The sequence below is a fragment of the Carcharodon carcharias genome, chromosome 21 (assembly GCF_017639515.1).
Source record: "Carcharodon carcharias isolate sCarCar2 chromosome 21, sCarCar2.pri, whole genome shotgun sequence".
Lineage (NCBI taxonomy): Eukaryota > Metazoa > Chordata > Chondrichthyes > Lamniformes > Lamnidae > Carcharodon > Carcharodon carcharias.
The window spans coordinates 56,033,889-56,322,246 of NC_054487.1; the positions used below are offsets into that span (position 1 = coordinate 56,033,889).

At 43.3% G+C, this 288,358-nt stretch overlaps 3 protein-coding genes and 2 long non-coding RNA genes across 6 annotated transcripts; 4 read left to right on the forward strand and 1 right to left on the reverse strand.

Annotated features, from left to right (window-relative positions):
* Positions 1-18,989: 18,989 nt before the first annotated feature.
* tes (testis derived transcript (3 LIM domains)) lies at positions 18,990-74,606 on the forward strand. The gene is made up of 7 exons (XM_041216155.1): positions 18,990-19,165; positions 28,872-28,957; positions 43,373-43,625; positions 44,242-44,565; positions 65,444-65,659; positions 69,899-70,057; positions 73,994-74,606. Exons 1-7 carry the CDS (start codon positions 19,139-19,141, stop codon positions 74,183-74,185), a joined length of 1,257 nt encoding a protein of 418 aa, XP_041072089.1. The 5' UTR covers positions 18,990-19,138; the 3' UTR covers positions 74,186-74,606.
* LOC121293274 lies at positions 25,503-165,915 on the reverse strand. The gene is made up of 4 exons (XR_005946473.1): positions 165,501-165,915; positions 51,490-51,580; positions 45,403-45,470; positions 25,503-26,100 (listed from the first exon to the last, which is right to left on the reverse strand). It is a non-coding gene; the product is annotated as an uncharacterized LOC121293274 (long non-coding RNA).
* LOC121293275 lies at positions 106,351-151,840 on the forward strand. Of its 2 annotated transcripts, none has more exons than XR_005946475.1 (3): positions 106,351-106,412; positions 151,082-151,237; positions 151,478-151,840. It is a non-coding gene; the product is annotated as an uncharacterized LOC121293275 (long non-coding RNA). The 2 variants fall into 2 exon arrangements; XR_005946474.1 differs by lacking the exon at positions 106,351-106,412 and adding an exon at positions 147,729-147,843.
* A 39,676-nt stretch (positions 165,916-205,591) lies between the features above and the next one.
* On the forward strand, positions 205,592-212,078 carry LOC121293419 (caveolin-2-like). Its single transcript, XM_041216497.1, has 3 exons — positions 205,592-206,087; positions 206,545-206,732; positions 209,913-212,078. The coding sequence occupies exons 1-3, from the start codon at positions 205,932-205,934 to the stop codon at positions 210,061-210,063; spliced, it is 495 nt and encodes a 164-aa protein (XP_041072431.1). The 5' UTR covers positions 205,592-205,931; the 3' UTR covers positions 210,064-212,078.
* Positions 212,079-223,602: 11,524 nt separating this feature from the next.
* On the forward strand, positions 223,603-238,267 carry cav1 (caveolin 1). Its single transcript, XM_041216087.1, has 3 exons — positions 223,603-223,930; positions 226,708-226,872; positions 236,295-238,267. The coding sequence occupies exons 1-3, from the start codon at positions 223,901-223,903 to the stop codon at positions 236,634-236,636; spliced, it is 537 nt and encodes a 178-aa protein (XP_041072021.1). The 5' UTR covers positions 223,603-223,900; the 3' UTR covers positions 236,637-238,267.
* Positions 238,268-288,358: the final 50,091 nt, after the last annotated feature.

Sequence of the window (288,358 nt, forward strand, 5' to 3'; positions counted from 1 at the left end):
AAAAACAAAATATTTAAAACCATTAACTTGACATGTCATACTGTAGAACAATGGCTCTCAGGTTGTATTGACTGGTACTGTTCATTAAGAATGATTTTCTTTGTAAGTAGTCACCATGCCATATTTTCACGCTTGAATGGTGTTTCTTGCATTCCATTCATTCACACAAATTGTTGTACTTCAACAAAATTATCCACATATCAATGATGCTTAAATCTACTGAACATTGACTGCTGATTGAAGGCTGTGCACCTGTATGGATGATACCATTTAAATATTCTTTCAATTTCCTGCAGTGTTCCACTTAAGCTGTCTCTTCCTCTCCAGTAGACCGTGACTGTTAGAGTAACTAAACAGCAAAATGAATCAGATTTATGTCTAAGTGGCAGGATGTGACTGCTGGTGTCCTACAAGGACTTGTATTAGGGCCTCACTATTCAACATATTTATTATTACTGTCACTACAAGAGCAGGTCAGAGGTTGGGAATTCTACAGTGAGTGACTCACCTCCTGACACCCCAAAGCCTGTCCACCATCTATAAGGCACAAACTAAGAGTGTGATGGAATACTCTCCACTTACCTGGATGAGTGCAGCTCCAACAAAATTCAAGAAGCTTGACACTATCCAATACAAAACAGCCCACTTGATTGGCACTCCATCCACCACCTTAAACATTAATTTCCTCTACCACCGACACAAAGTGGCAGCAGTGTGTACCATCTACAAGATGCACTGCAGCAATTCACCAAGAGTCCTTCGACAGCACCTCCCAAACTCTTGATCTCTACCACCTAGAAAGACAAGTGCAGCAGGTGCAAGGGAACACAACTATGTGCAAGTTCCCCTCCAAGACACACACTGTCCTGACTTGGAAATATATGGCCATTCCTTCACTGTCGTGGGTCAAAATCCTGATACTCCCTCCCTAACAGCGGAGTGGGTACTCCAAGTCTACACCACGTGGACTGCAGCGGTTCAAGAAGTCGACTTAACACCATCCATCAAGGGAAATTAGGGATGGACAATAAATGTTGGCCTAGCCAGTGACACCCACACTCCATGAATGAATCAATAAAAAGATAATGGGATTGAAAGTCATATATCCATGTTTATCAATCACACATTGATAGGTGGCATTGTAAGACATGTAGATGGAAGCATAAAATATCAGGCAGGAAGGGTAGGCCCCCTGTGCCCACCGGAGGCCTCCCCCAGATCATATCCCCTCCTTAACCCACTCTACCTGGCCTCTCAAACCAATCCCACCCCTTCCCTCTTTCGCTGGGGTCTGTCAGCCAGGCACATCCAAAATCCCAGACTTATCCTTAAGTGCAGGCCCCATCAGTCTTCTTTCTTGGGGACTGCCTGTTGTCCTAGCCGTGGCCAATGCTCAACCCTACCCATTTTGTCCAGTTACACTCAGGGGCTGCCTGATAGGTCAAGTTTAAAGGTTGGCAGGGAGATCTTGGGAGTTCAATCAGGAGGGGCACACTGTGCAGATTTTCTCAAAACACAGCCGAAAGCAGCAGGAAAACAAATTTTACCTCATGGCTTCCTTTTGGCTCCCATGGTAAAGGCCAGGGAACTCCTCCTCCAGTATACAAGAAACACTGGTGTTGAAAAGTCAGTCAATATCATGGAGAGGCCAGGACAGGGAGTCTCCATGGCAGGCAGCTCTTACCTCTGAGAGAGATTCCCATCCAATTTGAAAGATTAAAGCCTTGTTTATGACTTTCACTCTCTGAATCCTGATATCAAATTCAATATTAGGATCACTATTTTCAAGATTTTCCCTCTATATCAGATTATTAATTAATTGTGGTTCATTCATCATTCCTAAATCCAAGATGGTCTATAACAACTCACTAACTGTGCAGATTTATCCATTAAAATACAATGTTTCAAATATATTCTCCTCTGCAAAACCCATTTATTTTTTAACTTCAAGGATTTTAAACATGGATTGGGTTTTCACTCTTGAATCAATGTTGCACAATGATGTGCTTCAAGATGTGATTGTTTGGTTTAATTTCACAGCTGCCATCATGGTATTGGTCTTAGGTTTGAATTTCAAGTTGGTTCCCACTTGACTAAGTGTAAACAGCAAAGATCAACATTATAGAATACATTATGTCACACAGAGATATGCTGTGTAAGAATTGGTGGGCAGAATCGTCCTTTATTTGCACCAAGTGCGGTAGCGGGCAGGTAAAATGCCGCAATGGCAGCTTTTCACACCGTATTGTCCCAAACCCGCCTGATTAATTATGCATTCCTGGGATACACGATTTCCATGATGGGCGGGCTCTCATTTGCCCGCCATGCCATCACCTTACTGCTTCATCACACCGGGAGTCACTTTTAAAGTACAGCCGCGTGCACACCTCTCCAGCCCAGGAGTGCCACATGGAAGACAGGATGGCCCCAAAAGGTGAAAAGACTGCAGCCCTCCACCACTTCAGTGACACATCCCTCTAGTGTCCTTTGAATGTCATGGAGGCCCGCCACGATGTCCCCTACTCCCATTCTGGCCACAGGATGGGCAGCTATATCACCAATCCAGCATGGGAAGCAGTGGCAGTGGTGGCCAGCACCTATGCCCTGCAAAAGAGGACAGCCACCCAGTGCCACTGCAGGATGAATGGTCTCATCCGTTCCGCCAGGGTAACTGACTCTGCTCATCACTCGCAACTCACACACTCACAAATCCATCACATATCCACAGGGATCACACACCTCAAGGGACAACACACTAACTCACACATGCCCTCACATCTCTATCAGGCTCATATCATCTCGAGCTCATGTCCTCATCCGATCCATGGCTCCGCTCACCACACAAACATTCCATGCAGTGTTATGTGTCCTGCATCTCTCCATCTGTTTTCATACAGGAGAAGCTGGCTCACAGCAGCAGGGCGAGGTCCCAGACTGGGGGGTGGAGTAGTCCATATTAGGCCCCTCACTCACTTTGGGGAGCGTGCCATTGCACTGACTGGCGAAGACATGGACCGTGCCTGTGGTGATGGTGAGGTCAGCGGTGAACACCTTTGTGAGGATCCTGCACCACATCATCCCTCTCTCAACGCAACTGTGAGTGCTCTCTCTCCTGCTTTTGACTCTGCTGTCATGCACTAATTATCTCTACTTTGGTTCACAGTGAGCTGTGCCAAGCAATCAAAGCCCTCAGCCAGCCAGTGCTTCAGCTCCATCCAGGTCCTCACCTCCAGCCAGGAGGACACCTCCTTCATTGAAGAGCTGCCTGGAAGACCCATCACAACGCTTACCCACACCCTGCACCAATGCAGACCCACACCTCGGTGGGACCTGGGCCTAGAGCAGGCTCGGGTTCACAATCTGGTGGTCACTGCATGGACACATGTCCGCAGCACGAGGAGACAGGTTCAGCCAAGCTCCCCAGCACTCAGAGGTCTGCTGGGGAAGAGGCATCTGTGAGGTCTGAGTCTGATGACGAGCCTCTGGATTCGGCTTTCCAATTCATCGTGAAGAGTCAGCAGAAGGCGGGGAACATCTTGCAGAGCTGTTGGAAACCCTCAACAGAGTGGCACACAAGTCGGAGGAGTACGTCCACCTGCTCTCTGATGAAGTGGTGCCCATGTGTGCATGAATGGAGGTCTCCATGGGGAGGATGGTAGACCTCATGGAGACCCTGGTCCAGCAGAAAGCAGAGATGTGTGCAGACCTGCACTCCATCACAGTAATTATGGCCAGGGATTTCCCCTCGGCGATTTGGGGGCAGGGCCCGGTCACCGAGGGGAAAGTGACGCGTGATGACGTTGGGACGAATCCCCAACGTCATCCCAGTCCATTTAAATGTTTAGGAAGGCAGGTGGACAGCGAAATCAGCTGTCCGCCCGCTGACCTCTCAATGGCCAATTGAGGCCATTGACAGGCTAGTTAAAGTAATTAAAGACTTGCCCATCCAAGCTTAAGGCTGGTGGGCAGGCCAGGAGTCCCAGCGGACTCCAGATTATTCATGAAACTTCATCCACTGGCGGGATAAAGTTTCATGTCCGTTTTGTACAAAAATAATAAACTTTGTGTTCTTTATTAACATGTCCCATCTCGTGTGACATTGTCACATGAGGGGGGCATGTTAATAATTTTTTAATGTTTCTATTTTTAAAGTTTTTACCACTGTCAGTATTCTCCCTGAGATAGGACTTTGCGAAAGAGTGCACTTTGACAGATGGGGAATCCCTCTCCCCACCCGCACAGCAAGTGCATAGCGTTTCCTGTTGGGCAGGCCGCTGGGCAGCCCTTAATTGGCCCGCCCACTCAAAATGGCGGCGGGCCCCGTTTCAGTAGCGGGGGTCAGCTGCCCACCCACTGCCTAGCCGGTGGGGCCCGCACGCCCACCAAGGGCAAGATTCTGCCCTGTAGGTGAGTTCCAGCAGTGGCAATGCGAGAAGGAAACAGGACACTTCGACATCCCTCCAGGTACTTCTTCCCTTCAAGGGGTCATGCTGAGGCCCCCAGGCACCCGAATGGAGGAGGAGTGTCAGCTGGACACTGGGGAGGGTCATCTACTCAAGAATCTCAGAGGCTGTCCCCTCCCCGCAAGTCCCCTTTGTCTGTGAGCCCCTCAACCTCGTCGTCTAGCGCCGCCGAGGGAACCGATGGCCATTGAGTGATTATGAAGAGAGAAGTGTGTGTGTAGCAGGGCCTTTCGGAGCCTCACACAAGCACTCTCCCATGCACGTGGGTCCTTCACATATCATACTCACCTCAATGCCCTCAGCATTTTCAATGCTGCCTGCAGGGGTTTGCTTCCCTCCTTGGAACCCCTTCCTGCTTTGGAACCCCTTCCCTCCTGGGAACCCCTTCAAGCCCCCCAGACTCACCACACCCCCACCCACTCCCTTGGTCCTACCCCCTGGACTCCACACCCACTTAGTCCTCTCCACTTCCTGACTCCTTCAGATACCTTTACTTCTCCCGCCACACTTAGTCCTTCCCCTCTCCCGACTCTTTCCTCCAGCCTTACTTCTTCCAGCTGCCTTACTCCTTCCCCTCTTTGCACTCCTTCCTCCCCCCAGACTCTCTCCACTGTCCGCACTCCTATCCCCCTCCAAACCCCTTCCCTTCCTTCCACTCCTCTTACACCTACCTCCCCACTTACCATCTTCTCCCCTGTTACACCCTTCTCCCCCTTCCTCCCTCTCCCCTCCCAACCTCCCCCGCGACACCTTCATTCCCCCTCTCCCAACCTCACCCCTTCCTGACACCTCATCCTCTTCCAATCGATCCTAGACCTTCCTCTCCCACTATCTGGTACATCTTATTCCCCCAAATGCAGCTGAACCTTTCTCTCCACCCCCTCGACCATCATCCATTGTGAGTCAGACTTTCCATCTTCTGTGAGCTATCAACACACCCTTCTATCCCCTTTCATGCGCTAACCTGGCTTCCCCTTAAATGCATTTATGCTGTTTACCTTGTTACCTCTTGTAGTATCACATCTCACATTCTATCCATTATTTCGTAAAGAAGTTTGTCCTGAATTTATTACTGGATTTATTAGAAGTTACTTTATATTTATGCCCTTTAGATTTGGATACCCAACAAAAACTTCTCACTGCGTCTAACATATTTCATTATTTTAAAGACCTGTCTCTATCAGGTCCATCCCTCAGTTTTCTGTTTTCTAGAAAAAACATCCCCAACCTGTTCAGTGTTTTCTGATATGTATATCTTCTCAGTTCCAGTATTATTCTAGTAAATTGTTTTTGCACCATCACCAATGCCTCTAAAATTTTTGATATATTATGGAGACCAGAACTGTGCACAGTGCTTTAAGTGTGATCTAACCAAGATTCTATATATTTAAGCTAATGTCTACTTTTCAATTCTAACCTAGAAATTAATCCCAATGTTTGGTTTGCCATTTTAATGGCTTTGTTAATCTGTGTCACTATTTTAAGTGATCTGTATGTCTGTATCCTCAGATCCCCTAGCCCCTCTACCCCACTTAAACTCATCGTCCAAGTCCTATGTGGCCTCTTTATCCTTCCTACCAAGATGTGCCACCTCGCATTAATCTCTATTAAAATTAACTTGTCAATTACATGGCCATTCTCCAAATTTATAAAAGTCTTCCTCTATTTTGTCACATTCTTCTTTAGCATTAGCAACTCATCCCAATTTGGTGTTTGTCTGTAAATTTGAAATTATTTTTCCAATTCACAAGTCCAAATCATTTATGTAAATTATGAATAAAATGGTCTCAGCATCAACCCTTGTGGAACACCATTTCCCACCTTTTGCTTGTCTAAGTAGTTAACCTTTATCACTATTGTCTATTTTCTGTTTCATAGCCAGCTTCCTATGCAATCTGCTACCTGTCACCTACATGCTTTTATTCATGGGTCTATTTTACTGTACCTTATTGAAGGCCTTTTGAAAATTCTAATATATTACATTTAACATATTTATGTAAAATCACTTAATCATAACTTTACAATTACAATTATACTTCTCTTAAAAGTTCACTAATTATATGTATTCTATATTAGCACTCAGTACAAGGAATATTTTGTAGGGATGAAATGTGGAAAGTAAGTTCATCCTACCTGAATATAAGTTTCAGAGGCAGTTCCACTTTGAGCACAGACAGTGCATCAATTGCTGAAGATAACCAGTCTCTCTTCAAGTTAGCACTGCAGATTTGCAAGTGAGATTGCCATATAAATACTGCTAAAATCAGCTTCCTCTTTTTAACACCAACAAAGTTTCCTACTGTCTACATCCTGAAAACAAAACCTTTTGTATCAATTTGAACTAAGTTTTTAAATGAATGTCTTTTATATTAATATCTGTATAACTATGATTCTTTGTTAGGTGTAATCTATCAGAAACTAAGTTATACTCAATAACAGAGCATTTAAATAAAGCCACAACCAATTTTTGGAATAGGGAGTTTTTTTTCTGAAATTCTAATGTTCTTCCCCTATGCTATGACATAGGCTGAATTTATAGACCTAAAAAATCATGTAAATCTTGTAAATCATGGAAAATGAAGATGTAACATTTGTTATAACTCTAAATGACAAGTCAGAATTTTAAGTTCTGCTGAACGTTAAATAATGCTTGGAACTTGCGCCTAGTCATCTAGTCATTTGACTAGTTACATCAACACAATGACACATGATTTAAAAAGTCTTAAATTATGGTAGAATATTGCAATTAAGCATGACACCGTAACAAACAAAACGAACATAAAGAGTGCTGAACGTACTCAGACCGTAATCAGAAGCTGAAACAGAAAGGCAGGTCAAAACTTTGTTGGCCCCTTCATCAGCTTTCTAATACAGTTTCACTGTATAAAAAAATTCTTGACAGACTTCATGCATGTGAAATTTTGCCATGTGATCGTGGTTGTATAATAAGTTTTATCTGTATTGAAATATATTTGGTCACAATTCTACACACATTAATCTTAGTCAGATCTTTACTTAGATATCAATTCATGCAAAGTCAGAAAAGTGGTGAAAGTGTTAGTCACCAATGAACAGTAACTTTCCTGTCGAGGAGTACTTTAAATCTTCTGATGAACAAGTCTTTTTTGCCATACAAGAAATTTCCAACCCACTGATTCGAGCTAAATACATAGAGGTATTATGTTATTAATTAACACCATGTATATTGATATCTGAGGTACTTAACTGTGAAAAGTTAAACCACAATATTGTTAACTTTTTAAACTTGGAGGAAGTTAAACATTCCCAGTTTTGGTATATGACCTTTGTCAATACCTTATTTGGGCTGAGTAGTTGTTAGATACTGGGCCAGATTTTGTATTAGCAGGGAATCTAATATCGTCAGGTGTTGGACCTGACTAGTGTGACAAGAGGGAAAGGGAGAACACCAAAGCTGGAACTCTCTCAATGTTGAAGGATTTAAAGCATGACACATTGAAAGGTGGCACATGACAGGTATAAGCTTGATAATGCAAGTGAGAATCTGGCTGAATATGAAAAGTACAGAGGGGAAGTGAAAAAGAAAATAAGAGGGGAAAACAGACAGTACGAGAATAGATTGACAGATATTGAATAAGATAAAAATAGATAAAGAAGTGGTACTAGAAAGGCTGACAGCACTTAAACTAGATAAGTCACACAGTCTAAATGGGCTCCATTACAGAATGCTAAGTGAAGTAACAGGGGAAATTGTGGAGGTGATAGCCACACTCTCCTTAGATAACAGGCAAAGAACCGGGTGATCGTAAAAAAGGGGAGAAGGATAAACTTGATCACTAGAGACCAATCAGTTTTGGTGGTAAGGAGGATTTTGAAACAATAATCCAGGAGAAGATTAATAACCACATGAACAAGCTTGAATCAATAAAGAAGAGTTAGTTTGGATTTGTAAAGGGTAAATCATGATTGAATAACTCGACTGAATTTTTTGATAAAGTAACAGAGAGGGTGGATGAAGGTAATGCAGCTAATGTTTGAGTGCAGCATAAATGCCGACATGAACCGAAGGCCTGTTTCTGTTCTATAAATCTTATGTAATTCTTTGTTGTGCAGATGGACTTTCAAAAGGCATTTGATGAGTACCACATATCACCCTTGTAAGCAAAATTGAAATCCATGGGATTAAAGGGACAATAGCAGCATGAATACAGCATTGGTTGAGGGATAAGAAAAAGAGTTATAATGAGTGTTTCTCAGACAGGAGCAAGGTATACAATGGTGTTCCTAAGGGTTCAGTACTAGGACCACTGATGTTTTTGATTTACGTTAATGCCTCAAGCATGGGGGTAGAGGGTACATTTTTTGAAATCTGAAAATGATGCAAAAATTGGATTATGGTAAACAGTGAAGAAGATAGAAATGGACTTTAAGAGGCATAGACAGGCTGATGGAATGGTTGAACACATGGCAGATAAAATTCAATGCAGAAAAGTGTGAGGTGAGAGATTTTGTTAGGAAGAGTGAGGAGAGACAATACAAGCTAAATGGTATACTTTTAAAGGGGGTGCAAGCACTGATGGATCTAGACATGTGTGTGCACAAATCTTTGAAGATGGCATGACAGGTTAACAAAGCAGTTAGTAAAGCCTAAAGGAGCCTGGACATTATAAGTAGTAAAAGAGGGGGTAAAAGGAGGAGTATGGCCGATTTGAGACCAAAAGGGGATTTACGTTCTGCTTAGTTGTAATGGACCAGTTCACCCAATGGGTAGAAGCATTTGTACAAGAGATTGTTCTGCTAATATTGTACAGAGAATTTTCGCTGAAGAAATTATGGGGAATACTTCTGCAGGCAGACTCAGATTAGGGAACACATTTTACAGGTAAAATAATTATACAGTCATGTACCCTGTTGGGAGCTGAGCAAAAGTTCCATATACCATACCACCACAGAGCTCAGGTGGAAAGAATGAAAAGAACCCTCAAAGCGTCACTCTACAAGACCATTGCCAAAATCTGCAAGGACTGGGCCAATTTGCTGCCCAGTATCCTGACGAGACTGCGGGTGACTCCTAACCGAGTGACCAGACTAATACCATTCCAACAAATGACCAGACTAGCCAGGGGGCTTCCCGAGGGCACTTGTACAGGCGGTGAGGATGTAGGACCGGCTTGGGAAAGGATTAAACAATTCATCAAACAGAACAATGCTCCGAAGAAGAGTCGAAAATTTAACAGAGTTAAATGCTGCCAGGCCTGCTGAGTTTTTCCTGGGTCTTTTGTTTTAATTTCAGATTTCCAGCATCCACAGTATTTTACTTTTATCATCAAACAGTTGTGTAGGTAATTGCATGACCTGAGACAGGGGTTTAGGGACCAACAGATTATCAAGGAGATGTAGGTCAGGCAGGAGAAAAGGAAAGCTTGCCAGAAGCAGGGGGTCAAATGATGATGATCAGGGCCCTGCCCGTAAAACCAGGCTTAGCACCCCTTCCAAGGTCCTGATGACCAACGATACATGCGCAAGCATGGACATAAAAGGGCAAGGCCACTAGAAACACTGGACATGGATTAAGAACAATGGTAATGCAAAGAATAATAAGGACTAACCGGTGATGACCGGCATCCATTATGCTCTCTTTTACAGGGACATGGATGCTGTAATATTGCCAATATGTTTGATGAGCCCGATTAGCCCCATCATAAAGGGAACCAAGAAAGTCGAGCAAGGGACCCAGCCAGGCCTGTTCTACATGAGCTGTGTGTTGCCAACTGTGACCAGGAGCACTTAAATATCACTGTTAACAAATGAGTATACCTAAGATGTATCCAGGGACATTTGGGAGTGGAACAATGGTACTATGAAAAGTATCCTTCGAATCTCCTGAGTAAAGTGGACAAAGAAAAAGACATGTCTGACCCTCACCGACAATGCATGATGAGACAGGGATAAATGTTTTGATATTGTATGTGTATCAAATATAATGACTGACAGCACCACCTCAGATTCCCCGCGCACCAATCTAACGGGCTTGGGGATGAGTCCCAGAAATGTTACGAGGGAGGCTTGGATGGAGTATGGCAGATAGAGGGTGTGTCCAAACAACACATCCACAACCACAACCATCTACATGACCCCAGTGACAACAATGCCCAGAACTACAGTTTCAACCACCAGGGAGCCCTTAAAGTGCCCGCAAGTCTGCCCTGGGCCCCAGAGTGGACTTGTGATACAGGACTCTGGTGGGAATCTGTTTGAGAACATACAACATCAGATAGTTTCATTTGTACTTAATGTCAGTCAGATGGAACTACCAGAGTGGTGCCAGGCACAGATGAGTTTCTTCCATCACTGATTCCTTGGGCAGAATTTTCCGGTCGGCATGTGGGGGCAGGCCTGACACGCCAATGAGCGATGATGTCAGGCATGTGTCCCGACATTATTCGCAATATTTCATTCGGCGGGCACGTGTCACAGCCTATTAAGGCTTTAAGAAATTAATTGAACCACTTGTGAATGTTGCCTGTCCAACCTTAAGGTTGGCTGGCAGGTGAAGAGCCCAAGCGGCCTTCGCGTTTTTCAGGAAACCTCATCCACGAGCGGGATGAGGTTTCCGAAGTGTCTATTAAATAAATAAATACATTTTCATAAATATAAAAACATGTCCCCACACATATGACACATTCACATAACGGGACATGTTTAAATAAATTTTTAAATCATTTCTTTAATTACTTTAATATACATTCAATCTCCCTGAGGCAGCTCCATGCCTCAGGGAAATTGCTGTGCTCTTTCATGCGGATGCACAAAAGAGCGCAGGCCCCGACTCTCCCTCCTCCCACTGCCTGCACAGCGAGCGCTACCAGTCACGTGTTATGCTGGACAGGTCTTAATTGGTCCACCCGCGTAAAATGTGGCATGGAGCCGATCGCGGGTGGCGATCTGCTCTGCACCCGCACCCACCTCTGCCCGCTCCTGCCCAGCCCACTTGCCATAGGAAAGATTCTGCCCTTTGATATGTAGTCTCCAACATTCTTCAAGCATCCGGGGCGCATGCACGGTGGAATTTCCCCCATGCCTCCGTCGTAAACAAAGCTTAATTAATCACTCAGCCATTTTCTATGGTGCAGGGACATTCACTGTTAACTCCCTGGACATAGCGGGGATAGACGACAAAGTTAATCACCTGACCGCCAAACTGCGGGGCCTTAAGTTAAGAGCCAATGAATTGGAAAGACAACAGGGACAGACAGGAGAAAGCCTGACTGGAACCTTATAAGGATCTGTGCAGGTTTTAGAAAACTATGCCCACACTATTAGCCAGATGTCAGCATCCCTAAATCAGCCTCCACATGGGCAGGCAGGGGCCGTGTGTACACAGCCTAAGGCACATGGTTGGGGGGAGAAGTCCGGCACAGTCTGGCCCAAGTCCACAATGGAGATGTGCCAGACTGGATCATGGATGACAGATTACAGACCTAGGCGTCCAAAGGCAGAAATTGTTCCTTATGCTGAGAGGACTGACAGGACCGTACCCAATAGCCAAACATTGTGTCATCACACACTTGCGACTAGTAAGAATGGTTCTGGCCATACCTAATTTACAGGAAGGGGGACTCAAACCCCTCTCCAAGGTAGAAAATATCCGGATCATAAAAATGACAATTGGCTAAATTACTATCCCGGATCAAAATATGCAACCCAGAGTGGGGGGCGCTCTTTATGGGAATATTGCTGGTTGTGTAGAGGGATAAAGGAAATTATATTGCTTGCTCAAATCCCATTGGGATGGGGACAGGAGCTACTTGTGGTTTTAACACCACCCTAAACTGGACCCTTGAAATTTCTAGCGTCCGCCATGAACCAACACAGGTGGCATACCATGGAGAAGGGGAAAAAAACAAAAATTTCCAACCACATTTAGGACAAGATTTTGCAGTCAGTGTGCGGGGGTGGGCCTGACACGCCAACACGTAAAATGATGCGTGATGACCTTGGGCCTGCATCCCGAAATCATCACGCAGTCCAGCGATATTTCGTTCGGGGGGGGGGGGGGGGGCGCGTGCTGGAGTCAGCTGCGCACCTGCCAATACACAAACAGCCTATTAAGGCCATTAGGAAAGTAATTGATGTCATTACTAATGCTGCCTGTCCAACCTTAAGGTTGGCGGGCAGGCGAAAAGGCCAAGCAGCCTTTGCATTTTTTAGGAAACCTCATCCATGAGCAGGATGAGGTTTTCTAAAGCTTTTATGAAATAAATAAATTTTTTTCCTAAATACAAAAACAGACACAGTCACATGAGGGGACACGTTTGAATAAATTTTTAAACCTTTTATTTAATTTTTTGAATATCGATTCAATCTCCCCGAGACAGCTCTGTGCCTCAGGGAGATTGAAGTGCTCTTTCGTGCGCATGCGCAAAAGAGTGCTGGCCCCGACTCTCTCTCCTCCCCCTGCCCGCACAGGTAGCGCTGAGCGCTATGGCTCGCTTATTATGCTGGGCGGGCCTTAATTGGCCCACCCGCGTAAAATGGCAGAGCGGATCCAATCACGGATGGTGATCGGCTACGTGACTGCCCCCCACCCGGTCCCACTGAGCCTGCCTGCCGCCTGAAAAATTCAGGCCTTAATGTCTGTAGGAATGAGACTCTGTATTTGTAATAGTTAATTTTCAGTGCCAGGGAGATAAATTGGCAGTTGTTTTCACAAAGCTAATGTCAGAGCATGCTACTCAGGCAGCAACTTTTGGATTTTAATGTTTAACCAGGTATCAGCCCCTCATCTAAAGATGCTGCACCACTCATGTACAATGCCATAGCATTATTTTGACTACAAAATCTGACCCATTGATACAGTGTTTAACTGATACTTAACTGTAAAGTTTGCAATAGAAAGTAACTTCTCATCACACAAACATGTCAGATTCTTTCAAATAGTTCGACATGAAGTTCTTTTCTCTTATCTGTGTCATTCAATGACAAGTATGGATATAATAATAAAGATTTTGAAATGAAAGGTATAATCCAATCTTACTGATCACTGAGATTAGTTCACACAACTAACAGCATCTATTAGTAAGCATTTGTGTTCTTGGCAACATGCAATGTTTTGGGAATATGAGCACTAGACAAATATATTGAGATTGTGTGAGTTCTTCAAATGCGTCTTTGCACACCTAATTCACACTGGGTCAGATTCTGGTACTTTTGGTGAACAAGAGAAAGTTGCATTATTGGCAAGCACAAGCTTCATTTCCAAAGAACAACTATTCAATTTAGATCAAAAACAGAATTACCTGGAAAAACTCAGCAGGTCTGGCAGCATCGGCGGTGAAGAAAAGAGTTGACGTTTCGAGTCCTCATGACCCTTCGACAGAACTTGAGTTCGAGTCCAAGAAAGAGTTGAAATATAAGCTGGTTTAAGGTGTGTGGGGGGGCGCGGAGAGAGAGAGAGAAGTGGAGGGGGTTGGTGTGGTTGTAGGGACAAACAAGCAGTGATAGAAGCAGATCATCAAAAGATGTCACAGACAACAGAACAAAAGAACACATAGGTGTTAAAGTTGGTGATATTATCTAAACGAATGTGCTAATTAAGAATGGATGGTAGGGCACTCAAGGTATAGCTCTAGTGGGGGTGGGGAGAGCATAAAAGATTTAAAAATATTTAAAAATAATGGAAATAGGTGGGAAAAGAAAAATCTATATAATTTATTGGAAAAAAAAAGGAAGGGGGAAACAGAAAGGGGGTGGGGATGGAGGAAGGAGCTCAAGACCTAAAGTTGTTGAATTCAATATTCAGTCCGGAAGGCTGTAAAGTGCCTTGTCAGAAGATGAGGTGTTGTTCCTCCAGTTTGCGTTGGGCTTCACTGGAACAATGCAGCAAGCCAAGGACGGACATGTGGGCAAGAGAGCAGGGTGGAGTGTTAAAATGGCAAGCGACAGGGAGGTTTGGGTCATTCTTGCGGACAGACCGCAGGTGTTCTGCAAAGCGGTCGTCCAGTTTACATTTGGTCTCTCTAATGTAGAGGAGACCGCATTGGGAGCAACAAATGCAGTAGACTAAGTTGGGGGAAATACAAGTGAAATGCTGCTTCACTTGAAAGGAGTGTTGGGCCCTTGGACGGTGGGGAGAGAGGAAGTGAAGGGGCAGGTGTTGCATCTTTTGCGTGGGCATGGGGTGGTGCCATAGGAGGGGGTTGAGGAGTAGGGGGTGATGGAGGAGTGGACCAGGGTGTCCCGGAGGGAGCGATCCCTACAGAATGCCGATGGGGGGGGTGAAGGGAAGATGGGTTTGGTGGTGGCATCATGCTGGAGTTGACGGAAATGGCTCTTGAACTCAAGTTCTGTCGAAGGGTCATGAGGACTCGAAACGTCAACTCTTTTCTTCTCCGCCGATGCTGCCAGACCTGCTGAGTTTTTCCAGGTAATTCTGTTTTTGTTTTGGATTTCCAGCGTCCGCAGTTTTTTTGTTTTTATTCAATTTAGATCTCATGCTGAATTTCATAGATTTCACCTGAGCTGTGCTTCCCATGTTCTGCTCATCCATGTGCGCTTGACTGATCTATGTCTTGTTCTATTCCTGAAGGCTAGAATATTATTTTTATAACTGAAATTTGAAAGTTTTTTCTTTCACTCTGCATCACAGTATACTGATGCATTTTTACTCAGGATGTTATTTGCCACTTCCCCATGCCATTTTCTGCTGAAGCCTTTATTTCTCATATCAGACTTTCCTTAAGGTTTCTTTCTTTACTGTTGCTTTCTGGTTTGCAGTTAAGAGAATGCTGAGAATGGAAATCCATTTAAGACCTCTCATTGATTTAGAAGAGGACAATTTCATGAGAAGCCATGACATGCAGGTGCAATGGTATCTTTTGATGTTTGTATGCGCCAATTAATACACCCAGTCTTGTATTTCTACACCTTAATAATTGTATGTGGGCTTGACTGAGAAGATGTTTATGCAGCTTCACCTTAGACCTCAGATGAGGACCAAGATGGACAGTAGTAACATAAATACCAGCAGCCCAGGTGCAGCTGTAGCAAGATGAGCTGCAACCTTCTCCCCAGAGACCTGGCGCATCACAGGGGAGAGGGAATGAGCATATAGGGGCAACTCACAGGAGGCAATACCCCCCCCAACACAGGGTATATAGGCAGAGGATCAGCTGAACACCAGTGCCTCAGAAGACTCAGGCTGTTGTGTCAGGCAATCGCAGACATTTGCAGCCTCCTGGAAGAAGACCACCTGCCAAATGGACCTGATAGCCACACTTTACCAGAGGCTGTCAAAGTGACCACTACCGTCAACTTATTTGCATCTGGCTCCTTTCAGGAATCTACAGGAATTTCGTAATCTGCTCCCTATAAATGCATCACACAGGTGAGTGATGACATGTTTGCCAGGGTCAACAATTATGTATACTGCCACTTATAAGGCCAGTCAGAATGAAAGGGCACTTGGCTTTGTGGCTCTGGCTGGAGTCTCAAAGGTCCTGGGAGCCATTGACTGCACACATATGGCAATCAAGATAGCCCCAGATCACCCTGGAGTGTTTGTTAACTGCTAGAGCTTCCAATCCATCATTGTGCAGCTCCTCTGCAACCCCATTTTTCTGCAGGAATCTCAATGAGCTGCTTTGATAATGTTTTCGTTCTGTGTCAGGTACCTCCCTCAGCTCTTCAGACCTCACTGGCTCTAGAAAGCAAGGACTGGCCACAGATGACACCCAATAGGAGTCCAAACAATGAGGCCCAGGAGCATTATAATCAAAGCCACATGACTACAAGAACTGTCATTGAGCAGGCAATCGGAATGAAGGTGCCTGGACAGACCTGGGGTCACCATTCAGTATGCACCATCCCAGATTTTGAGAATAATAGTCATGATGCGCTCCACACAACACAGCACAGCAGTGAGGTTAGGAGCTGCAGGGGGAAGAAGGACCTGAATGCAATTCCACTTCAGAGAAGGAGAAGGGCCAACATGAAGAACAGGAGGAAAAGGAACATGATGTGGTGAGGGCACTCACAGTGGTATGCATGGCTTCCCAAGATGGCCTAATTTTGGTGTGATTTAGTTACATTAGTGAATCCATCTGGCAGCCACATTCTGAACCCACTTGGCCCCTCACACCCCACCACAAGTCAGTCTTACAATCAACAAAGCCTCCTTGTCACAGACACCCATGTCTCTTCTTTAAGTCTTGTCTCACTATTCATCAGAAGTGAGTAGGCTACCAGGCAGGCAGCAGGCAAAAATGGGCAATACAGGAAAAGGATGCAAACAAACAACTTCTATCTGACTAAAAACCTGTACATACATTTTACAATCTGACATAGCAATCAAAACCCATTCTCATACACTTGCACGACTGAAAATCTTTATTCTTCCTTTTTCTGCTATTCCTACATGGTGCAAACCCTGTGGCTTCAGCAGAGGTAAAGCAGGCTGCTCATATCCCTGCTCTGGCTGCTCATTTGTTCTTGGCTGATGTCCTCTGGGACTTGGAGCCATGAGGGCCCCATCAAAGACTGTCCCACCTCCAACTATGTAGGGTCAGGCTCGACCCTCGAAACAGGAGGCAGCATATGGGACACTGACTGAGGGGCCATAGGTGAGAAATTGAAGTGCTTTGAAGAGAGTCCCCACTTCTATGTCTTCTTACTCCATCTTCTCTATAGTCACCCACATCTCTGCTAGCAATAGCAGGATTGCACTTTGCTGCACATCAGTGGAGTACAGAAGGACCAAGGTTAGAATTTCATCAATCTTGTTCAAGGTGCCATAGTTGAGGGCCAGCATACACTAGTTTGACAGCCCCATTTGATACTCCATGCAACTAGCCACTCTTTCCATGGACAAAGCACCTGTGTCCAGTTAAGCAGAGCTTGGAGCATCCTGCACCCACCAGAGGGGGCTCTCCACTGCTGTCGCTCTGTCTCCCACATCTGTTCTTGCTCATTTGGGATGTGTGAGACACCATGTGAAAACCCAAATGCATGTTTTGCTGGCCCCACCAGGGTATGCATATCTGAAATGATTCATAGTCTAAATGATCCCTATGATGGTGAGTGATTGCCTCTGAGAAGTCTTTGACCTCCTCTTGCAACATTTCCTGTAAGACACCCGATGGGCCTGTGGAAGATGAAAGACATGAATTGGAATCCTACATGGTAAGAAGGTACTAAGTCAAGTTAGTGTACAGCATCATTTTTCAATGGTTGTTGAAAATCAAGTTAACATAAGTGGGTGTTGTATGCCATGTAGCTGTGTGGTATTTAATTCTATCACCAGGTAACTGGGAGACCCTGATCTCCCCATCACCTGTGGCCAGATATAGCTGGACTCAGCTTATCTTTATTGCCTGCCCCTCCACAGCTGTCAGTATGGAGATGACTGAAGGGCCACCTCCAGGTTCTCTGTCTCTCCCTAGTATTCTGAGCTTGCTTCTCCTGCCAGGAAGGAAAGAAGACACCTATGAGTGAGAAATGTGGAATACGTTGAGTGGGTGGATGGACAACATTTGTTGAGGGACCATCATGTCAGTAGTGGACGGTCAGATAGGGATGGAAGGAGAATGAAAAAAGAAACATTAATTCTTGTCGTGACCGCAGGATGTTCCAAAGCAATTTAGAACCAATAAGCACTTTTGAAATGTGGTCACTGCTCCAATGTAGAAAGTGTGGCAGCCAATGTGTGCAGAGCAAGCTCCCACAGACAGCAATGTGGCAATCTGCTGAGGATTTCTAGAATTTTCTGTTTTTATTTCCATTAAGAGTCTGTTTTAATTTTGAAAGTCTGAACTTTCATGAGTGATATCCTCACTGCATTTAGGACCTCTGCTAATGAGGCAAGTGCCATTTTGGGCACTTACAGCTCTGGAAATCCTGCCTCCTGCTCTTGTTCCAGTTTTGATTGCCACTGCATGTTGTGGTATTGTCTGAATAAGAGTCGCAACAGGAGGTAGTAGTTCAACAGCAACATAGGGGAGGGAGACCAGTACTCAATTTTTATTGGCCAATGTGGAAAGCACTTATTAAACACTTGTCTGCTTTGAAAGTAATATTGCAAACAACAGATTCAAGATTGCTTATAAACTTATATCCTCGGTAAGAAATTTAATCCACACAGACGGATAGAAAGTTACTTCAATGCCAGCCTTTATTTTGTTTACTTTAGTTCAGAGGCTTGGCAGCTTTGTGACAAGTTTCATTTATATAGCGCTTTTAACATAGTAAAACGCCCAAGGCGCCTGGCAGGAAGATGATCAAACAACATTTGACAACTATCTTCTCAAAAAAGCAGAAGGATGAACAGTTTTTCCCGCAGCACACGAACACTGGCGTTATATTTAAGTGCATGTTCTGTGTCAGGTAACCAATGCAGTTAGATAGAGCCAGTCTCCAGAGTAGATACAACTCTGTGTCTGCACACAAAGGGATTGGTGTTTTCAGCCAAACATCTGATTGGCCGGAGGAATTTGTCGTAACCTTATTGGTCAAATATTTGTCCGGGTCGACTGTGATTGGTGAGAGTATGACTTTCCTTGCCTTCTGATTTGTTAATGCTAACGATAGGATGTAATGAGACGGAAGCGCTTTGAAACAGTGAAAGAGGGAGAGGAGCAAAGTCATTGACCGTGTTAATTCTGACAGTAGCGGCGAGTTTCCCGAACACCCAGGTGGAAGAAATGGATTTGGAGAACAAAGTGAAAAAGGTAAGAGGATTGAGCATTTTGTTTTGGCCCATCAATAAAAGCGCCCTTGATCCTCTGCCTTATCTGATCAAGGAAGGGACTACACCCAGTTGATTGCTCTGTATGACTTTACCTATTTGATAAAACATGCACCTACCTCGATTAAAGATTCATATGCTCTAAGTACCGACTAGAAAATATATATTAAGAGAAGCTGATAATTAATGGAGTGATGGTGTATAGGGTGTTAGGAAAGTCCTGCAGAACAATGAAAGGAATGTTATAGCCTTAAGCACATTTTTCTACACATGGTATGCAGGAGAGCCACTGTAAAACGGAAGAGATTGAAATAAAACACTGAGGTAACTGCAATTGACCTCAATAGTTCTGAATCCTCTCCTAGTTTACGATTACCTCACTTTTTTTCTTTTTCGCTAGCTTTTTTTTGTCTATTAGTCACTCACAATGTTCTATTTGTTAGTCACTCATTCCATGCTTGAACGTCAGTTTGCCTTACTGGCAGGTCGTTGGTTCAAGGCCCCTCCCAGGATTTGAGCATTCCAGTTAGGCTAATGCTTTAGGGCTGCACCTAGGGAGTGCTGCATTGTCAGAGGTGTAGTGTCTCAAATGAGACATTAAACCAATAACCTGCTCAGGTGGAGGAAAAAGGAACTTGTATTCACAGCCCCAGGGTGTCCCAAAGCACTTTACAGCCAATTACTGGTAAGCACTTCTGAAGTGTACTCATTGTTGTAAAATAAGAGATGTTGCAGTTAATGAGAGCACAACAAGCAGAGATACTGTTCAAATGAACCACTTTAAAGATGTTTATTAGGGATAAGCATGGGTCAGCACACAAGGGAGAATTCCCCTGCTCTTCTGGTTTAGCTCTGCTTCAGTACGTGCTGCACTGGAGTGTACGCCTAGATTTTGTGCCGAAGTCCCTGAAGTGGCACTTCAACCTTCTAACTCCGATGAGAGTGCTGCCACTGATCCACAGCTGTCACCTCACACTGTTTCAAGAACAGTGGATAGTTCTTCCACTGTCCTGGCCAACATTTATTTGTCAATCTGCACCAACAAAATAACAGCAATGAGATAAATGATCAGTAAAGTTATGTAGCAACAGTGACTGCATGTCAAATGAATTCATTTTGGGATACCTGAGGGCATGCAAGTGCAGAAGGAAAGCAAGTTCTTTTTCTGCCAGATAAACCAAATGCCTAGTGTCCTGTTCTGTTTGTTGAAGGTTTGGAGCAAATGAGGAAAAGGAAACCAAAACAGGAAACTTGAGACAAAAACAAAAATAGCTGGAGAAACTCAGCAGGTCTGACAGCATCTGTGGAGAGGAACACGGTTAACGTTTCGAGTCCGTATGAGACATATTGAAGTCAGCTGTACATGAAATATTATGCATGCCTAATTTGAATATTTCAATAAACTAATATTCCAGTTTCCTCTACTGAGAATCTCCACCTTCATATTAATATAGCATTGGAAAAATGAATTAGAGCATCTAAAAAACGTTGTGCTTGGATCCAAATTTCAAAGAAATTCTTAAGTGTGAACACTTAATCTTAATATACAATAGTCATTTGGTAGTAGAGAACTTGAGCATTGCTGAAAAAAGAGAAATGTTGAAGCTTTTTGTCTTGTTCTCATCAGGACAATTGCAAGAAAACCAATGTGAGGAGGAAACAACATACCTCCCCTTACATTGGTATTCTTGCAATTGTCCTGATGAGAACAAGACAAAAAGCTTCAACATTTCTCTTTTTTTCAGCAATAATATACAATAGTTATAATTTTTCTACATAGCATCATTAGGGTACTGTTATATTTCTCACCTTGAGTGATTTGAGTGATTTTTTAAAAAATTCAGTAAAACACTAAATGAGCACCTGCTTTATTCAAAACAAAAACAATACCTGGACAAACTCAGCAGGTCTGGCAGCATCTGCAGAGAGGAACACAGTTAACGTTTCGAGTCTGAATGAACCTTCAACAGAACTAAAAAAAGAAGAGAGGTGAAATATAAGCTGGTTTAAGGTGGGGGGGGGACAAGTAGAGCTGGATAGAAGGCCAGTGATAGGTGGAGATAGCCAAAAGATGTCACAGACAAAAGGACAAACAGGTGTTGAAGGTGGTGATATTATCTAAGGAATGTGCTAATTAAGGGTAGAAAGCAGGACAAGCAAGGTACAGATAGCCCTGGTGGGGTGAAGGAATCAAAAAAAGGGCTAAAAGGTAGGGATAAAACAATGGATGGAAATACATTTAAAAATAATAGAAGTAGGTGGGAAAAGAAAAATCTATATAAATTATTGGGATTAAAAAAAGGGGGGGGGTGGAATCGGAAAGCGGGTGGGGATGGAGGAGAGAGTTCATGATCTAAAATTGTTGAACTCAATATTCAGTCTGGAAGGCTGTAAAGTGCCTAGTCGGAAGATGAGGTGCTGTTCCTCCAGTTTGCTTTGAGCTTCACTCGAACAATGCAGCAGGCCAAGGACGGACATGTGGGCATGAAAGCAGGGTGGAGTGTTCAAATGGCAAGTGACAGGGAAGTCTGGGTCATGCTTGCGGACAGACCGAAGGTGTTCTGCAAAGCAGTCACCCAGTCTGCGTTTGGTTTCTCCAATGTAGAGGAAGCCGCATTGGGAGCAGTGAATGCAGTAGACCAAATTGAGAGAAGTGCAAGTGAAATGCTGCTTCACTTGAAAGGAGTGTTTGGGCCCTTGGGCAGTGAGGAGAGGGCAAGTGCAGGGGCAGGTGTTGCACCTTCTGCGGTTGCATGAGAAGGTGCCATGGGAGGGGGTTCAGGTGTAGGGGGTGATGGAAGAGTGGACCTGGGTGTCCCAGAGGGAACGATCCCTGCGGAATGCCGTTGGGGGGGTGAAGGGAAGATGTGTTTGGTGGTGGCATCATGCTGGAGTTGGCGGAAATGGCGAAGGACGATCTTTTGAATGCGGAGACTGGTGGGTGATAAGTGAGGACCCTATCATGTTTCTGGGAGGGAGAAGAAGGTGTTAGGGTGGATGCACGGGAGATGGGCCGGCTGTGGTTGAGGGCCCTGTCAACCAGCATGGGTGGAAAACCTCAGTTAAGGAAGAAGGAGGACATGTCAGAGGAACAGTTTTTGGAAGTGGCATCATCAGCCAGATGTGACGGAGGCGAAGGAACTGAGAGAACGGGATGGAGTCCTTACAGGAAGCGGGGTGTGAGGAGCTGTGGTCGAGGTAGCTGTGGGAGTCGGTAGGCTTGTAATAGATATTGGTGGACAGTCTATCACCTGTTGCAGCGAGTGGGAGCAAAAAATATCAGGAGATCGCAAAAATCGGTTTGACGTCATTGTAAAACTAGTTTGTGATGGTCTGCTCAACCTGCCAATGGCGGGCCGCATTTACCGCTGCCGAGTGTTTCAACACTTTTTAGCATCTCATTATAAGTCCTGCTCACCAGAATCATCAGCCCCATCCAGACACATAGGCATGATTGCACGCTGGCGTCTTTCTTAACTGTCCATAGGTGACGTGCACCTGGTGAGCTTCACTTTGCTTAGGACTTAGGTTTGTTTGTCTACCTTGCTTCCACAGCACTCGTCATCAGTGCCAGGCTTCGCAGGCAGCACCATGTCATTTTTAGGGGGGGCCTCACAGGTGGGTCTGTCGCTACCAGACCAGCTGTAAGCTGGGGTTGGCTTCTCAATGGCTTCAGGGCTAGGGCTTGCTTGGGGAAGGGGGAAAAGTGTCCTCAGGCAAGAGAAGAGGCTGCAGGGCGAGGGCTGGACTGGTGAAGGAGGGTATCCCAGGGAGCGTGTGGGGACACATATTGATCTATACAAGTGGCCTCAAGATGGTGAGTGCTGAGGAGGCAGGTGCCAGATGGAGATGAGGCCAGATGGCAATGAGGGTGTGTGAGAGAGTGAGCAGTAATGTCCCTTGAGCTGGCAGTGAGTGAGATGCCAGTGAATGAGCGTGAGAGTTTAGAGTGATGAGATGGTTGTGCCTTACCCTGGTAGCACAGATGAGATCATTCATCCTCTTTCTTTGCTGGATGGCCAACCTCTTTTGTGTAGCGTTGGCACTGACCACCACTGCCAGCACCTCCCGAGCTGGCTTGGTGAGGTTGCTGGACCTCCTGTGGCCAGAACAGGGATGGAGGACATCACGGTGGGCCACCAAAAGGCATTCCAGTGACTGGTCACTGAACATGTCTTGACTTTCAGGGCCATGTCTTCGCTGGAGCAGTCCTGGGCTGCAAGCATTGAGAACTATGCTTGGCTGCAGTTTAGATATGGCACCTGGAGTGAGGAAACTGTGAGGTAATGTCGTGGTGGGTGATTCAGAGGCCACTCGCCAGCGAGACAGTGTGTTTCCTGTGGCTGCATAATTAATGAGGCGGGAGGCAGACGATACAGCATGAAAAGCCGCCGTTGGGGCCGACTGGTAAAATGTCATTTTTCACACCTGCTACCACACTTGGTGCAATTCTGGGACAATTTCACCCATAGTTTTTATTATGCATGTGTCTTCAAAACTTATGAAACCTACTTGGCTTTTGGGAGGTGTTTAAAGCATAATAGAGTGTCTCATGACCTAAAAATCAAATCAGAATGGAAGGAAAATTGTTACTATTAAAGGTGATAACGGCATTACTAAATTAGGATACATTAGGTCATAAGTACACCATTCACATCTGTGAATGCAGTTAAGTGGTTTGATAGCTATGTAGCATTCTGAAACTTTTGCCAACAAAGATGGAACATATCAATCTGTTATAATCCTCTTTCTATCTGCCAAATCATTAGTCTTAGTTACTTTAAGACACACAGGATGTGAAATTGGGCTTGGGGGCAGCTTTTCTTTGGACAATCAAAATGGTATCCGATATGTGCGCACCCACCTGCTGTGAAATGACTGGACACCACCTCAGTGCTGGTGTCAGCGTTTGTGTTCATCACGAGTGTGCAGAACAGGCAGTTTGTGATGTCAGTCAGCATGCAAAGCTGATTTGATGTCGGTGGTGCCATTTTTGGAGCACAATGCTCCAGCCAATGCGCTATCTTTACCTCTCACAGCTTGGACATGTCAGGCAACAGGAAGGACCTCCCCACCAATGTTATTTTAAAGGGATCATCATCTACTTACAGGTTAGTTGCTGATTGATTTCTACTGGCAATTGTTACGATTTTACAAGTGTGTGATGCATTCGTGAGTTCTTTAAAGCTGCCAAAATCTACAGGAAGCTTGTGGCAGATACTGAAGGAGATTTTGCTGCACAGATCAGTTTGCTCCCTTGGAATTCGGCATAACTAGGTGAATGAGCAAAGGCCATGCAGAACAGCACAATGTATTAAAGATGGAGGAGGAGAAAGAGGAGCAGTGAGAACAGCAGGACGCCACATCCAACCAGGATATTCGGGGAACAATTCTCCAACCTGAACCTCATCAGGAAACAATGTGTGAGACATCTGCACTTCGATAAAGATGTCCTCACTGAAATCTGCCACCTGCTAAAGCCATAACTACAACTTCCAAGAAGGGCAAAGACCACATTTCTGCTCCTGTGAAGTTGACTGTGGCAAACTTTTAAACATCAGACTTCTTCCAGGCTGAAGTTGGATGTGTTTGCAACACCTCAGTTTGTCGTCCACTGTTGTATAAGAGAGGCCCTTGAGGATCCCTACTCAGAGTAGGACGTTATTCTCTCATGTCAGGAACCAGCACACAGCTTCAGTAAGATTGCAGGCTTCCCCACAATGCCATTGACCGTATGCACATCACTTTGCAGGTGTTGTATGTCAGTTGTGCTTCATTCTGTAAGCAAAATGAATTTCACCCCCTCAACATCCAGCTGGTGCACAACCCTAGGCATTAACTTATCTGCTATCCTGGCAGCAGTCTTGATGCCTTCATTCTGCTATGCCAGCTACATTTGAGCCACCACTTCAAACCGAGGATGGCTACTGAGTGACGGGACAACCTGCTGACGGTATGGTTGATGGCCCTTGTGCATGACTGCCACACTTGTGCGTGTAATGAAGCTGTTCTGCCAAAAGAAACGTGATAAAGCAAACCATTTGCTGAAACAATGCTTCCACTGCCTGGATTGCTTTGGAAGGGAGGCAAAAACCTCGATAGCCATTCCTGCCTACCTGACTGGCAACAGCAAGGACGGCTGATAAAGTGGCAGGGCTAGAGGATGAATGCTGCTATCCTGAGAGAGGAGCACTGCCCACTGACCCCCACCCACGCACCTCTTGAGTGGTGCTCCAACAGCCCTAGTAATCTGTTTGATAGCAGATTGCCAAATTGCTATGACATACTGCAAGCCCCTTTGGATAAGCTAATCCCCAGCCTTGATGCCAGCTGTCTGAACTTGCATAGCAGCAAATTAACCTATGTCAGTATGAGCTTCCACTGCAGCACTTGAATATAAGGTGGCTGCTGCCTGTCCTGCAGTGGAAGTTGTGAATTCGGCCATCAGAGACTGCATCATGGTTGGGTCCACACATTGGAAACTGAGTTGGTACTACTTGTATGCTGGAAAGAATGTGCTCCATTTTCTGTAAGGTCGGTGGTGATTTCCTCCATGCTCCTTGACACTGGATTTTCTTCAGGTTTCCTAATGCACCACACATTTTGTCGTGCATTTCAATCAACATTCTTCTGTAGGCTGGCCCATCGATGTCCTCATCTCAGTCCTCTGCACAAAATCTACATGCAGCCTCACCCTCCAGCACACTGGCAACTGCTTTGTCCTTGCCCCATCCCTGGCTGCAGCCCACTTATGCCCAATTTCTCACAAGTCTGATTCCACTTCCAATATATTCTCAAATTCAGTGTCAGTATCTGAGCTGGTGCCTCAGAATGTGAAATTGTGACTGTGCTGTGTTGTCGTCTTCACTCTCTTGTGGGTTCCTTCGCTGTCCGGCCAGGCAGTGATCATTCGGGTATCTAAAAGGAAAAAGGAACAAGAATGAGGTTGTGGTGAGGGGATGGGGGGAAGGTGAACGATGCATGTTCATACAATCTGTGGTTTGTAGATCAGATTTTAGGATGGGGGCGGGGGGCAGAGGGATGTGAGAAGGAGGATTAGTTATGTGGATGTTTTCACCTTTGGGAGTTTCAGCTCACCGCATCAGAAATGTTCATTGTAGGTAATGACCAGCATCATCTTTCCATTAGGGTGAGGGCATGCAGGCATGCCGTTCCCCTCTGGTTAGCTGCTGCTGCTGCCTCTGGTTGTGAGCCACCTTGTCCTGCTAGAGGGAAGTGTGTCAGTGCGTCTGGTGCAACCTGGGTGATGTATATGAATTCAGAGCAGGAGTAGGCCATTTGGCCCTTCGAGCCTGTTCTGTCATTGATAAGATCATGGCTGACCTGATTGTGGCCTCTACTTTCCTGCCTACCCCCTGTACTCTTTGACTCCCTTGTCGGTCAAGAATCTAAATGTCATGGTTGATTAGATGGTAATGTGAGGATTGCAGCAGTGTATGGTGTGAAGGTGATGCTATGAATGTTAAGTTGTGAGTGATACAAGGTGTGGTGAATTGAGTAGTGATTGAGGTAGTTGTGCAGTTGGTGGAACATGTCATTCAAAGATACAATCGCTGACTGTGATTACTTATGTGAAGTCATTGAATTTCTTACAGTACTGCATCAAGGCTGTGGGACTACACTCCTGGCATTAACCTCCATGGCTATCTGCTCCTATTGCCTTTTGACCATACCAAGGGTCTCTTTCCACTCTGATACAAGATATGTCTCATCCTTTCCACCTCCCCAACAAAGACCAATATTGCAACGTTCAAAACACTTGGAGCCTGCTCTCTCCCATATTGTGCTAGCCCATACTGTTTCCAAGGCAGAGGAAGTGAATTTCATCTTAATAGTATTTGGGCAGAGATATCTTTGAAATGAATTAATGAACGTACCTTTGGGTACATTCTTGTTTTGCAATGGCTGTTGCAACCTTTAGCCCTAGCTTAGAAGAAGCTCTAGTAGTGACTTTTTAAATGCAGCTGAACCACAAAGATTAAAATATGGTTCAGTAAGTTTTGTGCAATTCATGGACCTTGACCTGTGTAAACATATGTGCAAAGCTCTGTACTGGACAGGATAATTGTAATTTGAGCAGGACATAAAAAGAAGTCACTGTCAGCAGTGATGCTGTAACCACCCACCTGGGGCAGTAGCTGCAGTCAGTATAAAATGTGCTGTACACGCTGTAATGTGTAATTTGACTTTAAAGGAGCCATAAAGGTGGTGAATTTAGATTTGCCTGCTGCTGACTATAGCTGAATATCTTGTATAGTTTTCTGTCCATGTTTTCAATTTGACACATGCCTGGGTGGCTTTAATGATTAAGTTAGCTTTCCCCTCCCCCAACAGCAGCCATATGTAGTTCTTGCAAAGAAAACTTGTCCAGTCCCGCCGAAAATAAACTGACTTTTGGCTGGGCCGCCAAATCTTCCCCCGGCCGGTCGTGCCACGACAGGATTGGAAAATCCTGGCTAAACACTTTTCCGTTCTTTCTTTTCTTAAATGGGATGGCTACTGAAAAGAGTAATTTCATGAAAAGCAAATGGTTTGATTCCACATTTTTCAGAAATACATCTGACTCGCAAGGAAAATTGATAGATTGCACTGGAGATTTTTGCGTTTTACCTTGACCTCAATTTAAAATAACGCTAAAAGGGAAAACCCTGACCACATTGCAGACTTCCAAATTAGTTCACTCGATGGTTTGGCAAAGCTTTCTTGTTTGAGAAATAAACTTCTCTCTTTTTTATGGTCAGATGCCCAAAAATATAGACATTTTTGTGGGATTCCATCCAAAAGCTGTGACAGATCAGTAAAAATGTGCTTTTTTTTCCCCTTTTTGAAACATTTTTTAATAAAGCATCATATCTGATGATCTACTCTGGTAAATAAAGTTGGTATTCAGTAAATTAGCAGCCTACATTTCCTTTAATAGAAGTTGTGGCAAGAAAGGAATGGAGCATAGTTCATATTTTACTCACTGACACTGACCTAAAACAAATTAACTGATCACTCACCTCGTTGTTGTGCTCACAGTGATGCCGTATTAGAACAGTAACTCTACAATATTGTTCATTCTATATGAAGCTCCTTTGAGACATTCATTCTTCACAACTTATTTATGGATGAATTTGGTCCATCTAAATTAATCCATCTGGAATAATGTGATTGTCTCCTGTAGCAGCATCTAACTGTTTGTTTTCAGCATTTCTGCCTCCGCTATTTTGCCCATTGTGTTGATCACTCTTCATAGTAAAGAATATCCTAATATCAGTCCCTTTTTTTTGTTTTACAAATTTGTACTTTTTTTGCCGTGTCATATGGTTTAATGTAATCTTGTATTGTAGATCCTTTTCAGTATCATTTTACTACCATCTCCAAATCTACCATTATCTTTTAGTGAAAAGCCCAAGGGCAAAACTTTCAACTTTTGACCCGGGCATAAAATGAGCATTTGTGGATCAGCCGCCAGCTGTGTACTCTGATTATGTTTCCTTTTTCATTGAAGTTGATGGAACAGAAAATAGGACTGGTTGTATGATGGGCAACTTCTTCCCTATCAAAAACCATGTTGAATTTTGTTATGCAGATAATCAAATTTATTCCTGATTCTTGATTGCATTATTTTGTCCATAATGATAAAATAGCTCTTAGTCACTAAAGCGTTTTTTTTCTTTCTATAGATGACCTTGGGTCATGAACAAGGAGCTGGGGCCCCATGCCTGAAATGCAAGGATAAATGTGAAGGATTTGAACTCCACTTTTGGAGGTAGTGTATATTTAATGAATCTTTGAAATGCCCCTCCCCTTTCCTGTGCTTGGAAAATCTAATGCTCTTAGTAATTTAAATTTCAACTCTCGTTTCATGTTTCATCTCTTTATAAGTGGGGTTTAGGTAATTGCTTCTTTCAGCCCTGCTTCCTCCTTTAATCAGCTTTGAGGGGAAGATGTTTTGGCTATAAGTTTACTTGTAAAGTCTTGAAGAATTCATTTTTCAGCTTCATGAAAGGTATTGTTTTAAAAGCTTTTTTTCTCCATTTAAGTTATTTTACATGAGGAGTAAATACTTTTAGCATTAAGATACGATATGGTCTATAATAAGGATCCCTTTGCTTTGTCTCAAGACATTGTAGTATTAGACATTTGAAGCAATCTATCTATTCCTTTCAAACCCTATGGCTCTCTTCCTGTCCCCTTCCTTAAAAGGGGACGACAATTGAATCCTCCTTCTGTGCAGTGGAATTTGGTTGGATTTGAAAGAGAATTTTCCTTTCAAAATGGAACTAAATGATTACATTTTTATTATTACAAAATGTATGACCTTTGAGTATAACAATGATAACTCACACCATGGGCATCAAAATGGCATGTATGTAGATTTAACTTAACTGTAAAATCCAGTGTGTCAGTCAAATCTCAATTTTGTACTTATAATTTGGCTGGTGCCTAAGTGCCTCAGGCATAACATGTATGCCATGTTTTTACCGTTGTTTGTTACAAAACAAATTTATTACCTGTGGTGTATTTTACTGAGGCCATTGTTTGAATTATTCTGAATGTATAAAGTTCTCAACTTGCCTCTTTTGATTTGAATGTTTTCAAAATTGCACTTAAAATTACTACTGTAAACTTTACAGCAAAAGCAGTTAATGTTATTGGTTGCTGCAAATGGTTGACAATAAAACTCATCACATAGTTTCTTAATCAGTTGAATTCTATGTAGATCCTGTGGAAGGAATAAATTATATTGAAAATTTATAATGGTAAAATATTATTCCCTCCCCTTCCCATTTTTAAAAAAATGGAGATAAAAACAAAAAAACTGCGGATGCTGGAAATCCAAAACACAAACAGAATTACCTGGAAAAACTCAGCTGGTCTGGCAGCATCGGCGGAGAAGAAAAGAGTTGACGTTTCGAGTCCTCATGACCCTTCGACAGAACTTGAGTTCGAGTCCAAGAAAGAGTTGAAATATAAGCTGGTTTAAGGTGTGTGGGGGGGGCGGAGAGAGAGAGAGAAGTGGAGGGGGTTGGTGTGGTTGTAGGGACAAACAAGCAGTGATAGAAGCAGATCATCAAAAGATGTCACCAACAATAGAACAAAAGAACACATAAGTGTTAAAGTTGGTGATATTATCTAAAAAATGAGTTGTGTTCTTTTTAAAAATGCTACATGAATTTCCTGTCCTCTTTAACAAGCACATTTTTCTCTGCAGTATTTTCTGAAGCTGGACCTAACACCACATTTCTTCATTTCACCACTGCTTGTTTTTTTTTCATTGGAGTGGTAAGGACTGCCATTGATGGCAGAGCTGATTTTTTTTTTTATAGCCATAATCACAAAGTTGCCGCTCCTGAATGGGAAGCCAGCCCACAAGTATTTACTTTCTTCTAATGGGTTACATTTCTTTGTGAAATACTTTGAGCTATAGATCATAGAATCAAAGTGTGTTTGAGCACAGTAATATGCAGTTGGGCTCATCAAATCTCTGCCAAAATTTTTACCTGTATGAACAATCTAAATTAATCACAATCCTGCTGACTTCCCACGTACCCATTATTATTATTATTTCTTTATAAGCACCTATCTACTTTTTTAAAAACTCTAAGGACACTGCCTCTGATACTGAAGCAGTCCATGCTTGCATGCAGTAAGACCTGAACAATATTCAGGCTTGGGCTGACATGTGGCAAGTAACATTTGCACCACACAAGTGCCAGGTCACCATCTCCAACAATAAAGAATCTAACTATTTGCCTTGGCATGCAGTGGCATTGCCATCCCTGAATCACCCACCATCAACATCCTGGGGTTACTGTTGAGCAGCCATATAAATACTGTGGCTACAAGAACAGGTCAAAGATTGGGAATTCTGTGGTGAATGTCTCACCTCCTGACTCCCCAAAGCCTGTCCACCATTTACAAGGCACAAGTCAGGAGTGTGATGGAATACTCTCCACTTGACTGGATGAGTACAGCTCCCACAACACTCAAGAAGTTTGACACCGTCCAAGACAATTGGGAATGGGCAATAAATGTTGGCCTATACAGTAACGCCCATATCCCAGAAATGAATTTTTTAAATTCCACATTTTAAGACACTGTAACAAACAAACTAAACTCAACATTAATGACACGTTACTTCACAGGCAACTAACACACCAAAGTAAAGGTAATTTCACAGTAATTAACTGACACAAATGGGATATATCTTACAACTCCTTTTGTTGTGCACCACACATCTGGCCGACGTGTAACATTACAAAAACAAGTCCTAAGTTAATCCCAGTTCTCCAGCAGGCTCACTTCTCCCTACCACCCCAGGTCAAAGCTTCCAGCGTCCTTTGAAAATCGTCGCCCTGAACCTGAATCTTCCTAATCCGACTTTCATCAGCAAGGCCCAGCCTGGTAACTCCTTGTTCCTTAAATCTGCAAATGTCCCGTTGGTTCTGTCTCCTTTCTTTCGAACAGTAAACCAACTCTTACAATGCGTCCTGCTTCATGTTAAGACCAAAACAGTGCACTCTGCTCTCACAGCAGCAGCTTAGTTGCTTCTCCATACAGCTTATCTACCTGCTCTTGCTCTCTTGCACTTTCAAAATCACAGAATTGTTAAAGTGCAGAACGAGGCCATTTGGCCCATCATTTTTGCAGCAGCTCTCTGAATGGCACTAGGCAAATTGCTCATTCTCCCACCTTTGCCCAGTAACCTCGTACATTCTTCTTCTTTAGATAATCTAATTCCCTCTTGAATGCCTCGTTTGAACCTGCCTCTACCACACTTTCAGGCAGCATGTTCTAGATCTTAACCACTCACTGCGTGGAAAAAGTTTCTCATGTCTTGATTGCTGCTTTTGCCAATTACCTTAAATCTGTGCCTCCTCATTCTCGATCTTTCCACCAGTGGAAACAGTTTCTCCCTATCTATTCTGTCCAAACCCCTGATGATTTTGAATACCTCTATCAAATCTCAACCTTCTCTTCTCCAAGTTTTCCAATATTCCTATATAACTGAAGTTCCTAATTCCTGGAACCATTCTCATGAATCTTTTCTGCACCATCTCTAATTCCTTCTCATCCTTCCTAAAGTGTGACACCCAGAACTGAACACAATATTCCAGCTGAGGCCAAACCAGTGTTTTATTCAAGTTTAACATAACTTTGTTGCTCTTGTACTCTTATTTCCCAATTAATAAAGCCCAGGATGCCATATGCTTTATTAGCTGCTCTCCCATATATCCTGCAATCTTCAATAATTTTATGCATGTATACACTCAGGTCCTTCTGCTTCTGCACCCCTTTGGAATTGTACCCTTTATCTTGTATTGTCTCTCCATGCTCTTCCTACTAAAATGAATCACTTCACACTTCTCTGTATTGAATTTCACCTGAAATGTGTCTGCCCATTCCATCAACTTGTCTATGTCCTTTTAAACTACTACACCATCTCCTCCTAGCTCACAATACTTATGAGTTTTGTATCATCTGCAAATTTTGAATTTATGCCCTGTACACCAAGGTCATTGATATATATCAGGAAGAGCCAGGGTCCCAACATTGACCCCTGGAGAACTCCACTACCAAGCTTCCTCCTGAAGGATGTCTGAAAAACATCCATTAACCACTACTTGCCTTTTCCTGTCACTTATCCAATTTCATATCCATGTTGCTACTGTCCCTTTTATTCCATGAGCTATAACTTTACTCACAAGTCTGTTGTGTGGCATCAAATGCCTTTTTGGAAGTCCATGTATACCACATAACAGCATACCCTCATCAACCTTTTCCATTACCTCTTTAAAAAGTCCAGCAAGTTAGTTAAAAAATGATTTGCCCTTAACAAATCCGTGCTGGCTTTCCTTAATTGAACCTGCATTCGCCCAAGTAACTATTAATTTTGTCCCGAATTCTTGTTTTTAGAAGCTCCCCCACCATCAATGTTAAATTGACTGGCCTTTAGTTGCAGGGCTTATTTTTATGCCCTTTTTTGAACAAGGTTGTAACATTTGCAATTGTCCAGCTCTCTGGCACCATCCTGAGTCTAAGGAAGACTAGAAAATTGTGGCCAGTGTTTCTGCAGTTTCTGTTCCTGCCTCTCTCAGTAACCTTGGATGCATCTCATTCAGTCCAGCTGCCTTATCCACTTTAAGTACTGATATCCTATCCAATACTCATCTCCTTATCAATTTTAAACCCCTGAAATGTCTAAATTACCTCTTCTTTCAACATAACCTGTGCAGCATCTTCTCCTTCCTTGGTAAAGACCAATGAAAAGGATTCATTTTTTACCTCAACTATGCCCCCTGCCTTTGTGTAAGTGTCCTTCTTGGTTCCTAATTGGCCCCACTCCTCTCTTTAACACTCTTTCACAATTTATATGCCTATAGAAGACTTGGGGTTTCTTTTGTTAGCTGCCAGTCTCTTTTCATACTCTCTCTTTGCCTCTATTACTTGCTTTTTCACTGCCCTCTGAATCTTCGATATTCAGCCTAGTTCTCTGTTATGTTATCCACTTGACATCTGTCATAAGCACACTTTTTCTTCTTAATTTCTATATCTTTAGTCATCCAGGGAGCTCAGGACTTGCCTGCTATATCTTTCCCCTTCGTGGGAATATACATTGACTGTGCTCGAACTATTATCACATCTTTAAAGGTAGTGCATTGTTCAATTACAGTTTTTCCCATCAACATTTGACTCCAATTTATCTGGCCCAGATCCATTCTTACCCCAGTGAAGTTGGCTTTCCCCCAGTTAATTATTCATACTCTGGATTGTTTTTTGTCCTTTTCCATAGCCAATCTAAGCTTTCATTCTTCTCTTATGCGCGGTTTCCCCATGTGCTTTCTCTCCCTCTCTCCCCTGGTAATCTGAAGTGCAATGCACCTTTAAGAGAATGTAAGCAGATTGACCACATGACTGTATTACCCAATAGTTGTTTAGCACGGGCTACATTGTTAATCAGTAGTTATATTTGGGCTTTGGTTTGAGAAGCACATGTGTTAGTTTTCTGTTAATTATGTGAATTAACAGCGGGTGCTTCATTTTACAATGGTCTCTTCATCTACATCATCTTGATTACCAACTCACTCATCAATAGATAGGCGTGCAACTTGTGTTCACTGAACAAGCGACCCAATAGAAGGAACATAAATCTTTCTCTCTCCCTCGCTCGCTTGCTCTTCCTCTCTCCCTCCCTCTCTCACCCCCTCCCTCGCTGTTTTTGTCTCTGCAAAATGAAAAAGGAGATATTTTGCACAGCCTGTACAGCCTTTCCATGTCCATTGTTAACAGATTTACCATGGTTTTACATTCTTCCATGTTGCTTTTAAAATCTATATTTGATCGTTCACAGTCTGGACCCTGGGGTAGCATTTGTGATGGGTTCAAAGGTTTTATGGTTCATTTGCTCTGGTTAACTTAGTCAGGAACAACATTGCAGATTGTGGCTGTGAACTGGAATCCAAGGAAAAAAATCCACCGTTACAGCGCTACCAGCAGCTACCTTTGTTCTTCCTTAAAGCCAGACACTTAATTGTCATCAGGATTTCTACTTTCCAAAACAGACTCTGAACCACACTGTTAAGCTTTTAAACTTCTATCTTCATTTCCTTCCATGCCTACATGTTTTTTAATGTCCAACATTTTCAACAAGTCTAACATCCAAATTGTCATGAAGGACAATCAAATTTACCTCCTATTTAAATTCAGGATCATCTTTAAGTTCTTTTCCATGATTTAATCCTTCCGCTTTCTTTTCCAAGAGACAGGTTTAACACTGCCTCCTTTTGTGCACAACTAATTTTTCTGAGTAAAATCCTCTTTAGCTGCTTTAAGAACTTAGTTAAGGTTGTTTTATTCTCAGCCAAGAATGCTTGATACTCGCCAGTTCACAAATTTTCTTAAATTTCTTTTTGCTTTTCATCCTCCTATTGTGTTTTGAGCTTTCTCTAATTCCTTTCCAGTAACAGTGATTAATTTGTCATTTTGAAGTTCTAATTTATGTTCAAGAACACATATCCTTCCTCACAATTCTATGGTGTCAGCATGTGCCACTCTCCTTCAAAGCATTCCTTTCCTCTATTTAATCATTAGCTTTGAGTGCTGTTGCTGAGTGCTTTGCCACACCTTGCTCATGCTTTTCCTGCATTGCCATTAACTCTTTCTTTTCAGCTTGATATTTCAATGTCCTTTTTAAAACTAGTAGTTTAGGTTTGACTCTTAGGACACATCTTTAGTTGAAACAGTTTTTTTTGCAGTAGTGTTACAGGTAGTTATGGATCCTTCTGAGAAAAAGTGTGCTTATGACAGATGTCAGGTGGATAACATAACAGAGAACCAGGCTGAATATTGAAGATTCAGAGGGCAGTGAGAGAGTAATAGAGGCAAAGAGAGAGAGTATGAAAAAAGACTGGCAGCTAACAAAAGGAATCCTAAAGTCTTCGACAGGCATATAAGTTGCAAAAGGTTGGTAAAGGGAGGAGTGAGGCCGATTAGGAACCAAAAAGGACACTTACACATAGAGGCAGGAGACATACTTGAGGTAAAAAATGAATACTTTTCATTGGTCTTTATCAAAGAAGATGATGCTGCACAGGTCATGTTGAAAGCAGAGGTAATTTAGACACTTCAGGGGTTTAAAATTGATGAGGAGGCGAGTATTGGATAGGATGTCAGTACTTCAAGTGCATTAGGCAGCTGGACCGGATGAGATGCATCCAATGATACTGAAAGGTGGGAATAGAAATTGCAGAGACTCTGGCTATAATTTTAAGTCACTCAGTTTTCCTTGTACAACTTCAGTTTCAACAGCCTGAATGGATTTTTTCCAAAACCACTCGAGACAGCAGGACCCAGTCATTTCCTAATATAAAATCTACACCGTCAATAGGCAAGTTATCAATCACCCCCACAGGTACAGGACCAATAATTAAACTACATTTTAAAATAACTCTATACAAGCAATGGGTAAACAATTTCCATCAATACCCTACATCAATAGATTTATATTTAGCGAGTTTTCTGGAGGGAAATCCCTGTTGCCTGCCAATGTCAGTGACCTTGCTAATCCTGTATCTCTAAGAGTAACAATTGGTTTCCCTGCCTTACCAGACAAGAATGAGATCACCTTTAAACAGAAAAATTCCATAATTTCCTGCACCCTCTCCCACATTAAATAGCAAATACAGGAGAACATACAGCTTTATCATCAGCTTTGCCCGCTTAGGCAATATTTTCTGGAGGAACACCGCGCAATCGTACAAATGCTATATTTTTACTTAATTTCCAACATTCAGCTTTCACAAGGCCTTTTTTGTGAAATAGATAACGGGCCAGATTTTCATGGAGTAGTAAGGACTCTGAAGCCATTTAAAAATGCCATGATTCCCACCTCCCAGTGCCCCCGATTTTCAGTGGCACAGGTCAGAGTAACAAGCCTGCACCCCAGCCTGGCTGGCTCCATTCTGGGATAGACATCTCCTACCCCTTGAGATTTTTTGGTGGATACGGACCAGAATCTCCATGGGCAACATCTCCTCCACCATCTCCCCCCCCCCCCCCCCACTTCCCCCCGCCAACCCCGCTCCAAACTGGAGGGGGGGAGGAGGAGTTTGGGAGCAGGCACAGGCCTCTGATCAGCACCCCCAATAGGGGGGGCGTGCCACCATTTTAGGTGGGCGGGCCATTTAAGGCCCGCCCCGTTTGACGTTCACCGGGAAGCGCTATGCGCTCCCTGTGCGGGCGATGGGGGGATTCCCTCAGCCGGGAGTGCACTGTTTCACACATGCGTGCAAAAGAGCGCACGGATCTCCCTGAAGCAAAGTGCTGCCTCAGGGAGATTGGCTTCAATTCAAAATTTGAAATAAAGATAATAAAATTTCCCTGCCATGTCCCCTCATGTGACACTGTCACTTGATTTGGGACATGTCCATAACTTTTATTTAAACATTTGATAAAAATGTAAATAACTTCATGAAACCTCATCCTGTCCATGGATGAGATTTCATACTTTTACTGAGGCGCGCCTGGGCTCCTGGCCTGCCCACCAACCTTAAGCTCCATCAATCAGGTTAATTAGTTTTTTAATGACCTTAACTGCGTGCCCGCCAAACTGAAAATCTAAATGATGCGGGGTGATGTCGGGACGCACGCTGACTGGAAGGTGCTGGCCCATGACTCATGATTCATGGCCTCTCAGAGGAGACATGATCCATTGTCTGGAATATTTTGAAAGGCAAGGTCAAAAGGCCTTTAATCATGCCCTCCGTGCCAACTCATACCCCCACCCCCCCATGGCTTCTCATATCTTCCATGTGAACTCATGCCCATTCACCCAGTATACGCTCTCTTTAGAATCAGTGAACCCTGTAGTAACAATGGCATGCGTGAAAATGCTTAAAAAAAACATCCATTCATACTTTTTTTTAAAAAATCTGTTGTTGCTACAACCCTATAAAAGTGTCAATAAACCAGACTTTTAAAGTATAAATAACAGGATCTATAAGCCAATGACACCTCTTTATCTTGTGCAAATTAACATTGAGCTATTTGCAAACAAAATCACAATATAAAAAAAAGGCTTATTATAACATAATAAAGTTGCCAATCTTTTCTGTGTCAATAGACTTTTATGGGAGTCTGGACTCACCATTTCCCCTTTCCAGAACATTCTATGTCACTTTATTTTAGTGGAGACATATTAAAACTAACCATCTTGTAAAATCCAGCATTCATAATGCAGCCAATTTTATAACCATATCAACTCTAATCTCTTCTATACATTCTCTAAACCCCCACCAATCTCTGTTCCTGTAAAACCACCCTTAAAACCCACCTCTTCAGCTGAGCCTTTGGCTTCCAGTCTGAATATTAACTTTTATCGGACATCCGTTTATGTTTGATTTATGAATCACCTTAAAATGTTTTTCTTCGAGGCACTATATAAATGTAAATTGCTGCTAAATTATTCTTGTACTGGGTTATGGAACAGATCACTGTAATAGTAACAATTAGCACATTTTCCAATGGCGCTGCTTGGCTGTCTTTAAAACAGCTCAACAGCATTGTGTTTAAGATGCGAACATCTCAGTACTGTGGCCAGAATCTGGGGTTAAGTGCTTACGATCCCTAAGTTTGACAGTAGAAGATTTTTTCTTTAATTTTTGTGTCGTATTGTGTTTCCCGGTTAAAAATAGTAACATCTTATTAGTCTTATCCTGTATTTAGAATGACTCCTGTTGCTGTTATCACGAACAAACCTTGTCTTTACCAGTCTTAGGAGATATTAAGAAGTGAATTTTCTCCGTGTTGGAAGCGGCAGGCGATCAGCTGTATGCCGCCATTTTACACGGGCTCAGCACTACCTGTGCAGGCGAGGGCAGGGGTGAGAGTCGGGACCTGCGCTCTTTAGTGCATGCACGCGAAAGAGCGCAGAAATCTCCCTGAGGCAAGGAGTTGCCTCAGAGATTAACTTAAGTTTTAAACCTGGGGGGGAATAAATGAAAAAATAAAATTATTCAGACATGTCCCCTCATGTGATCAGGGTCACATGAGCTGGGACATATTTATGAATTTTCATAATTTTTATTTAATGAATGAAACCTTCATGAGACCTCATCCTGCCCATGGATGAGGTTTCATGAAAAATGCGAAGGCCGCCTTGGCTCTTCGCCTGCCGCTAACGTTAAGGTTGGACGGGCAGCTTTCTCAAGAAGGTTAATTAGTTTATTAATGGCCTTTAATGAGCCTTTGACAGTTCAGTGGGTGTGCAGCCAACTCCGGTGCACGCCTGCCGAACGGAAGATCACCACATGACATTTTATGCGTCGGCATGTGGGACCTGCCCCCGGCACACCGAACAGAAGATTCTGGCCTCAGAGTTGGATCACCAGCTGAAGCAAGGAAGGCAAAAGTATGAAAAGAAGGATGAAGCTCTCTACTAATTTGCTTGTACACCTCAACTATGCAGACTATGCATAGCACAGCAACATGAATTTCATTCTGTTTGTGTTTATTTGGATATGAAGCAGCTTCAAATGTAAACATTAGTAAGAGACAAATATAATTGCCTATCCTCAGAATTTAGATTTTTTTTGTTGAAGGGGTGAGACAGCACTGTTGTCATTGCTTTGTCTAATTTGCTTAATTCTGGGATTGGTATGGGTGATTTATCCTGATGCCAGTGTAATGAAGAAATTCCTTTCATGGCTAACAGTCTATTTTTGCATAATGTGTTTAAGTTTGGTCAAAATATTCGGCAGCTTGACAATGAGCCATGTGAATGTGACCTTCTGGCTTGATTTCTACCACAAGAAAACAACACCACATTTTATCCTGTGAGCGGCCACAGAAGAAATTTTAAATATACCCAATTGCATTTTTTTATTGGCCCCTTTCATATCCTTACATGTAAGTTCAGTGGATCATGAAACCATCAATAATTCAAATGGTACTAGGGACTCCATTCTATCTCTAGTCACAGACCACAATGTAAACAGTCGAAGTGTTATATTAATTCGCACCAGAACAGTCTGCCTTTTATGTTGTTTGAGAGACTGGCAGAATGCAATTGTCAACTGTCAGTCTTCCTCATCAGTATAGAATAAGTTGGTTCAAGAGACTTGTTGACTCTCATAACCAGTTATAACGGCTCAAATTTTGCTGCAAAGTTAATGATGACTTTCATGGAATCCATTTGATATTAGTGTGTAAATCGTCCAGCAAAATGTGGCAAGGAGAACTTAACCCATGAAGTGCGGATTGTCACAATTGCTGGATGATTTGTGCCACTCTGCTGTTTGTCTTACAAAAAGAGCAACTGGCCCACAAGCTCCCTGAACAGTTTCATTGAATTGCTGTGCTGACTTATTAATTGGCAGTTAAACTCCTCTCAGACAGTTCAGGCTGCTACTTAACAGTGTAAGTACCATTTTTATTGAGGAGACTTATGCTCCAGCAATGCCACTTAATCTCTTTGGCCCAAAAAGGGAAAAAATTAAATAAATATAAATTTAAATTACTAAATTTATTTAATTTAGTTTTCATTCTTACAGGTAGTAAATTGCTGTAAAGATTTTTAAAATTTAAGTAATTTTTTTTGAGCTTGCATTTCAGTTCTATTTTTTTCTCTCTCCTAATCCAATCTTTCTTTCCTTTATGTATCTGACTTGTCTCTAATTCAACCTCCTTCCATGTCATTCGTCTGTCTTTCTCAGCCATTAAATCTCATTGGTTAAGGAAAGACACTGTTGCTTCCAAAAGTTTATCAAGGTCCCTAATGTCCTGCTGCCCTCACTATGACATTAGCAGCTCTCCCTTCCAGCAACTTACAAGGTAAAAAGATTTTGAGCTAAGAGGTAAGAGAAAAAGTCTAACTTGCAGGGCACACCACAAGATACCTCTGTCCTGCAAAATCTAGGCTAGTGTGAATGGGTATCACCATATACTTTCCAATGAATTACAGTAGATTGCTGCAAGTCTCCACTCTGACGCAGCTAAATCAGCTAGCTTCAATGCGATGCTGCTGCATAACTCCTGGATATACTACATAAATTTGGTTCTATGAACTTATTTACCTACTTACCCAAACTGATTCTTATTCTGGTCACTCCCTACATGCACTGCTAGGAGAGTTGCTGGTTGAAGTGTGCATTTTCGGTCCAGATGCTCCTCCTGGCTGTGGCCTTGCTCTTTACATTGGAACCTGTTGTGTGTGACTGAGATTAACCTTGCAGCCATTGACTTACAGTTCACGATTGCTACTTTTCTCTTACTGTAATAGATATAGTTATCTTTTCTTGGCAGCATTCTCTGTAATTTCTCCTTTACTGTGTTGCTGAATAATGAGCTCAAAGGTTAGCATATTTAGAAAGGTTGGCCTTTGATAACTTGCCTTTACAACTTTCTCATTTACAGATGTTCCCTAACCTCACAAGTGGCTTCTATCGCTACCAGTCCAGATGTTGAATTTTCATCGATGCTGAATGCCATTTATTAAAATACTGTATGGATTCGACTGTGGGCTTTTAAATTATACTCTATTAAACTGACTACCCTGCAGCAGTTCTTCCTACTTTATGCGAACAGTGACGTTTAATAGCTGCATTCAAAGCTAGGCAGCCTGTACTGAAATTGAGCATAATTCAGTGAAGTAATGTAGCAAATTGTAACTGGCCATCTTGTTGATCTTGTGTTCATAAGTGGAAAACCAATGAGTTGAGTTGTGTGATTGAAGTGCATGGTATGTTGGAAATCACTTCTGTATGTATGTGAGGCTGAGTTAATAGCGCATCTGCCTAGAGCACACACATGGCTGTTTTAAACTCTTTCATTCAGACATGTTTACAACTAGGCAGTCATTCACAACTAGTGCATGTGGAATGAATAGAGTTTGTTGACATGGTGCCACTGTTATCCAGGTTAATTAGGAATATTGAGCCTGATAATGCACCAAAAATGTGTCTATTAACGAGTTTATTAAGAAAATGAGGTAAAGATATTTTTTAGAGTTTTATAATCAAGCAACAAAATAACTTTCACCATATTACACATCCTTGCTGTAATAGAACTTGAGAAGCCTAACTCTTAATGTGCTTCCATTATACAACTGAGGTACTTTGTTACATATTTAAAATAAAAGCTACTGATTGAGCTGGAGGTCAGAATTTACAAGCAAGTATAATTACATTTGAAATAAATCAGATATATAAAAAAACAAATACTGATAACGAAATATGTTAAGATTAATGCACACACATAAATATTGTTACAATTGCCATGTAAACCAAATATAACCAACTTTAACAAACGAACCCCCCCCACCCGAAATGAAAAAATTACCAACAAAATTTCACTTTTTGTAACTTTTACTTTAACACAAATTAAATATGAATTAATCCAACGCGAACTAAATATGAATTAACAGGCAAGTGATACTTCAAATAAAAGATAAATTTTACTTTAAATAGCCGATTCAACAAAGATATGTCTTGCACAACCACAAGCACAAGCACCTGCATCATTCCTCACAGACATGTTGTACCACATGCAGTTCCAAAGTTCTCTAGCTTGGCCTCCAGTACATAGGATCTCTCACTTTCCCACTCAATCGATTCAGCCCTCAAGCCATGTTCACCAGCAGCCATATCCTATCCAAGGTCCGTGGAGGCAGTCATCACCCAAAAGGCACGTTCCTGCAGAACCTCCTTAGCTAGGTTCACAACAGTCTTGATGGTACAGATTTCCCAGAGACTCCTTTATCCATCCCTTAACTAAAGCAGCAGCAGTAAAATTGTCCGATTCTCAATCAGTGCTCCTCCAACCTTGTCTTTGGCTCTCTGTCCTGTTTATGTCTATTTTACCATGCACTACCCCCACCCCTGCCTGCACAGGTAGAGCTGAGAGCTGCCACTCATGTTTCACGCTGGGTGGGCCTTTACTGGCCCACCAGCATGAAATTGCCTGCCAGGCCCCACCGCGGGCGGCGGGCGGCTTCCCAACAGACCCCGCCAAGCCCACTTGCCAAGGACAAAATTCTGCCCCTAAGCACTTTTCAAACTTTTTAAAAGTAATTACAGATGCAGCAGACATTTTAAATATATTACGGATTTGCTTTACTGCACAGCTTCCAGGTCAAAGTTCATCACAAAATATCCTTATTCAAGTCTTGGCACACTCATAACTAATATTGTTACTTGTAATTCTTTCATTTTTGTGACTGGTAGTTTTGTAATGTTTTTAATGCATAATCGTTTTCCCTACACTAGATTTTTAATTTAAAAATATCTGTTTCTTATATCTCTAACCATTTTGTTTCATGTTTATGCTATTCTATGACAGTAACGTTTCTTTATCTTCACTTGCTTTAGGTCTTTTTCCTTTTCCTTCTTCTCAAAGCTATTTCTCAGCTGAAGAGGCAGGAACCCTCTGTGGCTTCTGCTCGCACTCCTAATTAACTAGTTACTCGGAAATACTTGAGTATGCTTAAACAACTTTCTGATAGCGGGGGAAGATCCCCAACTTACTGTTTTTAAGAGACTGCATGCTGCTGTGCTATAGCAGCCAACCCTGCAAGCAAACCCTTTCCTAAAATATGTATGGATAACTCACCATGCCTGGAGAAGTAATTTTAAAATAAATAGGATCAGTGATTCTGCCAATTTTAATGTCGATCTTAAATTCACAGAAAGATCTGTCGTAATTGTAAATGTGGCCAAGAAGAACACGACGTCCTCACTGGTAACGAAGAAGACAAGAAAGTGGGCAAACTTTTTGAGGATACAAAATACTCGGGTCTCATTGCAAAATTTAAAGCTGATGGAGTCCCTGTTTACAAGCGCAATATGGTGACACTCACTAACCCAATAGCAGCTAAGAAGGATGTGTCCTTCAACACTGTTACATATGAGTGGGCTCCACCAGTTCAAAATCAAGCTTTGGTAAGTACACAACGACTGTGTGTGTAAACCCATTCGTTCTCAAGAGTACTATTGCAGATTAGTTTTGTTCTAAGCCTGCTTCTAAGCGAAAAGGAAATTTGAGACTTGTAAATTTTTTTTAGAATAATATTTAAATTGTTCATCTTCGGTTTACTGTTTATTAACTGTAACGAGAGTCTTTTTTTTCAATACTACAGTGATGACCATACCAATAATTATATGCATCTCAGGAAAAATTGAATAAAAATTTATTCAAAGAAATCTACGTATCTAGCCACATTGGCAGACTACAATAATGTCCCTTTAGCTTTTCCAAGGCAGCCTGTATAGTTTGGCTTTTTGCCATTCCAGAAGTACTTACATCGCAACAGCTGCAGATTTATCTTGTTGTTTTATCTAGAGCTGGAAAATTATCATCTTATAAAAATGCTTATGAAAGGTTGAATGCAGTCAGTCCAAGGAAGGTGACCATTTGGAAAACTACTTTGATTTATCCTTGGACAGCGATGTTAGATGCTTTGTGTATTTCCTCAGGGGCAAATAAGGGAAAGACTTATCTTGCCTGAGTCACAAACTTGGAAGGCTGTAATAATCCAACTAATTTCTTCCTTTGAAGGCTGTGCGGTACATGGAACTGCTACCAAAGGAGAAGCAGCCAGTGGCTGGCTCAGAGGGAGCTCAGTATCGAAAGAAGCAGTTGGCTAAGCAGTTGCCTGCACATGATCAGGACCCTTCGAAGTGCCATGAGTTGTCTGTTAATGAGGTGAAACAGATGGAGCAGTTTGTGAAAAAGTACAAGAATGAGGCTCTTGGTGTTGGTGACATTAAACTCCCAGATGAGTTGGAAGCACAGTCTAAAGAGCAAAGCAAAAGTGATATTGGTGAAAGAAGTAAAACAGCTGCTGTTGGATCTGTAGCTGGACAACCAGCTAAAAAATATGTAAGTATTAAAGCTATGTTGGTAAGGTGGAATTTAGCTTTAATAAAAATTACCTTTCCAGACGCTCAACATTTTAAAGCTGCAGATTTCGAAACAAATTGCACTTTTAAATTTGTAATTCTTGAGTGGCATCACTAATTCCTGATTAGTTGTCTAGAATTAATAACTCGAGTGAATGTCTGTGCTTTATTAGACAATGAGCCTGGACTATTTTTATTTTAACTGCAATAATGTAAATTTTCTGAATAGATATAACTCAAAACATTTTGAAAATATTAACATTCATACATGGTGCATTGCAATTTTAAGTGACTCATGTTCTATCAATTAATGTAAATTGATCTGCTCTAATATTTTCCACATACTGGTTTGTTAATAATTTGTTTTTGGTTTTTAGGGGTGGTTGTTTTTTGTCAGAGGAATGACAAAAAGGCCTAGCTCGAAGCAGATTAGTTTATTTTGACTTATTTTTCTTCCATTCAGCATTACTTTAGTAATGCACATTTATGAGTATTATGCCTGCAGCCTAAGACAAAAATATACTTTGATTCTCCCCAAAAGTGTAAAAAACATCCTTAGAGTTACCACCTTGACTTTTTTTTTTAAACGTGTGTGACGAAATGAGCTTGTGTTTACTATAGAGCAGTACTCTTGTCTCAAGGAGGCATCACAACTTGAGAGCAAATCTTGAGTTTATTTACCTTCATCTCAACCTGGGGATGAGACTGATGGCTGGCAATTTTCCAGCCACATTGACTGTTCATCAAGATGGTCTATACACTTGGTATCTGATGATATCCTAACAAAAGATTTAACAAATGTCATGTAACCACTTACCGGTTTTCCTTCCTATTAGCGACGTTAAATTACAAACTTTGCATCTGTCATGTAATTGACTTTGACATCTGTTGAGAAAGAAATATCAAATTACTAGTGACATGACCAGATGAGCATTTTGAATCTTGGAACTGAAAAGGTTAATTCTTGTGGTACTGTTTGGTAGTTGTATATTTAAATTGGTGTCTCTTCTACTTTTATTCAGCTACAAATTTGAAATGTAAGTGGTGCCTTTGTGATAATCAGTGCACTTAAAGTAATTTATTGTTTGTTAATGTTCTGGGATGGTCTGAGGATATGGTATGGCAATACATAAATGAGAGTTCTCAATCAATTTGTTCATTCTCTCTCTCTCTCTCTCTCTCTCCAGTCAAGCTGATTTTGTTTTGCGTAAAATAATGCATTTTACTCTGTAAACAATGATGACTCTAGAAAACTGGACATGTTACTCTACTGCTCTCTCTCACCCCTCCACCCCCAACATACTTCACTAGGAGAAGAATAACCCTTCAGCACAAGAAGGAAAGTTGTCACTAACTTGCAAGTGGTGGGGAACTTAGATGCACATAAATATAGCACACATGTTGGCCACCCATTGAGGGGTGTCATGTTGGGTAGTCATTAACATGGAACCTAAGCAACACCATTTATTTGCGTTTTAATCTTTGCAAATAATTACAGCTAAAACCTTTTGAATGGTTTTATTTGTTGTGCTGATGACATTGGGAATACTGGCTAGAAGGTGCAGAAAGAGATTAAGGGAGTTGAACAACATTCTACATAGATTGAGACATTAGTTGTGGGATGGTGTAATCAAGTGGGCAATTGGAGGGGCAACTTCTGAAAAGGAGGGAATTACAGACCTTGGGAAGCAATCGGGGAGGGTGGCAACAGGATCGGAGTCTGGAATATCACAGGGTGTGGGGGTGAAGTTGGGAAGGAGATCAGGCGTTGTAGCCTAGGGTGGGAAAGATCAGGGTCCAGACCTCAGTTATAATGGAGCAGTTACAGCTTCAGAATCTACAGGCAAATGCTAATGAAGCTTCAGGCTGCCATAGCATCTGAAGCGGCTCCTGATAAGGGGTTCTGGGTCAGGTCTGAAGCAACATGGGATGCGGGGAGGGGGAGGCTATTTGGGGCCTGGGTCAGTGATCAGTGATGAACTGGAGGGGTGAACATACGTTCACGTAAGTTGCTTGCCATCTTTGTTGCAGGCAATCCCTAGTCTTGGTTTCTCTGAGTGTCACCAGATAGTGCCATCTACCTCCAAGGCAAAACCCTCTTGTAGAAGAACTTCAATCGGGTGCTAGACCCCTCATTTAATTTTCAAAGGGCCTGTCACCTGCTTCATGTGTGGCTGAAGGACACCTCTTGTGTGCCCTTACCCAATATGGCAAGCAGTGACTTTCAGTCAGATGTGTACACTTCCTGCCCACAATCATGGGCACTTAGTAGGCTGCTTAGTGCCTGAAAAACTGGTGCAATGTATCCCAACCCTAGGCCTTAATCTCTCATCCCACAAGCTCTTTTATGTTTGTTCTAACTTGAACTTAACAGCTTTGAAATGTAAGATGTGAGGATAAAATGTATCTTCCAAACTTTTTCTTTAGGATTCTTTTATAAAGTTGCTGTTGTGAAAGAAGCATTGAGTCAGTAAATTGGTTTTGGTTATGTCTCCTTTTTTCATTCATTCATTGGATGTGGGCATCACTGGCTAGGCCAGCATTTATTGCCCTTCCCCAATTACCCTTGAGAAGGTGGTGGTGAGCTGCCTTCTTGAACCGCTGCAGTTCATGTGCTGCAGGCATGCCCACAGTGCTGTTAGGGAGGAAGATCCAGGATTTTGACCCAGCAACAGTGAACAGCGAACGGCGATATATTTCCAACCCAGAATGCAGGAACAGTAAAAATTAGGAAATAAGATTACTGGTCCAAACTCATTTTTCCTTCTGGGAAGTCAGGATGGTGAGTGACTTGGAGGGGAATTCCCAGGTGGTGGCGTTCCCATGTGTCTGCTGCCCTTGTCCTTCTAGCTGGGAGTAGTCGTGGGTTTGGAAGGTGCTTTCCAAGGAGGCTTGGTGAGTTCCTGCAGTGCATCTGGTAGATGGTACACACTCCTGCTCTTGTGTGTCAGTGATGGAGGAAGTGAATGTTTATGGATGGGGTGCCAATCAAGTCAGCTGCTTTGTCCTGGATGGTGTCAAACTTCTTGACTGTTGTTGGAGCTGCATTCATCCAGGCAAATGGATAGCATTACATCACACTCCTGACTTGTGCCTTGTACAGGTGGACAGGCTTTGGGGAGTCAGGAGGTGAGTTACCCGCCATAGGATTGCTAGCCTATAATTATAGTTTATAGTTGTAAAATCAGATTCAAAGCAAACTAGAGTAGATTCAGTAGCAACAATATTCTATTTATGTACAATACTGTAGATTAAAAAAATTCCACTGCCTTTTTCACATGCAAACAAAAAATGGGATTGAATGAGGCCTGCACTTCTCGTTCATCTTCATTAGCTCTCAAACAAATAATTTGTTTTGAGAGGTTTTGTGAATTAAATGTTGTGGGCTTTCCCCCACTGAGCGGTATTTCACCTGGTACCATGAAAACACATCCATGGTTGAGCAAAATGCTTCACGTTTGGGAAATACAGCAATATTTCTTCAGATTTTTTTTTGGGGGTGGGGGGAGGAAGAGAGAGAGGAAAAAGTCTCTGCTCTGAGTTGATTTCTCGCTTGCTTTTGCCGTTTAGTTGCAGCGGTAATGACTGACCTCATTCCCCTGTCACTGCTTCAGTGATGACAAATTTTCCCCATATACCTACGCAGAAAAAAACTCGAGGCGGCCAAGATGGGGTCATGAGCTGAAACATCGGCTCAATCCGATGACGTCTTGATAAAGGAGTTAAAACCAGTGTTAGGAACAACTTCCCAGCAGATCATTAAAGATCCAGCAATTAAATTACCTGTTAGTGCTCATTAAAGCAGCTGCATGGCACTTTGGTGGATAGTGCTTCAAATAATGACCTCTCCGATCGGCAACCAGCGGAGCAGGAGTAAAAGCATTGCTGAGGATTGCCAGCGCTATTTAAAGCTGAGCTCTCTCGGGTCACTAGCTGTTTGAGTTAGACTGCATTTGAAGAGGATTTTTGAGACACATCAAGAGACTTCCTGAAACACTTTTTTTGTCAAGATTTCTTAAACATTCTATTTCCCAGAAATTCTCTGAGGACTTTACCTGTAGAGGATGAGTGTTGTGCTACTATACCTTATTAGAAATCCCATAGGAGTCACCAGGAGAAAGGGAGTGCTTGCTCATGGGCACCTTACTAGGGGTCCCACTAGTTCTGGAGGAGGCGATGAGGCCAGGCAGAGCAGCACCAGCTGCTGCAAGAGAGAGAGGGACAGGAGGGTCCAGTGGGATCCTCTTTTTTTTTTTCCACGACCCCGCCCCCTCCCTCGGCCCGCCACCCCTGCTCCACCAGGATCTCGAATACCATGTCCAAGACCTCTGCACCCTCTCCCTCAGTTCCAGAGACATCCCGAAACATTCTGTTTAGTGTCAGCCATCTTCACTTGAAGCGAGTGTGAGAAAGCTATATGTACAGTTCCATGAAAATTGTCTCTAAACAGTGCTTGGGTAGTAAACCTACAGGTATCTTTTTTATTGCCTCCCAGAACATTTAAAATTATGGTAATCAACAGTTAGCTTCAGAACTGTTAGCTAAAACCAGACTTTCAAACAGGTGTCTTATTAGCACAGCATCCACTTAGTGTCTGCTTTCACCCATGGGCCTGAATTTAACCTTTGGCAGGAGCGGTCGGGAAATGGACTGCTGACCGCGATCGGACCTTGACCGGGATTTTATGTTGTCTGGCCAATTAATGGCTCAGCGCTGCTGGGCTGGGGGCGGGAAGAGGCCGGGCGATGACATTACTGCAGGCGTGGGTGAGCGCTGCGAGAGAGCTCCCTGAAGACAGATAGCTGCCTCAGGGAGCTGCAGACCTAAACTCATCAAATAAAGGATTAAAAAGCTGATCAAAGAATGTCAATGCATCACAATCAATCACCTGCAAATATAGCTGATAAAAATGCAGCCCACGGATATTTATTTTTATTTTATTTCATAACGGAAATTTCATCCCGCCCCTGGATGAGGTTTGATATAAAATGCAAAGTCCACCAGGCCAATTTGCCCATCCGCCAACTGTAAGGACCATGAAAAATCTGAGACAATTATACCGTTAATGGGCTTAATTGCCCTCTTAATTGTCGGCGGGAGCACTTCCGACTTTTATGCTCACCCGCCGAGCGAAATATCACGCGAGTGTGCGATGATGTCGGGATGCTCGCCCAACACCTTCTCACGTGATTTTACACCCGACCGCGGGCCATAAAATTCAGCCCTTGATGTCTCTTCCAAAGTGCCACACTACGGAACAATCAGAATTTACCATGTTGCCACACTCCATTATCTGCCATTTCAGACATTCCAGTAATATTTTTAATAAAATGCAGCAATGTCTTGACTACTCATGAAGCTGATAGACATAAAATTCTACTTCAAACCTGGTTTTAATTTAAAGAAATTGGTGGCACTGTTCACATATTCAACAGCAAGAACAATGGTTACACTTCACCTACCATGATAGAAAATGAAAGAAAAATCAAAGAAAGCTTTGACAAAATTTTTCACTCGGAATCCTTGCCTCTTTTCAGACTTCTCACAACATTTTATGAAGTTTTCTAATGACATTTTTGATCTTTCAAATTCTACACAAGATGCAGGAACCCTTCCCCAGTAAGTTAGGGGAAAACAATGAGATGAATTTTAGAGGTGGGGGGGAGGTGGCATATTCCTTGTTTTCCCGCCCACCCTAGTTGAAAAGTCAGTCAGCACCATGCAACTTTAAACCTGGCTACCCCACACTGATAATAGGCTGGGAGCGGCCTTAATGTCCCTCAGGGACCAGAGGTCCAGCCTTCGAGACCTGCCAGCCATTGAGATTGGCCGGCAGCTGTGTAGCCCCCATGTAAGTCATTTTGGTCGGGGACATTTTTGTTACCAGGGTGAGGAGAGTTGTGGGGAGGGTTCTGAGGGCAGCAGGGGAGCCACATAAGAGTAATACAATTGGGGTAAGGGGGGGAACCCAACGAACACAGGGTAACCCCACCCCCCCACCCTTTCCTGCCCGCCTTTATTCCGTGCAGTGAAACCTGCTGAGCTACTTAACTTTCCCCTGCAGCCACATGTATTATTGCAAAGGAGACGACATAAGGTCCTTAGGTGGCCATTAATTGGCCTAAGGGTGTGGGGGAGGGGAGGTGGGTGGCGCTGCCTGACACCTTACCTGCCCCCTGCTTAATATAGGGAACAGGTCGGGGATGGGTGGGAAGGCAGCAAGCTGGCCAGTCGGTATGTTTTACGTGTCCCCGCCCCGTCCCCAGCCTTCAAGTACACCCGCAGATGGCTGTAAAATTCACCTCACTGTTTCTCGTGCAATGATGACCCTGTAGCCTTTTGGAAAAGACAAAAATAGAAACCTGTATGAGTTGTGCTCATTTTACCCAGTGAAAATTAGGTGTGAACCATATGAATTTGGCAGTGGAACAGCCTGTGCTCAATCTACTTAAGCATAGTTCCCACTGCTAAATATGGTTGGTGGGGCAGAGCTTTTTATTAGACTCCCTGAGCAGATGCTTATATAAGAGGTTAGATGCCTTAAGGTGCCTGACTCCGTTTAAAATTTGTTGGCAGTGAAATGTGGAGGTATCAAGCCTGCACGCTCAAGAGTCTTCAACATCCCCCATGCCAACCAATGAGCAAGAATAAAAAAAAATGATGGAAAGCCTGTGGAGCTGAGAGTCGCAGTTGCTAAAAAGGCCAACTGAGCCAAAGAAACTGCCTCAAAATCTTGGCAACATTATGGCAAAAAATTCTGATGGGAAAAAGCATTATCTGTCCCAGAAACGTGCCAGAATATTTTTTCACACAATGAGTTACTGTGAAGTGTAGCTACTGCTGAACACGGATGCCATTTTGTAAAACGTTTCCTAAATAGCAATGAGATAACGAAACAGAGAACCTGTTTTTGTTGGTGGAACTGGAAGGAATTTTGATCAGGATACATAGTGAAGTGCCAGCTCTTCCTTCTTTCAAATGGTACCATTTCTAGACTTGAAAAGGAAAGAAAACAACAATATTAAATTGGACCATTCAGGGTGTTTTCCCTCAAGAGGTAACAAGACAAAATGGACATTTGCAGACCAATGCAATTTGTGATGTTTGTCCTAAAGGGAGAATTTCTCCCTTGCCAAATAAGAAGCATGTAGCAAAATACAATGGGGAAGAAATTTGTTGATATCGCTTTTAGCAGTGCTGCGCAGACTGTGTTGATTCCCCAGGGGCAGGCAGTACACAGATTGCTACCTGTGCACTGTTTTTCAATGAAGCAGCACGACTCGAATGAATTTCTCCCACTACATTATCTCCCACGTATAGTGAGGGGGAATTTTGACCTTTTTTGCGGTAGTATAAAACGTGTGATAGCGAGCCAACAGCCTGCTTTACATCTCTCTCAATCTTGACTCCCAATAGAAATAAAAATCGGCAGACATGTAAAATGAGCTGGCCAAGTCGCTATCATCTGTTTTACTCTGTCGTACAAAGTCATACTTGTCTCCATTGAGTTATGAAGCTGACTTGAGGATAAGAGGGTGCAGATCTACATGTAGCTCCATTTGAAAATAAAATATGGATAAGCTGATGAACACTGGGTGAATTTTATTTTGAAATGATTAATTTTGAGAAGTTAGGGCTCAATTGTGTTGTAATTGACTCTGTTTCCTCCAGCAATAAACATTTAACTCCATGAAATTGCTTTTGAATGTGGTTTTCCAAGTGTGGCTTAAATCTTCTATTTTCCAAATATTTAATAAAACCTGAAAGAATCACCCATATTGAATTCACGAGATTACACTTGGCAGGAAGGGACAAGCGGAGAAGGAATAAAGGAAACAAATTCCTCCATGTTCTTGTATTTAAATTCTTTCTGACCTTATTAGGAGGGAAAGAATAGTGACCAAGAAATAATGTGTTTTAAAAGTTAAACATAATTAAAAGACTTCCAAAATAAATAGAATCCAGCAGTCAGTGAGGTAAAATATTTATTGATTATGCAATTAACTTAATACCTTCCATCCCTAGTCCTGTTGGCTGAACAAAAGCACCTGGATTTATGATTTGGAATTCAGTATTTTTTGTTTATTTATCTAGTCATATCATCTACACACAGACGTACAGAAACTCTTAAGAGTTCTGTGTTGGTTTGAATCCAATGAAGCATTTTTGAGCTGTTGAGGCATCCAGGAGTGATGCCAGATACATAAACTGTTCTCCACATGCCCATTTTTAGCCTGAAATACTATTTGTGTCATGATGATTGTGTAATACGGTCAGTTAACTCTGTAAATTGTGATGCAAAGAAAACCCAACACAACTAAAAACTGATTCTCATGTTGATCTGTTAAAAATTTTAAAAGCTTTCAAACATTAAGTTGAATGGCAGAAGACTTGAAATGCTTTTGATAAAGGGTTGGGGTCTGTCATTTGTGTAGCTAGAAAGGAATAACTTGCATTATGTGGAGCCCTTCATAACTTGAGAACATCCCAAAGCACTTTCAGCCATTGAAGTAATTTTATAGTGAGGGCTGGATTTTCGCAGTCAGGAAGACTCTTTGGACCTTTAAAAATGGTGGGTGGAACCTGGATGCAGAAGTCCCACCCCATTTCTGACAGCAGGGGGAAGGGTGTGACTCTCACAGGAGGGCAACCCAAACTCAGCCGGGCCATTTGAACTTAGTGCTGAGTTCAAACAGGCCTCATTTTGTCTGCTCCAAGTTTTGGCCTTAAACTGCCATTACGAGTTTATGCAGAGGCATAACATCGACACTTGAAGGGTGATTAGGGTCTGTTTAAGCTTCATGACCTAAAGGTTTTTTTTAATTCTCTGCTCTATAAACCTGAAAAAAAAAACAGGCTGAAGCTGTCAGTCAGAGTTTTAAAAAAATCTGCTGGACTGTTTGGATTGACAGGCCATTTGATGTAGGTTAGAAAAGAAATAATAGATGCCTTTGTTGACATTTCCTAAGGGCTGTTATTATGTCATTATGAATACTCAGCTGAGTTTCGAAAGCTGCGGTTAGCTCAGCGGAGGGTTCTGAGTTCACAGTTTGATTTACAGTTTAAAGAGTATATTAAAAGATTAGCTGTCTTTGATATGGGGTCTAAATAGAAGTTTGTTCTTATAAGACATTAGCCACTTGAGGAAATTTAAAAGCTTTGCATGGGTTTCATGAATGGCCCCTTTCTACATCCCGCACCCCTGATCCCAAGGCCTGCCCTCCAAGATGGTCCCTACCCCTTCCACACCCAGGCCTCACCTCCCTTACCTGCCATAAACTGCCCCCCTAATCTGACCCTGGACTCTGGGATTTACAACAAAAATAAAAATACCTGGAAAAACCCAGCAAGTCTGACAGCATCTGCGGAGAGAAATACAGTTAATGTTTCGAGTCCGAATGACTCTTCATCAGAACTAAGAAATATAGAAATGAGGTGGAACATAAGCTGGTTGAAGGGAGCTGGGACAGGTAGAGCTGGATAGAGGGCCAGTGATAGGTGGAGGCAAAGAAGAGATTGCCAAAGATGTCATAGACAAAAGGACAAAGGGGTGTTGATGGTGGTGATATTAGCTGAGGAATGTGCTAATAATGACATTAAGGGTAGCAAGCAGGATGAGCAAGATAGCCCTAGTGGGGGTGGGGTGGGGGGAAGGGATCAGAATAATAGGTTGAAAGGTAGAGATAAAACAATGGATGGAAATACAGGGTGCAGTCCCAATCCTGGCCATTGCTGCCATTGGCGCTGCTGGGAATACAGAGATGCTGGGCAATCTGTTTTAACTCCATTCTAAAGAAATCAACTCTTCCCAATGCGGAGCAGAAGTTCTTTCTTCAGCCAATTCATGTTCCTTGGTACTGCTGTGATCCATGGGGTGCATTCTCCGCCGACTATCCAGGTGGTGTGGCTGGGAGGGTTGGGAACACTCGCCAGCCCCATGCAAAAAAAATCCTGCCCTTGATAAGAGGTTGAAGGGGGGAATTGTTAAATGTTTATCAAGGGTATTTATAATCTTTCTTTGCATTTTACATATAAAAATGTGCTTTTCTGTTGGACTCAACATATCTGTCCATTGCTGAATAGGAAACTATGTCATAAGATAAATGTCACTAATATTTATAAATAGATGGGAATTTAAAGGATCAGAAATAAAGCTGGAAAAATAGACTGGCACAACACTGAAGCGTTTGTCCTTCCCTGCTCAATGACAGTGTTCTAACCTCCCACTACCAAATCAACCTGACAAATTTACTTCAGGCTCAGGGCGTCCTCACTCAAATATTGGATGATGATTTTAACCTAAAATGTATGAAAAGATCATTGAATTTGCATCAATTGATTAGATCAACCAGAAATGTAAATAAAACCAAGCGATTGCTGAAACTAATAATAATTTGGGTTGCCAAGCTTTTCCCCTTGTTCAGCATCCACCATCCACTGTATGTACTCACGCTCTCACATTTTCTTTCTCTCATATCTTTGATCAGAGTTGATAAACTTTGGTATAATAGTTTAAAGCTATGTTCTGCATGAAACTTTCGAAGGGAATGACCAGCGTTGTGGATTCCCTAAGTCCTTCCATGGTGACCATCATTGACACCTCTGGAGGATTCTTCCTCCTTCTTCACCTTTACCTTCAGTGCGCATGTTCTACCTGGATAGAATTCAGTTCTTCTCTTAGCCAGCTGTCTACAAGGTCTTCTAGATCCCATTGTTTGGAGTGTAGAGGCCTAACAAAGCTACACAATCACCATTTTCACCTTCCACTTGTTCAGAAACCAGCCCCACCATTTTCAGCTGTGGTGCAATTGGTAGCACACTCACCTCAGTCACACGGTTCCACAGTCAAAACCTACTCAAGGACTTGAACATAAACATCAATGCTGATACTCCACTACTGATGGAGTGCTGCACTGTCAGAGCTGCCCCTCGGGTGGGCCACCTTTCTTTATCACACAGCATTCTGTTATCATCGGATGAATCGTGTGTTTTTTGCATTTAAATTGGCTGACCCATCAAATGAGGCTTCTTGGGTGGTTAAAAAATCCTATGGTACTGTTTCAAAGAAGAGCTTTGGTTATCCCTGATGTCATGGTCAATATTTATCCCTCAAACAACCTCAAAAACAAATTATCTGGTCACTATCACATTGATGTTTGTTGGAACTTGCTGTGCAAGATAGGCTTGCCACATTTCTTACATTACAGCAGTGACTACACTTCAAAAGTACATGGCTGTAAATCATTTTGAGATGCCTAGTGGTTGTGAAAGATGCTGTGTAAGTGCATATCTGTCTATCTTTCCTTGACACCAGTAGACAGTAGGCAGGAAGTAAGTGCTAACTAATATGGCACCTTTTGAATAGCTGATGCTCAGCTCTCGCCAGCTGTGGTCATAGTCAGCCTTTCAGTAACACTTGTGCAAGCATTAAGATTTGAAGAAAACAATTGGCACCAGAATTCTCATGAAAACTGAAAATATATAAGTCCCAAATGCATACAGTGAAATCTTTAGTTATATGTTTCTGAAAATAAAATATTTACAGTAATTTTCCTTGGTATACTTCAATACACTGGTATTCAGTGAATCCATGGCTTTGTATGAGATTATAAAATTCATAGAAAAGTTTTGTAGAATTGTGAAGAGGTATTTCACTAGTGTTCTTAGTATCTGACTAATCTACAGTGGAGGCAAAACTGAGGGCTGTATCACAACACAACAAGAGTGCAAATAGAACATTTAATGGAAAAATACGCCCCTAATGAAGGCAAATAATTAAAAGGATTTTGTGTTTCTTCCCTATTCGCAGGCAAAAATAGAATTGTAAAGAAAAATTATTTTAAGAACCAAATAAACCTTATCTCTCAATATTCTTGCAAATTTATGTGGTATAGTCCTTACCTGTTGCCAATCCAATAGCACCTTCAGTCATTGCACTCTGTCTGTACACCAGACACTAAGGGTGGGATTTTCCCAGATTTGCAGTAAGTGCGGTAGTGGGCGGGTAAAATGATGTTTTATCTGCTGGCCACGATGGTGGATTTTCACGCTGTATCACCCCAATCCCACCATATTACTTATGCATTCTCAGGAAGCATGCCATTTCCATGGTGAGCGAGATCTCATTCACCGGCCCACCATCACCCAGTCGCTGCATCACACCGGGGACATAATTTTTTTAAAGTCCAGCCACAAGCACACATCTCAGTGCTTCCAGACCACCTCTGCTGCACGGAAGACATGGCCCTGAAACTGAAGAAAACTGCAGCCCCCAGGTTCAGTGATACGTCCCTCGAGTGCCTTTTAAATGCAGTGGAGCCCGCTGGGATGTCCTCTACTCTGCTCTAGCCGCAGGATGGGCAGCAACAGCATGAACTCAGCTTGGTAGGTGGTGGCAGTGGTGGTCAGTGTCAACGCCCTTCAAAAGAGGACAACCACCCAGTGCCGCAAGAAGATGAATGATCTTCTTTGTTCCGCCAGGGTAAGTCACTATTCTCATCACTTTCAACTCTCACACTCTCAAACCCATCACACATCCACAGGGGTCTCACTCACTGCCAGTTCAAGGGACATCATCATTCACACTCTCACACTCACCGTCATTGTACTCAACCTGTCTATGTGACCACTCACCACCCAAACAGACCAGGCATACTTATCATCTGGCCTGACTGGCATCCTACTTACATGTTCTCTATTTCTATTCATGTAGGACAAGCTGGCACACAACAACAGGGCGAGTTGCAGACTGATGGCGGAATGCCTGAAATCAAGGCCCTCATGGACTTTGGAAACAGAGCCATCCAGCTGGCTGGTGAGGATCTGGACCGGTCCTGTGCTGACGGTGAGGTCAGCGCTGCTCTACCAAGTGAGGATCCAGCAGCGCAACATGCATCAGACAACCATGCTGTGAGTGATGTGTCCTGTTTCACAGGCCACTGCCATGCACTAATTATCTCCACTTGCTTCTGCAGGCACATCTGGGAAACAGCTGAGGAGTGTCCATGACCCAGGGCCTTCAATCAAACCCCAAAGAAACCTCTGCAGAGGAATCTGAAGGCACCCTCCTTGAAGAGCTGTCACAGCGCTCACCCACACCCTCCACCAGTGCAGAGACACACACCTCAGTGGGACCTAGCTTTAGAATAACCTCGGGATCGCAATCTGATTGCACCGTCCTGGGTTGATAAAACACCCAGTCCCCGTGGTGCCCAGCGGGCACGGAAGGCATCGACGGTGCCAGCAGACACCACGCGCTCCCTCTCCAGGGACACCCAGCCGCGAATGTAGCCGCGGAAGAGGGGCAGACAGTTGGGTGGGATAACCCCCTCGATCGCCTGCAGCCTGGACCTGTTAATGGCTAACTTGGCCAAGCCCAGGAGCAGGTTCACAAGGAGGTCCTCCTCCCTCCCGGTCCCCCTCCGCACCGGGTGCCCAAGGACAATTAGTTGCACAGCCTGGGCATTGGTATTAATCGCTTTTACATAATGTTCACTATTATCAGTAAACTCTCAAGAATGTCTCCCTGCTTATGGCTCCTTGACCTGATGAGCAGTGTTCTTGTCACTCAGATGTGAAACTTTTCTGTACAAGTTAAAGGCAGGTGTCTCAGTCCCCGGCCTCTTCCCTGTGCTCAGACATTCTCAGAGTCCATGTGAAGACCTATGGAGTGTCCTCAATGCACGTCATCATCATCCTCCTACAATCAAGCCACTAATAGGGCCTCCACCCTATCTCCGTGACAGGAGCCTTATCACAGAGGCTGCACATGCGCTGCCATAAGCCAGACTGGAGTCAACGTTCACAGATGTGATGTGAGGATCTATGGAGACACCTCACTGCATGCCGTCATCATCCTCCACAAATCTAGCAGCTGTGAGGGCCTCCGGAGCACACCTGCCTCATCTAGCCAGTGCGAGGCCCTCATCCCCATCATCGTCGCTACCGAGGACCTCCTCAGCCTCATTCCCAATGAAGTCCTCCTCATCGGAGGAGACCTGCAGCTCTTCCATCTCCTCCTCAGCCAGCTCCTCTCCCCATTGTGGCGCTAGGTTGTAAAGGGCGCAGCAGGCAACCACGATGCATGACACCCTCTGGGCTGTAATGCAGGGCTCCACCAGACCAGTCCAGGCACTAGAACCATATCTTCAGCATCCCGATGGTCTGCTCCACCAAGTTGCAAGCTGCTGCATGAGCCTCATTATAGCATCGCTCTGCTGCAGTCTGAGGCTGCCACAGGGGTGTCATCAGCCACGGCCTCTGCGGGTAGCCCTTGTCCCTGAGGAACCATCCCTGCAGCCTCTGTGGACCCCGGAAGACATCAGGGATCTGTGACCGACCTGAGGATGAAGGTGTCGTGCCCACTCCCTGGAAACCATGCACACACCTGCAGGATGCATTTCTGGTGGTCACACACCAGCTGCACATTCAGCTGAAGTAGTTCCCCGTGTTGTGACGGGACTGTGTCCCACATGAGTGCAGTCGATTGCACCCTGCACCTGTGGGGAATCCCGAGATCTGTGCGAATTCGATTGCTCTTGCATCCTGGTTGTCCCGGTCCCGGGCGAAATGCACAAAGTTGTGTGCCCTCACAAAGATGGCATTTGTGGGTGGAGGCTTGTGAGATCCCATAGAGGTCACCAGTGGAGCCCTGAAAGGAGCCACTGGCATCGAAATTGAGTACCACGGTCACTTTTACAGCCAATGGCAGTGGATACCCTCCATTCCTTGTGCGGCCAAATTCTGCAGCAGGTGGCAGATGTTACCCACCAGTTTCCCTAGACATGCGCAGTCTCCGGCAACACTGGTTCTCGGTCAGCTGCAGGAATGAAATGCGAGATCCCTATAGACCCTGGCTGTCACTAGGCCCCGACCTACGACGTCCCGATGTGGCTCTTCACCGGCGTGTGCGGGAGCCCCAGCCACCCCCTCCACCCCCACCCACCCTGTGGAGCACCTGGTGGCACTTTGATGCCTCCGCATTGCTTGAGTGGGCAGATCGGCTACAAGCCCGACTCCAATCTTATCAATGTGGCTGCGCCTGAACTTTCCAAGTTGGAGGAATGTTCACTTCACACAGGTTTCCCGAATGTGTGGCCACTTCCCTCAACCACCTCTCCCACCCCACCCCGAATGCTCTTACACTATATTCAATGACAGGCCTTTGCCCCATCTCTCCTTCCCCCCCACCCCACACACACACACACACACAAGTTGCCTCAATGGCAGGGCTGCTCTTAACCCCATTCCCCCAGCGCCCCTCAAGTTTGCAGTCCAACAGGCAACCCTGGCAAGCGCTGCACAGCGTTATTGTGTATTGGGGGTGGGGGGACGACTCCGGCGGGCTGGCCTGATAATGACTTGCTGACATATGACAATGAGGTCCCCGACACCTAGTGGCAGGAAACACAGCCCATCATGGGCAGGCTGAGCGGACGACAGTGAACTGGTTTCACGCTGTCATGAAACTGATTTGTCCAATATCGTCCCCCCGCCTCACCACCGATCACACCTGACGCCGACAGGCATGGAAAATTCCACCTTATGTCCTGAATATGTCAGAACTAACAAACTTAAATTTTGTGAGCAGTTATCAGTAGTTACAACCAATGGCCAGCAGAGGGAGAACTTTACTTTTGTTCTGATAATGCAGCTTCAATAGGCCCAAAATTATTTTCTATCCACGCCCATTATTTATTTTAGCCATGAGTTCTTTGATTTTATTTTCAGCCAAATAAAACCATTAGACATGATTGCAGTAGTGAGATGTTAGGAGCTATTTAAAAAGACATTCACTTACACAGAGAATCCTTTATTCATATCTTAAGTACTGCTTTTAAAAGTTACTAGTTTGTTGTGATCTAGTCCAACCTTTGGAAACTGATCATTCCACCAAACAGGAACTGCTTACCCTGGGACTTGGATGAACTACATTGTTTCCATTATTTTCTTTGCAGTTTAGCCCTTCAACATGGGAAAACAAATTCAGCATTAACATCCTAGAGAGACCTTCCAAAATTAGCCAACTGCCCTGTTCCCATAACAGCTGTAATAGCCTTTTTTTCTGAATAGTTTTAGTGGCGTGTTGTACAAATACCTATTTTTTATACTTAATAAAGGGTCTAGATTTGTTGGTGTTTCTGCTGAAACACTTTTTAATTTACAATGTGGTAGATTTAGAATTGAAGTTATATATCTTTGTGAGAAGTCCGAATGGAGCTGGGGTTTTTTTTGCCTAATTTTGCTCCTGCTCCATCTCAGTCTGGGAGTTGTTGATATTTTGATTGGGGTATGATTCCACAATCCCCCAGTAGAGCACCATAACGACCAATCTTCCAATTTGAATCTCAGCGGCCAGCCCATGGCGGACTGTGTTTCCTGCCATCAGACGTCAGGAACCTTTTATCATCATACATCAGTGTATCATTATCAGTCCAGCCTGCCGGAATCATGTCATTCCCCCCCTCCCGCCCTCATCTATCCACATCTGCGGGAAAGCACGCTGACACGTTTCACAACAGCACATAGACGACATGCACAAGGTGGCCTGCACTTTGAGGGGAACTCCGAGGTTGGTACACAGTAACGTTGTGCAGCGCTCGCCAGGGTTGCATGTTGGACTGCAAGTTTGAGTAGTGGGGAGAGGGGTTAAGGGCAGCCCTGCTGTTGAGGTGACTTGTGTGGCGGGGGGGGGGGGGGCAAAGCCCTGCTATTGAATATAGTGAGACAGTCAGGAAGTTGTTCCCTGAGAGGGCAAATCAGTTGATCCTGATGCATTTCTAGGATAAGTCACTGGATATGGATATGAAGCAGGACCTCTGGTTTTATCAACTTTAATGAGGCCTTAACAGGTTGTGCAGTTTTCAGTGCTACTGAATTTTTACTGAAACCTTTCACTAATAGAGCTGAAACAAAATGTTTCCAAGATCTTACCACAGTAAAGGGAATATCAAATTAAGCCTATCACGTGGATGTTTTGTGTGATTTACTACTTATCACAATGTTACATTTCCATGTTTAAGTTAGATTGCTCCTTCCCTATAAATCCTTCTGATAAGATATCTCACTGACCACACTTTCTGGATACCACCAAATGACCACATCATGAAGTCATCTAATCCAGAATGACAATCCATATAATCACTCCATAATCTAGACTGAATATACATTTTATCTATGATCAATCAAGGATTATTTTCATAGACTTATAATGATAATATAACAATTATTAAGACTTTCGCTGTTGATTTGTAACCAAATTCAATGTATTGATAGCCATTGTCAGCACTAGAATTGGCCAACAACAAGACCAAGCTCACGTCTAACTTTTTAAGCAACTAAGATGCTGCTGTGTGAACACTGTTTGCTATTTTTGATTTGCGCAATTGCCTGAGTTATTTTGTCAAGCATTCCGAATGACTGACTGACTCTCCATAAATTACTGTCTTCAAGGTCCCCCAAGTATCTGTCACATAAAAGAAAGAAGGAAGCAACTCGTATTATATAGAACATTTCATGTCCTCAAAGCATCCCAAAGCACTTTATCCATCAGAATACAATTGATAGCAGTCACTATCTTCATTGGTAAATGCAGCAGCTAATTTATGCACAGTAAGGTCTTACAAAAAGCAATGAGATAAATGAGCAGTTAATCCAATTTGGTTTTGGAAGAAAATCCTGGGATAGTGGGAGAACCCGCTTGTTCTTTGAATTGTAGCAAAGGGTCTTTTGCATCCACCTGAACAGACAGATAGGGCCCGAGTTTAACATTTCTTTCAAAAGCCAATGACTGTCAATACAGCACTTCTTCAATCATGTACTGAAGTGTGAAGCTAGAATATCGATTCAAGTGCCCCTAGTAATAGGGAGAGTGCTATCATGGAGGTAAGCAGGTAATGACAAGAATAACACAACCAAATAAAAACAATATTGAAGTAAAGTGTTGTTCCGTGACTACAATCAAAATTCTGATTTATTGTATTTTTTCCTGTTTTAAGACCAACTGTTTGAGGACCAGTTGGTAAGTGTGTTGTGAAGATCATAAAGATCAGGAGAACCTGGAGTTCAATTCTAGATCTTAAGTTCATTTATCCAGTTGGACAGCAATAGAAGAGCTAAACTTGGCCTCAGGGTTGAGAGGGAATAAAAAACTAGCCAGCATTCCTGCTTCTGATCTCTCTGCACTAAACACTGCCCAATTATTCATGTGTACACGTGGCTGGTGAGGACAGAACTGGGCTCGACTATTAACCTTCCCCTCTTCTGTCTGTCTCACTCCTCTTCCCCTGTGTTTGAATAGCCTGACAACACCTGCTGTCTAGGTTCAGATATGAAGTATTAGCACGAGAAAGTACTGAAAAATGTATTTGTAAAGCAGTGTCAAGCACCCTGTGTATTTGAGCCTCTGTCTGGAATTTAATAGCTTAATTAACCCCTCTCTCCAGTCTTTCTTCTTTGTGAAGATCAAGATGTAGAATCAGTTTGGGTGGGGATAAGAAATGGCAAGGGAAAGAATTCACTAGGAGCAATGGGGGCTTCTAAGGAAGGTACTGCAATAATCATGAGCAACCTTAATCATTAGATGGGCAAATCAAATTGGCAAAGATATTATTGAAGGCGAGTTCATAAGGTATATTTGCTTGGTAGTACACAACATGAGCATTGCTAAAAAAGAGGCATGCTGGTGAAGCTTTTCACATTGCACTCACCAGGACAGATTTGCAAGAATACCGATTATAAAGATAACAACTGTTTACACTGCATGAGAAGAGTGCGGTGATTTGGTTGGAAAGCAGACTCTGGTTGTGGCGTTGCCATGGATAATGCATGAGGAAACAGTATCTGCGAAGCTTTTGTTTAAATTAATTAACTGCCTCGTTTGAATTTAAATTTTGGACACTCAATTCGAATAATGGTAGAAAATCAGGTGACAAAAGGGGAGGAGGAACTTGAAAGCAGTCATCATTAGAGAGAGAAAAATACTAGGCAAACTAATGGGATTAAAGGCTGAGGAATCCCCTGGACTTGATGGCCTGCATTCGAGGGTCTTGAAGTGGTTGCAGAGATAGTAGATGCATTTGTTGTGATCTTCCAAAAATCCCTAGATCCTGGATAGGTCCCAGGGTATTGGAAAGCCAGAAATATAATGTCCCTGTTCAAGAAAGAAGGGAGACAGAAATCAGAAAACTTTAGGTCAGTTAGCCTAAGATCTGTCATTGGGAAAATGCTGGAATCCATTATTAAGGTGGTAGTAGCAGGACTTATAATAATAGTAATACAATCAAGCAGATTCAACCTGGTTTTGTGAAAGGAAATCATGTTTGACAGATTTATTAGCATTCTTTTATGATATAACGAGCAGGGTGGATAAAGTGGCACTGATAGATGTGGATTTTCAAAAGACATTTGATAAGATGCTACATAAAAAGTTACTACACAAAATAAGAGCTCATTGTGCTGGGGCTAATATGTTTGCTTGAATAGGGGATTAGCTAACAAATCGAAAACAGTCAGGATAAATGGATCATGTTCAGGTTGGCAAACTAACTTGTGGGCTGCCACAAAGATCACTAGGCCTCAACTACTTACAGTCTATATTAATGACTTGAATGAAGGAACCAAGTTACCGTAGCCCAATTTGCTGGCAATACTACAAGAGGTGGAAAAGCAAATTGTGAAGAGGGCACAGAGGCTGCAAAGGGATATAATCTTTTAGGTAGGAAGAATAGAAAAGCAAAATATTGTTTAAACTGAGAGTCTACAGAATGTTGTGTTACAGAAAGAGCTGGATCTCGCTGTACATGACACAAAAAACTGACATGCAGGTACAGCAAGTAATTAGGAAGGCAAATGGAATGCTGACCTTTATTGCAAGGTGGATAGAGTACAAAAGTAGGGAAGTCTTGTTACAACTGTACAGGGTGCTGGTGAGATGATACCGAGTGTACAGTGAACAGTTTTGGTCTCCTTAGTTAAAGGGTATAATTGCATTAGAAGCAGGTTCACTTGACTGATTCCTGGGATGAGGGGGTTGTGTTATGAGGAAAGGTTGAGCAGGTTGGGCCTATGCTCATTGGAGTTTAGAAGAACGAGAGGTGATCTTATTGAAACATAAGATTCTGAGGGGGCTTGAGAGGGTAGATGGCAGAGGATGTTTTGTTGGTGGGGGAATCTAGAATAAAGGTTCATCCATTTAAGATGGAGATGAGGAATTCCTTTTCTCAGAAGGTTGTGATTATTTGGACTTTTCTACTCCAAAGAGCTGTGGAAGCTGAATCATTGAATATATTCAAAGCTGCGATACAGTGTGGTAATCTGAGGTACAGTACACCTTTAAGGGAATGTGAGCAGATTGACCATGTGATTGTATTACCCAGTCGCTGTGTAGCACGGGCTATATTGTTAATCAGTAGTTTTAGAGCAGGATTTGGCTTGAGAAGACACCTGTGTTAGTGCTCCATTACTTATGTTAATAAACAGTATGTGCTTCCATCTTACAATGGTCTCTTCATCTGCATCTTCCTGATTACCAACTCACTCATCAATAGATAGGCATGCAACTGTGTTCGCTGAGCAAAGCGACCCGATAGAGGGAACATAACAGACAGATTCTTGAATTATAGGGGAATCCAGGGTTATGGGGAACGGGCAGGAAAGTGGAATTGTGTCCAAGCTCAGATGAGCCACAATCTGATTAAATGGTGGAGCAGACTCATGAGGCTGTTTGGCCTACTCCTGCTCCTATTTCTTATTATTCTGCTTGGGTGCCTTAATTTTATTTTTATAACCTTGTACACATTATCAGCTATTATGTGTTGTCTGATGATTCAATTGCTGAGTGAGTTTTGTTCTTGTTTTAGGCATGCTTCCGTTGTAAACTGAACATGAAGGAGGGTGACCCAGCTGTATACGCAGAGCGGGCTGGTTATGACAAGCTGTGGCACCCCTCTTGCTTTGTCTGCTGCATCTGCAATGAACTCCTGGTGGATATGATCTATTTCTGGAAGAAGGACAAACTGTATTGTGGCCGTCACTACTGTGACACTGAGAAGCCACGTTGTGCTGGCTGTGATGAGGTAGGGAACAAAAACTTCTTATTTCCCAAAACTCTAGAAAATGTACAATTTCAACATTTCTTCAATATACACTGAATCATAGGAACCCAGTTATTCTTAAAGGATCTACTCTGGGACAGTGATGGAGTAGGTTTTAGCAAATGTACCCCCATTAAGAAAATGTATCGAGTATAACTCCTGAATACCTGTTTTAACCTTGCTAAAGCTGACAGCAATTCATTGCATCTTGGGGTTTGATAGCTGTAAAATCTCAGATACCCACCTCAAATGTTAGTTACTATCTTATTCTAATCCTGACCTTCAGAAAAACACAACAATTAAGTAGAATCTAATAATCGAGCTATGATTTACAAATTTTGTAGAAAAATCTTAGAGTATTAGAACACTGCTGAAGATATCAAAACACATTTCATTAAAACCAATATTATGCCTTTGCCCCAGTAATCTTTTATGATTGCACCACATCGCCTTTAGCCATGTGAAGACTAACTGGACACTAGCTGGAAAATGCTGGAAACTCTCAGCAGGTCATTCAGTAACTGTGAATAGAGAAACAGTTAATGTTCCCATAGTGCTGTGACTGTGTGTGTTTGTCAAATCATACTTCCTTACTTACATTCATTTGTGATTTATTGCTGTTTTATGAACATGAAATTTGAACCGATCACATACAAGAAATGTAAGATGAATGAAACCACCAAGAAAGCATGATGTGTGGCAGACTTGCCCAACAAGAGAAACCTGTTGCATTTTGAGACTTCACATTGATGCCTCTCGTGCTTTGTGACAAAGACCATTTCCTTAAGTGATCCCTTGTTCTTTCTCAGCCAGAATTTGACTTTATATCACCAGATATTGAGCATGTAGTATTATCTGAAGGTCAAACAGAACCCTTTTATAACTGTGTGTCAGTTACCAGATATGACCCCAGCCTCTTTAATAATTTGCAGACTTTAAAAAGTAGAAGAAAAGAACTATCAGATTGCAGTTTAGCTGTAAATGGCAAAATAGATTTATTAAAAGTAGTAGGTAAGCAGTAGGAAGGGGCAATGCACTATTTCTACAGAGCCTGTAACTTACCCTTTCTCACCTGTTACAGAACCAACAAAAGACACGGCACTTTTCTCACTCTACTGATAATACTAAACTTGAATTATAGCCTGTGCTGTAACGCTTAGATGAAGTATTAGCACAAGAACACTTCTACATGAGCTGCGGTACAGAATAGAACTGCGTGTATGCTGCTGCCAGTATAGCTCCCAAATCCTTTGATGTTGAAAACTGGAATATAGGAAAACAAAAAGGTACCCTCCTTAGTTAAATCAACCAATGTCAACAGACTCTTAAGTATTTCCTTAACCCCGATATGTCAGGGCCCATGCCCAGATGTGAAACCACAGACCAAGTGTATGGGTTGAAAACACTTCCCTAATTTAGTAGTTTTCAGGACAGTACACGTGTACAATATTTAAAATGTGTTCAAAGTTTAACATTTTTTTGTTCTACACTTTATTTAAAAAAAGACAACTGAGCAAAACGGCATCTAAAATTGGTTGCCTGCGGATTTTCACTCTGATTAATTTTCCATCCATACAAAAAGTGTAGGAAGTCCTACACTTCCTACTCTGTGAATAGCTAGTCTTTTGAGACCCCAAAACACACATTAGGAGCTCTAAGCCATGATCTGATAAGTTTGCTCGAAGGTTGTCACAGCTCTGGGAATCTAAATGAGTTTTGGTCTGAAGCCTTTCAGAAAAACACACTCACCTGATTAAAAGAATAGTCTCAAGCATTTAATAAATAGAAAATAATTTATAAAGCTCATGTATTACTTGTACTTTTTAAAAACAATGCTATTATGCTACAAACTTTATTCCAGGTTTAGTGGAAGAACTCAAAATGGTGACAAAAGGGTTTTCAAAAGATAGTACAGAATTGTGTAATTTGTACACCTGAGAAATAGGAATCTCATAATTTAAGTCATCAGAAAGTTCACACTGTTAGCCAAGTAGATGAGATGTGGGTCATTCCTTTAAATTGGCTCCTACCAGCTGACTTTCTACAAGAACGCACATGACCATCTGATATGCAAAATACCACTTTTAAAAGACATTATTCCTATGCAAGTGCATTCGAATTTTGAAGCAAAGGAGAAGTCATTTCAACCAATCTCTCTCAAGTACAGTGAGAACTGAATGCAGACACAGTTAAAGAGTGAAGGACCAGATTTTTATATTTTGTATTGTATTCCAAATGGTTATAACAGTCTACTCTTTTTTTAGTGTTTATATTAAGAGCTGAAAACAATTATTGTTCATTATGCGTAGTAGCAAATTGTCTAAAGAATTCATTGTTCCAACTTAGTGGAAGGTTCTGAGTACAAACATGAGCATTTAAATATCATGTTTTGTAACATTAAATACTTAGTATTTGGGAAAGAAGAAAAGACGTGTTTAAGTGTTTTTATATATTCCCTGGCATTGACTGTAAAACAAAAAGACTGCAACTTAAACAGACATTCAAGGTCCCTCATATTGTATGCAGAGGATTTATGTACTGTGGTCTACTGCACCTGCAATGGGGTATGGGAAACTATGGGTCATCAAAGATGCTTGTCTGTAGGGGGTTCCCTTCTTTCTAAGTTCTACCAGGGTAGATGTGTACCCCTTCCCTACTTCAAAATGACCTTCCTTTTCCCTTTGCAATAGAGTAACTTTTGAATTACCATGAACAGCACCAGAAGGTTTGTAACTTTCTTCTTTGTAACGCTGATTTTCTGTAACGTCTCGGATTTGCCAGTTAAACCCCAGATATTCTGACTTTCAGTGCTTACCTGAGACTGTAGGTGGCACTGTAGTGCATGTTCTATCCATATGTCAACTGACCTGGTGCCCTGCCAAGGTCTTCCAAACATGGTGTTGGCACACTGATCTCCAATTTACCATGTAAAATCATCTAGTATGTCGCACATCATTATCAGGAAATTATAACCGTTGTGATACGTGGAATTGCACAATGCAGCAGTGATGTTGCAAAGAGATAGTCACGTATTGTAATGTAACTATTTGAAAAGGTTTTGAGGCATTCTATTTGTAAAAAGATTTTGTTGCACTCTTTTTTTTCTCATTTTCCTGGGCCATTTATCTCCTGTGGCTGACAGCACATGCAGTGACTCATTCCAAAGCAAATCAGCCATTAAGACAAGCAAACGGGCAGAAATTGGACTCGCTCATTGTGGGGAAACTTCAGGCTACTGCTCTGGAGAGATGTGGGGCAAAAGAAGTGGAATTGGTTACATTTAGAGTGCAGATAAAGTCTGCAATGAACCCTATATCACACCATCCACCCCCCCCCCCCCCCCCCCCCCCCCCCCCGCCCGCCTTCATTCTGGTTGTTTGAATCCCCAAGATTTCTTATTGCGTGTCTCTTGTCATTTTGCTACAGTCCAAAACACCATGAGGAATAGCTCGAAAGTCTACATTTGATTGTTAACTTGTATGTTAGAATTATGTGAATAACCAGTGTGCATTCTACCTCATTGAAACGATTACTGAGGCTGCACGTTTTGTGTTCTAATAGTTCCATGTTCTAGTTCCAGAACTTACTCCAAACCCATTCTGTACTGCCAAATAAACAGTTTCAAACCTGGCTTTGTAATGGGGCCTGTCTGTATATGAGAACAAAGTTGGTGCTGCCAGGTGTGTTCTCCTGTTCTTTGTGCCTCAATAATAAAACACAATATTTTTGTAACTGTATGAATAGACAGATTTACAGAAAAAGTCATGACATTGGTATTCTGTGATAAACTCCACATACTGAAATCGCTGTTATTGTGACTCCCACAGTGTATTAGAGTTGTCCTTTTACAGCCTTCATGGAATATTTTTGATTCTGTAGTCATCTTCTTCCCCTTTTTTAAATCACCTCAAAAAATATATCTGGTGCTGCAGTTTTTAAAGATTTAATGTTTGTTTCTAGAATATGTGATATACAGTCTGAAGGCTTATTCATTCCTTATGAAAATTATGTTTTTAGTAGTGCCTCTATTTTTGTTGCACAATGGATGGTGTGAATTAAGCAAATTCCTTTTAAACATTACATATTCTGGCACTTGCACTGCATCTATTTTTTTGTGATTTTAATACCTCAGACAGATTTAATGATTATATATTGTGCTTACAACATAGAATTGTATTCTGTGCATTTACTCTCTTACTCTTTGTTTCCCTCACTCGCTAGTTAATATTCAGCAATGAATATACTCAAGCTGAAGGCCAGAATTGGCACTTGAAGCATTTCTGCTGTTTCGAATGTGACTGTGTCCTTGCTGGAGAAATTTATGTGATGGTGAATGACAAGCCTGTCTGCAAACCTTGCTATGTGAAGCTTCATGCTGCGGTAATGTATCTTGCCAGAATATCTGAATTTATAACTGGGAGATTATAAAACTGCAAATGGTCATTATCAAAGACTGATTCCACCCTTGAGCTTTACTTATTCTTAGAGACTTGAGGGATTTTCAATATAACCTTTACCAAAAATGCAGCTGCCATAGCTATTTGTGGACGGATATTTTTGGTCCCTCATGTCTTATAAATGTGCACAAAGAAAAGTACATTTACATATTTTTTGGATCCAGCAACTATATTAATGTGAAACTGCAAACAGTAATCCCAAAATGCTTTATTTTTAAAATATTCTAGTTGGGCGATTATCCATATAAAAGGGAATGGACTGGTCTATTATTGAGCTATGAAATCATAAACCACACAGCACAAAGAGGCCATTCGGCCATTCGAGCCTGTGCCAACTCCCCAACTTCTTCCCTATAACCTTGCAATTTTTTTCTCCAAGTATTTATTCAATTCCCTTTTGAAATCTACTATTGAATCTGTTTCCACTACCCTATCAGGCACTACATTCTAAACCCTAATCACTGGCTGTGTGAAAAGGTTTTTGCCCCCATGTTGCTTCTGATTCTTTTGGCAATCACCCTATCCTTGCGCCACATCAAGTTTAATTGACTATTTTACCATCTTTTGAAAATACTTTTATTGAATAATGTCGTATTTGAGATTTCTTGATTTTATTTTGCTTCATAGAGATTTGCAGATGAGATTTTACTGTAGATCGTGGGATATAAGTCAACCTTTGAAGCCTCAAAAATCCAAAAATCCCTCCTGAAAACAGTCAACTTACATGCCAAGTATAAAATCTGAACCACCGGTTCACCAGTTTGAAATGTGAAAAAAAAACACTAGTAATTCAAATTTAATCAATGTGATATGTTTGATTGAATGAGCTAATTCTACAGACGCACCTTTAATCATAATCAAAATGTTTTAAAAACAGTCCAATTTATTGTCTTTAGTATCCAATGCAAAGAGTTCATCAAATTCAACCTGAGTCACTGTGGCTATGACTTCATCGTAAGGATCCTGCTGTAGATCAGATTTGGTGCCTTTGGTTTCAGAATCATCCCTGCACAACAAATCATCTTCCTCTCCATCCATTGAATTGGATATTCTGCATTTTTTTGAATTATCTGATGAAAGTTTTTACATTAATAGCACCCACGATTTGATGATGGAACCACACAAGCAGACATAGTTCTGCTCTTTGTCAAGGTTTTTTTCCACTGTCAACCACCCATCTATTCCATTCAGCGCAAGCATGATCCTTGAATGCCAAAGGTTGAACTATGGATGTTAGACCCCCAGTGTAACAGCAATTTGGGTGTTATTTCTTCGCAAGCGCCTCTTGATCTCATCAGTTGTATGGGATCTGCATATGTCCCACACTAATAAGTTGCGTTCTTTGCGTAGGCCACCGGGACATCTATTCCAGACATTACCAATCCACAGTTTCACTCCATCCTCATCCATCCAGCTGTTGTCATGGACATGCCCTAAAGTCCCTGCAGGGAACTTGATTCTCGGCATGGTTTTACATTTGAAAATTACCATAGGCTTTGATTTCATCCCATTGGCCATGCAAACTTGTACTACGGTGAACACTGTCTTCTCATGCCCTGTGGTTTTCAGGGAACTGTTTTCAAACCTTTCCACTCCACAGTTCAGCTGCAGGGCATATCTAAACTCCTGGGCATTTCATCCATGTTGCCAGTGACATAATAGGCACTTGTGTTTTTGCTGCTATCGGATGATGAGCCACTGGAAATTGGTATTTTTGCATTCTCTGAGGTGAGCGATCTTGATCTTCTGCCACAACACTAGACATTTTCATTCCATAGAGCGGTTACACCAATCAGCTCTGAAATCTTTGCTGGACTCAGCATTTGATTTGGCCTACTTAAATGTGTGTGTACACGTTGCATTTCTGGTCACAATGTAACCATTCCAACGATTCTTGAGAACCCAGTCAGGTATTTGCCTTCCAAGATCAAGTCAGTGGCCGGTCCCTGACCTCACGGTGCATTTGGTCTTGGGCACCTCCTTCAGGGCAGATTCCTCCTCCTTCCATTCTCGCACCAGTTTTTCACTAACATGGAGTTCCCTCACTGCAGCATAGTTATTTGACGAGTTAACAAATGTTATGGCTTTTAGATTGAAGCCAGCTTCGTACTTCATTCTTTTTTCCAGAGGACCCATTTCTGTTCATCATTCACCACGGGTGGTCTGCTCTGTGTGGACATGTCTTAAATTCCTGTGCATCATCTTAGGAACACGGTCCGTGTTGCCTGCTTAGTCCCATGCACCAACTTATAAGAGGAGTAAAGCATGCATTTCTGAGATGAAAGATTGAGGCCAGCACCTAATACAAGTATAGTACTACTTAGCAGAAAAGAGGGGTTGACTTGTACGCTGACAATAAGCTTAAACATAATTTTCAGCTGGGGGAAAATGGGGTTGACTTTGTATGCTGCAATCTACGGAAGGTATTGTTCTACAACAAATTAATTTCTAAATGTCCAAAATGCACAGCTTCTACCCTGAGACAGGGCAGGTAGTGGTTGAGGCAATGAGAGTTTTTCACTACCACCGAGGACATGAAACAATGTTACCACCATTCAGGCGGCCTAACAAAATATCCAAAGCTGTTACAGTAGGGATTTTTTTTATCAAATGAGAAATTAGATCAGCACAAGGTTTCTGCTGCTGATATACTCTTGGACCTGAATTTTCAGGATGGTGGTTCTCAGGGGATAGGCCGGCAAGGGCGGGGTGATGGGTGTGGGGACAGGAAGGGCGAGGTGATCGGCCCTTAAGGGGAGGGTGCCCCCAGTCAGGAGGGGCCTTTTAGATAAAGGCACCCCCACCCTCCCTTTCCCCCTACCCCACACTCTTCCTGCCTGAGATCAAACTCAGGTTATTTCCAAGTATCCCCCCCACTCCCAAGCTGTCATCCGCCTGCCAGCCTAAAAATTTAGGCTGGGTGGGAAAAGGCCCTTAATTAGCCACATTGGGGCCTTAACTGGGGCAAGGGTGGGCTTCCCATCCGAGGCCCTGCCTGCCCCACCGTAAAATTGCTACAAGGGTCCGGGTGTGTAGGAACCTGGAGGGAATCCCGTCCGTGCAATTACACAGTCCCTCCCTCCCACCCCCCCTACCCCACCCTCACCCCACCTCAGAACGCACTGGCCGGGGGGGGGGTGGGTAGAGTAAAATTCAGGCCTTGGGAGAAGGAGTAGTTGATTTGGTTCACAGCTGAATTCCTAAACGGAGGAGGAGTTAGAGGCACTGTTCCTTCACTTCTTGGGAATACAAGAAGAATAAAAGCGACCCGGGGTAAGTTAGTCAAATTTTGAAACCGGAGACTGTATGGGGAAGACCTTATCCCTTATCCTCGGGTTAGAGTAAAGAGATAAGAGATCATTTTCGCAGTTCGGTATTGCCTAGAAAGAAAAGTAATGTCAAAATCATATAAATTGACCCACAGAATTGGCGAGCCATGTGGTTTAGGAACTTTAATTCTTTGAAGACAGAAGTGAAACTGTAGTAATTGAGGTTGGTTTACAACTAGGTTCACTTGCAGACCCAACATTTCTTTTGGATACCAACTCAATTTTTCTGTGATATCATACATTTTAATAATTCTAAATTTTAGAATGACTGTGCCCCTAGTTGGATTTGCTTATAACACAACACATTTGGGAAAACCAAGAGAGTGCCAACTTTTGGCATTTCTTAGAAGTTGCTTCTCATGAGTTGAGGAGGCCCAAGAAAATTGCAGCAAATTTGGAACTCGAGCAAACTGGCAGCAGGAGCTAAATATCCAAATGTTGCACATTGCTACCAGACAAGTTTTTATAGATGCCCATGTAAATTCTGTATTACTGAATTTCTTTCTCTGCACCAATGTCTTAATTTTTAGGTGTGCCAGTGTTGCCATAACGTCATTGATCCGGAGGCCCAACGCGTTACATATGGGAACTACAACTGGCATGCTACACCTGACTGCTTCCTGTGCTCCTGTTGTGGCAAATGCCTGATCGGCCAGAAGTTCATGCCAGTAGAAGGAATGCTCTTCTGCTCAGTGGACTGCAAGAAGAAGTTGATGTCTTAAAGAAGGGGCGAGAATAATGGCAATAAATTTAAATGCTGATTTCAACTCTCTTTTTCTTTGATTTATACAATATATAGATTGGTGTATTGTGAATTGAGGAATTGCTCTTTTATTACAGCATATAAGCATTTGTTAGTGGTCAAAAGTTGTATTGAAGGGATAAATACGTTACATAATCATGCCTAAGGAATCTATGTAATGCATGTATTTTTGTGAAGTCACTTCTTTTGCAAAAAGTTCATTGTATGCTTCATGAAAAGTATCTGTATGATCGGAAGATCAAAGCTGAAAATCTCATTATAAAAATATCTGAAAAGGCATTCCCTTTTCATACTTAGAAAACACCTATCCAGGCAAGATTGGAGCTTGTGTACTTTCTTGGGCTCAGAATAAAATTCTACTTGATCTGTTTTTCACTAAACGTTCAGTACTTCAGATGTGTGTTTCCCTGTTGGACATTATTGTAGCTAAAGCGCAAAGGCCTAGAAATTCAAATCACTCCTTTAAAAACCTGTGTGCTGCACACACCTGTTCACGTAGTGTCCTTTTACATAAATGCCAGCAGCTCATTATCATGAGTCAGGCAGCAGCCACCACTATTGGCTGCATGCCTGTTTTAGGGCACCTGTGGGTGTGGAAAATCAGGCTTCACTGGTAAAACCGTAGTGAGTAGGCCAGATGAGAGATCTTCACATGATGAAATCATTATCCACAACTCTGCAGGAGCTGGGATGGGGGTTTTGAGGGGGGGTGCGGGAGGGGGATTAGGATGCCATAGGTGCAGCCTTGTTGGAAGCTGAGATTACTCGCTAGCTCTGCAGATGAGGACTTAGATGTTGACTTTGAGGGCCCAGGCTACCTCAATAGACAATGATGGACAATCATCAGGACAAACTAGCTGTACTGGATAGTTTGCCAGTGAGCTTTCACACTGGCTCAGAATGTGGAGGAGTCGAGCTGCAACTTGTATAGGCTTTGCACAAAGCATAGAGACCATCCTGGAGCTTCTGAATACCCTCCATGGCAGCGCCCACTGTTGATGTGGAGCCTCATATGACTGCCAGTTTGGTTCTGAGAGCCAATGTTGATGAAAGCTTCGAGAACATCTCACCAGTCCTGCATCGTTCTTGTGCAAGAGTGCTGAGGGGCATTCGCAGGAAACTAACCTTGGTTCTATAGGAGAGACACCTGCTGTCCTTTGACAATTACAGCATCCCTGTTACCCAGTCAACCAATGCCCTTTTTAGTGGCACAGTGACAGTTGGGCTAAATTGCCCCAATTCATGCAGAGAGGCTGCTGTCTGCAGCTGGATCCTCAAGAGGGCTTACTACACGTTATCTCTTTTGAGCATCTGACTACACGTTATCTCTTTTGAGCATCTGAAGTGTCCCCAGTGGATGATGAGCAGCATTTCACCATCTAAGTTGTAGCCACTGGGAAAATATTTCATAAGAATAATAGATAAATAAATACACAAGGTAAGCTGTAATGTTTAATTATCTGTTAGGAGATGGAACAGAGTAGCTGGATTTTTTTGTTTTCTGGATTTGGTTTGATTATTTGTAGTGAAGTGAGGAGAAGACTAATATGTTTGGACTGAAGGAATGGACTCAGGTGGTGTAGTGAGGTGATCGATGCCATGCCTGCAATTCCTCTTCATGCTCCTCTTTCTGTGCTCTTGTTGTCCATGTGAGGCTATGTGCAGTTCCCTCATGATGGCAGAGACATGCAGCAGGTGACCTCAAACACATGATCAGGGCTGTATTGCAGATCCTCTTCCATATAGTCCAGACAATGGAAATGTGTGAGCACACAGGCTGTCTGCTTCATGATCTTTGGAGTGGAAGTATAGTTCTTGTATGCCAGCCCTGCTGCTGTGTCCGGGTTCCTGACAGGAGCCTTGAGCCATGTTTGGAGTTGATAGTTTATCCCCCAGCATTGAGACTCACCCAATTGCTTGTCTGGAGTAAGCTAACACACAGGGCTGGCAGAGATTGAATAAGTCATGACTGCTGCCAGGAAAATAGGCACAGACCAGCATGATGGTCAGTAGCAAGCTGGATTGGAGTCCCTTTCTATTCAGGGTGATGATGGGGGGCAAAACCTACGGCTCTTTCATCCTGCTTCACTCTGTCCATGGGGTATTAGATGTAGGTGTTTCTCCTTTCCTAGAGGACCTCCAAGATCTCCCTAATGCAACAGTGACCGCAAACTGGGAGATGTCATTGATGTTCCCAGTTGCAGCCTGGAAGGATCATGTTGCAGAAACCCTTACAGCCACAGTGATGTTTGACAGCTGCAGGATGTGCTGTCCGGATTTTGGTGTGAAGTGTGAACTGTGCTGCAACAAATGGTGTATCTCGGTGACAGGTTCCTTGGTAAAGCAACAAGCGAGGACCCATTTTTTGATGAGCGTTTTGAACATTTCTGACATGTGTCCTAGATGCCTATGGAGGAACCCGATCCAATATGACGGCTGCACAGAATACACAAACGCAACTGACATAAAGTACCCTCAGGCACCAATTTGTGTAAAACAGGTGCAGTCCAATCTGATTTTTGAGCCAAAATATCTGTACAAGCGTTCAGCAGATTGCTTAGCTGAAGGAAGGGAGAGCGTGGTTGAAAAGGATTAATTAGTTCCAGATGCTATCCTGGTAGACTATACCATTTATGGCAATCTACTTTGGGGAAAACCTGAGGGAGCTCTTTTAACATATCTAATTTTAGTGAATTATTTTCCCTGGTCTCTTTGAAGATTTATTGATGTCTCTTTGGGGGTATGCTCTTGCTCTGATCCTCTACTTCAGAGTATGATCGCCTCCCATTTCTCTGCTGCTTTTCAGCCAGCTGCTTGAAAGTGCAAGGGAAAAATGAGTTTGTCAGGTATTCCCTAAACTGGTGCAGGGCAGCCTTTTATCTGTGCAGTTAAGCAGTCATAATTGAATAAACAATGCTCCAAGGACATCGAGATATAAACATTCAGAACTCATCAGCAGAGTTGAGAAGAACCAAGCATAGTTCTGCTCAGGTGTAAATGCAATGCCCATTAATGTAGCAATGAACTTATTTTTCTTTACACATGGCTTTGTCGTTCTGCATGCCATTGTGTAAAGCAACAGGCCAAATAATTCGAGCTTTTGTCCAAGGAGGCCATTCCACTGAGGTCTTGATTAACTGTCACAGTGGGAATCTTGCCCTCAATCTCCAAATGTCTTTACAATATTGCCAGTCTTATCAATGAAATTCAGTCTCTGAAGAATGAATGAGACCTCAAAGAAAAGATTATATTTCTTTTACGCAAGAAGCAGTGTAACATAAATATAACAAAGGCAAATAGATGAATCAAGTAAAAATTTGTTATCCTTTATAGCCAGCCTGATCTCCATTTTCACCTCCTCAGTACACTTTCTGTATTCCTCATGATGTTTTACTGTAGGCCTAAGTTTTATCATGTTTCCCTTTTAAATTGCTCTTCAATTTTCATTGGTCTATTTATCTACACAATTCTATCCTTCAATGCACATTTATCATCTCATAAGGATATATTTACTTTATACTCAATCCATTTCACTTTATAGTTATTCACTGATGATCTGTAATCTTTGCTAATTTTTCTGCCCCATTTCATTTGCATTAAATCCCTTCTTATCTCATTGAACGTTGCCTTTTTCCAGTCCAGCACTCTGAGTACTCGCTATTCTTTCTGCTATTTATATAGGAAATATGAAAATAGAATCTTCGTGCATTTTACTCATGGCAGATGCTCGATATGTTATTGTAGACAATGTACATACTGTAATGCTGTAATCTGCTAGGCCTGTGCTAGTGATATATGGGTCAATGCCCTGGGGCACATCATCACTTCCAGAGATTCTAACTATCAGAATTTCCTACATGAAAACCAACACAACTTACCTTAGTACAGTTTATCACTCCAATGTGTCAATCTGTTATTTATTGCAGTATTAAAAAATATTGTAATGAAAATTAAGGGATGAGATGCCAGGTGAAATTTGAACATGAAATGTTTTTAATCCTGTAACATTAGCAGCTGTTGGCTGCTACTGCAATAATTCACCTTTTGAGTTTCCCATGTGTCAGATTCAAAACAGTTCATGTACTTTGACTAGGCATTTCTCAAAATGAGTCCAGTGCATTACCAATTTCTATCCCATTGTGTGGTTTGAGATTTTCCTCCGGTTCCATATGAATGCGTTCCTGAAGCAACACAGGAATTCCTGTTGCCAGTACGAGAATTAGTTTTTTTTCCATTTATTCTTCCGTGGGCTTTGGGTGTCACTGGTTAGGCCAACATTTATTGCCCATCCCTAATTACCTTTGATGATGATCCACCTTCTTGAACCGCTGCAGTCCATGTGATGTAGGTACACCCACTGCAGTGTTAAGAAGGGAGTTCCAGGATTTTGATCCAGCGACAGTGAAGGAACGGTGATATATTTCCAATTCAGGATGATGTGTGGATTGAAGGAAAACTTTTGGGTGGTGGAATTCCCATGCATCTGCTGCCCTTGTCCTTCGAGGTGGTGGAGGTCATGGGTTTGAAAGATGCTGTCGAGCAAGCTTATGAGTTGCTGCAGTGCATCGTGTAGTTGGTACACACTGCTGGCACTGTGCACGGTGGAGGAAGTGAATGTTTAAGGTGGTGGATGCCAATCAAACAGGCTGCTTTGTTTTGGATGGTGTCAAGCTTTTTGAGTGTTGTTGGAGCTGCACTCATCCAGGCAAGTGGAGAATATTCCATCACACTCCTGACTTGTTCCTTGTAGATGATGGATAGGCTTTGGGGAGTCAGGAAGTGATTCACTTACTACAAAATTCCCAGGCTCTGACCTGCTCTTGAAGCCACAGTATTTATATTAAGATAAAAGCAAAATATCGCAGATGCTGGAAATTTGAAACAAAAACAGAAAATGCTGGAAAAACTCAGCAAGTCTGACAGCATCTGTGGAGAGAGAAACAAAGTTAATTGGAAGAATTTTCTGGACGGTGAGTGGGTGCAGGGCCTGCTCGCCGACACGTAAAATGCCAATGGTGACGTCGGGCGAGCGTCCCAACAACGCCGCGTGTCATTTAGATTTTCACTTCGGCGGGCACGCAGCCGAGTCCGGTCAAAGGCCTGTTAAGGCCTGTTAAAAACTAATTAATATTGGTACAAATGTTAGTTGCCACTTATCAGCCCAAGCCTGGATATTGCCCAGGCTTTGATGCGTATGGACATGGGCTGCTTCAGTATCTGAGGAATCATGAATGGTGCTGAACATTGTACAATCATCAGCTAACATTCCCACTTCTGACCTTATGATGAAGGGAAGCAGCTGAAGATGGTTTGGCCTAAGGCACTACCCTAAAGGACTACTGCAGTGATGGTGTGGAGGACATAGTGTTGGCATGAAGAGGGTATGAAGAACAGGGAAGGAGAATGGGGGCATGTTTAAGACCTTTTGAACTTACCTTTCAAAGGCATCCCGGATCCTCACTATGGTTCATGATTCCTCTGAGAGGCCGTGAACCACAAGTCATCGAGAAGCTGGCCCAACTCCACAAAACCTGTGGGGGGCCTATGAGATGCCTCCCCCCACAATAGAGCCAGCCAGGTCAGGAGTTCCAGAGTGCAGCCTCACTACCTGCACCATTATCTTGAGCCGGCAAAACTAGCCAGCACTGGGCCTGAGGGCCGGAATCAGTTCCCTCCAACCATTTTAAATGGCTCTGGAGTCAGCCTGACTCCACAAAAATCTGGGCTCTATTGTTTACAGACAAACAGACTAAAAAACAGGGATGAAAATATTACCTCTGCCCATCTTCAGTAGCAGAGTAACTAATATATAGATCCAACATAATTCTGATATCTTGGGCAAAATTTTTAGCTTGGCGGAGAGGCATGCGGCTGACCAGCTCAAGCGTAAAATGAAACGCGTTGATATCAGGCGAGCCTCCTGACATCAACGCGCAGTCACACGATATTTCGGTCAACAGGCACGCGCCCGCCAACAATTAAAAGACCTGTTAAGGCCATTAACAAGGCTATTAAAAGGTATGTTTCGCTGCCCGTCCAACCTTACAGTTAGCGGGTAGGCGAAAAGGCCAAGCGGCCTTTGCACTTTTTAGGAAACCTCATCAATGGCAGGATGAGGTTTCCTAAAGCAAATAATAATAAAATAAAAGTTATAAAATTTAATTAATGACATGTCCCTGTTCATGTGACAGAGTTTTACAATATTTTCAATTTTTTTTTAACTCTTCACTTTCCTGAGGCAGCTCTGTGCCTCAGGGAGATTCTGAAGCATGCACTCACACGCACGCACCAAGTTCACGCTCACCTTCCCCCCCACCCAGCAATCGCACAGGCAGTACAAGACAGAGTGAGAGACAGAGAGAGACAGACAGACAGACAGACAGACAAAGATCTGGGCAGGCATTAATTGGCCCGCCAGCAAGAAATCCCCTTCGATCACAGGCAGTGGTCAGTTTCCCACCCACCCCTGCCCGCCCCCTCCGAGCCCACCCGACAAGGGCAAGATTCTGCCCCTGATTATTTCTTGAACAAGCTCTGTTTTGAAGTTCAAGTTCCATGTTTATAAAAGACTAAGCTCATTCCATATTGTGCATACAAAATATTTTGACAGGTCCCTGGAAAAGTTTAAAAGGTAGTAAAATTCAGTGGAAGAATGCATTGCTGCCCATATAGTGCTGTAAAACTAATAAATACACACTCACTGTAGTGTGATATGTAGCAGGGCATTATGAGGGGATGATCAGGATTTTAATGAGATACATAAAGTCTACTTAAACTGTGTGGTGGAAGCAATTTGTTTTGAACCCAACTTACAAGCAAATGATTAACTCGCTGTTCAATGACAGGCTGAGCTATTTGGTGAAATGCCATTTTCTCTAAAGGGCCTTGAATTTTCTGTACCTTTTGAGGATCATTTAATACTGAATATTTGACAAGGCAGATGTATTATTTAGCATTTGAAATTAAACCTTTGAAGGCTTCTGGTGATATTTTATCTGCACTGGATGCACCAATAAATAGTTAACATTAACAAAACAAAAATAAAAATACCTGGAGAAACCCAGCAGGTCTGGCAGCATTTGCAGAGAGGAACACAGTTAACGTTTCGAGTCCATATGACTCTTCAACAGAACTGTTGAAGAGTCATATGGACTCGAAACGTTAACTGTGTTCCTCTCCGCAGATGCTGCCAGACCTGCTGAGTCTTTCCAGGTATTTTTATTTTTGTTTTTGTTTTGGATTTCCAGCATCCACAGTTTTTTGCTTTTATCTTATAGTTAACATTACTTCAACTGCATCAAAAATCCACATAAGACATGGCTCACTAAAGGAATGCATCTGAAATTCCTGTATTAGGCCTTAACATTCAGTCTTTCCTAAGGGCACATTTTTGATGTTGGCTGGCTTATGTTGGAAGTGATAGAAGATTGTCAGAAGAGGAGGTGTAGGGGAGGGGGAGACAGAGCAGTGGGGGAGGGGAAGTGGGGGGAGGGAGGCCCATCTCATGGTTGATCCATTTCAACTGCCAAATCAACTAGGATGACATATTAAACTCCACAAGATTAATCTCTCAAAATAGCTAATGTCCTGCTTTCCAAAAGAATGCTAATGTTTATGAACCCAGGGTTGGAGGATGTTCTGTTTTATCACCAAGGTATATAAATCGCAAATGAGTTTCTTTTCAGAGGTTCATTTATTCAGGTTAAAACTGGTAATTGCAGATTGAATTCCAGCTAGCAAATACCTCATTTAACTCTGATTCCAGCTCTGCTTCTCTCAAGTGCCCCTCCTTACCATTAAAATTTAAATGTTCTGAGAATGAAAGCAGGAATGTTTGCACATTCTAACCATTTCAATCAACTGTGAGTAATTTTTAAAAGCGCTCAGGTGGTTTAATAGATCTCCGAAACATTTCCTTAGCCAAATTCAAATTGCATTGGATTTACATCAAGGAGAAGAAAAGCTCCTTTGTGATGGAGTGCTGCCCTGTTTCACTTTAAAATTCGGTTAGACTTTTATCCAGAGTTACCTGCAGTTTTAGCATTGCTGTGTGCAGAGATGGCAGGACAAAAACACCCCCAACACTTCCTCTCAAGCATCACCATGGTGATGAAATCTGGAATGATAACATGCAGTAAATTATTTTGGGGATGTCTATATTGGTAGCTTGACTGATACCATATAGGACAGCTTTATGGGAGAAATCCAAACAGAATTGAGAGATGATTCAGCTCCCGACTCAATAACACATTTGATGCTTCAGTTAGGAAGCAGTACAGGGTTTGTTGCTCTACCTTTGACACGATGCAATTTCGGTTTTGTTACAATTCAATGGCTGCTAGGGAAATGGGTGACAGTAATCCTGGGCAGTAGCATGTGCAGCATCCGCAGTTTTTTGCTTTAATCTTAGTGTTTAATTGACTGCCACTTCTCTTCAAGGAATGCCGACCTTCGACAGGATTTCTGTATCTCTCTTTTGCCTTGTTCTCCTTGTCCCACCCCCCACCCCTCCCCACCTTTAAGCCAGCTTATATTTCACCTCTCTTCTATTTTTACTTAGTTCTGTTGGAGAGTCATACGGACTCGAAACGTTAACTGTGTTCCTCTCCACAGATGCTGCCAAACCTGCTGAGTTTTTCCAGGTATTTTTATTTTTATTTTCTGTTTTGGATTTCCAGAATCCGCAGTTTTTTGCTTTTACCAGCATGTTTATTTGACTGATTTTGGCTGGAGAGCAATTTTCAAAGTAGAAGAGTATACTGTATAGTCAAGATTACTTCAACAATGGGGATTGTGCTGATCTGCTGCATGGATTGCTGCCTTAGTTGATATTTTGATGTCTGAGACTGAGTTAATTGGGGATGAAATTCAACTCTGCCGGGTCCCAAAATAGATGGTAGTAGATGATCCATTCTCCTTTCCATTGAGTTCAAAGGAAAATCAGCCACTGAAGTTGAAGTTTACCCCCAATGTATCCAATGATGCATTCCATCTGAAATTGGTAACAAAAGACTTTTGCAAACACTCCTGTTAGATGTGGATTCCTAGTTTGTTGACCATTCTCATGGAATCAGTGGTTGCTAGCTTGCATTTTTCAGGCAGACATTAATTGAAAACAGCAGCTGAAAAGAGAGACCCAAGAAAAGGAACAGAGGATGGAAACTGATCCTACCATTTCCTAAGGAAATGAAAACTGAATCTGAGATTTGGAAACCAAAACATCTGGGCAGACTGAAACTGGTTGAGGTTTATATAAAGGGACGCTGAGCCATCCAAGCTCAGCATTAAAGCCGGGGAGGAATCCAGTGGTGCAGTACAGGCAGGCTGAAGAAGGCAGAGGCTAGATTCAGAAGCTGGGAATAAGTTGCTGCAGCTGTTTCTTTTACTTAAAAACAGCATTGGTGGATCTACATCTAGATCAAGTTGAAGAGGTTCTGCAGACATGTGCAATTTGTAGTGAAGATCGTATTGGTTGTATACCAATGGCAGCTGGGGATCAGGCTACATCCTAGAAGGAGAGGAGCTAATATTCTTTGTAAAAAATACAGAGTTTTGAAGGACTTTGTTTAATGCCTACACACTGAGTGGACTGCAGGCCCAATTCAGAAGTTCTGCCTTGGTTGTATCTTCCATTTAATGTTTAATTTATAGTTCATAATCAACCACAATTTTCCTGTTAATTCATGTTTAACTTACTTTGATTCAGGATGTTAGAGTATAGGAGGTTATCTAAGATAATATTTAGTGTTTGCTTTGTTTGACTCTTGTATAGTAAAAATTATTCTGTTTTAAACTGTGAAATCTTATGACTTCATTCTTTTAGTAAAGAACTGGGATTTCAGATTTCTTTTGTTTTAAAAAAAAAGTTACTGGTCTCCCAGAGACCATACAACCATAAGAAGTAGAAGCAGGAGTAGTTCATACGTTCCTCAATCATGGTGAAGAAGAAGCATATTATGAATTGAGAGTATTAATCTAAGAAGGACTAGAGAGAATCAATAACAAAACAAAAGTATTTGAAAAATGAGATTTTGTTGACCAGGTTGTTGAGGAATCAATCTTTAAACTTTTGATGCTCTAAGCACACAGTACATAAAATATTCTGTTAATATTCTAGTATAATGGTGGAAGTATCCAATACCTTTTCTTACTCATTCATGGAATGTGAGCATTACTGGCAAGGCCAGCGTTGACTGTACATCCCTAACTTCCCACTGAGAAGGTGGTGGTTTTCACCCAGCCACAGTGATGGAACAGCAATATATTTCCAAGCCAGCATGATACGTGACTTGGAGAGGAACTTGCAAGTGTGGTGTTCCCATGCACCTCGTGCCCTTATTGTTCTACATGTAAAGATTGCAGGTGAGGAAGGAGCTGTCAAAGAGCCTTCATGTGTTGTTACAAACTTCTGTACGAACATGTATATGAAGATACGAATTGGGAACAGGAGTAGGCCATTTGGTCCCTCCAGTCCGCTCCACCATTTGATAAGATCATGGCTAATCTGACCGTGGCCTCAACTCCACTTTCCTGCCTACCCCTTATACCCTTTGCAGTGTATCTTGTAAATGGTCAGGTGGTGGAGGGAAAGAATGCTCAAGTGGTGGTAGAGGGAAAGAATGCTCAAGATGGCTAGAGTGGTGCCAACAAAAAAAATAATTTACATTGATATAGCACCTTTCACAACCACTGGAAGTCCCAAAGTGCTTTACAGCCAATGGAGTACAACCAAGAGGCTGCCTTCTTCTGGGTGGTGTCGAGCTTCTTGAGTGTTGTAGCTGCACTCATCTAAGTTAGTGGAGAGTATTCCATTACACACCCAAGTTGTACCTTGTAGCTGGTGGAAAGGCTTTAGGGAGTTAAGAAGTGAGTTATGCACTGCAGGATGCCCAGTCTCTGACTTGGCCTTATCACCAAAGTATTTAAATGGCTGATCCGGTTGAGTTTCTGGTCAATGGTAAAGCCCCCGGAATGTTGACGATGGGGAATTCAATGATGGTAATGCCATTGAATGTCAAGGGTATGTAATTAGACTCTCTCTTATTGGAGATAGATGAGCTGAAAGCACAAATAGAAATAGTTGAGTATGATATGATATTCATTACAGAGATGTGGTTGCCAAGTGACCACAGCTAGGATCTGAATATTCATGGGTATGTGACACTTCAGAAAGAGAAGAAAGGAAAAAGAGGCGGAGTGATTCTGTTAATAAGGGATGAGTACAGTACAGTAGTGACAAATTATCTTAATTCAAAGGATCAAAACATGGAATCAGTTTAGGTGGAGATAAGGAATAGCAATGGAAAGAAGTCACTGGTGAGAGTGGTTTATAAGCCCCATTCCAGTAGTTACGCTGTAGGACAGAATATAAATCAAGAAATAATGGGGTTTGTAAGAAACATACCATAATAGTCATGAGAGATTATAATCTTCATGTAGATTGGAAGAACTAAATTGGCAATGGTAGCATGAAGAATGAGTTCATGGAGTGTATTGGGACAGTTTCTTAGAACAATACATTCTGGAACTAACCAGGGAACAGGCTGTTTCAGACCTGGGGCAGAATTTTGCCCTTGGCGGGGGTGCTCAACAGAGGCAGGCTTGGGTGATCAGGAAGTCGACCACCACCCATGATCAGCACCACACCACGATTTCATGCTGGCGGGCCAATTAAGTTGGGGGGAAGGAGGGCAAGCGGGCCCAGCACAAACTTCTCACAGGCGCGCAAGCGAGCGCTGCATAATTTCCTTGAGGCAAGCAGCTGTCTCAGGGCGATGAAGAGATATTTTAAAAATGGTAATGAAACATATCCCCTCATGTGACTCTGACACATGAGCAGGGACATTTTATTAATTAAATTTTAAAACTTTTATTTTATTATTATTTGCTTGGCCTTTTCGCCTGCCCGCCAACTGTAAGGTTGGACGGGCAGCAAAAAAATTAGTTTAATGATTATTTAATTGCCTTAACAGGCCTTTTAATTGGCAGTGGGCTCGCTGATGGACTCCAGCGCATGCCCACCGACTGAACAGTCACGTGATTGCGTGTTGATGTCGGCCAACGTCAACACGCGTCATTTCATGCTTGAGCAGGTTGGGCATGTGCCCGCCCACTGAGCAAAAATTTCTGCCCTTGGTAATGTGTAATGCGATGGGATTAATAAATGACCCCATAGTAAAGAATCCTCTAGGTAAGAGTGATCATAACATGATGGAATTTCACATTCAGTTTGAAGGTGAGGAGGTTGGGCCTAAAATTAGTGTTTTAAACTTAAATAAAGGCAATTACAAAAGTATTCAGACAGATTTGGTTAGAGTGGACTAGGAAAATGTGTCAATAAATAAGCAATGGGAAACATTTAAGGAAGTGTTTCATAACTCTCAACAAAATATATTGTATTGAGAAAGAAAGACTCTGTGTGAGGGATGCACCATCCATGGCTAACGAAGGAAGTTCAAGTTGATACCAAATTGAAGGAAAAGATGTATAATAATGCAAATATTAGTGCTAGGTCAGAAGATTGGGAAAATTTTAGAAAGAATGACTAAAAACCATAGGAGAGAATTTTCCCCCATCAGGGGCCTTGTGCGGGGGCCCCCGATCGGGTCCACACCACCATTTCGCATGGGCAGGCCAATTAAGGCCTGCCCAGTGTGACGTGCACCCAGAAGTGCTGTGCGTTCCCTGTGCAGGTGGGGGTGTGGTTCCCTGAGTGGGGCCTACGCTCTTTCGTCAATGCGCGCGAAAGAGCACAGAAATCTTCCTGAGGCCAAGGTGCCTCAGGGAGATTGGTTTTAAGTTTTAAAAATTTTAATAAAGAAAAAAAATTTAAGACATGTCCCCTCAAGGTTGGACAGGCAGCTTTCTCAATAGGGTTAATTAGTTAATTAATGGCCTTAACAGGCCTCTGATAGTTCAGCGGGCGCACAGCCGACTCAGCTGCCCACCGAAATGAAAATCTCAATGACGCGCAGTGACGCCAAGACGCAAGCCTGACGTCTCTTTGCATCATTTTACACCTCAAGGGCTATGAGTCTTTGGAACTCTCTTCCCCAGAGAGCGGTGGTCAATGAATATTTTTAAGGCAGAGGTAGATAGATTTTTGTCTAACAAGGGAGTGAAAGGTTATCGGGGTGGGCAGAACCTGGAGTTGAGACCACCATCAGATCAGCCATGATCTTATTGGATGGCAGAGCAGCCTCAAAGGGCTGAATGGCCTATTCCTGCTCCTAATTTGTATGTACGTATGGAGAAGAGAGTGCTGAAAGGAGATTTAATAGAGGTATTTAAAATCATGGGGGCGTCTAGACAGAGTAGATAGGGAGAAACTGTTCCCACTCGTGAAAGGATCGAGAATGAGAGGGGCAGATGGAATGTAATGTGGAAAAATGTGAGGTGGTCCATGTTGGTGTGAAGAATAGAAAAACAGAATATCATTTAAATAGAAAGAGATTGCAGAATAATGCAGTACAGAGGGACCTGGGTATATGAATCACAAAAATGTTAGCATCCAGGTACAGGAAGTAATTAGGAAGGCAAATGGAATATTGGCCTTTATTGCAAGGGGGAATGGAGTAAAAAAGTAGGGAAGTCTTGCTACATCCCTGCAGGCCATTATTGAGGCCACACCTGGAGTACTGTGTACAGGTTTGTTCTCCTTACTTAAGAAAGGAAATACTTGCATTGGAAACAGTTTTGAGATATTTCACTAGGCTGATTCCTGGGGTGAATGGCAGTTGTCCTATGAGGAAAGGTTTAACAGGTTGAGCCTATACACACTGGGATTTAGAAGAATGAGAGAGGGCTTGGTGTGATGGATGCTGAGAGGATGTTTTCTCTCATGGGGGAGATCTAGGATTAGGGGACACAGTCAGTTTCAAAATGTGGCATCTCCAATTTAAGATGGAAGTTAGGAGGAATTTCTTCTCTCAGAGGCATTAGTCTTTGGCAGTCTCTTCCATAGAGAGCAGTGGAGGCTGGATCATTGAATATATTCAGAGTGTGTTTGACAGATTTTTGATTGACAGGGGAGTTAAGAGTTATGTAGGACAGGCAGGAAAGTGAAGTCAAGGTCACAATCAGATCAGCCATGATCTTAGTGAATGGCAGAGCAGGCTCGATGGGTTGAATGGCCTACTGCTGCTCCTATTTCTTATGATCTTGTGATCTTATGATTATCTGGCACTTGTATAGCATAAAAATTACTTGCTTGCTGACTTTAATTTGTGTTGGAGAATAATGCAGCCATTTTTCTCCATTCTATTAAATTACAAGAACAGAATTAATAGATAAGGGAATGCATATATTTCAGCAATCACAGTGCTGCTGTGCATCAAGTACTGGCTTCCCTTACTATGGGGAATGAAAAGAATGATATATTAACATTGGAAGGGATACAGCACAGATTCAGCTGAATGTTACCAAAACTTAAAGGAATTAAATTAGGAGGACAGGTTGCATAAACCTTGAATTGTGAAAGTTTGGAAATCATCTAATGGATGCATTCAAAATGATAAAAAGATTTGATAGAGTAGATGCAGAGAGAATGCAGAACAAGGGAAAACAATTTTAAAATTAAAGCTAGACTATTCTGTGGTGTAATAACGATAAAACACTATTTCATACTAAGACTAATTAGAAATGTGGCAATCTCTCTCACGAATGGCTCTGGATGTTGTATCAACTGAAAACTTCAAAATTGGTATCGACATATTTTTATTAAGGATGGGTAAGGGATAGGAATCAGAGGCAGGTAAATAGAATTGAGGTAGAGATCAGCCATGATATAACTGAATGGTGGAGCAGCCAGAGGGATTGAATGGCCTACTCCTATTAATAAGGATTTTCCGCCTGAAAGACCCTCCCATACCTCCCTGTTGCCTCTTACCTGGTAGCCAGTGGGTGGCCAGGAACCACCTGAACTTTACTTATCAGTTTGTCCTCTTCATACCCATTCCAGGCAAGAAGTGGATTTGCAGAATTTGGCCAGAGTGTTAGTTCTTCCCAGGCCTGCAATTTAGGCCAGTGAGCGCAATTCATGCTCAGCTGGCCTGCAACCCATCTAAAACCCACTCTGGGTTAAAATCAGCCCCTACATTTTAAACATTTGCCAGCATGGCATTGGTGAAAATGTCACAAAGACTGTGGCTGCTACGGCTATGCTCTGTGAAACCGTAGCAGGTTCACAAATGACCTACGAAGTAAGAAAAGCGGCCTTACAGAAATTAAAATCAGTCTAGTCTAGATTAATTAAAAGCTGAAGAAAAATCTTTAAAAGGTTTACGTGTCAAATATTGCCCCGAATCTTTAATTTTAACTGTGCAAATTTCACAGAAAACTGGTAAACTTGCGTGTTAAAATTGAAAACATGATTTACATTTGGTTGTGGAATGTGCAAAGAATATGCAGAATATGAGCACAGTGAATGGTACAAGGTTCTCCCAGATTGCCTTTGCAGAATGCCTGATAGTCTTGAGAAATGACAGACCATTTAAAATAATCACTGGGTTCAACCAGTTTAAGTTGGCACAGGTTCACAAAGCATTTTTATGAAGTAAATTCAATCCTTCCCATAAAAAATATTTAAAGCTTCATGTAGGTTTGATGTGTTATTTCCAGTGGTCACATTTTCAGTTCAGGTTCAGCAAGAATTTAATAGTTCTTATTTCAAATATAATCCAGTCTACTTTGCAAATACAAGCTTTACCCTAATTTGTAAAAATATAGTGCAAAGTATATGAACATTATATTTGGAAATATCACATTTGAAAAACTGTTTATATGAAATGCTGGATCAAGCCTAAAACTGATTTTCATTTTATGATTGATATGCTTGGTTAATCAAGGACAAGGAATGTTGTTATAACAACAATAACTAGTGTTTATATATTTTCTATTTTGTCCTTACATGGAATGTGGGCATCACTGGAAAGACCAGCATTTATTGTCCATTCCTGGTTGTCCTTGAGAAGGTGGCGGTGAGCCACCTGTGCTACACCCAGAGTGTTGTTAGGGAGGGAGGTCCAGGATTTTGACCCAGCGACAGTGAAAGAAAGGTATTTTTGCTCTAAGTCAGGAGAGTGTGTGATTTAGAGGAGAATTTGCAGGTGGTGGTGTTCCCATGCTCCTGCTTCCCTTGTTCTAGGCAGTGGAGCTCATGGGTTTGGAAGGTGGTGTTGAAGAAGACTAGGTGAGTTGCTTTGGTGCATCTTGTAGATGATGCGCACTGCAACAGAGTGTGGCAGTGATGGAAGCAGTGAATGTTTAAGGTGGTGCATGGGTTGGCCGCCAAGAAGGTGACTTCACCCTGGATGGCGTCACACATCTTGAATGTTGGAGCTGCACTCATCCAGGCACATGGACACCATTACATTGACTTTTGTTTTGTTATAGTAAAAAGACTTGGGAGAGTCAAGAGGTGAGTCACATGCCACAGGATTTCCAACCTCTAACCTGATCTTGTAGCCACAGTATTTATATGGCTGTTGCAGTTACATTTCTAGTCAATGGTGACTGCCAAGGTGTTGATGGTCAGGGATTCAGAAATGGTGATGCCATTGAACATCAAGAGGAGGTGCTTGTGTGACAGAAATGCTACTTTCCACTTATCAGCCCAAATCTGAATGTTTTCCAGGTCTTGCTTCATTGCCTGAGGGGTTGGAAATGGAGCTGCACTGCACTCATCAGCGAACATATCCACTTTTGTTCTTAGGGTGGAGGAAAGGTAATAGATGAAGCAGCTTAAGATGGTTGGGCCTTGGACACCTTGAGAAACTTCTTCAGCAATCTTCTGAAGCTAAGATGATTGGCCTCCTACAGCCACAACCATTTTCCTTTGTGTTAGCTAGGACTCTATTCAGTGGAGAGTTTACCCCAATTCCCATTGACTTCAATTTTAAAAGGGCTCCTTCATACCATGCTCAGTCAAATGATATATTGATGTCAAAAACAATCACTCTCACCTCACCTCTGGAATTCAGTTCTTTTGTCCATGCTTGGACAAAGGCTGTAATGAGGTCTGGAGACAAGTGATCCAAGCAGAATCCAACCGAGTATTGGGAAGCAGGTTATTGGTGAGCATGTGGTGCTTGATAGCAGTGTTGAAGAGATCTTCCATCATTATACTGATGATGGGAGTAGATATGGGGCTGGATTGGATTTTTGTGGACAATTTATGTACCTTTGATGTAATAAAATGTCCAAGACACTTCGCAAGAGAGCTAACAAACATTATTTGACAGCATTCAATCATTTTGATTCAATGCAGTTTGCTTTAGGATATCAAGTGGGAGACTGCAACCAGGTTGGTATGCACAAATTCACACAAACTCATATGAACGTCACCCCACACCATCGCGATATTTCGGAGGGCTGGTGTGCTATGAGTTCTGAGGCGCATCCGCCATTAATTAACAGGCCAGTTAAGGCCCTTGAGGCAGCAATACACAGTGATTTTTCTCAGCCCGTGCAATTTTCAGACCGTCGCATGGACGCAACGGGCAGGCGGGTAGGCCACATTTTTAAAAACCTCATCCATGGGCGGGATAAGAAAGGTGAGTGGGCTCACGAATTCAAGTTGTTAGTCACTTATTTTAGAAATTTACTGGTACTAACTTGTGTGAACAGGAGACTTTAAAATCTCAGCAGAGCTGCTTGTACAGGAATAACAGGCTTCAGGTCAGGACTCTGGAGAAAACATAATTCTTGGGGCCTTGCTGGTATCAGACAGCCTTCCCTTATCCTGGGAATGGGGATTGTGCTATCCACTGGATGCACCTCCTCTGAGGAGGAAGGGAGGGCCAGAAGGGGGAGGAGGCCAGAAGTCCATATGCAGCCTCCAGGGGAGCCACCTTTGGAAGGACAGGCACAGACACAAGGAGCGCAGGGCCAACAGGAAGTGCAAGGCAGAACGGGCTGCAGAAGAAGCCGCTATCCTGCTTTAGAGGCGGTGATGCAGCTACCACAATATGTCTGAGGTGTGGTGCCGAAGGAGGCTTCATCTCTCAAGGGAGACAGTGACCTCCATCTGTCAGACGATAGGCCCTGAGATCAGCTACAACTATGCGGGTGGACACCTCGTGCCAGAGGCGTTGAAAGTCATGGCTGCCCTCAACTTCTATGCCTCCGGCTCTTTCCAGGGGTTGGTGGGTGATCTTTGCAGAGTCTCCCAATCAGCTGTCCATACTTGTGTCAAGCTGGTGACAAACGCTCTGTTCAGGTGTGCATTGACTTTCATTCAGTACCGCTCGGACAAGGCCAGCCAGGCAGGCTTTGCAGCAACTGCTGGCTTCCCCCGTGTCCAGGCTGCCATAGACTGCATACATGTGGCCATCAAGGTGCCAGCAGGTGAGCCCAGTGCCTTCATCAACAGGAAGGGCTTCTACTCCATGAACATGCAGATAGTGTGTGATCACAGGATGCAGATTCTACAAGTCTGTGCAAGGTACCCAGGCAGCTCCCATGATGCCTACATCCTCAGACATTCCCAGGTGCCGGGGCTCTTCAGTGCTCCAGCCTGGCTGGATGGATGGCTGCTGGGTGACAAGGGCCATCCTCTCAGAAGGTGGCTTATGACACCCCTCCACTATCCAGGAACAGAGGCTGAGCAGTGGTACAACAGGATCCATGCCTCCACAACGGCTGTGGCAGAGAGAACCATCAGAACCATCGGTCTTCTCAAGATGCGCTTCCGATACCTGGACACGCTCCAGTACCCTCCAGATCATGTGTCACTGACAGTGGTTGCATGCTCTACAATCTGGTGCTGGAAAGGGGAGTGGAGGAAGAAGATGTGGACACAGATGCTTTCGCTACAGACGATGAGTCCAGGAGTGAATCCATGGATGAGCACACACAGGAGAATGCTGGGGTGATAGACACCAACCCGGGGAACCTCTAGGGAGGCAGGGAAACCTGGGAGGCTTTGATCCAACAATCCTTCAGCTAGCCCACCACAGGACCTCCAACACATGCCAGGGTTGCAGGCACAATACTCAATACCTGAGAGCAACATTTGCCTGGTCAGGAATATTAACTATGTGCCTTTTCAATAAAGCTCAATGACAAACAAGTCATTGTAACATCATGAGTACCCCTACACCTGCAGAACTAATGAAGCACCCAGAGGCTTGTTGAGAACTAAAACATTTAATGATTGCATAATACAAAACAGAAATGAAAGTGCATTAAAAGGTGTTGAGCTGCACACCTAATGAAAAGCAACTAATTCAGGGACAAAAGAAAATCACCAGTAATCAGCCCGTGTTGTGCCTAAGGTGATTACATTTACTTTTGCAGGTGCTACGTCTCGGTGCTCCCCCCTCGCTGGCACTGGCATTGGAGACAGCCTGCTCACTCTGCTGTCCTGTTGGCCTTGATGACCTCAGCGGGCATGCTCTGGCCTGTGGAGCCTGTGCTGGCCCCAACTGGGAGGGAGTGGTCAGTGCCATGGCTGGCATCTTGCTGCAGCCTCACCAGATGCCATGTTCACTGGCAGAGGGGCAGAGGAGCTGCTGCCTTCACCCGGAGCACCCTGAGAGGAGCCGGCAGAGATGACAGGCAGCTCGTACGCCAACGTGAGGTCACTTTGGATCTCCCTGCTCACCATTGATGGAAGGGCATCTAGTTGGGATACTGGGTGCCCAAGCCATCTCCCATACTGACACTTACCACCTGAGGTCAATGCTGCTGTGAAGGCTTGCAGGTCCGAGTGCATCCCCAGGAAGCCCTGATTGTTCTCGTGGAGGAGTCTCTCCATACAAGTTGCCACTTTCTCCATGGAGGAGGCATTGCGCTCGGCCACGAGGGTCATTGCATTGCTCATGCTCCACATGGACTCCTCCATCACGGAGACCATGACACGCATTCCCTCATGTATCTCTACCAGATCCTCCCGCACACCCTGCTGGACTTCCAGCATCTGCTGCCTCAGGGACAACTCCAGAGGCTAATCATCAGCTACTGACTGAGCATGTTCCTGGTCCCCAGCATTCCTCCGACTGCCAGCGCCCTGGGCACACTCTGCCTCCACTTGCACTTCAAGCGAGTGTGACGTGCCTTCACTGCTCTGCACTGAGATACTAGCTGATGGACCTACCCCCACCAAGGTGCTGGTACCTGCGCTGGTGCCTGCCTGGCTGAGAGGGTGTGACACTGTTGCATATATATCTTCTGGGCCCTCAGGGGTCAATGCCGGCCCCTCTGCCTCCTGAGTCCAGACGTGCTCTGAAGAGGCTGAAAAAGGACATTTGATTTGTTGAAGTCATTACACTGTTTCTGTGCATGCCTGGCACCTGGATCAGGATGGGTGCCAGGAATGCACAGACATTCGGCTGGGTGGTCCAAGGGTGGCTTACCCTGACTTGGACAGTCCCTGCGCTTCTGTGGCTTGATATGGTGGATTGCGGTGTGGCTTCGGCCCCATGAAGCGTTGACTCCCTGTAGGATGGTCAGGCCTTGATCACGCAGCTCCGACAGTCTAGTTAGCTGGATGGCCTTGACGAGGGTAAAGAAGCCTGTAGCTAGCAGGCTTGCAGCCTTTGTGCTGAGGCCTGGAGTAATGATGTCCCCCAAAGAAATATTTGTGCAAAGGGTCCAAATTTGTGGCTGACCTGAGCCATGGGTGAAGCCCATGGAAGGTGGGAGTGATCCACCTTTAAAATTCTTAAAGTGTAGGTGTAGTTTTAAGAGAGAAGAGGGTTTCAAGATGATGTTGCCAGTTATCGATGAAGCAGGGATTTTTGCACACTTCCAGGCAAATTTCAAAATGGTGGCGGCGCTCCAATGAAGAAGGCTGCAAAATGGCCACAGGGTCAGAGGGCTGCCAAGGGGCTTCTTGCTTTGCAATGTTATGCTGTGGGGCAGAGATGGGTCAGAAGGAGGGAATTCTTGCTGGCCAGGAAGCAAGGAATCGCGAGGTACTCGGCTTCTTGTTTTCTTTTCCATTCTGTTCCGAACTCGGGTGTCGCTCGGGGAGGACACTGAGTCAGAGTTCAGGCTAGCAACTGAAACTAGCAACAGCATTTCTGCCTGAGTCGGTTAAAGAGAGGATTCAGAGGACTGCCCCTAGCCTGGAAATTTAAAAGAATTTTCTCTCACCCTCCAGGCTGCTGGTTCTACTTGATTGAATCTGAACTCCCACATGGGATTCAGTGGAGTCTTCTGCCTGAGTTTAAACTTCTGCCTTTTTCCTGCTTCCCTGGATCTCATGTCTCTGGATCCTCTCAGGTAAGTTTTCTCGATCAGCATCTTGCTTCTAAAGTGAGGCTGCTTCGCTGCAGGAAGTGTTGAAGGTGTCCTTGTCTTTAGTTCTTCAGCATTGCAGTGAGGACATGGATTTTTTATCCATGCTGCCACCATGGTGGGTCCTACTGCTTGTACCATGATATATTCCGTTGTTGCCATGCTTGAAGGACACTGCTTGGACACCATGAAGCAGTCTTGAATTAGTTACAAAGAAGTCTTTATTAACAATATTTAACTATATTTATAGTAGGTATGGACAGGTCTCCACACTAGATCCTTACATATTGCTATTCATCTCTAGACTAGCCCCAGCTCCATGTCATGTGCCTTCTTACACCGCTGTGTGGGCAGTACTACACTCAGTCTCATGTTAACCATTTAGGTACCAGACCCCTCTACTACAGCTACCTACTTGCACATGGAATTATGAAAAGTTATACCTACCAATTGAATATGAAAATTGCATCCTACGCTTTCCACTCGCTTCCAAATATTTGAGACTAAACTGTACTTACACTGGGAAATCTAAGGTTTTGAGTCTGTCACTGAAATTCATTCAGCTCTAAGTACATTGGTCAGCATAACAGACAGCAATGGTGAGAGATCTGTCCAGCAACTGATGTACTTTTCTCTCAGACAAAAGGTTATTAAAAAATTGAATGCATTGCTGCAAATGGCTATTGAGACTGGAACGATTGCATAATTTGAAATGAAATTGGATGAGTATTTCAAGTGGAGTAATACTCACCAATACGGAAAAAGGTCAGTAAACGAGATTGAAATAGATTCTGATGAAAGATCATCAACCTGAAACACTAACTTTGTTTTTCTCTCTCCACAGATGTTCCCTGACCTGCTGAGATTTTCCAGCAGTTTTTGTCTTTATCTCAGATTTCCAGCATCTGCAGTATTTTGCTTTTGAACTAGATCTTCCTCTTTTTCTTCAGTTCTCTGCCCAAAGGCAGGCCCAACCCACAGTGCCACACCCCCCACCATGGGTAGACCAAGGAGGCTAGTTCCAAATCCACCCTAGCCAGAACAGGGATCAAGCCCATGCTATTAGAACCGATCTGATCCCCACCACCTGCCCAGCCAACCAGCCACCTGAGGTGTCCCTGTTGCCATGGCAACATGAACTTTTACACGTATGTCATAGCTTGAAGTTATGGATAGTGAAGGTAGAGGCTCCAATTCCTTACCAACACATGCCTGACCAGGAATCCCTCTCACTCTTACTGCCTGCCATTACCATATGTTGGAAAGATTTAAAATTTAATACTCAAGCTGTTTGGTTGTGTACTTTGGTCATCAAGTCCTGGAGTGGGACTTGAACTCAGAGGCAAGCTTGCTACCCACTGCGCCACAAGGCCTCCTTTAAATAGATAACTTCTGTTAAACAGTTCATTTTAATACCCACGTAATGATCCGAATAGTCTCCTTGCATACTCTAGATTCTATAATTCTATGAAGTGCACAAGGAAATTTTTTCTGAATGTTGCTATTATATCTGTATAGCAGTTCAAGCTATATAATTGCTCTACATCAGACTGTCATTCTATAGAAATAATTGAGCACACTTACTTTTAAGACTATATATTTTTTTTAAAAACTATAATTTTGATTAAATAGGAATGCCTACAAAAAAGGATAAACCAAAGAATGTTTATGAATTACTGCCAGTTTCAAAGTCACTAACAAAGCGTATGTTTGGATGGTTAACAATGTGATGATGCACAAATATCAACCATTCATCAAGATATGGATAAATAATAAAATTAAACTGCTACGAACCTAACATTGCAGCATTATTAACTTCTCTATGCTAATGAATCATCCTGATGCTGAAGAGGCTCGGCTTAAAGGCACTGCTGGATTTGTGTTGCCAAATTGTCCTTTCTGCACCACCATAGTTCAGTGTGGACATGAAACACTGAAGGCTGAATCCCTTCAGAAGCAAAGAATTGTTGTTCTGTCTTCCTCCTCCCTCTTCATCACCAGGCCAAGAAAATGTTGATCTGGCCTGGAGTCAAATATTATCCAACTGTTCATTTTCTAGCTCTGACTTGCTCTGTGACTAAGAGTCTTTAAAACAAATATGTTAAAGTCCCAATGAGTCAGAGGTAAAGTTTCCATTTCTGAACTATGTAAACAGGATAGAGCTCACTTTTAATCTCCGTCAGTGCTAAGTTAACTGATTCTCCCAGGGAGCTGGAGAGGTTATGATGTGGCAGGGGTGTGGGGGGCTGGGGGTGGGTGATGGGTGGGTGATGTAGTGTAGGTGTATATGTTGGTGGGGCGTAGTGAGGAAGAATTGTCCAGGGTTCCCACTTCTAGTAAATATCTAGCAACTCCGAGTTGATCAGAAAAGGACAAGCAGTGATGCCCTCCAGCACACACACTGTCAATGCAGAAAATTGCAAGAATAATGATTACTCAAGTCAGGTACAGCTTGAGAACTGACTCTTATGGTACAATACCTCAATGAAACACTCAATGGGCACAATTATACCACCATAGTTTTTAAATGTAGACCAGGGCCATTTCTTAACCCCAATGGTTTCTGAGATCTGGCGCCTGCATGATCAATTAACAGCTGGGCCACCTCTGGGAATCCTGTCCAACTAAGGACAATGGGCAGGCTCCACTGGCGGAAGGCCAATTGGAGTGCTGTGGGTGGCTGGCAGTGCCACTCAGTGAGGTGGGCACTGCCCTTGTAGGTGGGAGACTGAAAGGGCGCCTCAAGATAGAGGTGCCCTCTGAAGACTTTTGAATGTTTAAAAATAAAGTGTGGTCACAGCTGCCAGTCTATCAATGTTGGACAGGAAGATACAGGTGATTTTTTTGGGGTGGGCTGGAATGAGGGTCTTAATGGAAAGGATAAATAGGATGGTCACAAGGATTTTTAATAAAAAATGGGGGAGGGCTCAGATGGAAAAGTTAGTATAAATAATATTTCAAAAATAAACAAAAGGGAGAAGGGTAAAATAGCTGGCAGAAATTGTACTTTAGGCACTACAGGTAAAGCGAAACTAAATATTGCTAAATAATTAATCCAAAAAGAGAGAAGAGAAATAAGAAAAGTGTTAGGAAAAAATAGAGCAGAAGGATAGGTTAGGGTGCATGGCTTAAATTTGCATTGTTTATCCAAAAGGTTGGAGCATAAGGAACAAACTGAATGGATTGCAGGCACAAATCTAGCTTGGAGGGTATGACAAATTGGGCATTACTGAGGCATTGCTGCAAGACAGTCAGGACTGGGAACTAAATATATCAGGTTATAGTGCCTACAGGACTAGATTGGGAGTTCTGTTTAAGTACCCTGATAGTAGCAGCTGCGAAGTGGTGGATTGTATAAATGCAAAGACCAGATACTTGACAAGAATATAGTAAAGGCACAGGATTTAATGGGGGGTTTAACTTTCATAGACAAGCAAATTAGTAGATGTCAGAAAGGTGTTCTGAGTGTGTTCAGGATAGTTTTCTGCAACAATATGCCCTAGAGCCAACAAGGTGGCAGGCTATTTTAAATTAATAATGAATAATGAACCAGATTTAGTTAACAGCCAAACAGTGCGTGAATGTTATCAAAGAGAGATCATGGTCGCATTTGACATAATGTTTGAAAGGGAGAAATGCAAATGGCTATTAAGATTGAATGAGATGAGAAAGAGGCTGTTCACAGTAAACTGGGCAAATATGTTAATGGGTAAAATGACAGAGATCAGTGGGGGGGAGAGGGTTTAATGTAATGCAGAACCAATTTATACCCCTGGGACAAGAGCTCTATTAAAAAAAAAATCATGGATAACTAAAGAGGTAAAAGGCAACATTAAATTAAAAGAAAAATGCAAAAAAAGCACAGATCCTGGCAAATGGGAGATATACAAAGATCATCAAAGAGTGACAAAACGAATAGTAATGTTTTTCAGTCTATTCATAATTCATTCTTCATTTTCATCTCTATTGCTTCCTGCTGATTGACAGATTCCTAGACACAGTTGCTTCCAATTCCCTATTCCTTTCCTATTGTACTCTAACCTGTAGCAACTTTATAAGTGTGTTGATGACATGTGACATCAAAGTGACTTACACTTTCAGAGCATGGTAGCATTAATGATTTTGCTATCAGTGGTATAAGTGTATGTCTTCATTTTACAAACATCTCCCTTGGAAGTTATTGTGTAGAGGCATGATTTTCTGTCAGTTCAGCTACAGAAATGATTTTTTTTTGTAAGACTATAAGACATTGGAGCAGAAATTAGGCCATTCGGCCCATCATGTCTGCTCCGCCATTCAATCATGGCTGATAAGTTTCTCAACCCCATTCTCCCGCCTTCTACCCGTAACCTTTGATCCCCTTACCAATCAAGAACCTATCTATCTCGGTCTTAAATACACTCAATGACCTGGCCTCCACAGCCTTTTGTGGCAATGAATTCCATAGATTCACCACTCTCTGGCTAAAGAAGTTTCTCCTCATCTCTGTTCTAAAAGCTCTTCCCTTTACTCTGAGGCTGTGCCCTCGGGTCCTAGTCTCTCCTGCTAATGGAAACATCTTCCCCACGTCCACTTTATCCAGGCCTTTCAGTATTCTGTAAGTTTCAATCAGATCCCCCCTCATCCTTCTAAACTCCATCAAGTGTAGACCCAGAGTCCTCAAACATTCCTCATATGTTAAGCCTTTCATTCCTGGGATCATTCTCGTGAACTTCCTCTGGACCCTCTCCAGGGCCAGCACATCCTTCCTGAGATACGGGGCCCAAAATTGCTCACAATATTCTAAATGTGGTCTGACCAGAGCCCTATAAAGCCTCAGCAGCACATCCCTGCTTTTATATTCTAGCCTCTCAAAATAAATGCCAACATTGCATTTGCCTTCCTAACTACTGACTCAACCTGCAAATTAACCTTAAGAGAATCCTGGACTAGGACTCCCAAGTCCCTTTGCACTCCAGACTTCTGAATTCTATCCCCATTTAGAAAATAATCTATGCCTTTATTCTTCCTATCAAAGTGCATGACCTCACACTTCCCCACATTGTATTCCATCTGTCACTTCTTTGCCCATTCTCCTAACCTGTCCAAATCCTTCTGCAGCCTCCCTGCTGCCTCAACACTACCTGTCCCTCCACCTATCTTTGTATCAGCTGCAAACTTAGCCAGAATGCCCTCAGTTCCTTCATCTAGATGATTAATGTATAAAGTGAAAAGTTGTGGTCCCAACACTGACCCCTGTGGAACTCCACTAGTCACCGGCCGCCATCCTGAGAAGGACCCCCTTATCCCCACTCTCTGCCTCCTGCCAGACAGCCAATCTTCTATCACTGCTGGTACCTTGCCTCTAACACAATGGGCTCTTATCTTACTGAGCAGCCTCCTGTGTGGCACTTTGACAAAGGCCTTCTGGGAGTCCAAGTAGATAACATCCATTGGCTCTCCTTTGTCTAACCTACTCATTACCTTCTCAAAGAATTCTAACAGATTTGTCAGGCATGAGCTCCCCTTGATGAAACCATGCTGAATTTGCCCTATTTTACCATGCACTTCCAAGTATTCTGAAATCTCATCCTTAAATAATGGACTCTAAAATCTTACCAACGACCGAGGTCAGGCTAATCGGCCTGTAATTTCCCATCTTTTGCCTCACTCCCTTCTTAAACAGGAGAGTTATATTAGCAATTTTCCAGTCCTCTGGGACCCTCCCTGATGAGTGATTCTTGAAATATCACCACTAACAACTCCACTATCTCTTCAGCTATCTCCTTCAGAACTTTGGAGTGTCATCCATCTGGTCCAGGTGACTTATCCACCTTCAGACCTTTCAGTTTTCCTAGCACCTTCTCCTTGGTAATGGCCACCATACTCACCTCTGCCCCCCGACTCTCTTGAACTTTGGGGATGTTACTCGTGTCTTCCACCGTGAAGACTGACGCAAAGTATCTATTCAGTTCCTCCGCCATTTCTTTGTTCCCCACTACGACTTCTCCAGCGTCATTTTCCAGTGGCCCAATGTCCACTTTTGCCTCTCTTTTACCCTTTATATATCAAAAAAAACTCTTGCAATCTTCTTTTATATTACTGGCTAGTTTACCCTCATATTTAAGCCTCTCCCTCCTTATTTCTTTTTTAGTTGTCCTCTGTTGGTCTTTGTAGGCTTCCCAATCCCCTATTTTCCCACAGCTCTTCGCCGCATTGTATGCTTTCTCTTTAGCTTTTATGCTGTCCCTGACTTCCCTTGTCAGCCATAGTTGCCTTGTCTTCCCTTTAGTATGATTCTTCTTCCTGGGGGTGAATTTTTGCTGTGTCTCCCAAATTACTCCCAGAATCTCCTGCCATTGCTGTTCCACTGTCTTTCCTGCTAGGCTCATCTCCTAGTCAATTCTGGCCAGCTCCTCCCTCATGCCTCTGTAACTCTTTCGAGTACAAACCTGTTTCCATCTGTGTCAGATGAAGTTACATTGTTTCATAGTTTGCCATTGTGAGATTTGAACTCTTGATCTCGGGGTTACAAACCCAGTACCATAACCACTTGGCTATTTAGGCCAAGCTCATGCCTCTGTAGTTGCCTTTATTCAAACAGTAATACTGTTACATCTGATTCCAGCTTTTTCCTCTCAAATTGCAGGGTAAATTCTATCATATTATGGTCACTTCCTCCTAAGGGTTCCTTCACCTTAAGCTCCCTTATCAAATCTGCCTCATTACACATCACTAAATCTAGAATTGCCTGTTCCCTAGTGGACTCCACCACAAGCTGCTCCAAAAAGCCATCTCGTAAACATTCCACAAATTCCTTTTCTTGGGATCGACTACCAACCTGATTTTCCCAGTCTACCTGCATACTGAAATCCCCCTTGCCTTTCTTACACGCCTTTTCTATTTCCTGGTGTATCTTGTGCCCCACATCCTGACTACTGTTCAGAGGTCTGTACATAACTCCCATTATGGTTTTTTTACCTTTGCGGTTCCTCAACTCTACCCACACAGATTCTACATCATCTGACTCTGCGTCATTTCTTGCTATCGATTTAATTTCATTTCTTACTAACAAAGCAACCCCCTCCCCTCTGCCAACCTGCCTATCTTTTCGATAGGATGTACATCCTTGGATATTTATCTCCCAGTCCTGATCCCCTTGCAGCCATGTCTCCGTGATGCCCACCACATCATACCTGCCAATTTCAGTCTGCACCACAAGCTCATTTACCTTATTTCGTATACTGCATGCATTCAGTTACAACACCGTCAGTCCTGTATTTCCCGTCCCCTTTCTCGTTGTCGTCCCTGTATCTGATATGCTTGAAGTTAGATTCCTAGCCCTTTCCAAACACTGTCCTATTTGGTGTTCTGGGGACTTCATGACGGTATCAGATGTTTGTTTGACTCTTTGTATCTGTCTGACTAACTGGCTGCAAAAGCAAATGTGAGCACTGAGCACATTTTCCTGATTTTTATGAGCTTCAATTCTTTCTTAATTTGTTTTTATAACTTATTGTGTTAAAATTTACCTTTTTTATTGCAAACCAGTCAAGCATAACATAGAAGTGGTGACATGAAATGCCAAATACCCCTGGCATTTATTAAACGATATTGATAATATTTGCATTTCTGTTTGTGAAAATGATTTGCCCTGGTGGTGTTCTCTATATTGTAGCCATATCACATATGTTATACACCAATGAAAAAATATAGCCACCTTAGAATATCTTCAACTTACCAGGCTGGATGAAGGAGTGGATTGGAACACTGCTGTGAAGCATTGATTGATCATCCCTCAATCCTTTGTCACTGTGCCTGAATACCAGATTGAATGCTTAGCTCTTTCTGACATCTGTTACACAAACTTTTAATAAGAAAGCAGGCCTATTAACTTAGCACCTTTACATGTCTTCAATTGCCTAAACCTGCTTTTAAACCATGGATTACTTCTGAAATGCTGCCACTGCTGTTATGCATCAGAAAAGTCCTACAAAAAGCAAATGCATGAATGATTGACCAGGTAACGGCACCAACATTTCTTGAGCCAGTAGCATCCATAGGTCGATGACCAGCTGGTAGCAGATGTCAAGACAAAAAATGAGGCAGTACCCAGTATTGCCAGCTCTCCATTCTGCTGCAAAAGGAATTCCCATGGATGAAGGGAATTCTATCCATCCAATGTAGGCGTTATGTGGACTACAGAAGTGAACCCAGCATAAGGTGTCAACCCTCCTAGACTATCCTGGAGTCTCCCAGAATAAGAGGTCAATCTTCTAAATACTACCAAAAAGAATCCAGGGTAAAAATTATAAGGGCATTTTCTTCTTTCATTTCACTCCAGCCAGACCCATTACAAACAACAGGACTGAAACGCATCCAGGGAGCAATATGCCTCTGATACATGCTGACTCCAATAAAATCATGTGGCAGATACAATAGTTTCTGGAATGAAGTGGATTGTGGAAATTGTCACTGTCATCATTAATCATTGCCATAAAGATTAATGAGTTAGACAACCAATGAGACTGGGCTGGATGATTAGAGTTCAGTGGCCACATATTGAAACCTCCTAGAATATGTTTCAACTAAAGTTGACAACCATAGCCCAGCAAGATGGTGTCAACACTCTGCTGTGATCTTTGGACTCTTCAAATTCACTTCTCACCTTATCAGTAATTGAGAAATTTGAAATAGAGCTTCATCGTCAATTTTATGCAAAGCAAACAATCTCCACCTGAGGTGCTTCAGTAAGGAATTATTTATAGAGATCAAAGACTCTATTCCAACCAGTGCATGCTCAGTCTGGTCTAAAGACTCAGTTGATGTATTGCATAATAAACAGGCTGACCACTTCAAGCACTGTGCTTCTAGGAGTGAAAAATGGGATTGAACACATCTCACTAAAAGTCAGAATGAGAAGTGAATGGAGTCAAGTAGGTTTGAATTTATATAATCTCATTGGGCAGAATTTTCTGCCTTCCAGGCAGGCTGGCCCGACCCAATCTCCGGCGGGCGGGGAGCTGATCCCCGCCAGAGAAGCGGGCCCTGCTGCCATTTTATGTGGGCAGGCCAATTAAGGCCCACCCAGCGTGACATCCAGCAAGAAGCGCTATGCGTTTCCTGTGCGGGCTGGGGGAATTCCCCAAAAGCAAGACAGCTACCTCAGGGAGATCGTTGACAGTTCTAAAAACATTAAAAATAGAAAAAAAAAATCCTTAACATGTAGCCCTCATGTGACAATGTCATGGGACATGTTCATAATGTACACTAAAACTTTATTAAACTTTTTAAATCCCTATATGAAACCTCATCCTGCCGGTGGATGAGGTTTCATGTTTTTTCTATTCCCCGCCGGGGCTTCTGGCCTGTCCACCAACCTTAAGGTTGGACGGGCAGGTCCTTTAATTGTTTTAATGATCCTGTCAATGGCCTCAATTAGCTATTGACAGGTCAGCGGGCCCGCAGCTGATTTTGCTGTGCCCCCGCCTTCCTGAGTATTTAAATGGGGCGGGGTTACGTCGGGGGTTCCGCCCGATGTCATCCCGCATCATTTTGTGCATCAGTGAACAAGCCCTGCCTTCTGCTTGCCAACGGCAAAATTCAGCCCATAGTCTCAATATAAAATAAACTAAGCAATTGGTTTTGTGTCTAAGTTCTTGGTATTTGACAGGATACCAAGTTTCATCCACAAATTGGAAGCAAGTTTTCAATTTATTACTCACTGACATTGTCACCAGATATAATTAAATATAAATATAATATATATTGCCTAAAAATATTACTGAACATTTGATAACACTGTCCCACCCAAAGCCTCAAAGGGGGGAAAAGTACAGATGCTGTTTACCACTCAGATAAATCTGGAGAAGATCCTATCCAGCTGACCAAACATTCTGTTTGGAATGCTGGCCAGGGCAAAGTTTTCGGTAAAATTCAGGTCTTGCTAGGCCTAACCATTCCCTCTGGTCTGACACATAATTGCTAGACAATGTCCAGAATGTTTCACAAACTACAGCTCCAGGTCTAACAGATTGAATTTTTGTTGTGTATTGCTAATAAATGTGTAGTTCTTGTACAAAACTCAGAACACCATGCAACATGGACAGTAAGGGTTAAAACTGTTAGGAGCACAATGTAACTAGAAGGCATTGAGTATGCATTTAATAAATCCTGGATAGCTTATTGTAAATATTTAAGTTCTTCTGCTCAAATACATGTGAAAGAATTCCCATTTGATCAGAAATAACAAGCTTTTCTTTTGTTACTGTAAAAGGAAACATGTAATAGTTTTCATCTTTGGTTAAGTTGTATTCTTATGAAAATCACTTTCAAAATGATACGTGACTTAAAAAGTAAAATCTATCTGCTATGACATCTAAATGTTTTATAGTCCAGCGTTTTGTATGTACAGCTTTAAAGAATGAAATAACTTGCAGTTTATAGTACCTTGTCTTATCTGAGGAAGTCCCAAAGCACACAATTAAGCCAATGCAGCCAATTAAGTCGTTTTTGAAGTAATGTAGGTACTGCTGTAATGTAGAGAAAGCAAACATGGCGGAAATTAAGGCCTGAATTTTGATGTTGACGGAAGAGCCTCTCTGTATGCACGAAAATGCCAACAGAGGCCCAACCCACCTCCCTCCACTGCCCCACCTCACTCCACCCCCACACCCGACTCCAGGAGCGAAAATCAGACCTTCCCGGCCTCTTCTTCCTGGTTTGGGTTCATGGGGCCAGAAAATGTTCCGACTTTGCTCAGCCAAACCGGGAGTGAAAATCTGGACCTAAGTAGAAGAATAGTTTTGGCAGCTGTTAGTTTTTATTCAACAGCAAATTTTGTTTATATATGAATTTTAAAAACTGGAAAACGCCCTAAGGCGCTTCAGCCAAATCTGAGGAAACTGAATGCTGGTGTTACAGAGGTTGTAGGCCTGGAGAAAGTGAGTGGAGGTCAATCCATTAAGGTATTTTTTAAATTATTTTTATTGTTTCACAAGATATGGGCATCACTGGCTGGGCCAGCATTTTTACTGCCCATCCCTAACTGCCCTTGAAAAGGTGGTGGTGAGCCGTCTTCTTGAATCACTGCAGTCCATGTGATGTAGGTATACCCACAGTGCTGTTCAGGAAGGAGTTCCAGGATTTTGATCTAGAGACCATAAAGGAACAGCAATATAGTTCCAAGTCAGGCTGGTGTGTGGTTTGGAGGGGAACTTGCAGGTTCCCATATTTAAATACGCAGGAAAGAATTTTAAATATGAGGCATCGGGGGACCAGGAGAGGAGCCCAGAAGATAATGAGCACATGATGACAGGTGAAAAGAATTTGATGTAAGATGGGATATGAGCAGCAGAATTTGCATAACTTGGAGGCTATAGAGGATGGGAGGCTAAAGGAGCAGATTAGACTAGTTGAGTTTGAACGTGGCTAAGGCATGTGTGACAGTTTCAGTGTTGAGGTAATGTCCAATGTTATGAATCAGTGGATATGATGCAAAGGACATGAAAATAAAATTGAATGATGGGGTCAAAAATTATGCTTCTGGCTGAGATAGTGGCTGAGGAGGAAGATCGAGTCAGAAGTGAGGGAGCAGGGTTTGTAGCGGAGGCCAAATACAAAGGTTTCAGTATTTTTGATGTTTAGTTAGAAGAAGTTAAGACTCATTCTCAACTAGATGTATCAAATCTGAAACACTCACAAACTTTTTAATCTTAAAATGTACATAACTCTTCTCATTCACCTTTTAGCTGGAGTTTTTTTTATCAGTTGATTGCATAATCCTATATAATGTAAAGCTACATGTCTGGTAGCCAGGTCTAACTTAAGAGTCATCTGTACTATGAGACTAACCAACAATAGGTCAACAATTTGTATCTGTCTTCACAATAGGAGACACAAGTTCCATACCAAAAATAGATAATAACCCAGGGGCTATTAAGAGCGAAGAAATTAGGAAAATTAATATCAGCAGAGATAAAGTTTAGGAGAAACTTAAGAGGCTAAAATCTGTCATATCCCCGGGACCAGATGGCCTACATCCTAGGGTTCTAAAAGAGATAGATACAGAGATGTGCTAGCTATGATTTTCCAAAATTCCTTAGATTCAGGAACGGTCCCACTAAACTGGAAGTTGGCAAATGTTATACTGCTTTTCAATAAAGGAAGGAGAGAGAATAAAGTGAACTACAGGACAGTTAGCCTAATTTCAGTTGCTGGAAAAATGCTGTAATCTATTATTAGGAAAGTCTTAACAATGCACTTAGAAAAGCATAGAATGAATAGAACAGGTCAACATGGCTTTACTAAATGGAAATCCTGTTTGACAAATTTATTAGAGTTTTTTTGAGGGTGTATCTCGTACTAGTACAAGGTAGATAAATGGGAACCAGTAGATGTAGTATACCTGGATTTCCAAACTGCAATTCAATAAGGTGCTACATATAAGGTTAATAGGCAATATAAGGGCTTAGGGAATTGGGGATAACATATTAGCACAGAGAAAGGATTGGTTAACAGATGGGAAACAGAGAGTGGGCATAAACAGGGCTTTTTCAAGTTGGCAGACAGCAAATAGTGGTGTGCTGCAGGGATCAGTGCTGGGGCCTCAGCTCCTTACAATCCATATTGATTACTTCGATGAAAAGACAGAGGGGAGAATTCCCCCCCATTAAGGGGGTTGTGCAGGGGCGGGCAGGAGCGGGTGCAAACCCAATTGGTGCCCCTGATCGGGTCCCCACCACCATTTTACGTGGGCGAGCCAATTAAGACCTGCCCAACGTGATGTGCTGAGCACTCCCTATGCGGGCGGGGGGTAGGGGGGTGGGGGGAGGGGCGGTTCCCTGAGTCGGGGCCTGAGCTCTTTTGCACATGCGGAAATGATTAGTTTAAGGTTTAAAAATTTAAATAAAGAAAATAAAATATTTTAAAACGTGTCCCCTCATGTGACATGTCACATGAGCTGGGCCATGTCAAGAAACATTAATGAAAAAATTTATTTAATTTATAAATCCTTCATGAAGCCTCATTTCACCATGGATGAGATTCCATGAAAAATGCTAAGGCCGCCTGGGCTCTTCGCCTGCCCGCCAACCTTAAGGTTGGATGGACAGCTCAGTTAATAACTTTAATTGATACTTAAATGGCCTCAATAGGCCTTTGACAGTTCGGCTGCGCGCCCGCCAAACTGAAATTCTAAATGACGCGCGGTGATGTCAGGATGCACACCCAACATCACCCCGTGTCATTTTATGCCTCAGCGAGCGGGCCCCATCCTCGCTCACCGAGCCGAAAATTCTGGCCAGAGAGTAACGTATCTACGTTTGCTGATGAGACCAAGCTAGATGGAACAATAAGTTGTGGGGAGGACACAGAGAGGCTGCAAAGAGATATAGACAAGTTAAGTGAATAGGTAACAAGATGGCAGATGGAGTATAATATAGAGAAGTGTGAAGTTATTCACTTTGGTCGTAAGAATAGAAAAGCAGAATATTTTTTAAAATGTGAGAAACTTTTAAGTGTTGATGTTCAAAGAGACTTGGGTGAGTTTGGACAAAGAACACCTAAAGTTAGCATTCAGGAGCAGCAAGCAATTAGGAAGGCAAATGGCATAGTGGCCTTTATTGCTAGGGAATTGTAGTACAAGAATAAAGACTTATTGCTACTGTTGCACAGGGTTTTGGTGAGATCACATATGGAGTACTGTGTATAGTTTTGGTCTCCACATTACTTGCATTGGAGGTCGTACAACGAAGGTTCACTAAACTGGTACCTGGGTTGAAGGGGTTGTCCTGTGATGAGAGACTAAGTAAATTGGGCTTATATTCTCTGGTGTATAGAAGAACGAGAGGCGATCTCATTGAAACCTACAAAACTCTGAAAGGGCTCAACAGGGTGGACGCTGAGAAATTGTTTCTGTTGCTCGGGGAATTTAAGAGCATGGTCTCAGAATAAGGTACCAATCATTTAGGACTGAGATGTGCAGAAAGTACTTCACTCAAAGGGTTATGAATCTTTGGGATTCTCTACCCCAAGGGTTGTGGATGCTTTATCATTGAATAAATTTAAGGCTGGTAAAGACAGATTTTTAATCTCTCAGGGAATTAGGGGATATGGGGAATGGGTGGGAAAACGAAGTTGAAGCCCAAGATCAGCCATGATCATATTGAGTGGTGGAGCAGACTCGGTGGACAGGGTGGACCATCCTGCTTCTAATTCTTATGTTCTTAAGTTAGTAACAGTAACTGAACCTGGCACTTCAGTGAAATGTTACCAAGATACATGAGGCATTGTAGTTTTATGTTAGATAGAATACATGCAAAAACTAGCATTTAAGCCAACAATGAAAGGGGTCCGCAGGCAGAAGAATCATTTAATCATGGTAGGTGGTTTTGTTGCAGTGAGATTACGCTACTTGGCAACGTAAATGCCTCTGCTAAGTAGGAATTCCCTTCTGGCTATTTTTACCCAGAACACAATTAAAGAAAAACAGATGCTAACAAAATGTAGACCTTTTAATGTTTTGGTTCCAGCCCTCACTGTGAAGCAATTGACCCTAACAATGTCAGCCCCAGCTTCCATGTGCTACATTCCAGGCTAGTGATTCACCAGACATCACAGCCTGAATTGACTTCGAGCATGTAGAATCAGTTACTGTCCACAGTGCTGGTGTTTGGGACTGGAATAACTCTGCAAACTCACAGCTGACAAAGTTCATTTGCTAATAGTTCTAATTTATAAAACTTAGTTGTAATGGTCAGTGGTGTCATGTCTCATGTGTGATGAGTTTAATACCAGAGCCTGGTATTCCATTACCAAATTATGTTGAACTGCAATGAGTATAGATCTAAATTTGTTTCGTTAAAGTGATCATTGGCACATTTTAAACAACAATATACTAAACTGAGGTAACATGATTGTTGAGTCTTTCAATTCAAATAATCTTTTCCATCAAATGCTGCAATTGGTTAAGTTTTCCGCAGTCTGTTTCAAGGACCTGTATTGTAACCGGGGAAAATAGCTGAGAATGTTATTAACTCATGTTCCAAACTACATTTCCCTTTTTAAGTCAAATATTTTGACTATAAATGGAACAATTCAACTCCATAAACATACCCAGGCATTTACAATGCTATAGCAGATTAGGGCACCATCCTGCACTGCATTGAATGATAAGACTTGGGTCCTGGCCACACACATTCCTCCACGTTGAGTTACCAATCATAGCTGTGCCGTTCAGAGAGAGTCTGAATAGAATTCCAAGGATAGGAGTCCAAAATATGAAACAAGGAGAAAAATCAGAGAAAACTCACGTAAGAGGAGCAGGGGAACTTATAAATAAGGTCCATTTTATTTCCAGCAACTATTTAGCAAAAGAAACTATGAAGTGTTCAACATATGAACCATGAACGTTGTCCAATTGCAGTTACAGGGTTCTGATTTACATTTTATGTGTTTAATATTCTGCTGTGTTCCACGTCAAAAAACTGCTGTCAGTGAGATTAATCACTGCTTGGGATGTGCAAATGCCACAGCACAGATGCGTAATTAAACATAGAAATCGCCAAGTTACTGGAGATGTGCCGTTCTGCTATTAGCTTCATCTTGCTGTCGCCCCCTTCAAATGTATTGAATATAGTGAAGTTTGTACTTGTACAGTAGATACGAAATAAACTTGCTACAGAAGGTTAAGTCAAGCATTCAGTCTAATGACTTGATTTTTAAAAAGAATTAAATTGTTAAAACTTGTTTTTTCCTGTCTCTTTTTTTCTCTCTCAATCTAATCTTTCTTTCTCTTTCTTTATTTCTCTTTCGGTACCTGACCTGACATTAAATTCATCCACTCAAAAACTTACAATTCCTTGTGCAGACCTCATGCTGTTAATTTCACAATGCTTAAATCTAATTTGTCAAGGAGTTACACAGTTGCTTGCTTGTTCATTTCCTGTAGAAATGGCTGCGCAGTCTCCAATCTCACACTTCCAGCAATTTATGGCACAAAATATTATAGCAATTAAACAGGGATAGAAGGCAAGACCAGCCAACAATGGATGCCATTTATTGATCAAATACAGGAATTTCTGGGCTATCATAAACTTGTCAGCCTAGTTCAATTGCTCTTTCAAATGGTTCTGCTGGCTAACATTATCATAGAAATGCGAATTATTTACCAAGTCCAGGCTAATTCTCCATCAAAAACACTGATATTTGGGAAACGGTAATGTGGTTTATTGGTGAGTTTTTACATTTTATGCCATTTTTGGGCTGAATTCTATTTTTAACTCATGTTGGCTTGGGCGCCATGATATTACGGAGAATTTTACCGGCCCCCTGGTGGCAGGCTAGGAGGTGGGTAAGCCGGTCATGATGCCTCACCGACACAGTCCCACCACCAGAGAATTTTCCCAGCGGTGAGATATAGGTCAGCCCGCACCAAGGAGGCAGGCAGCAGATTTTCAATGTTAAAGTTCCTATTAAGGGCTATTTAAAGGGACCATGGACATTTTACTATATGCCAGGGACACCCCCTAGCCACATAGGGAGGCTACCAGCTTCAAGGAGGCAGTCTGACTGGGGCAGCCCAGGGGATCCTCAGAGCTGAAGGATCCGTGGTCCAAAGTGGGAGTTGTGGGCAGGAAAGGCAGCTCCAGTGATCACCCCGGAGGGGTCTTCCTCTCCCAGTAGTGCTGCCGAGGCTTCAGAGCTGCTGGCCATTTGACTGGGTCTGCATCATCTGGAACCCGCCCATCAGCCTTAATCGGACAATTAGAAGAGCGCCTGTAGTATAATGGTTGAACTTGGTCCCGCTGCCAGCAGATGCGACTTGAATGCCAATGCTTTTTGCCCCAACATCAAGGTCCAGAAGCCAGGAGTAATCTTCAGCCCAATAATGTGCCTCACCGAGACTTGAAGCACCTTGTTTGTTCTGCATGGTGGTATAAACACCATTTTGTTTTCCCACATTAATAGCCACACCCATGCATGTATCAACTCTCTTTTGTGGCACAACACTGGAATTCTACCCTGGAAGAAATGTTCTTGCACGCACAGCGAAACCATTTCTTCCTTGTAATAAGAAAGGAGGGGTCTCTATCTTTTAAACAAAGATCAAGACATAACCTTATCACTCATGGTCTATTCCTGTCTAGAGTATGGTGTTTTTGGTGGTTGCAGTATATTTGCTAACTTTGAAAGAAATCAAATGAAGGATTGTAAATTCAGATAGTACATTAAAAAGGATTGTTCTCTTGCTTTAATGATGTAGGAAGGTCAGGGACAGATTAGATTTGTTTATTTCATCACTTGCATCCAACAAAATGCAGTTGAATGACCGGCATAAGTAGCAAATGGAACAAAATTTCTTTCTGAAATTGTATCAACTTAACATGGAAAGAAAGATGATCAGAATAGGCCAAAAATCTTTTTTCTTATGTAGTGCTTTTCATTCAAGCACTTTGCGTTAGATAACCACCGACAATATATTCAAAAGTAACATTTGGCAGAAAATATTTTGACCTAGTTATTGAGGACCAAAAACACAGAAATTTTGGCTGGGATTTTCCATGCCCGCCAGTGTTGGACGTGTTCGGTGACATGAGCGGACAATATGGCATGATTAGTTTCACGATGGCGCAAAACCAGTTCACAAGCGTCCGCTCAGCCCGCCCATGGCAGGCAGCGTTTTCCGCCATCGGATGTCGGGAACCTCATTGTAATACATCAGCACATCATTATAAGGTCAGCACCCCATGGCCAAATCGTCCACTCACGTCGGTGAGAAAACATGCCAATGTGTTTCACAACAGCACATAAGCAACGTGCCCCTGGTGGGCTGCACTTTGCTCAGGACTTCAAGATTTGTTTGCCTACCTTGCTTTGATCAGCACCCGCAGTCATCAGCACCAAGCTTCACAGACAGCACCACATCACTTTTAGGGGGCTCACAGCAGGTCTCTATCTACCTGATCAGCCATATGTGGGAGGCTTTTCAATGGCTGCAGGGCTAGGGCTTGCTTGGCAAAGGGGGAGAAGTGGCCTCAGGCAAGGGAAGAGGCCGCAGGTCGAGGGCTGTACTGGGAAGGGAGGGTATCCTAGGGTGTGTTTGGGGGCACATGTTGACCTGTGCAAGTGGCCTTAAGATGGTGAGGGCTGAGGAGGCAGTCTCCAGAGGAGATGAGGCCAGATGGACATGTGAAGGTATGTGTATGAGTGAATGGGTGATGTCCCTTGAACTGGCAGTGACTGAGATGCCAGTGAACGTGTGATGGGCTTGAGTGTGTGAGTTTAGAATGATGAGATGGTTGCCATACCCTGACTGCACGGATGAGATTATTCATCCTCCATCTGCATTGGATGGCCAAGCTCTTTGGTGCAGCATTAGCACTGATCACCACTGCCACCGCCTTCCAAGCCTAATTGGTCACACCGCTGTCCATCCTGCAGCCAGAGCAAGGGTAGGGGACATCATGTCAGGCCTCCACAGCATCCAAAAGGCATTCCAGTGACACGCTAGTTATTAAAAAAGTTAAGTTTGATACTTAAAATCAGTTTGCCCCAAGAAAGAGAAAAGAGCGTATTGCAGTGTTAGCCATTCATGGACTAACACTTATAGTTGACATGGAATTAGTATGGCCCATGTGAAAAATCAGCAGGCAATTAAGAGGAAACAAAATGGCAGAAAATGTAAAACAAAAGAAATACTGTAAAACCATGAATTGTGGGTGCGGTACAGTACAACATATATCTTGGCATTGACGTGCTCATTCAGTTCTAATCCTACAGATGACAGCTGGCCTTTCTGTGATAAGAAAATAAACTCAAATTTATTTTTGGTCTTAGCAAATAGCTTGGCAACTCACACTTACAGTAAATTGGATGAATAATACAATCCACAACAGCTGGTGTTCATTCAGTATGATATCAACACATTATTAGTCAGGACACTGATCTCTGATTTAAATGGAAAGTTGCCTCTGTTCTCTATCAATCTGTTGCTTCAATGACTAAAATAATTTTGCACAGCTTATTATTCATGCAGATTAATTGATTCATTGATCTATTTGGATCAATGAATGTGATATGCCATTATCCTTCTGGGTAATACTATTGTATAACATTGATTTTAAAAAAAACTAATGCACTTGTAGCCTGATTAGCTCCACTTTTCTTCAGATTATCGGAAGTATGGATCATGTCAATGTAATGGTCAAACATATGTTATGTGGCTGATGTCTGCTCAGCTTTTCAACATTAAAGGCTGCATAATACAAGGGGGATGGATGGCTCGCGTGGAGCTGACACACTCCACGTGGACCCGCCCTGCAGCAGTAACGCATGAAGGATGGTTAAACAAGGGCCAGGTGGGACTTCCACCCCTCACCATAGAGGACATCCAGTCCTCTGGAGCTGCCGGCCAATCGGAGTGGATGGCAGCTTCATCAGTCCCAGCAGCGCCAAGAACACGTCAGTGGCAGCAGCCGGAACTGCAGGAGAAGAAGTTCAGAAGACCCATGGATCCCCGGAGTGGGTAAGTCCGGGGTCGTGGGCATGGAGGGTTTAGATAGGTCAGAGAGGGGGACAGGGTTGGGGGGAGGGTTTGGGTTTAAGGCTGCAGATGGGTAAGAAGGAAGAGGGGGTTTCAATCTTAGGGGGGGACTGCCCTGCAATTGGCAAAGGGCAGCTCTCAAAGACCAAACACCACCTTTCTTCTTACCCTTTGAAGAACTCTTTAAAAAAAAGAGGCTCCTGCCCGTCTGACCACACCAAGTGTTTTATAGCCCTATTTCAAGTGCCACCCCACCCAAAACACAACCGGTGGGGGCACAAAAAATACAGCCCTAAATGTGGTTGCATGTCAAGGAGGAGGCATAGTATTCCACTTCAAACATATTTAATGAGAAAGAGTGGGCAAGATTTGACCAGTCATCTGGGAATGGGCTGTGAGATGGATGGGGAGAGGTGAAGTGTTATTTTATCAGCGGTGGGAAGGTGGAGGGTGTCCCTCCAGCCCAGAGGCTAATTGTGCCACTTAAGTGTCCAAATAAGGACCTCTTCCTGCCACCACTGACATTTTACCAGCATTGGATGGACCCTCAGCCATGTAGCAACTGCCCAGTGAACCCTGCCGGCCTTCCTGCAGCCTTGGGGATGGACGCTCTAATTCACCTCTTCTTCGGCCTCAAAGGGGCCTTTGGTAGCAATGGCCAATCACAATGCAATGATGCCACCTGTTCTCACCAACCACCCTCACCAGGGCCTGTCTTCACTGGCCCCAGCACCCATATTCCGCACTTAGCTGGCAGAGAGGACAGTGTCCTTCCATGGCACCCTTGCCTTCCAAGTGCAGTCCCAGCAGTGACCACTTTTCCAGGTGGCACTGCTGAGATTGTTGAGCTTCTGGCCCTCCATTGGCCAGAAGTGTGGTGTGACTTAAGGCAGCAGTCCTTCAAAGAGATGGTGGCCCCAACGATAACAAGCTGATTGCCTGAATCCTGTAAGATAAAGCCGATGGTCCTGAAAACTGGGCTTGCAGCCCCCAACCCCACTCACCTTTCTACTCCATTGCTGGGATCCAGCTGCAACAGTGCAATTCAGCCCAGGGTGTAAAATTCAGATGTATAGCACTCCCTTAAGCTGTAGTGGAGTGAGGTTTGTGACACATCCAGCCACTTCTGTGTGGCTTTTGCTGCACCCTAAACCAGGAAGGGGGCTCACACAGATGTGCTGTGAATGTGGTGGAAGTCTGCTAACTGGGCAGATTGTGACGACAAATGGTTGCACCAGTTGATCTGACAGACAATTTACAAATGATAAGCAACTTATTTTTTTGGAGGATGCAAGGGGAATAATGTGACATTGTACCCTCTAAGAACTGCACCCCGCCCCCCCCCCAACCCCCAGAGATGTCAGGCTCCCAGGCTGCTGGCCTCCTGAGATCCTCATGCCTTACCTTAACTCTGAGCTTCATGAGAACACATAAATATTTAAGGGTTTAGGACTTCCCATTTCCTCATCCCAACTATGCTTCCTGAAGAGCTCTAGGCATCCAATGTTGGCCATCTGGGCATCATGGCCTCTGTGTGCCAGATGCAACTTGTGCACCTGCAGTCTCAAACTCACCTTCTTGGATTGGCACCCCCATTTTGCAATCAGCACAGCCATACTGATGGCCCACCGACTCCAGAGCTTCCTTGCCCATGGGGTGAGGATGTAGGGGTACAGCACTCTCAGCAAGTAATATTCACGCCACACAAGTGCCAGGCAATGACCATCTCCAACAAGCGAGAATTTATCTATTGCCCCTTGATATTCAATGACATTACCATTGCTGAGTCCCCCACTATCAACATCTTGGGGGTTACCATTGACCAGAAATTGAACTGGACCAGCCATATAAAAGCTGTAGCTACAACAGCAGGTCAGAGGCTGGGAATTTTGTGGAGAGTAACACATCTCCTGACTCCCCAAAGCCTATCTATCATCTACAAGGCACAAGTCAGGAGTGTGATGGAATACTCTCCAGTTGCCTGGATGAGTGCAGCTCCAACAACACTCAAGAATCTCGATGCCATCCAGGACAAAGCAGCCCGCTTGATTGGCACCCCATCCACCACATTCAACTTTCACTCCCTCCACCACTGACATACACTGGCAGCAGTGTGTAACACCTACCAGATGCATTGTAGCAATTCACGAAGTCTCCTTCGGCAACACCTTCCAAACCTGTGATCGCTACCACCTAGAAGGACAAGAGCTGCAGATACATGGGAAAGCATCACCTGAAAGATCCCCTACAAGCCACACACCATCCGGACTTGGGACTATATTGCCGTTCCTTCACTGTCACTGGGTCAAAATCCTGGAACTCCCTCCCTAACAGCACTGTGGATGTACCTACACCACATGGACTGCAGCAGTTCATGAAGGCAGCTCACCACCACCTTCTCAAGGGCAACTAGGGATGGGCAACGAATGCTCGTTTAGACAGCGACGGCCATATTGCTTGAATGAATTTTTTAAAAGCCAGCCTTGGCCCTCTCCTCAATGTTGCATGCCATTTTTCGTGCAAGCACAAAATGGAAAATTATTAGTTTCCCCATGCAGACAAGCACAATTCCAATGCTAGTGGATGCCCATTGGCCCATAAGGGGTACAGGTATGCCTCGTGCATACAGGTACCCTTGAGGAAACTTTTGGGTTCAACGAACATAGAGGGGTACCTCACATAGATACAAGCATGCGTCTGACAGGATATGCTGCTGTCTGACCCCACCTCACCAACAACTGGGTAATCACTCCCTCAGCACCAAACAAAACCTCTCTCATTAACATGGCTGAGCCTTCCTTCTGCCATTGTTGCTGTAGCCTTCTGATGAGCTACTGGGCTAGTTTGTGTCTCCAATGAAAGGAGCAGCAGCAGGATGGTTGAAGGCAGCAGTAACAGAAAACCCAGGGCAGCAATAGCAGCAACAACTCAAGGCAGCGGTATCAAAGTGTCTCACAACGCTGAGCTTGCTACCCTCCTTGCCGACCCGAGCCTGGGATTGACCAACCCCACCCATCTGTCCCTGTGACTCCCAAACGGAAACAGCAACCGCTGTGATCCACATCATTGGGATAAAATTCAGTCCAGTATTCCTCCACCTTTTCACACTTCATGGGAGAAATCTCCTCACCAGTTTCAGGGTCATACATTGGCTTTATCAGCACTGGGGTCAAGGATGAACATACCTCAATGGCTAATTTCAGAGCAGTTCACTTTATCTATGAAAGGCTCTTTACCATCAAACGTTATTGACCCCATCAGGAATATTGTCTTCAGTATTGGGCACAAAACTTCAGGAAAAGTACATTAGCCTTGAACAAGATATCACACAGATTCACTGCAATGGCAGCAAGATCCAGAGGGTTAAATTGAGGACAGGTTGTATAAACTTGATTTATATTCCCTTCAGATTTGAAGGGGTGATCTAACTGAGGATCATAAAATGACTAGGGGATTCGATTGGGTATATACGGAAAAGTAATTTCCTCTGGTGGGGAAATCCAGGCCAAAGTGGCACAACATTAAAACTGGAGCTATGTAATTTAGAAGGGAAATTAGAAAGCACTTTCTCACACAACGAGTAGTGAAAATTTGGACCTCACTCCCCAAAAAGCCTTTGGTTGCTGGATTAAAATAAATTTTCAATGCTGAGACATTAGATTTTTATTAGGTAAAGGAATCAATGGATTTATAGCAAAGTTGGATAAATGAAGTTCAGGTATAGATCTTTCATTATCTCATTAATTTGTAGAACAGGCTCAAGGGGTTGAATGGCCTACTCCTGTTTCTATGGTCCTAGCCCCCACCATCATACCTATCTTTTTGGCACCGAGGTTCCGCAAATACTGCTGTTTGTTTTCTGTCGACAGGCTCCTAGCCATTCCCTGCTCCCCCATCTCAAAATATGGATAGGAATTGCCTAATAGTTGGTCCTGCATCACTGTCGTAACTTTGCCAAGAGTGTGGTTCTGAATCCAATCACAAGGAAATTCCAGACACATGTTTCAACTGTTATAACCTTCAAGTTTACAAATAGGGAGCAAAGTTGTTATTCTGACTGTAAAAATGTGAAAGAAAAGGCCTTTTTTATGCAGTCTAACCTATCTATGAGTGCCTGTGCCAAAAAGCCTGTGCTTCAAATTGGTCAGCATGCCTAGCAAACATACTTGTGTTGTGCCAGTTTTGAATGTCCAACAAGAGGTATGTGCTTTCTGGTCTATTTACTCTAAATATTTGAAGGAAAGAAACTGATTGTGAAACAAATAAAAGTTACATCCCTGAACTTGCATTAACTGGAAAGAAAAACCAATGAAGATTCATTTGCTCAGCTTTGTTTAAGGTACCAGAGATTTTGCAATAAAGCCCCTTTCTCTCATATTTCATACTTTAAGATAAGTTTATATTATAGCATATGACGTAATTGTAAACCAGCCAGTAGGAACAATGGAGCTCTCTGTATTCTACATTAAGTTGCTGCTCTGTATGGGCAATTTGGGACAGATTTTGTCCTTTGGTCATTCCAATTCTGGAGATAAGATAATTGAAGATGATTTCCTTCCAAATTGTGTGCTTAGTTAAAGCAAATTATTGTGTAGTATGTCATGAAACCCATTGATCTGTGGAGATTATAACATTCAAAGATACAGAATGTTCCAATTCTGGTTACATTGTTTCCTGCCTAGTAACAAGGGCGGGACCCTCTGTGAGTGTTTTGATAGGTTGCTCAGGTCAGTTCAAGGGTCAGTGAACAACTCCTCAGTGAGTCAGTTTGAGGTAGTCTGTTAGCCAAGAAATGTCACAGATACAGAGAACAGGACTAGGCCCTGATAAGTAAGTTCATAGAAGGGAGCAAAGAAATAGGCTCTGAATTAAAGAAAGAGTTGCAGTTAGCAGACTGACTCTGTACTGTGGGCTGCTGGGGCAAAGGTGCCCCATTGGGGCAGTGGTGTTCTGCTTGGCACGGCCATAGGTCTGAAAGTGTGCTTGTAAGCTAGTGTTGAGTCACTCGGCAATCCAGGGAGAATCTCAAAAGGCGAGATTGAAACCTTGCGAGATGGGCCATTATTAAAGCCATTTGAGAGGGAGAGATATTTGGAGAGAATTCCGGGGCAGGATCTTTAAAGGTGGAGATTGGAAACCCCCATGAGAAAGATGAAGTTTCAGTGAGATTGGTTGACTCACAGTGGGACTAACATTTGGGTGATTTCATGAAAAATCCATGGACTCTGTCTTGGTTCTATCTGTAATTTACTCTTTAGTGTGGTGTGTCCAACCACAGTTCATCTGTTAATTCACATGTGCCTCATACTTACCCTGAATGTGAGAGTGTAAAATACGTATTGTAAATTGTATTATCTTTCTAAACTTGTACAGTAAATTTTGTTTTTGTTCAAAACCCATGGGGCAGAATTTTACGGCCGTGGGATTTTACGTTCCCGCTGAAGTCAATGGGATTTATAATGTCTCACCACATTTTACAACCCTGCCCCCGCCGAAATGGGGCTGTTAGATTCTGCCCATGGAATCTTGTGACTTTATTCTAAAAGAAGATGAATTGAACCTCAACCTTTACAAAGCGTTACTGGTACTTAACCAGACCCCACCCGCCCCCCCCGCCCCCTCCCACACCCCCAACAGCATCCTGGGGTCTGGCCAAAGATCATGAGTATGACACAATGTTTTACATTACCATAGGGTTACTAGAGCACTGAGGCACTCAACTATAATAACATTGAATAATACAATGAGCAAATGTTCTGTGAATAAATGTCACATGACTGAGTTTCCCATGTTCACAATGTTAGATGATCAAATGTCAAATTGTTACTCTCCCAGGAATGCATCCAACCTTAGATGGCTACCCCTGGATCTGCAGTGTAAGAATTTATAACTCAGGATATAGGTGGGCCTATCATTGGACAATGGAGGGGAGCAGGTTTTGGAGCCAAAGTGGCATTATTGGGTGGACGCTTGGGCTTGACATGCTTGCAGGGTGTGGAGCCAAGATATTTGATTTTGCACCACCATTTCTCGGGCAAGAAATGGGTGCTGAAGAATCCAATATGGCGTGTGCTGTACGTGTTGCTCCCTCAGTCCATGTCAGAAGTGCCTTGTACCCCATGTTAGTTAGGACACCCTGTAGTTGTCCAGGGCATCCACCTGAAACAGGCATTAGGTCCATTACCCATGTAAATTGGAATCCTAATGTCTACTTCAAGAACCTTTTGCCAAATTGAATTATGACCTACTGAACACAAAGCAACCTGAAAGGAATCACTGGAAGCTGCCACCAAAAAGGTAAGTACATTTTTTTGATATGAGGTCTGGGATTTTCAAATGCCTATGCGGGTAAAAACAGAAGGGGATGAATTTTGGAAATAGCATGGCTGGATGACATGTCACTGTCGCAACACCTCTGAGACATGCTGGAATTTCAAAGTGTGGTTGGCGGGGTGGGGGGAGCAGTGGTGAGCGGGACCCTGGAACCCAATCATCTTCAATTATGAGGCTTTTAAGCCTCTTAAGAAGTTTGTTAACGGGCAGGGGTGGGCCAGATGGTGATTTTCAATTCATAAATCACAAAATCCGAATGGTCTGATCCATGTTAGTACACAGCTACTGAGTTCAACGCGGAGAGGAATTAAGTGGTTTTTTTTTATAAGACCATAAGAAATAGGAACAGAAATTATGCCATTCGGCCCATCAAGTCTGCTCCGCCATTCAATCATTGCTGATAAGTTTCACAACCCCATTCTCCCGCCTTCTCCCCGTAACCTTTGATCCCCTTACCAATCAAGAACCTATCTATCCCGTCTTAAATACACTCAATGGCCTCGCCTCCACAGCCTTCTGTGGCAATGAATTCCATAGAATCAACACTCTCTGGCTAAAGAAGTTCCTCCTCAACTCTGTTCTAAAAGGTCTTCCCTCTACTGTGAGGCTGTGCCCTCGGGTCCTAATCTCTCCTACTAATGGAAACATCTTCCCTACGTCCACTCTATCCAGGCCTTTCAGTATTCTGTAAGTTTCAATCAGATCCCCCCTCATCCTTCTAAACTCCATCGAGTATAGACCCAGAGTCCTCAAACTTTCATTCCTGGGATCATTCTCGTGAACAACTCGGGAACAATAAGAAGTTGTTAGCGCTAAGGGATTTTGGTGCCGGATCTTGTGTATACCTCTCATTTGACCATTTGGCCACTTATATGCCTAGTGAGTCCGCTGCCCCTTCAATATGCTGCCTTCTCTCTTCTGCAAGGCAGTGACAGGCGCTATCATGGCTGCAGGCTGCCTTTGCTGCTCATGCTGTGCAGGCAACTCCTGAAGAAGAGTCATTTTGGACTCAAAACGTGAACTCTGTTTCTCTACCCACAGATGCTACACGACCTGCTGAGTTTTTTCCAATACTTTCTGTTTTTATACAAAAAAAATCATTTGGAGACTCAGGCTGTAGCTCAAGAATGGCGCATCACCAATAGATAAACTGGCTTGCAGCCCACACAAATTCCAATCTTAGCCGTAATGTCAAAGTTTGGCGCAGAGTCGTGTTCAGACTTTTCTCTACATGGCAGGAATATTAGTACACAAGTCACTCTGGGCAATTCCTGTGCATAGTGGACAGTTGCAGAATATTGAACCTATTGAACAGAAATCAAAGTGCAAATTGCCAGCCCTTAATATCAGTTAAGGATCGGTCATCAGTTTGAGCAACCTAGAAAGGCCGGAGCGGGGGGGGGGGGGGGGGGGGTGGGGGGGGGGGGGGCAAACCATTTTAAGTAGGGGTTGGAGAGGCACAAATGGTGCCCCATGTGTTCAAAGAGATTCTTATGCAATGACTGTTATTTGAAACTCAATAATTTTGGCTCTTCTCCATTGTGTTCTTTTTTAAAGTTGTTGCAATGAGAGCAGTGTTGTATTGAATAAATTACCTACAACTCAATCAGCTTGCTTTAATGACAATGACAAAAGATTTTGTTCACTGTGAGATTTGTCACCACTTCAAAGTTAAAATGCAAAACCTTTTCAATGGAAATAAGACATCAACCTGCTGTTAAAGATGAGGCTGAGCCTGTCAGCCCTGCTTAGACTTTAACATATATCAAAGCAGTGTTTGTATTTTATCGTATCCAGGCAAGTCCATTTAACTTTCCATCCTGCAGCCATAGCTGTTCTTTCCTGAAATGGAGCCAGGAAAATTTTTGCAGCCTTGGCACAAGAATGGTGGGAAGCCTTGCTTTGCAGTTGACCAATTCTTGAGGTACAAACTTTATATAACTGCATCTCAAAAACAGTTTTTTTCAGTTGCAGCAACAGTAATCTAGGTAACACCGATGGATTTCAATCTGAGAGCGCTATTAAACAGCATATTGTTAGAATTAAATAGCAGATTTTTGGCATTGTTACAGTTCTATTTTTCAGCTGTTTAAGCAATTACCCAGGGTTCGTTTTATCTGGGTGTTGCTTCTCTGATTACAAAGTGCTTTGTTGGTCTCTTGCCATTGAATCTGGCTCCTTATAGTGATGCCTGACATTTTAAGATAAAGCTCTTCGTTTATGTTTGACTACAAAAAGAAAATCCAACCAATTTCCTCAAATTTAGTGTCCAATTAAGTTTTACATACAAAATGTGCTCAGAAGTAAAACAAATAAAAAATTGTCCTTATCTTTTTCATCTGAGTTTCTCGACTGGAATGCATTGTAAATGTTCATCTGGACAAGATCACCAACTGCAGACTAAGTTAAACTTTAAATATAAATATGTGATGATTACTAGAAAGTGCTGGCCCATTTTTCACCTGTAGTGATATCTGGAGCTGGATTTTAACCCTCAGCAGGTTTTGGATGGACAGGGCACGTGGGCAAGTGCAAAACACACCTGTTGCCAGAAATCTCAGTTCCCAGTTATTTTAATTCCCTTTCTAAAGTTGCCAGTCCGACCTGTCTAAAAAGGGTGGGTAGCAGCAGGTGGCTAGCAGGCAGGAAAGGAATTTTGTGTGGCTGGTAGACCACCAACCGCCATTATGGGAAGGCTCATGAGCATGGAATTAAGTAGTGAGGAAATTGTATAAACTTTTATTTCAGGAAAGGGACAGAGACAATGGCAGGAGAGGACACAACTTTCCTACTGTGTGTATAAGGAGCACTACTGCTCCTCCTGGCCCAACAAAGGAAAGTATTATACTTTTCTTAAAGGGATTCCCATGCTCCCATATGCTTTGGAGACTTGGACAGCCTATGGCATCCCTCAAAGCACTGGAGAATTACTACCATAGCTTCCATCCAAGATCTTCCAAATTCAGTGGCAAGAAAGATGGCCTAGCAGCAGCATCCTCTGCCAAGCCAACATGCCCAGCAATGAGGTGCTAATTAATCAAAACCAGATCCGCTCTCGGCTGAACATATCATATGCCTCACACCAGTAGAGACTACTCGGGACTTGATCATGGCAGGAGACTCTCAAGAGGACAGTGGAAGTGCGTTAGGAATGCCCTAAAGCATCTCTGAAGAGGTCAAACATCCCACCGACTCATGGCTGTCCTTGCATTGGCATGTGACCGACCAAAATGGAAAATGTTCATTCAGGAAGGTATTGAACATGTCAAAAGTCTTCAACAGAATCACGCAGAGACCAAGTCGAGGAGTCAGAGAGAGCGCACAAACCTCCAAACATCTACCAAACTCATCACCACCTCCCCAGCATGTGGCAGAGTCTGCAGATCGCACATTAGACTTATCAGCCATCTCAGAATCTATTTAACTGGAGTGAAAGCAAGTCATCCTTGACCACGAGGGCCTGTCTAAGGGAGAGGACCTCTTGTCTCTGCAGACTAACTGCCAACCTGTTTCACACTGATGAGAATGCTATAGCTGTTCCGTCTCAGTTACATTGAATTACATAGAATACACAGCACAGAAACAGGCCATTCAGCCCATCAAGTTCATGCCAGCATTTATGCTCCACTTGAGGCTCCTCCCACCATTTCACATATAACCCTCAATTCCTTTCTCCCCCATATGCTTAACTAGCTCCTCTTAAAAGCATTTATACAACTTGTTAAATATTCCATGCGAAAGCAAGTTTCACATTTTCACCAATCCCTTGCTAAAGAAGTTTCTTCTGAAATCCATATTTGATTTCTTATATTGATAGCCTCTAGTTTTGCTCTTCCCCACTAGAGGAAACATTTTCTCTGACTATATCAAAACTCATAATTTTATAGTCCTCCATTAGGTCACCCTTCAGCCATCTCTTTTCAAGATATAAGAGGCCCAGCATGTTCATCCTTTCCCGGCAGGTATAAACTTACAGTTTTGTAACATCCTTGTAAGTCATCTTTGCATTCTCTCCAATGTGTTTATATCCTTTTTTATAATATGGTGACCGGAACACTACACAGCACTCCATGTGTGATCTAACCAACATTCAATATAAGTTTTGTTTCTCTACTCTCAATCCTATCCCTCTAGCAGTAAAGCTGAGGGCTTGATTTCCTTTTTTATGGACTTATTAACCTGTGTTGCAATTTTTGCTAATTTGAGTACTTGTCCTTCCAGATTTCATTGCCCCTCTACCCCATTTAGATTCTTATTTCCCAAGTCATTTGTGACACCTTCATTTTACTCACCAAAATGTAATACCCCACACTTATCTGTGTTGAAATTCATTTGTCAACGATATCCCCATTCTGCAATTTCCTCGTGTCTTCTTGTAATTTGTTGCAGTCCTTCTCAGTTTTGACTATCCCTCCCAATTTGGTGTCATCCCAAACATAGGAGTTGTGTTTTTGATTCCAAAGTCTAAATCATTAAATTGTGAACAAAACTGGGCCCAGCACTAATCGTTGGTTAAAATGCTAAAGGCTCTTAATGTCATAAGACCCTGATTAGCATTTTTGCATGAATTCTGAGTCCAACAAGAACCTCAACTATTCCCAAAACTAGCAGTGCTAAAATGTTAAATAGGCAGGAAATGGCACGGCTCCATTTTAACTGTTGGCCCGGTCCATTCCCACCCAGCTGGGAGAATTACAATTCCTCCCTTGCCCTTTAAGGAAATGTTCAAGCTAAGAGGCAGAAAATACTGCATTTAGACTCAACTATCCCAATGCCCCTCTGGCCAGCCTCTTCTTCTCCACCTCCACAAGTTTCAGCTCGTTCAAAACTCTGCTGCTCATCCCACACCAAGTCCCGTTCACCCATGCACACTGACCTATATTGGTTTCCTGAAGCCTCAAATTTAGTTACTCATCCTTATATTTAAATCTCATCATGGCCCTACTCCTCACTATCTCTGTAACCTCCTTGCATACATAGTTCTGTACTCTTCCACTGCATCCTCTATTGTATCCCAATTCTCCTTGTTCCCCTATTGACCATGTCTTCAGCTATACAGGCTTATAACTCTGGAATTCCATCTGTGAACTTCTACACCTTTCCATGTCTCCCTGCTACTTAAGCATTAAAATCTACCTCCAAATCTCTCCTATTGTCTTATTCTTTGGCTTGGTGTTGATTTTTGAGCTGCTGGGTCCTGGTGCCCATCCTACCACCAGTTTTCAAATGCCCGTCCTACCACCAGTTTTCAAATGCCTCCAACAGTTGACCAAGGAGGAAAGTGAAAAAGGTGGACAAGAATGCTCCTCCTCCTACCATGATCCACCTCACTATTAGAACAACACTGGGAACCCACCAAGTCTGGGTGCATGCCCAGTGACATCTGCCCATTTGTCCTCTTCACTGTACCAGGGAACTGAGAAAGCTCCAGGGTACATCGAAGATAAAAGTCTAACCTAATGGATCCAATATTTACAGGGAGGCAGGAAAAGAACAGGGGTACCTGTCTGCAGTCAGGAAACCCAGAAATGTAGAGGTCCTACTGAGTTTAACAGTTGGATCACCTTTGAATTCTTTCACTCCGTTTTGTTGCCAGATTGAAGGTTGGTTGGCTGTTGGATGGGAAGGGCTGTGCTGCAAAGCAACAACCATAGACCACTGGAGATGGTCCCTGGAAATTGAAGAAATTGGAGGTCAGTGGGCAAGGGTGGGGATAGGCTCAGATCACTGGAGGGGGTTGAGCAATTGCGAGAGGCTGGCTCTTCCAATCATGGGAAGGAAGCATTGCTACTGCTCCTGATCCACAAGCAGTGCTGGGAAAGCGCTCAGCTGCTGCAGCTCTTAGCCCCCACCTCCTTTTAGCTGCCACATTTCCTCAGCCACTAAATCCCCAATAGGTCATAAAGCCTGAGTCACGCAGCCTCACTGGAATTTTATAATTACCAACTCACCACTGCAGAGCGCATTAGTTGTCCAAACCCAAAAATTGCCCCAGTTAAACAGGAAATTAACATGTTCATGGTGGTTGGGTTGGTTTTCAGGTTTTTAAGAATATAGCCCCACCCACACCCAGTGCTCCCATCCTGAAGATTCAAATTCTCCCCTATATAATTATACTGGAGTATTGATGCTTTTAAAAAGAATCGCCACAGCACAAGCTCATACTAAATATGAAAGCAAAGATTGGCAGAAAGTGCTTGATCAGGTGTGAGAATGTTAGTTGTTCCTACATTTTTCCAAGCTGACGCATTTTAAGGTCAGGATGCAGCTTTTCTTCACATCATAACAAAATGTTTAGTTAAGTGAATACAAAATGATGAATAAGCTTGCCTTTCTCCAGATAACTGTTTTTGTTGGCCTCACAAGACAATTATTTTACTTTTCCATCATACTCCCATCAGTGAGGTTCAAGCATGGAGAGAGATATATTAACATATAAAGTAAGAATTTGAGCATAGAACTTTCAGTGTGTATTTATAGAAGAAGTCCCCTTGGCCAATGTGTTATATAGTGATTGCAGCAGGTCCAGAGTATTTAATCCTGGAAATAGGACATCATTGCGCCAATAATACAGGTGCAACAAGGTCCAATTTTGAATCTCTTTGAGTTTCTAATTTTAAGGGTCAAGATAAGAATTCTATATCACAGTTGAAGGAAGAGGATATATTAAATTAAGTCACACAGACCTGTGAGATATGCTAATGACAGCTGAGGATCATATCAGTTGGTATACTGTTCAAGACACCTTTTGAGTCAGGTTCAGCTGCAGAATACCAGCTCTACAGTATTTTCCTTTTAGCTTTGATTGAATGGATATTATTTATGCCTCCCTTGTTGATAGACATCCTTGAAAGATTCACCTCCATAGAAGAAAGGCCATTACTCAGTATGGTCACATGCCATGCTATATATCAGCCTTTATATGATGCAGGACATAATCAGGCCTCTTATAGGACACTTTTGCATAGAAATTTCCCTTGGGCAGTAGTGCAAAATGAGTGATATCGATTCAACCACCTTTCATATGCAATGTCTGCTCTTGAGTTCCATTGCAGTCATTTTATTCTATACATTATTAAACAATGTAATGTAAATCAAACCGTTCCTTTTGTTGCATAAGTGGCATGTCTTAGTTTACCATCAAGCTTATAACTTCGCTACACATAATTGGACTTATCCATTTTTAATAGGTCATTGTTGGTTTCCTTCATTAATTATCTTTGCTGGAACAACCTCTACTGTTTAGATTGTGCCTGGCAAACTCAAGAGTGGAATTTTCCCAGATTTGCACTGTGGGGGAGTGGGCGGGTAAAATGATGTTTTATCTGCCGGCCGCGATGGTGGGTCTTCACGCTGTATCACCCCAAATCCGCCACGTTACTTATGCACTCTCAGGAAACATGCCATTTCCATGGTGAGCGGGATCTCATTCACCCACCCACCATCACCCAGTCGCTGCATCACGCCGGGCACATCATTTTTAAAGTCCAGCCACAAGCACACATCTCAGTGCTTCCAGACCACCTCTGCTGCACGGAAGACATGGCCCTGAAACTGAAGAAGACTGCAGCCCCCAGGTTCAGTGATACGTCCCTCGAGTGCCTTTTAGATGCAGTGGAGCCCGCCGGGATGTCCTCTACTCTGCTCTAGCCGCAGGATGGGCAGCAACAGCATGAACTCAGCTTGGTAGATGGTGGCAGTGGCGGTTAGTGTCAACGCCCTTCAAAACAGGACAGCCACCCGGTTCCACAAGAGGATGAATGGTCTCTTCCGTTCCGCCAGGGTAAGTCACTCTTCTCCTTGCTCTCAGCTTACACGCTCACAAACCCATCACACATCCACAGTGATCTCACTCACTGCCAGTTCAAGGGACATCACCATTTGCTCTCTCAAACACACCTTCATTGTCTCCAAGTTGTCCATGGGACCACTCAGCACCCATACAGACCACATACTTATCAGCTGGCCTGGCAGGCGTCCCGTTTACACATTCTCCATTTCTATTCATGTAGGACAAGCTGGCACACAACAGGGCGAGTTGCAGACCGATGGCAGAATGCCTGAAATCAAGGTCCTCACGGACTTTGAAAACAGAGCCATCCAGCTGGCTGGCGAGGATCTGGACCGGTCCTGTGCTGACAGTGAGGTCAGCACTGCTCTACCAAGTGAGGCTCCAGCAGTGCAACATCCATCATACAAACATGCTGTGAGTGATGTGTCCTGTTTCACAGGCCACTGCCATGCACTAATTATCCCCCCTTGCTTCTGCAGGCACATCTGGGAAACAGCCGATGGACTCCATGATCCAGGGCCTCCAATCAAGCCCCGAAGAAACCTCTGAAGAGGAATCTGGAGGCACCCTCCCTGAAGTCCCGTCACAGCGCTCACCCACACCCTCCACCAGCACAGAGACACACACCTCGACGGGACCTAGCTTTAGAATAGCCTTGGGATCATAATCTGGTGAGCACTTTGCACTATCTGATCCACAGCAGGTGGCAGCAGGGACTTCCCTGGTGTCTGGCACTCGGAGGTTTGCTGGAGGCCAGAGACTTGCTGAGTCCAAGTCAGATGATGAGTGTCTGGACTCAGTCATGTCACAGTTGCTGGAGCTGCAAAGACAAGCTTGGGAACTTCAGGAAGCGATGTCTGCTGCACTCTTTGGATTGCAAGGCACAATGGAGGATTCCATCCACCTTCAGTCTGAGGTGATAACGTCAGCATGCCCATGCACTGACATCAACACTGGTAGGATGGTGGCCGCCATGGAGACGTTGGTCCAGGACTTCACTGCTGCACTGCTGTGCAGGCTCAAATCCATCGCTGATTCCATAGTTGGCCTCCAATAGTGTGTACATGAGAGGAGTGCAGGGCAGCTTGATCTCACACCAGCTACCCCTGCTCCTCACGGAGTCAGCCTGGGGCCCCCGGATACCCATAGGGAGGAGGATCAGCAGGTGCACACTCCGGACCCATCCAGCGGTGTCCAGCCCATCCGACTCCCTCTTCCTGTGACCTCAGCAGCTCCAGCTCCATAGGCCGAGGAGGGTGCGACTGCCACACAGCAGGACCCCGAAAGCAGGCTGGGGCCCTCCAAGTCTCGGCCCTCCAGAGGGCGCCTGCCAAGGCCATCACTGACGGGCAGCAGGCTGCCTCCACTTCCACTGTGGATGTGCAAGGAGCACCAAGACGTAGCAGCAGGGTTAAGAAAGTTAGGGATAATTAGTTGCACAGCCTGGGCACGGGTGTTAATCATTTGTACACACTGTTAATTATTCTCAATAAACTTCCAAGAATGTCTCCCTGCCTATGGCTCCTTGTTCTGATGAGCAGTGTTCTTGTCACTCAGATGTGAAACTTTCTGTGCAAGGTAAAGGCGTAAAAGGCGTCTCAGTCCAGGGCCTCTTCCCTGTGCTCTGTGTAGCCTTCAGACCAAAGTGATGATCCAGCCTCACACTCCCTGGAAACATTACTGATGCCTGCTCCTTGGCGGTGCTGGTCATTGCTGCCAGAATGTAGTGGGCAAGTATCACAGAGTTCTCTCATTCTCTCTGTGTGCCCTCAACACCTTTAAGGTGGAGCTGGCCGCGATCTCCTCAGCATCTGTGACCGCAGTTGTTGTTCTCCTGAAGGGCTCAGGTGCTGAAGGTAGACAAAGGATCAAATGCTTCCAAAGTTTCATGGCTGTGTCTCCATGATAAGACTCTTATCACAAAGCGCAAGTGAGCTGCCCTCGGCCAGACAGGAGTCAGACATTCTCAGAGGCTATATGAAGATATATGGAGTGCCCTCACTGCATGTCGCCATCATCCTCCTGCGCTCGAGCGACTGTTAGGGCCTCCACCGCCTCTCTGTGACAGGAGCATTATCACAGAGGGTATTCATGCTGCCATAAGCCAGACTGGAGTCAAACATTCACGGATGCAATGTGAGGATCTATGGGGTCACCTCACTGCATGTCATCATCATCCTCCACAAATCTGGCAGCTATGAGGGCCTTCCATGTGCCTGCCTCTTCTAGCCAGTGTGAGGGCCTCATCCCCATCGTCGTTGCCTCCGAGACGATGGACCTCCTCACTCTCATCCCCATTGGCATCTTCCTCATCGGAGGAGACCTGCAGCTCCTCCATCTCCTCCTCAGCCAGCTCCTCTCCCCGTTGCAGTGCCAGGTTGTAAATGGCACAGCAGGTGATGACGATGCGTGGCACCCTCAGTGGACTATATTGCAGGGCTCCACCAGACTGGTCCAGACACCCGAACTGCATCTCCAGCATCCTGATGATCTGCTCCACCAAGTTGCGAGCTGCTGCATGAGCCTCATTATAGTGTCGCTCTGCTGCAGTTGGAGGCCGCCACATGGGTGTCATGCCTCTGCGGGTAGCTCTTGTCCCCAAGGAGCCATCCCTGCAGCCTCTGTGGACCCTGGAAAACTCCAGGGATCTGCAACCAACTGAGGAGGTAGTTGTCGTGGACACTCCCTGGAAACTGTGCACACACCTGCTGGATGCGTTTCTGGTGGTCGCATACCAGCTGCACATTCAGTGACTGGAAGCCCTTGTGGATGATGATGTGTACCGTGCGTTGTGACGGAGATCTGAGCGCCCCATGAGTGCAGTCAATTGCACGCTGAACCTGTGTGAAACTCAAGATCTGGGTGAATCCAATCACTCTTGCATCCTGGCTGTCCTGGTCCCGGGGCGAAATGCACAAAGTTGTGTGCCCTCGCAAAGATGGCATCCGTGACCTCATGTATGCGTTTGTGGGTGGAGGCTTATGAGATCCCACAGAGGTCAACTGTGGAGCCCTGGAAGGAGCCACTGATGTGGAAATTGAGCACTGCAGTCACTTTTACAGCCAATGGCAGTGGATGCCCTCCATGTCCCTGTGGCACCAAATCCTGGAGCAGCTGGCTGATGTGACCAACCAGTTCCCTAGACATACGCAGTCTCCGGTGACACTGGTTCTCGGTCATCTACAGGATTGCAAGGTGGCATCTACAGATCCTAGGTGTTGCTAGGCGGCCGGCCTGCGATGGCTCGCTGTGGCTCTTGGGCGGTATGTGCGGGAGCCCCAGCCACCCCTTCTTCCTGAGTTGGCTGCTCCTGCCTCTGAGCAGCCAGGAGTCTCAGTCACTGTCTCCTCCATCTTCCTCACGCCCTGTAGGCCATACAGCTAGTTCAGCAGGCTCCATGATACTGATGAAGGGTCATGAGGACTCGAAACGTCAACTCTTTTCTTCTCCGCCGATGCTGCCAGACCTGCTGAGTTTTTCCAGGTAATTCTGTTTTTGTCCATGATACTGATGTTGTACTCCTGCACGATGAAAGAGAGAGATACGTAGTTAGCATGGGTGTACTAAGAACCTGTCCTGGTTAAGTGTGAAGGCCCCTTAACGATTCCTGAGAGTGCTGGCCACCACTTGGATGGCCAGAGGTTAGTGCGCTGCATGGCTGCCCGAAACCCCACCACTTTCACCCAACCCATGGGAGACACTGAACCAAACCGGGATGCTGACATTGCAAGGGGCTCTGAGCACCTCCAGCAGTGAACACTCCATGGCCAGCTTTAGTGAGGGGATTGTACAATGTGTGCAGTCATTAACTGTTCTGCTGTCCACTAAAATGCTCATGGCTTTGCAGTCTGTGCCGGGGGTTGGGGGGCCAGGGGAGGTGAAAAGCTTTGGAGCTCTTGGTTTTACTTTGATGCCTCTGCATAGCTTGAGTGGGCAGATAAGCTAGAAGCCCCACTACAATCATATCAATGTGGCTGCGCCTGAACTATTTGGGTTGCAGAGGAATGGTCACCTTATGTAGATTTCCCTAATGTGTGGCCACTTCCCTCACCCACCCTATCCCATATCCCGAATGCTTGTGCACTATATTCAACAGCAAGACCTTGGCACCCCCCTTCACAAGTCGCCTCAACTGCAGGGCTACGCTTGCCCTCCCTCCCCCTTCACCCCTCACCCCTCACAAGTCTCCTCAAAGGTAGGCTGCGCTTGCACCTCCCCACCGCAGAAGTCACCTCAACTGCAGGGCTGTGATTGTCCCACTATAGCTTACAAGTCACCTCAATGGCAATGCTGCTCTTAACTCTGATCCCCCCGCACCTCTCAAGCTTGAAGAGCAACAGGCGACCCTGGTGAGTGCTGCATAACGTTACTGTGCACTCACCTCAGAGTCTCCCTCAAAGTGCAGGCTGCCAAGTACAAGTCGCTAATGTGCTGTTGTGAAACATGTCGCCGTGCTTTCCCGCTGACGTGGACACATGTTCCAGCGGTGGGGCCGGGGACAATTCCGACAGGCTGGCTGATAATGATATGCTGATGCATGACAACGAGGCTCCCAATGTCCAATAGCGGGAAATGCGGCGGCCTGAGCGCATGATTGTGAACTGGTTTCACGCCATGGTGAAACTGGTTGCGCCATATTGTCTGCTCACGTCACCAATCACACCCGACCCCAGCGGGCACGGAAAATTCCACCCAAAGTCTCTTTATACTCATGGGCCTGAATTTCACACTGGCGTGCACACCAAGTGGGTGGGCCCGGAAGTGGATTTATAATCCACTCCCCGGTGAGATCACATTTCCTATGCGATTTCACGCTGGGTGGCCAATTAACGGCTGCCAAACGGAAAGTGTGTTTTCTCAGTGGTCGGAAGGGCTGGACGGGGGCAGGACCCTCTCGGGCGCAGGCTCCAATGGTGACCCACTGGGGAATTTAAAAGCAGCAGAGGCAGCTCCTTGGAGGCGGCCAGGGGACATGTTGTAGCTTTGGATTTGTTTGGGAAACATTTTTTTTTGAGCTGCAATGGCATCTGCACCTGCTGGGCACACCAGGCTGGGGGGAATGTCCTGTGGGCACTCGGCCTCCCTGATTCTCAGATGAGTGCCTGGGAATCCTCGCGGAGGAGGTCAGTGCCAGGCGGGACATCCTCATCCCCAGGGATGGCAAGGGGAGCCCAAAATACCTGACCAAGAATGCGTGGGTAGAGGTGGCAGCCCAGGTCAGCAGCCATGATGTTGTGTGGCGCACATGGATGCAGTGCCGCAAAAGGTTCAACGATCTGCTGAGCTTGGAAAGGGTGAGTACCAAGTTGGCATGGATCTGTGTGGAGAAGTGTTAATGGCTGGCTGTCCTCCTGTGGTGCTCAGGGCTGTAAGAGCCTGAGTGCCAACTGTCCATGACATTGGCGCCGGCCAAGGAGGTGAGGTCTGGCTGCTTGGACTGATTGCTTTGCAGGTTAAGGGCCACGACTCGGCTGTGCCCTGCGAGATGTTCCTCAGGTGGGGTTGCCCAGGTTGCAATGGCGCTGCAGGTAGAGAGTGGATTAATCAATGCTCCTCTGTCCTTTCAGGAGAAGAGGAGCCATAACAACATTGAGAGGTCAAGGACAGGTGGAGGGCCCCCCAAGCTGCTCATATTGGTGAGGAACAACATGGATGCCCTGGAGATGGAGTGCCAGCACCCAGCTCGGTCCACCAGTTGTGGAGAGGCAGGGGTCTCTGAGGAAAGTAAGAGTGCAGTGTACAGATGTGGCAGTGTTGGAGTGTGTAAATATTGCTGTCTTCTATCACCTGTAATGGAAACCTCAAACCTGAGTCCCCATTGTTCATTGAAAGACAATGGCACCATGATGCAGATCTCCATTGTCTCACCAGCCCACCTAGCATGCATAATGACAGTGCGATGACTAATACCAATGACATGTCATTTTTCTCCCCTAGAATCACCATCCAGCAAACAAGTGCAGGACCCCAATGAGCCACCCTTGGCACCAGAGGACCAGTACCTGTCAGGTGCACCTGCATCATGCATCTCTCTGCACCAGGCCCCAGAGCAGATACCAGCACCTCATTGTGCATTAGACCATCGGCTACAAGGTCAGTGCACAGCAGCGAGGGCATGGCACACTCACATGAGAAGCAGAAGGAGGCAGAAAGTGTCCAGGGATGTGGCAGTCGGAGGACTGAGTCCGAGACAGATGAAGAGCCTCTGGAGTTGTCTATTAGGCTGCAGATGCTGCATGTCCAGCGAGATGCACAGGGAATCCAGCAGGAATTCCTGAGGGTCTGTGTGCCATGGTCTATGTCATGGAGTGGTGGAAAAATTACCCATGTGGAGCATGAGCACTGCATTGACCCTCTTGGCCGATTGCACTGCCTCCTCCATTGAGAGAGTGGCAACTCTCATGGAGAGGCAGCTCGAGGGACAGAATCAGGGGCTCCTGGGGTTGCGTTTGGACCTGTAAGCCCTCACACAGTCAATTACCTCAGGTGGTCACTGCCAGTGTAGGAGATGGATGAGGCACCCAGTATCCCTGCTAGGTGCCCATCCATTAATGGTGAGTAAGGAGGTCCAGAGTGTCCTCACATTAGCCTACGAGCTGCCTGTCATCTCTGCGGGCTCCTCTAAGGGCATTCTTGATGATGACAGCAGCTCGTCTGCCCCTCTGCCAATGACTGTGGCACCTGATGAGGCTGTGGCGACTGGGGCAATGCCAGCCATGGCACTGGCCACTCCCTCCCAGGCGGGGCCAGCACAGGCTCCACTGGCCAGAGGACGACTGCCAAGGTCATCAAGGCCAACAGAAGAGCACAGTCAGCAGGCTGTCTCCAATGCTGCTGCCAGCAGGGGTGGGGGAGTGGGGGAGCGCAGGGGTCACCAAGACGCAGCACTCCCAAACCTAAATTTAAAGCACTGTGAGCAAGAAATACTTTTCATGGGTGATCTTCTGTTTTGCCATGTTCTGTTAATTTGTTTACTGCTGTGGCCATTAACACCTTATATTGTTATGTTAATTTTCTGTGAGTGCCAGCATTATATAAATTTTGCTTTTGTGTTAACAGCCTGAGTATGCTTCACTTGTTTTGTAGGTATAGGGCACGCCAGTATCTCACGCTGGACGGGTGGTTCTAAACTTTATTGCACAGGCACTGAGTGGACTTTGGGTTCAATGGAACGGGTCATTTCAGCATCCGGTAAGGAGGCAGCACTCCTGGCTTGAGATGGAAGCAGTGCCTTGGCAGCCTAGGTGGAGGAGCATTGAATCAAGGCCTCCCTGTGTCCCTGCCTCCCTGAAGGCTCCAGCGACCTGCCTCCACACCCTCACCATGTCCTTCCCCGGGCTCCTCTTCTGATCCACCACTGGAGTCATCATCTGTGGCTAGGAGCTGCCTCAAGATCCTGTTCCTCCAGTGGGTGGCTCTTGCCAGTGCCAGATTGTGGAGAGCGCAGCATGCAACCACCATCAATGACACCCACTCTGGGGGTATTGTAATGTGCCCCCTGAACGGTTCAGGCATCAGAAACACATCTTCAGCAGACCTATGGTCCTCTGCTATCACCACACTTGCGGAGACATGACTCCTATTATATACCTCTGCTCTGATTCTGTTCTTGGATGCCCCTGAGACATCATAAGAGATAGCCCTTGTCACCCAGAAGCCATCCATCCAGTCAGTCTAGAGCCATGAGCAGCCTCGGCACCTGTGAGTGTCTCAGGATATGGGAGCTGCCAAGGTACCTTGCACAGATTTGCAGAATCAGCGTCCTGTGGTCACAAACTATCTCGACGTTCTTAAGTGGAATCCCTTCCTGTTGACGAAGGTACCCGACTGGTGCCTTGATGGCCACATGTGTGCAGTCGATGGCACCCTAGATGTGGTGGAACCCAGAAATTGCACCAAAGCCTCTGGCTCACTCAGCCTGATTGGCCTCGTCCATCTGGAAGTGAATAAATGTCATGACCTGTCTGAACAGGGCGTCAGTCACCAGCTTCACACAACTGTGGATAGCTGATTGAGACACGCCACACAGATACCCCACTGACCCTGGAAAGAGCTGGAGGCATAGAGGTTGATGGCCACTGTGACCTTCAGAGCCACTGGCACAGGGTGGCCACCCACACAGTAGGGGGTGATCTCAGGCCCAATCATCTGACATATGGTGGTCAGGGTCTCCCTGGAGAGGCGGAGCCTCCTTTGGCACTGCACCTCTGACATGTTGAGGTAGCTGCATCGCTACCTGTAAACCCTGGCAGCAGGATAGTGACATCTTCTGTGGCCCCTTCCGCCTTGGACACCCTGCTGGCCCTGCGACCCCTGTGCCTGCGCCTTTTCTTCCACAGGTCCCTCCCTTGAATGCTGCCTATTGGTACCTGGCCTCCTCTCCCTTCTGTCCCTCTCTTCCTCCTCAGAGAGGTGCCACCAGTGGAGCAGACAATCCCCATTACCTGAGAAATAGAAGGCTGTCTGGTGACTGGATGGGTCCACACAGTATAAATCCTCCAGGGACCTTGGAGACACCAATGAGCCCTGAAATAAAGGCAAGCAATGCAAAGACTAAAGCTCAAAACAGAAATAAAGCTGTCAAGTTTCACGAAGCAACCAGCAGAAAACTATCTCCTAAACTCCTCACTACTCACAGTGGCAATGCTCCAGACCCTTTTTATCCCACCCTTTGGATGACAATTCGTTAATAATGGGCTGCCCGCCAGTCCGTTTTGCCTGTGCGATGAGCCCAAAAGGAGCAGCAACACTAGTGAGATGGGAAATCTCAGGCCATTTGTTAACGTTTAGCATGGTCACTACTGCTCAGATGAGGCCTGAAACTCTTGTAGTTGACAATCTCTTGGAGCTCATGCCTAAGAGGGCCCAGCTGCAGACTATTTCTAGATGCTATAGAGGATTTACACTATTTTACATGGGAGTCCTCTGCTCTTCCACTGAAGTAATGGTGGCCAAGTGGGAAGAACCATGGGTAGAATTTTCCAGCCACCAGCAGGCATCGTCACAGGTATGCCGCAACAGCTCTCCAAATTTTCCCGTCCCATCTGCAATGATGTCCGCTGGTGTCAGGGCTGGAAAATCCCACCTGTGTGGAAAATCACCCCCAAAGTTTTAGACCCAACTCACAAGTGTATTTTAATTAACATTATGAAAGGACCTCAAAGTTAATGTTCGGGTCCAGATGACTCTTCTTCAGAACTAAAGAGAAGTAGAAGTAGAAGCACTTCTCTTCAGTTCTGAAGAAGAGTCATATGGACTCGAAACATTAACTCTGTCTTTCTCTTCACAGTTGCTGTCAGGCCTGCTGAGTTTTTCCAGAAATTTTTGTTTTTGTTTCAGATTTCTAGCATCCATAGTATTTTGCTTTTATTTTACATTATGAAAGAACTTGTCTTGTCAAGAAAGATCTCTTAGTCTTAGCATGGCTTAACACATAACTTCATGTATATAGTCCATTTTAAATAAGTTCTAGCATGCACAAACACTTTGGTTTGCCTGCACTTTGCTTGTGAACGATGGTTCAAATTTGAATTGAACTTTTGGATACAAACATTGTTTAAATGCTAAGTAACCTCTTGGGAAATGATGCTCCTCACACAGTTATAATTGTTTGACCCTCTGAAAATTCATCATACAGGAAACGTAAAAGTAAACTTCTTTATTCATGCTCCCTCCTCCCAGGGTTTCTTGTACTTTGTCCATAGTGGTGCTAAACTTGTCCTTGTGTAAATGGCTTAAATGGTAAAAAGCACCTTGTTTACCACAACAATGTCAAAGTCAAAAATGTTAATTTATAGTTTTGAAGACTTTTTTTTAGTAATTACCAAATGTATTCCGTTTCCAGGAATGCAAGTTTGTAATTGAACTGAGAACTGCTTGAAAGAAGCATATATAGAGAGCAAATTCCACAATGTGGTGATGCCAACATCTAGCTGCACACTTCAAAGCAATTCACGTTAGAGAATCAGCACTTATTTGCCGAAGCACTTATGTGCCCTTCAAGCACAATTCCCTTGTGAGAAATCCTGAAGTTGTGAAAAAGGACTATGGCTAATTACTTTATTATCATGAATCATCTAGTTTTCATTCTACCTCAGGTTCAATTATACTATGATCTGAAGCCAGAATCGGAGTCAAAAATTTAGAGCTATCGCATCCTGTGGGTGAAACTCCTCCAATCTTTCACTGTGGGACTTCCACTTGCTGGAGAGAAACAAATACCTGCCACAACCTGCCTGCCTCCTGCCTCCACAGGCTTCACTGGCTTTGCCTGAAACCAGTCTTTACTCCTGATCACATTAAAATCAAAGAGGAAAAAAAAAAGAACTATTTCCCAATGATTTCTAATTGCTTTTTTTGCAAGTTTGCTTCTCACAAATATTTTTCCCTTCACTTTGCGTTTGAAACTGGCATGTGGGAATGGTAAGAACATTGCAAAAGGGCTGGAGAGGGAAAGGCTAGTGGCAGCAACATTTCTTAAAAGCCTTAAATTGGCAAGTTGATCCTGCCAGCATTACTACTGGCAGAAGGACAGCATTTAAGAGGATTTGGAATAAGCTAAACGAGCTCTAAGTTTCACTTATTCCAAATAACCTAAATTCATGATATTTATAGTCAGAGCAGGAGCTGAATCATTCTTTTTCTCAATAATACTGCTCCTATTTGGTGCTATGAACAAGTTATTGATGTCCTGAATCACATTTAACTTATCTGTGTTTAACCCTCTTTAGCATAGTTACATTCAGCCCAGCATGATTTGGTTTAATTTTACTGTGTGCAGCTGTGTGCATACTTTAGTTCTGATTCACCATTTAATTTAATATTATCATAAATTCCAAGATCAAACTCTCAAATCTCAAAGACCCAGCTCTGATACTATTCAGTCAATCTGAAGCATTCTCGGATTGGCGGGGTCCTGGGACATTTTTTTAATATATCTGCATGAAACCAGAATGTGCTGTATTGAAAATGAGAAAATGACTTTCACTGATATAGATTAGGCTGTGTAACCTGAATATAGGAGGAGTTAAATTGGATAGTCCTAAAAAAACTAGCAAGGTGCATTCTGCACTTGGTGAGATGCCGGGCACAAGAGCACTGCAGCCAGGATAAGGAGCCAGGATAGCGAAAGTGTTAGTTCACCAAAGGGCAAGGTTGCACATGAGTGCTGGTGCAGCGGACTTAGATGAAGACTACAATGGGGCAGCCCTACAGAAAAGGCTGATGAATGCACACAACAAGATGCTTGCTGCATTGAGAAACCTATCAGAAAGCCTGTGGTCAATGCCAAGGAGCGTGAAGGAGTCCGGCGCCAACCGGGCACATGTCTTGTGCAGAGTTTAGAGCCTATTCTATCCAGCACAGAACTGCCGACCAACTCCATCAACACACTTGTGGACCCATTTATGACACAGCGTTTTGTGTCTGATGCCTCAGCTTCCAACCAAAGGTCTGAATGCTGCAGTGGAAGTTCAGATGGAAGTCATGTGAGGCCAGCTTTTTACCAAGAGAGCTCAGACCGTTGTAATGCAATCTCATCTTGCTGTCTCAGACTGCTATCATCACAACTGTGCATATCAGTATTCAAACAGGCTTACAGGATGTCCAGCAATCTCTCCTCCAACAGATTAATCGGCTTGCTGAGGTGCCACTCTGAAGGGAGTGGAAGTGGCTCCATGGAACAAGAGCATGGTGTCCCATCGCTGCCACTCTGCTGGTGGCCTTGCTGTTGCCAGCCAGCCAACCTTGACTGTTGCTGCCCATGCCAAGATGTGCTGGCTGAAACAGGGCCTTCTAGGCTCAGAGCTGCTTGAATTCACCCAAGGTCATCTGTAAGCTCCTCCACAGAATATCAGAGCCTTCCACCAGCTATGCTGCAGCACTGCACCGGAGAAGCACTGTGTAGGAGCACTGGGTCAGGCAAAGGCACATGGCAATATGGCATGTTTTAATCCATAAATTTCGTTTGAAATGTGTATTTTATGTTTTATTTGTGCATTGTGGCCAAGAGGGTGATGTAATTGTCAATGACAGAGGGAAGATATGGAATGTAGGACCATTGTTGAAGAATGGGGAATTGGGGTTGAGATTCTTGGAATTGCAGTTCTTCATGTAGCCAGGCAGAAAGAGGCAGAATCCCTTCCTCTTTATCTTCTTCCTCCTCCTCCTCGTGCTCTTACTCCTTGGCTCCTCACCCAATAGGTGTGGGAAGGGCTGTGTCCTCATGATGGCAATGTTCTTCAACATGCAGATACGCTCAAACCTGCTCAGCCGAGAACTGCTAGGCTCCTCCAGAGCACTTCCAACAGCAGAATCATTGCTTCCGTGTGTCAGTGGCGTGATCGGTCACATTTTGGTGGCAGCATGGCTCTCATTGTATGCACACTGCACATGAATGCATTGGTTATGAGCTGGAGCGGACAGCTCTTGTCGTCCAGTACACGCCCTCTGATTTGCTGTGTGGCGGAAATACAGTTGCCACAGAATGAAGGATCATGACTGATACCAGGAAACCCAGCATTGAGCTGCCTGATTTGCTGCCTATGGTCACATACGGGCTGCACATTGAGGGAGTGGAATCCCTTTCAGTTCCGGTACATGGCAGAGTTGGCATGTGGCACCCACAAAGCAATGTCCATACAGTCAATGTCACCCCTGTTCCATGGGCAAAGCTAGTAAATCCTTATGCTCCCCCATCTGCTTCCCTGGAAATGAATTGAAGTTATCTGCTGTAGTGTGGAGCCAAAATTTGTTCACAATATTCAAGTTGTGGTCTAACCAAGGCTCTATGGAAATTTAACATTACCTTACTAATTTTGTACTGCATTCTGTTGCTTTAGAAATGATTCCCAGTATCTGTACGCTTATCAACATGCACTGCTACATTTAATGATTTATTTATTTGCATTCCTAGATTTCTTAGCTCTTTAACCTACTTAGTCATCTTCCAATCAATTTTGCTCCCTGGCCCATGATTCCACACATTCCCATGGGCTGAAGTTTCACCTCACGCCCGGCGTGCACGAGCGTGAAATAGCACACATTGACATCGGGCGAGCGTCCGACGTGATCGCACTCACACAATATTTCAGTCGATGGGCACGCCACCAGTCGGCAGCAAGCCCACCGACAATAAGTGAGTTCTAGGTAGGGTAATTGCTCCCTGTGCACCCCAGGTGTATATGGCCTCCTCTGGGAGCCACCCCACCCTCTCCACTCTTCTTGGACCTTCTTCTACTGTGCATCATCTCTGCCATTCTCCTTAACAGGCTGTTGTCCGGGGAATGCATACTACTGAACTATGTCTGGAAGCAACTGGCTTGTGCAGGATCCTTGAAATCAGGACAATGTTCTTCAGCATTTGCCACAACACTTCCAACTTTGAAGAAGTCTAGAAACCACCAAACGCTTTTATAACCATAGCCAACAGCCAGTAGAAATCAATTAACAATAAACCAGGCAGCAGTTGATGATCATTTTAAATAATGCTGGTGGATGGGTGGGGCGGTGGAATAGGGGGGCTGGTGAGGGTGGGTGGGTGTAATGCCTTCCTGCTCCTAAGTGCATATTGAGCTGTGTGTGTTTAAGAGACCTGTTAGTTGGATTGTTGAGCTCTGAAATGGCAGCACTTCCGTTAAATTGGCGTTATGCGTATTTGCCTACTCTGCATTCTTCCAGTAGATGCTTCCTGCACGTGCACTAACACCCATGCCAAAATGGCATGCTGTGTAGCTTGCACCAGAAATGGTAGTTGTGCCAAAAACACGGGCATTAAGGAATTCTGCAGCTATCTTCTTCACAGATTAATACTCAAGAACTATTGAAAAGTGACTAATTTTCTGTGTACCATTTAGTTCAGATTCCCAGTAGTTTCGGGCCCAAAGTTCTTAGCAGTTCTCACTGCTGTGATGTTACTTTGTACTTTTCCTTAGCTGGCTTCTCAATGTTGAACAACATATATAAAAATTGGGGCAGAGAAGTTTTATTGCTGTGCTCCGAGAATTCTGCAGAATAAAAATTCAACATAGTGATGTTCATTTAATGGTTGTAAAACAGGCACAACAATAACAAATTTGGCATGGAAGGCCCTTGCAGCTGCCTGAAACGAGCACTGGCCTCTTCTCAATTTGGAAAGGAGGTTACTGCAGCCACGTCAAGACTCATCGACAGAGTTTCTGGAGAGCCCAAGACTTGCAGCAGCGATTTTCCACCTCCTGCCCCTGGTTGGGCTTGTTGGTACAGACTGGATTCCTGCCAGCAATTTGCCAAAATAATTAAAGTGACCCTGGAAATTCACCAAGGTCAGTCCATGGCAAAGTGAAATCAATGGAAATAAAAATCAGGAGAGATGTACATAAAGCTGCTGGTTTGCCATCACCAGTTTTACACTATCACATGGAGGCAGCGTCCACCCGGCTAATTAACCCAAACCAAAAACCTTTTCAGGAAAAGCTGAAGATTTTAGGTAAAAACCTTTATTGAAGACACTGAAAATCAAACAAAAAAGGCCTATCAATGGACCAAATTACTCATTATTGTGAAATCTTTGAATTTTAAATTTTGTTTCTTGCCTTATTTTGAAAGGACAAATTTCAATTACTGAGAATAAAATAGTAGCTGGAACAAAGTGCAGAGAGCATTTTGAGTGATTTGTAGGAACCTGGTGATGAACTTGTACAACCACAAGATGATGACCGCAAAACCCACTTTAAATAGAGCTGTAGGATTTTATAATGAGTTAAAGTTGACACAAAAAATGTAAGAAGGCATGACTACAGTAAGTCAAGTTGTGCAGATAGGATGTGCGTACAGACAAAAGACTTAATATATTACAGATAAATGTCGGTTCAGGCAGTGATGAGTGGAGATCTGCACACCTATATAAATATACTTAGTGAAACTCCTGTGACCTTACAGAAAACAAGGCAGAACCAATGGTGCAATGCAACGCTTCCACTCTGTATTGCTCTAAGCAGGTAGAAGTCTCAGCATAACATTGTCATTAGATTGTGAATACAACACCTGAAGCACTCACACATCATTTAAATGTTATCTATTCTTTTTATCCCAAATTGCTGGATGTTTTCCTGAAGGTACAATCAAATAAATTGTGGTGGCTGCTTGTTCCAGTAGAAGAGGCTGTCTTAAAGTATGAAAGTTCCAAATACCCATTACTTTGACTTACAGCTGGTTTTTGTTAATAGAATCATGGGGATGGTTTCCCCTCATCGGGCAGGCATGGCAGCCAGGCAGGGGAGCGGCCACACAATGGTCCACCCCCTGCGATCGGGCCCTGACTGCAATTTCATGCTGGCTGGCCAATTAACGGCCAGTCAGTGTGAATCACGCACTGAAAGGCTCAGCACTGCCTGGCTGGGGGTGGGCGGGGAGGACGGCGAGTGTGGAAGTCAGCGCACTGCCACGGCTGTGCTCAGTGAAAGCACCCTGAAGGCACAGAGCTGCCTCAGGGAACTGAAGATTTTTAACTTTACAAATAAAGATTTTTGAATGAAGGAAAACTTGTCCCCTCATGTGACTCTTTGTCTTTGCCCTGCTCTGAGGTTACAGTTGTGCCTACCTAGAACTCAGCAAGGAACATTGAATCAGACATGGTGCTTTACTGAAAACTGCAATCTGGGCAGGCACAACTGTAACCTCAGAGCAGGGCACAGACAGCATTGCCAGTGCCTGCGAAGGTGAGAGTGGTGATGAACGGTTAGGTGTTTGACTCCTTCCAGGCTAGAGCTGGAGATATTTGCAACACCTGACAGTTTGCTGTCTATTGTTCTAAAAGGGAGGATACTGAGGCTCTGTGTTCCAAGAGAACTGACTACATTTCATTGTGTCTTGCCAGAGAGCAGCAGGTGGAGTGAGTATGTGGCTTCCCAAGGGTTGCAGGCATGCCCACGATGCAAGGTGCATGTCAACTTTGAGATATACCATAACTGAAAGGAATTTCACTCCCTTAATATCCAAGTGGTGTGTGGCCAGTCAATGCCCAATATCCTCACGGCAATAATGATGCCTTCAATCTGTAGCAGTCCACTGTGCCGTCTGAATTTGAGCCACCATGACAGTGACAAACCAAAGAGTGGCTATTGGATGTCAGGGCTATCTGCTGATGAGATGGCTCTTAACGGGTGGGCAACCTAAACACACACACACACACACACACACACACACACACACACACACATGTGCACATACACAAACACTGAAAGACATACTGCCATACAAAATGTAATGGAGTAGATCAGTGATGTGCAGAAACAACACTTCTGCTGCCAGGATCACTATCTGGAGGAGCTTTGCAGCATTCTGCAGAGTGCGTCTCAACATTCACGGTGATGTGTTTATGTTGCACACCTTCATCATCATAACTACACAGCCCTCACCACCAGCTATACCGTGAACAGCTCAGGAGCAGAAGCAGGAGGAGGGGGAAGAGGAGAATTAGGAAGGAAATGAGTAAGAAGAGGAGGAGCACCTGGAGGAAAAGGAAAGGAGGAGGCAAAAAACACAGCCCCTTTCTCACCAGGCTGTCCATGATCGATTCATCCAAAGATAATATCAGTAAACTTGGCCCCAAATACCCATTCACCCACAGTTCCACATCTTGCTTCCATTTTTAACAATCATCACAGCATCCATTTAGCTGTAATTAAAACAATCCACTACAAAATAAACATTCTGGACCAAATTTATCAATCAAACCATGCCATATAACATGCAGACATAAACTAATTACTCTTGTGCATTGCCTAGTGCTTGTCCTTTGTATGCCTTTGCCTGGTCCAATGCTCCAGTGGAGTGCTAACCCCAGTGGAGACAATTTAGCCTGTGGTAGACTGCTGACTTTCACAAGGGATAACTGCAGATGGTGCAGGATGATCTCGCAAAACTCTAACTTTAGTAGGCCCGGCTACATGCTGCACTATCTCAGCAAGGGCAGCAACAGACTGGGCTGGCTGCCTGAAGGTCACAGGCAGAGTGACAAAGATGGGGTTGTGAATGCTGTCATCATGAGAGAGGACAACAGGCTTGTGCTCAAGGAGCAACCGCAACTCCCCCTGCGGTGGTGCCTCGGTAATCCTAGTAATGTGTTGGAGGTCACCCTGTAAGGCCATTTGACTCTCTTAGGCAGTCCCTCGAGATCAAGGATGACTTGCTTCCACTCCGATACGATAGATTTGCAATGGCTGATAAGTTCAATGCATGATCTGCCACATGCAGGGTGGTGTTTCAAGGGTCAGGTAGATGAGTTGTTAGGACATTTGTGTGCTCTCTCTGACACCTCGATTTCACCTGTGCATGATCCTGTGTTCAGCCCCTTCCTAAATAAACTTCCATTTTTGTCGCACACAAGCCCTGGGAGTCAGAGGGGATGTTTGACCTCTCCTGGGGTGCATTGAGGGCATCCTTAAACACTGGTGTCCATTGCATGAGAGCTTGCATGTGAGCAAACTGAGCTTACACTGCAGCACCCAGGTAATTTCTTACAGTGTTGTTACTGCAATTGGAGGAAATCTTCAAAAGCTTGTTCACAACACTGCCACTGCCACTGCCATAGCATGCAGAGAAGAATGCACTTGCATTTATAAGGTACCTTATCATATGGCCAAGTCTTTTTGCCAGTAATTAATTCCTTTTAAGAGCAGTCACAGATGTTATATTACACAAAGGAAGGCTGTACAGCCAACAATGGAATCACTGATTAACTCATTTGCCTTTTTCTGAGTAATGTTATGGAAATCTTAAAGTTCTTTCATGATTAGTTTTTTCCAAGCACCTTACACTGATGTACAGACTTCCTCCCTTAGGGGTAACTTTGCAAATTTGTCCTTCTGGGACTGTGCTTGCTCACTGGGATGTAACTAAACACCCGATGTTCATTTCTGGCTGGGTGCAATTCCATACCAATGCCTGAACTTATAAATACTTCCCTGTAAATCCTTTCTTCTTAAATGTCTATGTCTGCAACTGTTACCTCCTGAGTCTCCTAAAAATCTACCCAGGGTCCCATCCTCTTCGCTGTCCATATGGTCCCTCTTAGCAACATCATCCACTCATATGGGAGTATTTTCCACATATATGCTGACGGCACATGGCTCTACCTCTCTCCCACCTACCTCAACCCTCTGTATTGTCGCTCTAACCCACCCCACAGATCTCAATACTAAACTTGGATTACAACACTGAGCCTCCACAAATGAAGTTCAGCTTATTCCCTCATTCTTGCATTCCACACCATAGCCACAATCAGTGGCAAGAATAGGGGTTGTATTACACTCCCCCCCAACCTCCCCCACCCACCCCCCCCCCCCCCCCACCCCCCCCCCCACACCCCACACACACACACACACACATACACACACACACACCCGCCCCCCCACCACAGTTTTTGGACCCATAGGTTAAGTCCTCCTCTGTGCCCTGCTCCAAACCAGGAACTACACCTGATACCCTCCCATCCCACATAGTGTATGTCTGACAGCATCATTAAACTTTGAAAGAATGAATGCTTCACTCACATAGTGCAAATTTTCACATGTCAATTTTAAATATATGAGCTGACTTTCTTGGATATACATATTTCAATTAGGTTAACCATTTCACAGCAAGAGGAAATCACTCAACAATTTTGAAGAAACTCTAGCTCAATGCGTAGCATGACATTAAGGAAACTGGAGCTGGCTTCAGAATGGCGAAGACTGGAGTTGCTGTGGGTCTGGTAAATATTATTTGAAGAACAATGGGGGTCGTGGCCAGTAGCTGATTATTATTTCTTTAGGTCGTGAAGGCTTTACTTTGAGCTTGCAGCTGCTCTAGGAACACAATTGTTCTTCCTGGAGCAAATTGAGTTTCTCATTTTAGTTTTCACTCTGTGCTGCAAAGCTATATAAAAGTCCAATCGTACTGTGAGCAAGTTGACCCTTATAACAAATTTCCTTGTTGGATGGAGCTTTGCATCCTTTTCAGAATCATTTTAATTTCCATTATTAATCATGCCCTGCCTTCATTTGGGGAGACAGTGGTGTAATGGTAATGTTATTGGACTAGTGATCCAGTGGCCCAGGCTAATTCTCTGGGGATATGGATTCAAATCCCACCATGGCAGTTGGTGGAATTTGAATTCAGTTAATAAATCTAGAATATAAAACTAGGTTTAGTGATGGTGACCATGAAAATATCAACAATTGTTGTCAGAGCCCATCTGGTTAACTAATGTCCTTTAGGGAAGGAAATCTGCCATCCTTACCTGGTCTGGCCTACATGTGAACCCAGACTCACAGTAATGCGGCTGACTCTTAACTTGCTTAGCAAGCCATTCAGTTCAAGGGCAATTTGGGATGGGCAACAAATGGTGGCCTTGCCAGTGACACCCACATACCCTGAAAGAATAAAGTAAAAAAACACGTCTATCTCAGATGTAGCATTAGTGACATGTTCCACCTGAAGCTTGACTCAAATCCAGTTAAGATTAAGCAGCATCCAGTTAAGATGAAGTAGATGAAGGTGTTTATAAGCTAAAATCATGGTTTTATTTTAGTCTTGCAATTTCAGTTCAGCTCTCGTGACCAAGCTATTCTAGAAACAATACCAATGGCTCCATTTTCTTTGCAATCACAAATTGTTTGAATGTATCATTATGTTTGGCCTGTACTTTTCCAGGATGCAGATATGTTTACAACATATCCAAACTATGTTTGATTTTCAACTCATTTTACACCATGCAATGTGGATATACAAAGCGGGGACATTCATTTCTGAACCAAATTATCCCATCCCAGTTATGATGGACATTGATGATGTTTTAGATCTTTCATAATTCTCTAATTGGAGAAGGGGAAAATTTGAAAATAAATTAACACCAGCACAAATTAACTTCTATCTACGTTGATACAGGAGCATCATTTCTCTTCCAACTAATAATATTTTCTTCTTTTTCTGCCAATTTTCTCCCTTTCCTCTCCTCTGACATTATTGGCCCATTGCTGAGTCACACTTCCACAAACACCCAGTTAGCCCCTTTGCATTTTGTCTATTTTGGCAGTGAGACTGCAAGGCTCTTTGACTGCAAAGGGAATGGCAGCTGAACCCATTCCTACCCCTGTCAGACATAGAGACAGGTGAGTTTCCAGCAAGGATCATTCAAGAACAAAACACAGATTGCTCAGGTCAAACTCCCATTATACTCAACTTGAGATTCTTAAAAGAAAATCGCTTAAGCTTACACTGACACTCTCAGTACAATATAGTTTTTGGGAAAATCCCTTAATTGAAACAGAGCATTGCACAAAGCAGTGATATCATGGCAGGCCAGCCTTGTGGGATCTCCCAAGGTAAAATCTTATCACTTACTTGTGCCAAGTTTCAGGATGATATTAGTCCTGGCAAACAGAGGGCAGGAAATTGCACATGCCAATAAAGCCTTGAAGGGCTGCAGCAAAAATTTAAAGGGATGTTGTGACTTATAGAGGGAAAACAATTATTTCAATTTTGACACAGTCTGCATGCAGCAAAATAAGTTACTGGCAAAGCCTGAGAGAAGGTCAAGTAAACATAGCAATCTGTGCAAATATGCAGCAAGAACATACAGGCTTGGGCTGATAAGTGCCAAGTAACATATGCGCCACACAAGTGCCAGGCAATGACCATCTCCTTTAAAGAGAATCTAACTATCTTTCCCTCACATTCAGTGGCATTGCCATCGCTGAATCCCCCATTATAAACATCCTGGAGGTTACATTGACCAGAAACTGATCTGGACCCACCATATAAATACTGTGGCTACAAATGCAGGTCAGAGGTTGGGAATTTTGAGGCAAGTAATTTACCTGCTGACTCCCCAAAGCCTGTCCACCATCTACAAAGCACAAGTCAGGGGTGTGATGGAATACTCTCCACTTGCCCACTTGAGTGCAGCTCCAACAACACTCAAGAAGCTCAACACCATCCAGGACAAAGCAGACTGCTTAATTGACACCCCATTCCCCAACTTAAATGTTCACTCCCCCCATCACTAATGCACTTTGGCAGCAATGTGTACTCTATACAAGATGCACTGCAGCAAATTGCCAATGCTCCATTGACAGCACCTTCCAAATCTACGACCTCTACCATCTAAAAGACTAGGGCAGCAGACACATGGGAACACCACAACTGCAAGTTACCCTCCAGACCAATTCCATCCTTTCTTGAAACTATGTCACTCTTCCTTCACTGTTGCGGAGTCAAAATCCTGGAACTCCTTTCCTAACAGCACTGTTGGTGTACCTACACCACATGGACTGCAGCGGTTCAAGAAGGCAGCTCACCACCACCTTCTCAAGAGCAATTAGGGATGGGCAACAAATGCTGACCTTACCAGTGACGCCCACATGCCATGAAAGAATTAATTCAATTCATACCCATTTTTATTTTAATATATTACAAATAATTTTTAAATATCATTTTGATTATATTTTTCCCCTGAGATTAGATGGGCCATCAAGACTGATGAAAGGTTTACCAGCTCCAACTTTAACCTAAATTAGCTCTTGAAGTCAGAAAGCCAAAGCCCTCCCTGCTGTCCATTGGGCTTTCCCTTGTTAACTGTTTGCTTTTCAATAATATTTAGCCAGTTTCCTATAAATGTAAGTCTTTTCTTCCCCGTAACAATTTCTTCCAAGATTTAGCACCCTGGCCCAACCTGGTACCAATCCTCCACCACTCCAACCTCAATCAATTCCCAAGGTCTCCTTGTGACTAAGTTACAAGAACTGGGCATGGTACACAAGGTGTAGTTTAAATAATATACTATACAGTTTGAGCCTGATTTCAATTTGGCTTGTGCTAAACTGCTACACTTTGTTGTGCTTTGTTGATTGCTGTTCTACATCTAAAGCACTGAGTTGGGGGTTCCCTGGTCTTGGTTGCTGCCAGTAAGTTTTCTGGACTGAGATTAATGGAATCTGTTTTATTTGCAGAGCGCATGAACTCCACATGAAGCAACAGGAACTTGCAGATTTCCTTCTAGGTGGATTTAAAGAATGCTATTCACATGTTTCCACACTTCAGACACCAAATTAACCAAAAGAGAATTAGAGAAGGGAAGTATTGATTACTAAGGCTGGAAAGTTGGAGTGAGTTTCTTTGTTCAGTATCTGATCAACAGAATAAAACAGCAATCAAAGCATTTTGGAAAGTGTTTGCTGCACTATGGAGTTACCATGGTTACAATGTTATTTTTAATTTGTTTTAATAATATTGCAAAAGATTACATTTTATTCCAGTGATGTAACTGTCTATAGCTTGAAGCAAAAGGTAACTAAAGTAGTGAAGTGTGAAGCTTTAAAATTAAGTTTTCATTGTTTTGTTGGCAGATCGACCGAAGCATTTTGGGGAGATTCCGTGATGTTTGAAATTGTTTCCATAGCTCTGTGTTTTAAAAGATGACTCAAGTTAACGGCAACCATCTAGGGTAAAATCAAATCCTCATAAAATGGAAGCATTTTTCTGCAAGCGCTTGTTTCAACGGATCAAGAAAACAGCCAGTCAAAATATTTGTACGACTTAAACGTGCATTTTGTCCTTGGTCACTGGAATGTTGTTCTGGATATGTAAGCATGCAAATATGCCACATAAAGTAATTGCTTTCTAATAGCAAACATCTGTTTTTAAACAAGATTTATGACAAGGTTATCCCAAATAGAATAAATAAAGCTATGCATATTTGAATTTGAAAACTGAATTCTGTATGTTAATTAGTAGTACATAGACACAAATAGATATTTAGTGCATGGAGGCTCTTGCATGTATACCATTCCTAATTAAAACCAACTTCAAGATGCAATTAGACAACGCCATTCCAGCATCCTGTTTTGAAATTGGTTGGGTGGCGTAGTCTTCCTTTCTCATTCAATCAGTGTTAATTTTTCCTAATACTCTCTTCTCCTCTCCTGAGGCATTAACTCATGTCAAAAATGAGGGGAAATGCAGCAATCCTGTGCCCCCAGCATGGAGCCTCGGAGCCATTCACATTGGAGATATGACATCAACACTGTAGCACCAATCTCCATCCTACAGTCCTATCTGGCAAGGCTTGTGGGGAGACTACAGCATTGTGGCAAAACAAAATTGGTCCATGGTTGCTAACAGTCCTCTAGGATCTCAACTGAATGGTTATTCTTTGCCTCGATAGTAAAAAGCTGCTTGATCTTGGATCATTGCAATTCCACACTCTGGTAAACCTCAGGGCTCATCTAATCAATAGTGGTAGAGTATTTCCAGCCGCTATCCTCATGTGGTCTGCCACCACTATTATAACTTTGCACTTTTCAGGAGTGACCCTGGCATCTGACAAAGGCAAGGTGTGGTCTTGTGGCTGCATTAAAATCAGGATCAGACACAATTAGAAACCTGACACAATTTTAACTAAGAATTATAACAGTCCCACCAAATGTTGGACCTATCAGTAGCAGCAAAGCCGAGCAGCAAGGGAATCTGAGACCAAAATAGGCCCAGAAAAATTAGTTCATTTTCCTTTTTTTGGTATTGTTGTGGGAATAGGAGGAGGTGTGCTTCCCTGCGCCTCATCTGAAACCCTGGGCCTCTTGTGACCCTTCCCTTTGCATCCCCAGCAGAACCCTTCTGCTCCCAGAAATTCCATACACTCCTAAGGAGCAACCAGCACTTCTAGAATTGCTCAATGAAAAAATAATTTTACCTATTTTTGATCCATTTTATCATGCCACACTTGGTAATATACCTGTTATTATTTCTAGTAACACTCAATCTAAACTCCAAAAGGTTGTTTCAGAACTAACTATAGCTTTTTTGTGAAAAGGAGGTTTAGTTGTACTGCTATTTTACAACTTGTCTGAACTTTATTTGGAGTTCAAGAAAAGTTTTATCATGTGGGTTTTGGGAAACAGGGTTGTGGTTTCATGAATTTACAAATAAAGAGACTCAGAGTTAATCAGCCTATCTCTGCATGATTACTTTGTCAAGTAACAAAAGCAGCAATTTTAACTAAGAGTTTTCATGGATGTCTAATGCCTCAGATATAGCTCCTCCCTATCTGCTGACAGTTCAAATCCAAATAGACTGGCAGCAGAAGGAGATAGAAACCTAATAAAAGATGGACTCCTGTTTTGTCCAACAATAGCAAAATACCAGCATGTACGTACTTAGTAAGCCTGCTTCATTTTTTTTATCAGTGACAATCAGGATGAAAAATGGACATACTGTACTTGCAGGTACCTGAAATAATCACTGAACACTGTTATATCATGGTATTCTTACATTTTGTTAGAAAAATGCATGAAAAGGAATTTGTGAATTTACTAATTGGAGTTCATAAACTACAACCATGGGCAGAAGATAATCCAGCCCCTCACAGTGGTCTGGCCCACTTAATCCCAGGAGAGGCTGCATATCAGTCTCCTGGAGGAGGCAAAGCCTTCCATGATTATATCAGAGGAGTAAATGGAGTCATTTTATGGAGGCATTTAAATTAGGCTGATTAATGAGTCAATTCACACCAATTAGCACAAAGCCCAAAGGAATTTAGTGGTGGCTCAGGGATTAAATAGGAGCCGCAAGACCTTTCCGAGCCTCCCGAAAGCCAGCAGCCTACTAGGGGCAGAAGGGTCCCTCCACTGTCAGGCACTGTGTGCCTGATCAGAGACCCAGCATCAGGAAGGGAGTAGCTGCTGAAATACAGCTCCTGCTCTTACCTCTGATTCTCTGTTTTTATATGCCTTTAAGGGATATCAGCATGACATTGTGAGAAGGGAAATGTGTCCTGTGATCCAGTCTTAATTTCACTTTTGCTTAGAGCAGGACACACACACACAGTTCTGTTGCCTTCAAGCTTTATACCTATGTTCTCATGTGCCTAAGCTTAATAAATGAACCCACATTGAGTTTACCTGATCCCTTATGAGTGATTGGTGCCCTGTGTCTTATACAACAAATAAGGTCAATGACTTATATAATTATTAGAACATGACATGGTGATCAGCAATGGCCAGACAGGTGGCAGCAAGATTAATTAAAGGTACGAACGACATGGCGATCAGCCTTAGATCATGCTACATGAGATGAGATGACCCTTGACGTTTTGGTCCAATAGCAATGGAATCACAGCATCGGAGATTGTTGAGAATCAGTGTGCTGACTGCAAAGAAAAGCTTTGAAGACACAGCACAAGCTAGTTCTGAAATAAAAAGCTGGCAAACAGACTGATCCCTTGTAGTGAGATTGCAGCACATAGCCTGTCAGCTCAGTGAATGGGACAGCATATTGAAAGGACCAGCACCGGATCAGCTCAGTCGGGAAAGATGAGTGACCTGTGTGTGGGCCAGATCGATAATGAGCAAGGGAGAATCCAACAAAAGAGAAACAAAGAACAAAAAAAAAATCATAAAAATCAGGCCCTGTTGCAATTTTAATATGCAGTTTCGTGAGGTGCTAAACAATAAATTGACTAAAAATCAAAGAAGCCATTACTCCATGATGCATTCTCACCGCAATCGATCATCATGGGCAGAGCTTCAGAACAGCACACAAAAGCAGCTACAGTGACAATCATCCCAGATACTACAGAAGAAGGAATGTCAAAGGGATATAATGAGAATGTTCACAAAATTCCTCAGTTCCAATTGGGATGCAGCTGACCTACTATCCGAATTCAAAATGTTTAAATGGCATACAGAGCTATGGTTTCTTGATTCATTTGTGTCTGAACCAGACAAGCAAGCCATAAAAATTCACCTAGCAATTGGGAATGGATGTCTACACAGGCTGAACATGGCAGGATTAATAGCAGAAGAGCTAAAGGATCCCCAAAAGATATGGACTAGATTGAATACCGGTTCAGAATCAGGTTAAATTTTCTGTATTCATCAGCTACAGTTCATGTTATTTTGACAACAGCCTACAGAATCCATAGATCATTTCACTAGCAAATGCAGAGAAAAGGGTATGTTACGTACTGAGATTTTTCAGATGCATAGCTACTAGATAGAATTGTTGAGATGGCGATCACATCCGCTCCCATGGAAGCATTCTAGAAAGATCTGCTAGACAAGCCCAAAACATACAGCACCAGAGAGTTATTCAAGGATAGACGTAAGTACAAAGTGATCCTCACAGGTCGACAAAGCTTACAGGTCCTAAGTACAACCCCAATTGTTGACGCACTCACTAGAACATATAAACCTAGCAAGACATGTGGAAGGTGTGGCCTTCTACATGTGCCAAAGAAATGCCCAGCTTTTCATCAATTCTGCAAGGCATGTGGCAGAAAGGGCCATTGGCAGCGGCAGTGCATTAGAGCAAAGGATGATGCAACTACAAAGAGTCGTGCACTGATCCTAACAGGTCGTACATAATGGGTGCCTTCAAGCAATAAGAATGACCATCCAATATCCCATCAGGAACATATACATGAGGTGATCAACAAACCAGAAAATGACAATGATGTGCATGATGGGATGAAGAGTGGTGAATACAAGTTTCACACCGTCAATCTCGTGGAAAACATAGATGTCCAAAATGGTTGCCAAGGTTGCAAGTCTGCCAATTGATGCACCAAGTAAGTACAGCATCCAAATACAAGACAAATTGAAGGTCAAAATGGACAAAAGGGAGAAAGACAGAAGTATTGGAAAAATACAATAGCTCACAGATTAGTGTAGTTCAGTTACCTGTGTCATAAAGAAGGACAAATCGTTGAGAGTATGCCTCAATCCATGATGTTTAAACGCAGCTTTGAAATGTTATCCTTACAAAAAGCTCACATTAGAAGAGTTAAATTTGAGATTTGCTGGTGCAAAATTCTTCTCAAAGCTTGATGCCAAGCATGGTTACTAGTCAGTACATCTCGTGCAGAAGTCCCAAGAGCTTACTACATTTTGTACCCCATTTGGATGGTACTGTTTTAACGGCTTCCTTTCAGGCTATCTGTTGGCCAGGATCTCTTTCAAGCTTACATGGACCGCATTATATGCATTGTGCCAGGATGCACCTGTGTTGCTGATGACATAGCTGTTGTGGAAAGAACAAAGGAAGAACATGACAACAATCTGCATAGCAGCTCATAATGAAGGATTAGTGTTCAACTGTCTGAACACATGGATCAGACCCATTTCTTTGGTTCCATTTATTCCAGTGCTGGCACATGTCCTGATACAAGTAAATTAGAGGATATTTAGGCCATGCCAACCCCTCAAAATAAAGATGATCTTCTAAGATCTCTAGGTCTCTTTCATTTCTTGTCTCCATATGTTTCCAATTTCACTCAAAATTCTTCATTGCTAAGGGAATTGCTGAGAAAGGATGTGCCTTTCCTGTGACATGAAGACAACCAATATCTCTCCGAAACACTGAAACATCATTATCAGGAGCAATGACATTGCAATTTTACAATCCTACGGAGACAACTATCCTGAAGACAGATGCCTCACAGAAAATCTGGGAACATGCACACTACAAAAAGGCAAAACCGATTTAATTTGCTTCAAAATCTCTGTCCAAAATGCAACCCAAACACTCCAACATCATGCAGGAAACATTAATTTTAGTGTTTGGATTCATGCGTTTTCATACCTATCGATTTTGCAAAAGATTTGTGGTAGTGATTGACCACAAGCCTCTGGAGATGGTTTAGCAAAAATCATTGACCAGTGCACCGCCAAGATTGCAACATCTCTTGATAAAGATTCTAACCTGTCAGGTTAGGTACAAGCCAAATAACTTGATGATCACTTAGCAGATTGCCTAACCCAGCAAAAACAGAAGATATACCCTTAGATCTACAAGTTGACTTTATTGACATTGAACTTGAAGGTGTTCTCCAAATTGATCTGGTACATTTTGCACAATACAAATGCCAGCAGCTACAAGAAGAAATGGCAAAAAATTCAACACTACAGAAACTGTGGAAAACCATCACTGAAGGATGGCTTAATCCAATTCAACATGTCCAAGAACACGTGTAAACATTTTGGCCTATCAGAGCGAGCTAAGCATCTCCCAGGGGAGTTATTTTTAAAGGCAGGCATGTCATCATACCAGAATCTTTGCGACCTGGTATTCTTCAACAACTTCGTCACTCCCACATAGACATAGTTCAAACGAGAAGACTGGCAAGAGAGACAGTCTGCTGGCCGGGTATGAACAATGACATTGAAGTCATTATCAAGAAGTGCGAAGTATGGCAAGAGCATATGCCAAGTTAGCACAAAGCACCATTGATTCCATATTAAGTTCCCAGCCATCCTTGGTGCAGAAGCGCATCTGACCTCTTTCATGTCCAGCACTGACTTCATCATCATCAATTACTTTACCAAGTACCCCGTTATTTGACAATTGCGCAATACGTCCCGCACAATCGTCTCATATACTCTAAGTGTACCAACTGGGCACCATCCAGAATAAAGCAGCCCACTTGATTGGCATTCCATCCACCACTGCCAACATCCACTCTCTCCACCACCAACGCATGGTGGCAGAAGTGTGTACTATCTACAAGATGCACTGCAGCAACTCACCAAGGCTCCTTTGACAACATCTTCCAAACCCATGACCTCTACCACTTAGAAGGACAATGGCAGCAGATACAAAGGAACACCACCACCTACAAGTTCCCTCCAAGGCACACACATTCCTGACTTGGAAATATATCGCTGTTCCTTCACTATCGGTGGATCAAAATCCAGCAATTTCCTCCCTAACAGCACTGTGGGTGTACCTCTACCACATGGACTGAACTGGTTCAAGAAGGCAGCTCACCACAATCTTCTCAAGGGTAATTAAGGCAATAAAAATGCTGGCTTAGCCAGCGATGCCAACATCCCAAGAAATAATTTTTTTAAAGTGCTATTTTCAGTTTATTTGGTGTGCCTAGAGAGATCAGTACGGATAATGATCCACTATTTATTGTTAAGCCATTTCAAGATATGTGTGAGAAGTGGAAGTACTTCTTCTCCTCATTACCCTAGATCTATTGGGCTACCTGAATGAAAGATTCATACAATGAAATCCCTAATTCTCAAATGTAGACAGACCAAGCAAAATCTACACATTGAAATGTTACATCTGAGAGCAACATCTTTAAGTTTAACTATTCCATCACCAGCAGAACTCATGTTTGCAGACCAGTCTGTACCAATTTACCTATTCTTACTCATTCTATTATCTCAGCAGCTAGAGAGCAGCTTTTAAAACTACAGAAGAAGATGACCAATGTGCAAGATAAAAACACAGGTACAGAATTACCAAGTTTACAGTTGGGCCAGCAAGTTTACATCCAGGATCCCACAGAAGGTATATGACAACCTGTCGAGGTGACAAGGTTTGGCTCAGAACCAAAGTCCTATGAAATCATTACACACAAAGGTGCAACAGTGAGGTGTAACCGAGGACAAATCAGAACCTTTCCATCTCCTCAGCCACTGGGCAGCTCTATTGCATTGAGGACAAGATCCCAAATCCAATCAGGAACAACATCCAAGAATGACAATCCCACAATTCACTGTGAGCAATTAAAGAAACCTCCAGACAAGGTTACATTACAAGGTCTGGCTAGCCAGCAACTACCTTTACGTTTTAGTGACTTATAGATTCATCAGTTCTATGCACTTAAGTAATGATAACTAAACATGCACATGTATTGTAAAGTTATACTTCTTTGGAAGAGGGGAAAAGTATCTTTAAAAAGAAAGGGGGATGTTGTAATTTGCCTTTAAGGGATATGAGCATAGCATCATTAGAAGGGAAATGTGTCATGTGATCCAGTCTTAGTTTCAGTTTTGTTTAGAGTGGAGCACACACATCCAGCTGTGATGCCTTCAAGCTTTATACCAATGTATAAATGTTCTCATGTGCCGAGTCTTAATAAACGAACCCACAATGTGTTTACCTGATTCCTTACGTGTGATTGGTGCCTTGTGTCTTTTACAGCAAATATGCTCAAGAAAAGCTAAATGCTGGCCAGTTAAGGACCTCCCCCATGGAAGTGATGCAGTCTTCCCATCGGTTCGCCAATCAGTAGGTGAGACCCATGTAGGAACATTAAATCCAGCCACATGAGTCTTGCATGAAAACCTGCAGGCTTATATCATTTGCTATTATAGACACAGTGGAGATAGTGAGGTATTTGCCACACCTTGGGTGGAATTGTGTCGTTGCATCAAATATCCTGATGTTGGGACTGGAAGTGTGCTGAACTTCTGCTTGGAGGCCAGACAGCAGGCAACACATGTTTATGTGGCGGCCAGCCAATTAAATATTCATTGTGGAGGCTCCAAGTCAATTGTGTGACAAGGGCAGGCAGGAGGTCAATGACATCGCCGTTAGCCCATGCTGGGGTCGGAGGTTTAGGCACCATATTTAAACGGCACCCAGGCATACCCTCCCTACAATCCAGGAACACCAGTCTGGCTGTGTGAGTGGAGGCTTTGAAATTAAAACTGCTCCTGCAAACTGCCAATCCGACTCCCCTGGAGAACTGTAACTGCTGCTGCAACCACCTGCAGGTTTTGGGTAAGGTCTCAGTGCAGAGAATACGCTGCCCCATGGTTAAGCGATACTTCCCTGCAGGTTTTCCTCCAGGACATCCGGGAACAGTGGAAGGTCCTGTTTCCCAGCAATGGCATCAGGAGACTCTCCCACCTGACCAAGGCGCCCTGAATGGAGATTGCAGTGGAGGTTTTCAACCATGCGTCCGCAAGCGAAACTGGGTCCAGTGCCACATAAGGTCAATTACTTTGTGCACTCTGCAAGGGTAAGCGGCATGATGTAGTCACTGCAAGGCGGCACTCATGGTGGCATCAAACAATGTAAATGTGTGAGTGGAGAGGTATGCAGGCATGAGTTTGGGTTCTGGGCTTCAGCACTAGATGGAACATATGGACTGAACGATGTATGGGAGACAGTTCATGCTGTGAAAGTTATACCGGTTGCAGGAGAGTATTGTGTGTAATAATTACCAGAGAGGTGACACCAGCTGTTGTAGGCCTGCATGCTCTTAAAGGGGTATGCTCTCCATGAAATGATTCTCAATCCTTCTTTGAAACTTTGTTGAAAACATTGAGTTATCAGGGGGGAACCTCTCCACTGATTGGGATCATACCTGGCTAAAAGGAAAATGGCTGTAGCTGTTAGAGACCAATTATCTCAGTCTTGCTGCAGGAGTTCCTCAGGGCAATGTCCTAGGCCCAACCATCTTCAGTTGCTTCAACAATGATCTTCCCTCCATCATAAGGTCAGAATGGGGATGTTTGTAGATTTGAGACTGGAGGGAGTTGAGGTGCCTTGTCTTCCTCTTGCCCAGCCAACGTTGTATTGAGTCCATGGCCAGAGTGACAGCATGCAGGTTCAAGTGAAAATCTGGCAGCCACTGAGCGTTCTGCTAGACCTGGTTCCCCATGGTTATCACCAGCCTTCCAAGGAGGAAGCCGTGTGTTCACATGCCAGAGCTATGACAGAACTCATGGCTTGGATGGGCTGCTCTGCCGTTTACTCAAGGCTGTGCATAACTTCTGACATCTCTGCTAGATGTTCCACTGTGGATGTACCTACACCACATGGACTGCAGCAGTTCAAGAAAGCAGCTCAGCACCATCTTCTCAAGGGCAACTAGGGATGGGCAATAAATGCTGGCCCAGCCAGCGAAGACCACATCCCATGAATGAATAAAAAAAAAATAATAACTTAGCTGGAATCTTCCCCAACTGAACAGAAAAGCTTTGTAGTTTCCAGGCCTTCCACATACGAACAAGGAGTAGGCCATTTTGCCCCACAAGCCTGCTGTACCATTTAATAAGATCATGGCTGATCTGATAGTAACCTCAAATCTGCATTCCGCCTGCCTCTGAAAGCTATCACCCCCTTGCTAACCAAGAATCTATCCACATCTGCCTTAAAAATATTCAAAGACTCTGCTTCCACCACCTTTTCAAGAAAAGAGTTCCAAAGACTCACCACCTTCTGAAAAAGATTTGCCTCATCTCCATTTTAAATAGGTGACCTCTTATTTTTAAACAGTGACCCCTGGTTCTAATTTCTCCCATGAGAGGAAATATCCTCTCCACATCCATCCTGCCAAGATCACTCAGGATCTGATATGTTTCAATCAAGTTGCCTGTTACTCTTCTAAACTCCCGTGAATACAAGCCTTACCTGTCCAATCTTTCCTCATATGACAACCTGCCCATTCCAGGTATTAGTCTGGTAAATCTTATCTGAACTGCTTCCAGTGCATTTACTTACTTCCTTAAATAAGGTGACCATTACCATACGCATGCACTCCAAAATAGCACATTGTTGCCAGCTATTGTTTTTCATTATCATTCTTACTTGTAAGAGATGCTTTCAGTAAGAACACAGAGGTTAAGTAAAACAGTTAAGAAGTATGTTAATGGTAAGAAAACTTTCAACCAATCTATTTAAAGAAAGTTAGTGTTATTAATTACTTGTAATGATAGGACTTGTCCACTATAAAACTATAACATTCTTCTGATATATGATGGAAACATTTCCACAGTGGTGTGTTTTCTGAAGTTTTAAATGGTTGGGCAATATTGTGTTACTACTGGATGGGAGGAGTGAGCAAATGATCAAACTCCACTTCTCTGCAGGTCCTACCATTAATTTAAGCATTTAATTTTCTCACCTGGTCAATTGTTTACCTATACTTCTAGTAACCAGAAGAAAAGAGACTCTGACCAGGCTTCTTTCAAAAAATTCAGAATGATTAGTTTATTATAAAACAAAACTCTTTTAAAATAAATTTCAAGAATTGGCTGACATACAATTGAAATCCGGAAGTATGACTAACTAACCCTTTTAAACTTCCCCAGCACGTACACAAACAAACAAAAACACATAGATAGTCTCTGCAGAGTCGGGTGGATGGAAATTAATTTTCTTTTCCTTTCTAAGAAAGTTTAAGTTCAAAGAGGTTCGATGCTGTCAGTCGGAAGCTCCCTTGGGTGAAGAAATGCCGCTGGGCCCAGTAGATGTTGGTAAGCTCACCAGCAATGCTTCAGCATATTGGAGGGTATAGCTGACCAATTCTTCCTGTCTCAGCTAGCAAGTCCAGAATTATGCAAACTACCTTCAGATGAGGATTAGCTGGCTACAGGTCAAGAACCACCCACGGTTTCACAAAGCAGAGCGAGAGAGCAAGCTAGTCAGGGTAACCTTCTGTCCTCAGTCTTTCCCCAACAAGACTGAAAACAAAAGCACAGGTTCAAACTTAAGGTTTGCCTCTGCCATGTGATTGCCTTTTTGTTCTTCCAGCTTTTCATTAATTAAAGACCTTTGCAGTTCAAAACAAACAAACAACTCCTTCCTAAGTACCATATAGTTCAGCTGATTGCTTGGAAGAGGCCTGCTTGTTGACAATTCCAAGGTGAACTTATGGCCCTTTTTAAAAAACTCTCAGGCAACCTCTAATGTCCAAATAATGCAATGTCTTTCCATATTTTAAAAATTAAAATCAAGTTTAAAAAGATATGATTCTAACAATTGATAAAAGTTGACTGTTGCATATCCCATTATGTTATTAAGGATTATATTGAAAGTGGCTTGTCAGCACATAGTGCTAGTGAAAGAAGGAAAAACAATGGCAATTATATAGAACCTTTCACATTTTTAGGATGTCCCAAGAAATTTCACAACCAATGAAATACTTTGGAAATGCAGTTGCTTAAAAGCTAGCCAATTTGGATATAGCAAGGTCCCACTTACAACAAGAAACTTGACCAAATAATTTGCCTTCTGGCAGTGTCAGTGACCGTTGTCCAGGTTACCAGAAATATGTCCCCTCATACCCTTTTTTACAAATTTGATATTAATTTAATTTGTTTATTTCGAGGGTTGCTAAACAGTAATGAAATATTTCCTGGAGAAAAGGGAAATTTGAGAGGCTGCTTATCCCACTTGCCTCTTACAGAATGATGGAGGGTATTTAGTTATATTGATAAACATATCTTCTTAATGTAAGCAAACATATAGAAATGTTTGAATATTTGATAACTGTTATTAATTCCAGTTACAGTCTTAAAACCTCAAGGTCTATTTTTCACATACTTAAGCATGATTATGTACAACTCTATGTGTTAATATTTAAATAGTGGAGTTTTATGGACATTATTGGTTCCTACAGGAACAGTGTTTTTATTTCACTGCATTCTTTTAAATATACAACCATTTTTTCAACATTGTTATGCAGTTTCTTTGCCAATTCATTGGAACATTGCAAATCTCATAGTAATATAACTAACAAAACACTGCAAGTTTAAAAATAAACCAAAGCTATTTTTTGAAAATATCTAAAGACGCACATTTACAGAACTGCCCATAAATGGTTACTGTACTAAATAGGCTGTGAAGAGATGGGAGAATGGAATCACAGAGCAAGGAATAACCTGGCAGATATTCATACAAGTAACAGGATTTAGTAACAGCAATTGGAGGTTCTGGTCTCTGCTTGGTGCCGTTTGGAGACTATGCTCCATGTTATAGCATTGCAAGGAACAAAGGAGTATCCTGTCAAAATTGAGGGAAGTAACTCAGGAAACCATTATGATGTGTTAATATACATAGTTAGAATTTTTAATAAAGCTGCTATTCTAACAAATCTTCACTCCATTTAAAAAAGAAAATAGATCACCCTCGTAGCTTATCTTTGATTGGTAGAATAAGGCACCAGAGAAGGGCTTTGAAGCAGACAGTAAGAGATTCGATCAAATGTGTTTCCAAAGGGAACAGCTTAAGCAATCTGGCAAAAAGAAAAGCAAGTGGAGTGGATGGAGATCAATCAAAAAGTGCAAAGTTTCTAGAGGAAGTGTCCAGCCCTGTTCGTTAAATTATTCCATGTCATATAATTGGGTGGACACTGAGGCCTGAATTTTTCCACGTCGGACGTGCTCAGTGGAAGCAAGCGGGGGTGGGGGCGGTCGCAGAGCCAACCACTGCCCGCGATCAACTCCGCATCGCCATTTTATGCGGGCAGGCCAATTAAGGCCCGCCCAGCGAAATACATGTAATACGTAATATGCACGGAGCTGCCTCCAGGGAGATTGAAGCGCTTTTGAAATAAATAAATAGAATAAAGACTTAAAGAAACATGTCCTCTCATGTGACACACCGTTAGGTTGGATGGGCAGCATAAATTTGAAATTGATTAGTTCCTTAATGGCCTTATTAAGCCTTGTAATTATCAGCAGGCGCGCAGCCATTCCAGTGTGCGCCTGCCGAATGAAACATCGCAAGACAGCGCAATGATGTCAGGACGCATGCCCAACATCACCGCACATCATTTTACCCACTGGCGTGTCGGGCCTGACCCCACATGCTGACTGAAAAATCCTGGCCTTAATGTATTCACCTGAAATCCCACTCCCTCATATTTTAACAGAGATACTGCCCCATTAATTTGAAAATTACTACCTTCTCTACTAACTGGATGAATACCTTTAATTGTGTAATTTTACAGTTCTAATGTTCCTATGACTTGCACTGTAGTTACTATCATACCAAACTGTCATTCTAAATGAGACATGGAACCAACACTTTTACTACAGCTTATTTTATTTTGATGAACTGCCAATAGAGACTTGATGGACTTCATGTTGTTAATATTTAAGTTTCCCTCCACCAGCAATGTAGCGATGTTCCTCAAAAGAAACAAATAAAATTTACAACATATTTTCAGAGCAGAACACAGAAGTTCAGTACATTGTTTAAAGAAAAACAAGGCTGTGCTCTGGTGACCTGGACAACAGTTACTGACACTACTAAAAGGTAAATTATCTGGTCAGGTACCTCATTGTCAAAAGTGCAACCTTGCTATTTACAGATTGACTACTTTATAAGTGACTGCATTTCCAAAATATTTCACTGTTTTTTAAGCTCCTAATGATGTCTTTTTCCCCCCTTCACTAGCACTGTGGCTGGAGGGCCGCTTTTGTTATAATTCTTAGTAACTCTTCTGACCAGGTGAGAAGGGGTGAACTGGTTCCCCTTTATTCAACCTCCTCGGTTGGTCACTACAAAGCTTTAAGTTCCTTTTCACGAGGATATGCCTTTTCCAAATCAGAATGTATTTACGTATTTAAGCTGTGAACAATAAGGAGCCAATCAAGTGAGGTTTTCTTGAGTCAAAGAAAGAGAAATTTAGTAATCACTAAACCCAAGAAAAAAATTAAAACACAAAGTCAAACATTCGGCCCTCATGCAGTCATCCTGACATACACACGCACACACACACACATGCACACATCAGAAATAAGGGGAGTCCAATAAAGCAAAAGGTAAAATAATCTTCAGTTAAGTGTCCTTTGACTGTATTTGAGGTGTAGATTTTAAAATGCTTCAACCAGTTTGGCTTACCTGGTTTCTCAGATGTGGTCAGATGTAGAAGATTTGCAATTATATAAGATCTCAATTCCTTGGTAGGTTTCTGGGTTTCTGACAGAGTGAGCTTCTTGAACCAGGTGACACACTTATTCCAAAAGAGAAAGAGGGAGAGGGAACAACCCTCAGCTTGTTTCCTCTGCTGAAGACTTTCTTGACAATGCCTGTGTCACTCGCAATCTCTCTCTAGTGGCTGGCAGCCTTATCTTGAAACCTTACTTCACCCCTTGTGTATTTCCAAGAGGTTTTGTGTGTGTCTGTCTATGGCAGCCATTCTTTCAGTAGCTAATTCTTTGCATTTTAATGTATCTTCCATAGACAGTTACGAGTTTTGATGGGTATCTGGCTTTTAGGAAATGTCTCTCTCTTCACAGTCCACTGAGGGTGATTTGTTGGTTTCTTGCCTTCACCTTGGAATGCAGCCTTGCATTTCTCAGCCACTTGCTCTGTCTCTGTTCAAATTACAAAATTTCCAGTCAGTTTTAAGTTTGAAAAATCATATTTTCCAAAATAAAGGGGCATAGCCTCGTAACATACATAATGGAATGTGTAACAGTTAGCTTTTATTAATACTGCCCGGCAATTAAAACTCCAGAAAGCACACCACTGTGGTAATGTTTCCATCATATACAAGAAGAATAATATAGTTTTATAGTGGACAAGCCTATCATTACAGATAATTATTAACAACTTTTAAAAAATAGATTGGTCGTAAGCTTTCTTTCCAGTATTGTACTTACTTCCTAATTGTTTTCCCTAACCTTTGTGTTCTTCCTGAAAGCATCCCTTACATGTAAAAATGATAATGAGAGACAATAGCTGGCAACAAGGTCCTGTTTTGGAGTGTGTGTGGAGGACCTGGGAATTGCAGAGGTTTTTTTCTTCAAGTGGGAAAGATTTATAAGATTCCAGATAAGTTTTTAAGTTCATCTTTATTTGAGAATGGTCTTAATGAGTGATTATTTATGTCAAATAAAAACATAATAACATAAGAAATAGGAGCAGGAGTAGGCCATTTGGCACCTCAAGCCTGCCCCGCCATTCAATAAGATCATGGATGATCTGCCCCAGGCCTCAACTCCTCTTTCGTGCCAGCTCCTCATAGCCCTCAACTCCCCGATATTTCAAAAATCTATCTACCTCCTCTTTAAAGCTTTCAGTAATCTAGCCTCTGCAACTCTCTGAACTAGAGAATTCCAGAATAGGGCTACCCTCAGAGAAGAAATTCCTTTGCATCTCAGTTTTAAATGAGCGTCCCTTTATTCTGCAACTATGTCCCCTCGGTTGAGCTTCCCCCACTAATGGAAACATCTTCTCAACATTTATCCTGTCAAGCCCCCTCAGAATCTTGTATGTTTCAATAAGATCACCCCTCATTCTTCTAAACGCTAATGAATAATGGCTTAACCTGTTTAGCCATTCTTGAAATGTCAACCCCTTCATCCCAGGAATCAGCCTAGTGAATTGCTTTTGAACTGCCTCCAATGCCAATATATCCTTTCTTAAATACGGGGACCAAAACTGTACACAGTACTCTAGGTGTAGCCTCAGCAACACCCTGTATAGTTGTAACAAGGCTTCCCTATTTTTAAACTCCAACCCCTATTTGGAGGAGGTTGTTGAAAAGCAATTGGAACTGATTCTCCCAAAAGCAATAAAAATAGTTAAGTAAATTGATTTGATGTCTATTTCTTAGAAAAGTAAATCAGAGGTAAGTGAGCTCTAGGTAAGTGAGGCTAAGCATTTTGTAAGGAAACATTACATTAGGTTCTGCACAATATCTTATTCCGAAAGGGTTCTGTGCACAAGATGGCTTGTCCCTTTAAGGCCACCAAGTCTTCTCACATTACATTACATCACTACCTTAAGGTCTAAAGGACCTCACAAGAAAAATCTATTTACACAAAATATTGGATAACACAAGGATACTAAATTGTACTAGTGGTAAAATACACTTTTCAATATAATGTGCATATCAGCAAGATATCTCAAATTCAGAATTACCTGGAAAAACTCAGCAGGTCTGGCAGGATTGGCGGAGAAGAAAAGAGTTGACCTTTCGAGTCCTCATGACCCTTCGACAGAACTTGAGTGAGTCCAACTCACTCAAGTTCTGTCAAAGGGTCGTGAGGACTCGAAACGTCAACTCTTTTCTTCTCCGCCGATGCTGCCAGACCTGCTGAGTTGTTCCAGGTAATTCTGTTTTTGTTTTGGATTTCCAGCATCCGCAGTTTTTTTGTTTTTATCTCAAATCCATCTCCACTTCTCTTTAGAAACACAGCAGTTCAGTGAGATAGCAATTTATATAATATACAGCAGTGCAGGATTATCGATTCCCAGTAATTATATTAGCCCATCATCAGTACAGCCATATAATTGTGACAAGGCATCATAGAAACATAATACCATCAAATAGTGCAGCACAGAAGGAGGCAATTGCGCATTGCTAACTCGTTCAAAGAGCAATCACGTTAGTCCCACTCCACGGCTCTTTCCCCATAACCCTGCAATTTTTTCTCCTTCAAGTATTTATCCAATTTCCTTTTGAAAGTAATATTGAATCTGCAACCACCACCCTTCAGACAGTACATTCCAAATCCTGACTGTTATATAGATCCAAGCCAGATGGTGAAGTACGAAACAAGACAGACCTTTTCTTTGATAGCATGTTTATTCATAGGATCAGCATCACAGATTTGTGTGTCCTAACTGTCAAACCCAGTGCACCAGCTGACTCTCTTTTGCGTACCAATAAAAATAAATAACAAATAAACTAATGAACAAACTAACAGCCCCTTTTATACTCTTGAGTAAACCAACAGAACAAAAATAAACTAATTAACAATGAGCTAATCAAATTGAAAGAGCCTCAAAGGAGCACTGTAACAAAAGACAAAACTTTTAATGATACTGAACTAAACAAATTAAAAATTGTTTCCAGGACTGTTACTGACCTCATCTCCTCTGGAGATCTTCCTTCCACTGTTTCCAACCTCATAGTCTCCCAACCTCAGACAGCCCGCTTCTACCTCCTACCCAAAATCCACAAACAGTACTGTCCTGGCAGACTGATCGTGTCAGCCTGTTCCTGCCCCATAGAACTCATTTCTTGGTATCTTGACTCCATTCTCTCTCCCCTTGTCCAGTCCCTTCCCACCTACATCTGTGATTCCTCTGACACTCTACATCATATCAACAATTTCCAGTTTCCTGGCCCCAACCGCCTCCTCTTCACCATGGACATCCAATTCCTCTACACCTCCATCCCCCACCAGAATAGTCTGATGGCTCTCTAATTCTTCCTCAAACAGAGGCCCGAACAATCCCCATCCACCACTACTCTCCTCCGTCTGGCTGAACTTGTTCTCACACTGAACAATTTCTCCTTAAACTCCTCTCACTTCCTCCAAATAAAAGGTGTGGCTATGGGTACCCGCATGGGCTCCAGTTATGCCTGTCTCTTTATGGGGTATGTGGAACATTCCTTGTTCCAGTCCTACTCCGGCCCCCTCCCACAACTCTTTCTCTGGTACATTGATGATTACTTCGCTGCTGCTTCATACTCTCGTCTGAACCTGGCAAAGTTTATTAATTTTGCTTCCAATTTCCACCCCTCCATCATTTTCACATGGTCCATCTCTGACAATTCCCTTCCCTTCCTTGACCTCTCTGCCTCAATTTCTGGTGATAGACTGTTCACCAATGTTCATTATAAGCCTACCGATTCCCACAGCTACCTCGACTACAGCTCCTCACACCCCGCTTCCTGTAAGAACTCCATCCCATTCTCTCAGTTCCTTCGCCTCCATTGCATCTGTTCTGATGATGCCACTTTCAAAAACAGTTCCTCTGACACGTCATCCTTCTTCCTTAACCAAGGTTTTCTGCCCATGGTGGTTGAGAGGGCAGTCAACCGTGTCCGGCCCATCTCCTGTGGATCCACCGTCACACCTTCCTCTCCCTCCCAGAACCAGGATATGGTCCCCCTTGTCCTCACTTATCACCACACCAGCCTCCGCATTCAAAGGATCATCCTCCACCATTTCCGCCAACTCCAGCATGATGCCACTACCAAACACACCTTCCCTTCACCCCCCCCAGCAGCATTCCACAGGGATCATTCCCTCTGGGACACCCTGGTCCACTCCTCTATCACCTCCTACACCTCAACCCCTCCCACGCACCTTCTCATGCAACCGCAGAAGGTGCAACACCTGCCCCTTTACTTCCCCTCTCCTCACCATCCAAGAGCCCAAACACACCTTTCAAGTGAAGCAGCATTTCACTTACACTTCCCTTAATTTAGTCTACTGCATTCACTGCTCCCAATGCAGTTTCCAATACATTGGAGAGACCAAATGCAGACTGGGTGACCGCTTTGCAGAACACCTTCAGTCTGTCCACAAGCATGACCCAGACCTCCCTGTCGCTTGCCATTTCAACACACCACCCTGCTTTCATGCCCACTTGTCTGTCCTTGGCCTGCTGCATTGTTCCAGCCTTCCGGACTGAATTTGAGTTCAACAACTTTAGATCATGACTCTCTCCTCCATCCCCGCCCGCTTTCTGATCTCCCCCCCAACTTTTTTTCCCAATAATTTATATAGATTTTTCTTTTCCCACCTATTTCTATTACTTTTAAATGTATTTCCATCCATTGTTTTATCCCTACCTTTTAGTCTATTTTGATCCCTTCCTTTCACCCACTAGGGCTATCTGTACCTTGCTCGTCCTGCTTTCTACCCTTAATTAGCACATTCCTTAGATAATATCACCACCTTCAACACCTCTTTGTCCTTTTGTCTCTGACATCTTTTGGCTATCTCCACCTATCACTGGCCCTCTATCCAGCTTTACCTGTCCCACCACCCCCCCCGCCCTTAAACCAGCTTATATTTCACCTCTTTTCTATTTTTACTTAGTTCTGTTGAAGAGTCATATGGACTCCAAACGTTAACTGCGTTCCTCTCCACAGATGCTGCCAGACCTACTGAGTTTGTCCAGGTATTTTTATTTTTGTTTTAAACAAATTAAAATGTTGTTTTGAATGGTAATGAGGCACTCCAGAGACTCTCTTTATAAGCACTCTCAGTCCTTAATCAAACGATGCCCATCACCTGTATTTTTAACAACATAACCAACCAAGCATTAACACTAAGTGCTCATTGCCCAAAGAAGTTCTTCCTCTTGTCGCATGATTTTTTTTGCCAATTATGTTAAATCTGTGCTTCTGATTCTTCATTTGTTAGAAACAGTTCTCCTTCCCAACTCCTTCCTCCACCCAACCTCTGAGAGCTGTTTCGCAGCAAAGCCATGTCCATGAGGATCCACCGAGCATGCCATGGATGTTTCCCCGGTGTGCCATTGCTTCCGGCCTCCAGCATCTTCTGCTCCTCGAATGTCCCAACTTCTGTATGTCACACTTGTCAAGACGTGCTCTACACCGGCTTGAGCAGATGATCCAGCATGGGGGGTGATGTATTACAATGAGGATCCCGATGTCTGAGATGGCAGGGAACACAGCCCGCCATCAACAGGCTGAGCAGACAATCGCAAACTGTTTTCACAACATTGTGAAACCAATTTTTGGCCTTCTTGTCATATTGTCCACTCGCGCCACCAAACACACCCAACACCAGTGGGCAGGGACAATTCCACCCTAGCTATTAATGCCAAATTGTTTTTTTGTTACTAATTGAATTAAATCCTACCAGCTGCCACGATGGGATTTGAACCCATGCCTCTAAAGCCTTCACCTAGGCCTCTGGATTACTAATCCAGTGATATTACCACTACGCCACCATCTCATCTTTGTCCTTTAAAATTGTACCTTTTAGCTTGTTTTGTCTCTCCTATTCCTCCTACCAAAATGTATCAGCTCACACTTTTCTGCATTGAATTTCATCTGCCATGTGCATGCCCATTCTAGCAGTCCTCTTGAAGTCTATGACCACCTTCCTCAGTGTTTACTACATTTCCAAGGTTTGTATCTCCTGCAGACTTTGAAATTGCATCCTGTACTCCAGAGCCCAAGTCCCTGTTGTCTATCAAAAACAGCAGTGGTCCCAGTACAGTGAACACCAGTGTAAAACTCACACCAATGTGAAAAACAGCCATTCACCATAACTCTGTTTTCTATTCCTTTGCCAATTTTGTATCCATGCTGCTATAGCTCCCTTTATGCTACGGGTTCAATTTTGTCATCGTGCTATATGTGGTACTTTATCAAATGCATTTTGGAAGTCCATATACCCCACATCAAGTGTACGTTATGGCCAGGACCTCTCCCTCGTCAGCAGGCTCGGCGGGGGCAGGTGGAATTGGTCGGGAAGTCGATTGCCGCCCACAGTCAGGGCCGGACCATGATTTCACACTGGTGGGCTAATTAAGGCCTGCCCTGCGAGAAACGCATGCTTTAGCGCTTAGCACTACCTGTGTGGGGGGGGGGGGGGAGAGGATAAGGGCGCAAGTTCACGCATGCACGCAGGGGTGCGCCAATTCCTGTGTGCGTGCTCCAACCAAAATATCTCACGAGTGTGCAATGGCATCAGGTCTCTCATCCAACATCATTGCGCGTCATCTTACGCTCGAGTGGGTCAGGCGTGTGCCCGCCCAGTCAGCGAAAAATCCTGCCCTATCATTCTACCCTCTCTGAGAAAAATTGGTCTGACGAGCCTTTCCAGATCTGTCTGTTTCCAGCACCTAACTATGACTAGTTCAAGAACTGCATTAGAGGAGGTGACCAGTCATTGTCTATCACAGAGGCACTGAACAAAGGCGAAAAAGACACAGCTAAAAGATCAGGTTTAAAGAACGTTACTTCAAAAAATATGGCTCAGGCTTTTACGGCCCTGCCTCAGCGTGTCTCTCCCCGGCGGATGCATCAAGCCATTTAAATCAAGTTCGGCGGGAGCACAACATCCAAACCGGGCGGGAGGGGCCATAAAATACTGGGCAAAGAGTGACAAAGCAACACTTATAGTGCTGAAACATAGGGTAGAATTTTCGGGTCGGCGGGCGACCATGATTGGTGGGCCAGGGAGCGACTGGGGAACAGGCTACCGACAACGATCAGCCCCCAACCGCAATTTCACACTGGCTGGCCGTAGCATGAAAGGCGCGCTGGAAGGCTCAGCGCTGCCAGGGTGGGGGCGGGAGGAGGGCGGGTGCCAAAGTCAGCTTGCACGAGAGGAAAGCTCCCTGAAGGCAGGGAGCTGCCTCAGGGAGCTGAGGGATTTAAAAGCAATATAACCAGGGTGTCAGATTGGGAAAAACTGTCCAGACGGCAGAATGAGACACCTCAACATACAGAGGACGAAAATGTTGTCAAATCATTTAAATCTTTTTTTCAATTAATCACAGAGACCTCATCCCACCTTTAGATGAGGTTTCCTCAAAAAGGCCAAGGCCACCTGGCCAATTCGCCCGCCCGCCAACCGTAACGTTGGATGTGGAAAAAAAATCACCGTCAATTACTAGTTTAATGGCCTTAATAGGCCTCTTAATTGTCGGCAGGCACGCTGCCGACTCTCGCGCGCACCAGCTGACCGAAATATCGCGCAAATGCGTGATGCTGTCGGATGCGCTTGCCCAACATCATCGCACACCATTGTTCGCTCGAGCATGTCGGGCACGTGCCTATACGCCAAGCGGAAAATTCTACCCATTTTTGGCATCTGTTTACTTCTTTTTAACTATTTTTTATTATCAGGTTATGATATTTGTGATCTGAAAGCAACTTTAAAAGCGATGGTATTTTACTACAGTACTTACATCACTTGTGAATTTCTGTTCTCACCTGAGCTGGAAAATTGAACCCATTTTTGGCATCTGTTTACTTCTTTTTAACTATTTTTTATTATCATGTTATGATTTTTGTGATCTGAAAGCAACTTTAAAAGCGATGGTATTTTACTACAGTACTTACATCACTTGTGAATTTCTGTTCTCACCTGAGCTGGAAAATTGAACATTTGTCCATTGTGAGCCTGCATTGTCAATGTCACGCACAGGTACAGCACAGCCCGTTACATAATCGAGCTCATTTTATCCCAATTATTGGTCAAATGCATTTAACCATCATAGCTGGTAGATAGAAAATTTCCACCCCAGCAGTGTGAAGTGGTTATGACAGGTAAGAATGTGCTAACCCAGTTCACTAATTCAATGCAGACCCTGTTCCCCGGACATGAATGCTGAATTTGCTGAAAGATTGTGAGTGACACAAATGTAAAAGGCGACAGGATTGGCTGGCTTCCAAGTTCTTTAACTTGACTATTGAGGCCAACCCTTTGAAGAATTTTGTGTAATTAATATTCCTCAGCAACAAAACTGGAGAGGGCAATAGAAGTGGAGGAACTGGATCTCAACAATACTATTCTGCTCAAGGCAGAACAAGGTGATTTGCATTCAAACACAATTGTTACTTTGCTATGTTGCCCAACCAGAAAAATCAAAAATAAACCCAGTGTAAAGATCAACCTCAGATTTATAGGTTATTAAAAGCTCAAATGAAGGTGTAGCCTGTACACCAATTTATAAGGTACATTAACATTACATTTTTGTGATTCCACTAACATCTCCAACTCAGTTTGAGAAACATTTAGAATATAATTCTGAATACAGGATATGCTGGGACATTCAGAGGTTGAAAGCTGTTGTGATGACCAGTCATCAAAGAGTTGACAATGCTGCTGCTGACAATGCAAATGAATTTTAACGCTATCTAACATGAACAGCAAAACAAATCCTGAACAGTGACCATGTACTACTGTAGCAGCAAGACTCAGGCATCGTTTGCCAAGAATGCGTGAGGGGAAAGACTTTGCATCCTACTGACACAATATCTGGAAATTCTGCAATTGTTTTTGGTAACGCATACAATACAAAAATCCTTTACTGCCCTGCGTGACTTTTGGAAGGGTTTGGGAGAATTTCCATTTGTTCGAATGTGGGTGTTTGGTGAAAAAAAAGAGTTTTAGTAAGATCAGAGGTTTAAGAAGAACAAACTTGCATTCTTATAATATAAGAACATAAGAACTAGGAGCAGGAGTAGGCAATTCAGCCCCTCGAGCCTGCCCCGCCGTTCATTATGGTTATGGCTGATCTAATTTTGGCCTCAATCCAATTTCCTGCCCTCTCTCCATAACCTTTCAACCAGTTACTAATTAAAAATCTGTCTATCTCCTCCTTAAATTTATTCAGCGTCCCAGCATCCACTGCACTCTGAGGTAGTGAATTCTACAGATTCACAGCCCTTTGAGAAAAGTAATTCCTCCTCATCTCTGATTTAAATCTACCACCTCTTAGCCTAAAACTATGGCCTCTCATTCTAGAATGTCCCACAAGGGGAAACATCCGCTCCGCCATCTACTTTGTCTATCTCCTTTAGCATCTTTCACAGTGTCACGCCCTGCCGGTGAGTTCCGCATCAAGCAGTCGGTGAGATTCCAACTTCTGGACCCACCGTCGCTGCGTGCCCAATAATATGCTAATTGCCTCCAATTAGCGGCAAGGGCAGGTTACAGACCATCATCCCACCTAACAACTGCTGGATGGCGGGATGTCTGGTTTCGGAAGCTACAGGACAGGCTGGAACAAGGTCACAGCCAGCACATTAAAGGGCCTCCTGGCACGGGACAGTGTCAGGCAACCAATCAGATGATCACTGGAGAGCAGAAACTACACACAGTGAAGATTTGTGAATTTCCCAGTCTAACCAGGTAAGTCATTTTAAAATCTAGCTAATCTCTGCCAACCATGTCAATCTTCACTGGTGGCTCAACATTTAAAATTCAGCGGGTCTCCCACCTTTCGGCATTGAGGAGCTGCACATGTATTGCCATGTATAGATGGCTGTGCCATTGGATGGAGGAGAGAAACATTCTAGAAGAGGTGAAGCTGCCTCCAGGTTCAGTGAGACTGCCTTTGGTCCTTTCCTGCATGCAGTACATGCTGGATGTGATCAGCTCATGCAGAGCACTGGGCAAAAGAGGAAGACCAGGCAGATTCGTGCTGCATGGGAAGAGGCGACTGACAAGGTCAATAGTGTTAATGTGTGTGGAGGACCTGGTCCCAGTGCCACAAAAGTCTCAATGACCTCATGAGGTCCGTTGCAGTTAGCTAAATCTCTGCCTGCCCCTTGGGGCAGAATCTGCATCTCCTCTGAGAGTTCCTGGGTTCCTCTTGGCCCTCAGGGTCCAGCACTGCTCTGTCCCCTTCCTGAGGAACCACAGCATCCTGAGCCTCCTTTTGTTCCCTTCTTCCTCTCACCCTTCTCCTCTTCCTCCTTCTCGCTGGAGATTGTGTCTGCAAATGAGACAACAATCCCCAACTGTCTCAGACACATTTCACCCCTCACCCCTCGGTGACGGACAGGAAAATATTCAATCAAAAGAGCCCTCTGAATCAGAGGAGAGTCCTCCTAATGAAAAAATATCCAAAAGGTTCCTCTGCTCATTCATATGAGCAGTCCCTGCAGTCAATGGAGTTTGAACTGCAAAGATGAGACTCTGGTCTCAGCTGCAGTTTTAAAACCTGCCCAAACAAGATTGCTCTTAAAAAAAACGGATTCCCTACCTGTTATGAATCTCACCCTGAAGGCTTATTATTGCCTTCTGACTGTACTATTGCAGTGAGAGGGTAGTTAATTAGCTAAATTGTCTTTTAAATTTATATTTAAATAATGTGGGCGGGTTCCCAATTTTTTGACCCGCCCACGTGCTGTATTATCAGAAAGCAGCATGATGATATCATAAATGGTGCCTGACATTATCACACCCCATAATACGCTCCTCAAAGCAGGAAAAGGTCCCAATCTCAAAGCATATTATTCAAGTCTGGTGTTTGAAAGTGCATTATAGCCAATTAAGTACTTTTGAAGTGTATTCACTGTTGTAAAATATTAAAAGAAATTTGCCCAGTGAAAAACCTCACAAATATTGTTGAGATAATGACCATATGTTTTAGTTTCTAATAATGTTGGTAGAGTACACGCATAGACCAGCCTGGAGTCGGGTTTCACATATTTGCCGCTTTTGCTGCCAACCCGACCCTATCTGCCTGTTGTGTTGGGGAGTTAATATTTTCCCGATTAAAGATCAAAGGGACAAAATTTGTCAAGAACTGTGCTTGGCACACGGTCGCAATGTATGATCACCCTACAAACCTTGTGCTGCTTCCACATCTACCGTATATGTCAATGTATAATTAGACCTCTGAAGCCTCGAAAAATCCCTTCAAAAACAGGGGTCAACTTATACTCCAGGTGAAATGCTGGCATGGGTATGGGTGGTCGCCATTTTGAAATATAATCGGCATCTGGTGCAAAGAATGGGCGTGTCTTAAATGCCCGAACACCTGCACAACATAATCCGTATTGCCTGCTTGATCCCTTATGTCTGGTTATTAAGTACCGATGAGTCAAATATGAAATTGTGAGGTGAAAAATTGAGGCGGAATACAAATATGAGTATAGCATGTCATGGCTGAAAAAGGGCAGGTGGCGGTTGACTTATATGCCAAGTATATGCAAAAAAAAAGATTTTGGGGGGCAGGAAAATGGGGCTGTCTTATATGCCCGGTCAATTTATATGCTGTGGTTAGCTCAGTTGGCTGGACAGCTGGTTTATGATGTAGGGTGATGCCAAAAGCGTGGGTTCACTTCCTGTACTGGCTGAGGTTATCCATGAAGGACCTACCTTTTCAACCTTGCCCCTTGCCTGACGTGTGGTGACCCTCAGGGTAAATCTCAGCACCAGTTGTCTCTCTCTAATGAAAAATCAGCCTCTGGGTCTGCAGTGACTTTCATTTCGATTTACAGTTAATTATTTAAGTGCAGAGCCCAGCACGGAATGTGCTGCTGACTGACTGTATGCTTAACAGAAGGCCCAGCAGTGTGCATGTTTCAGCTGCTTGCAAGTCCAAAAGGCAATTGGCCCCTCGTAAAGGGAAGCTGGACTCATTGTACAGACCTGTGGCAGACTGTCTATTGGAAGATTTAGAAGTTACAGCACAGAAACTAATGCAACAGTCAGGACAGAGGCCACCGAGATTTCCTGATCTGATCTGCTGGAGACATAAGTCCAGGACATGAAAAGCAATGCTTTGTCAGGGACCAACAAGGCCCACAAAATAAGCAAATCTGAGAAGGAAGTGGGAACAGGTGGCCAAGGAGGTCAATACCCAGAGACCTTGCAACAGTTCTGGGAGAACTTCAATGACCTTACACAAGTGGTCAAAACCACTGAATACATCTTCACATGACATCTAATACCCACTGCATCACCAAGCTCTCATGTTGCTCAATGCACCATCACTCGCATCAGCAATCTCCATAAGACCATAAAATGTAGGAGCAGAAGTAGGCCATTCAGCCCATCAAATCTGCTCCACCATTCAATGAGCTCATGGCTGATCTGATAATCCTCGATTCCACTTCCCTCCCTTTTCCCTGTAGCCTTTGGTTCCCTTACTGATTAAAAAATCTGTCTATCTCAGCCTTGAATATATTTAATGGCCCAGCCTCTACAGCCCTCGGCGGTAAAGAATTCCACAGATTCACTAGCCTCTGAGAGAACAAATTCCTCATCATCTCTGTCTTAAATGGGTGACCCCTTACTCTGAGATTATGCTGTCTGGTCCTAGACTCTCCCACAAGGGGAAACAACCTCTCAGTATCTACCCTGTCAAGCCCCTTAAGAATCTTATATATTTCAATAAGGTTGCCTCTCATTCTTCTAAACTCCAATGAGTACAGGTCCAACTTAATCAGCCTCTCCTCATAAGAAAATCCCTCTATACCCAGGATTAGCCTAGTGAACCTTCTCTGGACTGCCTCCAATGCCAGTACATCTTTCCTTAGATAAGGGACTAAAAGTGTTCATGGTATCCTAGGTGTGGACTAACTAGCGTCTTGTATAGTTTTAGCAAGACATCCCTATTTTTATACTCCATTCCCTTTGAAATAAAGGCCAACATTCCATTTGCCTTCCCTATACCTGCTGAACTTGTATGTTAGCTTTTTGTGATTCATGCACAAGGATCCCCAAATCTGTGCTGCAGCTTTCTGCAGCCTTTTTCCATTTAAATAATATTCAGCTCCTCTATTCTTCCTTCCAGAGTGAATAATCTCAAATTTTCCCACATTATATTCCATTTGCCAAGTTTTTGCCCACTCACTTAACCTGTCTATATCCCTCTGGAGATTCTTTGTGTCACCCTCACCGCTTGCCGTCCCACCTACTTTTGTGTCATCTGCAAACTTGGCAATAGTACATTCACTCCCCTCATCCAAATCATTGATATATATTGTAAATAATTGTGGCCCCAGCACTGATCCCTCTGGCACTCTATTAGTTACAGGTTGCCATCCTGAAAATGCACCCCACCCCCCCCACCCCCCCCCCCCACCCCCCCCGCACCCCCCTTGTCCCAACACTCTGTCTTCTATTAGTTAGCCAATCCGCTATCCCTATTATACTACCTCCAATATCATGGGGTATTATCTTATTAAGTAGCCTTATGTGCACTGCCTTATGTGCACTGCCTTATCAAACATCTTTTCAAAATCCAAATATATTACATCTACTGGTTCCCCTTTATCTATCCTGCTTGTTACTCCCTCAAAGAGTTCTAATAAATTTGTCAGGCATGATTTCCCCTTCATGAAGCCATGCTGACTCTGCTTGATTATATTACATATTTCTAAATGCCCTGCAATTACATCCTTTATAATAGAATCTTAACATTTTTCCAATGATAGATGTTAAGCTAATTGGCAATAGTACATTCACTCCCCTCATCCAAATCATTGATATATATTGTAAATGATTGTGGCCCCAGCACTGATCCCTGTGGCACTCTATTAGTTTATATTATTTAAAATTAATATAAATTAAGTTACCTGGTTTTGTCTCCCTCCTTTTTTGAAGAAGGGTGTTACATTGACAGTTTTCCAATCCTCTGAGACTTTTCCCGAATCTAAGAATTCTTGGAAGAGTACTACCACTATCTCTCTAGCTATTTCCTTTATTATCCATCAGGTCCAATTAATCAACACTTATATCTCACATTCAGATACTTCACCTCTCCCTCATACTCATCTCCAAGCGTTTTCACATTCCTCCAGCTACACAGCAGGCACATCAAGGCAACACAAATATTGATATTCTTCCGTCTCTCTTGCAGGACAAGTTGGCCAATAATGAAAAGGATCAGAGCAGACCAGAGGGAGACAGGCATGCCTGCATCACCTGAGCTTTCTGGAGAAAAGTGTTCTGCATCATGGGGATGGCTGTAACTGAAGCTTTAGCATCCAACATCATGAGAACATTCATGATGATGGTACCTTCCTCCCTTACGCCCCTTCTCAAATCCCACCTCACACTCATCCTGCTCGCTAGCATGAAGTACAAGTTGCAGATGACGTGACCATGCACCTCTTGCTTTACACCCCAGCCCCTTGTCTCTCCCTCCCAAACCCTCTCTTCTGCATGTTGACCAAGATACCAGTGAATTTTGGCCTGGCCAGTCAATGCAGCCTCATGAGGAAGAGCACGGCTACAGCTGGTGTCTGATGAAGAAGCATTGTCACTTATTCTGACCTGCTCGCAGACACCAGCTCAGGTACTGACACTGCATGTATCTTAGAGGGTGGTATAGTTTCAGATCTGCACATGGTGGCTGTGACTGAATGCGGAGACGGTGACTCTGACCACCGGTAGAAAGTCAGAGACAAGCTCGGGTCTGCCGGCCTTGGAAGCCATAATTGAATTTTACATGACTCAGGCAATTAGTTGCTTGAAAATGTGTCTTCCATCCTTCTGAGGCAGAATGTCCTGCCTCTTGGCCAATCAAAGGGCTGGCAGCTCTTCAGTGCCAGCAGCACCACTGGGAGCAGTGGCCACTGCTGGGACTGCAGGAGGCCCCGGACCAGAAGAGTCACTGACGGTCCGTAAGAGAGGTAAGTGAGGTAGGCTCAGCAAGAACAGTCAGTCAGTCTCTGGCAAAGAGTGTAGTATCAATCGAGAGGCCAGACAGGGTCTTTAAGCAGGGGCAGCCTTTGTACCAGGGAGTAGGGGCTGTCCATGGGGCTCCTTTTGGGGCACAGGGTGCCCAGTCAGGCAGGAACACCCAACACCATAGTCAGGGTGATGACACTATTGTTTTTAATGACGTTATATGAATTCAATTCCCCTTCACACTCAGCTATTTTTGAAAATTATGAATGCTCTTACTGTTCTATAAGTAATGTGTCTAGTGTAGCTTTTATTCTTCTCCCTTTGCTCTCATTAACTCAGACTGTGCCACGTTCCATGAGTAACAGCAGCCTCTGAAACCTAAATGGCCATTCTCCTTGTGTGAGTGGAAACGGTGAGTATTTGGAGGCAGCTGAACACAGCAGCAGGGCCTTAAAAACTAAACTCATTCCTATCTATAAGCAGCACTTACTGTATGCTTTTGGGAATGAGTGCTTAATTTAATCGCATTGTGCTTTTTTTGCTAGATCTAAGGCGAAGATAAATTCTGTAAATGTGAAGAGAATGGAATGGACTTCCACAAGGTCCATGGAGAAACCTGCATCTTCCTCTTTGCTAGAATTATTAACCCAATGTAGTAATCTGAGATGTAACATACCTTTAAGGCAAGTATTGTAATGTAAGGTCACATGACCTTATTGTCCAATAGCAGAGTAGTGTGGGCTACCTCAATGCGAGAGAGTCTTGAGTTAGTCACAGATGAGTAAAGACAGAGTTTTATGTTGTGAGCACACAAGTAGAGTTTAGTTTGTAAATAAACAGCATGAGTTTATTCTAACAACGACCTCCTGATGTTCTCTGTCTTTGTACCGACTCAGTCACCCTGAACAAAGCGTGCAACCTGAATCCGTTAGCCCCAACAAACCAAGGGCACTGGATCCAGCATCCAACCAGTAAGGTCACATTCACTTATTGAATAGAACTCATACATCACGATTCACTGTAGAACACTGGTTTACTGATCATGGGAAGTGTTGCATTATTTAACCAAACAATAGAGGCATCATCTGTTATATAACTCACTGTGCGTATGTTTTTTTGTGAACAGCTCAATGGCACTGTAGTACCAAAGATGCAAGTTCACCCAAGGTTCACCAGTAAATTTGAAATGTTTCATCAAAGAGCAGGGAGAGGCACTTCTGAAACCACTGATGTAGAAGGTAAATCATCCTACGTTTCACTTTATCATACTGTACAAGCTTCCACATAAGTATACATTTCTACTAGATTTTATGATCAGATTAGTCCTGCATTTTTTCCTGTTAGATTCTACCGCACTGATGTTTTTTTTAATAGCAGTATTTTCCAGTAACTCTAGAGTAAGCTTTTTATTACCCATACACTATTTTTTCCTAAATGCACACTTCAAGCGTGATGCTGAGGATCAAGACTCTTTACACTAAATTAGAAGAATTGAGAAGAATGCTGAAGAATATAATTGGTAAATTCTTTATAAAGAATACAGCCATTCAGGTTCAACAACAAGGTACTTCCTAATAAAAGTGATCTTAATGCAGATACTCCACAAGAATTCTTTAAAAGTGATGACTTTGAGCAGTTACAGGCACTCTAGCTGCAGGCACATGTTGGAATGTTTGCTGAGTGACAGGATGTATACACGTCTAAAATGTGAGAATAAAAAGTATTGTACTGTATGCTATCCTTGGCACATCTAACTTTTAACATTGTGACTATCTCAGACAACTCAGTACTTCAACATGTACTCTTAGCCAGGATCAGCCACTGATATTGTTATTATTTATGCTTCATACACTCGAGTACAAAGCAAGAAGTAGTTTGGTGCATGTTATTGTGTCAGGCAAAGGAGCCCTTGTAGGAACAAAGACAGAAAATGGTCTCTGTTATCTAAGCATAAGATTTGAGATGTGAATGGGAAGGTTACAAGGAATTAGTAGTAATTGCGACATTGAGAAGATGAACGTGGTCTCAGAGTGTCAGCCTTGGCTCAGTTGGTAGCACTCTACCCTCTGAGGGGCAAGATTCCAGGTTCAAGTCCCACTTCAGAGTTTGGAGTATAAAAATCAAAGCTAATTCTGCACTGTTGAAGGTGCAAATGAGATATTAAGTCAAGGCACCATCTGCCTGCTTGGGTGGATGTAAAGGATCCCATGGCATTATCTCAAAGAAGAGCAGGGGAGTTATCCCTGGTGTCCTGGCAAGTGTTTATCCCTCAATCAACAAAAACAGATTAACTGATCATTATCACATTGCTGCTTGTGGGAGTTTGCTGTGTGGTTGCCACCTTTCCTATGCTACAAAAATATTTCATCAGCTGCAAAGTGCTTTACAACATCAGGTGACTGTGAAAAGTGCTATTTAAATGCAGGTCTTTCTATTTTTTCACATCTGGAACTATACAGTCCAGGCTTTCTGATTCAGCACTCAGGCATGCTGCATGTGATAATCAATGCAAAGCTAGACAAAGGAAGTTATGTAGTGAATTAGTGATGATAGAGAAAGTAAATTGTTGGATGGAAAGGGGAACTAGACTTTTTTTAAAAATTAGAACCCTTGAAAGCAAGTTGGTTTTCACACTTACTTTTCAATATAACTATATTCAATTGATTACTCATGCAAGGTTGCCAGCTGCTCTGAATACATTTTAATGAGGGGGCAGCTAATCCTTTGTAATCAAAAGAAAGAACTTGCTTGTATAATGCACCTTTCATGTCCTCAGGACAGTCCAGAGCACTTCACAGCCAATTATTTCTGAAGTGCAATCATTGTTGCAATGAGAAAAATCGGTGGCTGTTTTGTGCTCAGCAAGGTCACATAAATAACAATCAAATGACCTGACAATCTTTTCCAGTGATGTTGGCTGAAGAATAAAATGTGGGGCAAATCACCAACAGAATTCCCCTGCTTTTCACAAAGTGTCATGGGATTGTTTACGTTCACGTGAGACAGCAAACAGGGCCGCAGTTTAATATTTCACCTGAAAGTCAGCACTTGGAACAGTGCAGCAGTTTCTCAGTACTGCATTGAAATGCTAGCCTGTATTATATGCTCAACTCTGTAGTAGGGCTTGATCATTCATCATCTGATTCAGAGGCAAGAGTGCTACCACTGAGCCAAGGCTGCACAAATAAATAATTGGAAGTTTCCACTTAAAACATCTATCTGAGAGTCAATGAAAGTGTAGTTTAGTGAGTAACTGGGACATGACACACTCCGGTGAGAATACTGATGTATGCTAGTAATTAAAGAGGTATTTCTAGTACTAGAGCACCTGTTCAAATTCAACAGCCGATTATTTCTTTATATGTGTAGTGCAGTGTATTTTTTTTCTGCTCCACATGTTGTACACCTAAGGCATATTATTTATTATTCTGTATTATTTATTTTTTATAAAGACACTGCCTACCACACAATTGAGCAACGTTGTGTACAAATTTCAGTGCCAGTGCAATGTCAGGTACATAGACCATACGTCTCAGCGACTGGATGATCGAATCAAACAGCATGCTCTTTCAGTTGTTCATAATAAGCAGAGTATAGACCATACTCAACCAGCCTATGTTTGCAAATCCCAAAACAAAGCACCTACTGTTAGAAGTGATTCTGTAATTGGGCAGCACTTGCTGAACAATCCTGAGTGTGCTAATACCTGCATTAACAACCAATTTAAGATAACCAGTCAAGCTCATAACTAAAAACAAAAATAAAAACTAAAAAACTGCGGATGCTGGAAATCCAAAACAAAAACAGAATTACCTGGAAAAACTCAGCAGGTCTGGCAGCATCGGCGGAGAAGAAAAGAGTTGACGTTTCGAGTCCTCATGACCCTTCGACAGAACTCAGTTCTGTCGAAGGGTCATGAGGACTCGAAACGTCAACTCTTTTCTTCTCTGCCGATGCTGCCAGACCTGCTGAGTTTTTCCAAGCTCATAACTAACTCATTTATGTTTGCTAGATGCGATATACATTCACACGCACGGACCTGTTCTCTGCAACCAAAAGGAACATGTTCAAGCCTTGCACTTTTTTTGAAATACCCTGGGTCTTGGGGAGCCTATACGTGCCCATTCCTTTCGCCATGGCAACACCATGGCCAATCAGAATCAACTTGCCAACTAATCAGTGCCCTTTTCTCCTGAAGTATAAATTGTTGTGATCATTTGAAATTTGCCATTCTTGCATTTGTCCTGATGAGCGCAAAATGAAAAGTTTTAGCACCATGCCTCTCTTTTCAGCAATATTCAAGTTCTGTACTACCAAGCTACTGTTCATAATTATTTTTTTAAAATTATGCATGGAAAACTAGAATATAACACTTAAATACAATATTCCATTTTAATTGATAATCCTGGCAGAATCCTGGCAAGGGAGGCAATCAAAGTGAAATCAGTCACTTACCCCATTTCATCCTGCTGCTTTCCCTGCTGTTTTCCCATGTTAACTTGCTCTGAGCAAGTAAACAGGACACCCTGACAGGAAGGAAGCAGGATCTTTCTTTAAATATCCAGATTGGATTCCAATGATGAGTGAAGGAAGACTTAGCTCCTACCATTGTTGGATTGTGGAGAAGTAAGCAGCTGCTGATAATGCGCTCCATCTCCAACTGGTGAAACCACCATTTCATGGCATAGTGTGTCTCTCCATGCTGAGGATGACGCCAATGCTTGCTGGCAAGCATTTATATAATTAGCTAAATGCAAAATACTGCAGATGCTTGAAATCTGACATAAAAACAGAAAATGCTGGAAAAACACAGCAGGTCTGGCAGCATCCGTGGAGAGAGAAACAGAGTTAACGTTTCAAGTCTCTATGGCTCTTTTCAGAGCTAAAGAGAGGTAGAAATGTGATGGATTTTATACTGTTTAAGATGGGGTGAAGCCATTTCTTAAACAGTCATACAATATTGTCAAATCTCTCCTGAGCTCCCACCTATCCCTGACCTTCTATTTTACTCCACCTGCTCCACCCCCTTATTCAGTATAAAATCCATCACATTTCTACTTCTCTTCAGCTCTGAAGAAGAGTCGTACAAACTCGAAACTTTGTTTCTCTCTCCACAGAAGGTGCTAGGCCTGCTGAGATTTTCCAGCATTTTCTGTTATTATTTTGTATATTGAGCCATCTACCTAGTGAGGACTCAAGCCTGGACATTTTAGTTGTCTATTGGCCAACTAGTGACTATTCTTCTTGGTAGGGAGGTAGTGTGTCTCTTTGGGATTATTTCATTCCATGAATAAAGGTTGAAACTAAATTGCCCCTACATGGCAGACTCAATTGTAAGTATCTAAAGCAGGCAGATCCATAGTACTTTATATCATTGTTCATGATTGACAAGCTCAGTCTGACTCAAATGCAACCTGGAGAAGTGGATTTGTCAACAGGTACTGGAATTCTTCCCTCTTGGCTCCAGGTTACCTTATAATGTTAGTGGGTAAGGTGGTTCTTGCTCAGCAAGCAGCAGGAGGCTAACCAGTGCTTCCTAAACTCTGCAGCTTAAGCTGGTTAAGCTCCACTTATGTGTACACTTAGGTGTTCCTTTACAATTGGCTCTGGCAGACTCTCTGGTAAGTAGGCTGTGTCCCTTCTGGGAGAGACAATGCACTCTATATCAGACAAACTGAAATTCTACATGTGTAAGTTTCTCATTATCTTGGCTTGGAGACTGGTATACATGGTGATGGATTTTTTTTGCATTTAGAAATTCAGGGTAACCAACAACAAAGAATTTTAATTACAGTGAGGGCATGTTAACAGAGCTACAAAGGAGGTTTGTGTTTTTGTTTCCAAATAAAGGTTGTATTTTTGCTTTATTGCTGGCAATGTTATTTATTTCTTCAAATTTTTTTATTCTTTCATAGGATGTGAGTGTCACTGGCAAGTTCAGCATTTGTTGCCCTACACTAATTGCCCTTGAGAAGGTAGCAGTGACCACTTCTTGAGCCGCTGCAGTCCAAGTGGTATAGGTGCACCCACAGTGCTGTTAGGGAGGGAGTTCCAGGATTTTGACCCAGCAACAGTGAAGGAACGGCAATATAGTTCCAAGTCAGGATGGAGTGTGTCTTGGAGGGGAACTTGCAGGTGTATCTGGTGCCCATTTGGCCTTATGGGTTATAGAGGTCACCGGTTTGCAAGGAGATTTGGCGAGTTGCTGCAGTGCATCTTGTAGATGGGATACACTGCTGCCACTGTGCATTTATGGTGGATGCAATGGATGTTTAGGGTGGTGAATAGGGTGCCAGTCAAGCAAGTTGTTTTGTCATGGATGATGTCAAGCTTCTTGAGTATTCTGGGAGCTAAACTCATTCAGGCATGTGGGGAGTATTCCATCATACTCCTGACTTGTGCCTTGTAAATGGTGGACATGCTTTGGGGAGTCAAGTTGGTCACAGTAGCAATTAATTTTTCCCTCCGAGAGTTACTATTTTCTATTAATGTGAGACACTCCACCAAGTCGGTCACCTGAGACATGACATAATAGTGACAGGTAACTCACTCTCAGATTTGAATTTAGAGATCTTATTAATGTTCAGGTTTGTGCTATTCCTGGATGAGGTGCACAATAGTTACAATGATTGTGAAAGAGATAAAATGAATCAATAGAAAAGTGTAATAACCATTGAGCCATTTGTGTGAATTTCCACAATGATGACAATAATATAATTATTAAAGTAGAGATGTTATCCAAATAGCAGAAAACATTAACTCCACAATATAGTCATTCAGAGATGGGACTTAGTCAGTTTACGCAAAATGCAATATTAAGTGGTTGTTATGGTAACGTTATCAACAAACCAAGCAACTGCCTTTAGAACAATTAGTTATTCTGACACATGGTTGGTAATGTTCCTACTTGGGAGGTTCCTGAGTATGGCAAAAATGCTTAAAATGTGGAAGAATCAGGAAACTGAAAGAAAATAGTTAACTATTTTCTACTGTTTTTATCAAGAAGAGTGAAGCCACAAATATGAAATGTGAAGAGATTATAACAAGTTTGTACAAGCTTGAAAAACCTCCAGGGTTTTATCTCCAACCATGAGGTTTGAATGCTGCAATCCTCATAAATGAACCCAGATCAAGGATTGCAACTAGCCTGGTCAGAATTACGGATTTTTTTCATCATGTGCGTAATCTATTCAGAATCTTGCTATCTATTTAATTAATTCCACCCGCATTTCCCCCTTCTAAAAGTGACCATCTTTTGTACTGAGCTAACTAGGCTGGTCCTTCATCTAAGAAAGAACTTGATTTTTATGGCGCCTTTCCCAAGGGGCAAAGCACCATCATCCAGTCTGATCCAAACCTTCCTATCCCCTGCCTCTGTATCACGCTGCCCATAGATCTGAGGGTTCTTAACTCCCATAAGTGGAATAACAGTATGCACTGAAGTGACCACTTCCCCTTGTTTGAGTAACCTGTGAGCTTGTCCATGTAGACTGTGGCCAAGCACCTGCACCACAGCAGCCAGAGCATTCATAAGGGAACCTATGACTGGCAACAAGGTGCAGAATTTTCCATGCCCATTGGCATCATGGCAGGTATGAGCAGACAATATGGCAGGAAGGCGAAAAATCGATTTCATGCCGTCATGAAACCAGTTTGCAATCGTCCGCTCCACCCATCAATGGTAGGCCGCGTTCCCATTGCCGGACATCGGGAACTTCATTTTCATACACCTGCATATCATTATAAGCCCTGCCGCCGGAATCATCCTCCCACAATGGATCATCTGGACAAAATGTTTCACAACGGTATGTAAGTGATATGCACCTGGCGAACTGCACTTCATTAGGTTCTTCGAGGTTTGTTTCCCTACCTTGCTTCGGGCAGCACTCATGGTTATCAGTGGCAGGCTTCACAGACAGCACCACATCACTTTTAGGGGGGCTTGCGGGCAGATCTCTATCACACCAGCCAAAACGCGGGGGCAGCTTTTCAATGGTTGCAGGGCAAGGGGTGGGTGTATCCCAGGGTGCGTGTGGGGGCACATGTGCAAGTGGCCTGAAGATGGTGCGGGCTGAGGAGCCAGTCTCCAGAGGAGATGAGGCCAGATGGAAATGTGAGTGTGAGAGAGTGAGTGGTGATGTCCCTTGAGCTGGCAGTGAGTGAGATGCCAGTGAATGTGTGATGGCCTTGTGAGTGTAAGTTTAGAGTGATGAGATGGTTGCCTTACCCTGGTGGCATGGATGAGATCATTCATCCTCTTTCTGCACTGGATGGCCAACCTCTTCTGTGCAGCATTGGCGCTGACCACCACTGCCACCGCTTCCCAAGCCAGAGTGGTGAAATTGCTGGACCTCCTGCAGCCAGAGCAAGGGTGGAGGACATCACAGCGGGCCTCCAAAAGGCGTTCCAGTGACAGGTCACTGAACACTTCTACCATTGCGGCTGGCAAGTAAAATGTCTTGCTTCCCACCAGCTACCACACTTAGTGCAAACCTGGGATGATTCTGCCCAAGGTCTCAGCTACGATGAGCTGGGTTCCAGATTGTCCAGAGATGCCATTGGGGATATCGGCACACTTTCAATACTGTGCATATGCATGTGGATGCCTCCATATTTGTTACTATGGTGTAGAAACTAGTGAGAACACCACTCAATGATTGACAAAATCTACCATTCTCTGAAAGCATTCTTATATTGGGGACAGAGTGACTGTAGTCTTGACCTATTTCTGATGCAGATAGTAGAGGAGGCTCTAGGCCTTCCCTATCATCCTCCTCCCACACTTTATATTCCTGCTGTCCAGTGCTCCCCTCAACTCTCTAATTGTAGCCTCCTAAACTGGGCTGCGTAGGGCTAAATCTTCGAATTATGACAGGTTACTATTCAAGTGTGGGGAACCCAGTCATTTGCTTTGTCATTCCTATGAAGACATAGAGGTTGCCAAACAATAATTCACATTAACAGTTAGGTTAATTTGTATTTGTGTGTTATATACATGGGAGTATCCTGGAGACTGAAGCTTTCCAACACATCAACCAGGCCTGAGAGGGAGGAAAGTGAAACATAAATCCTCATTGGGGCATGCCCATCAATTTTACTTTCTTTGCCACCTCTTTCATTTTGTTTTACTGAAGCCCTTCCCTCAACAGGGATTACTTCCTGAACTATAATAGGTCCTCTGCCATAACAGTGAATCAAAGAATCACAGAATTTTAATGGCACAGAGGAGGCCATTCGGCCCATTGTGTCTGCGCCAGCTCTTCAATTGAGCATTCTGGCCTAGTGCCATTGCCCTGCCTTTTCCCCATACCCCTGCACATTGTTTCTATTCAAATAATCATCTAATACCCTCTTGAATGCCTCGATTGAACCTTCCACCACCACACTTCCAGGCAGTGCATTCCAGACCCGAACCACTCATATGAAAATGTTTTTTCTCACGTCTTCTTCTGAAAATCACTTTAAACCTGTGCCTGTGCATCCTCGATCCTTTTACGCACAGAACAGCTTCTCCCCATCTACTCTGTCCAGCCCCATCATGATTTTGAACACCTCTATCAAATCTCCTCTTAGCCATCTTCTCTCCAAGAAGAACAGTCCCAGTCTCTCCAATCTATCTTCATAACTGAAGTTTCTCATCCCTGGAACCATTCTTGTAAACCTCTTCAGCAATCTCTCCAACTTGTTCACCTCCTTCCTATAATGTGGCACCCAGAACTGTACACAATACTCCAGCTGAGGTCTAACGAGTATCTTATATAAATTCAGCATAACCTCCTTGCTGTTGGACTCTATGCCCCTATTAATAAAGCCAAGGATACTATAAACCTTATTAACTGCTCTCTCCACCTGTCCTGTCACCTTCAATAAGCTATGCACATATACACCCTGGTCTTTCTGCTCCTGCACCCCCTTCAAAATTTCAACCCTTATTTTATATTGACTGTCCATATTCTTCCTACCAAAATGCATCACCTCACACTTCTCCACATTGAATTTCATCTGCCTCCTATCTGCCCACTCCACCAACTTGTCTATGTCCTTTTGAAGTTCTACACTGTCCTCCTCGCAGTTTACAACACTCCCAAGCTTCATATCATCCACAAATTGAAATTGTGCTCTGCACACCAAGATCTAGATCATAAGGTGCAGACTCAATGAGCCAAAGGGCCTCTTCTGCACTGTGATTCTATGTGATTGTGATTAATATATATCAGGAAAAGCAAGGGTCCCAATATCGATCCCTGGGGACCTCCATTACAAACCTTCCTCCAGCCCAAAATCTATCCATTGACCATTACTCTCTGCTTCTTATTTTTCAGCAAATTTTGTATCCACGTTGCTACTGTCTCTTTTATTCTATGAGCAATAACTTTTCTCACCAGTCTGTTGTGTGGCACTGTATCAAATGCCTTTTGAAAGTCCATGTATACCACATCAACAGCATTACCCTCATCAAACCTTTCTGTTACCTCTTCAAAATACCCCAGCAAGTTAATTAAACACGATTCCCCTCTTTGGAAATCCAGTGCTGGCTCTTCCTTATCAACCTGTATTTTTCCATGTGACTACTAATTCTATCCTGAACAATTGTTTCTAGAAGCTTCCCCACCACTGAAGTTAAACTGACTGGTCTGTAATTGCTGGGCTTATCCTTACAACCTTTTTTGAACAAGGACATAATGTTTGCAATTCTCCAGTCCTCTGGCACCTCCCCTAAGTCTAGGGAGGACTGAAAAATTATGGTCAGTGCCCCTACAATTTCTATTCTCACTTCCTTCAATATTCTTGGATGCATCTCATCCAGTCCCAGTGTCTTGTCAACTTTAAGTACCGACGGTCTATTCAACACTTCCACCTTATCAATTTTGAACCCTTCTAGTGACAGAGTTTCTTCATCTGTCACCATGGCCTGGGTAGCACTTCCTCCTTGGTAAAGACGGATGCAAGGTATCCATTTAATACCTCAGCCATGGCCTCTTCGTCCATGTGTAAATTCCCTTTTAGATCCCTAATCGGCCCTACTCTTCCTTTTACCACCCTTTTACTATGTATATATCTATAGAAGACTTTGGGATTTCTCCCTTATGTTGACTGCCAGTCTTTTCTCATAACTCCTCTTTGCTTCTCTAATATGCTTTTTCACCTCCCCTCTGAACCTTCTGTATCCCTCTTGGTTCTTAATTATATTTTCTACCTGACGCCTATTATAAGCACATTTTTTTTTATTATCTTAATTTCTATCTCCTTTTTCATCCATGGAGCTCTGGATTTGTTTGCACTACCTTTCCCTTTCAATGGAATATTCCTTGACTGTGCGCGAACCAATTCTTTTTTGAAGGTAGCCCATTGTTCAGTTACAGTTTTTCCCGCCAATCTTTCATTCCAGTCTATTTGGCCCAGTTCTGTTCTTGCCCCATCAAAGTAGGCTCTCGTCCAGTTAATTATTCTTATTCTGGATTGCCTATCATCCTTTTCTATCATCATCCTAAAACATACAATACAATGATCAATGTCTCCTGAAAGATCCCCTACTGACACTTGGTTAACTTGGCCCACCTCATTTCCAAGAACCAGGTCCAACAGTGCGTCTTTTCCTGTTGGATTGGACACATACTGCTGTAGAAAATTTTCCTGAACACATTCTAGGGACTTTTGCCCCTCTCCACCCTTTACGCACCACTGTCCCAGTATACATTCAGGTAATTAAAGTTATCCATTATAACTACTCTATAATGCTTTCACCTCTTTGCAATTTCCCTGTAGATTTGTTCTTCTACATCTTAGTCAATGTCATGCCTTTTCTAAAATGCTTCATTTTCCTGCAGAAAAATATTGCACTTTCACAATTATCTACCATATTACAGAATCCCATAATATTTGTATATTCTTTTTCCTTTGCATGTGCGGTTGTAAGTGGTGCTAAGTTACTGCTCTTTCCGGCATTGCACCCTTGCATGGAGTTCTGTTGAGTTTCTATAGGTTGTAACCGGGAGTGTTTCCTAGGTGAGCATGAGACTCTACCAGAGTAACAAATTGTTATATCATTGCACAATGACCTTTGAGAGTGATAAGAAAACTAGAGTGTAGCCATAAGTTTCACAAACAATTTTGTGACAGTATAGAGGTTCTTGTTTACTTTCCCTCTGCTGCTGAGATCATTAAGCTCTTTCTACCATTGTATTTTTATCTTTGACATGTTTCTTACAACCAGTCTTTTCTCAAATGTCCTCTGAAATTCTTTATATACAACACCTCCTGTATATAACACCTACTGCATCTCCTTATCCATCGTCTCCAGGTGAATTTTCATTTCATCACCAGGTGAAAACGTTTGGATGTGTTTCAGGTTCTCATTTTACACCTCAACAATTTTCATTTCCAATGTAATCAATGGAATTAAAAATATGAAAACTGACTGAGGTACATAATTCATTCCAATATCTGTGATTTCTTAAAACTTTCAAATAGTTTCTTATGTATGAGCTTTACAAATCCCCATTGATTATCAATGATTAGCTCATGCCTTTCAAGGTGCTCCCTAATTTCTTCCCAAACTATGGATTGCAGAATGACTTTCCTCCAATATTACACTGGTAAACCTGGGAAGGCAGGGATGGAAGTGAGCCAAGAACGCCAGCTCCCTGCTGCCCAATGCCAGTCCTGGTTTGTACACCCATCTCTGGGTGAGTATATTATAATAAGACAAATGGCAAAAAATGTCATAAAATATCCTTCCTATCATCTAACTTTAGCAATGTGGGCAATAAGAACACCAATGCATTCCTGACGTCCAGGATTACAATGGGCACAAGAAAAGGATTTAAAATTAAATGCCTACCTTGTCTATCAATCAATCAAGAGGTATATTGCAGTAAGCTAAGGGGCAAGATTTAAAGTTAAATGGTTTGTAAATGATATTACACCTTCTGTAGGCTCCACTGAGCGGTACATTGTATTACGTGTCAGAGCAACTTCCTTACCCCCACCTGAAGCAGACAGACAGCAGCAGAAAAACAGTCAAGTTATTCAAATTACCTCAGCCATTGAATACTGACCAAGATCGGGGTGCAGGCATGGAGGATTTCCTGCTTCACCCAAGATCTACCACCATTACAACAAGAAGGACAATCCTTAGCGAGGAATTTACGCACAATGGATGTAAAGCTAATAATACCCCGACTTACCTCTGCCATTTTTGTTAAACAGGGATAATACTTCCAACTATTTGACATGATTCACAATTCAAAGACTTGTTTGCATCTCCATTACCTCCTCCCCAACCTCCTCCCGAATTATGGGTGTTTTATTGGCTATATAAAAAAAAACGAATTTCTGCTTAAAGCATTTTAAAAGTGGTTCGGTACATTCTTGAAAAAATAGCTTGTGTGGATGAATCAGTGTATGATGGTTGAGAAATCATAATGTAAAACTAGATCTGATTATTATATCTGCCTTCATTAAGTGCTTTATTACGTACCATTCCATGTGTACATTTAGGGCTGGAGAAAACAAATAATAATTGAATCTGTTCAATGGATTTTGCATTGCTTTCTATCACATTGGAACTGAGGTGGCCACTTGAACTTCATTCTGGATATAAGGAATGTTTTGCATCACTACAGGCCAGATTCTGCAGCCAAACATAAGCTACACTTCATACAGAATTCCAAATTAGTGACTCGTGCAGAGATAAATGTTGTGGATTGCTTTACTTGTTAGGTATGTATGAATGAAGCATGTCTGGACAGTTATTTTTCTGCTTAAAAATTTTGAGAAAAGATAAAAATCTACCTGCAGTTTATCCTTCACTGCCTTACTGATTCCTGCTCAGACAAGAGAAAGTCATCACTCAGCCAAGTTTTGCACACAGCCTGCAGATGCAGCTGTGCCAGATGAGTTGGTTACAGTTTGCTTTTCAATACACAGAATTTGTTTACCTTTGGAACCTTCTATATATCATAACCAGCCAAATCATTCATTATAATTCATACTTTATCATTTTTTAAAGACTATAATCTTAACCATGCATAATAAACAGATGCAGCTATAAACTATATAAGTATTTTTCCACAATACAATACACAACAGGACATTCTAGTTGTAAGTGTTTCCTGTGTTAAAAACTGTGGAATTTTTGAAACTTTTAATTTTTTCCACACATTACTACACATATTAATTAGGAAAACAACTGCAGGAAAATGGGTGCAACAAGGATTTCAACCTATCGCAGGAAGTGCTTATAATAGGAACTCCCTGCTTCAATTATATCATTGTCCTTCAAATAGTACAATGGAAACAAGTTAGTTTTCAAAACACTTAGCAACTAACATGCAGATTTTAGCATCAGTTACATTGTCTAATTGATTACAAACAAAAATTGTAAGGAACTTTTTAAGTGTGTATAATCAATTAGAGTTCCTTTTTAGTAACGATTACCAATTGCTGTTAACCAATTACTTTCAAAGGTTCATTGTCCCCGATCTTCAATCACTAAGTGGTTCTAAAACCATCCTTTTTTGAAAATGGTGGTCTTCAGAAGTTTTTGTCATACTTTCATTATCTTGCTATGAGTGGAAAATGCACCATGTCTATCTGGAAAAAGTAACACATTAATTGAATTAAAATTATATTAAAAGGTCATTTGGGTAAGTAACTAACTGCAAAATAAATCCTTTTCATTTATTTGAAAGCCAAGAAGTCACAATGTTAGGTCATACAGATGGCCTAATATACATATCTACAGGATTGCAATCAGAAGAATTGCTTCAATAGTTTACAGTAACTATTCTCATTGTAAGCATTATTTGCCAGATATCCAAAATTATCCGCAATGACTTCACAAACAAGGGTCTAGTCTTACTCACTTTGTCGATTGACTTCCTGTCCTGTTGAGATATAGGCTGTACTATCTATGCAAGGGATTCAACGTTTAAAACAAGAAGGTGTTCAGTCTTCAACAAAGATCGAAATGGTAAGTCATGTTAGTTGGGCTGATGATGTACAGTCACTGACCAATTCAAATGTGGGTAATTGGTGACAATAACAAGTTTATTCTTTCACCAGAAGAAATAGGAATATTCCATCACATTTTTGTCTTTAGCCTTATAAATGGTGGAGAGGCATTGAGGGGTGAGTCATCCTCTGCTCTGCTATTATCTCCATTGTGTTGAAATGCCTGGTCCAGATAAACTTTGGGTCAATAGTGACCTCGGTGTTGGTGATTGATAACTCAGTGATAGTTATGCTGTAACAGGTCAGAAGAAGTTGGTTTCACCTTTTTTTGAATATAATTAGTGCATGGCACTTATTTACCACAAAGGTTGCCTGCAAATTGTCCAGATTCTGTTGTAGCATGGCGTGGACTGCTTCCTGTAAGAAACTGTGAATGGAACTGAACCATGTGAACAAACCACTCCTGACTTTACAACAGGATGATGAAGCAGTAATATGTGAGAACGTTAGTTGTGTGGTGACCAGAGCTGAAGACAGGACGTCTCATTACTTAATTCCATTCAGTGTGAATAGTACACAGACAAAAGAGCATTCCTTCACAATAAGGCACCCACATCTGATATAGGATTACCAGCTTGAGAAGGGCAGAGCTGCTAGCATTTGGGAATTCTGGGGAACAACAGAGAAGCATGCGGTCAGAGTTTGGATCAAACATCTCACTTATATAAGTGTTATGACCAGGGGAGAAGGAATGAATGGGCTCCCCTCTATTTAGCCTCCTAGGTTGGTCACAACAAAGGTTTAAATGTTTTTTTTTCACAAGGATATGCCTTTTCTAAATCCAAAAGCATTTAACTATTTAAGCTGTGAGCAATAAGGATCCAATCAAACAGGGTGTTTTTGAGTCAAAGAAAGAGAAAATTTATTAACCTGAGAAAAAAATAATAAAAATGCAATGTCATACACACACAGCTTTCAAAAATATGGGATGTTAGAGCCCAATAAAAATAAGTTAAAAGAATATACAGTTAAGTGTCCTTTGCTTGTCCTTGAGGTGTAGATTTAACTGGTTTCTTGGATGCAGACAGATGTAGAAGATGTTGCAATTATTACAAGATCTCATTTCACTGGTAGATTTCTAGTAAAGTTGACTTCTGAATTGGGTAACGCATTTGTTCTAAAATGAAGAGGGAGAGAGAGAGAGAGCTCAGCTTTCAGCCTGTTTCCTCTGCTTAAAACTTTCTTACAATCTCTCTGCAGTGATGAATTTTGATGAGTTTCTGAATTTCAGGAAGTGTCTATCTCTTCACACTCCCCTGAGGGTGACCCGTTTGTTTTTCACCTTCACCTTGGAAGGAGCCTTGCATTTTTAAGTAGCTTGTTCTGTCTCATTTCAAATTGAAAAATTTCCAGTCAGTTGAAAGTTTGAAAATCATGTTTTGGAAATTAAATGGGCATCATGTCATGACACAGGGCTGGGAAGATTGTGGGGGTATTGTCAACTACATTATTCAAGCTTTGATGGGCAGTGAGGTAGAAGGGGTTATGGTCGAACCAGTATTTAAAAAGAGGCTAGATTTAATTAATTCAATACTGTCATCTATATATGTCACCAACAACATGGCATAGATTTGAGCTTCTCTCTAACCCCCACCCTCCCCTGTCCCCACGCTTTGAACACAGAACCAGTATAATTCTTTGCAGGAGTCTCACTGGCTTTGGCAAAATAAGAGGCATATGGCATGGCGGTACACCATTTGCCAATTGTATTCAGTGATTTTACTGTCTAGACAGCCAGTGAGTGAGTGGACTAGGTGCAATACAGTATGCTAATCCTACCCAAATGTTTAGGCAAAGGAGGAGAGGCTATGTTAGCCCCTATCTTAAGGGGGTTGGAATTCAAATACGAATAAGTGATGGTAGTTTCAGCTGTCAATTCTGATAATCTCCATGTAAATCTATTCTGCATTTTCTTCAATACTGCTACATATTTGTACTATGAGGATCAGCACTGCACACAGTACTCCAGGTATGGTCTAATCAAGGTGCTATATTAGCTACCTGCTTTTGTATTCTACTCCTCCAGAGATGAACACCAGCACTTTGCACTTTTTAAGGAGTTGTTCAGTGCAAAGGCTGAGGGAAGATATCTTGGTGAGAAACGCAGGGTGGGGCTTGGCAAGAACAAAAGAGAATGATGGGGTTTTTTTTGAAAAAGGTCAAAATGGTGCATCAAGGAGTAATTGAGGGAGGTGAACAAGAGGAATAGGAGAAAGAGCAAAATATTTTCATGCTGTAATTATATTCTTCCAGTTTTTCACTGTAGCCCCTCAATTTTGCAACTCCCAGCTGCTCAATCTATACTCCACAAAAGTATCAAAGTATTATAAACAAATAAAAACACTCTCTCTCTTCAGGTACCATGCCCTAAAAGGGTGTTGGCAATCATGGACTTCCATGTTAACCTTGCTCTAGAGATATGGATCATCTTCGTTGGTATTTCATTCATCCAGTTTGCAAGGCTCTTTAAAAAGATTGTGCTTTGTCCATCTCGATCTCTTTTACCATTGATCTTTCCCATCAATATCAGACTTTCTAAACCATGATTTCTTATTACATGCCCGAGAAAATCAAACTGCGTCTTCCTGATCTTGATCAGCAGAGTTCTTTTGGTCTCAGATATTACTATCACCTCTTCATTGGTAGTATGACTTCTCCAAGATATCTTCATTATTCGTCTCAAAAACCATTAATCTGCAGCCTCAATTCTTTGCTGCATTGCTTCACTGATCATCCATCACTCGCTTCCATATGTCAAAATTGGTGTGATGTTCCAGATAAGAACAACAAATATTATATTAAAATAAGGATTGATTTATTTCGGCATTCTTTTTCTCCTATTTCCATTTGTTATGATCTTATGATCTTGGTCTAATTGATTTCATGTTGTCAAACCCCACGTGCTCCTGATCCAGCAATGCCACAATTTTAAAATTTTCATTCTTATGTTCAATTCCCTCTATAGTCTCTCTGTAGTCTTCCTATATCCCTACAACCTTCCAATTTCCCTATCCTCCACCAATTCTGGCTTCTTAGGATCTCCAATTTCCTTCAACCACCTAGGCCCCAAGTTCTGGAATTCCCTCCCTAAACCTTACCTCCTTTAAGACATTCCTTAAAATCTAACATTTGACCATGATTTTAGTCACTGGTCCTAATATTTCTGTATATGGCTCTGTCTTAATTCCATACGTGCAATTCCACAGAGATCAACTTGTTATATCTACAATAGAAATTATAGAATCTAACTACTTAGAAGAGAAACAACATACCATTATGACCTCTACACTAAATTACTATTTCTTTCAAATTAACATTTTCTTTACACTGTATTTCTTTTATTTAATTTAGATATTGAAAGTGACACAAGTCTGTCCTAACTTTTGAAAGTTCCCCACAGATTTCTTGTGCTTGAACCATTCAACTTACTTAAATACTTAAAATAATTACGCTGGATTTAAAGAAATCACAACTCAATTGAAAAAGGAGCTATCATTCAATCTGAGCACAGTCTGTGTTTTAATTATGTAACATCATATAAAAATAACTAACCAAATTTCACAATATTCATATTACTCTTTCCTGAGCACTTGGAAATTAACTGCAGGTGGCTTTAAAGTTCTTTGGGCTAGAAATTGAGCAACCCTGATTTGCAGGGTCGCATTTCATAACCTGTCCCTGCCCTTTTACATCAAGCTGGGTAGCACAGACGTATGGTGCACCCATCTCATCAGTGTGATTGTAGTATCTGACCATGTGGACCTACACCACTATCCTCTTAACATTGTCGGCTGCCTCTGTGCTCAACAGGGGAGCCCAGCAGCATTGCTCTGAAACCACATGGTGCAGTCAACCTGCTTGTCTTAAAAACAGGATGTCCCTGTTAAAGGGAAGTAGCATTGAAGAATATCGTGCAATTTAAATGATGGCAGACAGAGGATTCCAGGGTGAAGAATGTGGCACTTATTGCTGGAGGTGAGAAGTAGGAGAGATGCCTTGGTTCCATGGCAAGGGGGTGGGGGGTGGAGTGCCAAGAGGCCCTGAAGGAACACACTCAGAAGGGATGAGGAGCAGTTGGCCAGGGAAGTCAACTCCCCGAGTCTAGGCCTGAGGACCTGACAGCAGTGCCACGGAAAGTCTAATGGCCTCATGCAGTGTTCAAGGTCCGTAAACGCACCTTCGCATGACATTTCATACATACCACAATACCAGCTTCTCATGCTGCTCAATGCACCACACCTTACACAGCACCACTCCCTAACACTCACGAAGCATGTCTAACATCCAGACACTCCACCACACCCCTCACACACCTTCCAGTGCTGCCAGCCTCCCACCCACCTCTCACCGCCTCCACATACCTCCAGCTATTCAGCTGTGGCAGGCACATCACACAAACACAATCAATGACATTCTGCCTCTCTCTCATGTAGGACAAGGTGGCACACAATAGGAGAAAGAATAACAGAACCAGCCAGGAACAAGGATGTCCCTAGTATCTCCTAAGCTCTTTGGAGGAGATGGTGCTCCATGCCATGGATTTGACTGTGACAGGGCTTATGGCATCCAGTGTCACTAAGAACATTAAAGATAACAGTATATTCCTACCTTATGCCCCTCAACTCCCAGCTCACTCTCATCCTGCTATTTGGCATGATAAGTAAGCTGTTGATGGTGTGACCATGGACCTCTTGCTTCCCACACCAACCCCCTTCCCTCACACCAACCTTCCTCTTCTAAGTTCTTGGTTTTAGATACACAAGAACTGCTACCTCCGCTGTCACAGCAGCCGAAGGAGAAAAGGAGACAGCAGCAGCAAAGCAGTGACAAAGAGCTTTTCTTTTATTCATTCATGGGATGTGGGTGTCGCTGGCTGGGCCAAGATTTAATGCTCATCCCTAACTGCCCCCCTGAGAAGGAACTGCCTTCTTGAACCGCTGAAGCCCATGTGGGTGTAGGTAATCCCATAGTGTTGTTAGGGAGGGAGTTCCAGCGATAGTGAAAGAACAGCATTATGGTTCCAAGTCAAGATGGTGAGTGGCTTGGAGGGGAACTTCGAGGTGGTGGTGTTCCCATCTGTCTGCTGCCCTTGTCCTTCTAGATGGTAGGGTCATGGGTTTGGAAGGTACAGTCTAAGGATCTTTGGTGAGTTCCTGCAGTGCATCTTGTATATGGTACACACTGCTGCTACTGCGTGTCAGTAGTGGAGGGAGTGAATGTTTGTGGATGGGTTGCCAATCAAACAGGCTGCTTTGTCCTGGATGGTATAACCTCCTTGAGTGTTTTTGGAGCTGCACTCATACAAGCCAGGAGAGTATTCCATCATACTCCTGACTTGTGCCTTGTAGATGGTGGACAGGCTTTGGGAGTCAGAAGTGAGTTACTTGCTGCAGGATTCCTAACCTCTGACCTACTCTTGCCGCCACGGTATTTATATAGCTAGTCCAGTTCAGTTTCTGGTCAATGGTAACCCCCATGATGTTGATGGTGGGGAATTCAGCAATAGTAATGCCATTGAGTGTCAAGGGGAGATGGTTAGATTCTCTCTTGTTGGAGATGGTCATTGCCTGGAACTTGTGTAGCACAAATATTACTTGCCATTTGTCAGCCCAAGCCTGGATATTGTCCAGGTCATACTGCATTTGGACATGGACTGCTTCAGTATCTGAGGAGTCGGGAATGGTGCTGAACATTGTGCAATCACCAGTGAACATCCCCACTCTTGACCTTATGATGGAAGGAAGGTCACTGATGAAGCAGCTGAAGATGGTTGGGCCTAGGACACTACCCTGAAGAACTCTTGCAGTGATGTCCTTGAACTGAGATGATTGACCTCCAACAACCACAATCATCTCACTTTGTGCTAGGTATGGCTCCAACCAGCGGAGAGTTTTCCCCCTGATTCCCATTGACTCCAGTTTTGCCAGGGATCCTTGATGCCACATTGAAGTCAAGACCAGTCAATCTCACCTCACCTCTGGAGTTCAGCTCTTTTGTCCATGATTGAACCAAGGTTGTAATGAGATCAGGAGGTGAGTGACCTTGGCCAAACCCAAACTGAGTGTCAGTGAACAGGTTACTGCTAAGCAAGTGCCACTTGATAGTTCTATTGATGATCCCTTCCATCACTTCACTGATGATCGAGAGTAGACTGATGAGGTGGTAATTGGCCAGGTTGGATTTGTCCTACTTTTTGTGTAGAGGACATACCTGGGCAATTTTCCACATTTCTGGGTAAATGCTAGTGTCGTAGCTGTACTGGAACAGCTTGGCTAGTGGCACAGCGAGTTCTGCAGCACAAATCTTCAGTACTATTGCTGGAATATTGTCAGGGCCCATAGCCTTTGCAGTATCCAGTGCCTTCAGCTGTTTCATGATATCACGTGGAGTGAATCAAATTGGCTGAAGACTGGCATCTGTGATGGTGGGGACCTCTGGAAGAGGCTGAGATGGATCGTCCACTCGGCACTTCTGGCTGATGATGGTTGCAAATACTTCAGCCTTATTTTTTGCACTGATGTGCTGGGCTCCCCTGGACTTTATCCGTACTTGCAGCTACCAGCTCAGATACTGACACTACACTTACTTGGAAGCTAGAATAGAGAGTTGGGATCAGCACGTGGTTCGTTATGCTGGCATGAGAGACCTGCAACCTGTTCAGGAGTAAAGGATGGTTTATTTGCCAGTTCACTGGAGGTCAAGATCACAGATATGTGCTGCTGCAAATGACTCAGGTGAGGATGTCCATGTGGCAGCATACAGGACAGCACTGATGGGAATTGAACACCAAGGTTCTGGGTGCATTGGCTGGCCTGCTGTGCAGCCTCCTGGAGGAATCCAGCTCCAAGTTGGCAGAAGGCATGGCACAGATCTTGCCTTCTCTGCAACCTCTGCTTCATCTCCCTGGCATGTTGCTGATCCAGAATCACTGTCACTGCTGCCTCACACCAGTGTAACCTTTGTGTATACAGGCCACCTACTCTTCCCCCTACACCTGGCCAAGCCTCACCCAAGTACCTCCAAAAACACTCCAGGCTACTTCCAATTGAAAATTGCAATAGAAAATGTTCTCAAAAATCACTTTATAGTACCTACAATTTGGTTGCTTGGCCCTTTAAATAACAGAAATGCAGGACCTACTTCATAGCAGAACACTTATTACTTGCAGAGTAATCCAAGAATTTGTTGCCAAGTTTGGTATCCTGGCATAAGGATAGTGCCAAGGACTTCTCGTGCACACAAGGGTGTCCCCACTTATGTCCTTCTCCTCCCAGCGTAAGGACCATACAAGAAGTAGCTGAGGGTGAAGAGCACCTCACAAAAGCAGCCCTAGGCAGCACTACACAATTGAATTTCACATCCCTTATATATTGCAACTGGACTTAAAGCATCTGCCATCAAGCCAAAGCAAGAAAAAGCATTTCATTTTTGTCATATCTCAGTCAGGGAATGCTGATATTAATATGGAGTTTTGCAGTATAACTCTTTCACATCTGTGGTTAAAAAATATTGCTTGAGTAGATGAGCATTCACCCTGAAACTAATACATTCCATATATTTTTCACAGAATTCAGTTAAATATTAACGTATCCTGCTTTCTCTTCTCAAGAAGTTAGCCTTTTGGCAAGTGCCCCAGTTATGGGAGTTCTGAATACTTTGGCCTTTTTAAAAGGTGCCAGTCAAAACCAACACCCACTTTTGCATTTGCAGCCATCATGGCTGGGTTGAAATAGCTGCTCTTGATAACTGGCCGAACCAACAAACTCTTTTAAAAGAGGAACATCCCTATCCTCAACATATGAGTGCAAAAGACAAGGCTGGAGTTTTTTAAAAATATTCTTTCATGGGGTGTGGGCATCACTGGATAGGCCAGCATTAATTGCCCATTCCTAATTGCCCTTGAGAAGATGATGGTGAGTCACCTTCTTGAACTGCTGCAGTCCATGTGGTGTAGGTACACCCACAGTGCTGTTCGGAAGGGAGTTCCAGCTTTGATTGACAGTGAAGGAATAGCAATATAGTTCCAAGTCAGGATGGTGCATGGCTTGGAGGAGATCTTTCAGATGAAACTTGAAGTGTTTACCATCATCTTCAAGCAAAGTGCCAACTGAATGATCCAGCTTGGCCTCCTCCTGAGTCATTCTTAACAGAAACCAGCCTTCAGCTAATTTGATTTACTCTGTATGATACCAAGAATTTGCTGAGCACACTACATACAGCAAAGGCTATACACCCCAATAATATTCCAGCTGAAGTGCTGAAGACTTGTACTCCAGGATTAACTGTGCCTCTTGTAAGCTGTTCCAGCACAGCTACAACATCACTGGCATCTACCCGACAAAGTGGAAATTTGCCCAAGTATGTCCTGTCCACAAAAGGAAGAACAAGTTCAATGTGGCATTTACCACCCCACCAGTCTACTCTCAGGCATCAGCAAAGTGATGGAAGGTGTCATCAACAGTGCTAAGCAACAGGCACTTACACAGCGAAAACCTGCTCACTGATACTCAGTTTGGGTTCCACCAGCTTCACTCAGCTCCAGGCTTAATTACAGCCTTGGTCCAAACAAGGACAAAAGAGTGGAATTCCTGACGGGAGATGACAGTGACATCAAGGTGACATTTGACCAAGTATGGCATCAAAATAAAAGGCCTAGTAAAATTAAAGTCGATAGGAATCAGAGGGAATTCTCTCCACAGGTTGCAGTCAATACTAGCATAAAAGAAGATGACTGTGGCCAGGTGATGCATAAGTGCGTGGACGCGCAGTAACCCAGAAAGTACTGCAAGGGCCGATCAAAAGTTGTCCCATTTAAGATAACACATGTGCACAGCCGTCACACAAAAAAATTAAAGGTTCCACACATTGAAATGAACAGACTTCCCACAACAAAATAACTAAAGTGAACATTGACTGTGCTTGTTGGAGGTCAGTCAGCTAGCCCAATATATTGTTGCAGGAATTCCTCATGGTAGAGTCTTAGGTCCAACCATTATCAGCTGCTGAATTGATGACTTTTCCTCCATCATAAGGTCAGAAGCGGGATGTTCACTGATGATTGCACAATGTTGAGTTTTATTTGTAATTCTTCAAATACTATACCCATATCTACATGCAGCAAGGTCTGGAAAACAGTCAGGCTTGGGTTAATAAGTGGCAAGTAACATTTGTGCTATATAAGTGCCAGTCCATGATCATCTCCAACAAGAGAAATCAAATCCCTATCAGCAACATTCTGGGGATCACCACTAACTAGGAACTAAACTGGACTAGCCATATAACTACTGTGGCTACACGGGCAGATCTTATGGTGGGAGTTTTGCAGTGAATAACTCACCTCCTGATCTCCCAAAGCCTGTCCATCATCTACAAGGCACAGGCCAGGAGTGTGATGGAATACTCTCCACTCACCTGAATGAGGGTAGCTCCAAAAATACTCAAGAAGCTTAACACCATCCAGGAAAAAGCAGCCTGCTCGGTTGGGACCTTCAACATTCCCCCCCTTCCACCACTAGTGCACAGTTTCCACAGTGTGTGTACCAAATACAAGATGCACTGTAGAAAGTTGCAAAGGTTTCCTCAATAGCATCCCTCAAATCCACCACCTCTACCACCTAGAAGGACAAAGGCAACAGGCACATGGGAACACTACCACCTGCAAGCTATCCGCCAAATCACACATGACTTAGAATAATATAGACATTCCTTCAATGTCACTGGGTCAATATTACTGGAACTCCCTGACAGCACTGTGAGACTACCTTCACCTAAAAGACTGCAATGGTTCAAGACCGCAGCTGACCTCCACCTCCTCAAGGGCAACAAATGCCAGCCATACCAGTGACGCCCACCACTCACGAATGAATAACAAAAAAAAATAATTTTGAAAATAGCACCAGTGAAGTATCAATGTCATTTGTAGTTTACACCGCATCCCACCCCCAAGAAAAAAGTGTAAGAGTTTGCACTTGCTTTAAAGTGAGCTGCATTAGGATCTGGGAAGGCAGAAGGAATGCATATCCAGTGGGAAACGATTTGTTTTCATCTGTCCACGCTAACTTCACAATCGGCTGACTAAAGCTCCAGAATTTAATTAGCTATTAGTAGAAACAGGCAGACACTAAAAGATGAAGCGTGCCCGTTTTGCCGGTGAATTTGCACACCCCGTTACTGTCCCTCCGGCCAGCCAGACCTCTCCGAGGTGCCAGTGAAGGGACGGTGTGTGTATGGGCATCTGTGTTTGGCGGGGGTAGCTGACTGCCTGTTGCTGCAGGCCATGAGGCTCGGCTTGTTTGCAGCTGACAGCGCCCCAAGGGCGTGGCTCTGACCCACATTCGCCGAGGAGCTGCTGGATCGGGATAGACTGCAGGGAGAGTCTGAACCAGGGAAAGGAAATTGAATCAGAAGAGGAGGGGGTGGTGGAGAGAGAGAAATGGGAAAGGAAACGGGTACAATGGAGAGCGGGGTGAAGTTTGAAGATGAGGAATTTTTAAAATCGAGCAGATTGCTTTCTCACCGAGAAGAAACGCCGCCAGAAGAGAAAGAGCATCACAAGCGAGACCCTCACGGAATAAACACTCATGTCAAGGTGAGAGCTCGGACCCGGGAACTGCCAGTTCTCTACCCCGACCGACCTTAAACCGTGTGCTCCTCACCTGGTCGAATAGCAGCTTGTGGGAGGCGGCAGGTACACATTTATTGTAATTGCCCCCCCCCCCCCCCCCCCCCCAAATAATGTGATTGTGACCAGCGGTGGGGTTGAGTTCAAACAGATACGACCCTAGACTCTGAAGGACGAGAGGCAAGTAGTTTGTGTTCTACTGTGTGCAAGAAAGATTAGTGTCACCCAGACCCTCTTTTCGTATTGTGCAGAGGCGCATCAGTCACGAAGTAGAAAAGATTAAAAAGTTGAATTTGTACAAGATCATCAACTTAGCTATTCTGGTGAAGTCGCTCAGCTTATTCGATGCTTTAAAAGGCGTGCTGACATGGTGCCTGTGCTGACCGATGTACTCTACACTCTGTCTCTCCCTCCCTCCCTCCAGGTCTCTTTCGAAGATGTGCTTGCAGAACCTGCTGGTACGCAAAGTTTCGACGGAATCTGGATTTGCAGCCACGTCTCGTTTGAGTTCAGTAAATTTTTGCTGTACAAAGTGCTCACTCTGATCCTCGCCATTCCCCTGGCCTTCATCATTGGCATTTTCTTTGCCGTCTTAAGTTATATCCACATTTGGTAAGCGTGCCTCTTCCCTAAATCCAGGGAGCAGTGTTTGGTTTTGCAGCTTGCCTGCTCCAATTGATAGCCAGTTATAAATTATTTGTAATGGATAAGGTAACATTTATTTCATCTTAGAGATGAAGTCTTATTATGCTAATATGGGAATGTCTTCCCTGCTAATAAAAGGCTCAGTTTGCCAACACAAACTAAACATTCAGCTTTGCATAGTCTTGAGCTTCCTGCATGGGTGCCATTCCCACACCCATTCCCCCAACCTCAAAATTCCCTGTCAATCTAATAGCCTACATATAAAAATGAGTGTAAATCAGAATAAACAATCGGAGCCTAAGGAAGCTTTGAGCTATTTGTTAGAGTGGAGCATCTCATGGTGTGCTTAGTTAGTTTGACTTCTCCCCTCATCCTTCAGCCCAAAACTGTTTTCTCCTGTAAGTTGCTGGAAGTGTGACCAGATAACTGGCAACTAAATGAACAACATAACCATCAGTCTATCTCCTTAACCAGTGAGGGTGAAGGATTGAAAAAGAATTAAGAACTACACAGGAAGAATTGTAGTCAAGTGAAATATAGGGAGAGAGAAAGACTAAATTAAGAGAAAGCAAGGAATAAAATACAGGAAGGAAAAATGGGATTTTTGTAGTCCAGAGCAGTGGATAGTGATGGTAGAGGCTCCAATTTTCTTTCAATCACATGGCTGACCAGCAATCTCTGCTGCTCTTACCATATTGTTTTATTCATTCAAGGGATGTGCTGGGCCAGCATTTATTGCCCATCCCTAATTGCCCTCGTTCGGAGGCATTTAAGAGTCAACCACATTGCTATGGAGCTGGAGTCACATGTAAGGATAACAGATTTCCTTCCCTAAAGGGCATTAATGAACAAGATGGGTTTTTACGACAATCAGCAATGGTTTCATGGTCATCATCAGGCTTTTAATTTCAGGTTTTTAATTGAATTAAAATTTCACCATCTGCTGTGGTGGGAGCATTACCATGGGTCTCTGGATTACCAGTCTGTGACAATACCACTGTGCCACCGCCTCCCCAGAGGAATATGTTGAAAGGATTTACAAGCTGACGTACAACCTGTATGGCCACATTATGAACATATTTTCCTTTGTTGGAATGGGGTTCAAAGCCTGAGCTTCAGACATTATGCTCCTCACTTTAGGACACACCTCATTGTGCCACAAGACTGCCTCAACAATTTACTACCTGTAAGATCGAGACTCTGCAGTTTAAATTGTTCCTTTTCCAGGTTGCAGAGATATTATAGCAATATAAATCTCATTTTGGCGGGGAGAAAAAGTACTTGCGCCCTAACTTCTTGTGGTGAGGTTAATGATCATTTAATGTGCAAATGCAGCAAATTCATGACACTTAAAGGGTAGCTGAGAGAGAGAAGTCATTTCCATGAGGCAAGAAGTAAAGTATTTCTTCCTCACCACATTTAATACTTGATAACAGCAACACTATTAAATCAAATTATTTTGGCAGCAACTTCTGGACTAATATTTCTGAATTGAAACTTGTTTTCATTATTCAACCGTCATTCATGCAGATTGGCAGGTAGATGGAGTTGAGATGCAAATCAGATATGATCTAATTGAATAGCAGAACAGGCTCAAAGGGCCTATGCCTGACCCTATGTTCATATATTTCTGAGCAAAATTAGAGGCCACTTACTGTTAGTGAAGGAAGATAGAATCAGAAGAGGAAATCTAGAAAGAAAGCAACAGAAGATGACAGAGAGAACCAAAAAGGCTGAGCAAAAAGAGAGAGAAAACTTTTTCTCAAGTATAGGATAGTCACTCATCAATCCAAAAGGAATTCAGGAGAAACTTCTTTACCCAGAGATTGGAACTTGCTGTTACATGGAGTAGTTGAGTTGAACAGCATAGATGCTTTTAAGGAGAAGCTAGATAAACATACGAGGGAGAAATGAATAGAAGGGTATGCTGTTAGGGTTAGACAAAGTATGGTAGGAGGAGGCGCGAGTGGAGCATAAACATCAGCACAGGCCATTTGGGCTGAACTATCTGTTTCCACATTGTAAATTTTGTGTCATTAATCACAAATGATTAAGTACCTGAATTCAGGGAAATCTTTAAACTTTTAACGTGACTTATGCTTATTCCATAAAAATGCATTAAAACAGACAGAAGATACAGAGGGTCTTAATGAGGGTGGAAAATATGCTGAAAACGTTGTAACAGAAAATATCATAAACATGGTTTCATTTGCTGCAATACCTGAAAATTTGATTGTAATTTTCGGAGAACCTCTGAGCAAGCACAGTTGCAGAGAATTCACATTTAAGGCTTTATTACTTGGGGATGTGGCCTGTTTAATGGGAAGAGATGTGCTTGGGTGGAGGGATTATTAAACAGCATAAAAGATCAGAGATTTGGCCATATTTTTATTGTGCTCATAACTCATTTAAGCCCATAGTTCATTGATCCTTTAGGCCATGTATTTGATAGCCAGAAAGCACTTGTTACTGGCTGCAAATACGCAGGAAATTCTAGGGAAAGGACTGTATATTTTGGCAACAAATGTAATGTAAAATCAATGTTGTATTAATGAATTATTGTATGTTGATTCCAAATCTTTCTAACTTTTAAAGATAATTAAAATATACTCACGTTCTTAATATTTAAAACATTAAAATAGAATAAAACATTATATTTGGCTATTAGGATATTTTCAATTTGATAGGACATTTGAATGTTACAAAATGGAAAAGTGTGGAAAATTGAAATGAGAAAATACTGAAGCTACACAGGACAGTTAGCTTCTGAAAGAGGAAGTTTAATGTTTCGGGTGGAATTCCTCATCAGAATTGGTATGATGAGGTAGGAGAAGTCCCTTTTACAGTGATTAAAGAGGGAGGGGAAAGCAACAGGTAGATGTCCAGAGTTCAAATGAGCTTATTACTGTGGATGTTAAACAAATTCATTTTATGGGATTATTCGTTATCATATGAGTACACACATAATCAATCTGTTCCAGGCATATACCAGTGACAGTAGGGAATTGATTTAAGGTAGGATGTTGTTGCAGCTCTCAATGGATTGATAATGCACAGATTGAAATGTTGAGTTTTCCATATGTTGACTTATATCATTATGAATCTGTAAGATGATTGTGAATAACTGAGTCCATGTCTTAACTTCAGGTTTCTTATGCCCATTGTGAAGTCCTTTATGATGATGCTGCCCTCTTTTAAATTCATCTGGAAAACTATTATGGACAAGTTCATTTCTCCTCTGTGTCAGAGTATAGGACACTGCTGCTCTGCAGTCAATTTCCGCTTCACTCGAACTTAAAGAAGCAAGAAAAAGATGGTTGGTGATCCGAGGACAACCAGTACCTAAAAGGATTTTTTTCCAGATCTTATGAAAAAAGACTAACATTATCTTTCTTATATTTTTCATTCCAAATGCACTTTCAGAAAGTATCTGACATCTTTTTAAGTATATACGCACTTTTGCATAAAGTTCATTTAAGTATGTACACTTCTAATTGATATTTTCTATTATAAGCCAGGATGCGCACTGTCTGGTAATTAAGGAAGATTTTACAAAGATATTGCCATGCAATAATTAAATCTTGTATTATATATCAAGAAATGCTCATATCCACTTAATACCATATGTTTAAAGCAAAATCCAATCATTTGAGAAGAAACAGCTATAATTTTTTTAAAGTTTTGAGTGTTGGAAATAGATTAGTTTCAGTAATTATTTTGTTATTTGAAAATGTTAGAAGGCAAAGCTGAAGAAATAGAATTCATTTCACCTGCTTCAGGCTGAACAATAAGCAGCAACCATGCAGACAGCGTATTTGCAAAAGTAACAAGATATAAATAATATTCAAACAAAACAATTTGTAGTACATAGCACATTTTCAAAATATGATCGCCAACTCTCCCAGACTTAATTTTTATGATTAGGGACTTGTGTTGCTCTTATTGTCATATTCTCTTATGTCTTCCTCACTGGCCTTATGACTTCATCCACCCTAATTTCCAACTGGTCCAAAATGCTCATCCATCAGTTTTCTTTACTGAACTACATTGGCTTCCAGTTCTGTGGTACATTAAGTTCAAAATTCTTACCTTCATCTTTAAATCCTGCTATTGCCTTCCCCTATCTTATCTCTTCCAACTCTGGGTTTTTCTCCATCCCCTCATCCGTTTGCCAGACCAGTATTGGCAGCTTTTCATCACCGTCTTACTATTTTATTGGATAGCCTTCCCTGAAACCCTCTGCCTCTGCTCTTTATAACTTTCAAATCCTTTTTAAAATCCAAGCTTTCAGTCACTGCTCCTAATGCCCTCATCCATGTCTCGACATCCATTTACTTACCTATTCCTCTTTCCCACTCTTTCACTGCAAAGCACATTGCTATGTTAAGGACAGTATTTAAATGCAAGTCAGGTTGAGCAGTTTGGGCCTATACTCATTACAGTTTAGAAGAATGAGAGGTGATCCTATTGAAAAGTACAGTACAAAATTCTGAGGGGTTCAACAGTAAATGCTGAGAGAATGTTTCCTTTTGTGGGGGAATTTAGAATTAGGGGGCACGATTTCAAAATAAGGGATTTCACATTTAAGATGGAGATGAGAATGAATTTCTTTTCTCGGGGGCCATTAGTGTTTGGAATTCTCTTCCGCAGAGGTCAGTGGCGGCTGGGTCATTGAATATACTCAAGGCTCAGTTAGACAAATTTTTGGATTCACAAGGGAGTCATGGGTTATGGGGGGGGGTGGTGGGACAGGCAGGAAAGTGGAGTTAAAGCCACAATCAAAGCAGCCATGACCCTATTGAATGATGGAGCAGGCTCAAGGGGACGAATGACTTACTTCTGATTCTGTTTCTTATGATCTAATGTAAGTTGTTACAGGTGTGGTTGAGTACCCAATGCTTTAATTGAGAAATGAGATTCAGAACAATCTCATTTATTTCTGCTCAAATGATTAGGTTTTACTTTATTCATGTCCACTTGATATGGTAAAATTATTCAAAATCAGAATATGTAAACACCTTTATGATGCTGAATTTTGTGACTTCATTGGCCAAAATTATGCTATTGTAACAATGTACAATAGTGAAATGTTGGTCATCTTTTACACATTGTATTTTGCAGTTCTTTAAAAGATTGTGTGCACTGCACTTATGTAATCAACTGTTTATATAAATCTACTGCGTAATGTTTGTACATCAGTGGAATAGCTACACCTGTGTTTAAAAAGGCTGAGCCCTGTGCACAGATTGTACCCAGTTAAGATTTATTTTGAGGTACCATTATAAAGTTATAAATTAAAACAGTTCAGTGGCATCAAGCTTTTCTATTTATTACCCCTACAAGATGTGGTCCAATATTAGCTTGAAACCAGAATCAATTTTAATAAGAGCTTAAATATTACATTTAGAGTCAGTTTATCATGTAGACTGTATGATTACTGAATGCAGTTACAATAGGTTTATCTTTTAAAAAAAGATTACACTCTGACTTCTGTGCCTGGCCTGTAGCATTGTCTAAATTGTATTATCTTACAAACCAAAACAAAACAGATTCTGTTCCATGCTGAGTTAACTGACCACAGCCAGGGCAACAATTGAAGTACCAAAACTGATTCAATATTCTTTGGATATGGAAAGCTCACCACAAAGTACCAAGAGGAAGCTTGCAGGCGGAACTGTAAAGTCAGCCTTCTGGAAGGGCCACCTGGTATAAAGTTGTCACATTGAGTGCAAACTGTAAATGTAGCCTTGCTAAACTATGGCAATCTTGGTTACTGTACTGTAACCAAGAGAACCCAGTTACAGTTGAGATACTGCACTCTTGTCTTCAAATCTGTAATGATTTATACTCTGCTGATTAATAGCCACTGTTTCAAATGCTGATTTTAACTTCAATACATAATTAAAGTGCTATTTATAATCTCACCACCTAAACCTAAATTCCAATTGTAATCTCAAAGCCTAACTAAATTATCAACCTCAGTACATAACCTAAATGCCAGATGTAATCTCAATTCTTGACCTTATGGCAAACTAAATTGAATATCTTATTGAAGATGCAGAAAAATTGGATTTATTTTAAAGTACTAGCCAGGACCAGCAGCTAAGGCACCAAAGCATACACAAACAGTCGCAGCCTTACTTGAAAGCTAAAAACTTGTACAAAGGAAAAACAAAAATAAAAATACCTGGAAAAACTCAGCAGGTCTGGCAGCATCTGCGGAGAGGAACACAGTTAACGTTTCGAGTCCGTATGACTCTTCAACAGAACTAAGTAAATGTTGAAGAGTCATACAGACTCGAAACGTTAACTGTGTTCCTCTCTGCAGATGCTGCCAGACCTGCTGAGTTTTTCCAGGTATTTCTATTTTTGTTTTGATATATAAACTCTGCTCATTTGAAATCTCGGTGGAGAAGCACCTGGAGTGCTCAGCATTTGCTTCCCGCATGCGTACTAAAGGATAAAAACAAAAAACTGCGGATGCTGGAAATCCAAAACAAGAACAGAATTACCTGGAAAAACTCAGCAGGTCTGGCAGCATTGACGGAGAAGAAAAGAGTTGACGTTTCGAGTCCTCATGACCCTTCGACAGAACTGAGTTCTGTCGAAGGGTCATGAGGACTCGAAACGTCAACTCTTTTCTTCTCCGCCGATGCTGCCAGACCTGCTGAGTTTTTCCAGGTAATTCTGTTTTTGTTTTGCGTAATAAAGGAACCACTTGAATATTGCATCTGGACTCCGAGTGTTGAAATTTTGTACCAAAGATTTCCTTGGATCTTTCAATTGGTGCTGCGAGCAGGGTACAAAGGACGCAGGACACTGAATGGGAACTGGGATGAGTCACAGTGTGAGTACATTTTTATTCATACTAAATCCGACTCCGCCCCGACCCAGGAAGTGTCAGGTGCCCCGCGTATCCTAAACCTAGGCTCCAGGCAATAGTTCAAGGGGTGGTAAGGGTGGGGTAGAAACACTTGTATCATAGATTGTTATAATTACATCCGGTACTAGTCGCAAGTAACGAGTCGGTCAGAAAGGACCCAGGTAAGAACTGTACCGCTGACAACAATTATACCCTGACCGTCTTACCCAGATAAGGCCAGTAGTGACAAACTCGAATAGGGACCAGAGGGATCCCTGACACAGCATTTAGCTGACAAAATAAGAAATTGATAGGCAAAATGATAAAGAACAATTGGAATTCATTTGACTCACCCACTGATCAGAGAAAATGGGATAATTTAAAAAGAAAACAAAGATGATAAAGCATGGATCCTAATGTTAAGACAACACGTAGAATTAAGTAAGAAAGTAAACAGAATGTTGGCCAACAAATCCCAAAATGAAGAGCTAGTACAGCCAAAAAATCTCATGTCAGTTTCGCCAGCATTAACACAGCTACCCGCAGCTCCACAATACGCAGATCATGTAGGTTGGAACGGGCTGGTGGAACAGGCAGCAGGATATGAGGAACAATGGGAAGTGGGTTGGGAATCAGTACCCCCATATCCCGTGGCCCCAATTGAGATAGAGTATGTGCCCCTGGTGCCCAGACAACCAGGCAAATCAGGTGCAGCAGCAAGCCGATTTCTGAGCCTTTTGAGCAGAAATAGCACAAGTCTTAGGGCAAGCCCCAGTTAATTGGAATATAGTGACTGGAGTAAAACAAGAAAAGGGCGAGGGTGCCCATGAATACGGCAATCAGAATTTTGAGGCATGTTGTAACTATGGGGGTGTAGGTGCTGCACCGAACCGAGACAATGTACAGTTTATGCAATTGTACAAGGATGGCCTTAGCCTGGCCCACCAGGCAATCCTAAACACCGGGCTAGCAGACAAGAACACATATGATGAGCTAGAAAGATGGGCCACCGGGGTGGATAACCACACAGGGAAAACTAGGATAAAGGTGTCGGCAGTGGAGGTTACAGACCCCACTGAAACAGTGGCCACCACGACAGCTATCCCCAAACCCGAGGTGTGCTTTAATTGTAAAAACCCGAACATAAAATATTTACAGTTTTAGATGTAGCCAATAGATTTTGGTTGATACCACTGGACCAGGAATCCCAAGATAAATTCGCTTTCACAGTGGGAGGGAGATGGTATACGTGGGTGAGGTTCCCACAGGGATTCCACAACAGCCCAAACATCTTCCATCGGGTCAGGAGTGAGAAGCTGAGTCAGTGCGACGTGGAGTCTTCCAACAGTACAATCTTACAGTATGTAGATGATATCCTAATAGCGTCAGAATCAGAAAGGGGCCACATCAGAGCCCTCTTGGTAGTTTAAGGACACTGAAAAATACTGGATTCAAGATAAATCCCAAAAAGGCACAAGTAGGGCAAACACTGGTTAGGTACTTAGGACATGAGATCAGTCAGGGAAACAAGATCCTACCACAGGACAGGAAAATGGCCATCCCGGACATGCCTCGCCCCACCACAGTAAGGGGGGTCCGAAAGGTCATGGGGCTGTTCAACTACAGCCGCAACTTCCTACCCCAGTTTGCAGCAACGGCCGGTCCAAGACAGAGCTTAGTAAAGGGAGGAAAGCCCGGGCAGAAAAGATCGAATGGGGACCAGAGCAAGAGACAGCATATACAGAGTTGAAGGCTGGTCTCATGTCAGCACCGGCCCTCAAGCTACCCAACATGTCCTGACTGTTCCAAGTTTACAGCAGTATAGATGGGGGTTTTTACAATGCAGCAGTGACACAACGAGGAGAAAGTATGAGACCCGTAGCTTATTATTCCACACAGCAGTCCCTTGTAGTGAAGGGACTGGCCAGGTGCGTGGCAGCGCTAGACTGTGCTGCGTGGGCAGTCTGGTGAACCTGTCACCATGTCTGGACAAATAATACTGCACACCCAGCATACTTTAGTGGAGTTGTTAAACACTGGGAAACTGAAAGCAATGTCAGACTCCAGACGGGCAGCTTGGGAAGCTGTGTTACTACCAAAAGATAAGGCAGTACAGATCATAAAGGACACTAAAGTTAATCCAGCAGATGGAATGATATCTGAAGGGGAACCGCACCAGTGTCAGATGAGATTAGACCAAGAGGTGGAGGGGGGCATCTCAGATGAACCACTTGAGGACCCGGATTTGATCCTCTATGTGGATGTAGAAGATACAAAAACGGGCAATTTCGGACTGGGTGGGCAGTCGTAGACCAGAATGAAGAGGCTATCCTAAAAGGGGGATTAGGAGGGGTCCTGTCAGCTCAGGTAGCTGAACTGATTGCCCTTAGGGAGGCCCTCAAAGCGGCTAAAGACAAGAAGGTGAACGTGTATACTGACAGCCGGTATGCATTCGGGGTAGTCCACAACTACATGGTAGCCTGGAATAGGAGGGGACTCATTACCTCAGGAGGGGGGACACATAAGGCACGAGAATGTAGTACAAGAGTTAGTGGAAGCAGCTCGGGCGCCCCCAGAGGCGGCAGTTATTAAAATACAGGCGCATAGGAAGGTGGAATACCAGCAACAAAGGGGTAATATGCTGGCAGATGCAGCGGCCAAAGAGGCAGCCGAGGAAGAGGAACCGCACTTAGTCCGGGTGGTTGCATATAGCCCAGAGGAGATGAATGTGCAGAAATTACAGGCAGATACAGATCCTAAGGAGAAGGAAAAATGGAGAAGGGCAGGGGCCACCATGGGAAAAGACAGAATTTGGAGGAAAGGGTTGTTAGCAATGGTCATGAATTGTACACAATATACCCTGTTGAAACTGACCACAGCGGATGGGGCAGTATGCTCAGTACACTGCTTCAGAACTGGTGGTGGACTAGCATTGGCAGGGATGTAGCCAAGTATTGTCAGAGATGCATCATTTGCGCCCAGCATAACCCTGGCAAACTGATCAAAGTAAGGCTATCATACCAGCCGCACCCCAAGGGCCCATGGGAAAACCTACAGATAGATTTTATGGGACTCCTTCCCAACAGCAGGGGAAAGAAATACTGCCTGGTCATAATCAACCAGTTCACTAGATGGGTGGAGGTTTTCCCCATCAGGGACTGCAGTGCCACTACTGTCGCAAAGATCCTCACTTTTGAAGTAGTACCAAGGTGGGGAATCCCTTTACAGATAGATTCGGTTCAAGGAACGCATTTTATGGGCAGTATTATGAAAAGGACGTGTGAGCTGCTAGGGGTAAAACAAATTCCATGTACCTTACCATCCACAAAGCTCAGGAATGGTAGAACGTATGAACCGCACATTAAAAAACGCTATTGGAAAGGCAATCACAGCAACTGGTAGGGGATGGGTGGATATGCCCCCATCCATATTGATGCGACTGAGGGCTACCCCTAACAGGACAACTGGGGTAACCCCTTATGAGTTGATGACCAGTAGGGCTATGCGCTTGCCAGTGGACATAGCCACCAGAAGCGAGGATATGGGACCCATCAGAAATAAAATTAAAAACTATATTAAGCAATTGGATTAAGCAAAGGAATTACAAAATGAAGTGAAGGACCAACAGACTATCAGGGATTTAGCAGAGAGGACAAAAGGGGGGCCCCGTCACCACTGGCTGAGGTCGGGAGACATGGTATTTGTTTAAATCACCCCTAGCCAACCAGGCTTTGCCCCTAAATGGACTGGACCATACAAAATTATTTCGACCAGCGATTCATGTGCCTGTGTCGATATGAAGGGAAAAGGTCGCAAACGAAAAGGTATGATGTGAGTAAGAAAGACTGAATGACTGGGCAGTGGGGGGAAAACGGGCAATGAGCAGTCCATACTGTGTTAGCCAAGTGGTTTAGGATTCATTCCCAATCTGGAGGACTGGCCATCCAAAAGACAAAGAGGGAATCCTCAAATACGGGGAGGGTCACCGTGGGCTGTGCACAAGGAAGGGTGAAAAGGAAAAAGCTGCCTCTTATATATGACCTAATCCCTGCTGATCACCGGCAGCATGCTTCATTACAGAAATAACAATAACCGGGTAACCTTCACACCAAGATGAAAAAAAGCTGGGTGTCGATGATCATTACCAGGGCCCTGGCTATCACAGCCACCAGCATACAAATCATAAACCGTGAAGCAGCAACCGGTATAGGCTTATAGTAAAAGAACGTCAGCGACGGATATTGCATGAAAGGAGGTCACAATGGAAAGGTCAATGCTCTTCAAGTGTGGCACCGGACTTATGCATTTATCCATTGGAATGAGCAATGGAGAGAGCCTAGGGCAGAGCTCGCATATGGGAATGGAACTCCGATGGAAAAATGAGGGCCCAATATGCTTCCAGATCAGCGATGGTTCGGACGGACCCTGGACATGTGTGAAGGGGGCACAGATCTAGATACAATGTGTAAGAGATTTTTCGCAATTTACCTTCACACCCCGGGACAGCAACAACTGGGGTCACTGTCCCAGGGAGGACGACTGGGGAATGACAGATACCTGGCATTGGATCTTGAGGCCCAAACACGCAGAGTTGACTACAACGGCGGACACCTGGACTGACATCACCCTGCTATCACAGGACACAACGACACCACAGAGACTATCTTGCCCAGACATGACCCCTGGGCCACAGAATGGACTGGTACTGTATGCAGACAGTGAACTATTGTATGATAACGTTAAACATGAAATTGTACCGGTAATTGTGAACCTGGCAGGTATACAGCTGCCTGAGTATTGCAGTAAGCAAGCGCCCCTATGAAAATTGTACAAATTACTGAGTAAGGCTGTGATTAAGCAGGCCGCCGACGCCACTGGCACCGATAGGTTCAGGGGGCATGCTGCTTTCCACTGCCAGAAGAGAGGATTAGTTAACAATGTACCGACAGGAGTGAACACAGGTAAACGCTCTCGACATTCAAGGAATCAACTCCAAGGTCATGAATCTTAAAGGGATCATGAGGCAGCTGCTCATAAGAGCAGTGAAGGGTGGTGAAACAGCAGCAGCACTAGGGGGCAAGAGTGTGGCATCTCTATTGGAAAGCTTACACGTTATAGAGACCCATGCTAAAACCACCAATCAATTAATAGAAAGGGAGGAAAGACAAGAGGACAGCACCCAAAAAAGCCAGCTGTGCCATGCTTATGGCCAGTGGATGATCAGGCAATTAAGACACAATCTAGACCAGATCCAAAGTGGGGAGGCACCGGGCTGGATCAACAGTACCCGGTTGTGGGGGATGGCCAAGAACCCAGGCATCATTGATGCCTGTACATTGAAAGGAATGACCAAGGTGTATCCAGTGATTCAGAAGTGCATCACAAACCAGATGAACGTGATAGGCATGGTATAGGCATTCCCCTCAGTCACAGCAGACATGGGCCCATACCCTCTGTACCAACATTGGGTTAATCCAAGAGAATGACTCCCAATGGTACTACCCCATAGACATGCATGCCATACACAAGAATGAGGGCATACATGGGGTATCATTGAATAGGTGCAAGAGGAAAGGTAGCCTCACAATTTTCCCCCATCCAGTCAGAACTGAGGGGGCTGGACAAATGTGGGTACAACCGAACGGAGGGTTGTATCTTAGAAATTACCCACAGAGAAAACCATCATACCCGCTCAGGATACAAGGGAAAGGGGGAATACTGTGTGACAACTACTGAGCAGTCATACATGTATGGGAGCCTACATTGCAACATCACCATCCCCAACTTCTGCTTTAAACCCCACTCCCAGTTACTATCAGACACACGCGAATGGTGTATGTCCAACAAAGGGGTCAGGTCTCAGTCAACACCTCTGACACACTGCATAATCCCCTGGAACAGAATGAGGAACCTAAGCAGGCCCAAATTCCCCACCTTCCCAAAAGTTTGACAAAGATTAAAGGTGACTTACAAAAGGTGATGAAACAGTATTACGTGTTACAGACGGTGTTTAAAAGGCTAATCAATGATACGGAAGAACAACTGAGAGATCCGACATGGTGGGAGCAAGTGTGGGACTGGGGCTGAATGTGGATTATACACCCCTGGATAAGAATAATCTCTCATATACTCGTCGCTGTGCAGCTAGTGTTAGCTTTGGCGTGGGGAATTGCAGCATGTCGCACCTGTAAGAAGAAAGCCCTTAGACATAGGGTAAAAATAATGTTAAAAGAGCAACAATGACTGCTGGGAGAGGACACAATATTAACGTAGTAGTGTCCCAGCCTCCCATCTTGGTGGCCACACACCACCGGAAAGACAAGAGTCTCGGATATTAGGAAGATCATCGGACACAGATTAATTGGCTAGCTTAACCTAATGGTTACACACCCAAAAGGGGGGACTGAAGATGCAGAAAATTTGGATTTATTTTAAAGTACTAGTCAGGACCAGCAGCTAAGGCATCAAAGCATACACAAACAGTTGCAGCCTTACTTGAAAGCTAAAAACTTGTACAAAGGGCTCAGTTGTAAATTTGCAATTAAGAAATGGGATACACATGGGTGGGGACATTGGATACTCAATCAAGAGATGGGGAAGGCCATTTCGCACCATCTGATAGCTATCTTCAAAAAAGACATTGCCCAGTCTCTGCACTGCAATTACTGTACAGGAACACAATTATCAGCCCACCGGGTGGGGGATGGGGGGAGGGGGGTTGCTGGTCATTGTGCTGTGGCCTTTGTCTAACGAATACCATTAAGTTGTAACTAATAGTAAAAGATATATAAACTCTGCTCATTTGAAACCTCAGTGGAGAAGTGCCTGGAGTGCCCAAGTGTTTACTCCTGCATGCGTAATAAAGGAACCACTTGAATATTACATCTGGACTCCGAGTGTTGAAATTTTGTACCAGAGTATTCCTTGGACCTTTCATTATAAACCTTAGAAATATATCATAGATATGAGCTAGGTTACATGTGCAAAGGACTTATAGAATAGTACAGCACAGAAGATGACCTTTTGACACATTGAGTCTTCACCAGCTCTTTTGAAAAGCAATCCAGTTAGTACCACTCACCCATTCTTCCCTCATTGGCCTGCAATTTTTCTGCTTCAATTGTTCATCCAATTCCCATTTGAAGAACACTACTGAATCTGTATCCAGCATCTTATTCCAAATCACAACCGCACGTTGTGTATAAAAACTTTTCCTCATATCACCTCTAGCATTATATCAATCACCTGAAATCTGTGCCCCCTGGTTGTTGACTCTTCAGCCACTGGAAGTGTTCTTTTTCTTGATTTACTCATTCTGAGCACTTCCATGATTTAAAACGTCTCTAACAAATCTCTTCTTAGCCTTCTCTGCTCTAAGGAAAGCATCTCCAGCTTCTCTAGTCTGTCTAATTATCTGCAATCCCTCATCACTAGAGTTATTCTAGTAAATCTCTTTGCATGCTGTCCAAAGACTTTACAAGCCTCCTAAAGTGTGATGCCCAGAATTTGGCGCAATACTCCGTCTGGGGTCAAATTGGGATTTCATTTGGTTTAGCATAACTTCCTGGCTTTCAGACTCTAATCCTCTATTCATAAAGCCCAAAACTGAATGTATATAGCACCTTTCATTACCTCAGGTCATCCCAAAGTATTTCACAAACAATTAAGTCACTGTAATGTAGTCACTGTTACAATGTAAAAAAAAAATGTCAGACTGCAGTTACCTAAAAACAGCAAAGTGATAATGGCCAGATGATCTGCTTAGTGATGTGTGAGGAAGATTTTTTTTTATTATTGATTCATGGGATGTGAGAGTCACTACCTGGACCAGCCTTTATTGCCCATCAGTAAATGCCTTTGACAAGGTGGTGGTGAGCTACCTTCTTGAACCACTGCTGTCCATGTGATGTAGGTACACCCACAGTGCTGTTAGGGAGTTCCAGGATTTTGACCCAGTCACAGTGAAGGAATGGCAACATATTTCCAAGTCAAGATGGTGAATAAATTGGTGGGGAAATTCCAGGTGATGATGTTCCCATATGTTTGTTGCCCTTGTCCTTTGAGATGGTAGTAGTCGTGAGTGTGGAAGCTGCTGTCTAAGGAGACTAGGTGAGTTCCTGCCGTACTTGCAGTTCCACATTTTGTAGATGGTACACACAGCTGCCACTGTGTGTTGGTGGTGGAGGGAAGGAATGTTTGTGGATGGGATGCCAATCAAGCGGGCTGCTTTATCCTGGATAGTGTCCAGCTTCTGAGTGTTGTGGAAGCTGCACTCATCCAGGCAAGTGGAGAGCATTCCATCACACTCCTGACTTGCGCCTTGTAGATGGTGGACAGGCTTTGGGGAGTCAGGAGGTGAGTTACTTGCTGCCGGATTCCTAGCCTCTGACCTGCTCTTGTAGCCACTCTATTTATATGGCAGGTCCAGTTCAGTTTCTGGTCAATGGTGACCCCAGGATGTTGATAGTGGGGGATTCAGCAATGGTGATGCTATTATACGTCAAGGAGCGATGGTTAGATTCTCTCTTGTTGGAGATGATCATTGCCTGGCACTTGTGTGGCGCAAATGTTACTTGCCACTTGTCAGCCCAAGCCTGGATATTGTCCAGGCCTTGCTGCATTTGGACATGGACTGCTTCAGTATCTGAGGAGTCACGAATGGTGCTGAACATTGTGCAATCATGCCCACTTTTGACCTTATGACGGAATGGGACTCATTGATGAAGCAGCTGAAGATGGTGGGGCTGAGGACACTACCCTGAGGAACTATATTGGCTAGGACGCCAAGGAGAGTTCCTCTGCTCCTCATTGAATCATGTCACAGGGTCTTTGAATTACATTTGAGAGAAAGAGAGGACAAGGCCTTGGTTTAACATTTCATCTGAATGATGGCAGCTCCAAAAACAAAATGGATGCACAAGATTCCAGAACTGGGGCAGGATGGGAGATTGACCAGAGGAACATGAGGCTAGTCAGATCCAGAGGTTGCAAAGATCTGGATGAAGATTTCAGCTGCAAATGAGGATGGGTGAATGATGTCACAGACATGGAAGCATGTGGCCTTTGTGATGAAGGGAATGGCAATGGGATTGAATGGGACACTAAAGTTGCGAACAGTCTAGATCAGTGGCTGGGGAAGTGGATGGAATCATAGCATTTGAGATGGGGGAAGGGTGGTATAATGAAAACGGCTGTACCCTTGCCAGTATGTAGCTGCAGGAAGTTAAGACTATTCGAATGTTGGAGCATGTTAGTGGCAGTGGAGGGGTTAAGAGTATTGGGTGTTTCCGTGTACTGCGGACGGTGACCCTGTGTTTGTACATGATGATGTCAAGGGACACTGTTGAAGATGGTGTTTTCCACTATGTCAAAGGCTGTAGATGTTGAGGTGCACCAACACAGGGATTCACAATCACAGAAAACGCGCCAGAAATCAGTGAATTTGGAAGGAATGTAAGCTTGTAGAGGAGCTTTGATTGGATTGGTAGAGCGGTTCTTGAATTAGGCACAGAGACGTGTTTTGACTTTATTTTGGTCCCCTTAGCTTTGCCTCTTTAGTACAAAACAGGACAAACCACGACAAATGAGGTGCAGTTAGCGGAGAATTTTATGGAGTCCTATTATTAATAATAATACAACTAAAACAGCGCGAGTTTTGCTTGTTTGTTTACTTCATGTGAACGTATCCTTGGTAAATACATTGTAAACAAATTCCGCCTCCCTGTCCCTTTCTCCTTAGGGTTGTTTCTCTTTGCTGTAAAACAGATTTCACTGCTCACTATTACCATGTGTGGCTAAGCCTTTTCCCAACTGCACTTCCATTTACAAGCGAGCATCCTTTGAACTTCCGTCACTACTTTGTGGGAATTATTCCTGCCCTTTCTACACCCCCTCCTGTTTGTGTATACACGCCCTCAAGCTCCTCTCAGACATTCCCATCTCTCTCCTTCTATTCCATGTGATGCTCTCCTGCCTTCATGCAGATTTTTCTCCACTGTCTCATTAGCCCGTGCCCGGTCCTGCAGTCCTATATTTGCTATGATTCACTGCATATGTATGCATTCCCTACTTCCAGCTGTCACTCGGAACTTGGTGTTTTTTACATTAAGGAGCAGTGTGCTCTTCAAACTCAGAGCTCCCAACGCAGCCCTGGGGAACTGGCCATCTGCCACAAAGCCCAGCGATCACTACCTATCTTCCTTCCGCAGGGTACTAATACATCGCACGAAAGCTGCAGCAGACTTAGTGAAACCTTCCGGTTCTTTGGGGAACTATGTCTGGTGACAAGAGCGGGGACTTTGAGGTAAGGAAGGGTGCAGCCGCCTAGTAACGAATATTTAGAAGGGTTATCAAACTGGACTTGCAACTTCTGAAGATTGAGACTATACTGAACGCGCGCAGAATAGCAGCGACGGATCAGCACAGTCGGGGAGTTGGTTGTGCGAATTGCGCCTCTCATCCGCTGGGAAAAAATGCAGGCAAGGTCGTGTAGTGATAGCGGGCAGACGCTGCAGAATAACTCAACCCCATGGTGGTGAGAAGCAAAATATTCTGGCACATGCTAATAAAAAAAGTTCGAAAATACACGAGAGGTTTTTTTTTAAAAAAACAAATACTTTAAAAAAATCTTGCAAATCAATGGAACACGAAACTGCTTGGAAGTTAGTGAGCCGGAATGACATCTGGGAGAGAATACCAACTTTTATCAGGACATGAGAGTTCAATAAATGGGAGTAAGCCATTCGGCCCTTCAATATGATTCAGTCATTATGGTCATGGCTGATGTTACCTCAGCTCCAACCTCAACATCCCCATTTTGTCCCCATGTCCTTTGGTATCCAAATTATACCCATATCTCTCGAATAGACTCAAAGACTGAGCATTCAAGGCAGAAAATTCCAAAGGTTCACTATACTTTGAATGCAGAAATGTCTCCTCATCTCAGTCCTAACTTGCGGACCCCTTTATCCTGTGAGACTAGCACTCTGACCCTCTTGGAAAAAGTCAAACTTCTCAAGAATTTTGTATTTCACTATTTTATGGCATTAATTAAGTTGACTTTACCTATCCATCTACCCGTTAAATTCAGAGATTCACAGCATCTCTCAGACAGACAAGTGGTTATATAAAGCACCAGTCTGCATCAAGCATGGGACTCTCCATGAACTACCTCAACAGGTACAGGGATTGAACTCAGGCCGTTGGTGCCATCCTGCATTGCACTGGCTAGCGAAGCTAAGCGTTCCCCGGGAGTGGAAGCTCCCCAAACATTCCTTTCCTGTTAACATCTGATTCCCGCTCTCACTCCTTGAGTTCCCAAGCTCCTTCTGATTTATACATCCTGCGTTTTCTGGGTTTTTTTAAGAACTTTTGGGAGGAAGGGAATGCGAGATGCCGGTGTAAGACTGGACGTTGGCATGTTGGAGCTAACTCTGCCTACCAGCCTGTGACGGCAGTTGTGCCGAGGGAAGTGAGACTGTACTGGGAGAATCCCCGGCAGATCGTTCCAGTGCTGTGTTTATAGTGCGGCTCCTGGACTCATTTGCTTTCCCGTGTTGGAAGATTACCCAGTAGATTATTCCGGTGTTTTACTGGGAATGGGAAGCCTGGATTCGCTCCTTGGACCTCTTGGTGGGGAACTTCCCAGCAGATTGTTGCCTGTGCTCTGCTGGACTGACTCACTATATCCCTCAGCGAGAGTTTTTCCAATACATGGTTGCAGTGCTGTGTTGGAGTCCCTCACTGTATCCCTGCAATGAGAGATTTCCTAAAAGATAGTTGCAGTGCTCTGCTGGACTACCTCACTGTCCCCCAGTGAGAGATTTCCCAGCGGATGGCTCAGTGCTCTGCTGGACTACCTCACTGTCCCCCAGTGAGAGATTTCCCAGCGGATGGCTCAGTGCTCTGCTGGACTACCTCACTGTCCCCCAGTGAGAGATTTCCCAGCAGATGGCTCAGTGCTCTGCTGGACTGCCTCACTGTGTCTCTGAGAGATTTCCCAGCAGATGGCTCAGTGCTCTGCTGGACTGCCTTGTTGTGTCTCTGAGTGAGAGGTTTCCCAGCAGATGGCTCAGTGCTCTGCTGGATTGCCTCACTGTGTCTGAGTGAGAGATTTCCCAGCAGATGTCTCAGTGCTCTGCTGGACTGCCTCACTGTGTCTGAGTGAGAGATTTCCCAGCAGATGTCTCAGTGCTCTGCTGGACTGCCTCACAGTGTCTGAGTGAGAGATTTCCCAGCAGATGTCTCAGTGCTCTGCTGGACTGCCTCACTGTGTCTGAGTGAGAGATTTCCCAACAGATGGCTCAGTGCTCTGCTGGACTGCCTCACAGTGTCTCTGAGTGAGAGATTTCCCAGCAGATGTCTCAGTGCTGTGCTGGACTGCCTCACAGTGTCTGAGTGAGAGATTTCCCAGCAGATGGCTCAGTGCTCTGCTGGACTGCCTCACAGTGTCTCTGAGTGAGAGATTTCCCAGCAGATGTCTCAGTGCTCTGCTGGACTGCCTCACTGTGTCTGAGTGAGAGATTTCCCAGCAGATGGCTCAGTGCTCTGCTGGACTGCCTCACAGTGTCTCTGAGTGAGAGATTTCCCAGCAGATGTCTCAGTGCTCTGCTGGACTGCCTCACTGTGTCTGAGTGAGAGATTTCCCAGCAGATGGCTCAGTCCTCTGCTGGACTGCCTCGTTGTGTCTCTGAGTGAGAGGTTTCCCAGCAGATGGCTCAGTGCTGGACTGCCTCACTGTGTCTCTGAGTGAGAGATTTCCCAGCAGATGGCTCAGTCCTCTGCTGGACTGCCTCGTTGTGTCTCTGAGTGAGAGGTTTCCCAGCACATGGCTCAGTGCTGTGCTGGACTGCCTCACTCTGTTCCTGCGATTCCCTCTGCTGCCCCCTGCTGCCGACTTGGCACTGGCGCTGCTGCCGCCAGCTCCGTTTTGCAGGGGTGTGGTGCGCTCTACTTTTCCCTTTAAATGCGATCAGGCTCCAATAAGTTCCTCTTAGGCATCAGGCGGCGGCTACCTTCAGCGTTTTATGTCGGAGCGGCTCTAAGTTTGTTTTGAAAAGACATTGTTTTCTTCCTTCCCAGGGACTTTTATACCCGTCGCCGATCAGAGACTACGGGAATATCTACAAACCCAATAATAAAATGGAAGATGAGAAGATGAACGAGAAATACGTGACTGATGTTCACACCAAAGAGATCGACTTGATCAACAGAGATCCAAAACATCTGAATGATGATGTGGTTAAGGTAAGGAAGAGGGAAAAAGTTTCTCAAAGTTGCACCTTATGCAAGAACTCAAGTTAAACAGTTATACAGAAGGCAGTCACAGCTTTGCAGGGACAGGGTAATTTCTAGTACAAGTCCAAACTCTCTATTGACAAACACCTCGAAGTGTCATTGTTACTGTTTCCCTGCAGGTTGTGTTCCCCCTGTGTGGGAGTTTGGTGTTTTACCCCCTGCCGGGCTGAGTTTAACTTGGCTTTACAGGCACCGGGGAGGGATTCCTAGTGAGAAGCCGTCACAGAGCTGGGAAGGTAAACATGGAATTGCTTAAGTGACAAATCAGCCGTGAAATGCTCAGTGATTTCAGATTCCGACTAGAATTTGCGCTTATACGCAGGGTTCCTTTAGCCTGTTCGGAAAACCCGTGTGGCCATCGCTGAACTCAGATGAGGTATTTGCCACCCCTCAACCCACTGCACCCACTCCCCTCAACCCACTGCACCCACTCCCCTCAACCCACTGCACCCACTCCCCTCAACCCACTGCACCCACTCCCCTCAACCCACTGCACCCACTCCCCTCAACCCACTGCACCCACTCCCCTCAACCCACTGCACCCAATCCCCTCAACCCACTGCATCCATTCCCCTCAACCCACTGCATCCATTCCCCTCAACCCACTGCACCCACTCCCCTCAACCCACTGCATCCATTCCCCTCAACCCACTGTACCCACTTCCCTCAACCCACTGTCTCCTCAATCCACTGTACCCACTCCCCTCAACCCACTGCATCCACACCCCTCAACCCACTGCATCCACACCCCTCAACCCACTGCATCCACACCCCTCAACCCACTGTACCCACTTCCCTCAACCCACTGTCCCCTCAATCCACTGTACCCACTCCCCTCAACCCACTGCATCCACTCCCCTCAACCCACTGTCCCCTCAATCCACTGTACCCACTCCCCTCAACCCACTGCATCCACTCCCCTCAACCCACTGTTCCCTCAATCCACTGTACCCACTCTCCTCAACCCACTGCACCCACTCCCCTCAACCCACTACACCCACTCCCCTCAACCCACTGCATCCACTCCCCTCAACCCACTGCATCCACTCCCCTCAACCCACTGCACCCACTCCCCTCAACCCACTGCACCCACTCCCCTCAACCCACTGCACCCACTCCCCTCAACCCACTGTCCCCTCAACCCACTGCACCCACTCCCCTCAACCCATTGCACCCAATCCCCTCAACCCATTGCACCCACTCCCCTCAACCCACTGTACCCACTCCCCTCAACCCACTGTACCCTCAACCCACTGCACCCACACCCCTCAACCCACTGTACCACTCCCCTCAACCCACTGTACACATTCACCTCAACCCACTGCACCCACATCCCTCAACCTACTGTACCCACATCCCTCAACCTACTGTACCCACTCCCCTCAACCTACTGCACCCACTCCCCTCAATCCACTGAAACCCACTCCCCTCAACCCACTGTACCCACTCCTCCAACCCACTGTACCCTCCCCCAACCCACTGCACCCACTCCCCTTAACCCACTGCACCCACTCCCCTCAACCCACTGCACCCACTCCCCTCAACCCACTGTACCCACTCCCCTCAATCCAATGTACCCAATGTACCCACTCCCCCAACCCACTGCACCCCTCCCCTCAACCCACTGCACCCACTCCCCTCAACCCACTGCACCCACTCCCCTCAACCCACTGCACCCACTCCCCTCAACCCACTGCACCCACTCCCCTCAACCCACTGCAACTCAACCCACTGCACCCACTCCCCCAACCCACTGCACCCACCCCCCTCAACCCATTTCACCCACTTCCCTCAACCCACTGCTCCCACTCCCCTCAACCCACTTCCTTCAGTGCACTGCACCCACTTCCCCCAATTCACTGTACACACTCCCCCCAACCCACTTCCCTCAACCCACTGCACCCACTCCCCCAACCCACTGCACCCTCTCTCCCAACCCACTCCCCTCACCCACTGCACCCACTTCCCCAACCCACTGCACCCACTGCCCTCAAGCCACTGCACCCACCCCCCCAACCCACTGCATCTCGCCCACCACACTCCTCCCCCAACTCACTGCACCCTATCCACTACACCCATCCCCAACCCACTGCACCCTGCCCACCACACCCATCCCCAACCCGCTGCACCCTACCCACTACACCCATCTCCCAACCTACTGCACCTCACCCACTACACCTGTCCCCCAACCCACTGCATCTCACCCACCACACCCATTCCTCAACCACTGCACCCAGCACCAAGCCCACTGCACTCTTCCCACTGCACCCATTCCCCAGCCCACTGCACTCCTCCCACTCAGCCCAGCACCCACAACATTCCAACACCCAGCCCACTGCACTTGGCAATTAGTTTCATCCAGCCTGCATCTCTCCTACTCAGCCCAGTACTGAGCTCAGTCCACTCAACATAGCTATGAAAAGACCAACATACAGCAGATTATTATTCTCAATGTTCATCAGAATCAAAAACTTTAGGAGACCTCCTCCCCACCCCACACACAGCATATTACTAATCCCCATGTGTACATTGTCAAAAGAATCCAACAAACCAAATGAGGCAATTTATAAATTTCAGACTGACATTGGATGGGTGAAGGAACTATCACAAAAGGCAGTGTTTACATGAGAAAAGACTAACCTGAGCTCCTTTTGTACTTATTATCATTACATCACATATAAGTGACAGGTTTATGTGATTGGAAGAAACAAAAACAGGTTTGCCAAACTCTTTTTGTAAAGCTTGTGCACCTTTAAAACATCCAATCATTTTTTTTTTTAAAAACAGTTTTAATTGACCTCCAGAAATTTACAATCATCGACTTTCAAAGGTAAAACTGGGCAAATGGTCATGTGTAGAATTGAAACATTTAATATTGTTGATACTTTTTGAAGTCCAATAGTAGCTTTAAAGGGGCATTATAATATTGATAAAATGTCAATCAAGACTATATATGTGAATGTGTGCAATAACATAATAAATGCGGTATAGGTGTTACTGTTTCACCCATTGTACCTGACACTAAATTTATTTCATTACATTTCAGTTAAAAAAGTACAGAAACTGTACTGTTAAAGCTGATTGTTCAGTAATTATCTTCTACCATAGAAAATAATTTCTTCACTATCTGTTTAGCAACTGAAGCCTATTCCCCACCAAAGAAGATACAGTGACACCATCTTTAGTTCTAACCATGGAAAGCATGAGGAGGGTAGATTACCAGTTTGATAGGCTCATTGACATTTTTTTCTGATGAAGACACGGCAGAGCAAATTATATGCTGCGCTTAAAAAAATTCCAACCACTATGGAAACTTAACACGTGGAAAAGTTTAGATGATCATAGATTTTATATTTTATATATATTTATATATAATACTTGTTGGATGTTCAGTTGCTTCCAAAATCCACACATGGAGCCTGTATAGTAACATAGTAACAAAGTATTGAATTGAATCTTTACTAGGAAAATTGCTTTGATGTGCCTTGCTTTGAATTTAATTCTTTCACATACTGTTACCCATGACCATTGCACTGAGGAATAGAAGGGTGTTCTGAAGTTTCCAAACACGTCACTTTCTTTGACTGAACCACTTGCTGTGATCAAAAGTCTTAAACAAAAAGCAAATGTTAAATGTGTGTATTTTAATTGTAAAACAATTTTTTTTCTGTTTAAGGGACAGTTTCTTTTTTTTAAAGTCCTCAGACACTAAAACTTCTATTTTAAGATGTGGAAGGAACCACAAGTTGTCAGCTGTCTTCATTAGTGTTGCATTTCTAGCTAAGTGTATATAAAAACAGGACGCCTCACCTTTTTAAAAAATACAGCTATGAACATTAAAGCAGCAGCATAGGCCAGGAGTTTGCATGATGTCAGTATATGTTAACCATTTGAGCCAATGCTTTGCTTTTACTCTTTGTGTCAGACAGGAAAAATGTAAAGTGACAAAGTGCAAAAGCTGTATACAAATATGGATTTTGAAAAATAGTTTAACTGAAGTAAAAATAAATGCCGCTTTTCATTTTAGGTCTATCCCTGAATCTATACTTTGGTGTTACAATGTTAGTGTTTTTCTTCTGTAATTATTTAAAGCTAACTAAATCCTTCACTATTTTTTAAAAAAACTTTTGATTCTGATTTTCTATTTACTTTCCAAATCACCACAGCTAAAATGCTGCATTTTCTTTAATGACGTGGCCCATTTTAACGTTTTACCATGTCTATTTGGTACTTTTGATTTGCATTTACTTCTGCACTGCTGCATTATTTTGGCCAGAGTACTAGTAACTGATGGCCAAAAATAAAATTGTTCCCTTTACACTCATGGGCACAGGTTCTGCTTTTAATTCACCCACCAACTGTTTGGTTACTGCTGTCCTTGGGCTGCTACTACCATAGGCAGTTAGAAGGAAAGCAGGAAAGTCTAACCAAGTGATATATGCAGGCTGGGTTCAGTGAATAAAATTCTTTGTTGTTCCTCCCACTCTCCCACCCCCTGAATCATTGGGTATTTGAGCATGTTTGGAATTGTGCCACATTGAACCATGTTTGAGAGGAGAGGCTGGGTCTTTGATTTAAAATAAAACTACTAAGTACCTGCAGGGTTAAGGCCAATTTCCAACTCTTGTTACCTGTGTCAATATTTCAACAGTTGGCAGATACTGGTTGGCCTAGTAATTCTGCTGGCTTTTAAAGGAAGTGTTAATGCCAAGGGAAATGATTTTTAAGCTGCCAGCAGTTGTTACCAACAGGTAAAACTAGGCTGAAATCTTACTACACAAGGAGAAATAAGACTGGCACCAGGCTTTTAATGCAGGGGGAAAAGGAACACATACTTTACTGAACTCTTATCCAGTCAAGGTTGGAATCCACAGAAGCACAATTAATTTACAGTGGAGCTGAATTATGTAAAATGATGATGCACTGCCTTTAATACAATACCAGCAAGATGCCCTACACATCACCAAAAAAACAAAGACTCCCATCTGATTTTTTGATGGTGCAAAAGAGATATGATGCCTGTAGAAACACACTCTGGGAGGCTTCTTAGTCAAACAAAACTAACTTTATTTACACAAGAGCTTCCATGGGTTTCTTGTATCCAGCCAGCCCCTAATACAGCCATTTTATCCTAGGGAACCCCTCCCTAGAATTTATTCCCCCAGGCCAGCCACATATTGGTTGAACAAATCACGTGACCCGTACTCAGTTGAACTGAACTTAAAGTGACAGCCATCACAATGACAAACAATTAAAGTGGGACAAATAGGTGCTTTAAGGGTCAGGGAACAGCTGGGAAACAGTGGCTGTTACACGATCAGGTTCGATACAAAAATATTGAAAAGGTGAGGGAAAAGTCCAAAGATAATGGTACTTCCCTGGAAAATTGTTTTCAACGTGCTAAGGAATCAGCCCAGGGAAACTTGAAAGAAAAAAATGGCAGACCAACCAACAGAGAAACAATGAAAAATATCCAAGCTAACATGCAATCTGGTTAATTATGAAAAGGACTTCAGGAGGATGGAGACTGAGGTTGCTAGGTTCGGTAGATAGATGTTAGCTGAAATTTAATAAAGAGATATATGAAGTGATGCATTTTGAAAGGATGAATGAGAGGAAATAATACTAAATGATAAAGCTTTAGAAGCAGCAGAAGATAGAAACTTGGGAGTTCTAATATAAAATCTTTAAAAAATGGGAAAATAACTTGATAAAGTTGTACAAAAAGCATGAGTTTTTTTAATAGGAGTATTTAAGCAAGAAAAACAAAATAACTTGCATTTATATAGCTCTTTACACATCATCAGGAAGTCCCAAAGTACTTAACAGCCAATAAATTTCTATTGAAGTGTGGTCAATGTTGTAATAAAGGTAAACGCGGCTGCCAAAATGCGCACAGCAAGGTCCCACAAATAGCAACGAGACAGATGACCAGATAATGTAATTTATTGGTGTTGATTGAGGAGTAAATGTTAACCAGGACACCCGGAGAACTCCCCTGCTCTTCTTCACGGGGCTAAATTGGATCTTTGACATCCACAAATCCTTTACACCCAAACTGAACAAGCAGACGGGCCTTGGTTGTTTAAAGTAGTGTTGCCCAATATATTAGCCACATGTAGCTAATTGGGAATCCATTTGTGACTAATTGCATTACTGATTAGTAAATTAAAATGAGTAATAGACACTGTTGGGCAGGTGATTTTAATTCTCATAGCCACATTGTGTGCTTTAACCTTCATGTGCATTTGTTGGTAAAAGAGTAAGACAAAAAGCAGAATATGTGAAGGTTTTTTTTGATTGTGTGTATTTATTACGTTGAATAGTAGTAGATTTTTAGTAAATATACACATGGAGTACATTTACCTATAAAGCAAGCCACTTTCTACTGAAATTGGTATGTGCTGCCATGGCCTTACTGGTGACTAATCAGCAATTTCTGTTGGACAACATTGGTTTAAAGTGTCATTTGAAAGAAAGCACCTTTCACATTTTAACACTGCATTGCAGTGCCAACCTAACTCATAGGCTCAAAGCTCCGATGCCAGTCTTGAACCCACAACCACAGTTCTACTGCTGAGTGAAAGCTGCTACTTGACGTAATGATAAATGTATGTATATCATTGGTTAGGCTGCAGTTGAAACGACGGGTGGAATCTTGTGCCCTCCCCTGTGGTGTGTTTGGTGGTGGGTGGCAGGTGGGCATCCCACCACCTTCTCGCCTCCACCCCGAAGTCCATGGTAAGAAGGCCCATAGACAGCCTTCCCTCCCCTCTGCCAATTGAGGCCCTTAAGTGGGTAATTAAATTAGCAACTAGAAGGCTTAATTCTACAAACATCACTAAAATAAAGGAGAGCTTTTTTAAACGAAGAGCTGTTAGTGGAGGGTGGGGACTTTGTCCTTATTTAAGACAGAGTTAGATTTTTTCCTGACAAGGGAGTCGAGTTTTGGAGGTGTAGACGGCAAAGTGGAGTTGAGGCACAAAAAGATCAGCCATGATCTTATTGAACAGCAGAGCAGGCTCAAAGGGCTGAATGGCCTATCCTTGTTATTAAGTCCTATGTTCCTTTAGAACATGCATCACCCCACTGGGAAACAGTGGTCAAAGTAGAACCCATATTTGAAGAAACTTGGCAGTAGGACTAACATAATACGTTGTCAGAGAGCTGGCAAAGACGCAGTGGGCCAAATGGCCTACTTTTGTGCTGCAGAAGTCTATGATTCTTCCTTAGGCGGGTTGTTAAACATATTCATCATCATTGCCAAATGATAGAATGTGGCAATTCTCCAAAAATGCTAAATTTAAGTTTCCACTGTTGATAGAAAGCTTATTCTTGCCTACATTAGTGAAGCCTCATAATTACAGAGAGTCAAATGGATACCAAACAATATTATGTACAAGATGTGCAAATATTTTTCAGAAACCACACATGTAGAAATTTCCACTGTTGACCATAGCAAAATAATAAAACATTTATCAGTTTGTTATAAATAGCAAATAGTACAATTTTTTAGCACTTGTGAAGCCATAGAGTTGTCAAATCTTTTTTTAAAAAAGGAAATAACTTGCATTTAATTAGTGTCTTTTGCATCTTCCATATGTAACGGATTGACTGCCCATTCATATCATTGCCATGTGCAAAATTTCTTCTGCATTTGCAGAGATAACATCATTGCACTTCAGATACATTTAATTCACTAGAAACACTTTGAGACATCTTTGAGAGATGCAGTAAGGTGCTATGTAAATAAATGGCCCTCCTTACCCAGCCAACTATCCTTTCTCTCTGACACTACTACTCCATCTTGATGTCAGCTCATTTCTAGCTCTAATTAAACCACATCTATTTCAAACACTACACTTACCTGATACTGTTCACCCATAAATGAAATCCATAGCCAGTATTAGAGAAAGCAGTTGCTAATTAAGCTGAGGCAAGAATTATTATACTTCAAAAATGTTCTACTCATTACCTAATTCTTTTAAGCTGAAAACTTACTACTGAAATTTCTCTCTTGTACTTGAGCTGTAGTATACCCAGTACAGTGATGTGTCAGAAAGCTATTTAAGTGAAAGATACCAAGCCACTATTATTTCCATTGTGTGTGGACCATTTTGGTTTAATTAGTGCAAATTGGCCATAGTCATATTGTGTTAGTGTTTAAATGCCTTCCGGTTTGTCTCCATGCACACATGAAAATCATCAGGCTGCTGGATAAATGTAACACATGTCCTTAAAGAGCTACGTTATTATATGACTGAAGTTTTCTAAGTGATGTCAAAATGGTTGTGTTCTTCAGAGTGCAGCACACTGCTGGCTGTTATATTAAAGCCATGCAATAGAGTTTTTCTACAGGCACCTTGGGAAAAACGTTTTTTTTTTAATCCAAATTAGTCCATGCTTATAGTTTCTGTTATCATTTGAATGTAATTCTATTCTTAATATCAGTTAAATTACCGAATCAGCAGGTATATAAATATTTTTACACCAAGGGTCTGTGTACGGTATATTGCCATTTTCAGTGTTAATTTGGGGGTTTACCTGCTCCATAATACAATGCACCATTATTCCAAGCTCTCATATATGTGCTTCCAAATGATCATATGAAATATTCTATCTGATTGTTTCTACATCTGCATCCAAATTTGTGATTTGGCTACAGCATGTCATAACTCATTTACACATACCTAGGAGTTCTCTGACTTTAAACCCATCTCTACTGTTATTGTGTATCCAATTTCCATTGTTTACCACATATATTTTCCGATCTAATTTTCATCATAAAAGTTAAACCAGTTACTTTACTCTATTTTCGCTAAAGGAGGATGTCTGGAGGATAGAAAGCACATTCTCTTTCTTTTCTGTTGCAAAGGCCCTTTGTATAATGAGCTTTAACATTCTCAACTCAATCCTAATGGAGAGAATCCAAAAGCTAAAATTGTAACCAAAGGAATTTACTTTCTTTAAAAAATAGAAATTTGAGAAAGGGTAGAACTTAAACTTTAAAGGATGAGGAAGTTGAAAGAAAAAGCTCTGAACAGAAGATAAATGATTGAAGGCAGCTAGAATGCAAGACAGCAGAGAAGAACTTAGGCTAGGAAGAAGGATGGGTGTTGCTGCTGAGCAGGCAAGTGATATTAGTTTGCCATTCAGTCTGCTTGATGGAGTTCACCAATAATGAGTTGGTGAATGTGACGCATTTCAATATTTCTGATTCATAGAGAACAGTGATTTTAGATATTATTTGTGTAGAAAAAGCAGTTGAGTATTGTTGCTGCTCAGCATATTTTGATGGTTAATTTGTGTACAATGGTTATGCATTTACTGCAGAAGTTAATCAGAATGCTTCTGTATTTCTTCTGTCATAGGTGGATTTTGAAGAAGTGATTGCTGAACCAGAGGGAACTCACAGCTTTGATGGTGTTTGGAAAGCCAGCTTTACTGTCTTCACAGTGTCTAAATATTGGTGCTACCGCCTGCTGTCAGCACTCCTTGGGATACCTTTAGCAATTATTTGGGGAATTTACTTTGCGATTTTAACATTCATCCACATTTGGGCCGTGATGCCCTGCATTAAGAGCTATTTGATTGAAATCTATTGCATCAGCAGAGTTTACTCTATTTGCATTCACACCTTCTGTGACCCTTTCTACGAAGCTGTGGGGAAAATGTTCAGCAGTATCCGGGTATCAATGCAGAAAGAAGTGTAAATAGGAAAATATTGATAGAAGTGGTTGATCACTTTATCATGTATAGCTTCCCACCAAATGGAAGTTCAGTTTCTTTTCGGAGAAACAACTTGGTGCCTTTAAACTAATAGCACTGTCATAGGAAAAAATGGTGCATGATCTTGCATTTTATTACTTATCCCTGGAGTGTTCTGTTATCCTTTTATGGTACTCCGCATTTTAACACTGATCTAAGCTTAACACCTACATTCCTACACTGTTATATACCATATGACTGCTTTTGTAAACAAAATGAGTCATTGCCTTTCTTCAGCAATTTAGCCCTACTGCTTTTTCACTCCATTGTGTCCCATAAAACCAGAAGGTCGATTCTCCGATTCACAGTACTGTACTTAGCAAGATGGTAAGGATAAAGGATTAAACACTGAGCATAGGATCCTTCATACTGTTTAAATAGTAGAGACTTGCAACAAGATGAGATGAGTCATTTTGCAGTGAGATGATAATCGTGTTATTTCCTAAAACACAATGCAACAAAGAATTTCCTTTGTTTAATTTTACTTGAGGTTGTTGGGTTTTCTAAAAACACGTCATTATAATTTACACATCTAGAGTGCCAGTCTGGAATAGCCTACAGCTAATGCCAGCTAAGTATTTTGTTGAATAGTCATTTTAATTGGAAACTAAATAGCTCCACAGGAGTTATGTTGTGTTTTGATGCCTTCAGAATTGAATCCTCTCCCAGCACCATCCAGAATGTATAATGATCCTTATTAAAGTTTTCCTTCAGTAAGCATTTCAACAATTTTTGTCCCTTTGCCTGTCATGTTTTAAACTCTCTAACCTGCTCCAGAGTATTAAAAAGAGAGCATTGGCAAAAAAATGTTACAATACACCTGATGCTTGCACCATTTGAAAAATTGTGACAAATTGTTACCTTGCCATACGATTAAATTACTGAATGTAATTAAAATTCTCCACATTGTACATTGCAACATGTTAACTAGCTTTATAAAAAGACAATATGCAACCCAAAAGGGTTAATATCCAGAATTTTCCAGCTTAGATGATGGCAGCAATAGCCTAAAGCCAAAACCAAAGCACGTACTACTGAAGCAGGGTATGTTTTGTTAAGTAGAGTTACCTGTGGAACACTGTATGTGCCACACCCTCCACTTTTTAAAATTTCAAACGTATTCATAGGCTCAAGCTTTTTTCATACCAGATACATCAGCTACAGCTGCCACATTGAAAATATGCAACAAAAAGTTAGAATAGGGTTTGCTACATCTGCTGTTTTACAGAGACATTGTTGGAAAATTCTTACTGGGGTTGTATATAGTCAAAATATAGTTTAAGGTCTTCCACAAAATTAAAAAGAAATAATTTTATAACCATACGGTTTTTTGCAGAAGCTATTTTATATAAATGCAATTATATCACTTATTAATCATACAGTATATAAAATTTAGCCTTTATTTTTTATTGTCACCTTTTAATTGTGTTGTTGCAAATTATTTGATCTCTTGGTAGGTTTTTCCAAGTCATATTGGAGCTTATTGATGCGGTAGATGTTCAACCATTTAAAGTATGTTAGCATGTAAGAGCTGAAATTATTTGAAAAAAATAAAGAACCAAATGTTTACACTAAAGGATTTGAGTTATATTCTTTTTGATGCATTTTTTTCTTGTATTAATTCCATAGAGTACAATATTTCTTCTTCAAGTTCACTAAGATCAAATTTGGTCTTTGGTGCAAGTTAATCATAGCCATGAAGAGATCATTTGCGTAACATATCATGTAGGATTTACAGAGCAATAGAAGTAGATGGAATTTATGTTGCATATCGGTTATGTTAACTGCCTAAGATTGTAGTATATAATAACCTGACAACATATTGCTTGCCCAGAGTTGTAAATAACATTTTCTAATGTTGACCATACATTAATTCATGTTACAAAAATGAACTGTCATTTATAGATGAAGTTGTTTGACGTCAAAATCCTGTTCCTCACCAATGCAATAACAGCCCCATTTAAGTTACCTTGTGGAATAACATTTGGGGTCTCTCATATTAAATATAAAAATAAGTGAGATTATGAACAATCCCAGAAATGCTTTTACTCAGAGGTGAGCAATTTAAATAATTGGTTGTGTATTAATTCCAGCGTTATCCCGCAAGTTGAACTGTCAATTCTAGGCAGACACTCACAAACAATATAATGAAATAATTCTGTATAGTACAGTACTCTCCCCTCCGAGTGAAAAGGTTGTGGGTTTATTATGACACAGCCAATGGTAAAGGCTGAGTTGCTCAAATCCCAGAGGGAAACTTGAAACAACTGTCATAACTCATTTTTGAAATGTGTATGTTTCAAGATGCAGGCTTTGAATTCAGTAGTAATAAGACCATCGAGTCTCAAGAGGTTTTTTTTTATCAAACTAAATTAAACATTTATTAATACAAGAAAAATTGTAAGCATACACATATGTCTTCAAAATCACTACTATATTAACTACAAAAATCCCCTAATTAATCAGACTCTCAGTTACACCCCCATTAAAGCAACAGTAAAACACATTGATTTAAAGAGACACCTGGCAGAGCACACTCTGGACAGTTGCATTCAAAATGAGTTTCTTGCAGTCCTGGGTCCTTGCAGACAGACTTGAGGTTTACTGGCTGGAGGCTTCTCACACTTGTTGGGTCTTAAAATACCTCTAACTTACACACAATCTCCTTTTTCCTCTATACATATCTTTCTCTTTGAATGTAAATTTTCTATTGTATTAATAGGTTTTTAATTTTACCTCTTCTAACAATAACATCCTTTTATTCCACCAATTTTATTAGTAAGGTGAAAAAACTAAACATTGCTTTGCATCTTCTAGCTAGGTGCAAGATTTCACCCATTCTTTTGCATGCTTTATTTGAAAATGCAAATTGCCTCCTTGACACCTATGGGCAGAATCTTCTCCTTGGCATGTGGGGCCCGCCCCCACACGCCGATATGTAAAATGATGTGCGGTGACGTTGACCGTGCGTCCCAACATCACCGTGTGTCATTCCAATCTTTTGTTCAGCCGGCACACACTGGAGGTGGCTGTGCACTCACTGAACTGTCAAAAGCCTTTTAAGGCCATTAATCAACCACTTTAGGCAATTGACAGGGCTGCCCGTCCAAACTTAAAATTGGTGGGCCGGCGAAGAGCCAAATCGGCCTTCGTGTTTTTCATGAAACCTCATCCATAGGCAGAATGAGGTTTCATGAAGGTTTTATTGAATAAATAAAAAAAATTCTGACAATTCATAAACATGTTCCAGCTCATGTGACACTTGTCACATAAGGGGACATGTCGGAATAATTTTAATCATTTTTCTTCACACTTTAAAACAACTTTATCTTCCTGGGGCAGCTCCGTGCTTAATTGACATGCCCACGATTGGCTCTGCACCCACCCATACCCGTTCCCGACCGGCCCACCTGACAGGCAGAAGATTCTGCCCTATGTTTCTAAACTTACCCATGTTTATCTAATTAACATTTCAAACCTACTTCTTTCTATACATATAAGCCTCTAGACCAGCTGGCTTTAACCCAATTAAGACACACCCACATACGCATACAGGCAACACACTATCTTAAAAAATAATTTCCAATAACATTATAGACATCAATCTCTCCATGACATGTCCCTCCTTATCAAAAATGAACTGTCATAATTCTAAAAGATGGCTTCATTTTTAATAACCCATCTTACACTATCTCCTATATTTAACTAGATATTTACACTTCCAGATGCATGCATTAACATTATATATATAAGTCCTTGGTAACAGCAGAAATCATTCCAGTTTAGTGTCCAAGTCTTAAAATGTCCAATTTTCCCTTTAAGCTTCAAACTCTCGATAACACATCTGCACAGAGATTCTCTCGTCCAGTGACGTGTATTATCTGTAGAATAAATAGGTGCAGTAATAAACTCCATCTGAATAGCCTTGCATTTTTGTCTTGAAATTTGTCCAGAAACCTTAAAGGATTGTGGCCTGTGTAAACAATTGTTTCTGATGAATTATTTGCCGCATACGGGAGAATTTTTAGGTTGGTAAGCAGAGGCGGTGCCCACTCGCCAACGCATGAAATGACGCAGGGTGACATTGGGCACACGTCCCGACGTCACCCCGTGTCATTTAGATTTTAAGGTTGGCGGGCGCACAGCCAATTCGGTTGCGCGCCCACCGACCTGTCCAAGGCCCCTTAAGGGCATTAATAAAGTAAATAAAACACTTAATGGACCTGCCCGTCCAACCTTAAGGTTGCCGGACAGGCAACAAGCCCAGATGGCCTTCAGAAAAAACATGAAACTTCATCCACGGATGGGATGAGGTTTCATGAGGAATTTAAAATGTTCCAGGAATTTTTAAAAAGAAGTAATGGACATGTCCCAGCTGATGTCACAGTGTCACATGAGGGGACATGTCAATAAATTTTTTCACATCCCTATTCAATGTTTGAAACCTGAGCCAATCTCCCTGAGGCAGCACTTCGCAAGAGGGCACTCCTGGCTCAGGGAACACCCCCCGCCCCCACAGGGAGCGCTAGCGCTTCTTGCCGCACGTCACGCTGGGTGGGCCTTAATTGGCCTGCCCAAGTAAAATGGTGACACGCCTCTGACTGGGGGCACTGATCGAGAACCTGCCTGCTTGTGCCCGCTCCCGCACAACACCCCCTGATGGGGAGAAGATCCTGCCCATAGATTTCAAATTGCGGCAATACTAACACCAAACCCAACATCTCCTTTTCAATTGTTGAATATCTTCTCTGTTGTGCATTCAATTTCCGTTAAAAATACCCTATCTGTTTTTCAATTCCAGTGTCATCTTCTTGCCACAGTATAGCCCCTATGCCTATATCACTTATGTCAATGGCCAACTTAAATTGCTTTGTGTAATTGGGTACTGCCACAACTGGTGTCATAGCTAAAACAGTTTTCAAACTATTAAATGCCTTCTGACACTCCAGTGTCCATTGAAACTTCTTGTTCTTTTTTAATAGTTCAGTCAGTGGAGCAACCACACTGCTAAAATTTCTGGTAAAACCCACCCGTGCCCAGAAATCTCAAAACTTCTCGTTTTGTTGTAGGCACTGGGAAATCCATGATAGCTTTGACTTTCACATCTCTTGCAGTCACCTTACCATGTCCAATGGTGTGGCCTAGATACGTAACTTGCGCTTTTGCAAATTCACTTTTAGCCAAGTTCATCATCAAATTAGCTTCTTGTAATCATGTAAATTATTCTTCTAGATGCTGTAAGTGCTCACCCCATATCTGACTGAAAACTATTAAGTCACCAATATAAACAGCACAATTGCTTAGGCCTGCAATTACTTTGTTTTTCAGTCTTTGAAATGTCACAGGTGCATTTTTCATACCAAATGGCCTGACTTTAAACTGACATAACAAAAACAGAGTTACCTGGAAAAACTCAGCAGGTCTGGCAGCATCGGCGGAGAAGAAAAGAGTTGACGTTTCGAGTCCTCATGACCCTTCGACAGAACTTGAGTTCGAGTCCAAGAAAGAGTTGAAATACCAGCTTATATTTTGGATTTCCAGCATCCGCAGTTTTTTTGTTTTAAACTGACATAGTCCATTTGGCGTCACAAAAGCTGCTATCTCCTTTACTCTCTCCAACAACTGTACTTGCCAATATCCTTTTAGCAAGTCAATATTTGTGGTAAATTTTGGTTGTCCTACTTTCTCAATACAATCCTCCAATCATGGTATGGGATATGAATCCGCTTTTGTCACCACATTCACCTTCAGATAGTCCACACACAGTCTTTGTGTTCCATCCAGTTTCGGTACCAGTACAATAGGCGAACTCCAGTTGCTGCACATAGACTCAATTACATCATTTTGAAGCATGAAATAAATTTATTTCTGTACTTGTGATAACTTTGCCAGATTTAATTTATAAGGATGTTGCTTCATTGAAGATGAAACTATTATAGAGACATCATGTATAGCTAAATCTGTCCTCCCCAACTTATTTCCAAAAATAGCTTTGTGTGAATGCAATTGCTTTTCCAAATTGCTTTGACACTTATCTGGAAGGTAACTCAATATTACATTTAAGTTTTCAAGTACCCCCTCATTATCCAATTTGATTAGAGGAACATCAATTTCAGATTCTTGCATTTCTGCCTCTTTCTTATCATCTACCATCACTAACACCTCCTTTTGGTCCCCTTTCCTGTCAAAGTACTTTTTAAGCATATTTACATGACATACCCTCTGCTTCTTTCTTCTATCTGGAGTATTTATTAAATAATTTACTTCACTCAATTTCTTCTCAATCCTGTAAGGCCCACTAAACCTTGCCTTTAATGAGTTCCCCAGTACTGGTAACAGAACTAGCACTTTCTCTCCAGCAGTAAAACTGTGAGCTTTAGCATTCTTATCTGCCTTCACTTCCATCATTTGCTGTGATTTATTTAAATGTTCCCTAGCCAACTCACATCCTCTGTCCAATCCCTCTCTGAAGTTTGATTCATAATCCCGAAGAGTTGTTTCTGTATTTTGACCCACCAATTTCTCATAAATCAAGTTCAGTGGTCCCCTTACCTCATGACCATAAACTAATTCAAAAGGACTAAAACCAGTCGATGCATTAGGAGCATCCATAACAACAAATAACAAGAATGGAATTCCCCTATCCCAATCCTGCAGATAATCCTGACAGTATGCTCTAATCATAGTTTTTAATGTTTGATGCAATCTTTCCAAGTCTCCTTTGACTCCAGATGACATGCTGTTGACTTAAATTGTTTTATCCCAAACTGCTCAGTACTTCCTTAAACAGCTATGACATAAAATTTGAACCCTGATCTGATTGTATTCCTTAGGTAAACCATATCTTGTAAGAAAAAAATCAATTAACTCTTCCACAATCTTCTTAGTTATAATATTTCTTAAAGGTATTGCTTCAGGAAGCCTGGTAGACACATCCATTACTGTCAATAAGTACTGATTTCCATTTTTAGTCTCAGGGAGAGGTCCTATACAATTAATCATGAACCTAGCAAAAGGTTCTTCAAATGCTTGTATTGGGATTAAAGGTGCCAGCTTAATCACTGCTTGTGGTTTCCCTATCACCTGACAAGTGTAACATGTTCTACAGAATTTGACTACATCCCAATGCAATACTGGCCAATAAAAATGTTTCTGTATTTTTGCCTGTGACTTCCTAAATGTGCCCCCATTGGAATTTCACGAGCAATCCTCAGAATCTCATTTCTATAACCTAATGGGATAACAATCTAATGTACCTCCCTCCAGCTTTCATTCGCTGAGACATGATCTGGCCTCCATTTTCTCATTAAAATATCACCCTTAAGGTAACAACATTCTGGTGTTCATTTTGCTTCTGTTTCCAAGTAAGCTTTCTGATATAACTGTTTTATTTGCAAATCCTTTTGTTGCAACTCAATTAACTGCCTTGATTAAACATTTCAGCTGGATGGTCCTCTCCAGTGTCTTTCTGAATAAGGTTATCAAACACAGTACTTGCTAATTGAATTTCAATACATTCTTCCTGCTTTTGAATCCTGCTTCTGAACTGCCTGTACTTCGTGTTTTTCTTGTATCAACCTGTGTGCCTGTGATCTCATTATCATACAATCTGGAAACAATCCAGAATGTTCCTCTTGTAACACTTCTGTTGAAAACACTTCCATTGGCTGCTGAACTACCATAGGCGTCACTCACATTTGTGATCCAGCTATATTATTACCTAAAATAAATGGAACCCCTGCAATGGGCAATGTTTGCACCACCCCAATAGTTACTCCACCAGTTTTCCATTTACTCTTTAAATTTACCTTCCACAATGGAATAGGTTTAGCATCTTCATGAACTCCATTTATTATAACCTGTTCCTGCAATACTCCCTCAACAACAAATATCACTATCCCACAACATTAAGGATTGACTAGCCCCTATGTGTCTTAAAAAATTTAACATAATTACCTACTCCACCCAGTACACATGGAAAGACTTTCCCTTCACACACAAAATCTTTAAACACTTCTGCAACCTACTCCTCAGAATGCTCTTGGGTAAATTGTGAATTCCTACTTCTTTACCTATCACTGATTCACCCTGTTTTACTTGTACACAAATCATTGGTTTCTCCTGTGCCTGAACCTCAGAACCCACAGTACTTTTACTTCCAGAACTTTTCTGCACCAACAATAATTCCAATATATTTTCCCAGCAATTTCCAACACACTGACTTTGGCCTGAATTTTTCAGGGAAAAGGCAGGGGCGGTTGTGGAGCTGATCACCACCCACGAGCAGCTTCGCGCCGCCATTTTACGCAGACGGGCCAATTAAGAACCACCCAGCGTAAGATGCAATCGGTAGCACTCAGCGCTTCCTGTGCAGGCGGGGGGAGGAGGGAAAGTCTTTCACATGCTTCAATCTCCCTGAGGCACAGAGTTGCCTCAGGGAGATGGAATCGATATTAAAATAATTAAATAAAGGATTGAAAAAGTTATTTTAATATGTCCCCTCATGTGACTGAGATGGGACATGTTTTAATATTTAAGAAAAAAATGTATTAATTGAATAAAAGCTTTAGAAAACCTCATCCCGCTCGTGGATGAGGTTTCCTAAAAAACGCAAAGGCCGCTTGGTCTTTTCACATGCCCACTAACGTCAGGTTAGACGGGCAGCGTTAACAAGTGCGTTAATTTCTTAATGGCCTTAATATGCCGTTTACATATCGGCAGGTGCACAGTCGACTCCGGCGCCTGCCCATCGAATGAAACATCGCTACGCAGTAGCGTTGGGACGCATGCCTGACGTCAACGCGCGTCATTTTATGCATTGGCATGTTGGGCTCACCCCCACGCGCCAACAGAAAAATTCTGTCCTTTTTGTGCCCCAATTTATTACAAGGAAAACACTTCAACTTTCAAATATCACTACTACCCTCAGCACTTTCTCTTTTTTTCAAAGAGTTTCCTGGGAATTTCCAGCTTCTCTTCCCTGACTACCTACCTTCCTTTCACCTTCCCACTTTGAATTAGCTCATAAAGCTAAACCACCCAGCGTAAGACGCGACCGGTAGCGCTCAGCTATCTCTGCTGCTTGCCTTGCAGTTTGAACCCTCTGTTCCTCTACATGAGCTCTCATTACTGAAGGAATTGAATCTTTAAATTCTTCCAAAAGAATGACTTCCCTAAGGGCTGCATATATTGTCTCTATTTTTAATGCCTCTATCCGCCGGTCAAAATTAATTTGTTTCACTCTCTCAAATTCAATATAATATGCCCAGGCTGTTTCTCCTATTCCTAAATTTCTGCCTGTATGCTTCAGGAACCAACTCATATGCATTAAAAATAGCCTTTTTACCACATCATCATTCACCAATACTTCATCAGACAGAGAAGCATATATTTCATACACTCTACCCACCAACTTAAACTATAACAATAATGCCCATTTCTCTTGTGGCCATTTCATTTGTTTAGTTATCTTCTCAAATGAAATAAAGAATGTTTCAATATATTTTTCCTAAAACGTTGGAATAGCATGTACAAATTTAAACATCTCCCCACTGGGTTCTACTCGAGGCAAGTCCTTCCTCACCTCCTGTCGTCTCTTTTTTAACTGCCAACATTCTCAATTGGAATCCTCTCTCTTTCTCTCCTTTTCTCTTTCCTCCATCTCTATCTTCACAATTTCTAACTTCCTTTCCTGTTTTCTTTTTCTCACTCCTGCCTTTCTACCTGTTCCCTTTGGAATGCCTGGTTGCTTTCCTTTTCATCCAATTCAATTGTTTTCATTTGCAACTGATTTGAGCCCATTCCAATGAACCACCCCTTGGAGAACACTGTCTCTGAGGTATTCCTTCGAATTTCAAATGCTGTGCTATCACTTCAATTATGTCTGATTTTCTAGACCCCAATTGTAATTTATCCACCTTATCCACCTTAACTTATCCCTGGATACTTTTTGTAACACAATCAGAGTTATATCTCCCACTTCCAAAAAAGTTTTTGCCATGGATACAGCCATTTTTGCAGTCTCCCCATTTCAAAAATACTTCACATCCACTCCTTAATTCAAAGTGCTTCTCATACTCATAGCCTTAAGATTCACCAATTCAAAAAAAATCAAGGAATTACAAATATATCCCGCCAAGATCCCTCAATTATTATGACACAGCCGATGGTAAAGGCTGAGTTGCTCAAATCCCAGAGGGAAGCTTGAAACAACTGTCATAACCAATTTTTAAAATTTGTATGTTTTGAGATGCAGGCTTTGAATTCAGTACTAATAAGACCATTGAGTCTCAAGAGGTTTTTTATAAAACTAAATTAAACAAGAAAAATTGTAGGCATACACATATGTCTACAAAATTACTACTATAATAACTACAAAAATCCCCTTATTAATCAGCCTCTCAGTTACAGCCCCATTAAAGCAACAGTAAAACACATAGGGCAGAATCTTGCCCTCGAATAGTGTGCAGGCCCCACCAGCTTGGCGGCGGGTGGCCAGCTGACCCCCGCCACCGAAGCAGGGCCCGCCGCCATTTTAAGTGGGCAGGCCAATTAAAGCCCGCCCAGCGGCATCCCCGACGGGAAGCGCTATGCACTTCCTGTTCCGAGGGGGCGAGGGAATCCCCATCTGTCAAATTGCGCTCTTTTACGCATGCGCGCAAAAGAGCACGCTTCTCCCTGAGGCAAAGTCCTGTCTCAGGGAGAATACTGACAGTGGAAAAAACTTTAAAAATAGAAACATTAAAAAAATTATGAACATGTCCCCATCAATTTTTTACAAAACAGACATGAAACTTCATCCCACCAGTGGATGAAGTTTCATGAATAATCTGGAGTCCGCTGGGGCTCCTGGCCTGCCCACCAGCCTTAAGGTTGGCCGGGCAGGTTTTTAATTACTTTAATTAGCCTGTCAATGGCCTCAATTGGCCAGTGACAGGTCGACGGGCAGACAGTTGATTTCGCTGTCCGCCCGCCTTCCTGAAAATTTAAATGGACCGAGATGACATCAGGAATTCCTCCCGACATCATCTCGCGTCATTTTCCCCTCGGCGACCGGGTCCCGCCCCCAAATCTCTGAGGGGAAAATCCTGGCGCTGGATTTAAAGAGACACCTGGCAGAGCACACTATGGACAGTTGCATTCAAAATGAGTTTCTTGCAGTCCTGGGTCCTTGCAGACAGACTTGAGGTTTACAGGCTGGAGGCTTCTCACACTTGTTGAGTCTTAAAATGCCTCTACCTTATGCACAATCTCCTTTCTCCTCTATACATATCTTTCTCTTTGAATGTAAATTTTCCATTGTATTACTAGGTCTTTAATTTTACCTCTTCTAACAATAACATCCTTTGATTCCACCAATTTTATTAGCAAGCTGAAAAAACTAAACACATTGCTTTGCATTTTCTAGCCAGGTGCAAGATTTCACCCATTCTTTTGAATGCTTTATTTAAAAATGCTAATTTCCCCCTTGACACATATGTTTCTAAACTTCCCCAGGTTTATCTAATTACTATTTCAAACCTACTTCTTTCTATACATCAAAGCCTCTAGACCAGCTGGCTTTAATCCAATTAACAGACACACACATACACACCCATAAACATAGACACCACTAAACTCTATTTAATAAAATAATTTGCAATAACGTTGTAGACATTAATCTCTTCATGACAGGGTTCAAGTGCCACTCTAAAGACTTGAGCATAAAAAGCAAAGTTGGCACTTCAGTGTCGTTCCGGGGGAATATACTGCACCATTGGCAGTCCATCTTTCAGATGAAAAGTTTAATAAAGGCCCCCTCTGCTTTCTCAAAGTAGCCATAAGAGATCCCATAGCACTATTTTGAAGAAGGACAAGAGGATTCTCCTCGGTGTCCTGGCCAATATTTGTCCCTCAATCAACATTACCAAAAAATAAACTATCAAGTCATTATTACATTGCTGCCTGTGAGAGCTTGCTATTTGTAAATTGGTTTCTATATTTCCTGCATAACTTAATTGGTTGCAGAGTACTTTGGGATATCCAGAAGGTGTTATTTAAGTACTAGTCCTTCTTTCCTCCTTGTTATATTCAGGCATGCTGGTAGATGTCACTAGTTTAGTTAAATATTATATTGATATAAAAACAACTTCCATAACAACAAAACTTTTTCCTAACCAGGATTTATTTGGGGGTAACTTTAACCCTCAACCACTTGTCGATCACCCAACCCTCCTCCGCACCAAGATGGACAGGAGTGTGTTGGTTTAATTATTAATAACTCACCTACTTCTGGTTTAACCTGCTGGGTTTGGGGTCAGCCAACTAAACCATTCTTGAATGGCAATTGTAACATTTACATGAGGCTTTGAGCCTCAAGTTTGGTCAGCAATCTGGATTTAACAGCTATGGGCTGACTTTCCCAACACTCTGGCAACCCAACGGCTAAAGGGAGGTGAGAGTTACCAGATCCAGCAGTTAAGTGCATTTCCAGCTCTACCTTTGGGCTAGGAAGTACAGGAGTGCTTTGCACCCCTGCCCCCCTCCAAATTTCAAACAAGCCTTCCGCAATCTGTCTCCCTCCTTAACCTCGATCAACCTTCCACTTACTATTTATCCTTCCACAGCAATCTTTTCTCCCCGACAAACTCTCCCCCTTACACTTCCAACTCTTCCTACTCATGAGAAATGGAGAAAAAAATTATTTTGAGATCCTGCTGTTAAATTCAGGAGGACCTCTATGTTACTGCCATTTTGGAGTTTCCTAGCAGTTGACTGGTGAAACCTGTTCCCTCCCTGCCTCCCTCCCTAGAGCCATTGGCCAGCCATCAATGTCCAAGATGCAACATCTGCAGAACTATCCGATGTGAGATCAGAGAGGTGCAAGGCACTTGGCTGAATCAGAAAGCAGATTAATTCCAGTCATGTGTTGACTACAATGATTGAAAGAGATTCTACAATGCTCTGAAACCTGTCCACCGGCTCCAATCTACTGATTCATCATCAATCCTCGGTGCTCACAGGTCAAAGTTGCTCACAGAAAAACCTCAAATTCCAGAAAAGTGGGCAGGACACTTTAACTACATCCTTAATCGGCCTACATCCATTAAGGGAGAAGCAACCAATAGGCTACCACAGGTTGCCGTCAACTGTTTTTTTGATGACCTACCCACACTGTTAGATGCAGTCACCTACATACCCATGGGAATCCTACCAAGTGCCTCAGGAAATGAACGTGGTCATCTTTGCCTTGATGGACAAACACCAAAAGGAATATTAACGTAGACAAACTTATTCAAAATTAAATTATTTATTTACATTTTCCATTTACTACTAATTCCTAAATCCACAATTAAAAAGTATTTATTGTGCTTTACTAGTAACATCTCTAACCTTGTACCTCACATGTGTCCTTTCTGCACCTGTCCATCATATCCATAGAGCCTAATGCTTTCCTACATACTCACACAAGCAGTACAACCATTCAAAATATCTAACATTAAAATAAAACTATCCTTTTTGTTGTATTCTAGCTTGTGCAGCAAGTTGTGTCTATGCTGCAATATCATTTTTAATGTATGTTGGTGAATTTGTTTAAAGCATTTTTTTATAACCTGCCATTAGCAAAAGTAAATAACATGGCACACAAATTTCCAGCTTGTCACTACAGATGCCTCTTGGTGGAAAATTTTGATGATGTGGGTTCCAAACGTTGTTAAGAGTGGTGTAAACAATCCAACTAGTGTGATGGGTAATATTGGCCTTTTAAAATCAACAGTTTATGTGAAGTGCCAAATTCTGAAGTTGTGCTAACCAATCACCTGGTGAATTTCCATTAAATAAATAAAATATTTTAAAGAACATTGGGAGGTGGTGGCACACTGGTATTGTCACAGGACTAGTAATCCAGAGGCCCAGGGTAAAGCTCTGGGGACCTGGGCTCAAAACTCACCATGGCAGACGGTGGAATTTGAATTCAATAAATATCTGGAATTAAAAGTCTAATGATGACCATGAAACCATCATCAATTGTTGTAAAAACCCATCTGGTTCACTAATGCCCTTTAGGGAAGGAAATCTGGCCTACGTGTGACTCCAGACTCAGCAATGTGCTTGACTCCTAAATGCCCTCTGAAGTGGCTGAGCATGTCACGTGATTGTATCAAATCGCTAAAAACAAGTCAATTAGCAATGAAACTGGACAGACCAGACCAACCAGCATTGACCTAGGTATTGGAAGTGACAATGGCCAGTCAATCCCCCTCAGCTGATGAATCAGTGCTCCTCCATGTTGAACACCAGTTGGAGGAAGCACTGAGGGTGGCAAGGGCACAGAATGTACTCTGGGTGCGACTTCAACGTCCGTCACCAAGAGTGGCTCCATAGCACCACTACAGGCCAAGCTGGCTGAGTCCTAAAGGATGTAGCTGCTAGACTGGGTTTGCGGCAGGTGGTGAGGGAACCAACAAGAGGGAAGAACCTACTTGACCTCATTCTAACCAATCTGACTGTGTAGATGAAACTGCCCATGACAGTATAGGACCACTACACAGTTCTTGTGGAGACAAAGTCCCGTCCTCACTTTGAGGATACCTTCCTTCATGTTGTGCAGCACTACCACTGTGCTAAATGGGATTGTGAACAGATCTATCAGCTCAGTACTGGGCAACCATGAGGCACTGTGAGCCATCAGCAGCAGCAGAATTATACTCAACCACAATTTGTAACCTCATGGCCCAGCATGTCCATCACTGTAACATTACCACCAAGCCTGGTTCAATGAAGAGTGCAGGGGGGCATGCCAGGAGCAGCATCAGGCATACCTAAAAATGAGGTGTCAACCTATTGCTGCAACACAGGACTACTCGTGTGCCAAACAGCATAAACAATAAGCGATAAACAGAGCTAAGTGATTCCATGACCAAAGGATCAGATTCAAGCCCTGTATTCCTGTCACATCCAGTCATGAATGGTGGTGGACAAATAAACAACTCACTGGAGGAGGAGGAGGCCTCACAGATATCCCTATCCTTAATGATGGGAGAGCCCAGAAATATCAGTGCAAAAGATAAGGCTGAAGTATTTGCAACAATCTTCAGCCAGAAGTGCCGAGTGGATGATCTATCACCTCCTCCAGAGGACCCCTGCCATCACAGATGCCAGTCTACAGGCAATTCGATTCAATGCACATAATATCAAGAAACATCTGAAGGCACTGGATACTGCAAAGGCTATGGGCCCTGACAATATTCCGGCAATAGTACTGAAGACTTGAGCTGCAGAACTTGCCAAGGCCCGAACCAAGCTGTTCCAGTACAGCTACAACACTGGCATCTACCCGGCTATGTGGTAGATTGCCCAGGCATATCCTGTGTACAAAAAGCAGGACAAATAAAACCTGACCAATTACTGCCTCATCAGTCTACTCTCGATCATCAACAAAGTGATGGAAGGGGTTATCAACAGTGCTATCAAGTGGCAATAACCTGCTCACTAACACTCGGTCTGGGTTCCGCCAGGTCACTCAGCTCCTGACTTCATTACAGCCTTGGTTCAATCATGGACAAAAGGGCTGAACTCCAGAGGTGAGGTGAGAGTGACTGTCCTTGACATCAAGGCCGCATTTGACCGAATGTGGCACCAGGGTGCCCTAGCAAAACTGGAGTAAATAGGAATCAAGGGGAAAACTCTCTGCTGGTTGGAGTCATACCTAACACAAAGGGAGATGGTTGTGATTGTTGGAGGGCAATCATCTCAGTTCCAGGATATCACTTCAGGAGTTCCTCAGGGTAGTGTCCTTGGGCCAAGCAGTTTCAGCTGCTTCATCAATGACCTTCCTTCCATCATAAGGTCAGAAGTGGGGATGTTCACTGATGATTGCACAATGTTCGGCACAATTCACAGCTCCTCAGATACTGTAACAGTCCATGTCCAAAAGCAACAAGACCTGGACATATCCAGGCTTGGGCTGGCAAGTGCCAGGCAATATTCATCTTCAACAAGAGAGAATCCAACCATCACCCCTTGATGTTCAATGGCATTACCATCACTGAATCCCCCGCTATCAACATCCTGGGGGTTACCATTGACCAGAAACTGAACTGGACCAGCCATATAAATACTGTGGCTACAAGAACAGGTCAAGAACAAGGCTAGGAATCCTGTGGCAAGAAACTCACCTCCTGACTCCCCAAAGCCTGTCCACCATCTACAAGGCACAAGTTAGGTGTGATGGAATACTCCCCACTTGCCTGGATGAGTGCAGTTCCAACAACACTTAAGAAGCTTGACACCATCCAGGACAAAGCAACCCACTTGACTGGCACCCCATCCACAAACATTCACTCCCCCCATCACCATTGCACCTTAGCAGCAGTGTGTACCATCTACAAGGTGCACTGCAGCAACTCACCAAGGCTCCTAACACAGCACCTTCCAATCCCATCACAGCTACTGTCTAGAAGGACAAGGGAAGCAGACACATGGGAACACCACCACTTGCAAGTTCCCCTCCAAGCCACTCACCATCCTGGCTTGGAACTATATTGCGATTCCTTCACTGTTGCTGGGTCAAAATCCTGGAACTTCCTCTCTAACAGTATCCTGTGTGTGCCTGCAGTGGTTCAAGAAGGCAGCTCACCATCACCTTCTCAAGGGCAATTAGTAATGGGCAATAAATGCTGGCCTAAGTAGCGATGCCTATATCCCATGAATGAATTTTTTAAAAATTAAACAATAATTATTCCAACCCCTGACCCTTCAATCCAAGCATGCAGCTCTTGTCTATGCTTTGAAATGCCAGGATTTCCTGGACCGGGGCCCTCATAGTCTGAGTACATCACAGGTAGAGGACACAGCCAACATTCCCTCTAATTGCATAGCATCCTGAACTTACAATGCAGGGTACAAACAGGCCACAGCCAAGCAGTGGGGCCTTTAAGATTTGCACCAGCACAGTCCTGCAGGAATCTTCAATTTCAACATTTCAACAAATGGGTTGCGCTCAACAAAGGGAAATTAGACAGAACATTGGGCACCTGCTGCATGGGCAGGAAATGAGGTGCAGCCCAATATCGGGCCCTGGTAAATTGGATGCTCTCTAGGGTAAGGGTCAGGAAGATCAGCCCCTATGACACAAAGTTGATCTGATAGAATTGTTCAACAATTTGAAGAATTTTGATTAAGAAATTTTTAGTCAGTAACTAAATAAGTTTAAGGTCATCACTAAAAGAATGAAAGGAGAAATAACAAGGAACTTTTAACAGGTGGAGATGGATAAATATTTGAAAAAGAGGCAACAGGGAAAGGCACCAAAGTGGGTAGTTCGTTTATAGAGTCACTACAAGTGCAATGACCTGAATAGTCTTCTCTGGTGTCATTTTTTTTTGTCTCTGAGTATAATAAATTGCATTTAATGCTCATGGTAGTCCATTCAATCACTTTTAATAGGTAATTCCACCAACTTGTAAATTGAATGAGAAGTAAAAAGTCTGCAATTATTCTCCTGAAAAGCAACCATGAAATATAGAAAAATCAAATAGCCCTATTTCCCAGGTGAGGCTTTTGACGTATTTTACACATTGAAACAAATTAAATAGTCAAAAGTTCACATGGCAAATTTTATTATATATGTTGATGCAACTCATTGTAGTTTTCAGTGCGATGTAATTTGTTAATAGTTAGTCTGCACTAATATACTGTACTGTAACAATGATCTAATGATAATTAGAATTAGTTTGGCAGCTCTGAGACCCAGGTTTGAATCCTAGCCAGACAGCTGCAATGATTTGTATTCCTTCACGGCTAGCTCTTTAAGTGTTCAACTTCCATTGCAGCACAGGCAAAAACTATCCAACATCTCAGGGCTGCAATGGAAGCTTAGATCCATGTTTGTTGCCATTCAGGCTCAGACTGCTGTCATCATAGCTTCAGATAGCAGTACTCAAAGCAGCTTGCAGGGTCTCAGCAGTTCAGCAACCTGTGCTCCAGCAGATCACTAGGATTGTTGAGACACCCTATTCCCAGGGAATGGTGATGGCGCTGCTGTGTTCAAACGTGTTGTCCTCTCTCAGTATGACAGCATTCATAGTCCCACTGCTGCCACTCCACCAGTGATTCTGCCAATGTCTCTTAGCCATCCAGGCCCATGCCAAGGTGATGTAGTCTGAAGCCTGGGCCTCAAGGTTCAGAGCAACTTGAAGGTGTCCTACAAGACCATCTGCAGTCTCCCCAATGAAAGTCAGCCATTAGCCATGCTGCAGCCACTAGACTAAGACTGCTTAGAGCACTAGGCCAGACAAAATCACCCACAAGACATGCGCTAAGGGAAAGCACAAGTTCAATTTTGTATGTTTATTGGATAATGTGTTGTTAGATAAAGTTCTTATGTTTTGTTTTGAGGTGACTTTTATTTGGCCTTTTGGACAAGAGGATGCTATGATGGCCCATAACAGTGGGATGCAAAGATGAGGAATTGAGAAGCAACAGTGATGTGTGGTCATCCTGAACTGGAATCTGACAGGCTGCTCACGGACAGCCTGCCAAAGCCAAGGTGTCCTAGATGTACCTTCTTCATTCTGAGGTGCTTGTTTAAGGCTTGATGGCAAGAGCTCCACCCTCATGACAACTAGTTTGTGTAAAACGCAACAGAACACCACGAATTTGGCAAGTGTTGAAGGGCTCCCAGTCAAGGCAACAGAACCACTGCTTGAGCACACTGATGCTTTGCTCCACAACATTCCTGGATGCAAAAAGGCTTTCATTGTATGAGCACTGTCCACAAGTGGTTGGATGGCAGAAATGAGTCAAGAACCACATGTAGAGTGGGTAGCCCTTGTCACCAAGCAGCCATCTCTGGTTCAGTGTGGTGGCTCGAAATTGGCAGGTGCAGCTGAATGGTGCAGTATTAAAGTATCGTGTCTGCTAAGAGAATAGTGGACCTTCAGCAGCATGATTGTTGCACACCGACTGCATGTAAAGGGAGTGCAACCCCTTGCATTCTGGCACATCTCCCTATTGATATGTGGCAACCTCAAGACCATATGCATGCAGTCAATGGCTCCCTGTACCTCTGGAAATCCCATTATCCTGGAGTGTGCCCGTGGCTTAGCAAGAAGAAAATGAAGCCCAATCTTACTGTGTTCATAGCATCCATGAACTCCCTGATGCAGCAATGCATGATGAAATGAAAGATGCTGGTGATATCATAGGCTGTAGCCTGGAAAAAACAACTTGTGTAGAAACTGAGGGTGACGGTAATCTCGACAGCCACTGGCAGTACCGTTCTCACCCTGTTTTGCAACTGAAAGTCCAGTTGATGGAGGTGGTAAAGTTCAGTAACCATCACCCTGGTGAAATGACTCTGCTCCTGGCTGATGTGCAGGCAGAAGAAGTGCTGTCTGCATACGCTAGGTCGGCAGAACCTTTCATTGAGAATCCCCCCCCCCCTCATTCCCCCTCTTGCTCTCTCTGCTGCCTCTGCTCCATCTCCCTGTGGTGCTGCAACTATAGCCCTATGAGTGAGAGCAAGTTTTCTGCTCAGTGACCTTTAAAAATCACTCACCTCCTTGCAAAGATCCACCTCCTTAACTCTCTGACTCAAACGACTTGTGTGAACACCTCCATATTTCTGTCAGCTGGGCAGCAGAAAAAGAAAGTCAAAAGCACCTCACTTGAAAATTCCATGCTGATGTATTTAAATACAGATAATGCAGTGTGCGGTGAAGGGGGCAGGGTCGGGTCTGGAGAATGGAAGTTCTCTCCTGCAGCTGAACAGCCATTGAACCCTTTGAGATATCTGCATTCCTCCAAATCTGTCCTCTTGACCATCCCAATATTCATCACTCCACCATCAACATCAAAGCTCTGAAGGATCCAAAAATGCCTTAAGGAAATGCTTTCAAACTTCAGTCAAGACAGAAAAAGAGTGTCCACAGTGCTTGGATGTCCTTAAAGCCAATATCATCAATGCCTGCAAAGAGACACTTGGATTCTCTGTGAGGAAACATCAGGTTTGATGAAAATGATCAGGTAATCAACAAACTGATTGATTGTAAACACAAGACTTTATGCACCTGGTGGAATTACCCAAATTCTAAAAGCAAAAGGAACTGGCTTACCAACAAGTAAAGCTGAGGTACAAAGGTGTACCCGCAACATGAAGAACAGGCAAAGGAAATTCAACATCTCCCTGATATGAACAATATCCATGGCTTCTTCACTGACACAAAGACCAGTTATGGCCTAAGGTCTCAAGGACCAGAACCTTTGAGGCCTAAGAACAGGGGGAGATCTGATCAAGGAAAGGGTAACTGTCAATACCCGTTGGAGAGAGCATTTTGAAGGTCTTTTCAATCAAGAATCTGTTGTTGATGAGAGTGTTTTCAACTCCATCCCACAACAACCAGTTAAAGCTGAGCTTGGAACTCCACCAATGTATATGTAAGCTACGAAATCCATCACACAATTAAAAAGCAACAAAGCAGCATAAGGTGATGGAATCCCCGGTTAAATCTTTAAGCATGGGGGAGAGGAACTAACATTACAGCTCATGATCTCATCCTACAGATCTGGAATGAAGAGGAAGTCCCGAATGATTCTAAATATGCCATGATTGTGACAATCTTCAAGAAAGAGGACAAATCCAACTGTGGAAATTACTCCCTGCTTTCCATTGAAGGAAAGATTGTTACAAGAACCCATCTGAATCGACTTATTACACTTGCTGAAGAGCTACTCCCCAAATCTCAATGTGGATTTAGGTCATCAAGAGACACAGCTAACATGATTCTTTCAGCTCACCAACTACAAGAAAAGTAATACAATAACATCAACCATTCTACATAGTGTTCTTTGAATCGACAAAGGCTTTCGACTCTGTAAATCATGAGGCACTCTGGAAGATTCTGCTGAAGTATGGATGTCCTCCAAAATGCGTTACCACCCTTCACCTGCTTCATGATGATTTGCGAGTGGTGATCCCTAACAATGGATCCATTACAGACCCTTTTTAAGATTAAGGCAGGTGTCAAATATGGTTGTGGGATTATCCCAACACTTTTTCAATCTTCCTTGCTTCCATGTTCCATCCGATTAGAGACAAGCTCCCTGCTGGAGTGCACCTTATTTATCAAATGGAAGGTAAACTATTTAATCTCATACGGCTTTAATCAAAAACTAAGACCACCCCAACCTCAGTCATTGAGCTCCAATACGCTGATGAAGCTACAATAGATGCTCTAGAAAATCATCAACATATTTAACGAGGCATACAAGAAGATGGGACTCACAATCAACATGCAGAAGACCAAAGTCCTCCCTCAGCAAGTTCCAAATGTACATTTCTCAGCCCCATTAATTAGGATTCATGATGAGTGCCTAGAAAATGTGGAATACTTCCAGAACCTTGAACGTAATCTCTCACAGAAGGCTGACATTGATGAAGAAATCCAGAATTGCTTGAAATCTACTGATGCAGCCTTTGACCAACTGAGGAAGCGAGTGTTTGAAGAACACAACATCAAATCTGAAACTAAGCTCATGGTCTACCACATGGCCATGATCCTTTCCTTACTGTACAGGGTTGAAACATGGACAATGTATAGGAGGCACCTCGAAGCAATGGAGTCATACCACTTACGCTGCCTGCGTAATATCTTATGTATTAATTGAGAGGGCAGATGCACCAACATCAGCATCTTCTCACAAGCGGGCAGAATGCCATCAGCTTCAATGGGTTGGTCACCTAGTTTGGATGTCAGATAGCAGACTCCCAAAGCAGGTCTTCTTTCCCAGCTCAGTCAGGACAGATGCACCAGTAGAGGACTGAAAAAGCACTTCAAGGATATGCTGAAAGCTAACATGAAGAAATGCAACATTGACATCAGCTCCTTAGAGGCCATTGCCTTGGACTGAGCCAGATGGCAGTGGAGTCTGTGGGAAGGGTCCCTATACTTTGAGACCTAACGATGACAAAATAAAGAGGAAAAGTGAGAGCAACAAAATGAACACTCCATGACCCGAACTGATAACACACAACCAGCCATCCCACATGACAAGTGCCCTATATGCCATAAAGTCTGCACAACCCGAATTGGCCTCATCTGCTATCTTCGAACTCATGGAACACAATCAACTTCACTAGCAAGGGATAGCCAATAATAATACGGAGCATCTCTCTCTCACTCTGAAGGACTCAGAAGGGCTCCTGACTTTTGTCCATATCTGTGTGAGGGTAAATGCAAAGTGGAACATAAGACAAGTTGGATAGCACTCTCCCTGAATTTGGAGGAAGCCTACGGCTTGATGTTCTGCATGCCTCTTGATGCGCTTATATACACAATGCCCATAAGTGGGCTCCTCAAAGAAAATTAAAGGCATTTATTTTCAAATTCTTTCTCCAGTTTAGGCCTATTCTCTGATATCTGAAAAAGTCACGTTATGTATTCCAAGTATTTCCTTTAAGCAGTCTAGATCTTCTAAATGTCCATGTACCATGGCAAATAAATTATTTTGTTATATCAAGGATAACATGCTTCATTATTTTCAGAGCCACATCCCTTTAATTGTGGCCTGCAGCTCTTTAAGATTTGATGATAAACATAGGGCAGAGGCTGGATGAGGTTTCCAAAAGCAAATACAAATGAAATAAAAACTTTAATTTTTAATTAAAAACATGTCCCTGCTCATGTGACAGAGTCACATTAAGGGACTTGTTTTATTAAATTTTTCTGCTATTTAATATTTTTTTCAATATACTCTTCATCCCCCCGAGGCAGCTTCATGCCTCAGGGAGATGATTCAGCGCTCTTTTGTGTGTATGTGCGAAGTTCACACTAAGCCTGTTCACTCACCCTCCTCCCCCCCCCCCCGCCCGCACAGTGTGAAATTGCGGAGTGCTGTCGATTGCTGAAGCCAACTACCCTCACCCACCCCCGCCGATCCTGTCGCCAAGGGCAAAATTCTGCCCACAATTCCCTCTCCCACTTCTCCATGCAGACCTAATGCAGGCATTAGGTATGTTTTATTTTATAATTCTCCTATGAAGCACCTTGATATATTTCTTTACGTTAAAGGCACTATATAAATATAAGTTGCTGTAGTAATTAAAACTGACTCCAGAAAATCCACTAAATTGACTTTGCACTATTTGATTGGCTACAAAGCTCACATTGAACAGAAACATACACAACAACGAGAGAAGTGTCTGTAACAAGGCTACGCCTGTTGTCAGTGATGCAAAGACGGAACAGAGATTTTACTAGAAATAGCACATCAGACTGCATATGCCTTTCTTTATTGAACATGTTCTCTGCTGCACAGCCTTATGGCAGATTACCAGATAAGAAAATGAATGATTGTGATTTTCAAACCTTTCTGCCTTTTTTCTTTAAGGATGGAGCTCTCTGTACTTTCATTCCTCCCCCACCATTTACCATGAAGACCTATTCCCAGTTGAGAAGATTGGAAGGTGGAAGCTGAGCAATCCACTCCCAGGCCCTTGCCAATATCATTTAGATACTGACCTCCAGAAGGCGTAGCCTTGGAGACTCTGATTGATTTTCCCTTTCTTGCTGTTAAGAGGAAACATCTGACTTCCCCTGGGCTCCCTCTGGTGCCTGACTTGAATAAAATGGGGGATAGGTTTCAACTCAGTGGGGATGGACAATTGACAGTAGCAGATCATTAGCTGTACATCCCACTCAAGCTTGCTTTCCATTAATATCCACTGAAGTCAGTGGAAAGGGAAATTGTGTGGGATGTATAATGAGCGGTTATTCCAACAAGACCAGTTTTCTGCTCCTACCAAAGTTTGACAGTTACCCCCCCCCACCCCCCACAGTGTTAGGTGCCCTTTAGACTTGATTCCAAGTCTTACCACTCCATTGATAGGACATTGGATTACTGACACAGGGGGAAGGGATTTTAATGGAGCCCCCAAGAGCGGGAAAAGTAGCTTACGGGGTGACTGAATTAGGTGAGATGCGAAATTTCAATTTCCTGAGGCTAAGTTGAGATGTAGAGGTAAAGCCAGCTGCCTGTTTGCAGTGTGTCAGGCCTCGTGCTGTCCTGTGGCGAGTTCACACTTGTAATACATTTGCATGCCATGGACGCTCATTAGCGTGAAACTTTAAAAAAATTATGTCCTACCTTCGAGATAAAGTCAGCGGCACATCAGAATCTCGTCACACCCGATTCACATTCATATAAAGGTGGCGTGCACCGGTCGGCTTTGTACAGTTGTGCCTGAGGTCAGCGGTTTTCCTTGTTGAACTCTACAGCACTAAGGAAGGGAGTAGGAGAATGCCAGCTTGCATGAAGCCTCAGGACCTGCAAGAGTGAGTCAGTGGTGATGGGGGGGAGTATGGAGTGGGGTTAGGGTCATGGAGGAGTGAGGCAGGAAGGGCCTGGCATCCTGGGGTGTGGTGGGGCGGGCATGGGTGGTGGGGACAGTCAGTCAAAGTAAGATGAGGGCCTAAAGGGTGGTGTCAGTCCCGTTCAAATGTGGGTCCATCTCAGGATGTGGCTGGCAGAGGCCTTACATGGCTTTGACTTCACCCAAAACGTTTCAGTTATCTTAAGTGAGAGTGATCTTGCACAGTATCCTTTACAATGCATAGAAGGGAGGGCTGGCTGAGCCTGCAAGTTCAGCCACAGAGTGGCAAGTACAACATTGGACACTAACATGAACATTTGATAAAGAGTGAATGCAAAAACACCACATCGTTCCTTCCAAAATAAAGAAATGTCCCTAACTCGCCTGTAACCATCAATGCATTCCAACTATGAGGCATGCCTGTATATTTAGCTCTGTGACTAAGCTCAGTCTCAACAAATAACAATGATGCAGACATGAATAAAGTGAAACCAATGAAATGTGAATTATTTACAAGTGAAATTTAAATTTCAAAAAACACTTGTACCACCTCTGTGCTCTCAATAATTCTGATGTTAATGACAATGTAGAATGGCAGGAAAGTAGTAGCCATGATGCAGAGCCTCCCTGTTTGTCCAGGCGACTCTTTTATAGCCTGTCCGTAGCTGCAGCATAAGACTATAAAACATAGGAGCAGAAATTAGGCCATTCAGCCCATCGAATCTGCTCCGCCATTCAATCATGGCTGATAAGTTTCTCAACCCCATTCTCCCGCTTTCTCCCCGTAACCTTTGATCCCCTTACCAATCAAGAATCTATCTATCTCGGTCTTAAATACAATCAATGACCTGGCCTCCACAGCCTTCTGTGGCAATGAATTCCATAGATTCACCACTCTCTGGCTAAAGAAGTTTCTCCTCATCTCTGTTCTAAAAGGTCTTCCCTTTACTCTGAGGCTGTGCCCTCGGGTCCTAGTCTCTCCTAATAATGGAAACATCTTCCCCACGTCCACTCTATCCAGGCCTTTCAGTATTCTATAAGTTTCAATCAGATCCCCCCTCATCCTCCTAAACTCCATAGACCCAGAGTCCTCAAACGTTCCTCATATGTTAAGCCTTTCATTCCTGGGATCATTCTCGTGAACCTACTCATAGTCAGCTGACGGCAGGTTTCGCCACTGAAGAGCTTCCCCCACCACAGAATCAAACATGTTTCCCGTGCACTCCACCAGCATTTTGAATTTTAATTGTAGTCATGTGGGAAATGGGAATAAACAAGAGAGCGGTAGACGAGCACGCCTCCAGTTCTGCCGTCAGAAACGGTGTGCCACTAACAAAATTCCGCCCATAGTTCCAAACTGCTGCTTAATGCACTGTACAATCTTCTAACTTGTCCTTTCAACAGTCCAATAAAAGCACAAGATATTTGATTATAACTCATGATGTCTCAGGCACAATTATTCACACAGTCCATAGATGCAGTAGCAGTTTAAGACTATCACCTTCTCAAGGACAATTAGGGATGGGCAATATTTGACAGTCTTGCCAGTAGTGCCCAAATCCCAATACTGAATAATTTAAAAAATCTGCATTCATGAACTGCAACATTTTATTCATGGCAACATGTAGCAAGTCTTAACTTAAAAACTGTTTCTTTGATCTGACTATCCTTATCTCCCCTCCAATGAGACCTCCTTAGCCAATTTTCAATAGTAAAATTATAAATTTGAAGCCACTTAGCTAGCAATGTCAACAAGAAATGAGGTGTTTTCTTCTATGTTGATATGCAGGGAACTGAAAAAGAATGAAACTGCATTTAAAGCTGAAACAAAACTTTGCATTTATCTTTGCTACTGTTTTATTACCCATTCATTGTTACATATTTATTTGTTTAATAGTTTATAGCTTAAGGCATGATCTGATGTTTATTCCATTACTTTTTAAATTCAAGGAGATCATGTGATGTCATGTACTATATCCAGGAAGCCAAAGTACACTGTCAATAGGCTTTGTTTGATCCTGCACTTGCTATAGTTATATAGATATTTAGCAGATAAAGGCACTGTCTGGTTCATAGGGAGTGAAGGCTCACATGAGAGTTGTCATAGGGAGTAAACCTGAGGAAAACATCTGAGCTGAAAAGTTTAAGAGTGTTCCAGATGCCATTGTAAGATAAGTTGGTTCATGTGGATCCATAAATAGTCTTATCAAAGGCTGCAAAGATTTAAAACTTATTCTTCAGCCTTTTCAATGGCAGCATAAGGAAAAGTGATTTTAAAATCAAGGAAAGGCACACATTGTGGAGCAGGAAACGGAATCTGAGTGCAATTGGTGGAGCATTACAGCACCCTGTTATTAATTGACTGTTTAGAAAATAAAGGTATTTGCTAGCATTATCTCAGGGTTCTGATAACATCATAACTTTACTATAGCAGCTTACATTACCATCATAATCTAAAGAACCTTAATTGTGTTACAGCCTTATATCACACTCACACTTTGGTTGTTTTCTATATGCATCAGGGAAAGATGGGTTTGTGTAACTTTGAAACACAAGGCTGACACTCATCAGCCCGCAGTGTCGTGTTATCAATTTAACAAACGGATTCTATAAATAGCTGAGTGTAGTCTGACATGAGTAGCTAATAATTTTAAACCTAAAGTGAACACTGAGAATGAGCACCCTTGGAAAGGAGGGATATATTGTGCACCATGCAGTTGAATCACTTAACATTAAAGTTGGGAATCTAAGCGATAATTGTTGTCTTAAATGAAACAGTGAGGAACATTCTTTTGTATTCTAACAAGTGCTTTCCCACATGCTGCATAAACATTAACGATGTTTTAAATTATCAGTCGCAATATTTGCATTAGGTTTCCAGTAAACATTTTGATGAAAGTGTGAAACTTTTGCATTATGTCCATCTGAACTGAAAGCACACAGAAATACAATAATAGATTTTGTTCTTCTAAACTTGCATTGTACTTAGAGAGTTCATTTTCATAGAGTTATAGCATTTACAACATAAAAGGAGCACATATGGCCCAGGTGCCTCTACCAAAGCTAATGTTTCTGCTGAAGATATCTACCCCAATTCCATATCCCAGCTCTTTCCCCATATTATTTTATATCTTCCTTTTCAAATACTGATCATAATTCCATTTTTAAATATTATAATCTCTATCTCAAGATTTACTTGTGGTAGAGGATTTAATGTTCTAATAATCCTCTGTGTGAAAACATTCTTCCAATTCCCCCCTTCATTCTTCTGCTGATAATCCAAAATTTATGCTCTCCATAGCTGAATTGTTAGCCAATGAAAATAAACTTTTCACATTTAGGCTTCTAAAACCTTTCACAGTTCTAAAAGCTATAATATTTGTCCCTTTAATCTTCTCTATTCCACAGAGAAAGGTTCTTTTTTTGTTGGTTCTTTTCATAACTCAAACTGTTATTTCTGATATTTCTAATGAACTTGATGCCTTTCTATGGCTGTAACAACTTCAGTCAGTTGGTGGCTCTCACCATTGATGAAAAACTTCTTTCGTATAGCTGTAATTGTACCCTTGATTATGACCATCATTCTCTCTTTTTTTCTTCTCTGTCTCTCCTTAAAATTTTATAGCCAAGGATATTTGGTCTCCAATTCAGCCCTGACTGAAGTCATCAAGGTCATATCATTTCCCTCCATTCTAAATAATGCCTCTAGTTTCAAAATAAAATTGCTAATCACTGAAACCCAGACCTGCTCAGTAATATTTTTACTCCTTCTTGTTGTCTCCTTGCCTACCTTTCTTAACATTTATTTTGAACCTTTGAAAATGGCTTGTTGGAGGTCTTCAGCTCCCCTTACTGTGCATCTTCATTTACTTAACCACTGCCATCCTTTTCCCTTTCTCCCCAATTCCCTTCCACTTGTTAAATTCTGCCTCTTATAATAGATGTAGTTTTAGTCTTAACTGCATTAGCTTCAAGTTTAAACTGGCACTACTCAACCCCAGCCATGCCTGCTCTTTACATTTCTCAATGAATGCTGGATCTTGTTCAAATTTGGCTTCCAAATTCTAATACTTCCCTGGATACTAAGATAATGCTCATGCACTGGACTACACCATAAGACTGAGCTGCTGGGTCTCTGATCTGCTACCCAGTTGCTTAAAGTTTGAAGTAAGTTTGATCAGCTCATAGCCCTCCCAAACATCCCTCCCACCCAACCCCCAAACAACCTCCCACCAACTACTGTTGAGCCTGTGACTGGTCTACTGGTCCTACTGACTTTTCAGCCTTAGCTACAGTCTGCAGGTTCCTGACTAGAAATCCATTCTCCTGGTCCAAAGCATATTTCTCATTTGCTTCTGGGTCTAAGAGCGACCTCCAACGTTGCCACCCAACCAATTCTTCTCACCTCCTGCACATGGAAATACCTCTATTAGTGTGTCTTCCTACTCTTCAAGTCATTTCTAGACTTCACTCGCCTCCCTGTATGTCTCCAACAACAATTCATTGATGCTCAAGTCAACTCTACCCTACCTATGCCAATTTTCTTCCACCATGGGTCCCCTGACTTCAAATCTAGACTACCCCTATTCTCTCCTCTCCAACTGTTACCATGATATATGTACTCTAATAATTTCAACGTAACTAACTGTATAATATAAGCTTTTCACGTGTCCCCGCATATGTGTTACAGATGCCTTCCTGACTTGAGTCCATCACTTCCATTTCCACATTTACTTTTCTTTCCCCTTTTTTAACTTTTTAAAATTTCTTTTGGATCCCTCTCTTCCTCCTTTCATTTTTCCCCTCTGGGGTACTCTGCCCTCTCCAAAACAACAGTATTCCTTGACCTTCCTACTCTCCTGCCCCTATACCAGGCTTGATTCCCTCTGAGATAAGCTAACAGCTTCCATCTGTGCCTCCCTTGGCATCCTCCGATGAGCTCATTGAGGCATTCATTTCTGCCTCCTGCGAGCAGCAGCACCAACTCTCCCATCCTGCTCTCTTGCCAACATCTCTGTGAAGCATGCTCACTAGGGCTAATCTGGCCAATCTTCTTCCTGCCGACCTGCCTAACTCACCCCTCCCAGTGCTACGTCTGTGGCCTCTGCCAGTGCATCACTGTCCCTCTCCGCATGTCCTTCCAGAATGTCTGTTCACTTGTGACTAAGATTTTTGCCATCCATGAGCTCATTATGAATGATAACATCAACATCATGGCCTTGACGGAAACCTAGCTGAGGGGTGATCGTAACTTTCCCCTAAATAAAGCTTCCCCACTAGTTATACATAGCCCCATTCAGACTGTCACAGTGGCAGTCTGGCTTATAGACAAATAGACACATTGGTCTGTCTCCTCTAGTCATCTGGCACAGTTTCCTCCTTTGAGCATCTTGCCTTTTTCAAACCACTCACCTCTCAATTAAAATCCTCATTCTCTACTGCTCACCCAAGCTTTTGTTACTTCTTCACAAGATGTGTGCAATGTTAGCAAGACCAACAGTTATTGGCCATCAATAATTGCCCTTGAGAAGGTGCTAATGAGCCACCTTCTTGAACTTTGTGTGGTGAAGGTACATCTACAGGTAGGGAGTTCCAGAATGTTGACCCGCTGATGATGGGGGAACAGTGGTATGTTTCCAAGTCAGGATGGTATATGACTTGGAGGAGTTAGTGTTCCCATGCACTTGATGCAATCATCCTTCCAGATGATAGAGATCCTGGGCTTGGGAGCAGCTGTTGATGAAGCCTTGGCAACTCGCTAGGGTGCATCTTGGAGAAGTTTCACACTGTAGTCACATTGAGACAATGTTGGAGGGAGTGAATGTTTAAGGTGGTGATGGGGTGCCAATCAAATTGGGTTGCTTGTCCTAAATGATGTCAAGCTTCCTGAGTGTTGATAGACTTGTTCAGAGTAATCCATAACACTCCTGCCTTGTGTCTTGTAGATGATGGAAAGTCTTTGAGGAGTCAGAAGGTAAGTCACACATCATAGAATACACATCTTCTGGCATGTTCTTATACTAATGTGACTGGTCCAATTAAGCTTCCAATCAAGGGTGACACCTGGATATTGAAGGTGGAGGATTAGACAATAGCAATGCTATTGAATGTCAAAGGGAGGTAATTAGATTCTTCCTTGTTAGAGGTAGTTATTGCCTGGCATTTGTAAGATATTACTTTCTGCTTATCAGCAATGATAGAAACACCACCACCAGCAAGCTCCCCTCCAAGCCACTCACCATCCTGACTTGGAACTATATCGCCGTTCCTTCACTGTCACTGGAACACTCTCCCCAACAGCACTGTGGGTCTTCTACAACACATGGACCACAACAATTCAAGAAGGCAGCTCATCACCATCTTCTCAAGGACAATTAGAGAAGGGCAATAAATGCTGGCCTAGCCAGCAACACCCAAACCCAATGAAAAAATAAAATAAAAAATATGGATGCTTTGCAATTCCAGTGATCAACAATTATAGAATGAACCTCACAAAATGATCATCATAACAAGCTGATTATTACACTATAAAATATCCTGTTACCACTGTCACAACTCACTGGGGATAGTACACTGTAATATCAAGCCTCACTGTGCCCCGAGCCATGACAAATGTGAAAAGTTTGACCAATCCACCAGATTGCCCCCATTCCACCTAAATGTTTAATTTAGGTTAACAAAATATGAGCACCAGGTCTGTAAACTTAACAAGTAAGTAACTGTTTATTGAACAAACTGTCATTCACCAGTAGCAAATGAAAGAAATATGAACTGCTAATTTCTAACTCAATAACTTAAACTCTACCCCTTCTGAAATCCCTATACATACACATACAAGATACATAAAACGCACAGAAACATGGATTTTAAGGGTGGGATAAAACAATTCAATAGTACCAATTCCAGAGTACAGGATTCGATGAGTTGATTTTGATCAATGTCTCCCAAATTCATTTCAATTTTTGTTGATGACATGAGGTGGTCTTCCAGCACTTTCAGTATTTAGTTCACTGGTTGAATACTTGCCTTTCAATGTCTCTAACAGTGATTTTCCCTTTTGCCACTTGACAGGGCTTTTCAGAGAGAGCCGGTTATGGAGATATGAGGAGAAAAAGCCAGCTAGCTGCTATTGTGGAATTATTGGAATCATCCATACACAGGAGAAATAGGTCTTAGATCTTGTTCCTTTCAGGCTAGGAGCTATTCTGTTGCACTGCCCTTGCACAAAAACCTGGTCACCTGGTCAAGAGCCAATTAAAACTTTGTTGCCAGGCAACTCCTTTGGTCCAAGACTCCTTTCCTGTACCATCTTGTCTTTCATGGCACACTCTGTTCCGGGACTGCAACTTTGTATATATCTCTCATCCTGTTCCAGTGGGCATGTCTTCAAACTGCAGCCATTGTAATTTTAATCCACAGCCCAACCGAAAATAAAAAGATATGTTCTTTACAACAGTCCAACAGAAATGAAAAGATATGTTGCTTACACCACAATCTTATTTATACAGGTTTGTTGAAGTGTTGGCATGTTTTTTGACACATTCTCTGCTCCATGGCATTCTATCTAATAATATAAAGTTTAGAGAAATTAAGGCAAGATTTTACAGGTGAGAAGACTGAAGGCTCACTTCAGAAAGGTTAGCAAATTAATGTAATTTAATAATGAAATCTGGCAGTTTGGAGGTGCAGTAGCATTGGGGTGGAATTGATATTAGGCCCAACAATTCTCACTCTGGCTCTCATTGATTTGGCCAATATTAATTCATTATATATATTTTTTCTATTTTTCATATTTACCAAGTGTCTCTTCTAGTCTCAACTACCTCTACCATTCCAATGACATATTTATTTTCTTCCTCTGTTTTCAGCCAGTTTTCTCCCTTTCCTTTCTCCTTGGTGGAAGGCATTGACCTCTTGGTGGTTTACAATGCCAATGGCTCTTGGTGCAACATGGTACTATGCACAGGTGGCTATTTTTAATCCCTGGCTGGAATTGTCCACTCACCTTGGCGGCGAGCATCATGGCAGGTGGGGTGGAGAATTTGGCTGAAGTGGCAGAAATCGGTTTCACGTCAGTGTAAAATCACAGCGGCATCATCCGATGGTGTCTGCTATGACAGATCATGAATCCCACTGGAGGCTGGTGTGAACCCGATTTCTAAAGTAAGACCCGACAAGAATCCTCCCCCAATGCCTGATTTACCTTTATACCAGCGGGAAAACATGCCAGCCCGGAACACGTCTGGAGAAACATGGCGAGCTAAAGTCGGGACTTACCTTTAGGGCCTTGTTCAGGTTGCAGGCATCCGAGGAGAAGTAGATGCTGGAGGCCTACAGCTACTGGACGCTGGATGAACACATGCATCACATGCTGGGTGGATCCTCATGCACATGGCTCCGCCGCAAAGCAGCTCTCGAAAGGTGGGAGGTCTTCACACAGGAACTTTGACTTCGCTGAGGCTGCGGACCTTCACAGACTTCGCCATGGGCTCAGGCCATCATCCATGACCCTGTTCATGCTTTGGGCTTGCTTTGGAACTTCAAGGACTTCGCCAATTCTGGCACAGATGATTGGCAAAGTGCGGGAGGGTGTGGAGAACAACGTCTAGGTGTGAGTGGGAGAGGAGGGTATACTGGGGAGTTGAGGTTGGGGGGGGGCAACAAAGATGTCAGGGGGTGTGAGGTTGGAAGGGGGAACAAAGGTTTTGGGGGGATGAGGTTGGGGGGGTGACAAACGTGTTCGGGGTGAGGTTGTGAGGGGGAAGGAGGGTGTCTGGGAGAGGAGGGAGTACGGGGAGAGGAGGGTGCAATGGAGAAGAATGCTGCAAGTGTGGGGGTAGGTGTAAGGGATGAGGAAGATGTAAGGGAGGTAGTTCAGAGGGGGAAAGCTGTCCAGGGGAGGAGGAAGTTTGGAGGGGGTAAGGTGTCTGGGATGAGGAGGGAATAATGGTGGAGGAAATAGTAAGGGTGGAGGAAGGATGGGTGGGGGGAGCGGGTGGAAATGTCCAGTTGAATGTGCAATGGAGGGGGCTGAGGAGTCAATGACTGTCTCCTGGGAGCGAACTCAGGTTGGGCGTGGTAGGAGGGAATGATGAGTTTGAGAGAAGGCAGAGGGAGGCAGTAGGGTGGGAGGGTGAGGGTGCGTCGGTACCAGTGGAAAGAGCGGCGAGGGTGGTTGGTGGGGACACGGGGGGGGGCAAACACGGACACTAAGTGTGGGAAGAAGGAGGTCAGGGAGTTCAGTGTGGATGTGGGTGGGATTGTCAGGAAGGTAGGGAACGGGCACATTCACCTGGGCATCCTGGGATGACAAGGGTTCGGGCTGTAGGGTAACGGTGGGGAGGTGGAAGGTGATGCCAGTGGGGTGGACTGTGATCAGGGAAAGGACATGGGTGACTGGGAAAGGAGAAAGGCCAGAACAGCTAATCAAAAACTTGATGACTACCATGATGTGCAAATTGAAATTAAGTGTTGAATGGGCTCAGGTACTGCATGGGAGTGTGATCAGTGGGTGGGTGGAGATGCAGGTCAGCTCAGATGGACGACTGAAAGAGAACCCCAGCAGGCAGCATTGAAAATTCTCAGGACAGTAAGATCAGCGTGATGAATGTTGGCGCTGTGTGCATGGGAGAGTGCTTGCACGAGGCTCCGACACAGACACACTTCTCCTTCCAGAATCACTTATGGTCTGGCTGTGTGCAACTGAACTGCTAGTGGGGGGTGGGGGATGCAGGGGGAGGACTCACAAAGCCTTTCAATGAAGCTGAAAGACAACATTAAACGTTGTTCAGTGAAAGTGAATATATTTTCAGCTTGTAAAGTGACAAAATGTGTTCACCTGTGCAACCACTTGTGATCAGAATTTCTTAACATTTCTAGGCCTACCACTTCTTCCAGGTGCTGCCCTGATATCCACAGCAGGGGTAGAAACAGCTGTGCAATGGTTGGCCCTGTTGCCCCAAGGACTTCGACGTGAGTCCTCTGCAAAGCTGAGGCCTTGATGTCCCGGCTTGTTTTGGCTGTCCTCCTGTGGACCAGCTGCTCCCTCAGCAGTGACAGATGATGAGGCTGAGAAGGTCACAGGCAAAGCAGACTCAGAGGGAGCAGACAGTCTCTGAGATTCCTGAGTGGATGCTCCAGGGGCATCCAGCTGCCGCTCCTCCACCCTTTGGGTGCCCGAGGGCCCCGGTCTGACTCCTGGAAGGGACATCAAGGAGCCCCATTACCCTCTTGTGTTGTCACTGCAGGAACTCACCCATGTCTACTGTGATGGAATGCAGATCTGCACACATTTCCACGTTTTGCTAGACCAAGTTCTCAAAGGCGTCTGCCATCCTTCCCATGGAGACCTCCATACACGTACATGTGGGCACCACTTCATCAGCGAGCAAGCAGACTGCACTCCTCCCACTCGTGTGCCACTCTTTTGAGAGCTTCCAACAGCTCTGAGAGAAATTGTTCTGCCTTCTGCTGACTCTCCAGGATGAGTTGGAAGGCCGAATCCAGGGGCTCATCATCTGACTTGGATCTCACAGATGCCTCCTCCTCAGAAGTCCTCTCAGTGCCAGAAAGCTCGGTTGAACCTGCCTCCTACTGCTGCGGACATGTGTCCAAGTGGTAACCACCAGATTGTGAACCCGAGCCTGCTCTAGATCTAGGTTCCACCAAGGTGTGTGTCTCTGTGCTGGTGCAGGGTGTGGGTAAGGGCTGTGGTGGGCCTTCCAGGCTGCTTATTTCCAGCTCTTCAATGGAGAAAGTGTCCTCTTCGCTTGGGGTGAGGACCTGGGTGGAGCTGAAGGGCTGGCTGGCTGAAGGCGTTGGTTGCTTGACAGAGCTCCCTGTGAACCAAAATAGAGATAGTTAGTGCATGGCAGCAGAGTCAAAAGCAGGAGAGAGAGCACTCACTGCTGCATTGACAGTGGGATGATGTGGTGCAGGATCCTCACGTGGGTGTTCGCTGCCAACCTCACCATCGTCAGGCACGGTCCATGTCGTCACCAGTCAGCACAATGTCATACTCCTCAAAGTGAAAGAAGGGTTCTGATATGGGCCACTCCACCCTTGGTCTGGGACCGCTCCCTGCTGATGTGAGCCAGTTCTCCTGCATGAAAACAGTAGGAGAGAGTGTGAGCAGGACGCATGGCACTGTGTGGAATGTTCATGTAGTGAGCGGAGCCATGGACGGGATGATGACACGAGCACCAGAGGATATGAGTCGGGTGGAGATGTGAGGGTCTGTGTCAGAGTTAGTGGTGTCGTGCCTTGAGGTATGAGATCCCTGCGAATGTGAGATGAGTTTGGGAGTGTGTGTTGAGAGTGTTGAGTTGGTTGACTTAACCTGGCGGAGCAGATGAGAGCATTCATACTCTTCCTGCACTGGATGGCTGTCCTCCTCTGTGCTCCGTTGGCACTGACCGCTGCTACCACTGCCTTCCAGGCCAGACTGGTGACTCTGGTAGACCTCCTGCAGCCAGAATGGGGGTAGACAACATCATGAAGGCCTTCCACTGCATCCAGCAGGTACCCTAGAGAGGCATCACTAAATTTGGGGGCTGCCACCACCTTTGCTTTCATGGCCATCTGTCGCCTGGAGCAGTTCTGGTCTGTAGACATGGGGCAGAATTCGCCCCCCATCGGGGAGGGGGGGGATGTTTAAGAGCCGGCACATGCAGGCGCGCCTCCGATAGGCACCCCTGATCGGGGGTGCGCCACCATTTTGCGTGGGCAGGCAAATTAAGGCCCGCCCAGCATGACGTCTGCCAGGAAGTGCTATGCGCACCCTGTACAGGTGGGGGAAGGAATTCCCTAAGCCAGGAATGCGTTCTTTTGCACATGTGTATGAGAGAGTGCGCTCATATCCCTGAGGCTAAGTGCTGCCTCAGGAAGATCAGCGCCAAATTCAAAAATGTTAAAAATAGAAAAATAAAATTCCCCTGACGTCCCCTCATGTGACATTGTCACATGAGTTGGGACATGTCCATCACTTTTAATTAAAAGTACATTACATTTTTAAAAACCTATATGAAACCTCATCCCACCCGTGGATGAGGTTTCATGTTTTTTCTGAAGCCCGCCAGGGCTCTCAGCCTGCCCACCAACCTTAAGGTTGGACGGGCAAGTCCTTTAACTACTGCAATTACTTTTTAAATGGCCTCAATTGGCCATTGACAGGTCGGCGGGCACACAGCTGATTCGGCTGCACCCCCGCCGACCTGAAAATTGAAATGACATGGGGTGATGTCTGGCCTGACATCATCCCGCGTCATTTTACGCGTCGGCATGCAGGTCCCACTCTCGCACGCCGACCGGGAAATCCTGGCCACGAAGTAGGCTGCATCTGGCGTGCTTTAAATATGGAGGCTAGAGTGAGGAAGCACTGAGGCTATGGCATGGCAGGCAAAGCCAAGCCCACCCACCTGCAGCCTGGTGTATTTCCTGTGAATGCATTATTAATGGGGCGGGTATCGCCAGGAAGCGGACAATACAGTGCAAAAATCTGCTATTGTTGTTGGCAGGTAAAATGTCTTTTTTCACACCTGCTACCACACTTAGTGCAAATCTGGGGTGATTCCGAGCTCTGGGTCCAAATTGTGAGTGCCAGCTGGTGCTTCACTGTGAAGGGAACCACGATCAGTCCTGAAGCTGTCCTCATCCATGTTTCTCACACGCACACTTCCAACAGGGTGCACTCTAAGGCAGTCAGGAGATGGAATTGTGGACAATATCCCCCTCCCCAAATCAGAGATTTTGCATTCAATTGTGGTATCTGCATAGCTGCTCAGCACAAAATGAGTTAGCAGAAGAGCACTTGCTAGAAGTAGAGCACTTACTAGAAAGTTAGCATTTGTGTAAGACATTGTCAGTTGATGGGTATTTGTCATGGGCTAAGGGGTTGCTGTAATAAGCCAATATTAGTTAGTGGTTGAGGTATTTGTCACGGAGCTGAAGATTTCCATAAGAATTCAGTAATAGAGATAAGGGAATCCAGTATAGACAGGTCAGAGCTAAAGTAATTGCCTTAAGAGAGAGTGAATAGAAAATGTATAACCACTTAGCTGCCGAGGAATTGTTTAGTCAGTTAAAGTCTAGCTTAGAGAATCAATAGTAAGGGATAATCTTTGTTAGACAGCTGTTCCCACCAGAGAGAGAGAGAGAGACTCAGCAGCCAGCTGTGAAATGAATAGCTTCAGCAGTTAAGGTGGGCTGGAAGCTTCAGCAGTTAAGATAGACTGGGAAGTTGTGAGATGGAAAAGGATCCACTGGAGTTGAAGTCTTAAAGCTGCAAAGGGATTTGTATTTTAGAGTTATATTGAGTAAGCTAAAATCTAGAATGTCATTATGAGTGAATAGACTAGGTTCAAGGAACCAAGAAGAGAAGACCCCAGAAGTCCTGGGATCCACAGGAAAGAGAGATTGACACACATTGAACATGCTAATGAAATGTTCTTTATTGTCCAATAAACCTTGCTAGTTTACAGTCTAAATTAATGATTGTCCCTTTTGCCAATATTGTTATTCCCCAAAAGAATATTCTTACTCTAGGGTTTGGTCTGGAGTCTAAGTCCCTACACTCTACTTAAAATCTAAATATTTTCTGCCCTTGTGTCCCCTAATGTGGCTCAGTATCAAATTGTTTTTGATAACGCACCTGTGAAGTGCTTTGTGAAGATTTACTATGTTTAAAGAACAATGCAAATGTAAATTGTTGCAATTAACTTCTCTGTTCTTTGCCCACCACTTTGCTTTTCCATACCCCCTTCCCACTCACTGAATTTACCAGTTTAAACTCACATCCATAATTCTAATATTGGTACCAGCATACTGACACCAATTCAATTCAGCTGGAGTTCGTCTCTCCTATCTAGCCACCTTCTTTTCCAAAACTCATACCAATTCCCCAGAAATCTGAAATCCTCCTTGTTACACCACTCTTCCAAATGCACATTTGGCTCCTGAATCTTCCTTGTTTGTCTAGCTAAGCATATGAAACAGATCTCATTCCAAAGGATATCAGTTTTGAAGCCATATTTCCTGCTCAACATTGGTTCTTTGGTCCTCCCAAAATCATTGTTTCCATTCTTACGGACTGGAGGGGGATTAATTTCGAACAGCTCTTACTTATCCACTCAGTACCTGTCCGTAAACAGAAAGGTGTTTTTGATATCTGATTTCCCTTTATAAATATTTTCCACAATCTTGCAGTTTGGAGTGATCTAATCCTCCATTAATAAATCCAGAGCAAACTCGAAATGGGGTAAAATAAGAGGATTGGTTTATTTTACACACACACAAAACATAAGGAAAGGGTTTTGCAATGTCCACCCCTTTTTGCACTCATACAGTAACAGAGGGATAAGGGAAAGAAAGAGGTACAGGTCAAGACCACAATAAAATAAGAATTATGGTTTCACGTGAGTCCAAAGTCCAGAATCAAAAGATCCAGTCGGGTATTTCTTCAGAGGTTAGCAGAGTGAAACTGTTGCAGGGTGATCCTGAATTTCCAGAAGCAAGGACTTCCACAATGGGAGAAGGCACATAGAGATGAATTAGTCTTGAAGACATAGATACAGAAGTTCTACTGTTCTGGTAGTTCACAGTGTAGATGAGGGCCAGGCACTTCACCTGGATAGAGCTCTTTTTTGCTACCTGTTAGATGATAAAATTTTAGACTGCCTGGGTTCAGTTCCACACAACAATATCACAGGTTATAGCAGTTTGGGGGAGGTCATGTGACATGCCTCCCACTTCTTTTCCTGGGTGTTGGACAAAGGATACATTTTCCCAGGTCTGGAATCTTGAGGTGTTTAATAGAAGAGTCAGAGTCCCTTTTGTCCTTTGCAGACATACCATCTTCATTGGCTGGAGATCTACCTTAGAAATGTAAAGGGGGTTGGTGCATTTCTTTGGAATTTGATTGTTGGCAGTCACAGAGGGCACTAGCACCTCTTTAAAGGTGACGAGGTCCTTACTAGTTTCTGAAGGTTAGAAATTCCTCTGGTATGACTCATGGATATTCAGGGTAAAGCATTGCCCATTTTAAAAATAAAAATAATAATTTTATAAAGTAGCCAGGTTGATGTAGATATATTTAGATATTCTCCTTCCTGTCCTATGACTGTGGCACCATGTAGATTGGAATGTTCACCCAACACTTCTAAAAGTCTCTTCTACATTTCATGATATCATTCCCTCCACTATCTTGGAGGTTACATACAATATGAGCTGTGTAATGTTAGGATGAAGTGCTGATGGTGGCAACGGATGAAGAAATTTGAGATGTGAACTTGGGGGAGGATTTTCCCCTGGTCGGGTGGGCGCGGTGGGCAGGTCCAGGAGCAGCTGCACAATGGTCCACTAACTCCGACTGAGATTTCACACTGGCTGGCAAATTAACGGCCAGCTAGCGTGAATTGCGCGCTGCAATGCTCAGCGCTGCCTGGATGGGGGTTGGGGAAGGAGGGCAAGCGCGGATGTTTGCACAGGGGTGCGCTCAGTAAAAGCTCCCTCAAGGCACAGAGCTGCCTCAGGGAGCTGGAGATTTATAACATTAAAAATAATGACTTAAAAAATAAGGAAGACATGTCCCCTCATGTGACTCTGTCACATGAGCAGGGGCATGTTGCAAACGAGTTCTGAAAACTTTTATTTTATTTTTAATTAACATCGGAATCCTCATCTCGCCCATAGATGAGGTTTCCTCAAAAATCCAAAGACCGCTTGGCTTATTCACCCGCTCGCCAACCATAAAATTCTATTTAATTGATCGATTTATAAGCTTAACAGCCCTCGTAACTGTCGGCGGGTACGCTGCTGACTCCCGTGCGCGCCCACTGACCGAAATATTGCACGAGTGCGTAATGACTACAGGACGCTCGCCCAATGCCATCGTGCGTTATTTCACGCTCGTGCGTGTTGGACGCACGCCTGCATGCCAGGGTAAAAATTTAACCTGTGGAGCCCACACAAAGCTTATTTGACTGAAGTGCAATTGATGTTAAATGCAAAAACACCTGGCGATAACATTGAATGGATGACCTTGCTTTTGTTTCCACATCTGAACATGGTGAAGAACATTTCCTCTTACCTGATGTTATAAACAAAACAGAAGCACAGTTTCCACAGCTGCTAAGATACCTTGCTGAGATAAAAATGACTCATTTTTAGTGCATGCTTTTTCACATGCTGGGAATCTGGGAAATTGTGACAAATGTATATATCTTTACATTTCATCTAAAAAATACAGTGTATGGCTTGGCTGGTGTAATGCTATGTTCTTTGAGCACTATGTGGAAAAATGAGTCATGACTTCCCATTCCAAAATTTAAAAAAATAACAGCTAAGGCATTGCTGACTGCCAAAACTGAATATTATATCACATTGTCCAAAGAATAATTTCCTAGTATTTGTTCGAAGACAATAAAATTAGTGACACCCTTGTATTTGAACTATGCACCACCAAACTATAGGTGCCACCCTGCAGTTTAGTGTCAGTGTAAGACATGTAAAATAAGGTTTGTGTTTTACTGGGATATAAATTTAAGAGTTCCAGCCTTTATTATTTCCTTAATTTATTCACTTTATTTTAGTGATATAATCTTGCTTTCTGTTATATTTTTTTCCCTTTACGCTCTACTCTGACTGATTTGTTTTTCTGTGTTGCCATGTTTACTATTCTTTCTTAGATTCATGGAATCATCGAAGATTCAGCACAGAAGGACAAAGTGCTGGCTCTTTGTATGCTCTGAGAAACATGTAGCAAAGAAGGAGGCCATTGGTCTCATTGTATCTATCCAATCATTCCCACTCCTCTGTTCATTCTCCGGAGACCTGGGGCAGAATTTTATGCCTCACAGGCGGGCATGTGCCCGACCCGATCGGGCATAAAATAGCGCGAGAAGACGTCGGGCGAGCATCCCAACATCATCCCGCACACGTGCAATTTTCAGGTTGACAGGTGTGCGCAGCTGTCAGAGGCCATCAATTAAGAGGCCAGTTAAGGCCATGGAAAAGTAAATCAAAACCGATTTTATGCTGCCCGTGCAATTTCACACTCATCGCACAGGCAAAACGGGCTGACGGTCAGCCCACATTTTGTAAAACCTCATCCAAGAGCGGGATAAAAGAGGTCAGCAGCATTGCCAGTGTGAGTAGTCAAGAGTTTAGGAGATAGTTTGCTGTTGATTGCTTATTTGAGCATTACAGCTTCATCTCAGGTCTGAGCTTCATTCTTAGCCTTTCTAGGCTTCATTTCAGGACCCATTGGTGTCTCCAAGGCCCCCGGAGGATTTTGACCGTGTGGACCCTTCCAGGTATCAGACAGCCTTCTGTTACCCTGGTAATGGGGATTGTCTTCTCCGCTGGTGGCATCTCCTCTGAGGAGGAAGCGAGGGGCAGAAGGGAGAGGAGACCAGGTGTCCCAGTGCAGCTTCCGGGGAGGGACCTGTGGGAGGAGAGGTGCAGGCACAAGGGGCACAGGGCCAGCATATAGTCCAAGGCAAAATGGGCTGCAACTATCCTGCTGCCAAGGTTTACAGGTAGCGATGCAGCTACCTCGACATGTTGGAGGTGCAATGCCGAAGAAGGCCTCGCCTCGCCAGGGAGACTGTGACCTCCATCTGTCAGATTATTGTGATCACCTCCAAATGCCTGGGTGGAAACCCCATGCCAGTGGCTCTGAAGGTCAGAGTGGCCCTTAACGTCTATGCCTCCTGCTCTTTCCAGGGGTCAGTGGGGGATCTGAGTGGAATGTCCCAATCAGCTGTCCACAGTTGCATCAAGCTGGTGACAGAAGCTCTGTTCAGGTGGGTAATGACATTTATTCATTTCCATACAGATGAGGCCAGCCAGCCAGAGTGAGCCAGAGGTTTTGCAGTGATTGCTGGGTTCCCCTGCATCCAGGGTGCCATCAACTGCACACATGTGGCCATCAAGGCGCCAGCGGGTCAGCCGGGTGCCTTGGTCAACAGGAAGGGATTCCACTCCATGAATGTGCAGATAGTGTGTGATCACAGGATGCAGATCCTACAAGTCTGCACGGTAGCATCATGGCAGTTCCCATGATGTTTATATCCTCACACACTCCCAGGTGCCGAGGCTCTTCAGTGCTCCAGCCTGACTGGATGGATGGTTGCTGGATGACAAGGGCTATCCATTGAAAAGGTGGTGAATGACGCCTCTCCACCACCCAAGAACAGAGGCAGAGCAGCGTTATAATACGAGTCATGCCTCCACAAGGGATGTGACAGAGAGGACTCTAGGTCTTCTGAAGATGCCTGGACTGTTCATGGGGAGCACTACAACACCCCGCAGAGGGGGTGTTACTGATAGTGGGTGGAGGCAGATTGGATACATTGGGCAGAATTTTCAGCTTATCAGGCAGGCGGGCCTGACCCAATCTCTGGCGGGCGGGGAGACGATCCCCACTGGAGAAGCAGGTTCCGCCGCCATTTTAAGGCCCACCCAGTCTAACCTCCGGCGGGAAGCGCTATGCCCTTCCTGTGCGAACTGGAGGTATTCCCCAAAAGCGAGAGCGCATTCTTTCATGCATGCACACAAAAAAGCATACATCTCCCTGAGGCTAAGTGGTGCCTCAGGGAGATCGCTGACACTTTTAAAAACATTAAAAATAGAAAAAAAATCCTTAATATGTCCACCTCATGTGACTGTCACACGAGATGGGACATGTTTATAAATTACACTAAAACTTTAATAAACTTTTTAAATCCCTACATGAAACCTCATCCTGCCGACGGATGAAATTTCATGTTTTTTCTATTTGCCGCCGGCGTTCCTGGCCTGTCCGCCAACCTTAAGGTTGGATGGACAGGTCCTTTAATTGTTTCAATGATCCTGTCAATGGCCTCAATGGCCATTGACAGGTTAGCGGGCCCACAGCTGATTTTGCTGCGCCCCCGCCTTCCTGAAAATTTAAATGGGGCGGGATGACGTCAGGGGTTCCGCCCAACGTCACCGTGCGTCATTGTTTATGTGCGCAGGGTAAAATTCCCTGCAATCTGTTGCCACCCATCTAAAGCTACCCATTGAAAGAAATGTCAGCAGTTAGATTTTTATTGATTTCTAAAGGCTTCAGTTTGATATTTTGTTCCAATCCATGCAAATTATGATCACAAATTCTGATCTTTTTTCCTGGCTGTCCAATCAAAAAACATTTTGAACCGCATGGCAAGGGCAATTGCGTCATCCAATGGTGTTTCACTGACCAGGAAAATCCTGTTATAAAGTCTTGCCTATAAATCAGTAAGCAGCATTGAAAGGCTTCCCCAATATGAGACTATTTCCTTCCTAATGTCTTACATTCTGAATTTAGGCTCTTTTTAGGCACCAACAAAAATGATTAACATGCAACTCTGTCCTGGGAAAAGAAGTGGCAGCATGATTAGAGGTCATATCTTCCTCTCCACTGCAGCTAAGAAAAGTCAAGCTGCAGTATAGCCTGTCAATACAAACATGGAACTGCGATCATGAAATTAGTACCTCAAGATAGACAAAAATTACAAAGAAACTAAATTTGCCCTTAACAAGGATAAAGACAAACTAAATGCTTTAAGCAGCCTAGAAAAAATTGCTGAAGGAATAATAAATTATTCCTTATTGATAATGTCCTCATTGTGTTCATGCTTATTAATGATGGGTGTTGGTGATATATGTATGTTGATGAAATAAATACTGTTACCCGTAATCCAGAAGTAAAATATCCAGCATGTGACTTACTAAAGTTGCAAGTTCATCAGCATTCATTCCTGTGCTGTAATTGACATTTTCTTTATGTATGTTCTTTGCAATGAACCCATTAGCAAACATAAGGGTTTAACAAGCAGGTGTTGGTAAGCTCTTGTTTGATGTTTACTCTCTTTAATGTATAATATAAATAGCAATTTTAATTTTTAAAGTCACAAAATATGAAAATAAAGTTGTATATTCTGTGGTGCAATTTTAGTTTTATTTGTAATTCCCCAAATGCTTTTAAGTTTTAAAAATTAAACCTAGATGAAAATTAGGTGGGCAGAAAATGTCAATTTCTAATTAAAGTTGAGACCAGAGAAAAATATATTCTGAATAAAGTAATGAAATTATTTTGCATAGTTGTTAATTTTTTTTTTTTGCTGCTATGGATTTCTAAAAAATGCATTTAAGTTGTTCTGCCATTTTAACTGCAGTACCAAAGATAAGAAAACACATTGTTGCATGCACAGTTGTAGGAGACAAATTGAATTAAATCTCACAAGACTCATAAAGATCACATGAATGCAGTAATAAAGTGATTAATAATAATTTTAAAATCCAGAATGTTAAATAACATTGCAAGCTGCTCTTATTTTCAACCACTAATTTTACTGAGACCAACTTTTATACTAGGTTAAAAGCTCTGCCGCATAAGGTAATGTTGCTTCCTCTCCATGGCTCACAACATTCCCCTGATAAACGAACATAGCAACTAACAAACCTTAACTCCCCCCGCTACGTAACTTTGGCTGAGAATTTGAGAATGGGACATCTGATGGTGTGCCACGGGGGATATGAGGCGGCATGGAGGGAGCATGGAAGGTGTGAGGGGGCATGGGGTCGGGGGTAGAGTGAGGGGTGTGAGTGGTAGAGGTAGAGAGCCTAACAACCATGTAGAGGACGGCAAATTTCCCAAAGAGCTGAGGTAGGCCATCTGACTAGCTTGTTTCGAAACCTGCTTGCTTCCATCACTGCCTCAGTCCTACCTAGCGAGGTGGCAGAGCCAACTTTGCCCACCTACATCCCACAAAGACGAAAATTTTGTTGGAATGGGAGGAGGTCATGGGTTTGGGCTCTTGACATTGGGAAGGTTCCTGACTTGTTTTTTCTGAAGCAGAGGGGAAGATCCGGCCACATGCCTGTTATTAAAATTCCTGCCTTCCAAATTCATGGGCAGCTCTTTAGTTGGCTGGAAGGCTGAGTTGAAGAACAGAGGTTGGACACTGTGAATATCTCAATAATACCTTCCTACAATAATCTCTGATGAAAAATCCAATTTCTTTTTAACTATTGGTTCCAGAAAGAAAAATTATTGCCTTTTGTTGAAAATTAGTGACTCTTTGTTAACTATAGAACAATGTAGTTTTAAGGCATAGCTGAGTTAATTTTTTATTATATTTATATTATAGGTTGATAATGGTCTTGGTAAGGTTGAGCAATAGAATATTGCCTAAAGTGCTTCTTTTATCTGTAGAATAGAAGTTACAACAGCAATCACAGCAGTAACACCAAAATTATCCCAGGATGCTCAAGTGATTATAAGCCTAAACTATTACTTTAATTATAATTCAAATGCATGTTCAGGAAATGCTGTTGTTTTAAATTCCTTCTGCAGACTGTCTCCATTTGGTAACAAAGTGCCAAGCATTTGAGTAATGTAACAAATGATGTTCCATGTAAATTTGCACAGGTGCTGCACAATTCTTTCAACCCGTCCAACAACGTCCTGTTTTAACATTTTCACCTGTGACTTGGAAACATGCAGCGAAAATGCTGTTGCTGGATATAAACACTGGCCCAGATCTTCTGATCTCTGTGGAGTCATACCCAGGAGGTACCCCCGGAGATGTGCTAGGGGACTCTCCCAGACGTCTCCACGCTATGACTGCACGATAATTTCCGGGAAGCTTAAACTCCTGATAGGCGATTACTCTGCCCTGGGAACCATCTGATAAATTGGAGACTTCGAATGACAGAATTGTTACCCAGGAAAAGTTAGAAGGAATAAAACCACTATGCTAGTAACCCCCCTGATCCCCAACTGGACCTCCCAACTACACTCCCATCCCCCAACTACCCCCAACTACTCCTCCCACCTGTTGACTACCCTCCCCATCCCCCGACTGCCTCGCACCTCTGGGCCACCCCCTCCACCCCTCCATCTACTCTCCCCATCCCTAGACACCCCCCAACCTCCAACTAGCCACCCGATCCCCCGACCCATCAAACCTCGCTCCCCTGACCCATCCTACACCCCTTCCCATTAACCCATCCTACCATCTTTCCCCAGTGTCCCCATCCCCACCCACTTACCCACCTACCTTACATGCCTATCTTCTTCCTTGCTTCTCAGAGTGGCTGGGACCTTCAAACTTACCTGCTTTACGACAACTAGCGCCGTAGAAAAAGGGCATGCGTCACTTCCCCTGAAGCTGCTGCCCTACAGGGAAGGCCTCGGGAACCTGCTGCACTGCACGTTTCTCAACAGGCCCGGGATGGAAAGCCGGGTGAGAAATGTGTAGCTCCCAGCTAAGATAAGCATAAAGAAGCGGAGTGACAACCTGGCTGTGATTGCCACTCCACAGAAGTTCAGGCCCAAGAATCCCCATAGAAGTTCCACTCCCAAGTTTCTGTTTCAACTGTATGGAGTACAAGCCAAAGATCTCAGTGTCTTAAGTTCCAAGAGACACAGGTCTTTTAAGGGTTAAAATAAATAAAGTAAATATAGTTTTTGACTTAACACTTTTTATTGCATCTTTATAGGGGGAGTTTTCCTCCCGTCAGGAGGTAGTTGTGTGGCAGGAGCGGGTGCAAACCTGATCGGTGTCCCTGATCGGTGTCCCTGATCGGGTCCGCGCCGCCATTTTACGTGGGTGGGCCAATTAATGCCTGTCCAGCGTGACGCTCGCCCGGAAGCGCTGAGCACTCCTTGCGTGGGCTTTGGGGGGGGTGGGGGGCAGTGGGGGGTGGAGTGGAATTCCCTGAGTCAAGGCCTGCGCACGAAAGTGTGCAGAAATCTCCCTGAGGCATGGAGGTACCTCAGGGAGATTAGTTTAAGGTTTAAACATCTAAATAAAGAAAAGAAAGTATTTTAGTGTCACATGAGCTGGGACATGTCAAGGAACATTAATGAAAAAATTTATTTAATTTATAAACACTTCGTGAAACCTCATCCCACCTGGGCTCCTCGCCTGCCCGCCAATCTTAAGGTTGGACAGGCAGCTCATTTAATTATTTTAATTAGTTTTTAACAGGCCTGAACAGGCTTTTAACAGTTTGGCGGGCACGCAGCCAACTTGACTGTGCGCCCGCCAAACTGAAAATCTAAACGATGCGTGGTGACACCGGGACGCACGCCCAATGGCGCTACGCGTTATCATAGGCGTCAGCGAGTGGGCCCTGCCTCCGCTCGCCAAGCCGAAAATTCTGGCCTATGAATCTGCCCCATTTTAAAAGTATTTAAGAGAAGCTGGGTTGCAAAAGCTGACATGTCATTTTACTACTTAAAACATCTGCATTATATTCTCTGACCAAGCGCATGACATTTAAGTGTGATTATCCACTTTATTTAGCTGCTGTGCTGCAGTTTTACTTATTCTCTACTTGCATAGATGTGAACATGAGTAAAGATTTCGCTGACATAGGTTGCTTTGAGTAAAGCATCATTTTGTTTTTATATCTGCGACTGATTGTAATTTTAAAAATACAAAATAAACTGTCAACTTGCCTATGCCTAAGTAACTGAGTTAGAGGCGGAGACTTGGGAGAAATCCTGTTTACTTGCCTGAATAGTTACCCAGGAAATGTTAGTCAGATTAAAACCTAGTCTAACCCCTCAACTACCCCCTCGACAACAAGACTACGCCCCTGACCCTCTGACTATTCCCCTACCCACCCCACAACCCCAGCTGACCTCCCAACTATGCTTCTGACTGCCAAGTAATCCTCCCAACTACTAAACTACCCTCCCAACCCCAACTACCCCTGCCCAACCACCTGACTACCCTCTTGAACAGCCAACTACCATCCTAACCCAAAGACCCCCAGGGCTGAGTGCCCACTCATCCACCCTACCCGCCTCACTCACCTACCCCCCCCACACACCTACCTACTTAACTACCTCATCCACTTCACCCACCTATCCCCTTCCCACTTACCCACCTCACCCACCTGCTCCCTACCTACTTACCCACCTCACCTACCTACCCTCTATCCACTTACCCATCTCGCCCACCTACTTCCCACCCATTTACCCACCCCACCCACTTACCCCCTACCCACTTACCTACCTCACCCACCTACCCCTACACACTTCCCGCTTACCTACCTGCCCCTACCCACTTACCCACCTCATCCACCTACCCACCCCAGCCATCTACTCCTTACCCACTTAGCCACCTCACCACCTGCCCACTTATTCACCACATCCACCTCACCCACCCACCCCCTACCCAGTTGCCTATTCACTCATACATTCACGAACATTCACTCACTAAAATTCCTCCGACTCTACTACGACACAGTGGAGTTGTCCAAGGGACGTTGCGCTCCACATTTCTGGGACATTTCAGAAGACGCCGGTAGAAATGTGGAGAAACGTCGGGCTGGGCAAATTTCCGGACATAGCAACAATCCAACAATTCCGCTTCTCAGAAGATCTGAGCCAACGTGTCACAGAATGTTGGAATGCATATCGACATATGAGTCAATAGTGAATGCCCAATCTCAGTCCCACTGCCAGGAACAGACAATGAATGGAGATGTGATGCTTTTCCCCATGGGAAGGGAGGGAACACCAGGGAGCATCCTTTCCAGTCTCACACCACAGAACAGGCAGGTTACTGAATCAGATGTGTTAAATGAATAAAGATATCTAAAAAAAGGGGGGATAATGCAAAAAACAGTAAAGTGTTTTGAAAAATAATGTTCATGTCATATCAAGTCAACTTACAACCAATTTTTCACATACAGTAATATTATTTTTAGCAAACAAACTATGTCCTGTTTTAAATAGGAATAAAGTTAAGCCAGAGAAGAAAAGAGTTGACGTTTCGAGTCCTCATGACCCTTCGACAGAACTTGAGTTCGAGTCCAAGAAAGAGTTGAAATATAAGCTGGTTTAAGGTGTGTGGGGGGGGGGGCGGAGAGAGAGAGGGAGAGAAGTGGAGGGGGGGTGTGGTTGTAGGGACAAACAAGCAGTGATAGAAGCAGATCATCAAAAGATGTCAACAACAATAGATCAAAAGAACACATAGGTGTTAAAGTTGGTGATATTATCTAAACGAATGTGCTAATTAAGAATGGATGGTAGGGCACTCAAGGTATAGCTCTAGTGGGGGTGGGGAGAGCATAAAAATTTTAAAATATTTAAAAATAATGGAAATAGGTGGGAAAAGAAAAATCTATATAATTCATTGGAAAAAAAAGGAAGGGGGAAACAGAAAGGGGGTGGGGATGGGGGAGGGAGCTCACGACCTAAAGTTGTTGAATTCAATATTCAGTCCGGAAGGCTGTAAAGTGCCTAGTCGGAAGATGAGGTGTTGTTCCTCCAGTTTGCATTGGGCTTCACTGGAACAATGCAGCAAGCCAAGGACAGACATGTGGGCAAGAGAGCAGGGTGGAGTATTAAAATGGCAAGCGACAGGGAGGTTTGGGTCATTCTTGCGGACAGACCGCAGGTGTTCTGCAAAGCGGTCGCCCAGTTTATGTTTGGTCTCTCCAATGTAGAGGAGACCACATTGGGAGCAAAGAATGCAGTAGACTAAGTTGGGGGAAATGCAAGTGAAATGCTGCTTCACTTGAAAGGAATGTTTGGGCCCTTGGACGGTGAGGAGAGAGGAAGTGAAGGGGCAGGTGTTGCATCTTTTGCGTGGGCATGGGGTGGTGCCATAGGAGGGGGTTGAGGAGTAGGGGGTGATGGAAGAGTGGACCAGGGTGTCCCGGATGGAGCGATCCCTACAGAATGCCGATAGGGGGGGGTGAAGGGAAGATGTGTTTCGTGGTGGCATCATGCTGGAGTTGGCGGAAATGGCGGAGGATGATCCTTTCAATGCGGAGGCTGGTGGAGTGATAAGTGAGGACAAAGGGGACCCTATCATGTTTCTGGGAGGGAGGAGAAGGCGTGAGGGCGGATGCGCGGGAGATGGGCCGGACATGGTTGATGGCCCTGTCAACGACAGTGGATGGAAAACCTCGGTTAAGGAAGAAGGAGGACATGTCAGAGGAACTGTCTTTGAAGGTAGCATCATCGGAACAGATGCGACGGAGGTGAAGGAACTGAGAGAATGGGATGGAGTCCTTACAGGAAGCCGGGTGTGAGGAGCTGTAGTCGAGGTAGCTGTGGGAGTCGGTGGGTTTGTAATGGATATTGGTGGACAGTCTATCACCAGAGATTGAGACAGAGAGGTCAAGGAAGGGAAGGGAAGTGTCAGAGATGGACCACATGAAAATGATGGAGGGGTGGAGATTGGAAGCAAAATTAATAAATTTTTCCAAGTTTAGTTTTGGATTTCCAGCATCCGCAGTTTTTTTGTTTTTATCTCTGTGTTTAATTGACTGCCACTGCTCTTCAAGAAATGCCTACCTCCTTGAAGAAGTTCTGTTCTTTTCTGTGACAAGATTTCCGTTCCTCTCTTTTGCCTTGCTCACCTTCATTGCTTTCCATTTCCCTCCTGGTGTTTGACAAGGTGTTTACTAAAACCCGCTTTCACAGCCATATCTCCTTTCTCAGTGACTGTCTCCGTCTCCGACTTACCCCACGTGGATTTCAACTGAAATTCCATCCCTCATGTTTCGAACCCACCCAGGATTACAGGTATCTCCGGGACATAAAACGTTTCTCGGACTGCTGTTCCCGTCACGTTCTGAAATCCACACTCAGTGCCATGTGCCGCTATATGAACACACTCGACCTCTCCCTCCAGCAGCACCGCCGTACCCTTTTTCAAAGCTGCGCGTGCCCCCAGTTTCATTTTATTCTTCAGCTCATCCGACGCCTCAACAAGAAACTTTTTCTCTTTCTCTCAAGTGCTAAGGAACGCAAGCTCCAACAACTCATCGACACCAACACCCATCTAGGACCCTCCACCCCTGCCTGTCCCTCCGTCCCCACCCCATCTTCCAATCCCAGCCCCAGCCGTGTATTCACTATACCCCCTGACCTTCCCCTCTCCGATGCTGAATGTTCAGTGCTCAGCAAAGGACTTAGTTTCATACCCTTACGCCCTCACCTCAATGAATTTCGGGCTCGGCACGATGCTGAACTCTTCTTCCGCCGTCTTCGTCTCCGGGCTCACTTCTTTGGGCAGGAGTCCTCTCCCAGTTCAACGGATCCTTTTACCCATCTCTAATATTCTCCCTCCACCTGGACCCCTCCCTCTGGATTCTTACCTTCTCTTGATCTTTTCATTGAGAACTGTCGGCACGACATTAGTCGTCTCAATTTCTCTGCTCCTCTCACCCATTCTAACCTGTCTCTCTCTGAACTTACTGCACTCCATTCTCTCAGGTCCAACCCTGACATTGTCATCAAACCCGCTGACAAGGGTGGTGCTGTTGTTGTCTGGCGCACTG

Coding starts and splice junctions, on each gene's coding strand:
- LOC121293419 (XM_041216497.1), top strand. CDS start 205,932: ATGGGAAAGGAAACGGGTACAATGGAGAGCGGGGTGAAGTTTGAAGAT. Junction 206,088..206,544: donor GAATAAACACTCATGTCAAG/GTGAGAGCTCGG, acceptor CCCTCCCTCCAG/GTCTCTTTCGAAGATGTGCT. Junction 206,733..209,912: donor TTAAGTTATATCCACATTTG/GTAAGCGTGCCT, acceptor TCTTAACTTCAG/GTTTCTTATGCCCATTGTGA.
- cav1 (XM_041216087.1), top strand. CDS start 223,901: ATGTCTGGTGACAAGAGCGGGGACTTTGAG. Junction 223,931..226,707: donor ACAAGAGCGGGGACTTTGAG/GTAAGGAAGGGT, acceptor CTTCCTTCCCAG/GGACTTTTATACCCGTCGCC. Junction 226,873..236,294: donor TGAATGATGATGTGGTTAAG/GTAAGGAAGAGG, acceptor CTTCTGTCATAG/GTGGATTTTGAAGAAGTGAT.
- tes (XM_041216155.1), top strand. CDS start 19,139: ATGGATTTGGAGAACAAAGTGAAAAAG. Junction 28,958..43,372: donor TTTGAACTCCACTTTTGGAG/GTAGTGTATATT, acceptor TTAAATTCACAG/AAAGATCTGTCGTAATTGTA. Junction 44,566..65,443: donor GACAACCAGCTAAAAAATAT/GTAAGTATTAAA, acceptor TTCTTGTTTTAG/GCATGCTTCCGTTGTAAACT.